The 288,358-nt window shown below is 42.0% G+C and overlaps 1 protein-coding gene and 2 long non-coding RNA genes across 3 annotated transcripts; 1 reads left to right on the plus strand and 2 right to left on the minus strand.

Moving 5' to 3' along the window:
* The first annotated feature begins 8,668 nt into the window (after window positions 1–8,668).
* On the plus strand, window positions 8,669–128,909 carry LOC144718868 (uncharacterized). Its single transcript, XR_013585483.1, has 2 exons — window positions 8,669–9,412; window positions 127,810–128,909. It is a non-coding gene; the product is annotated as an uncharacterized LOC144718868 (long non-coding RNA).
* Window positions 37,268–41,516, minus strand: LOC144718866 (uncharacterized). The gene is made up of 2 exons (XR_013585482.1): window positions 41,426–41,516; window positions 37,268–37,781 (listed from the first exon to the last, which is right to left on the minus strand). It is a non-coding gene; the product is annotated as an uncharacterized LOC144718866 (long non-coding RNA).
* Window positions 128,910–130,277: 1,368 nt separating the features above from the next.
* On the minus strand, window positions 130,278–134,388 carry LOC144718867 (transcription factor Sox-9-like). The gene is made up of 3 exons (XM_078594442.1): window positions 133,515–134,388; window positions 131,948–132,186; window positions 130,278–131,244 (listed from the first exon to the last, which is right to left on the minus strand). The coding sequence occupies exons 1-3, from the start codon at window positions 134,012–134,014 to the stop codon at window positions 130,379–130,381; spliced, it is 1,605 nt and encodes a 534-aa protein (XP_078450568.1). The 5' UTR covers window positions 134,015–134,388; the 3' UTR covers window positions 130,278–130,378.
* Window positions 134,389–288,358: the final 153,970 nt, after the last annotated feature.

Here is a 288,358-nt window from a genome sequence, read left to right on the forward strand (position 1 = left end):
ATATATTGTTCTGTCAATCAAAAGAGCACCACCAGTGACTATCCAATGCAGTGCCACACCCCAAGAGAACACACTCAACAAATATTCACGTTCCCAAATTATTTTAAAATATAATGCAGACTCACATGCAAACAGTAATTGCCATGATTATATGGGCGTCCGTAAATCAATAAAATGACGGATATGTGAAGGAGGCGTGTCGTCTACTTATTTATGTTACGATGTATTCTGTCCACAATGACGCAAGTGATTATTTTGCGTTGTGTATTGCATGATGTTTTGTCGAACTATGCCCCATATCTAACATACGAGTCCTTGCCTATACACGCCTGGCATCTCACCAGCATTAGTTCCAGAAAGCCCGGCTCTGCTGATGAGACATCGCATGCCAAAACCGGCCCACAGTTTTGCTTGTGTTGAACCAATGCCACTGAGATGATGTACACATGTTGAGCTTCTTTCGCACCGTACATAGCCAACCGTGCTAATCGGAGGTCCGAAGGAAGGACAACACCATCTTACCAGAAGGTTGTGTGGCTGATGGGATTAGTACAAACTACTTGAATGATTTTACGTGGAGGGATAAATATGGGAAGATGGCATATTGTCCGTTAAATTATTTTGTTATCTCCTCGCTCCACAACGACCCACATGACTATATTGTAATATAACCTTGGAAGCAACAGCGTTCGTTATTCAGAACCCCTTGATGCAGTCCGATGATAATCTACGCCTTATTGGGAGACCCGTGGCATGCAGCTCGGTATGAATACTTGTGCACAAAAGATGACCCTTTATGTTAATTTGACGTCAAATGTCTCGTGTAAGATCAGGCGAGAACCCGGAACATGTATGACAAAGACATCATGCTGGGTTTGTTGAACCCAGGGCTGCATCGTAGGGTTAAATGCTTCCAAAACAAGAAGACTCATTTACATAGTGACTTAGTTTTGTGTGTGGTGGGGGGGTCTAGATAATTATTGTTTTGACCTCCGCTTGTCTCGGATGGGTAAAGTTCGTAACATTCCGTCGCCCACTTTGTCAACCCATGCACATGCTTGCAAAACGTGCACGAACACACCAATTCACCAAACTGCCTTATTTAAACCTTTTAAACAGTATTGCCATTGATCCATTGGGGCCCAGCATTCATATAAACCCAACTTGGCTTTGTGGCTCGCAATTACCTTACGTTGGATCGGAATCCACAACATTTTTGTGTTTACAAAAAAAAATCCACCCCCTTCTCTCTGTATACCCCCCCACACCACACACACACGGTATGTGTGCGCTGTAGGCTATAATATAATCGGTTGGATTTTCACATGCGCTATGCATCCCAGCTGCAGGTGTTTCCTTTGAGCGAGTGGCTCTGTAACGGTGCGCAATTTGTTGACATTGGACGCGACGTGAGTCCAAGACGTGGGGGTGTTTTTTTTTCTCTTTTCGCCGCACGGTGCATTGAAACCCACCATTGCACTGTATTGAAAGGATTAATTGCTAACAGACGTTCTGCGTTGCTTAAATGATCCGGATTAAGGCAACGGGTCGGACGAAATGCAAGAGGCATATTGCGCATAGCTCTTGTCCGTGCATGTCAGAGTGTGTGTGTGTGAGAGAGTGTGTGTATTTGTGTGTGTGTGAGAGTGTGTGTGTGTGAGAGTGTGTGTGTGAGAGAGTGTGTGTGTGTTTGTGTGAGTGTGTGTGTGTGAGAGTGTGTTGGTGTGTGTTTGTGTGTGAGAGTGTGTGTGTGTGTTCGTGTGTGTTTGTGTGTGTGTTTGTATGTGAGAGTGTTTGTGTGTGTTTGTGTGTGTTCGTGTGTGTGTGTTCGTGTGTGTGAGAGTGTGTGTGTGTTCGTGTGTGTTCGTGTGTGTGTGTTTGTGTGATTATAACTCACGCTCTATAGAAACTGGGGAATGTAAACGGTGTGCATTGTTACGTGTTCCAGTACCCAAAGACAAAATAACAGCGTTGAGTTATTAATTTTCATGAATTCTTGTCACAAACGCCTGCCTTACAACGACAATAAAAAAAAGAGCACGGCTCTCCTCGGATGTCAGATGCTAGGATGGCTTGAGTCTGGTTAGGAAGTGGATGGGTGACCATCAGGGCTTGCCAGGCGTTGCAGGTGTAGCGCTACGAGGTGTGACCTGAATATGGCAGTGGCCGAGTGTCACCCCCCCCCCCCCTCGTGTGAGTAAGATTTTCTCAGGGTTATCCCGCAATCCCCTTACGTGCAAAAACGCTCACTCATAATTTGGGCTGCCATTCACAATGTAAAAACCCTTCTTCCAAACGAGTCACGAGACCCAGTGTAGGCGTTTAAATAAATACATAATTGGCATTATGGGCCGTTCATAAATGACGTCACGCGATTTTGGACGATTTTTGACCCCCCCCCCTCGTCACACGGCGTCACAAAAAGTCAGATCCCCCGTCAAATATGACGCCACAAAGCTCTGCCCCCCCACTCCCCCCCCAAAATAAAACATGCTTCATATCGCTTTAAACTATTGTCATTGTAGTGCGTATTTAATGTGGCGCTGCACTCTGATGTTGTAGGAGAAAACATTTATTAAAAAGTATATTTAATAAAGTAGAACGTGTTGTCTATATTTATTTAAAGTTGCGCATTTAGATGTGACGTCACATTTCTCAACCCCCCCCCCCTTCGTCACACATCGTCACAAAGGTCTGACCCCCCCCCCCCACCCCCTAGGTGCGTGACGTCATTTTATGCAATAATTGTTATTACACAATAATTTGAATTATTTGTTTGGCATTGCATGTATGTATGTTGAACTTCTTTCGCACGATACATAGTCAACCGTGCTATTCAGAGGTGCAAGCATGAATGTAATCACCGTAGCTTCAAAATTTCTACCTTCTAATCATTTGGCACCTGACTCCCAAATCCACCCGCTTAGAAGATAAATCAGTCGATTATTCCTTCCAGTGGGGCTTTGAGCACTTGAACTGTGACTGCCCGAACCACACAAAGAGTAGCAGAATGAGTGAGGGTCATATGGAATCAATACAAAATCAAATGTACTCTTTGGTTCTTTCGGTAAAGTCACGTAGGTGAGAAAAAAGAAGAAAAATAAAAGGCGGTTGTCCTACCTGATGACAGAAGCTTGTGTTGCTTCCGAAACGTCGTGATTTAATTTGATTATTTCTATTTTGTGTTGCTTCCGAAACGTCGTAATTTAATTTGATTATTTCTAGTTTTATTCTTATTTTTAATTTTTATTTTTTCACCTACGTGACTTTACCGAAAGAACCAAAGAGTATGGATCCTTGCAGTCACGAAAACTTCAAATCTAGAAAAATTTAATGTGTAAAGTAATCACATTACAATTTGACCAAAGTCAACCCACAGTAGAACCAATATTGACCCAACTCAGCATAGGAGATGGTGAGTGTTAGGGTGACGTGCAACCGCTATTTAACGATTTCAAACTTACCTCGAACGCGTTAATGTGTTCGCTTTCTCCGTCTGTCTGCCTGCCTACATCTTTCGTAAAGATGATACAATATGAACGAAAGTTTACTATAAGCTCCTACTGAATGACATATGCTTCGGAGCAGCCTTTGTGAATTTAATCTGTTAAAAAGTACCCTTACGATGTGTTTTATAACAGAAAATAATATACTATACAGTCATTTGTCAATCCACGATGGGAACTGTTGGACCATACTTCACCACTCTGGTCATCGATGGGTAGTGAAGGGAGAGAAGGCCAAGGACCAGTTCAGGTATTACACGGAACCGATGTTTTCCATGGCTGGTAATCGAACTCGGGTCTCCGGCTTCAGAGTGCAGTGAGTGCACGAGCTACCGCTCCACCCTCGGTGTGTTTAAATAACGTCGACATTTGCATTAATATTTTTACACATCGACGTCTGTAAGAGCTGCCGTAAATTCCGCTACGATTGCCATCAGAGATCCCAGATGCCTCGTATTTTACGCTCCACGCCTCTATCTATTATCATTTGTGAGGCTCCTAGAGCCAAACCAAGGCATCGTATAACAGCCACGCGCCGGTGGGTGTAATTTCCTCAAATAATTCCATACATTTCCGAACTCTCACACAGCCAAGCCACCCACCTTATCGTTGCATATTACCGCAATAATAATACTTTTTTTAAAAATATATATTATTTTCTTATTCCCCATAGCATTTTCCCTGGGGCCTTATACAGTTACAGTGGAGCGTTCCAGAGCGTGCATAGAGCATATTCGCTTCCTTACAGCTGTTTAAACGGTTCAGCGTTCAGCCCCATGCAGTGACGAGCAAGCCACGCGCACTGCATGCTTGTGTAGCTTGGCTTTGTTGGGTTTTCCCGACACAAACCCTCTATTGTCTCCGGGTAAGCGAGCGCAGGAGAACATTTCAGACAAGACAGCTTATTTTTTAGGTGCAGGCTATATTTTTTTTCGACAAAACTAAAAAATGGAACAAAACATTTAAAGGTAAAAAGACGTCTGGGATAAATTCATACTTGGAATTGACTGACAGATAGAAAAGAGGAACATGTGTACGGTGTATTAGAGAACAGGTTCACGGCATGATTCAAACTGTTAAGAAAAGTAAGTGGGCTTGGTGATGATGCTGATGGCCGATTATCGAAAATAATGACGGAGCAACGGCCAAGGTATGGACATGCGGCAGAGAGAAAAGTTCACCTCGGAGGCGTTGGAGCGAATACATCAGCTCATGCAACGGGTGCTGGACCGATTATTCCATCTCAGGGTCGTGAGAGATCGCTGCCGCTTGGGGAAGCCTTCATCGAGCAGTGGATTGACCAAGGCTGCTGCTAGTGATGTAACAACAGTGGCTCTGCAGAGAATGGTTGTGAGTTACGCGTTCGTTACGCCCCCCCCCCCGCATGCTACGAGGAGCAGGTAACAGCTCCGAGCTGAAGCTGAGTTGAACACCTGCGCGAGTTAATACTCCCCCCCCCCCACTTCCACTCCGCAACGCCCAGGCAAGTGTTGTGACTGCCCTATTGTTAGCATTTATATGTTGAAATAAAAACAATTGCGATACTGCGTTGGCAGTGGTGCACAAGCACACGTAATAAAACATGGCACTTTGGCCAATAACACTGCCGTGAAAGGCATATAAATATACGTAATGGGCGACGTTTCGTGTGTAGCTGGGACGTACTTCTGCATCGAACGATCCTCCTGCAGATGAGGCTGGAGACTCGGTGATAATTTCCTGTGTAAATGATTGGCACTACGCAGACGAATTGGGATTTTGTTTGTTTAATATACGCTTGGACTTAATTTTTTTTTTAAATACATTTGTTATTGGGTAAATTTATAACGTTTGAGACATCTTTTATGAAACCTTTCCACGCAATAAGCGTTATACGACGTCTGTATTGAATTTGCACGTGAAAACATAGAAAGGAACCACAATGCTTCAAGCACATATGAGTACAAATTGCACAAGTTACCAATTGCAAGTCCTGACAGATATTAAACCCAATTTCCAATTGCAATCACCCTATTCTCGTCTCGTTTTCTTTCTTTGTGTTAGCAATACGCATCCAGCTTGCCGAATTCCATTTTTATAACATATTGTGACATTCAATTTCATAATAATAAAATACAAATAATGAAAGAATACAACCTAAAAAAACTCACGACGATTCGATCGCAACACAAGCGGTCGGCATCGGGTGCCTGATTATTTTTTATTTTTATTTTATTATTTTCCATCCACGTGACTTTACCGAAAGAACCAAAGAATATTAATTCCTGCAGTCACGAAAGTTTTAAGTAAAAATTTAATTTCATATGAAGGTATCAAAAATTAGCATTCAATGTCGCTTACATAGAGCATCGGGTAGGCTAATGCATAATATGCAGTGCAATTTTATGATATTTGCACGTACGATTTAGTTTGATTCTTAGTTTCCTTCATATGTAAACAGAATTCTGAAAATATTTTATCACCGATAGGTAAAGAGACGTAAGTTATTCTAATCCAATAACGTTACGTTAAAAAAACCCACCTGTTTTGCAAATTGAATACGATTGAAAATTGAATACGATTGTAGTCCCTGTGATTAACACAGTATCCCAACAACTGCGGGTCTCTGCGATTCTTAACGCCGCCTGCACAAACCACCGATCACACTGCACAGGTTGTGCAGCATTGTCAACGTCAATGCTATGTTGTATTTGCGTCAATTCCCATAAATTGTGTTCACCTGACGTAAGAATGGTTCTAATTCACAGCCCTTTTGTCAAGCTACTGCTGGATTAAAGAACATAAACATACATAAATAAAGACCCCCCCCCCCCCTCCTAGCCGAGTCAATAATCGTGGAGAGGATTGCTTGACCATACTTCACTACGCTGGTCAGTTCTAGATGGTTAAGGAGACATTCTGGGGTTGTATGTATGTTGAACTTATTTCGCACAGGACGTAGCCAACCGTGCTAATCGGAGGTGTTGAGGGAGAGGGCTTGGAGCGCTTCGCAGCAGATCATTCGCCACTTTAATCCTTGGCCTGGAATCAAACTCAGGTGGCTGCGTTTATAGCGCAGTGCGCTAACCGCAGCGCCACCCCCCACCCCAGCCTCCCCTTTTACTTGACGTCGCAGTGATGTGCACGTGGAGAAGATTAGGCATGCGTGGAAAAGCGACCGTGGTTTTGGTCGCGAGGATTGGAGTTCGCAGTCAGCTCAGGCGAAGCAGTGCTTAATATCAATAAACACATATCTCATATCCCCGTCTGCTTCAGCATAATCGGACTTCAAGGAGGATGTTCTTTCTGCCATGCTGTCACATTACGTGTTCCAGTCGTGCTCGACCGATGTGTAAGAAGACACTTTATTCGACGCGTAAATGTACGAGCAAAAATTGAAATCCCGAGTCAAAAACTAAAAATCACCCTCGCTTATTGTGATGTCGCCGATATTTATTCAGCAAGCAAGTTACGAAGTTCATGTATGTGTGATGACATTGTTTGCTTACTGAAACAATATTTTAAACGGGCAGTTTTCTGAGGACAATTTGTATCCATGAAATCAAATTTATAAACTAATTGCTCTTAACTGCACAACGCATGTGTATACACACAATTACAAAGATCCCCCCGGTAGTCTTAACAGACTGTTGGGGCAAGTGCTGTTAGTGAGCACCTATGACGGACGGCATGGCACACGAGGGGGTGGGTGGCCAGCACCACGCCCGGCCGCCTTTATCTCCCTAGTGGCGATGTTTACACACCGCACCAGGTACTAATTTGAGGCTGAGTCGACCTAGGGGAGGCCAAGGACCGGCTCAGATAACCGTCACTGATGTTGGCCGTGAGCGGGAATCGAACTCGGGTGGCCGGGTTCGGGGCTCAGCGCGCTCACCGCTGTATACGACCACTCCCCACATACAAACACCCCCACGCCGACACTCGCATAAGCATCTGCATACTTGATTGAGTGTCTGCTGCGTTTCGTCTGTTACTTTTATTAGTCGTAACCGGTAGCAGCCTTTGCCAGATTTCTATCGACTTTAGCGTCACCCTCCACCGAAGGCGAATTACTTGGTTCACTGAGGATGGAGGTTGTAAATTGTCAGTGTTAAGCGCGAGATTTAAATCACCGTAGATAGAACCTTAGCCTGATATTGCCTTATAGAAGTGAAACCAAATAAACCTTCTGGATATATATTTTTTTCGGGCAAAAATTCAAAAGTTACCATTTTCCGCCGAATATTTTTTCTCGTTATGAGTATAGATTCGACTACATTTATGCCAAAATGTCAACATTTTTTTAGCCCATCTAGAGCATAATGAGAATTCTCACCAGCAATTCGTGCAGCTTGGCTCGGAAACTCCCTCTCAACGTCTCTTTCCCGAAGTGCCTCTCTCAGTCCTCGCTCAAAACAAGCACGTCTCCTTCTCCTCTTCTGCCCCCCCCTTATCTGCTGCATGATCTTTGCTGACGGCTCTGGGCTTTATACGTCTGGGTCTGGGCTCAGTAACAGTTTCTGTATGTCAGGGCTTATTTTCACCCGGTCATCTTCACAGCAGCGGATTTTGGCTCGCCATCGAACAAAGGCGGTCACTCCATTGCGCGCTTTCAGATGCGCTTCTGCGGAACGCTTTTAATTCCCATATTAGGAAGCCACTGGAGCTGTGCACTTTTATATCTCGATTGAAAACTAATTTCTTTAGAGCAGTTTTGTTGTTGTTGCGTGTTTAGTTTATTGCCCTATTGTCCGATTACCACGTTTGGCTACGTGCGGTGCGATAGAAGTTCAACATACAGACATACACACACACACGCGGGTCTGTCCTGGCTCGGAGACGCTGGAAATATTTCCACACCCGGCACACCACGTCCGATGTACATTCCCTGCTATGGCCGTGGCTACTAGCGACGTGCCTAGCCCAGTCTACCAGCGACCCGGGACATATCCAGCGGTAGAAGAAGAACCCCTTTCTTTCCCGTATTAGACGTGTGTGTGACCAATGGCCCGATATTACGAGGTGTGCGAGTGAGACCTCCCTCTCCTCCTCCTCCGTTGCTTTGACACTTGAGCTGACACCGGTGCATGGGGTGAGAGGGGGTGGAGGGGGATGCAGAGGCGGAGCCAAATCGCACGCTGCTGCGAGGCTGCACTCAAACCTCCCCCGGCTCGCATCCCGTGCACAAGCACCAGTCGGTCGCTCCTTCCCCTCCCCTTCCATCCCTCTCTCTCTCTCGCTCTCCACACACTCGCTCCTCGCTCACTCACCCAGGCTCACGGCTCTTCACACCGCACGCCAGCTCGTTTGCCCGCCCAGACAGAAGAGCCGAATGCCCCCGGCGGCCAGGCTCAGTCGCTCTCTCACTCCATCCCTCTGCGCTCTCGTCTCGTCTGCTCGGATACGTCGGGACGGAGAGACAAAGCCGTGCTTCCCCGGCTGTGTCGTCCTCGGATGTTCTTAAGCCCTCCTTTTCTCAAAGGGAAGAGGACGGGGAGAGCTCATTGAGCGGTGGTCGCCGCGTGACCGAATGGAATGGAGGATCATTAACAACGGAGGCAGATGTTTGCGTGCGTGTTAATTAATTACACAAATTGGCCGCGAGGTCACGCGAAATGTTGCTCGCTAGGTAAATGAAAGAACAGAGGAGGCTGCGGTTAACGGAGGTCAGACCCCTGGCTATGTGTGGGGCTGTACGGATGTGTGGGGTGCCCCGCTGGATGTATACACGTTACACGCCGGGTTGAAGAAGACACGGCTCATTGGTACCTCGAGGATTTGTGAGTTGGGATGCGCTGTGAGTTGGGATGCGCTGTGCTCACTCGGCTCCTTACATCCGAATGAGCCCCCTCGTGTCTCGCCCGCGTCTTGGGATGTACATCATCACCTCGCCGCGGGATGTCCCATTCTCGAGGCGCGTGCACACGGTAAGTGAATCACGCGCGCACACACACGCGACGCGCACGCGGTCACATTGTCTGGCACACGCATCACGACATTAGTCGACTTTGACGCCTTTCTGCCAGATTTTACTAATTGAGTCACGGTCACGCTAAACGCTCATAAATCTGTAACTAAGGTAATTGTCACCCGAACTTGCGATGAGCTGTTATGAGTCGTCCTAGCACAGCAGCAATACCATGAATATAAACACAATTATACAATTATTATTTTTGGGGTCTTTCGGTAAAGGCACGTAGATCGAAATAAAAATATCACGACGTTTCGATCGCAACGCAAGCAATCGTCATCAGGCCTGCGATCGAAACGTCGTGATTTTTTTTTTATCTCCGTGACTTTACCGAAAGACCCAAAGAATATGAAATCCTGCAGCCACGAAAGCTTTAAGTCAACATTTATACAAGTATTTTTCCTCGGTTGATATGTCATAAACACTCAACCTCATCGTATCACGGATTCCTGATTAACAGGCGCGCATAACTCTTGAAAGGTGGCAGGTGATACCACAGCGCAGACAACTACTAAATTGTGTCGCTGTCGATATGTCGGCGTGCAGAACACGTGCGCGTCTGTTGCTGTCCCCCAAGCATGCCGTGGCAGAACTCGTTTTCCTTGTTTTTTTGTTGTTGTTGTTGTTGCATGTGGCACTCACTTGACAAAGGCGTCTGTCTGCCCATAATTCAAGCGTCGTGCTGTGTTCCTTGTGTTTGCCAGTCAGCGGGCGAGAGGTGGACCCAGAGAGGTCAAAGGTGTTATTACCTGCCCGGCTTGTTGCTATTTACGTGTAGGTCCATAAAACGCTACCGGCTTTGATGTTAACGAATTACAGATGGGGACATTCCTCTTAAATTGAGTTAAGTTTTATGCACTCCTTTCATTTAAAATTTGGCACATGTTCTAAAATTTCGTCATGCTCTAACAGTCTAAATCTCTGTGTACAACTGAGATTTGAATACGTTTTTTGCTCGTTGACTGGAGATTAACATGGAATTAAAAAGGTTTTAATTTACAAGAGAGAGTTAAACGAGCAAGGCACCATGCGTTGTGTGTCAATTTATATTGCCATACGTGTGAATGCAATATTCACCTTTTGAATATACACAATCACAATATGAACATGTTTTTGTTAAATGACAGATATATGATAATTACACCTTTGCCTCCAGCAGATATAAATCCACGTGTGTCTTTCCTGGGCTGGTGCTACCAAAGTTTTAGTTTTTTATCACGATCAGAGTTTGGTCAATTATAACAAGGATCTCGTAACAATGTTGTGGCAATAGATTTACCTATTGTATAATGCTGTGTGTGGCAGTGTGTCACTCAAAATCTAATGGATGCAAAAACCAGCTCAGGGTTGTCTCAGCCCATCATCAATTTATGGGTCAATCAATGTTCGAATACCGCTTTCATGGGAAGTCAACAGTGGTTGTCACGAAGTGCACCCGTCTTATGAATGTGGAATGTCCACTACTGGCATATGTCTATATATGTAAATTAGCACTGACCCCATTGTGCAATTGTGTGGGTAGTAACTTGTATTTTTGAAAACTTTTAAATAATACGAAAAGAATCATAAAAATGACTACTATAATTGATTTTGAATGCTTTTCATCTTGATATTCTAAAGTTAAATAATGGGTCAATATTTAATGTGCATGTATAGCTCTTTGCCAATCGACTGGAATGTTTGCCTTCACTGCACCACAAGGCCAAACCAGGTTGGTGAAGGTGGGGAAGCCCAGGACTGGTTCCGATATCACTCGGTAATTTCAACCAGCGCTGTGCGTAACTGGACGCTCCAGAATCGAAGTTATAGATACATGCGTTTACTCCCTTCCATGCTTGTACTCAGGATCCATGGTCTCATATAAAGTATTACACTTGCTAGTTCTACCGAATGTGACCATATTGTGGCTAAAATAAAATTATCAACAGGGCTCAAATCTGTCACTCCATGTATAAGTATAAAATATTGTTTAGTCTATTGGCTTTATAGAGCATACAACTATTATACATAATCATATGCAGAATGCCATTTTCATGCAATGGCCATTCACTAAAAGGGTTATAAAGTATTAATTCACATTTTTTGGTAACACAGGAAATTGATGTCATCGAATTTTGCTACCTCAACTGGTTTCCATTTCTGTTCTAGTTTAAGGACTGAATTAGGCAAAGGATTTCGGTTTCGTGGCATGCAAAGGTTCAACAAGTTGAGATACAGCAGATGAGTGAAGTGATTTGGAGAATAATGTAATGCAGAAATCTTATGAAAATGTAGATTTTCATAATGTTTGCAAAAAAACCCAAGTTTAACTGAGAATTAGTGAATATCTCAGCAAAATATAAAGTAATTAAATAATTTCAGCTACAACCATGCACATGCCATTCATTTAAACATTAACAGCAACTCAATAATTACACATTATAGTTATCCTTACCATTACCGTTAAAAAATAATTGTATCGCATATATGCAGCTTGTTTAAAACTAGCATGCTATGTTGAGTTTTTAATTAGTCGCAGGATGTGTGACCAATCACCAGTTAATTGGCAATTCTGCCGAGGCCGCAACTGTGCAACATAATCCACCTTTCGTCACCGATCAAACGACACCTGCGCCACACGAGACAGGCGCCGTGCGCGTGAACGCGGCTGGGTCTGGTTGTGCTCTTGCACGTTCATCGATTTCTGCTTCTTGGGCTGTGGCCGGCAGTTCGTGCTTCAGTATCTTGCTCTTCTGTGCCCTCCCCATGAAAACATCTCTTTCAAGCTTCCTGAGAGGGTCTCTCTCTCTCTGTGCCTCTCTGCAGCCGGCAGTGGCCCGATGTCCTGTGCCAAGGGTCTCATGAATCGCCCCCTTTGTCGGAGTCCATTACCAAAAAAAAGGTTGTGTGGGACGAGGGGAGGGGGGGGCGAGAGGAGTGTGGCTTGTGGGGGGGGGTGGCGCTTGTGGGGGTGTGCGGATTTACAAAGGCCATTATAAGGTCACCTAAATCCAGTGCGCTGCCGCATGCAAGGCGAAATTGTTTTGCCATGAAAGACAAAGTTTGCGCCTGGCCCCGGCCGCTGCACAAAATGCTTCTTTCAGAAAAGGTTCCCTCTGATCGTAAATCACTCGGCAGCCCCCCACGCTTCTCGGACAGAGACGCTTGTGTATGTCACTACACAACGCCGCTCCTCATCCATCCATCCGCCAGACAATGCCACTTTTTTAGTGTTTCTTCTTTAATTTAAGATTATTTAACAGACACTTATTGTGTGTCTTCTCATTAGTACCGGCATGTGTGTGGATTATTGTTTGTGTACTTGGCTCTTTTATGTTTGAAGTAATGACAAAAAAACTGCTCGGAAATATGATGGCTAGCAAATTAGTTTCTGAAAGTGAACATAATTATTAAGGGATTATAAGACATATATTTTAATCGTGTATGAGTTGCGGACACGGTTTTATATTAAATATAAAGAAATATGCCGGCCTCCTGAAATAAAATCGTATATATCTGAATTGCAATGTCTAAGTTTCTCTGTTGCAGGCAGTTCTATCTCTGCTTCTCAATTGTAAAAATCTAAAAATATTATCTGCTTTTAATGTACATCGAATGCCCCAACATGATCATCTTAGCATATTTAAATATGAAAGTCCAATGTTTCCTGTGCACAATATTCATTATAACTTCACCCAATAAATTATCCCTTAAAAAATACTTTCTGTAATAATAGTTGCTGATGCTTCATATGTTAACAACAGGTCTCTTGTTTTACAGAGTGCCCCAAAGCTAACTTAAAAACCAAATACTTATCAAGGACATCTGAATGCATTGTTTTCTTTGGGGCTGAAAGCACTTGCGAATGTGCTTCTTCAAGGCATTCTGAATGGAGAAATTGTCTGGAACTGCTGTAGGTCTGAGTATAAACATGCTCTGAGCTATAGCTATATTGCTTAAAATGTAAAGGACAATTTCGAGTGGAGGACGTCAGTTCAGCTGCTTGTGTAATTAAATTCTTCTAAATGTGGGAGAAAGCTATATTTTTAAGATGATACATTTTTGGGACATTTTCGAACAAGGTGGCACAACATTGTGGGCCCAGGGAAAAAGAGAGAGCTTGTTTCGTGAAAGCTTAAAAAATAATCTGCACAAACTTGTCATTTATTAGTTGGGGGGGGGGGGGACACAATGTTGAGTTTGTTTCACGGAACGGGTGAATAAAGATGCTTTTCTTGGTTGCGTCCGTGGAGAGGATGGGAGCAACATCTGATGGAAAGCCCCTGTGCTTTGGCTGCCACAAGAACAGCTTTGTTCCCATCTCCCGCTCTATTCCCCCCATCTCTCTCCTCTGCGTTCTCGCTCCGTGCCCGCGCTCTCACTCTTGCGCTCTCGTTTTCTATCCTCCATAGCTTGCTCTTTCACTCTATGCAGCTTGCTTTCACTCTCAATATATCTATTTTTTTCCACTTGCTGTCGTTGCTCTTAACTGTGCTCTGTCTCTGGCTGTCACTTCTCTCCAAACACACACACACCCATTCTCTCACTATCTGCCACCTTCCCCTGAATGATTCTGTCCATCTGTTTCACCCTCTCAATTCACTACTAATATATATTTTCTCCCGACAGAGCTTAATCCATGCAACGTAAAAATGTGTATTGCACTGATTCATGTAAAGATAGCTATTTTCTTATAACTACGAGGGATAGCTAAGTTTTAGCATCAAAATACTAAAAATAATTCGCACTACCTTAGAGCTGGAATTATTTCAAGCTTATTAAATATATAATGTTAATTATATGCTTACAATGAATCCTATTATTACATAGGATTTACTATCCTGAAAAATATATTCATATGTTTAGATCATTGTGTAGTTTACATATTTCTAAAAAATTTGGCTATCTTATGATAATGATGTTTTCAGTATTTAACGAGTTAAAAACCGAACATTAGGCGTGAAATTATAAATACCTTATCACCGATTCTTAACCTCACGATGGATGCAATTAAATAACTTGTGTAAGAATTTATATTTTCCATTCGTATGTGTTATATGTTATCGGATTCGCGTCATCCCCGCAGCCACTGAGAGGCGCGACCATTAACGACAATTTTAAAATAGGAATCGATTCCTAAATGGAATCACGGCAATTTATTACATTGGTGGATGAGTAATGGGGGGGTGTTGAGGGAGGGTGAATCATTCACATCCAACTCAATAAGAATAAACACTATCAAAGGGTGGTATTACCATATAATAAATAACTTGCATGCTGAATTTAAGATCCATTGTAATTACATAAGTATATACCCCCCCACCGACAATTTCCTGGAACATATCAACCTAGAATTTTGTTTCACAGTTGTGACTGGCCGATTCAAGGATAATACAAACCATTTTCGTGGAACCTAATTTTTTTGTTTAAACAAACATCAATCAGAAAATAAACTCACGAACTAAAAAAACGCCATGTATATAAAAGTGTTTCAATGTGGGGGCAAGTGTATCTCTGGGTCTTCATTGTATCTCTGGGTTTTCTCCAGACAGTCTCGTTTCCTGCCACATTCAAAAATACTCCGTAAAAGTTGGTTGAACATTAAAAGCAGAATCCTCCTAAAAAACAGTATTGAGACTCATTTGAGGCTTTTTTGAGTAAATCATCATATCTGCCCGTTTGTGCTATTGCATGAATTGACGCTAACCTGGTTGTGGACGGACAACCGCGCCATACTGAAAAGCTATCAAGCCTTACACAGGACACCTTTTGTTCCGAATGCTTCTCCCTACATTAAAGGTATGGGACACTATTCATTTGTGCAGCAATCTCATTCAATGAAAGCGCGGTTGACGGTACACTCAGTAACCTGCATTGTAAATTAAAATATATATATTTTTTTGCCTCACATATTTCATTTCTTTAAAACTCAAAGCTGCCCATTTGACAAATTCAGCAATAGATCACAAGTGAAGGCTCAAGTTCTTCCACTGCCAGCTCTTTGCCGCTGAATGGAAGGGGTCTGTGTTATTTTAATTTTTTTCTAATGGCTGGCTGGAAAATTGATGGCCTTTGATCTGGTAAAGTTGGCAATTTATTACGGGCTGGGACACCCCGAGTGACAAAGGTGGTCGGGGTGAGGTGGAACTTGAATTCCCGCAAGGCTGAAATCACCTCCTCCAGGGAGGGTTAGTTAATCCATGGGGGGGGGGGGAGGTGAACCAGAGAGTGGATTTCATTAGTGTGGAGGTCTTAGTGAAATTTGTCGCGGGTCTCCACTTTTTATTGCCCCAAAAAATAATGAGCATCTGTAAAATTCCCCTCGCTGCTTTGTACTCTAGGTCCTGAAATCACAAGTGACTTTTGTTTGATTAAAATAACGTATTTATCAGTATGCTAACGTGAAATTGGTTTTCTTAGATATAAAAAAGTGATTGTTCCAAGTATAATATTTCAGGTCTGATTATTAAAATATGTTAATTGGGGTTTTAAATTACCAAATGTTGCATCACTCATAAATGCTTCACATTATTTATAATTGAATAACTATGGCCATATTGTGGACGTTATAACCAAGAGGTGATAATCTGTGCACAATAGAAACACGAGTTTACATACTATTAAACACTGTAGTTGATGGGTTACCATCTGATTTTCTCACCTTTTTCTATGTAGGTGATAACAATTATGTAACTGGAGACAAGTCTTTGCAGATGTGCATTGGGGACCTCTGTTTATTGGAAAGTGGAGTCCAGGGTATGTGCTGATTTACAAAAAAAAAATTCTTCATATGGGCCTTGATTTCCTGCACGTCTCATTCACATGAAAGAAGTTCAACGTCCATACCTGCACAGTGGTGTGTACGTATGCATGACTACATGTGTGCACATGTGTGTATGTGTGCGCTAATGTGTGAATGTGCTGAGTTCATGGGGAATTGGGGTTAAGGAGGGCACAAGTGAACACTGTACCTCTTATAATCAATATAATTTAAATCCTGTTCTATTCTTGGGGATGGAAATATGTTCAGGATCTGAATGCCAAAAGCTATCCGTCCGTTGAAGGAGCGCAGATTATATTGCTTTACAATAATTTCAATTAGAACAGCATTTAGGAAAAAATACAATAACATTGTGGTTCCGATTAATTATGCATTGCACAATTACAATTGTAATAGATCACAGATCTGGGTATAACATGAAACTGCATCAGGTGATGGTGTCACCATTGGTGAAGGGAAGAGGAAGGACACCACCTCAACGATTCCTCTGCAGTTATGACTCAAGAACTCTCGTGCGGAGAGCGGTGTTGCAGGGTAAAGAGCAAGGGAGCTTGAGCCATGCTTCTGTCCTTGTGCAGAGAGTTAAAGAATAAGAAGCATTAGAACATTGGGCAGATAATGCAAATTGATAGAGCTTTCAGCTTTTCGTGTGTGTTTAGTTTGTTGTCCTTCCCTGCACCTCCGGGGAAGGGCAACATCCATAAATACAAATACAAACCGCAAGACATCATTGATAGACAATATTCTCTGAAATCTGATTTTAACGGTCAGATGCCTTCAATGTCAGTGCTCAGAGTATCCGTGCATTTGTGTCCCTTAATGTCGGATTGATGATAAGGTCTACCCTTTGGTCACCATTAACGATTAATACAAATGCCTTTATACTTTATATGTGATGTGTATGTGTTATGTGTTTCTATATACTGTACAGTATTCATTCACTGTAATAAACTATTTATACCCGATAAATACATTTCGAATATTTTCTGCATTTCAATATCTCCTTCACACATTGACAAATAACAATAATTACAAATGTTACAATAATTGTTTTAATGCAGTGGATCTGCCAAATACTATATTCCGAGTAAAATAAAGTTTTGAAATGTAATGTGTGGCATGGCTTAATACATTTTACACAAAATGAAAAAAATGTAGATGGTATGTTATCATTCTACCTAATTGTAAAATTGCATACCGTAATGATTTAAAGGGGAAGGGGGGGGGGTGCATTTGTTCGTGCACTGCGCTGTAAACCTGGCCACCTGAATTAGATTCCCAGCCAAGGTGGCGGCTTGGGGAGGTCTTCATCCAGCAGTGCATTGACCAAGCCTGATGATGATGAAAGTTGATTGGTCAGAATGGAGCGGTTCCGCAGCGGTGATCACATTGGCCATGAGTTCAATTCCCGACTATGGTTAGTGTTAGTGGCAAGTGATATCTCAACTGGTCCTAACCCCCCCCCCCCCCCATTTTTCAGCAAACTTACACTGTTGGTGAAGTATGGTCAAACAACTCGAACAACCGTCACCACACTGGAGACCTTCATTGTGTCCTTTTATACCTTGATTAAAAAAAGCCCGAAATGCCTTAAAATATGGAGAACTAGTTCAAATGTAAACTCATTATCCGTCTTCCATTTCAAACTATAATCATCACTTTTGTATACCAGACTAATTTATTTTGTAATGATGCATCACTAATACGGTGGGGTATTATTATCAGAGGTACAAAGGTTGTATCACAGAGCATAATGCAAGACCGCTAGGAAACAGCCCTACTACCTATTCTCGCAGCGGGCTGCTTGCATCCCGAGCACAAGGTATGTGTTGTGTGCAGTGGCTGGGTATGCACATCAAAACGGGCAGCCCTGCTGGAAGCTCTCTATGTTTGACACGGGTTGGAGGGCACGGATTAGGCTGGCCTGCAATCTGAGATGGGGCCTCCCGAAGGGGTCAGCTTCTGTACAAAGCAGGTTAACCTCTAGCCTTGTGTAGGGTGCGTGGCTTTGGTGTGTGCTGGTGTGTCAAATTGTGTGCGCATGCCGATGTCTGTAAGTTTTCCTGGCACGAATTGCCAGTGAGTCGGCTCGTGCCCCACAAGCCGGGCCGCGTAAGTGTATATGCGCTCTTATCGTGTGTGTGGATAATGAGGAATGGAGGCAACTCACATTTGGCAGATTGAGGAGCTAATGTAACCGCTGCTCGTATGTTAATGCATGCGTATGTGATATTTTATCGCCAGCTTAATGGATAACAGTAATATTTAGAGCATAGCCTAGCATGTCGTGAGATCATGAGACTGCATATATGTTGCAATGTATCATTACTTGTTCAATTCCAGCCTGCACACACTTTTGTTTCTGAGTTTCTGATCATTTACAGAAAGTGTTAGAATCTGTTCAGCCTAATGGCCGTTTAGGGAATTGCAGTTTGTTCATGGTTTAAGTACTACATTGGAATAGTGTGTAAAATAAATGCTGATGATACAAAACGTGTGGTGTGCTCAATAATTTGGGCTGTAAATGATGATGCAATAACACGAACATAAATGTTGCAAATATCATATTTTTTTCATTAAACGGCAATATTTTGCACATGCTTACATTTTAGTGATCAATTCAAACGCGCGTTTTCAACGTGTGCCGTTTGCTTCATTTTATTTCCTGTTGCAACGGACTTGAGCACTGAATGACTTACCCTTGGGTTGGGCCCACCAAAATCCCATATAAACTCTCGTTGCAGCAGCTCCTTCTCCTACGTCAGCAGTCCTGCTGCTGTGTTTGTTTCACACCCGATGACGGTCGCTTGTGTTGCGATCGAAACGTCGTGATCTATTATTTTTTCTTCTACCTACGTGACTTTCCCGAAAGAACCAAAGAGTATGGAATTATATTGGCGAGTGCTTTTGTCACACATGTGAGGGATGGTAAATACTGTGCCGTGATCCAGCAGCAAAGTAGCCTGTATACTGTAGAACGGTTACTCAACTTCATACGTAATAAGGTAATGCCGATTATTCTACATTGGAAATCTTCACTGAGTCCCACAACTCAGTATTAGTGATGCACAATTTAATTCGTGAGCGTTTGGCATGGGGGGAAGAACCAAGTACCCGAAGAAAACCTGGACATGTGAGCAGGGGACTCAGCGCTGCCATTTTTTGGCCACCTCGCAGCCTGAAAGTACACATCAGCAAGCAGAGCTATATACACAGCAGCTTATTGGAGTTTGTATAATTTTGCAAGTGACCAGAAAAAACACGCATACACGCAATTCCTTGTTTTATGGTGGTAAGGGGCCGTCCATAAATGACGTCACGCGATTTTTGACGATTTTTGACCCCCCCCCCCTCGTCACACGGCGTCACAAAAAGTCAGACCCCCCCTCAAATATTACGTCACAAAGCTCTGCCCCCCCCAAAATAAAACATGCTTCAAATCGCTTTAAACTATCATTGTCATTGTAGTACGTATTTAATGTGCCGTTGCACTCTGATGTTGTAGGAGAAAACATTTATCAAAAAGTCTATTTAATTAAGTAGAACGTGTTGTCTATATTTATTTAAAGTTGCGCATGTTGATGTGACGTCACATTTCTCAACCCCACCCCCCCCCTCCTCACACATCGTCACAAATGTCTGACCCCCCCCCCCCACCTAGGTGCGTGAAGTAATTTATGGACGGCCCCTAAGCTTGAGAAAAAAATACATCTTGAAAACCAAACAGTCCATGTTATTTGGGATATTATTAATTTATTTTAAAACATGTGTGGAAAAAATATTCATTAAATGTAATTGATTATGATGGCTCAAATATGTGTTTTATTGATTGCCTATTTTAAGGCAGCAAACTGAGGTGTGATGTTTGAGCAAGGCCAATTTCTGGCTAAGCTAAATTACAGGCGCATGCCTCCCTTAGGACAAGGCAGCCTATTAAGCCGTATCCTGGTAAAGCCACAGGGAATCCTTACAACTTACTGGCCTGCAGCTCGGTGCCTATGCATATAGGGCCAATATTTTAAATACGTTTATACTTTTTTTTGTTATGCATCAATAAAAGAAACAACTGGTAATAAGAAAACTACTTTTGAAATGTAATAAAAAAAAGATATTTGCATATGTGGGCTGGAATGGTGATGCAGTGGTTAGTGGACTATGCTATGAACCTGGTGACCAGAGCTCAATTCCTGCCAGGGTGATATCAGTGGGGAGTGATATCTGAACCCCCTTCACCCAAACCACACTGACTCGTGTGGTGAGGTGTGGTCAAGGAACCCCCATAACTGACACACTATAAACAACTCCCCTCATTTCTTAATCTTTATCTAAAAGTGTATTTACAATGGGCTACATTTGTATTATTATTCTGTATCTTGTTATCACAGTGGTTGTCCTTTGCAAAAAATTGTCTCTTCCACTGGAATGTGGAATTTACTAAACTAAAACTGATACGTGAGAACATAAGCTATAAATCATGGTCATTCATGTCACAGTTGACGTTTATTAAAATGAAGAAGTCCAGTTGGGCTAAGATCAAGCACGTGTTAAGTAGCATTGCAAGTTAGCAGGATATTTATTTTGCAAAATGTGTCAATATTTTCTATCTAAGTTTGTGCTTTTCTGTAAATGATGAAAATTAACTCCTAGACGAATCATTTTGATATTTTGTGTTTATTATTTAGTTGTAAAAGACCTGGGCTCTATTATTTTAACATATTTAGTGTTAGTATGTCTCACTTTGGCGAATATTTAAATGTGACAAGTATTTTGTGATTTCACGTGACAGACCTCCAAGTGAAAATGTCATTTCCAGCTTAGTTTGCCATTTAAAGAAAGCTGCTCTGTGTGATTGCTATTCCGCAGAAAGATGGTCCATGTGGCACTTCATTTTAATGTATATTATGGTGCAAAATATTGAGATGTGTTGGCAGTCACGCTACATTTCTGAATGCCAATTTTAATAGGCGCCTGCATTGCCCGAGTTTTAAGCGTGCTTACCATTGAATTACATTGCAGATGGTAAAATATTCAATATCTAAACTTGTTTATTTATATCGTCGGCATTTATTAAAGCGTGTCGCTTGCTGTAATTGAACATTTCAGACTCTTTTACAACTGTTGTGAGAGAAAGCCATTGTCATCTTATTAGAGCTAGAATTAATAATGTACGTGTGAAAATAATAAACAATGTTGACGAACTTCTGGAAATGCAGATGGAGATGTGTGTAATGGGTAGCAGTCTGGTTCAATTCTAAGCACCGCAATTGAAACAATGGGGCAATTTTCTTAAATCCCGCCAAACAGTGTCATCGGGTACACCACAATTAGTTGATCGGCAGGTCATGTGTGGTGGGGTAAAGTATGGATACTTAAACTTATTTCAAGATATCAGACCAGCATGAAAGAGTAGGCCAAAATACCCTCTATAGGGGTTCTAGATATTCCTCTAGCAGCCCTCCTGAGCTCAAAAATTGCAGTGCAACACCTTTAACTAATAACAGGTGGTATGTAATATAACTACATGACTTGGGAGAAGCAGGAGTTTACGATATATTGAATACATTTATTGACTTTTGTGTTCTTATAAAAGGGATTACTCACGTTTCATATTTTTCAATTTAATAAAATGCCACTGCTACGGCAACTCCAATATAAACATTGTTGATACAAAATATGTGAATGTATTTTTTATATTTTAAGAGACACAATGGTTTTTTGTGAATGAAGAAATATTCATGTAGGATTGTGTTTTAACAGATGTGAACGCATTGCAAAATCCAACAATCCTGCTGTCACTATTGTCAGCAGCACAAAGATGACATTATTTTTCATCGTTCGACCACCTGCTTACAAAGGAGGAAGGCCATTTAACTTTGTAATGAAAATGAAAAAGTCGAAACATCTTTTTTTTCTTCCATCTGCTGACATCTACGAGTTAGTCAGGTGGCGAATCAAATTGTAATAACTTTGACCAAGGATTAATTTGTTTATTATGTTTCTTCTAGCAACTTAAATGGTTACACCTTAACGCACAATAGCAAAGATTACACACTGACAGTTGTTAGATTGTGTGTGTGCGTGTTTACTTAAACATTTTTTTTTAACTCTCAACTAAACGCAAACCTATGAAAAAGGGCACCGAAGACGTCGGGACGTGTAATTGTCGACCGTGTGAAAAAGGGACAATGGAAAGCATTGTGTGGAGGAGATGTGAGGATTGGGTGTCTCGCAAGCAGCTGGTGCAGAAGCACTGAGTGGCGTTGTCCGCGTGGGTATAGCGCAGTGTGCCCATCGCTGGCAGGAGCGTCAGCCGGCAAGGGCTGCTGAACAATCGGGAAGTTGTTGGAATCGCACGTCTCTTTATGCCAGGAAATTTGGCCCGAGTGCCAGTAGTGGCGAGAGTGAGAGAGCGCGAGAGGGAGAGAGATCCCAGGCGGCATAGGCTTGTGGTTTGTGGCGTGTGAATGATTGCTTCTTTTTTTAGTTGTATGCGTTTTCAGAACGTGGGTTTTAATTGGGTCCGATTTCTTTTAGAACGTATTTATTACAGATGTTGTTAAAGTTTACATGGATCTGAGGTAGAACTCCATACTTTGGGAACATCTGCAGCATTGTGCCTTGTTAAAAACTTATTTTACGAGAATTTGTTTTATTTAAAATGGTGGGTGCTAGTGACTCAAAGTATTTTTGAATTCTGAGTGCAGTACATTAAAATATAGACTACCTTTAAAACTGATTTATAACAAATACCCACAGCAATTCCTCATGGCATTCAAATAATTGCTAAAACATATGCGCAGTGTCATTATGAAGTACGGCATATGATTTTTCATTGCAGGAATTGTAATTTAACTTTTAAAAAATAAATTTCATCCAACTACTCCGTTATAGAAGCTAAAGTCACTGACTCGCAATCCAGAGGCAGTGATATTGACTTCCAATCAAGAATGATGAATCGTTGTAAAAGATCATATTTACAAAAGCTAGGCCAGCGGTGTTTATTTTTCTCTCTTGGTCTAATGTGGATGGCCCAAACTTTTCAAGTTAATCAAGCCAGAGTAGAAGTCAGAATTGTGGTATAAATTTCTTAACATTTTCCCCTTTACGCAGACTGTTAAAACATATGCGATTTATTCAACGGTAAATGCATCGCAACACTTTTTTGTGCAGCCCACGGGGCTGATTTGCTTGCAAGTAGCGAAGCCGTGCATATAACCCAATCACCCGGAATACGCGCAGTGTGGGCATGCCTGAGAAGCTAAGGAGGTATTGAACCTGTGTAGTGCTTGGATGGGTGCGCACCATGCACAAACAGGTTTGCCATTGGCTTATGAGGCTACAGGGTGAGCAGTGTAGCAAAATGCGTTGTTGTACTGTACCTCTATGCTCGCACGTCTATGTTCCCGATCTTCATCAATGCGCACTGATCAGCGGGGTGAAGCATAGTCAAATTACCTCTACAACCCACACGATAACCCCCACGGGACCCTCATCCAGCGGTTGATTGACAAAAGGGCTAAACATGTATTGAAATAATTGCCACTAGTACCGCTTTCAAACCCAGATCGGATAGGTAGAATCAATATTTCCTCCATCATATGAGAGCATTTTCATGGGTACGTGAACTTCGTCACACATGAGCCATCCTTGATAAATCTACTGCTAGATGAAGGCCTCCTCATACTGTATGTGTTGTGGTGGTCGTTGTTTGACCTTACTTCACCATGCTGGTCAGTGAGGGTTGCTGAATGCGTGGGGGACCCAGGAATGGTTCAGCTAGAATTTCTCACTGATGTTCGCTGTGATTTGGAATTTAACTTAGGATGCCGGATGCATTGAGCAGTGCCGCTAACCACTGCCACACTACTCACCCTACTTTGTAATGTCTAAAATATTTATCTGCAATCAAATATTAAAACGTTAATATTCCGTGACAGAAATTACAGTATTCGTGTTGATGTTGCTTTTCATTTTTCAGATTTTGAGAGGCAAAAGATAATCATGCCACAATTGTACTGCGGAAAGGCTGTAACCATGAGCCAGTCTTAAACACAAGTTCGTTGGCCAGAAGGCCGAAGCTGTTATCAAGGTTGAAAGCCACAAGGGCGCGGTCGAGGCTGGGGGTGTTTAAGGTCGAGGCCGGGCCGAGCCCTTCAACTGAGGCCACATCCCCAAAGGCCAAGGTCAAGATCACAAACAGAGACAATGAGCTCGAGGAATTCCATCTAAATGTGCATCACGCATAGCCAATTTCCAGCATATCTCCGATCTCACTCCTGTACGAATGGAGCTCCTCAAATAAAACACAATGGATAGATCCATCATATTAACTCTACATAGTTACCATTTAATATCCTGTTCTTATTCTGTGTGTGTGGAATGCTTACACGTTGTGCAGAGATGACTGAGTGCCTGGTATGAACTTGGATGTCACTGGACAGGCAGACAGTCTGTATTTATTCCCCACTATTGTTATTAACAATACTTTGTAAAGAGAATATATTTACAAATAAGGTTTTTTTCCTATGGATCATCTTGAGAGAAAAGGACTTGCAGAGTATTACATATTAAATACAGATTATTGGCCATCTCTGTAAACAGAAAACATGCATGAATGAACAATGATAATTGACAGCCAGTTTGTCAATCCACTGCTTGATTAAGTAATCTGCATGGCTTTCGGTCGTGGGAGTTGTTTGACCATACTTCACCTTGCTGCTCAGCGCAAGTTTGTGAAGGGAAGCCAATGACCGATTCAGTTATCAAAGTTCATTGAACCGGGGGTTTTAACCAGTTCCACCACTTCACCTCTTCACGTACAGTGTTGGGTATATTCGATGTTATTCGGTGGAGAATACGAAGAACGGCGGCAAGGCGGGGCAGTGGTAATACTTGCACCACGCAGTTAACAGGGTCTGGGTTCGATACTTGCAGAGCCGGCCCAGCCACTAAGCGACCCTTGCAATTGCAAAGGGCCCCGTGGCCAGCAGAGGGCCCCCTAGAGTCACTGCTAGCTAGTGGGTGAAAAAAATCATACATCAAAGGGGCTTCCAACCAAATTTTGCTTAGGGCCCCCAAAGGTCTAGGGCCGGTTCTGGATACTTGACTTGGACTCCTTCCTGTGTGGAGTTTGTGTGTTCTCCCCCTGGTCTGCACGGGTTTCCTCCGGGCTTTTCGGGTTCCTGCCATAGCTAGCCCCCCCCCCCCCCTGCCACCCTGTAACTAATATTGGCAAAACGATCCAATGCTAAAACATTTCCCGCAAATTAATTAATCAACTGGGATTACGTATCGCAACATCGCTGCCTTAATACGAAAACTCGGAAGGACCTTCCTGAAAAATGTTCCTGAGACTCAGCGAGGCTTTCCTGTGTAAGCAAGTGTAATATTAAGCACACTCTAAATATATTATAAAACGTACCGTATGTGCAAATGCAATGTCAACGTAAAACGGTTCAATTACACTGACTAGAGGAGAGGTCGGAAAGAAAAATAACGGTAAGAGGAATATTTTTTCGAATTCTGTCAAAAAAAAAGACCCATCAAGATTTCAAGAGCCGCAATGCCACGTGATGAACGTCACGAAGCAGTCCTCTTAAAGAGCCACGTGCGGTTCCGGAGCCGCAGGTTGCCCGACCCCCTGTGTGACGAGAGCGAGCCACTGTCGTCTGACTGCCCTTGCCACCGTGAAGAAGGCATATTGCCAGGGCTGTGAGTGGGAAGAAATCACTGGGAGAACTCGCGAGATCTGAGGAGGAGGGGGCGGAGGATCTTCGCTCCGTGCGTGGGTCTCTGTGCGTGCGTGTGCGTCTCTGAGCGTGTCTGAGGGTCTATGTGCGTGTCTGTGGGTCTCTGTGCGTGCCTGTGGGTCTATCTGTGAGGTTAAAAATAAAAGTGAATCCTTGATTCCTTCCGGAACAAAGTCAGTCGGTTTCAAATTCTCACTCCCACCATGTCGTTCTGGGGCGTTTCGGCCCATTTCCACCACTGGCTATTGCCTGAAGCGTGAATTTCAATACCATTACAATGTCGCTTGGACGTGTAGCGCTACCCAATGTAACTGACTTTCAAGATGCTGCACACATCAGTAGGACATGCATCACAGGAAAAAAACGTAGGCATACTGTAGATTCTGCCTATGGAGCACTTTTTTGCCAGTATTAATATGCTAACAACGAATAAAAGGCTTTAACCTTTCTTGCAATAATACAAGTGTTAAGATGTTCAAACACCAATCAGTGTCAAGGACAATGCATGCATCATCGAAGCATTTTTGTTAGTATGTTTATTTGCGCTTAATGCACATTTGATGCCTTGTAATAGGTGTCTATTCTTAACACCTGTATTATTGCATCGAGTTTCTATACTTATTGACGAAAAAAGCTGTCTTCCAATAAAAAAGCATGTTTAAATAGACTGTATATCCGGGTGTTTGTCATGTTTTAGAGAAGAGACGGTCTAATTTTAGATTTAAAGCTTTCGTGACTGCAGGGATTCATATTTTTTTGCTGTGGTTTTCACACCTGATGACGATTGCTTGTGTTGCAATCGAAACGTCGTGAGAATTTAATTGGTTTATTTTTATTATTTTATTATTTCCCTTCTACGTGACTTTACCGAAAGAACCAAGAATAAGAGACGGTCTGTCATGTGCAGGGGGACAAAGGAAGAATGCGTTGAGCTGAGACTTGAACAAGGGCACGGATATCTGTGGGGAGGGAGTTCTAGACAAATGGGGCAGCAGAGGTAAAGGAAATGCCCCCACTGAGCAAATGTCTATGGGGCCGTGCGGAGGTGTCGACAGAAGAAGGTTTTTGTTTCTGGCGTGGGGGGGCAGGTGGTAAAGCGAGATGATAAGGCAGAGGTGGGAAGGGGGTAGGTCACTCCATGGAGGATCGTGAAGGCACGGTGAAGTGCAATCTTGACGTTTTATGGGGTCTAGATTGGGAACGAGTGGAGGGATATTGACGTTTAATGAGGTGTCTTTTTATTAATTGGACTTTTAGTGATGAGGAATTTGAGGAGGCCATAAAGGAGAGACTTCCAGTTCTCCAGGTGGGATGTGATGAAGGCATGAATAAGGGTTTCAGCAGCATGTTGGGTCGAGAGTGGTAGTTTTAATTATATTATTTTGTAAACTGCACTAACCAATGATGTTAGCCTGTGATTATACATCACTGTCAATGCAGTCCCAGTAATATTAAGTATCAGTCGATATCTACATCACCTGCTAGAGATAAGCTGAGTTGCTTAATATATGACTTTTTAATCGGTAAGAAAGACTATGGGACCCTTTCGTCCAGCATTGTATCCACCAATGCTGTACATTCTTTGGCGTTTGTGCCATCCTTTAACACTTCGCCTTTTGGTCTCGCACCGGTGAGACAGAGCATAAGAAGAGGGTGCCTCTGGTGTAGGCGAATACCTTTCAAGGACAATGCATGCATTATTATCAAATCATATTTTTTTTGCGTGTTTTACCACGTGTGGTTAGTGCAGACTTGATGCCTTGTAAGAGGTTTCTATTGAATAATAATTTCAGTTTTATAAAGCGCCATTCATACTGACAACGCTGTACAATAATTATTTGAATAATCGCATCTTAACACCTGTATATATTCCAAAAATTAAGTATTTTTTGTTATATAATCTTTGGTAAGAAAGACATTTATGTCCCAAAACTAGTGTGAAGCAATTTTAGCCTAAATATACTATAGTATAAATATTGAGGGCCCAATAAGGACAGTCTTATTGGGCCCTCAGTAAGTACCATCAAAAGTCCCCACCTCTGCGTTATTGGATTGATTTTATTAGGGAAGCTATGAAGTACGTGGTTGTACACTCAGCAAGACCTGTCGTGCCCTCTGCTGGACACGGAGTGCGTTCCACCGTGAACAGCGACGTTCACAAGATGAAAAGACCGCGTTGGCATTGGTGCATGACAAACACCAGATTTAAATAAATACACAACTCACCACCTTTGCAAATTAACACCGCCTTATAACAATACAATATATAGGCTGATATTTTGGGTAATATCCTTTATTTAACGGTAATCAGAACATATTAGACTATAACTATGAACAATTTTTATTTAACCAGGTAAGGCCCACTGAGCTATGCAGCTTTTTTTCAGAAGCGACCGGGCCACAAATGATAGCGCAACGAAGGGGCTTTTGTGTTAAATGGATAGCAGCCACACACACTCTAAACGCACGTTGATTCGAAATGTGGAGGGGAAAACCAGAGGACCCGGAGAGAAATCCGCGTGACTACGGGGAGAACATGCAAACTCCATATATACAGGCATCAGGGTCGGGATCGGGATCGAATCCACAACCTCTTGTATATCAGGCGACGAAGTTAACATCTCGCCACCGTGGCGCTCTCAAATATGCTACTAAATCACAGCAAATATTTTACAACATCCTGTTAATGACAAAGGTTAGTTTTGGTATGACTTTCACCCAACTCACAGCAAGGTATATTAGATTTCGATTTAAAGCTTTCGTGACTGCAGGGATTCATCTTCTTGGTTCTTTCGGTAAAGTCACGTAGAATGGAAATAATAAAATAATACAAATAAAACATAATAAAATAATTCTCACGACGTTTCGGCCACAACGCAAGCAGCCGTCCTCAGGTGAAGAACAGGTCTGTCAGAAAGACAGCGTCAGAATGAACACCACCAGGCTTGGCAGCGTATATATAAGCTGATATGCAAATTCCTTTGTCAAGGCGCTCTTCCCCCTCCAACCCAGCTTAAATATACGCTGCCAAGCCTGGTGGTGTTCATTCTGACGCTGTCTTTCTTACAGACCTTTTCTTCACCTGAGGACGGCTGCTTGCGTTGTGGCCGAAACGTCGTGAGAATTATTTTATTGTTTTATTTGTATTATTTTATTATTTCCATTCTACGTGACTTTACCGAAAGAACCAAGAAAAGGTATATTAGATTCTCTTTAACTCTGAAACAAAAAAAAATCGATGAATGCTTCAAGCATTTGCAGGCTTGTTCGCATACATTGAGGGAACAAAATAACATTTGTAGGTTGCGGTTTGCGTGATGCTGAGTCCCTCTGCTGGTCACTGTGTGCTCTTGCACTGCTTTGTAACCGAGGGGGTAACGAAATGTCCACTTGCAGCACAGCCAAGTGCCACCCTTGGAACGTTCTTGTGAGCACGACTAGCACACATTGTCATCTGCAGCACCTACCTGTCAACCCATACGGTTTACTCCGTATTCTTGAACAGGAAAATTGAGTTTTCAGGTCCATACAGCGTACAGCTGTTTCAATACGGGAATTTATTTGTCCATTTGTTTGTGTTTCTCGCTTGTGATGGGACTTTGCAGGATGAACGTTGAGATTTATAAGGGCACGGGGTAACCAATAAGGTCTGAATTGGTCTGTAATAAGGTAGACACTGATAAGGGGTTGACAGGTACGGCAGCATTTATAAGCAAATGCATCCATTACGGATACGACCGCTTGTGTTGCGATCGAAACGTCGTGATTTATTTTCTTTTCTGCCTACGTGACTTTACCGAAAGAACCAAAGAGTATGGATTCCTGCAGTCACGAAAGCTTCAAATCAGGAATGATAATGATGATAAAATTAGGAATTATTTATATGGCGATAATGATTTGTGCGTACACCCGTGAGCGCTTGAGGAGCACGTGGATTTCAGAACATTGACAGGAGAATGACATCATTAAAACTGTGAAACAAAGTGGGCTTGGGCATGATACCTCTATGGCATGATATTTGTTGCTATAATATTTCGTTATGTAATATTATTTATAATTCTTCTTTCACATATTTTCAATAATTTAGCATGCGCATATGCTAATTGTGTAACCATTGTGTCATCTTGTGCCAATAATTTTACATAAATCGTAAATGTACATATAATATGTCGGTGAAAATTAAACAAATGTTAAGGATCAAACACAGAAACAAATATCATGCCATACACTTCACGAGAGAAGGGATGGTCTGGTGGTGGCTGCTCACAAAGCCCTGTCCAAACAGCCACGTGCACGACCACGTGGTGCGGGAATCCGTGTCACGATTCGTTTAAGGCAGTCCAGCAAAGAGATTCATAATAAAGATGCTGTTGGGTTAGATCGCGTTATTTATAAATGTGTCGCAACCCTCCACCACCCGACACGGCCAATCAGTAAAACATGTGTCACGTTGACAAAAGACAAATAGTTCACTACTTTAGCCCACCGGTGTGTTGAAGAGTGGATTCACAACATTTACAATTTGAGTACGAGGACGTTTCGCTTGTTGCTGGCAAATCGCCCGAAGATGCTGAATGTAATTTCCAGCTAAACCTCGTACTCAAATTGTAAATGTTGTGGATTTACTCTTCAACACACCGGTGGGCTAAAGTCGTGAACTATTTGTCTTTTGTCAACGTGACACATTTTTTACTGATTGGCCGTGTCGGGTGGTGTAAGGTTGCGATACATTTATAAATAACGCGATCTAACCCAAAAACCTTTATTGTGAATAATACTGGTCGCGAAAGCCTACGTGTTGAACCAGCAAAGCGATGTTACCGTTGGCATCACGCGTTCTACATTCAACATCGTTTTACATTTTCTTCAACGCCATAATCACTTCATGACTGCAGCAGCCAATTCCCAACCCTTGTTGATGCGTGTGGATCTGGCACGTGAATTATACATAGCACTTTCATAATGCAGTATCTGAACGGTTCAGACTTAAAAGTGCATATTCCTCTTTGTGGCCGGTGGAGGTCGCTGTGGGATAATTTAAGAGTCAACACTTCATCCTGGACACTGGTTTTGCCGTTTAACTTATTGGCGAATACAAATGTAATACATAGGACTGTACTAACTTGAAAACGCATACTCAGTTATAAATAACTAAACCCACGAGCAATACATGATGACGATGATGCTGATTATAATTGTTTTTTTACCCTTCTATCTGGCAACAAAACTGACACCTTTTTTTACATTTTACAAGGAGTAATGTTTGCATAGACCACAATACCTGCAGTCATAATGCAAACAAAAAACATAACTCTGATAATGTGCACTGTCCTTGAAGTTGATCGGTCCACACCCGAGACAGCTTTCCTTGTAAAAAAGGTGTCAGTTTTGTTGCCAGATAGAAGGGTAAAAAACCAATTATCATATTGTTTACTGGCAAATGAGGTTCCAATGATGATGCTGATGTTGATGAATGGTTTTAAACATTTCTCAATATCCGTTTTAAAATGTGCATCAAACCAGAAAATTTACCCTAAACATTAAACAAAATAACATTGCACATGTGAGATGAAGTAGGGCCATTGCCCGAAACGTCTCTGATTAAACATATGTACATCGTATATGTACATGATATGTTTTAATTCAGTATTGCTGATGAATGTGTTGACTTTGTGAATTGGGCTTGTGCAGCGCCCAGCAGCATCACCAAATGAAATGTTTGATGATGTAGATATTTTCACAGACAGAAACCCATCACGCTGTGCACACGCACAGCACGCTTATCAATCCATCCGATGCGGATCGCCTGACCATACTTCACCACGATGTGTCAGTGTGGGTCGAGATGATTCATGTGAAGTGTTTATGCTGTACAATTCATCTACATCACCACAATCGCGACGAGTGCCACTGTTGCGAACTTAGCAATTGTGTCGCAAGATAAAGCGACTAATTTGGTTTCCCTTGGATAAAGTTCCGTCAGAGTGATCAACGAAACAAAATTAACAACGTTCTGTGACGACGACAATCTGCAGACTCAATAGGAGAAAATACATCATTATCTCCTAAGTCTGCAGATTGACTGTGGATTCTGTATGAGTCTACTATGTTGAATACAGTATTGTACTTGGTAAATTGTCCAGTGACACGATTTCAGGTACGTGTTAAGGATTATGTTTCAATTTCCCGTGCATAATAATCAATTGTCTCATTTTCACTACTTTAGAAGGTCTGTGTAGCGACATCTAGCGACTTTCTGGGGTTCGTTTTGGCGACTTTCCACTTTTTTCGGAGTTCGCAGCCCCCATGAGGACGCCGCGACACGATGTCACACACACACAGGTGTGCCGGTAGCTGTCTCGCACAAGACTCCCATGTGCGGGATGTGCCTTTTGTAGTAACAGGCACAACGTAAAGTAAAAGTCCAGTCAGTGGACTCTTTGGTTCTTTCGGTAAAGTCACGTAGGTGAAAAAACAGAATAAAAATAACTAAATTAAATCACAACGTTTCGGAGGCAACACAAGCTTCCGTCAGTAATTCTGTTTTTTGCTGTGGTTGTCCCACCTGATGACGGAAGCTTGTGTTGCCTCCGAAACGTCGTGATTTAATTTAGTTATTTTTATTCTGTTTTTTATTTTACCTTTTTTTCACCTACGTGACTTTACCGAAAGATTCAAATCCAGTCAGTGTGTTTCCCTGCTCAAACCTCCGTTAACGGCCCTGATCGAATGGTTCAATTACACATTCCCATGGTGGGGACCAGTCTTACCTCAAATTCTAGTGACCCCAGAAGAAAAATGTAGAAGATGTAGGTTTTCAAAATTAAAACTAATTGTAAGCTATCCACGTGGATCTTGCTGATTTAGTTATTCATCATGTAATCTCCTGAATGGTTCCGCTTGCAGAGTTACACAATGGCGAAGTTGAACTTACAAAAAATGCTAAGTAACGTCTTGATTTGAAGCTTTCGTGACTGCAGGAATCCATACTCTTTGGTTCTTTCGGTAAAGTCACGTAGGTATAGAATAAAATAAATCACGACGTTTCGATTGCAACACGAGCAATCATCATCAGGTTAGCAGCCTGATGATAATTTTTTTTCTCGCTGTTGTTTTCCCACCTGATGATGATTGCTTGTGTTGCAATCGAAACGTCGTGATTTATTTTATTTTATACCTACGTGACTTTACCGAAAGAACCAAAGAGTATGCTAAGTAACGTAATCACTACATTGAGAGACACACAGGGACACATGGATGAGAGAATATATGCACGTTAAAGACATCATTTAAACTGTTTATAAATAGAAAGTGGACCTGGGCAGGACCAGTCACTGGAGAGAAAAATGGCCAATGGTCAAGAACAGTGATGTAGTGGCAGCCAAGCAATGGAACATGTCCAAGAAGACATCGGCTGAGAGGATGGAGCAAGGTAATCAGCTCGTGTGTAGGTGCTACGTAGATCCCATGAGAGATTGTGATGGTTTGGAGAGGCATTCACCCAGCAGTGGATTTATCATTTCTGCTTATGATGAAACAAGGAATTATTTATGTTTTACATGTTCAGTTTCCCCAAGTTTCATAGAATACAGTTCATAATTTCCAATATAAAATTCTGCACAGACTTTCGAGTAGGAGTTGACTGAGAATGAGCAAAAACAGTAGTAGCCTTCTGCGGAACAGATGCTTCTTTATGTAACTTTGGGTCGCTTGAAAGCCACTCCCAAATCCCGGTGTGGCTTTTCATGGGATTTTGTACCATCCGAGGCATAAGCAGCGGCCTCCTCAAAGCTCGAAAAATGTGTCACGATGTGGCGGGCACGTCGTCTTGCACTGTTTATAAAGCTGCCAGTGCTTTTGAAATCGCCAGAAGCCAATGTAGCTGTAGATGGCGGTGCATACAGCAGGTGTTGCAGAAGTTTTGCTGGGCAAATCCAACAGAAGTGGGTGTATAGCAGCATTGCCCCTTCACTTTAATTATTGCTGATTGGTTCATGTTTGAATTGCTATTGGAAGGATTTATTTTATTGACAGACCCCCATAATTGTTTTGACAGTGATCCTGTCTACCACCACAGGTCTGTATTTAGAATGGCCTAGCGATGCTTTTGAAGCTTGAAAAAAATCGGTAAGACCCAGTTACTTCCTGTCAATTTTATAAGTAAACAAACAAACAATACAGCATATAAACATAAACCAAAGTTTTAGCTTACTTTTGTGATTTGTTAAACACCAAAAGTGGGATCTCATCGTGTTTGTGCAACTGTGCGAGCCTGCAACGGGTTGTACTTAGTTGATGAGGTTGCATGAATCATAACTGATTTTTGGGTCAAATTGCATGAGTAAATTGTGTCGTACACCCTCCTCCACCTAATACAGCCAAATGTATAAAGTTCTTACGTGAATATACGTGCCAATGTGTCACTGCTTCAGCACACCGGTGTATTGGAAAAAAATCGACACCATGTAACAATTGGATACAAAGTTTCGCTCGTAGTTGCAGCCATAATCATCATCAGGCAGTATCCAGAATTGTGAAAATGTGCTACAGTCTTGGGCCTTAAATCGGTGATGTGATGTCTTCAAGTGAAGGGATGCATACAGTTAAAACGTTTATATATATGCCATTGACAAGCATTGATCATAAACACCTTTAATATTAAATATGATTATGTTTTATTTTCACGAACCGAAACACATTTTTGTTAAACTCTATATATTACATGGACCTAATTGGCATTCGCTCTTGCTCGTGATATTTAACTAAGATTTAAAATAAATCTCAAGCCACATTTAAATATCGAGAGAAAACTTCTTTATGGCGATAGGAAATTAAGTAGCATGTTTTAACGAATTAAATTAAACTCTTTAAAAGTGTGCTACGAATTCTTTGTACGATCTAATTTCCTGTGTCTGTGTGATCTGTGACCTCACAAATTATTTCCAAGTCATTCCACAAGCGCAGGCTGCTGATTGCAGTGAAGGTATGCTGACGTTTAATTAGATTGACTTGGCTCTGTGCTGCTTCATGAAAGTTGTCCAAAAGCACTGTCATTGCCAGGGGGTTTCACGAGGACACCATTGCAGCAATCTTTAATTTAGCCATCTCCCCCACAAAATGTTCATCGCCCTATCGCCTACATTTCTACAACGAGGAATGGTACAAAATCAAAATACGCTACTCCATTTGGCAATGGAAGATGGTTAAATAACGAAAGGAGAATTACTATAGTAATGTTAATCTTACTTTGATTTGTTTCTGCAGTCAAAGCATTTTACGATTCAAATAGCGAATGAATATCACTTTTAAAGAAAATACTTTTATAAGCTGATGCTACTTTTATTAAATTTGAACTAATATGGCTGGGTAAATACAAGGGATTTTTTTGTAAAGCTGTGTAGCAATGTCTCTTAAAAAAACCGTTATTTCTTTTAAACAGTTTTTACTTACCCTTGAATGCCTTCCTATAATAATAACAGCAAAATGGATTTTGTGAAAAATTTGGCATCGCATGTCAAAACGACTGTGGGCACATTTACAATGAAAGCAGGGCTCTGGGTCACATTCATAATCGCTTATGCAGATGCTGCACATTCATTTTGTTTTAGATTGTTGCAGACACCACACTGCGGAATTTTACATTAAGTTGTAGCATAAGAAATTTTTTATTTTCTCTACAAATTACACATTTTATGTTTTTTTAAAGTGACAAAAAGTACACGAATGTATAAGCGTAAGTTTGTGAAGCGTATGGCCGAGTTTATATTAAATTAAACTGACTTAGGGGCCATGCCTATGATGGATACACCATTTTCAGCGTTTTTTTGAGAAAATGAGACACATCGGACCAACACAAAACAGCTTTTGTTCAGCTCAGAAATGCACACCTGTGGAGTCCCAGTGATCACGTCTGAGCGACATGAATACTCGAGATAACGAATCAAGCTTCTAAAAGAGGGGGGGGGGGGTCGAGCCGTCTTCAGGATGTGAGTTTTGTGCCAGTGTTCTTGCCGAGTCATTATCCTTGCTGCACATTATTGTGAAAGCTGATCCCGTATGGGCAAAGAAAGGGAGATACGTTTTAGCTGATTAAGCAGCTACTGTTTCCCAGGGATGGCTCCTAGAAAATGAAGAGGCAATCCATTTTTTCATTGTTGAAAATATATTCTGGCAAATAAATTATGCTTAATTATTTTCTGAATGTGTTTAAATATGTATGAAACATGTTTTTATTTGTATTGTATGCCATATTGTTTTCAAACAATTGCAAATTTACATTGAGGTCAGCTGTTTGAATATGAAATTAAGTCAAACGATAATTTTTCATTATTCAGCATCTATTTCTGTCAGTGCAGAACTGCAAATGGGGGGCACTGCCTCACAAGGACTGACAGATGACTTGAAGTGGGGCGACATTGGTTCTTCATTCACTACTCATCTGTCTGCCCAGCGTGGTCACAGTAAACCAGACTTCCATCAAAAAACAGAGGCTCGCAACTTAGAATGTCTCAAGCAAAATACTCAACTCGTGACTTTCATCCTTACACCTACAGATATTATTATGATAATATTATTACGATATTGTGCAGACATAATGGAGAGTGACCACTCAGCATATTTGAGAACAGGATATTAAAAGTACCGTATAATATATGCAAGCCCATGCTATAACTTTATTTTCAATATAGTTAATCTTAGTACTGTGGTGTTTTTCTTTTGGTGTTATGAATAGCGTATTAATATTAGATATTTGATATATTGGTGGAACTCTTGTAGTCGTATGTCATGTTCCAAAAATAACTCATACTGCCCAATGCATATTTTTGCATAAATACAAATATTTGCTTCGGGCACATCATATTCTTTGTTTGGTATTTTCATGAACTAGCCTTTATTATGATTGTGTACATTTCCACATATATTACCATGTTTACATACTTTCAAAATAGTTTTCATGGATATAAAGAATTGTTAAAACCTCTGAAAAGATCAATATTAAAATTTTTTGTGTATGTTTGCACATTCAAATGATGTGTTAAATCCTCTGAATAATTCAAAGGTTTGATTTTCAATAACTAAACCGTATAAGCCATCTACTGTTGGCCTTTTCTTGCAATACACATTGCCAAAGTGAAAAAGTCCATGTTTTTTAACAAAATTTTGCTTTCAGATCTAATTTCTTAAAATATTTACATTTAGCAGCACAGGTTTAATTCTGATATAATTTACCCAAGAGAGAGAGAGAGAGAAAAAACGTATGTTGACTTAATTCCTAGAAAATTTACTTTAAAAAAAATGTGAAAGATTTTATTTTACCAAATTTTATTTTCGTGCTTGTATTTCATTTTTAATCATAGAACACCTTTTCATGCAAGGAAAAAAAAATCTTTCCCCATCTGCACCCATTGCTGTTGACTTTATAATATTTTCCTATCGAAGTAAACTTTGCATGCACACTGACAACCCACGATTTTTGTTAACATTTTGTCTTGCTTGTATAAACTTCAAATTACACACCAATGTCTGCAGTCTCCATGGTGGTAACAGACACACATCCTCTGCCACTAAGAATGCTGCACCAACTGTGCGAAAAATGCTCTCCGCTGACAAATATTACACGATAAAAAACAAATGTTGAGTGAAAATACACTTATTCTAACGTGTGCCTCAAGTCAGCTACAAAATGGCCTTCGTATAATATGACATATTCTCTTCACGCGATATTTTTTTCACATCATGTGCCAAATTGGATTAAAATATTTGATAAATGGTGATGTTTTAATTGATAAAAAGAAATTGAGTTGTGCCGCTTCATCCTGGGAAATACAAAGAAAAAGAAAGCCTTACATTGTGCAATACAAAATTAAATACCTTCATTACACACATGAATTCACGAGAATATACATGTTGTTGTTGCAAAGAGCTTTTTTTAGCAGGCTGAAATAAAGAATTGCAACTTGTTGGTAAGATTGAAGTACACGATGCATGCCTTCAAACATGCGCTCCATATTTAAGGTATTGTTTTATATAGAAGTAAAGTTTAAAGGTTCAGCCCTGAAATTGCCTGCTCATGTCTATACTGGCAGAAGGATAGGTGAGAGTATTCACACGTTATCACACTGATGGACTATTTGTGGTGTATTACATTTTAAACATATTCATGCTGTTTATCCTAAGACAAAATAACCCAGAATATGCTTGATCTTGGAGCAAAATCTATTGTTGTGCAAAGCTTCTATTCTCCCTGACTTCCCAGACCCACGCTGACCAGCACCGTGAAGTATGGCCAAATCGTCTCGACAGAGCAGCAGGGTGCGGGGAGGAGGCCAATGAACCAAAGCCTGCACATGTAAAACTTTTCTTAATTTCCTATAGCGATGCTTAAAGATTGGTCACAGGGCTTCTGTGGACTGCAGGAGTGCCATGAAAATTCGGTAAAATCACACATACTTGGTCATGTTGCCGTACCGAGGTCTGTGGCAGTGCTATTTTAGTTAAGTGAAACGTATACAATGATCTTAAGGCTCCTCTCCAGAGCACACGGCAAAGTAAAGAGTCATTGTTGCCAAATGTACTGCAAAAGAAACCCGGACAATTCCTTGCTGGGAGAATCCCAGGATGGCATTCCCCACGGATAGTGTAGTTTATGAAAATAACGTAATCACAGTGATGGACTATTTGTGGTGTTCTTCACCTGTGAAATGTATTGTGCAACGAATCAGAATATTGATTTAGATTGGAGGAATCCGATGAGCTATGAAGCTCTTTCTCACAGATGTCCAGTAGGGGCAGGTCAGCAAGAATCAACAATAAACAATAAAAACCCGATAGGAGTGCAACATATAGAAAAGGTAAGCAAGTCTGGAAACAAATAAGCAAATAAATGAATATTGCTTACAAGTGCAAATTGCATAAGTAAATAAAATCCTGCAGACCTTTCAACGTAAATGCAACCTCGGCAAGGCAGCAAAACAACAACAACAACAACAAAAACAATCCCAGACCGCACCAAGACAACACACAGTCCTTCAATAAAATTGCACATTAAATTTTAACTATTGACACACGGGTAAAGTTAAAAGTTACAAATAACAGATTTGTTCGTGCATCAAGTGATGTGAGTTTTGATTTTAAGTCGAGGTCACAATTGTGGGTCCTGTATGGCACATCCAGTGCAAATCGAACAGCAGGATGATAAAGCAGGTTTAGTCTGTTTAGTGGTTTATTCGTTATCTGTAAGCAGCGTCACAATAGTCAAAAAGTGGTTGAATGATAACTTTAACAATTTTCAGGTGCAATCGAATGGGAACATTTTTGTTGTTTCTGTATAAAAAAACCCCTATTTTTATTAGATTTTCTTTGAGATGTGTTCAATGTGGGGTTGGAATGTAAGTTTTGAATCAATCAGTAAACCCAAGTATTTTAAGCACCCAATTTATTCATTGACGTTTTTCTGATATCCGTAATAGGTGAAGGGAATTAAACTGGCTCTTTGTTTGAAAGCAAAGCATGATCTTCGTTTTTGTTTCAGATTTAGGAGCAATTTTATTGATGACAACTGAGTCGAAATCGTGTTGGAGATTATGTTCGACTTCGTTTGGAAATTAACCTGATACTAGCATGGTCATCAGCAAATCGATTTAATTTTGAGTGATTTAAGTTTCGTCCAAAGTTATTTAAATGTAAGGAGAACATAATTGGACCCAGCATGGAACCTTGTGGAACACCGTTAGTTATTTTAATATATACAGACGAGATGTTATCACTATGTATCTTTTAAGAACGGTCTGAAAGGTAACTCTTAAACAAGTTAATTACACTGTCTAAAAATGTTTGTTGACCAAATCTTGTGAGTAGAATATCATGGTCAACAGTATCAAAGGCACGGCAGTAGTGGCCTTTATTTAGGTGATTGAAGAGACCATTTAATACATCCATAATTGCTGTGCAGTAATCCTCTCAAAAGACACCAGACTGTTTTACTGTGCAGGAAATTGCGACTTTTTGGGAAGCAGTTTATTCGTGATTATTTTTTGGTCGAATATTTTAGTAACTGGTGAAAGAATAGAGATTGAAAGGTAAAGGTGGAACTCAATAATTTATTTCTCACGCCACTGTTGGCAGAAGGGGCTCAACGAGAGAGAGGTCGAAAGTGCCGATTGAATAACTGCGGAGTGCCCATTTATGCTGCTTGTGGACATACGTGGGCGGGGGGGGGATTTAAGAAACTTGCCCACTATCCAGTAAATTATCTAAAAACTCTTAGTATAATACCAAATGACTGGCAATGTTATCATCACGATATGATATATATCTGTTGTGTCAAGTAAACGCATCTGCAAGGACGTCCACCGACGAGATGGAGTGTTTTAAATCGGTTATTGTGCGGGTGCTCGGTGGACTACGATGTCGTAGGAGTGCGAGCGGTGGCTACAGCTTGGGGAGGCCGTGATCCAGCAGTGGATTGGACATGGATGATGATACATGGAATAACAGTTCTAAAACAAAACAAAACATGCCATATATATTCCATATTCACGTGTACAATTTTTATTTTTAATCAAATCCTCTTAGTATTATTGTGACAATGAATATAAATAAGTGACAATGCATAGTATTCAAGAAAAAAACTTCTTCATTACACCTTAAAGCCAATTAGAGCATGTGACAAAAAAGGAAATATTTCACATACGCATTGGGGCAGATTTATATTGGAGGTATGGGTAGAATTGTAATCATGCAAAACTATGCTTTGTATACCAAATGCAATATATTAGCTGATTGCATAATGCTTTTTGTTATATTTTAGCTTATTTATTATTTTGGTCCAGACCAGGGCTTAATTTATCACGAGATTTTTTCCAGAACGCTGCTAGCCTGGCTCAAAGCAGGCATTACCAATCGGCATAGAGTACAATGTATGGCTATCCATGAGAATGCTCTATTATTGTAACCTATATTTCTATAATCCTATGGACAGGCTTATAGGAACACAAAGTAGACAGTGATGACAAAATAAGGTGAAGATGGATGTGGCGTACAAGATGAAAATAAGTTCCCAGAACAGCGTTCCGGCTGAAATGAATCACCGGTTCAGGTGAATAATTCTACAAATAATAAGTGTGTTACTTTATCGTGCAGCAACAGAGCCTGAATCACTGTTCTCCATTTTTTTCACAACAGGCTTGTAATATTTTTAAATATCACTTGGTGGTGCTACATGATTACACTTCCACACACGTGCGCCGACACAAGACTGCGTACTGCTATCGCGTGCTGTGCGACTTTGGCTTCTTGTTTTCTGCCTTTACTCTTTTTCGAACAAAATAATATAGCCCTGTATGCACGTACCATAGTTGTACAATTAGTGTTTCCCTTCCTGCTTAGCGTAAATTAGGACTTCAAAACAATCCATTGTTTTTGGTAAAACATGATATTTGTGTGCGTGATTCGTACATACATCGAGTACAACCTGGCTGTCTTGTCACCATGGCGCGTTCGTTATCAACATCGTCAAGCAGCAGTACCTGCAACAGCAACCACAGCAGCATCTGCAGTGGCAGAAATAGCAGATGTCGGTGACTCTATCGGTAGGTGTATCTCTGGCAGAGGTGGGACAAAGTCATTGTTATGCAAGTCCAAGTCGAGTCGCAAGTCATCAAATTCATGACTCGAGTCTGACTCGAGTCCAAGTCACATGACTCGAGTCCACATCTCATAGGTGGGACAAAGTCATTGTTATGCAAGTCCAAGTCGAGTCGCAAGTCATCAAATTCATGACTCGAGTCTGACTCGAGTCCAAGTCACATGACTCGAGTCCACATCTCATAGGTGGGACAAAGTCATTGTTATGCAAGTCCAAGTCGAGTCGCAAGTCATCAAATTCATGACTCGAGTCTGACTCGAGTCCAAGTCACATGACTCGAGTCCACATCTCATAGGTGGGACAAAGTCATTGTTATGCAAGTCCAAGTCGAGTCGCAAGTCATCAAATTCATGACTCGAGTCTGACTCGAGTCCAAGTCACATGACTCGAGTCCACACCTCTGATCTCTGGTAAGTGAAATCTCTTGCTCAGGCCACTAGAGGGAGCTCTATGGCGCCCCCTCAAGAGAGGTGACTTTAGTCCGACTCTTCCATGTTGGAAGAAGTGGGAGTAACGCACACTTTACCAAACAAAACACGCAAACCTGCCGAATATTACTGCCTGTGGGTTGTACCCTTTTATTATATTTCTGAGTGGACAAAGGTGCGGTGGCATTGTAAGAGTGTTCCAATTGTTTCAGCTGCCGCGCTGGGAGATGTAACTGGCGCCCTGTGGATCGTAAGCAACAACATCAAAACAACATCAAAAAGGTTAACGGATAACAGCATTTGTCCATTGCATTTTTTTCTTCCATGTTGGAAGAAGTGGGAGTAACGCACACTTTACCAAACAAAACACGCAAACCTGCCGAATATTACTGCCTGTGGGTTGTAGTGTTCCAATTGTTTCAGCTGCCGCGCTGGGAGATGTAACTGGCGCCCTGTGGATCGTAAGCCCAGTGTGCGAACTAATACAGCATGGCAGCATCTGTTATCTGCATACATCGTGGATTAAATCAACTTCCGTGAGTTCTTATCTGGGAATGTTTTCGGAAGGTCACTCTCTGCCAGCCCAGCCCTCGTAAACATTCTTAGCAGAAGCATCATCATCATCATCTTTGTTGCTTATTGCTGTGTGTCTCGGCTTGCTTCCATGTTCCATAGCACGATGATGACTCGTCGGTGGAGAACGCTTGCATTTGTTGAAGTTTCAATCACAGTGGTGCATTTAATCTATTTTTTTCCTTTGCTGGGTAACAGCAGACTACGTCATGCCACAACGACCACATCATGTACCCGTGCTGTTATCAGGTTTCCCCTGGTTAGCACTGCCAGCTCTGGCTCACATGGCCAGTCAATTTGTGTCTTGTTTGGGGCATAATCAGGTTAATTCAATATGGACAGCACTAGGGGTGATTCAGAAGGAGTGACCCTTAAAGAAAAGCTTCACTTTGTAGTTGGCTTGTGCCACATTGATCTCTTTAATGTCTAGCTTACTTTCTCATTTGAAGAAATGTCAGCCCGCATGAGGCTGATAAGAGAACACAGCCAATCCGCATCGAGTGTTATAATATTGTATGTTTTCTGTGATTTGGCGTGCGGTGATTGATATTGAGCAAGTTGCCGAAGAATGAGAGTGGTCACTTATCACGTGGAATTGTTTCAAGTTGCGCGCTCTTTCGGCGTTGAAAGCATTCTTCTTTTTTCTCTGCGTTTTAATTTTATTCCTCTAGTTGTATGAGGTCATGGGTCCAGTCAAAGTACGCGTGTTTTGGACACATCTGTGGGCTTAGCTGACCCAGCAGGCTCGCGCGTGTCAGGTTCATCGCTCGCGTGGGTGTGAAGTCAAACAAGGGGCCGAGTCTCTGGACATCGTTACTGCCAAATAACTAGTCCTCCAGGGAATAAAAAGAATATAGCCCTCCAGGGGTCAAGGGTGGGTGTGCTACCTCTGTAGTGGCGTGTAGCAGAAATTAAGATTTGCAAATAGGGATAGAACACAAAGGGGAGCCACTTTATTTGCCAGTGTGCATAAGCATTTGTAACCCCATCACTTGAAGACTTCATTATGCAAGTTGTGTTACCAATTTTCAAGGAATCTGGGGGACCACCACAAATGTAATTGCGGGTGTGTTCTCCCCTCTTTTTCTGCCAGGCCACACGCCCCAATAATCCTGCCTTTCCCACCCCACAGGGACAAACGACTCGGCCACTGTGGAACCCCCCCTCTAGTTTACTTCGTATAAAATGTAATGTCGAAAAGAAATACAATATATAACTTTCAGCTTAAGCAGTCTCCATATGGAGTAGTAAAAAAAACTGTACCGCAGAGTGTGCGTGGAACATCCAGCAATCGGTGCTCTTAATGTTTTTTGCACTGCTGAGCATGAACGAAAATGTTTACGAGCAATAAAACAATATCCATCAGCTAGCTTCGAAAGAAAGTCGGTCACACTGTAATGATGTTGAATAAATTTCAATCCCAGCAGTAGGGGACACTCTCTTTGCTCAATTACGAAAGGTCCCCAAATATTTAAACGCGGGTGCAGGCTGGTTATACGGTGTTTATAAATCTCATGCTGGTTGTTTAGCTGTAGGTGCATTTACATTAAAACCACATGTTCATTAGTCTAAGCACTATTGCCTTGCATCAGCTGCACTCCTGTACGTGTTTTATGGATGTCCCTTGCATTAACTGCAGTGGAAACGTAGGGATCGGGAGCCGGGTGCATTCATTTTAGCACGACACATAAACTTTTACTGCATCTGCACTGGTGAAGCATGTTCTGTGTTTTATAAGTATGATATCGGGCCAAGTTTTAAGACCTCACATCAATATTTTTACATTAATTAAAAATGCTACTTTTTTTTTTCTCATTCGAAATATAATGTTTGCCTGTTGATGTGTTCTGTAATAAAGTGCATTCAATTCATATCATGTCTATTTCCCAAAACGTCCATCCATATTCGCATTACTCTAATTTTTGAGGCATAATACATTGAGTGGGGCGCGGTAGTGTAGTGGTTAACACGCTGCGCTATGAACCCGGCCACCCGAGTTCTATTCCTGCTCACGGCCAACACCAGTGACGATTATTTGAACCGGTCCTGGGCCTACTCTAGGTCGACTCAGCCTCAAATGAGTACCTGGTGTGGTGTGTAAGCATCCTCACATGGGGAGACAAAGGCGGCCGGGCGTGGTTGCTGGCCACCCACCCCCTCGTGTACCGTTCCGGCCTTCATAGGTGCTCGCTAACAACACTTAGCCCAACAGTCTGTTAAGGCTATATGGGGATCTTGTCTTTGTACTCTGTGTGTAATTGTTTGATGGTTGTTTGACATACATAAAATTTAGTATAATTACAAAATTAACAATTTTAAAATAGTAAGTATATCCATAATAGAGTTTTTTTTGGGTTAGACCGCCACCACCCGACACAGCCAATTAGTAAGGTTTGTCACGTAAACAAAACATTTAAATTCGTTACTAGTTCAGCACACCGGTGTGTTGGAGAGTAAACCCAAAATATTAATAATTCGAGTGCGATGTGTCACCAGTAATTACAACTAGCATCGTCAGGTGACAGCCAGATTTGTGGCTGTCGCCTGATGATGACAAACCTTTCTAATTGGCTGTGTCGGGTGGTGGCAGGTTTAACGACACATTTATATTCATGTGATCTAACACAAAAACACTGTATCATGGATAATATAGGTCGCGAAAGCCTTCGTGTTAAATTGGTAAGTATATGTTTGGTAATTGATGGGGTCAGTTAAATGCGTCATGTGATTGAATATATGATCTATGATACAGCGTTGGCAGTGGTGCACAAGCACAAATGACAAACTCATTGCATTCGTCAATAACACTGACCTTCATGCTTACTTCGAAAAAGAATGTATTTGAAATACGTAACGAAGATATTTTTTACTACGGAAACTCAACACGTTCATCAATAACACTGCCCTAAAAGGAAAAAAAGCCACAATTGTATAAATGTGCTAAGGAGGGCCATTGTCTGAAACGTCGCCTCTTATAGGGTTACAGATTCAAGTGGAGTTGATGCACGTAAGAAGAATAAGGCTTTAGTTACGTAATTTATTCCAGTAAGGACGGTGACATTGTTTTTACTGTGTTTCGGTAAAAGGTAAGGAAAGCACATAATTTAAATGAATAATTGTTGAATGCATAGCAATTGTAATAACGTTCAAACATCATGAATTTTACCCATGGGCTTGAATCTGTGTTGGTCACGAAGCTGTGGCTCTCCAGCGCTGTGCTTGTTACTTACGTGTTCGTTTGTGTAAAGCCGTGCAGTGAACCAACATCTCACATTTCTTAAACAACATCAAAAAGGTTAACGGATAACAGCATTTGTCCATTGCATTTTTTTCAATGCATATTAACTACTGCAGTGGCAGCACCAAGGTAGAAGTGCTTGTTTTGCAGTTCCAGATGTAAGTAAGGATCGGGATGGCTAGCAGAGAGGGGTGTTTGGTGTTTTGAGAGTATTTATTCAGAGTGTATGGATGGATAAAAGGAGCAGAGGCATGCAGGACTTGATTGGTTGTTATTCTCAGCAAAGAAGCTGAAAGCTTAAAAGAAAACTTCATCAAACAGGCACCTCGTCATCATGGCCACACTTCAATAACCTCTTTAAAAAACAAACCCAAAACATTGTAAAGTGGGGAAAGACATTTTTTTTTTCTGAACACATTTAATTATTTACCTGAAAGATCGTTTAAAAACAATTCTGGATGCATATCCTTGACTCTGCTAACGACACACGTTATGGCTTTGCGATTGTACAAAGAACATTTCTCGCAGACTTCTAGCGTAAGTAGAGTAACGAGTAAAAATGTAAAGGCGCGGCCCTGCAATTTCCTGCTCACGCCACAACTGCCAGAAGGGGCGCCACCAAAGCAAATTCTCGAGGTTCTATCCTTCCACATTGACCATATGTCCTGCATTAGAAGAGGTGAGCGTACACTCACAATATGCCCCCACCAAATGCAGCCGACGATTCACTGTCGTGTACTCATTTATACTGCTGGGTGGACACGTGCTGGTGGTGGTGGTTGTGGGGGGGATTTGAGAAACTTATCCCAGTGTTTCGACCAGCGCTAACCGTTTCACCAAGGCCACACATACAGGGCCACACATACAGGGAGGTAGGATTGATATTGCCCATCTTAAGTCCAGCCATGCTTTATGTTTAATGGTCTTTTGGTGTCCCACATGCTGCAGACCCAGAGGCCACGTTGCATAAACACGACCGAGTCATGTAATAGACTGGCAAGTATGCAGAAGAGCAGCAGACCTCTTGGCTGCCAGTGGACGTCAAAGCAAAACCACAAGCAAGCAGTGTTAAGTTGCTATGCGCACATACTCCTAGACACGTACAGACATCCCTTCTGTCAATCCACATGCTGGTCAGTGTGAGTTGAAGGCAGGCAGCATAGAATATACAGTAAAGTAATCAATATTTCTGCATTTTCCGAAACTGCCCACCAGATAATAGCACCATGGCGATCACCCATCCAAGCACTGTCCAGACTCAGCTGTGCTTAGCTTCCGAGTTCTGACCCTGATAGTGTGCAGTCTGGGTGATTTGGTCATGCCCATGTAGGCGGCATTAATACAATCATACTGCATGCATTGATCTGAACTGATCTTGGAAGCTAAGCTTGGCCGAACCTGACTGTTGCTTGCATGAAGGAAACACCACCAGTGCATACCAGGTGCTGTAGTCGTATGGCTGCCTGGGCTGCGAGGTGCCGGGAGATGGTGGAATGGCGATGGGTGAGGTCCATGGAGATATTTGGTCGAGTGTGTCTCTGGATTGAGTCTCTCTGTCTGTGGATTTTATCTATTTGTGCAAAGCGCAAATGAGTGTTATCCCCTCACATATGTGGATTTTCTCGGGGTACTCTGGTTTCCCCCCCCCCATACACATACCCAACATTCATTAATGGAATTAGCAAAAATGTCCCAATTTCAGGACCTTCCTGAAAAGTTCTATTTTTAAGACTCGCTCAGGCTGCCCTGGGTAAATAATTGGAATTATAAAATTAGAGGATGCTGATTCGAGCATTCTCTTAGACAATGTTTGGGCAGCAAATTTCAGTATAAATAAGTTGTTTGATCTTTGAACTCTGCTTTGTGCCTTAACCCAACATGTGTGACTAACATCCCAATTTAAGTATTTTCCCCCCCACTTTTTTATTAGAACTCCATTCCAACTCTGATGATTGCTTTGGCATGAAAACAGTGTTGCCTATTTTATGTGGGGGCCTCAACCAACATTTTAAATGAAATTGCCATTGACACAAGAATATGCCAAAAATAGCAGCTTTTAGATGAATAGACGATGGTGTGGCTTGTGGAAGCCATGCTCTATACCTGGTGTTAAAGGCCAAGCCTCGATGACGCTTGGGGATCATTCATATTTTGGCAACGGTGCATAATTTAGTCAATTGTATTGTCCACTGGATTTTTATGGGAAATGTGTAAATGCTGTTCAACACTTGTTCCGTGTTCACGGTGAAATGTTTGTTTTGAACAGCACTTCTCTCGTGATCGGCTCGACTTGCAAACATCGTTCATTATGCTGCCTGTCAATCATGATTAGCAACGCTTCACTGTATGAGCAGTTGGGTGCCACCAAATATTGGTATGTTATGACGCAGATATCGATACATGTCATTTTAAAGACGTGTAATAACAATCATTTTACGCAGAAAACCTCACTCAGTCGCCAAACTCTTGTACAGTAGTGTCCGACATTGGGATGTTTGGTGAATACCATTAATAAGATTTGAGCATATGTATGGAGATTGGAATACCCACGGAAACCACGAATGCTCAATTTGAATTTATTCCACAATCCATTTTGTACTGACATTGTGGCGATCTCAGCCTGATTATTATAATACCTGGAAATCCCTGCTGCTCACCCATACAAGCACTAACCAGGCCAAGCCAAATTTGTTTTCGAGATCTAACAATATGAGGTGCATCCAGGATTATCTAGGAAGGTATGTGTTATCATTGTGCTATGATGTAATTAAAAATAAGGTAACTGACTGTAATACACAAACATATATGCAATAATTGACTTTTACCTTGCGTATGAATTTTATCAGGTGTTAACTATACAGCTAAATTGATACCACTTAGTTGTTCAATTGTACTGCAGAAAGAAAGGCAAAGTAAGTGCACAGGGAATCATAACAATGGAGCCCAAAGGTTTGGTCATTGTAAAAGTCCCCTTGCTTTTATCATAAATAAATAGAATTGCTTGTATTTACATTCAAAAAGAAGATTAGTTCGACAGTGATTTCCTAAAGGGGAAAGGACTTTCACTCGAATTACATGCAGTCACATTTTCCCATTTGTATAACTAGCTGAATACAGGAGTTTTACAGCCCTTTGTCAATCCACTGCTGTAAGCAGGCCTTGTCAAGCTGTGTCAGTCATAGGGGTTATTTAACCGTACATCACCACTCTGGTCAGTGACGTTTGACGAAGGGTCGCTATACAATGGCAGTATAATTCACCATTTGATGATGCCTATGCGGAGAAAATAGGAATTAAATTCGGGTCGCTAGGCTCGTGCCACAGTGGAAAAGCCACTGTGGCACCGCTCCACCCGAACCGCAGTAAACATCAAGTCTGAATTGAAGGTCCGAAGGCCATGAGCATTATCCAATGCCATCTGCAAATAGACACCAACCTACACGATGGCGAGGCAGCATGACCACTTCTTGCGGAGTCTCTTGGCACTGAGTAAGCCATGGCAGCGTAAAATTTTACCACTTTGGCTGCCTTGCACGTAGTGATGTGCATCCTGCGTACAAGGGAACAAGCCATTTTCAGTGGAAAAACATGTGACTTTCTAAACGTTTTGTTTAATTAAGATTACGATGACGATCACCATCATTGTCATCAGAATCTTTGCCTTTCTTCAGTACATCATGCACCTGTATTTTTGCTTGTTAATGAATGTTATTATGTGACAATGCGTATGTATTCGTGTGCCCAAGACAGCCTTAGGAATCATGAGAAAAACTCCTTTCTGTTTTGAGCACCGCTGGCACAGCGTGGTGCATGTGCATGAGACTGGCTTATTGGCAAGGAGCAAAAGAACACATTTTGGCAATACAACAAACTGGTCCTGCATTATGAAAATCAATGTTTGGCATAACCCATGTCTACAATCATGGCGTACTGCTTGGTTTCATTTGTGTGCAAAAATATGCTACCAGCCGAATGGTTATTTATGTCTAGCTTCGTAAAAAAAGGTGTTTTCTGTCAGCACAGTGGCTACATTTTTGGCTCGTGATATGAAAGTCTCCGTGCAGAAAATTTGTAAGGTGCTCAATTGGCAAAAACCACAAATTCATCACAACTGTCAACCACATGGGCATTATCTCCAGATGTGAATTTTGGCAGAGCATCAAGATTGAAGACACTGGCACAAAAGATTACTACCGACCGTCATGTGATTTAGCTGTCGGTAATATTATCTTTGAATGATCATTATTAATAACCCGTACACCCAAACAACATATATTCAAGAATCCACACAATTGGAGGGCCCACCCATGCAATCGCTATTGCTGATGTGACCCATTACAGCCCAGGTTTCCTCCCAATTGAATGACTTCAATCATTTTGCCTCCGGGTGTAATGATTCACACTGATGCCCCGATTGAGTTTATGCACTGTCTGAATTCATATCCACGATTCCATTGAAAGAATTTATATTTTTTCGTTTGTATAGTTTTCCGTCTCGTTTGTACATGTATTGTTTCACTCTATTTCAACACATCAGTCGCAGATAATGCGCGTGCAATTAAAAAAAAAGTCGATTCTTACACATGTGATCCGATGCATGTTTCGTGAGCCAAAGGAAATTATGCGAATCGATTAATTGATGCGTCATTACTTACCTAATGCTGGAGGATACCTAGCCACGCACACGAGGAAAATTGCAGGCCGATATTGATTACATATTGGGGAAAACAAAAGAAAACTTGCAAGAGTTTATTTAACACTGTCTTTTAAAACTGCTAATTCACGGACATAGTCGAGTCAGAGATGTTTACACTGATTATGTTGACGATCCTTTGACGATCCACTGCTGGATGAATGCCTTCCCATGCTGTGTCAATGGTGGGGGTTTATTGGCCAAACCTAACCGCGCTGGTCGTTGTAGGTTGGTGTAGGGATGCCCCAGGACTGGTTCAGATATCACTCGCCACTGATGATATCCATGGCGGCCAGAAGTCAAACTCACGTTTTCGGGGGTTCATAGAAACGTACACGAATAACTACGACACTGTTTCACTCTACGGTGATATTATTGCTTGCTTTATGACAATATACTTACTGTACTCTTTGGTTCTTTAGGGAAAAGTCACGTAGGTAGAAAAATAGCGTGACTTTACCAAAATAACTTTCGGTAAAGTCACGAAAGAACCAAAGAGTGTGGATTCTTGCAGTCACGAAAGCTTCAAATCAAGAATATACTTACTGAAGAAATTGTGCAACAGATGGTCGTAGAATACGCTTGGTTCATGGTTATGTTTGCATGTGAAACGTTCTCTTTAGCTCAGGTGTGTACAAATCTGCTCTAAATTACCAGCAACTTTTAACACGTGCATGGTGCTGTTTACTTTACCTACAATCGTATTACATTGGATGCCTGGTTAGTACTTGGATGGGCAACTACTTGGAAAATAGCTGGTGTTGTAGCCTCAAGGGATGGCAGGACAGTAGTTAAATATTGCATATATTAGTGCATAACTTTCAATGTTATCCCCTCATGTGTCACCAAACATCCCAATGCATGACCATCCTAAAAGTCAGTAATTCGACGGGGTGAGGCTTTCCTGGGTAAATATGGCATTATTTTTAGATTTATTTAGTTTGTGTTACTCTATTTTTGTTTCAGAAATATCGATTAGTTTGCTTCATCAGTTCACAAATAATTGATTAATGTTAATCGGTGTTTCAAGATGTTCACAAGCACAGGCAGAGGCAGGGCCAGGTTTACATTTGCTTAGCAATTGCAGAAGAGCTCGTTTTGTAAACCCAAAGTATAAAGTCGAAGCGACGTGAGGTCATTGTTTAAAGGATGCTGTGGAAAACCTTGATTATTTTGACACGAAGCAAAACAATGAAACTGCACTTCTTCACGTGTAAACTCCCTCACCATGACAATCGGGATTTACTTGTGGAGCAGTCTCTCCATATGACAACCAATGTTGACTTTCCACAACGTTCAAGTTAAATGGTCTAACTCAGGTGGAAGGTAGTCCGAGTTGGCATAAGTCTGCGATTCGAAAATATAAAGAACCAATTTGCATTCCCTTTATCGGAATCATTGCCCTGAAATGAAATATATGGGCATGAAAGCCACAATTTTTTAATCGATAAATTAATGTTGATCATGGCCATAGACGCTATCATGGCAGGTTTGTAAAGGTGGCTTGTGGATGCTGCGGAGCCAACTGCATTTATCAAAATTCAATGTTGTCAACTTTGCAATTTCATCACTAGATCTAATAGCTATTTGGGTTACATAGAGACACAAATGTAGTCAAAGTGAACAGTGACAATTGCAGATTCAGGAGCGTTTGCAGAAGTGTATTAAATATTCTGTTCATTGTGTGTAGCACTTGATCAATTGTCAAGTGACATTTTGACGACTTTAGAAGGACTATCTGGTGACATATACCGATAAACTTGTTTTGTGCCTGTCCGCTTTGAGGAGTTGGTAACACTGTTGCAGCTGAGCGAACTTGTTAAGCCGCACGTGGGTAGTTAGCGATTTACTAATGCAGCAGCTAAACTGTAGAAATCTGATCTTTGTATGCCGACGAAAAATCCTTTAATCTGAAGCGGTGCACCTCCTTTCATTAAGCACACTCGCAGGCCCAATGGCCCGTGTTTAGATTAAGGTTGTGTTGTGCAAGATGCACATGTGCAGAGTATAAAAGTTGAATTCCTGTTAGCTGATTGTGCATAAAAAAGGGTGTGGTTTCAGGGCCACTTCCACCAATGCATTGCTCACGAGACATGAGCGTGTCCTGTGGTCGGCTGTTAAACACGCAGAGAGCATGCATGGAAGCTTGCAATCTGACCTCTTGGCTATCATGTGACCTTGGGTCATGTGGACTATTCCCTTGTGGAGTCTTTCCGGATATTGGATTAATAATTAACTTTAGTAATTCCAAGTTCTGTGTGCATTGGTCATCATTTACAAGCATCAAACCTATAAAAATAACTAAGGTGAGATATAAGTAAAATAAAATTATCATGGCAAACAGAACTGTAGGGAAGATGAATGTTCGTAGGAAGATAGCATGTATCATTGTTTATTCAGGGATTAATGTAAAACAAATATATTGTATCAAAATCATGAGAGACCTCCTTTGCCAGTACCAAAATATAATAATAGGGGTTTTCCCCTTTTTTCTGGCGACAAAACTGAAACCTTTTGCAAGGTTTCAGTTTTACTATTATATGGTACAAACGTACTGTAAACAATTATTAACATATCTTAATAAAGTAAAAAACTATTTGAAATGGAAAAACAAATCATACTAACAAATAATTGGCGACATGCTGCTAAATTTACACGCCATGCGACATTTCTAGACAAATATATTGTGCTCTTCGTGTAAATAATGGATGAGAGAGTTAAGGAAACTGGTTTCAGAAATGTATACAGTTCTGTGCAAGCACGGAGTGGATCGATGTGATTCTAGCTCAGAATTATTTCAGCTTGTGTCGGTTGGTGAAAGCTCCTAATCTATTGTAACAAGGCATCAGCTGACGTATTAAAAATATCACAAGGTGATTGAGTGTGTGGATTGAAACCCCGAATTTATTTCCAACTACAATGCATAAAGTTCTTGAACAAAGAACTCTATTAATACTGATTTTAAAGAGGGAGATGTGACCAGGTGGTGAGCACAATGCACATTGAACTCGGCGACCAGAGTTCAATTCCTGGCGAGGGTAAATATTGGTGGAGAGCGATATCTGAACTGGTCCCATGGCCCTCTCCCATTCACATCCCCTCACTGATCAACATCGCGGAGGATGGCCAAACAGCCACGCGACGAGCACGGTGCGGGGAGTGGATTGACAAAGGGCTTTAAATTCGAGTAGTTTCAACATTCGTATGGATCCTCATTTGCCAGTAAAAATATGATAATTGGTTCTTTACCCTTATATCTGGCAACAAAACTGACACCTTTTTACAAGGAGTCATGTTTGCATAGACCGCAATACCTGCAGTCATAATACAAACAAAAGAACATAACTCTGATAATGTGCACTGTCCTTAAAGTTGATTGATCCACACCCGAGACAGCTTTCCTTAGAGCCTAGTCTCATATGGGTTGGACCAGATGACGCCAAAAGGCTCTAAGGAAAGCTGTCTCGGGTGTGGATCAATCAACTTTAAGGACAGTGCACATTATCAGAGTTATGTTCTTTTGTTTGCATTATGACTGCAGGTATTGCGGTCTATGCAAACATGACTCCTTGTAAAAAGGTGTCAGTTTTGTTGCCAGATATAAGGGTAAAGAACCAATTATCATTCGTATGGATATGAATAAAATGAGGGTTGTGGCATGCTACGTACCATATTTTAAAATCAAGTGGAATTGTTACATCGACGTGATCAGCCAATTAAATGCAGGATGAAGGCCCTCCTCAAGCTGCTACCACTAACCTCTCACGATTCTGCGATGTAATAATCCACCTAGCAGCTGCACGTGAGCCGATTTTATCACTCCATCTCCTCGGTGGACATCCTTGAGGATGACTTACTTTCCTCTTCGGCTGCCACTGTTATTATTCTTGACCATCAGCCATCGTCATTCATAGCGATGACATGTCATTGTTTATCAATTCAAAAAAACCCAAAATGACTTTTGAAATCACTGGCCACTGCACTCTGTGTTGAAGGCGTTGCTAACCTTGTGTAATGTGTATCTAGGATCAGTGCTGAGTGAAAGTTCGCTGGCAGTGGCAAGGGTGTAATTGTAAACACACGCAATTATGTGTGTGTGGAGGTGACTGGGTTGCTTGGGGGTGCGGGTGGTGGAGGGGAGTGGGAGGATAATGGCCATATTAGAGCACTGAGCCAGTACTACTGAGCATCCAGGGTCCCAACTCTGGGTGGTCACCTTATATGAAGTCGGGCCCTCATAAGTTGTGCAGCAGATTTGTCAGTGCAGTCATCGCACGATAAGGTTTTCACATTCAATGAATATTTTTTACGTGTAATTCAGGAAAGTTAAGCTCTGAGGTTCATCATCATCATCAGCCTTTGATCAATTCACTGCTGGATGAAGGCTTCCTCATGCTGTGTCGATTACGTATCTTCGTTTAATGACACTTTACTCTGCTGAGGAGAATCAAAACTGGCTTGGATGTCAATCGCCACTGATGTTGGACATGGCCGGGAAAAATAAACTCCGGTCGCCAGATTCAGAACGCAGTGCGTGGACCACTGTACTACCACCACCACCCTCCCAATCCTACATTACTACAGGTAAAACACATTACAAGGTGGCTTCAGATTACTGCGATCATTGCCTCGCGGATGATATGAAATACAGTCGAGGCTTACAGCTGGACCACACGTGGTATAATGACCCTGCCTCAGTGAATAGCTTGCATAACAGTTAAATCTTGCCTTAAAGCTTTTCGTGACTGCAGGGATTCATATTCTTTGGGTCTTTCGGTAAAGTCACGTAAAAGGTGACTATCTACGTGACTTTAGCGAAAGACTCAAAGATTATGCATAACAGTTGATATTCAAACAACTTCCTTGCTCGCGTTTAGCAGAACGCAGTACCAGATTAACGTCACGTGATTAGTACACCAAATAGGGTTCGGCAAAAGAGTTTGCTGAGAAATACGTGCTCGCGTATTTCTTGTCTTATTTAGTCATCAGAAACACAAACCAGTGTATGTTATTGTCATTGGATTCCCTGTTGCCACCCACCCCCCAAACTTTACCAACATGACTTAATTGCAACTGAACGTAGACGTATATTTCGTATGTAAAAAAAAACCCTTACATTTTATTGCCTACTAAAACTTGCTTGGCTTCTGGATATTTTTTTTTAACCACATTTACAATTTGACTTTTTAAGCTGAAAATTAAAGGGAAAAAATGAAAGCCGGGCATGAAGGTAAACAAAGTCACATCAAACTTGGTTCGAAGCCAGATTTTTCACATTTAAATGGTTTTAACAAGAGAAGGAGCTGCGTCTGGCTGCATTTATAGGTATGTTTTGTCAATATGTCTACAGTTAACGTGGAACATTGCAAAATCAAATGCACATTTTTTACTATGTAAATATAGCACGTGGTTAATTATGGTCAACTATGTATGTAATTGGACACAGACCCTGTGACATGTGACCCATAATATTTTCATTTGTGCAAACTCGTTGAATACATGACTTTTCCAAATACTTAACACCAATGGAAACAGCGTGCACAGTGCTCATCTTGTTTGTAATGGCCTGTCGATTAAATTAATCCTTTTCATATAAATTTTGTGTGGAAAAAAACACCGATGCTTTACACTAATCACCATTTTTGTCCCTTTAATTAAGTTAAGATGAAAATTGGGGTCTCAGTTGGGACCCGATGTCCCTCTTTAATATGTTTTACTTGCAGAATATTACAAATCTGCTTACGACCAAATCACATGGAATGGATCAAATGTTGGATACTAAGCAGGTATTTTGAGCCTGGGCATTGTGTGCAAGGGTGACTGCCTTGCATAAACAGTTGTTGTGAGAAACATTAATTGTTGGGCTTTACCAAGCTTCAATGTCTATGCTCTCCAATGTCACGAACCCACTCTGGCCAGCGTTGTAATAAAGTATGGTCGAATAACCTCCATGATCCACAGTGTGGAAGGCCCTGACGTGCAGCAGTGGATTGACAAAGACTGCATATTTACAGACTGTATAACAAATACAAAACGTAATAGAATGTCAAGATCTGTAAGTCTGATGTTGAAGTTTACTTCACTCTTTTTAGACTCGTAAAGATGTAATTGTATGCAGTGGCTCTGATGTACAATAACAGTGAGATAACCCCTCCTGTGTGTTTTCTGGGTCGCACCACGCGTTGTTTGGCATGAGGTCCGACGTTTCACTCCACGCGCTGGGAGTTTCTCAAATCAAATCATGAAGAAGCTTTCAGCACATGGAGTGAAACGATGGACATTGTGTGCGAAACAAAAACACGCGGTAACAATCCTAAATCACACCGGAGAGTTGTACAACGCAACCACGAAAACATGCACGCAGCAGTACTGAGATAACCTTTCAGTGAGAAAAAAAGCCACCGCAGTAAAGGTTGTTTCGTGTAAGCTTTTAGGAAATTAACTTTCTTTGCATTTGCTTCTCCAACATGCCCATGTCGAATGATCCAAGCTGGCCATGGATCTGCTTTAAGTGAAAAGAGAGCGAGAGATTGAGAAATATCTGCCGTCAATAAGTCGCTCATTATGATTCGAGTGTAGACCGTCTCGTGTTACGTCCAATTTTATTTGGAGCCTAGCGCCGCATGGGACGACTGAGGAAATGAAATACCAAACAGTGGCGGCGCTGGTGGTGGTGGTGGTGGCGGGATGCAAATCCAAAGGTAACGAGAAACTCTGCGATAAAACTGGGTTCTGGGCACACATTTGGCCGGCTCAAATCAGAAGCAAATGGCAAAATTGGCTGCTTTGTGTATGCATGCGTGTCCGTGGCTTGCACTGTATCATATCCTGCTTATATTGGGCTGGCAGCTGCCCAAGAATGAAATCAAGTAACTTGTTTTTTGGGGGGGCACGCTATTTAGTAGATGTGCCGGGGGGGGGGGTGAATAGAGAGCGAGGTGGTAGTTGCAGTGCATAATCCTCTTTGTATCTTAAAATACATTACATTTTGTGCTAAAATACAGATACCTATGACGGCTGAAAACAAGAAACCAGCTACAAATACAACAAAAACGCAGAGGCGTTTAGTTATGGCTTCGTCCAATGTGACAGACAGCGTGAAAAGGCGACGTATTGGAACTTTCCATCTCGTAATGTTAAATACTGTGCACGGCATTGTATCACGTGACGGTGACAGATGGCAGAGGCTTGGGGAGGCCTGCATCCACTGGTGGTAGATGAACTACGCCTGATGATGAATATATATTTAATAGGTTATCACAGTTGCGTCACTAGAGGGGTGCTTGGGGGGTGCGGACCGCACCGGGTGACACCACCAGAGCGGGGTGACACCAAAATGATTTTTGATTTAAAGCTTTCGTGACTGCAGGGATTCATATTCTTGGTTCTTTCGGTAAAGTCACGTAGAAGGGAAATAATAAAATAATACAAATATAAAACAATAAAAATTCTCACGACGTTTCGACTGCAACATAAGCAACCGTCATCAGGTGTGAAATCCACGGCAAGAAAATTGGATTGCACACCTGATGATGATTGCTTGTGTTGCAGTCGAAACGTCGTGAGAATTTTTATTGTTTTCTATTTGTAATATTTTATTATTTCCCTTCTACGTGACTTTACCGAAAGAACCAAGAATACCAAAATGATTGTCTATAACATTTTTTGTTGTTGCAGTGTTTCAGCAAAAATGTATAATTTTTTTCATAAAAATATCCCCGTAGTTAGTTATAACAACAAACATTTTTTTCGTAAGCCCAGCTTACATGTACTGTATCAATATACCTACAAGGATAAAATTCTATGCTAATTTACTTTTTGAACCTTCTAATGGTCAGAGCTGTCGTTGTTACCCAACTCCAGTGACGCTTCGAGTGACGTGGTCTCGTCTGCACGCGCTACAAGCACGCGCTGCTGTTTTCGTCGCTGCTGGCGTTTTTATAGTCGCTGGATTTGTCAAATTTTCTGGTGTTTTAGCTACAATATTGTGGTAGTCAGCATTTGTGAACCGATGTCAATAAGCTTTATTTGAAGCTTTCGTGACTGCAGGAATTACTCTTTGGTTCTTTCGGTGAAGTCACGTAGAATTTCTTTTTTGAGAATGAAATAGTAATTAAAGTAAATATTGGAATTTAAAGGTGTAATTTTTATTTTGCTAGTTGTTTATGTCAGTACTATTGCCATTACATTCAGTGATATACGGGAATTATGATTTACCAGTAACATTAGTACAAAACACATTACTAAGGATTCTGTATGGTGTGGTTCGGGCGGAGGTCCGTGAGGGGTGACACCATGAGTTACCGCACTGGGTGACACCAACCCTCGTGACTCAACACTGGGTTCTCATCTCGCACTTGGACACACAAGTTACTGCAGCATATTCCAGAGTGCTGAGATTGAGATTGTGGTGGTTACTGTTTGCGTTTTTAATATTCATTCATGGAGTTATTAATGGTGGTTGCCATGTCCTGTGTAAGCAAGGGTGAAATAAGCCATTGTGTTACAATTAACACACTTTCCACGGGGAGTGCAGATTAGTGTATTAGCCACCATAATTCTTGTGTCATCGGAAGGCATCTAACCCTGACATTTCCAACGAAGGTATTCGTGACCCCTAACAAGGACATTGCTCCGTTAATTCACCAGCGCAGTTTTAATGAGACACTGTCACGATTTGGTGTACAGAAACCTTAGTGATGATAGCTTCTCCGAATCGAGAATTTTTACATTTATATTTACCAATTTGGCAACATCGTTGTACCTCATTACATATTTTCTGTACCTAAAGGCAGCACAGAGTGTGTTTGCAGTTGGGAACGTTCGTATAAACGTTGAGTGGTGAGTAAGCGGTTTTGGCAAGGTGACACACGCCTGTAATTCAGCACTTTGGAGGTAGGCGTTGGCAGATTGTGAAGCTTACTGGGCTGCGACGTGGTTATGATATGGCAGTAGGCAAATAGATTATTGTATCCATCTTTGCAGAGCTATGGGTTTTATCCCCTTGTATACATAGGGTTCTCTAGATACACCAAATGTCTCCCTCATGCCAATCACTCAAGGCATTTGCCAACATTGCAATGCAAGACCCTCCTCCTTGAAGAGTCTTGAGACACAGTGAGTCTTTTATGGATAAATAAAGGCCATTAGTACTATAGTTTCTAGTTTCTTATGTTTCACACCAATTACAGTATATTCCAATTGTGAATTACTGAGAGCTTAGTGTTGCATTTCCTTGTGTTAAAACCCAGCCGTCATAAGGCTTTAATTGTCTAACATACACTACCACTGCTGTGCCCTTTCTTTATCTGTCTGGAGATGACCAAGTAATTCATTCTTTGATTTTCTTCCGAAAATATATCATTGTTTCCCTCAGTATTTAGGTTAACAAAACTAAGCGCGAAATGAAATCAGATACAGTTATTGGTAACTAGGCTGAGACCTTCAAACACACATGAGAACGTGCCTTATTATGTGGCTGACCAGGATCTAAAGTCCAAACCCACGATCTCATCTGTGCTGGCTCACTGCTCTGATATGGGCATTAGTTTCCAAAGACACCCAGCCACCTTCATGCTTAGGATTACATTAATGCCCAGACAAGAGGAGATCAAAGACAGCGCTCATGTAGGCGCTTAAATACTGACCATAGGCACAGATGGTCCTGGACTGCAATAATGTCACAATGGGGGGACACCTCCATATTAACATAGGCGAAGGTGTAGCTCTGCAACTGCGTTCTTAGACCACTGCTGGCAAAGGGCCCTCAACTAGAGGGAGCACCAGAGAGCCTCCCTAAGAGGGCATTTAGGTCTACTCTTTCATGGTGGCCAGACACTTTGGAAGTTGTTTGGAGCACACGACCTGCTGATCAAGTAACTGTGATGTCCCAATTGATTACTGCTAGGTAGACAGAGGAAGGGAATTTGAGAAACTCACCCCATGGTTTCAACTGCAGCGCCGAACTGGCGATCTCCGCATTGCAAGTCCAGTGTGTTGACTTCAGCATTACACCAACCATCCCCACATATTAACTTATTGGGGGGGAAAGGGAACTACTGCACTGTGCAGGAACAATTAATCTGTCTGGATTTGACTGTAGACGGGCTTGCTAAGACTGTCACTTTTGGGAAATACGTGAAGATTCATTGTTTAATTGTACAAATTAGAGAAGTGTGCAGATGAAATCAACATTTACTATCATCACCTGTCATGATTAAGTAGAATATCTATAGTCGCAGTTACGCATTAATGTCTCCAACAGGATTCATTCATATAGTCGTGTAATCTTAACAGATCGCAAATCATGCATTGTGGGACATTTTTGCAAGGCACACTCTGTGCAAAAGTTTGTCAAGTGTGTCAGATTATACCATATTTTTGAATCCTCATGTTTTTGTGCAAAATATATGCCATGTGTTACAGAGAATGTAAAAACAACGAGCAAAGGAACATTAACGTCAGGAGTGAGATAGTTTATTAAATAAAACGGCCGTTTTGTCCCTCAGGGGAATTATAAATTGTGCAGAGCCTGTTTATTTAAATGTTCTTATGTAAAAAAAAACGTGTTTATTATCTAAAAAATGATTTTAATGCACGTTTATTACCATTAGGGAATATTTATAAGTAGTTTCTTGCTTATTTCTTGACAGGCTGCGGGCAATAATTAAAAAAATTAAATCAAGGTTGACATCCCCTTGTTTTCCGTTTGGAAAAGCTCGTTGTAGTGCTCCACCGTCAGCACAGCAACACTTGAAGAGGTTTTACGAGCAACTTTGTGAAATTTTAATTCGCCAGTACAAAAATTGTCTTTCCCAATGTGGCAGTGCTCCTGAATATAATGTGAGGGATGGCACAGCATCAGATATATTGGTATAATGTAAAAAAACCTAAATAACTATAATATTGTGGAAACAATTTGTAAATGTTTTTCCCTTTAAAAACAGCCGCTTTAAATTTAAGGAATGTAAGGTCCAGGAGCCAAATGATAACAATTGAGCAATGCTAATATTATAACACAGTTACTAGTTATTCCAAGCTGTTTTGAGTTCTGTATTGTTAAACTATGTACCTTTCAAATTAAGGAGTAATCTGGTTTATTTTATAATGGTTCATGGCAACACCTCATGCATTTAAATCAACAGTGTACCGATTTGACATATACCGTACAGAAAATAAACTTGATAAATATAAATGTATGTTGATTAAATGCGACGACAATGCAGACAACATTTTATAAAGCATTTAATATTTGTTCAAGAGGTGAACTAGGGCAGGCAGGCAGGCAGGCTTTTTAGCAGCAAGGGTGTTTGACTGACAGGCCCTTTATTAAGAGCACACATGACCCCGTGGTATGTGAAAGCTGGTTGGCCCTCTCTCAGAGGAATGCAAACACGGGCTGTGTGAGAGATAAATGAGAATACGTGGGCCAGTTCTAGACACACATTGGGAAGTCCGGACAAAACGATGCAGTTTAGTAAATCCACATGTTGTTGTCGAAAACAGTAGAATGGCAATCTCCATTTTGACTGAAGTGGACATTTCACGAAAAAAAAAACTAATAATTTCCAGTAACGTTGCTTTCAGGAATAACAAAATGATGTTAAAAGTCTTAACATATTTTTAGTTTGCAAAGGGCTTTTAATATTTTTATTAATTAATATATATAAGAGAAATAATTGAAATTACCTTACAGGTTTGGTCAGCAAGACCAGGCTACTCAAAGATCAGTTATCGTTTTCCATGGGGCCATTATAGATTTTAGTCAACATTGGCGAGTATGAAATAAACTTGATAATTATTAAAGCCCATGAGCCAAATCATATATAATAAGGAGCATGTATTTAAAATATGTTATTTATGAGCGCAAATGTAATGTGCAGGGCATCTGGCAGATTAAAGAGTCTTTTTCCCTGGTGCTGGTTAAAGACAGTGTTCAACGTTGCTGCTTTAGGGTGTACCTGTTCAGGGTGCACCACACAATCCCCCAGTCCCGTCAAGCAAGGCAATCGTAATGTGATATACTGTATTGAACTGTGTTTGTACATTGCTTTGTAACAAAAGGAAACCTCAGAGCTCATGGATACCCTGGAACAAGGGGTAATATTATCTTGGAGGTTTTTCATATTCTTTCAAACCTTTTCACTCAGTATTAAAAGTTATATTTATATATATAAAAATGGTATAATATTGAATTTCATATCTGAATGCTGGCAAATATATAATTACTGTATCGCTGAATTGAAAATAAGGAATACTTCTTCTTTTCTACAGTTACATGCTTATTTCTCACATTAACATCATGCTAATCGCTCACATTAACATAGCCACTTCCGTGCCCTCTAATTTCTCACATTAACATCATGCTAATCTCTCACATTAACACAGCCACTTCCGTGCCCTCTAATTTCTCAGATTAACATCATGCTAATCCCTCACATTAACATAGCCACTTCCGTGCCCTCGTCTAGGAGGGCACTCTCCTAGCTTACTTTTACATGCTAATTTCTCACATTAACATCATGCTAATAGCTCACATTAACATAGCCACTTCCGTGCCCTCTAATTTCTCACATTAACATCATGCTAATCTCTCACATTAACACAGCCACTTCCGTGCCCTCTAATTTCTCAGATTAACATCATGCTAATCCCTCACATTAACATAGCCACTTCCGTGCCCTCGTCTAGGAGGGCACTCTCCTAGCTTACTTTTACATGCTAATTTCTCACATTAACATCATGCTAATAGCTCACATTAACATAGCCACTTCCGTGCCCTCTAATTTCTCACATTAACATCACTAGCCCCGGCCACTTCTTTATAACCCTTGAACTACACTCATTTCAAACCTTTTAAAACAGTCTGCCTCAGCAGCAGACCATGCTTTCCCACCTGACGATGGATGCTTGTGTTGTGCCCGAAGCGTCGTGATTTATTTTATTTTATCTTATACCTACGTGACTTCACAGTAAGAACCAAAGAGTAAGGAATACTTGTCTATCTTTTCTCTATCTGGCCAGGTGGCTCAGTGGAAGAGTGAGCAGCTCACAATCAAAAGATTGCGAGTTAATATCCTGGTTGGGGCTTGACTCGGCCCATCATCTCTCCGTGGTTGATAAAATGTCTACCATTTCATGAGAAAGTCAACGGCGGTTTCCCTATTGAGAGACTCACCCCCCCGATTAGGGATATTAAATTTCAACAATGAAAACAAAGGGCACTTTATTCAAACCCGCCGCCTAATGTCCATTCAGCAGGAAACATTGGTTCGTCGTTCAACAGTCTGGGTACTCCAAGACGTCTGGCAAGCATGGTAGAGTCATCAAAATACCCTCCAGAGGAGCTGTCTTGGACGGATTCTGCCAACAGTGGCATAACAATAACGTTCATGACTGCACCTTTAACTTTTGTTCACGTAGGGCGAGCATTAGTTAGCATACTGCACTGGGAACCCAGGGGCCTGCGTTGGATACATTTCGTTTGACACTACAGTTCATTAAGGGATTCAACTAATACGCTCATAATATTGATACGAAGCAGCAGCAGCAGCAGCGGTGACACAATGATTAGCACACTCAACTCTGAACGCAGCAACCTGAGTTCAATTCCTGGCCACAGTTAACGTCAGTAGCGAGTGACATGTGAATTGGTCTCGGGTGCGACCCCCTCACCAACCCGCCCTGACCACCGCAATGACATATGGTCAATCATCCTTCATGACCAAGGCCTTCATCCAGCAGTGGATTAGCAAATGGCTATAAATTGTTAATAATCATTGCTATTAAGTTTAACAATTAGGCTTTTAACACCTTACATGAAATAAACGTTGACTACACATTGTCCCTCCAAGGTTGAGACATTGAGTACCTCCTCTTGCAAAGTCGACAGAAGTTGACGTTTGCAAGAAGCCCCTGCCAAAGGAATGTGGAATTCCCACCGCTGGCACAAGGCCACGAGTAGAAATAAGTGCCACTCCATGCTCGCTTGGGCACATAAACACTTTAACTTGACGTTGAGGTGCACATGTAAGTCTCCACTTACTGTACACATGCAGAGGGTATTAATCATTGCCAGGCAGTTTCGATTTGGCGCGAGCAGCCTTGGTCCAGTCTCCACTCGGGTCACATTTGCACTCGCCAACAGCTCTGTTTGAGCGTGACGTCACACAAATCAATTGTGATCCATCGGATTGGCCACTGGGGAGGGTCACATGCCCTTGTTGGGTTACAACCTCGAACCCGATCAGCACTGCCCAAACACAAACCAGGTTGGTCCTGTTACGGTCTTACAAAGCGAAAATGCGTTAAATGATTTTAAAAGCAGCCTGGCCTGACTAGCACTGCAGTGGTCTGGCAAGCGCTGAAAAAGTTCCTGCCTGCGGTGGGAGGGGGGTGTACACTTGCTCAATTGCAAATGCACATGGTAAACGCATGAGCTTAATGTATTAGGTTTATTTTTGAGTAAGAATCACTTTGGAAGATTAAATTACCATTGGAATGATTTGTGGGTGTTTCATAGCTTTCTTAGGCAGTCTACAAGCAAGCAGGTGTGGTATTGAATTTGGTATTAATGGTTGGTCAGATTTCCCACTTTCATTCCTCGTGTTGAAAATTTACATTCTTGACATGCCACCACATACCAACGCGGCTTTGCGCGCATTGAGTAACGCACATTATTTCCTCATCTCACACCTGCAGGACCGCAGAGACAGCATATTAATCTTGCTTTGATGTAAAGAACAGAAAAGACAGCTCAAAAGGATTCGTGAATTATGAAATCATTTTGTGTTACCTTAAACTGTGTGTGGTAGGACAGCGCGTTGCTTTTGTAACTGGATAGCACGCAAGTACACGAGGAGAACACCTAAAACGATTTATAGAACCCATACTCCTATTTTTTATTAACTTCGAATGGAATTAAATTATACTTTTTGTAAAAAAAGAAGACAAAGAAGGATATTGACTTTGTCCTTCCATTATTATTAAGCCATTGTCTGGGTAACTTGGCATCTGCACTGGGAGAATTATGTCCTTCATATTAAGCCCTGTTTGAGCCAGGGCTGAAAGAAAGCCTATTTAGAGTGGAAAATCTGCTTTGCTCATGGTACGCGTAGCAGAAAAATACAAAGCACATCTCTGGGGACTACGGCAAGATAGTTCTTGCCATGTTTATTCATTTTTTTTTAATAAAGAGAATATTGAACACTGGACTTTCACACAGTGTGATGGTTTCTTTTTGTCTCTCTTCTTTTGTACATTATTGTGGTTCCCTCCCCTCCCCCTCGACTTCATTTCTTCTCAAGTATTGAGTATCCACATTGTCTGCAGTCAGGAGAATCATAGCAGAGCCTCGGGTGGCTGATTGATTTAATCTGAACCCTTGGCTGGCATGGGAATCAAGATTATTTGGCAGGCTCAAGCCTGGGCTGCGTTTTGTTTCGAGTTTAAAAAAGCAGAAGCTGTGGTTTTCTGCCGTCGGAATAAATGATGTGCTGCTGCTAAGGTCATAACATATTGTGCGTTTGTGTCACTGACTACTTTCCGTTTTTAGTAAAACAAAATATTCAAATCATGTCTATTTGGGCATCAGTAAGTATGGTAACGATACATTGTATATATAATATCAGATCTTGCTGAAAAACAGTGGTAACGAATGTTATTATTGTCTTAATGCATAGATTCACAAACTCAATAACAATGTGAATTTACAGTGTATTGATTACCATCAATTATTAATGATAATTACTTAAACATGTAACACTACTTTGACATAATCACTGCAAGACTTTAAATAAAATTAATTATACCTAGATAGGCACGAATACGATTTAAACATCAAATATGTAAACTGCCCAGGTCGCTCGGCGGGAGAGAGAGAGAGAGTTGCTCGCGATTGGGAAGGTTGCTCATCCAAATCTTGTACCACTTTGTGGCAAAGTAAAAGGTGGTTGCCCTATGGATAGAGACGTGCCCCCAAAATAGGAATGTAGAATTTGTACCCCCACGTTTCAGGAAAAGAAACACTGACTTAATTTTTTTTTTATAAATGGGAAAATCTGCTTTCTAAAGGATTTCTAATTCGTTTTGCCTAACGGCACAAGCCTAAGAAGAAAAAAAGACAACCAGGAATTCAATTTAAAAATTGTCGATGCCTGATGCTGATATACAAGGGATGGACGCTGGAGAGTGAAGTATGAATCACATGCTGGTCAGCAGTACCTTGAACTCCTGCCGCATTCCTCCAGCATGGCTAATGCCTAAGGAGTAGAGAGAAACGTGAGCAGATAATGTGACGGTTTCTTTCAGCATCCCTCTCATTGCTTGTGACCGTGGCCCATTGTAGCTGACCGTGTAATCAGCGTAACGACTGATCTCCCCGATGCTTGCTGGTGCTCCTTCGAAGGGTGGTATGTGTTTTTGGGGTGAGGGGTGAGTTGAAGGAATGGGCATTTGAGTAGGGGTGCAGGGGCAGTTGTTGAGAGAGGTGTTGGCCGGTCAGGGAGCTAATGAGTGGCTGCTATGCACAAGTTTAACTTAGAAAAAAATGGCAAATGCATTAAAGTTTCACGGAGCATTGTGAAGCAATGATATAGATTTGCTCCTGCATGCAGAGGCTACGTTCACTGTGTTCACTGATTGAAGACACACATTTATGTTCTACAGGGGTTAACACATTAGTGAATGTATGTGGAAAATGAATCAAGGAATTGGTATATAGTAACAATGTCTCGAGGAATATGAATAACTGTGCAACTCTGTGACACTCTGTGATAAATGTAGCCGCTAAAAAAGATGATTTCCAAGGATTAGACAATATTCATTTAAAAGTACAACCTTTAGGAGGGAATCTCATGTAATACACCAGTTTTTTAGAAGCTGCATTTCACGAAACTGTCTAAATAGTTAGCTAACTATTCTATTAACCTCTTCAAATGCGCACCTCCGATTAGCACGGTTGGCTAAGAAGTTCAACATACATACACTATCTTTGTATCGAACAATGTGCATATATATGTGCCTGTTAACAAAATGACTTATCTTTTGGACAGTTTGTCTTAAAATTGCCACTTTCATCTGAGAATTAGAAACGGGGTGACCATTGTCACTGTGCTAAATCAAGCCTGATGTCCCCAGTGTCCGATGTTTAATGCAAATGCTTAATCCTATTGATCCACTAATCACATTTCAGCAGTGGAAAAGCATCATATCTGACAAATCCGACTTAAGTTCACCTGCTTTGAAGTCACAGCCACTGTAATTACTGTGACGGAGCGCGGGCCGCGGGGATGCTGTCACATGTAGCAGCGCGGGGCGGAAAAAAGTGCCGTGGAGCGGCCACGGCGGAGGTCTGCTTACAGGGCCTCCCCTTCCCCTCCACTCGAGGCCGACCCCTCCATTCTTCTGAGTTTCTCGGGCGATGCATTTGTTCCCAAGGTAACCAATTTCATCTGAAGGTGCTTTGAAAGCGGGGCAAGACGATAGGGTGCTTCTCAGGGATATCTCGCCGCGGTCCTCGGCCGTGCACACTCCAGTAGTCCTCGTGTGCGCTTACCTGTGGGCAGGCATGCATTAAAAAGGCAAGCAAATACTCCCCAGGTCACCCACACTTCAGCAGCGCGCGATGAGCCCCCTCCCACCACCACCGAACGCCACCCCCACAGCTCTGCCGTGCTTAATGAGAATTCGCCCACGGTCGAGGGCTTTTTTTGGAAGAGCTGCGCTGTCACTCGCTCCGAGGTTAAACGCCGCCAGAATGTTCGACGGTGTCGGGACCCGTGCGGGTGATGGACCAATAACGCTGTGGTGACAGCGTGGCCGTACACAGCGGCAGATGTTTCCTGCTGCCACCAACGTATCTCTACCAATGCAGTGCCTGCACTCGATTGGCAATAGAATGGCAAATAGTATATGGAAAGGAGGTGTGTGCTCATTGCAGTGGGGTGATTTATTTTTTTATAGACAACTTTAGTCGAGTAATAAAATGTACGCACTTTTCTCCAAAACGCGTTAAGAATGTATCGTTGGTAATCTAAGTTGGGCAACGTTTTAAAGCGCTGTCTTGCGTTTTGTTTTGCATTCAGCAATATATGGAGCATGTGATATGCAATGTGTCCGAGCGGGTTTTCCCCTCGAGAAGATGGAGCAATGAAATCAGCTCGTGAGCAGGGTGCTGTGTGGAGGATCATGGCATCGTGGGATTGTAAGGGGTGGCAGTGGCTTGGGGAGGCCTTCTTCCAGCATTGTATTGACCACGGCTGATTAATGATGAGATGATGATCGTCTCAAGTGTATCATAATTCGAGTCTTATTATTGAGTGGTATTTATACTGTGTCGAGGTAATGCCACAACATTGAGCTGAAAACGAGTGAGATACAAAACGGTCACGTGAAGCGTGTTTCTATTTTGAAACTCTTTGAATAATTTTGACTTCGTAAAAACAGAAATATGGTACACATAATACAGACAAGAAATATAGCAAAATATGTATTTATATATAAAAAATCATATTTAATCATATATTCACCAGATAAGGACCCATTGAGACTTCCAGTTTGTTGCAAGGGTGAACTTGATAAATGTTGGGCCTGAATGACAGTGCAGAGCTATGAAAAAAAAGCAGAGAGAAAATCCACATGCACAATACACAGTGCTGGAAGAATATGGTTTATGCAATTTCACTTATAAAGGTAAACAACATGCAATGGAAAATTGAACTTCATCATGAAAAGCAATAGAATGGTTGTGATTATATTGCTAGTAGAGTGCATGCACTCTATTATTAGAGATAAATTGCGGCTACATAATACGTGTTACCTGCCGTGACATGGATAATAAAAAATGACATTGCATACAACATGGCATAAAAGCTAAAAACCCCTCAAAGAAGTATAGGGGAGAGGTGCATGTGTGGAATTAGACTGAGAGAAAGTGAAGAACACGTGGATTTGAGACCATACGTAAGTTAAATAAATGTTAAGTCGAGATCCTACGTAAGAAAAATAAATAATCGCATGAGAAAGGTAAGTTGCTATGGGCAGGATGGTCGCTAGAAGGGTTCTAATAGGTGGTGGCGGAGACCAATGATGGAGTGGTAGCCAAAGGAGTGAACAAGCCTAAGAGGCCATTCACCTTGGAGATTGAGCAATGCAATCAGCTCGTGTGCAGGTGTGAGCTCGACTGTTGCATCGCAAGATCGTGATAGATGGTGACCACTTGGGGAGGCCTTCATATAGCAGTGGATAGATCATGGCTGCTGATAGATACTGCCATGGATAATTGAAACATGAGATGCCGATATGCAATGGCACTATTCTGCATGCAGTTTTCCGCTAGTTGAACGTTAAGTCCCATTCGATATATATTCCCTTATACCTATTTAATCACAAGGAAATTAATGATATCACATTCAGACTTGACATATCTATATCCCATCGTATAATACTATGATGTAATGGGAAATGCACTAAGTTGCTTACGTGCTAATCTATTCAGCTAATCTTCATGGCTAACCAATATAATGCCCGAGTTTTTTTGACATGACATGTTTTTTTGGTGGCAAATTTCACCTGCTTTAAGTGTGGGAACTCATTAATTTGTAACGTATTGATGTCTTCCTGTCCCCTTTATCAAACTCAAGGCTTGGCAGGAAGCACGTTGGGTTTGCTGGCCACAGGGCAAAGACACGCGGTAACTTACCAGGTGTCTGTCTCCTGCAACAAAAGCCAGAGGAAAGCCTCGGGACAGTTGCTGTCACATTGACAGCAACTGCAAATTATTTCCTCTCTCAAAAAAACATTAAAGTGTTCTGCTGGCTCCGTTCAAAGGCTATCTTTTATTTTTGAACTTTAAAAAAGAATCCATGGCATGCTTAATTAGTCGATAAGGTATGCATAGCTCCACTTGACAACATCATCGGTGTTTTGGAGAAGAAGAAGAAAAATAATAGGACGTATACGAATTGTTTTTAATGTGTATTGTTGACATTTAGTTACCTTTCATCAACCTGGTAAGCCAAGTTCAATTCCCCACCACATCTACCAGTTTACTACTCCCGCGTTGGAAATTAACAGACACAATTCCACTAAAGGTGTAAGACATAACGCACTGATCAAAATGGTGAAGTATGATCAAAGAACTCCCACAACCATCACGGCATGAGAAAGTCAGCAGTGGAGTAATAAAGGATTATAGATTAGTGTTGTCGTTTTATTCCAAAAATACCACCTTGTGGGAAAGTCAACAGTGATTGTCCTAATAAACGATTCACCCACGCCATAGTAATGTATCATTTTCACCACTGGCTCAAGGCTGTAAACAGGAGATGAGCACCAGTTGAGTCAGAAACCGTTTCGTCTTTTTGTCAATTCCAACATCAGGTTTTATTTTTGGCAAATTCCAATAGCAAGTAACACAAAAAAAACCTGAGTTTACTGCGAAGACGAACTTCCTGCCCTCGTGCGTTCGATTCCACGTAGCTTTCCAAGCAGGAAAGATTCTCACATTCCCTAGCAACGGCACATTTTAGCCACATGTTTATAGGTGGCAAGTCAAAATATTGTCCCAAATGCCTCAGTAGACAGCTTCCTCAGACAAGGCTGTCTGACTTAAGTTTGTTTAGACTACCACCAGCTCCACTGTGAAAGCATTTACCAAAGGGCTTTTTACATGACGCTAACAGATGTCAGAAAAGTCTTCATTGTAGACTTTAACAGGTTTCAACGATGAAAGTTCAAACTTTGTTTAACATTTTTTTTTTTACCGAAGGTCAAAAATGTGACGTTTTATCTAACTGTCCGCTTGGTTTGTCAAGCCATTTGGATGACCATTGTTGAAAAAAAAGTGTGGTCAAATAAAAAAAAACTAAAACGTATGAACTGTGAAAAGAGTTACCACTGCAGCCTCTACACCAAATGGGAGCTGGGTTGTGATAAGGAGGAGGAGGTGTTTGGGGCAGATTTGTTGTGGCACTTGTTCATGATCCAGCTCTCAGAGGTCATTTCAGTCTTGCCTGCCAAGGGAAGATCACCCCACCTCCTATTTAACAGCTTTTCCTCATTGTGGCCACACACTGTAACGTAGACAAAATGTCATATTTTGACAACCTTAGTGCCTGATCCACAACACGTCTGAGCTATGTGGTTACAGAAATATGACTAGGACTATCCTGAGATGTGTTAGTCATTTATGTAAACAAATTATTGTGGTCACAGAAATCTTAAAATAAAAATTGATTTTCTCTTGCTTATATCACAATCGTATTTCAATGCTGCTACCAGCATCAGGTAACAAGATAAATACATGTTCATTCGGAACTCTCTGCAGCTCGCAGTGCAATGGTCTGAGAAGATGATGTCAAATAGCTACATATAAGGTCACTTAAAATAGCCTCACTGTGGTGTCACGTATTTTATATGCCCTGCAAATAGTCTTCAACGCATGCCAATTACACACACATTGTTAAGTAGTACAACTGTAACTTATCTGAATTATGTGAAGAAGCAAATTGAATGTGATAGTTGTTTTGACAATGCTTAGACCATCAACTCCCTACGCCTGAGAATCTTGTTTAATTGCCTTGTAACTGCCTGCATTTGAATCCAGGACCTCAGAGGTGCCTGCTAACCCTGAGCCACTTAGCTACCCCACTGATAAAAATAAACATCTATTTAGTCTTGATAATGTTTTTTTTACAGATATAAAAAAACACGAAAAGCATAGAAATCGCATCGAGATTAAATTGAAGATTACCATATTTAAAAAAAAAGTCTTTTTTGTTGGCGATAGGGTGACTATAGGGAAGGAGAAACATGGCAAAACTTAGCGGATTTATAATTAGGCTCAATGTGGGCCAGGGGGATGAGTATGTGGAGAAGGAGTGAACAGGAGAGGAAGGTGAAATCAGTCAGTTGAGGAGTGACGGGCAAGTGGTAGACTGCTGCAGTTTCTAAGAAACCATTGTTCTCATGCTTTGAGCTTTAACTAACATTCTTTGCTATAATAGGAGTAAACTTTTATTTCACCAGGAGATGTAAACAATCTGTTAAGATCACATGAAGCACCTTCCCATACGCAAGGGTGTTGTGGGTTTAATCGTAAGTTTCATTTCAAAATCGTACAGAGTCAAACACAGCATCAGTAGCACAAATCTGAACAATGACAACAAATCTTGATTTAAAGCTTTCGTGACTGCAGGAATTCATACTCTTTGGGTCTTTCGGAAAAGTCACATAGATAGAAAAATCATAGATCACGACGTTTCGATCGCAACACAGGCAATCGTCTTCCGGTGAGAGAGAGAAAGCTACTGAAATAAGGTCTCTCTAGGCCTGAGATGGGAGTCCCCTCAGGGTAAGAGGGCGGGGCTAGAGATGGTCTCCCTGAGACTGTGGAAGTGGCCATTGTATTGTGAGAGATTAGCATGTCAATGATGCATCGGTGGCAGAGCGAGTAGGACATCCAGCCTGTCAATACAAAGACATCCAATCTAGTAATGCAACTCAGAGAGTCAGCTAACATCGGCAGGAAGGATGGAAACATCACAGCAGGTTAAGACTTTACCTGGTTAATCACGTCCTTCCAAAGATTGCTCAATTTGTACCCATATTCTCGGTTGAAGTTGTGTCTGTGTTTATATATTTGGATGGCTTCATAAACAAATCTTTCATGATAGTAAATAATGTTTTTCATCCCTACAATATCGCTTTTTGCACAAAACAGGGCCCCGTCATGTAAATTGAGTGTATTGCCAATAACATCTAGCTGGCTGTTTTTGTTAAATAAGTATGACTATGATGAGATCCAGAAAGTTCCAATCAGTCCAGAGTGTTGTTGATTAAACAATTGGTCCTGGGTTACGTAAGTTTGGAAAGTCCAGAGGCTGATCGACTGAATTCGTTTTTAATGTTTAAGTGGAGACATTAATGGCAGGCGATATAATCCTTATTATGTTCATACATTTTCCAAAATAGCACAACATTTTATTTTAGGAACAATAAAGGTATGAAAATAAACTATGTTGATGTTACAAAAAACCCTTACTTTTACTATGATTCTTGGCCCTAACCACCTGGAACCCATAGCTGATTCACACCATTGGAACCTCATTTGCCAGTAAAAAATATGATAATTGGTTTTTTACCCTTCCATCTGGCAACAAAACTGACACCTTTTTTTACAAGGAGTCATGTTTGCATAGACCACGATACCTGCAGTCATAATGCAAACAAAAACATAACTCTGATAATGTGCACTGTCCTTGAAGTTGATTGGTCCACACCCGAGACAGCTTTCCTTAGAGCCTAGTCTCACCCATGTAGGCTCTAAGGAAAGCTGTCTCGGGTGTAGACCAATCAACTTCAAGGACAGTGCACATTATCAGAGTTATGTTTTTTGTTTGCATTATGACTGCAGGTATTGTGGTCTATGCAGACATGACTCCTTGTAAAAAATGTGTCAGTTTTGTTGCCAGATGGAAGGGTAAAAAACCAATTATTCCATAGCTGATTGTTAAATACAAAATTGTGCAATGACAACATATTATAAATAATGCTCTCGACTACATGAAGGGCAATTTGCTGAAACGTCACCGATTTTATGTATATACACATCCTTTTAGGGCCGCAGTGTTATTGATAAAGGTGTTTAGTTTTTTTGTGCTTATGCATTACTATGGATGCAGTATGACAAAAACACATTCTGCGGAGGGAGCTGGTAGGAACGTTGTTGTTGCTCGGTCAATGGCCAGGGTCAACGGCGGCGTGGTGTATTCCGCGAATATGCCCGACTGTGAGGGCGGGCACAAGCCGGCGTGAGTAGGTTAAACGTTGAGTTTTATAGGGCACCACGGAGTGACCAGCCCCTCCCCACCCAACCCCACCCCTCCCACCCCCCACCCAGCCCCACCCTTCCAACTCAGCCCCTCCTCACCCTCCCCACCCAGCCCCTCCCCACCCAGCCCCACCCTCCCCACCCAGCCCCTCGCCGCCCTCTCCTCCCCATCCAGCCCCTCCCCACCCAGCCCCTCCCTGCACGACGGACAGACGGACACAATAATCCCCTGTGGGCTGGTGTAACCAGAGGTTCCTACCAGTATCATTATTACTTTGTGGGGAAGTTAACGGTGGTTGTCCTATGGAGATTCCCCACTGCCATAGGAATGTGGAGTTGCCACCACTGGCTTAGGGCTGTAAACGGGGGATTATTTCAGCAAGAAACTACTTTGACTTTTTCACTGTTTACCCACTCACGAATAGCTTTATGCATCCAACGGTAAGATAGGTAGGTTACAGAGTTTAGGGGCACATTATGGGGGAGTAGAATGCGTGTGACACTATCAATAGTGATGATGGCATCCTGAAATATATTACACATGGTAACAACAAAATCAAACAAAAATCTACTTGAGATGTTTTGCAAGAATTAACAAATTAATTTTCTTTTCATAAATAAAACATTAAATATTTTCTGGTATTTGCAACATATAAATGTGAATAAAATATGGTGCTGTTTTTTTTGTCTAATGCATGATGAATGTTGGAATGTTGATTCTTGTTCTGTCTGTTAAGATTGTTATATTTGTCATGTGTGCAAATGGGCCTTGGCAGCTTTGTGGAGGGATATTTAAATTCTCTGCTGTGGCTTATAGGACTGATTGCATTTCACAGCAATCAGCTGACATCACCTCTGCTGCTTTGATTGGCTAAATTTAATAAAATGTAGCCATAACAATTGTGTGGGCCCAATTCAACGGCATTAACTATTGTCAAATTAAAGTTAAATTCATAAGTGTAAAAAACATCTGACAGTTTGGCATATGTATTCATATTGAAATTCTATATTATTTCAAAAGGAGATTTATTTAAAGTCGTACTTTTTCTTTTGAGAAATAAATATGCTCCTCCATTTTGCAATAACCGAAGGTGGTTGATTAACAAATCAAGCACATGATGAATCGCGTTTTACATTTTAGTGCCAAACCAAGGTGTTGTTTAAACTTCAGTTTGATGTGTAATTGCAATCGCATTATCAGGTTACAAGTGACACGGGTCTGACATTTTTATACACACTCCAAAAGCATATTACAACACAAGCTGCAAGTGAGCTTGACCTTTTGGGTACATTGTAAGCCAATAGTTCATAATTTACGTCATTTGTGATATAAACTTGCAAAAACGTTTGTTGAAATATATTTGGAAATAATGAGCTTTTGGCTCCCTGGTTATGGAACAAATATTATTGCAAGCTATTTATTGAATTGATTTCATTTAAATGTACGTCGTGTTATCTTTTGGGCCTGTGTTGGCAGTTTACTTTTTTACCTTGGTCTCATTTTGTGAAAGTCGTGCAAGCCTGCTGGCTCCTCCTCCGCCACCGTCATGCCGATGCAGGTGTTTGTGCTGAGGACTCTCTTCTAGATAAGTACAATGGGAAGAACGTGGAGGCTGCATTTTGTGCTGACCATCACACATTTTTCTACCCATTTAATTCATGAAATCTGGCTCTGCTGGGTACGCCTTAGACAAGACAAAGATCCCCCATATAGCCTTGACAGACTGTAGGGGCAAGTGCTGTTAGCGAGCACCTATGAAGGCCGGAACGGTACACGAGGGGGTGGGTGGCCAGCACCACGCCCGACCGCCTTTGTCTCCCCAGTGGCGATGTTTACACACCGCACCAGGTACTCATTTGAGGCTGAGTCGACCTAGGGGAGGCCCAGGACCGGTTCAAATAATCGTCACCGGTGTTGGCCGTGAGCGGGAATCGAACCCGGATCGGTGGGTTCATAGCGCAGCGCGCTAACCGCTACACTATCGCTCCCCACAACACTACACAAACACGGACAAATATTCCCCATGTGGTATTTAGTGGACTTTTGGGGCAGGTGTAGTTAGGGATCACCCATTAGGGCATGGGTGGCACACGAGGGAGTGCTGTGACCAGGAGCACCAGACTGAGTCGAACCAGGGGCAAGGCCCAATATTGGTTCAGATATTTTCCACTGATGATTGTTGTGGATGGAAATCGAACTCAGTTTGATGACCGCTGCACCACTGCACACACACATAACAAAGACACACACACACCAAAGACAAACACACAACAATTCACACGCACACAACAAAGACACACACACGGATGCGTACACATATGCAAACCGCAGCATGAGCATTAATTGAAAGCTTCAATGTTGCGAGATGTTAACGACCTGTATATTTGGAGTTTGCACGTTCTCCCCATGGTTGCGTGGATTGTTCTTCGCGTCCTCCGGTTTTACCCTCCAAATTTAGAAAACTTGAGTTTCGAGTATTTGACAGCTATACATTTTCACATGATACACCACTTCGTTGAGACATAATTTGTGATAGGCAGGTCACGTCTGAAAAAGAGTTATATAGATCAATGGGCCTTACCTAGCAAAAGAAAAGTTTAGCTGGTTTAGATGCCATTTTATTTGGACAAATACTCTTGAGGTGCAAATATGAGATTACACCGGACAAATGAGTGTGCTTTATGCACAGACTGTGGTGGTATAACTGTACGCAGGCCTCAAGATGACGATAGACCGCAACCACATTCTTAAATGTTTTACCTTTGAAGTTACAATTGTGATTTGGGTGCATTAACCAGAGGGCCGAGTGGCAGGGGGGGCCATTTCAGAGAAAACACAAATGAGTGGGTTGCAAACATTGCAGGTGCATTGAGATACTCTGTTGCGTTAGGCGCTGCTGCTACAGTCAGTGCATATCGCTCTACTGCCTACACCTGAAACAGCAACGTTTGAGATGCAGGGCGGTTTATTGCCCGCGTTCATAACAATTCCACGCACGCTGCGTCCAGGCATCGTTTTTCCTCTCCGCTCCGCCGCCCGGAGCTCCGCGGGGGGAGACTGGCATGATGCAACGCCGTCGCTGGCATCTGCCAAGCTGGCTCGCGCGCACCCTCGCCGTACTCAGGTTTCGTTTAAACGAAGAATAATGTGCTCGCATGCTTTTCTGTTTTAAAGTATTGTTTCTTCCAAATGTAATGCAAGAAAATATTTTTTTTTAATTACCTTTTTTTTTTGCGCGATGGTATTTGTTGACGTTTTTTCAAGTGAAAATTTGATGGGAGGTTTAAGAACAACTTTGAGCGCGTTTGATCAAATATTTATTTGGCCAATTGGCCTTTATTGTTCTTTGATTTTGATGTCAATAAAGGTATCGTCAAGTATTACATAGTTGTAATTATACGGCAGTTTGAACTGCTGAAACGTTGACAACATTTTCATGAGAAAAGCAAGTTGTTATTAAACTGAAAAGCCTCTAATGATCTGCAAAAGCACTTCATCGAAGGGTTATAAACAATCGGAGCTGAGGTGTTGACGAATACTCTGGAGTCTCTCAAATCTCGAAACAATGTGAATGTCATACCAAGTGTGCACGTAGTTTTATCTACATATCTCACACTGTCGTCTGATAACGCTTTTATAACGGATGATATCTGAGTGGATACCCTATATATGATGACCGTTAAATGTTTTATTATTATTATTACCACCATTTACTTGCATTACTCATAAATAATTAGAAATGTGTAAAGAAAGAAGGAAACAAAATATCATTAAATAAAGCACACGTATACCGACCCTTTTATCACCAACATGGACACGCACAAAAATAATAATATAATCTATCCCACTCGTGAGCAAAACACCACTCAATCCTTCGCTAATTGAGACGAGCCTTGAGTAGTATCCTTGAGGGGGGAATGAAGGAAGCGTGGCGTGGGGTGTGGGGGCTGCCGACGGGGGGAGGAGGGGGGGGGGGGTCCCCTCTCTGCCGCATTCAACAGGAGCGCCTCGGCATTATTACTGGCAGGGCACGCAGGACGAGAGTGCTCGTGTGGGCCTGGGAACCCGGCGTGCCATTCAGAGACAATTACGGCCGTCGCCACAGATTAGCTCGTGAGCCATCATTAGCATGGGGCAGATGGGACGGCTTTTGCCTGTATGTGGTTACGAAGCAGTGCCGGGCTGTGAGTTTGTCCCTCCCCCTCCCCCTGTAAAAGGGGATGCCCGCTTACAAAAAACAAGCTATGGGATATGCCATTAATAAATATAAGTGTTGGGGTCCTTGCAAAGAAAATTGAAACAAGTCCAATAAAAGCCCTCAAGGAATTATTTTGAATCCAATAACACTTAAATGGGAAGAAGAAGAAAAAACCTTATGAATGTATGGAAGAATCAATAGGTCAGTTTTTAACAATCTTTTTTAAGTTGTAATGAAATTTGAAGTACCCCAGAAAGAAAATAATAATAATGTTGCAGTCTACAACAGAATACAGTTTTTTGGTAATATATGCAAAAAATGAGATCACTAGTATTCACATTAAAATGTACAATACATTTAACACAATTTCCAACTGCATTTGAATACATTATGTTTAAATGTGTTGCCTTCATACTTTCAGAGTGAAATTATATTACGGGTAAAGAGAATAATTTCTGGAACATGTTCTACTATTGTATTTTTTTTACATTGTATTACATTAGAATACAAATTCAGCACTACGTGTCCTTACCATTACAATAAAACCCAATGGAAAGGTATATTAATATTAGCTTTTTAAAGTTCAAATTGAATATTATTAACAGAATGAAGTCCTAAGTAGCATATATAAAGGTCATCACTGTTCAAGTTACACTGTTTAATATGCCACGTGACATTGGTGATTTTCTTTTTTAAACAACACAACTAATACTTGCGCAGCAACTAGAATTCCATCTAACAATTTTAAAAATGTAAATTTTTGCCCAAAAAGGTAAACATTGCCAGCAGGTCCGAGTGCTAAATGTCTTTGGCAACGTCGTGATTGTGGCTTACCGTGATTTGTTGGTTTTAACAAAGGTTTTTTGGTGGAGATTCATGGGAAGGTGATATTCGGGGTGGGTGAGTTCTGCGGACCATTCAGCCTCTCGGCCAGTCTCTTTAATTGTCACTTAATTTGTTGGGGCGAAGGGTGCTGCTATTGTTCCTCATTTTCTCTCAAGCTTCAGCCTTTGTGCGATGCGCTGTTTATTATTCCCTGTTGCCGCCTTCCATAAGTACATTTTTCTTTGCGCGAACCCTCAGTGGTGTATGCCTGCAAGCACACTAAATGCCGCCACGCTATTGTTGGGAGTCCAAAAAGTGAGTCATGTTAAATAGAATTTGGAGAAGGATATAAAAAAATTCTAAAATTCAGAAAGGACCACTTTGTATAAATCATAGAATTGATGGAATACAAAAACAGACCATACTAGCCAAAGGCATTTGTTGTATTTGGACATTGAATTGGATTGTGTGTAAGTGTATAATTACATTGATCCATGTTATGTTTACCTTGTGCAAGCATATTAAAATACCAATAAGCCATACAAATCAACAGTAGATTTTTATAAAAAAGTCAATGTTTAAGACGTGACTTTTGTATACCGTCAATGATATATATCTCTCAGTAGAACACATAGAAGGAAGATGTAGTGTGGTGGAATTGAACGTTTCACGTAAACGCCGCGACCCACCTGGCGCGGATCATTCTGTTGTCATGTCGGCCATGCGCAGCGAGGACGAATGCGCAGAAGAAACAAAACTTTGAAACTTTTATTCGCGCATCGCGTATAGCTCGTCGAGATGAATAGATTGCCCTGTCGTTCGCCTTCAACAGACATAAAATGACGTCGCAACGCAGATTATGTGAGAGCCGGGGGCTTATGGGACCCCGGGGTCCCGCCATAAGGTTAATTTGTACATGCAATTTTTCGATTTAAAGCTTTCGTGACTGCAGGGATTCATCTTCTTGGTTCTTTCGGTAAAGTCACGTAGAAGGGAAGTAATAAAATAATAGAAATAAAACATAATAAAATAATATAATATAATTCTCATTTTATTATGTTTTATTTCTATTATTTTATTACTTCCCTTCTACGTGACTTTACCGAAAGAACCAATAAGTTGTACATGCAATTTAAGTATAGTGTAGAGAACGTGTCAAATAAATACAATGCTCTGCAATATTTTTCATGTTGTGCTATAGCCTACACATTTTTGCAGACCCATGCAGATCAACATGGTTGGCCTCCTGGTCTCCGATTGATGGCCCGATAAGACTCGCATTCAATGCTGGTAAAGCACAAAAGCTTATATTTTTTTCCCTTCTCGTTGAGATGGGGTCTTTCAGCACTGCCAGAATTCACAGCACGCAGCCCACGTACACAGCATGAAACGCAATTGAATTACAGTGTTGTACTTTGGGCGAGTGCTTGCACACGCGTGTGTCTGAAATTGCAAAGCACAAAGGTGCACACTTAAAAGACTTCGTCGCCACCGCAGAGGTTTCCTGCTGCAGGAAATCTCACGGGAAGTCATCTGTGCACTTTGGAGCAGAGAGCTTCGCTTGGGCTGAATGGAATATTGAGGTCGAAGGGATGGAGACGACGCAAAGGTTTGAAAAAAAAAGTGGCCGATGGGGCTTTGACAGCTGCTTATCATCTTCAACATACGGCAGTGTGTTACTCCAATGCATATGTTAATAAGTACATTGCACATTCCTACGAATAGAAGCTCATACAGAGAAGGCAAAGCAGACTTGGGAATTGACGTTATGGCTTTTTAGTTCATTATTTCAATGCCATGTACCCACACACTGCTCTCCAGGCTCGGGTTTAATTTTATAAGCACGTAATTTAACAATGACAACTTATTTCAACAAAAAATTCAGTATTAACATTTACACTTTATCGCATGCATGATTTGTAGAAAAAACAATCTTGAACATAGTCCACGTACAGCTTTTTATTAAATTAGGCACCAACCTGGGAGTTATTTGATTGCACGGTTGTCCAAAAACTATGGAAGCTGCTGCTGCTACTGCTTACGAAATGTTCTGGAATCGGAAACGAGGATTGCACTTGAATTTGTCCGAAATTGTTGGAGCATTTCACCATTTGCATGTTAAAAGATGCCGATGGAGCCAGCATTGAGAGTGGTTCTTAATTCATTTGCATTCCTCCACAAAAAGGCCCCTTTTCAGTGGAATTAATTTATTCTGACATCATTTGTTCACCCTTCATTACTGCATTGATGATTGTGGATGGGCGAGGAGGGGTGGGGGTGTTATAGGGGTGGGTGGCGTGGGGGGCGGAGAGGTTGAAGCGAGTGAGGGATGTGGAGGGTGTGTGACAGTGATTTTTGGGGAAGAATGGCCAGTGTGAGAGGCTAATGCAGAATGAGAAATAGCGACCAGAGAGAGAGAGTGTGTAGGTGCTGCTTGAGGCTGCCCTCATTCAAGCTCGCACGCACACTCACATTCGCGCACGCATGCACGCGCACACGCACACGCACGTACGCACCTCAATTCTCACAACCTAAAAGTAGACCTTACATCAGTGATAGCGATCCCTGTGCAGCGTTTCTCAATGACGAAGTGAAGCCTGTTTTATGTAAATGTGACAAACGTCGTTGTTGAAATCGTCACTTCATTATCAGAAACACAGCTCCTTCTGGATTGGAGGTCATGGGTTCAATTTGCACAAAGTGCACCGAGCTCTCATGCTGCACTTGCAGGACCGCTGGAATGGCGAAGTTGGTTATTATAAACGATCTGTGTGCAGACACGACCGTTCGGATTGTGACAGACACCTTTCGTTAATCTGCACTTGGAGGCGTAAGGAACTTGTGACGCACATATCGAAAGGACGCAGGTCACGAACAATCCGACGCCAGAGCTAGGGACACACATTTTCAAAAGTATCCGTTGCATCACAATGTGGCTGTCTGGTGGATAAATGATGCTGACAAGTTGTACTGTATACTTTGTAGTCAGGTCACATCTGTTGGCGGTTAAGTTCTCCACATGACCACCACAGCTCCCTCTCCATGTTGACAGTGTGCGCTTGTGGCAGTTTGATGTGCCACCACCCTGAGGGGAGCGGTGGCACAGCGGTTAGCGCACTGCGCTATGGAGCTGGCCCTGCTGAGTCTGATTCCCGGTCACGGCTCGTGTCGGTGCCGAGTGACATCTCATTCGCTGTCAGGCCTCCCCACCCCCCCACTTCACCAACCCGCACTGGCCACTGTGGTGAAGTATGGTCAAGCAACCCTCCATGAGTAACACAGTGTGGTGGAGGCAAAGGGCTGAAACGTTACCTTTTACTCAACGATGCACCATCTCGCCTCCTGCACAAACAAGCCGAAGCCGGGGCTAAGTTTAGAGAATGTCATACATTTTTTTTCCGGGCTTAAAAGGATGTTTATTTTTTTTCCCCTTTTTATAGTTGCTCAATTTTATTTATACTTAAAACAACGTGCTTTACTACTGTGCACACATTCTATAAACACTGAACTTATCCACAGCACCACGCCAGAAGGTGGCAAGCATTTGGCAGATTGAATAATTACATTTAAATTTCTCGAAAATAACATTTTAAAAGATTGAATTAACAGTGACGTTGCTGAGACTGCAAGCAGTGTTCTTACATATTTACCTACTTTATAATAACCAGCAAACAAACCACATAATATAAAATAAATGTTTTTGGAGTATGTATACACGTAACATGTACAGGATTAGTTTATCATTTCAATGGTCCATACGCCAACTTTTGCCGCATGGTAGTTTGGCTCAGGTGCAGGGCTCGGTTCACATTGCATGTGACCATGTCAAGCATCAAGGGGCCAGCGAGACACTTTCTACTTTTATTATTACTCTGGAATAAAGTTGTCTTTCTGCGACCTTGCCATTATTAGGTTACAATATAATTGCTCCCCTACCTGTGAGCAAATACATTCGCAGGTAGATCAATATTGGATGTGCGCCTTTTTGCAAAGTGCACAATGAATGATTTTTTAAAATTTCTCGTCTAATTTTTTGTTGTATTTCATATCAGCACCTGTAAATGAGACCACGTTATTCCAATATGCTGATCCTGCCACTGCTAATGCTGTGCTGGATAAACTACAAGATTGCCCTCGTCATCTTCAAAATCCACCATGGACTTGCCTCCGCCTACCTCTCCGTATCTCATCTCACTCCACACCCTTCACGGACCCTCTACTCCAGGAACCAAGGGCATACTGTTAAAGCCGTAAGCCAAACTTTTGCTCTGTGGGAAGTTGTTCCTTCGCCTCTTGCTCCGCTGTCCTCAAATTCTAGAACCTCCTGAGCCAAGCATCCGTGATGTTGATTTCCTGCCCCTGTTCAACTCCAGGCTCGAGCACTTCCTCTTCTACTCTGCCTACGACTGACCTTTAAAAAAAAACAGTCTATTCCCCACCTTTTGTCCCCGTGATTTATACGTACCGTTTTGTTCCGGCTTGAGATGCCATTGCACGTAGATGCTACGTACATTCAAATACTATCGTATTATATTATACCTGAATCCTTGCAAAGCAAACCCAGGTGCTTAAATAGCACAGCTAAAATTGGATGCGAATAATAATAATAATAGTGGCGATGATGATGGTGGTGATATTGTACCAATATAAATAACCTGCCCGCTTAATGTCATGGGCTTCTGCTGGTCCGTGTTTACATTTGCCCGGCTGCCACCGTGCTGATTGAAGGTGGCGTGCGCGCCGCAGAGGGCCTCACGGGCCAGCGCAAACGCACAGGGGCGGCTGTTATGCGGCGGCTACACTCGATCCACTGCTTACCTTGGTGGTAGTGCCGGCCCGCTTGGCCCCTCCCCCTTCTCCGACACCGCCCCGCCCAATTCCCGCCCAACGTAAACACAACAAGTAAAAAGAGTCTTTCTTGATTTTCACATTTTTCTCTGACCTCATAGAGGCTGGCTTATAAGCGTTACTAAGCTTATGCAGTATCAAAATTTGAAACCCATATTTGTGTTTAATACCTGGGCAGAATGTTTTTTTTTGCTTTCTTTTGGAAAATACAACATGTTCAATTTATGCTATTTCTCAATGCGTGCTCAAATCGCAAATGACTTCATGGAATTTTCTTTTTGTTGTATTTAATTTAACAGTGTTGCTTTTTTATTCGATTTCTTTTGCATAAAAAAAAAAATCTAAGTTTGATTGCACATGGCAGAGCAGTGAAATAGGCTTGCTGGGGTTTTAAATAACAATGAATTGAGAATGGATTGGCCAAATATATCCATACTTGCTGTTTGTGTTTATGCGATGCAAAAACAGCGACTTAATACATATTATTCCATGTTATAGTTGGTTCAAGTTAGTATTTATTTCACAATGTAAGTGCTGTGTATATTGAAATTTCCATTGTACGCTTTCCTTTCCTTTAACCCCCCCCCCCACTTTCCCTTTCGATCTCGTAACTTAGTCATTGTATTACCAATAATAATAGTAATAATGATGAGTGTCTTCATTTTTTAAAACGAAGAAATGTTAAATGGACTTGGGGAAAGGACACATTGCTAGACCGGATGATGACCCATGGACGACACTGGTGACGGGAGGGCAGCCAAAGAAGATGTACCTAGAGTATGACCACCATTGGATATGGAGTGATGAAAAGATTAGCTCATGTACGGGAGTGAGATAGTTAATGGGATCCCAAGACCACGGAGTGGTGGTAACGATGTGGGAATGCATTTATCCAGAAATGGATAGATCATCGCTGCTGCTGCTGCTGAAAATGATAATGATGAAGTTATGGACATGTGAATATTCAATTTGTGTTTTAAAGTTTTTGCTCATTCTCTAGACATGCACAGAATCCCCTCCATAGACATTTTGAAAACGTCTTCCTTGGAGAACAAATTGAGTTTCGGTAATCTGCGCAGGACGGTCTTTTTTTCCCATTTGGCAAGCCGTGGAGGCTGATAATGAGTTTTTGGTTCGCTTTTGTAGAAGCAATACAGATCGGCAGACGTCTCTCGGAGCTACCTTAACGACTGAGTGGTTTTTCAGGTCATGGCACCACTCGTGCAGCGCCCTCTCTCGCCTGCCCCCCCCATGCAGACCCACGGCTCCACCTCACCCCTAACCTTCACCTTCTCCTCTGTGGCAAATTGCAAAAAAGAAGAAGTAGAACTCATTCTTATTGCTATAGAACGCGACTTTGCTAGAAATGCACAGCCACAGTGGCTTGTGGAAAATAAAAAAAACCCTCCCTTTATATGTGTATATCATCTGGATTTCTTCAAGAGTTCCTCTTGGGTGGTTGAACATCTGTTTTTCATTTAAGGCGAAAAAAAAAGAGGGGGAGCATATTGATGCTGAGAAGAGCAGAGTGGTTATTAAGTGTGTGTCCCTGCCATGCTATTTGCAAGATGTTGCTTTGTCCTTGGGCTTCCTTCAAACATACACTGTGGTGATTTGTACATTTTGTATCGTTTGGTTTTACTTTTCGTTCAAGGTGAGAATGCATCCATTTGAGGGCAAGGGCACGTCCACTGTTTGTGTCGTGTGTGCCACCCCAACTTTTTTGTTTAGATATGGCTCAGAGACGCCCACGAGATTTTGGACGAGAAAGCACAGTATTTTAGAGTCCTCATCTTTCTCCATGACAAAAAAGTGGCAAATGCTCGATGACGGAAAAGTTCAATACACAGTAGTGCATGAATCAGAATATGTATTTATACCGGAGGAATCCGATAAGCCATAAAGTTCCTTTTCACAGTTGTCCAGCAGGGGCGTGTAGGAATGTTACAATAACAAACAATAGATAAACCACGGTAGGAGTGCAAAGCACAAGAAAGGTAAATAAATCACCCAAACAAATGAAAATAAAACTAAACGATCCCCATCCTACTAGACAAAGCCCATTGAGGTATTAACTTATTTTTCAAAAGCGGCCTTGGCCACAAATTATAACTCAACAAAGTGGCTCATCATTTGTAAATTTATAGCTGTGCATGAGCACTCAGCTCGGTGCCGAGTCAGCATTCAGTAGTCACGTGTATATTTGATACAGGGATAGTCACGATGAGAACTCCATGAGGAAGTTGTGGGTTTGATCTTTGCGGATTCGAGCTATGATCGACGCAATAGCCGGTGAGAATGTACCAATTACTTGCAGGACACCCTCAACTTGCAACGGCGTGGATGCACCCCTCACGTGTGGCGGGACGGCTGACCTACCAAGGAGACTGCCAGTCGTGTTGCCCATTTATTTATTTGTTTATCATCAGTATAGGCAGACGAGTGACATGCTGCATTTGTAACACGGTGTGGGTAACATACAAATCCTGTAGCTTGACGTTGTTGAAAGGGGAGGGCACACAAAAACTCGGGCAGGGGGAGGGCGCAGTGAACGATGTTAGACAAACTTTAAGACAATGTTAAATGCTAAACAGAGTGAAGGGGGGGCTAAGCCTTCAATCGAGCCCCCACCCCACCCTGCCCACACACTATGGGGCTGAGGACATACAGCACATATGCATTTTACACATGTGTACAGTACATCTCACGTTACAAGCATTTCACAGAATTAAATGTGTCGCAATTGTTTTAGATTACATAAATTCCCCTTAACTTGTGCAAACGTCAAGTCGTACCATTTAATGAAATCCAAATGTGTGGTGGGCATCATTGCAATGCACACGTAGTGAATATGTAAAATTAGAAGAGTTAGAAAACTGATTTAAAATGCAATACACATGTTAAAATGCAAACACACCAAGATAAAACGGAGCAAAATAATGTGAAAGGAATTTTGTAGAATGCAATGACAGCTTAAGCAATACTAATAAAAACAATTGTGAATTATTTTGCAGCCAGTACAATTTCGTGATTAAAGAGCAGAACGATTGCCTTGATTTTTACCTCCTTTATCCAGCACCCACAAATGAGATTATCATCAAGAAGGGCTTTTATCTTGATCACCATCAAGGCCTTTTGTGGAAAGTGCCGAGATCAGCGTCCACCTTATATAAACAGCTGTCCAATTGATTTCACACTTCATCGCCTTTTTAAAGGGCCTTGAAACCGGCTAAGAAAACCTACCAACATTTAGATAAATAGCCACTATTTTCCTCTCATTAATTTGGTCTTTTTTTCAATGTCTTTTTCTCTTGTTTTTTACGTTTAGTGTTTTTATTGGCGGTACTTTATCCAACTACTCCTTTTAGTTTTGCTATGCGTACAACATTAGTTGTATGAACAGACGTCTCTTCAAATGGTCGGATGGGACCGACACTTAATATGTCATTATAATTAAATTTACGTAATATTATTATAATGGTACAACATTATAAAATTCTGGTAACATGGTAATTTACATATTGATTGATAGATTGCGAGTAATTGGATCACCGACCTTGCAATTATGGTTACGGATACAACTAAATCCATACAAGAACGTGACGTCTCTCTGTAGACGTTCGTACGCACATGTGATCACTTCTCTATGAACTCGGACATACGGTACCGTACAATAATTGGAAATCAGGAAAATGTTTTTCACCTGGTGAACAAGTGCTATGATGCCATTGGCTGCCCATTGGTTATGTGTTGGCTTTGCCATCAGTGCGGCAGGTGCTCTGCTACAGCAAGAGATCAGAATCAGAATATTTATTCATACTGGAGGAATCCGATGATCCCTAAAGCTCTTATTCACAGATGTCCAATAGGAGTGTGTAATAACGTTAGAATGACACGTGCACCTTTTCACAATGCAAAATAATATTGCGTGACCTGTTCTGGACTAAATAGGCTGGTGCGGAGTTTCTAAAATTCAAGTATATCCGTTTCTTTTGACATTTTTTTGTCATTTTGCTCATTGTTATCCTGAGTGTGCTATCGGCATCACGCCATGAGACAAAGCATCTCTTCGAATCTCTTGCAGATCAGTGCGACCCTTCGTGTTAGAGAATGGCCCATGGAGGCAGATATCACAGAGCTACCTCCAAGGTACTTTCAAGTGGCCTCTCTTTCATACAGTAGAGAGGACAGTATTTTCCCACCCGCTTGGCCTCTGAGAGTAATGTTCGTCGCTTGACAGTCAGACCGATATTTTACTGCTCATAGCTGGAACTCGGCAACATTAAGCGCCAAACTAAATTGAATGTTTGACGGCGCAGTCATTCATCGGTGACTGGGCTGAAACGATCTGCTTGCTACACTTGAGAGTCCGGTTGAATCACAGGCAGCCACACGGATTTTGAACCTCGGCATTCTCAGCAGTGCCAACTCAGTGCTGTGACCTCTGAGCCACCTGGTCACATCCAAAAGCAAGAGTAGTTTCAAAGTGAGGCATGTTAGAAGAAACAGCCAAAAAAACATATCTCAACAGCAGAAACCTGCAATTCAAGAGAAGCTCCAAAGGGCAATCCCTCTCTGCTGTGTGGAAACTGCTGACCTGGTGGGACATCCGGTCTGATCCCCCCTCGTCATTCCTTCTTAGATGTTAGTGTCAGTACTTGCTTGGGGGATTAATGTTCGCTGGCAGAAATAGCGTCTCAAAGACATTGGCCATGATGATGAGGACTTTGGCAGATTTCGCTGGTGTGGGTGCTGCAGTCACAGAGCGCGGTCTTTGTCACTTGACCTTCGCCATCTCGATCTAAAGATTATCGCGGTCTGGCGAGTGGTGCCGGAATGTGCACCTCGGTCTCGACGACTGAGATGCGAGCGTGCGCGTGAAGTGTGTAAACTCCATTTTGACGTGACCAGGTATCAACACTGTTTTGAAATTCTCTGCCTGTTTTTTTTCTAAGAACGCTCAGGCCAAGAGACCGTTGGGAGAGTGACGATGCTTTTTTTAAAACCGCGAATTAAATGCTGGTGTAGCAATCATGGATTTTGTTGACTCGAACGTGTAGGATGGCAGTGCCATGAATATGTAAGTTATTCACCTGTACATTTAACTTTTTTATCAACAACAACAAAATTATAGTTAGGTCGATCCTGTGATTTGTGTTTTTTTATGTCCAGTGTTATATTTATTTCTTTAATATGCTCGAATGCTGACAATGTACACTCCATACAAGCTTGCCACGAAAATAGTGGGTTTCAAATATGCATCACCAGCTATATTTTAAAAGCAACTCAGTAATTTGTAACATTTAAAACGTTATTCAAAAACACTGCTTATGAAGATTTTTTATACGTATATAAATGTCCCAAATAGAACATGATTAGTACCATTTATATTGTTCGCAAAACATTTTACCAGAGCAGTGTTTTTTTTCTTTCATTAATGTTATTGTTTTGTTTTTGCTGAATACAAAACATATGTAAATGAAAAAAAACAAGACAATATAATACTGTATAAAATGTTAACTTTTTACATTATTTCTGTCGACTGGACATCATTTTTTAAAAAAATCCCTCTGCCTCCCAGGGGAAGAACTTTCATAGATTTTAGAATAGCCGGGTAATGTTTGGCTCGTAATAATCTATAACAGAAGGAAATCTAATCCGTAAAATATAATAACCACTCCTCTGTTTTTTTACATTTTATCTCTATGCTGGTTAATGGGCTTTAAGCATCATTCAAATGTGATGTAGTTCCAGTACGTATGCATCTTCAAAAATGGCAGTTGTGATTTGAATCCATTTTAACGTTTGCAAAGGGTGACATGCTGTGTAGTATCTATTGTTAATAAGACTGCGGATCTCACCATTGCATCCCACATCTTTCAGAAACTGCTCAAGCTTTTCTATTGATAATTGGTTTAGAGAGTGTTTTACTCTCGTTTCATAAAACGGTACCTTCTTAATGGCCACACCACAGTATAGATTTTAGAGAGTCGAATTTGGCAATAATACATAAATTATGCTGCCAACAATTCTGGACAACTTTACACAAGTCTGATCACACTCTTGGGCTGTTTTCAATTTGTAATGAGGCGACATTGGGTTTTGTTTCCCATAGTGAACACATTATTGCTCCTAACATGATAAACATGGAGATCTTGTGTTCCATAGGGTAAGCACGTTTTTCTGGATTTAATTTTGGCCAGGACAAAAGCCTCCTGCATTTTTCTGTTTAAAATCAGCATATTAGATTGAGCCAATTGTCCATATTGCTGAGTTGACTAAAGCAAAATTCAGTTGATTCAGCATAAGGGCAATCTATTATAGGTCATAAGAACCATCTATCTACGTAAATGTGCCACATTTATTGCATGTGGCCTTGTGGGCAGTTTTTATTTTGGTTACTGAACTTGCTGACTTGAAGATGCATTTTCATATGGTTTGGTTTTATTTCAATTCACCAAGTTGGCGGTGCTAGCGGTTTATATGTGCCGTGCAGCAGAAGACACAAATGCACAATGCGCAACTAATGGTAGCTGAATTGTAACGATTACGTTTTCGCGTTCAATCGCGTGTGACAACACGGCAGGTTTTCTTTTTTTCCATTTCAATTGCACCCCTTTAATACATTTTCATACGTCGTAATTTTACCAAAACATCAGAATCAAAATGTAGCATTTGAACATTTTTAGGCTCCCAATTAAGGAAGGAAAAGTGCAACGTGTGTTGGTGCCGCCACCCAGAATGCGGAGTTGGGATGTTAAACGTTTATGAACAAGAGCAACCTGGCTTGCTGGGCCAACAGAAGCACCACTGTGCCTCCTCCTCCTCCTCCCACCGCCCACCGCCGCTACTCCTACTGCCGCTGGTAGCCGTGGCATATTTTTTTGGGCAAACAGCGGTGGCGTCGCGCAAGACTGTCACCTGATTTCTTGGCACGTGCCTCGCAGGTAGTGTTATTTTGCTTGGCCACCGTTCACGTGTGCGGGCGTAACACCGGGAGGAGGGGGCCCGCGAGTTTCAAAGGGGGAATCGCTGCGCGGTTCTTTCTCTCCTTTGTTCTCCTCCCAAGGTCCAAACAAGCGAGTCTTGTGTGTGAAGCCACGAGCCACCCGCTAATGACGCGTGCAGTTCCATTAGAGTGTCGCGCTTTGGCTTGTTTGACGTGCGTTCAAAAAGTTCAGTCAAATGCGCTGGATATCGCCTTTCACTCCCAACTTGTTATTTTGCAATTTCAGCACATTTTCAGGTAAAGAAAAGAAGTCATGTTTATTGACTGGTATAGAATTATTTTTCCATCTCTTTAGCTTAGCCCCCCTTTTATAAGCTAATGAAAAGACCAATTTAGTGTTTAGAATGTTTTAAATTGATTTTATTTGGTGAAAGGTAAAACATCTAAATGTTATTGCACGCAGTTGCTACCTTGTGTAGACTGCCACCCGTATATGCTGCATTTGCAGCTGTACACAAAACACGTGTGTTTAGTCTGTAATTGCATAGAAATCTGGGGAGAGGGGGGGGGGGTCCAAACAAATATGCCCAATTTAAAAATGTGTGTTGCTCATTTTCCAGTTAACATTACCATGACCCTTTCAGCGCATAAACAACGTCCTCACGCGAGGAAATGAAGCACTCAAATGAACATACTCGACTTGACACGAGATTGTGGAAGGGCAAATTGTCCTGAATTGATTTAAAAACTCTTTGTGCGCTGACCAGCGTGATGAAATATGGCGAAGTAACCAGCCATGATCGGCATGTTGTGGGAGGCTCTCACCCAGCAGCAGAATCACAAAAGTGATGTACATGTCCATTCTTATTTATCTAAAAGTAAAACAAAACTTGTGCACTTTAAATCATCTGACATCTCTGCATGCGTGTATATTTAGGGCTGTAATTGAGTTGTTTCATTTGGATGCAAGTGAAAAAAGCTCCAACGCATCAATCCTTGTAAACTCAATTATCTGCGGAGATAGTTTTTTTTTAGTAACCCTCTGGGGTGGTTCCCTACACCACCTCCCCATCAGCAAAATCCATACCCGCAAGGGGCACTGTCACCAATGTGGCCCTCATTAACAGAGTTCAAAGGTGGTCATGGGGGTCTTATCACTGGTTCCCAATGGGGATCTGAAAACCCCGAGACCGTTTCTGTCTTCCCTCTTCTGCTACGCACGTATTACATACCCTTGCCTCTCTACATCATGTACGAGCATTCCTTATACTGTACTAATGAGCTCTGTCAATTGGCTTGAGATGTTACCGAGTTCATTAATGCACCCTATAATCGACCAACATTTCAGAGCAATGAATTAATGTCATCGCCTTCTCAGCTGCATACGAACAATGATGATGAATTGCACTCTTAAGTGTTCCCTTGAGAATCAGTGCATTGAGCAAAAAAAAATATTGTCACTTGCTTTCTTGTAAATAAATGTAGTTGTATTGGATATATTGGTTATCTTAGGCTTTTACTGTGTATAACTATTATTAATTATCATTCAGCACACTTAGTTAAATTTAAATAATGTTACACAAAGACAAGTCGCCAATTTAGTTTCCTTGAGACATTAATGAAAGAGGTATATATGATCGTGGTAAATGTAAATTGCTTGTGTTCTATCTGACATTTATTAAAAAAGGCAAAATTGTTAACAAATAAACAAGTAACCTGATGTAGACATCGTAAATACGTTACCATATGTATTTACTGAAAGAAACCTTCAAAAGAATTAAACATTTCTCTATTCAGACCCAGAGTTATCCCTTGCATACCACTTTCTAATGCTAGAATGTGCAGCTTAAGCAAATTGGCTTCACGTTGGTACATAAAACGTGTACACACGTTGATCAGTTATTTTGTCTTCTGACATTATCCTTGACTCTAAAGTTTAGAAACAGTTTTGGAACAAAATTTAATAAAGCTATGCAGACATATGTTTCCAGCCAAAAGCATGTCTCAATTTATTAAATCCTCATAAAGGCCATAATGACACCGTTTATTGCACATGGTGATATGAGATACAGATAAAAGGAGAGTGAGTTGTTCTTTGCTGCAATTTGCCCCTAATAACTTTCTGGTCTGTTTTACAGAAATGTTTTTCCAAAAGCCCAGTAATTGTTTCTGCCAGTGGAAAATGTCAAGTAACAGATTGAACAAGACCGCGAGCACAGATATGCTATATCATTTCTCGCAATGCTTTGAAAGCTGCCAATGATGTTAACAATGGCTTTATTTTATTATACATTCATTTCCAAAATGGTTTCTTTTTATTTTGTTTTACTTTCCATGGCTAACTATTTAGTTGAGTAAACGTATGAATGTAATTTTGTAAAATATAGCTTTTCAGGGTTTAGGAGGGAATCCGACGTCGCTCGTGAATTCATTAAAGTGCATATTTTCACAGTTAGCAATAATAAACCAAATTTCGGTACCAAATTTAATATAGTACGCATGCCCAGATATGATTCCACTGTAATAAGAGGCTAACCTCAGTGGTGAGTGGTATCTAAATCGGTCCTAGGCCTCCCCCCCCGTTCACCAAACCAGACTGAACGGCGTGGTGAAGTATGGTCAAGCAACCCCCATTACCGACACGGTATCGGAAATGCCTTCATCCAGTAGGGGATTGACTAAGGGGTGAAAAAAGTACTGTAATGAATGCGTTTTTGTGTTGACCTAACCTATGCCATCTAGTTCACTCAATTTCATGTTCATGTAAATTGGATGGGAAGCTCGTGACATTAGCAGACATGGAATTTATAATGAACTAAGGCCTTAAAGCCGAGTGTTATCCGAGAAGAGACTATGTACGCACCTGCAAGCATCCACACTGTGTACACATTCTTAGGGTATTGTGTGTCCATTCATGCTGCATGTCAATCTCAGTAAAAACGGCCATGTCTTCAATTGTGTACACTGCAGTATTTTAGGACCCGGTAGAGAAGGGCATTTCCACAAATCTATTACTTCATCATCAGCATCATCAGCCATGGTCGATCCACTGCTGGATGAAGAGCTCCCCAAGCTGATCCTGTGATGTAGTCATTCGGCACCTGCACATGAACTGATTGCATCGCACCATCGCCTTGATGGCGACCTCTCAGATGCGTTTTGTTTATTCTCCATCATCTACACTCGCGACGTGGCCTGCCCAAACGCACACTGGCTCTTCTGACTCGGTTGCGTGCTGTCATTCACCTGCGTGTGCTCTATAATTCGTGTGTTCTTCCTTCTGTCTGCCAATGTAATCTCAATTATGCATCTCCCCTTGCTTAGTTGTTAAAAAGTCATTGTTCTATATTTGTTTTTTATTATTGTTTGTTTTTGAACCAAAACATAGCAGGTAGTGCACACAAAAAACACACTTTCTTTTTTTAGGTACATTGCTATGTTGACGTTCATTATTTTGTTACTTAAGTTATGGTAAAAACAAATAGATGGTTCATGATTGTATGAAATACAAATGCTGATTGTGTAAAGTTGCTTCCAACATAGAAACCAATACTCTTGTTTCTGCCCTAAATGACGGAACGTGCTTTTTTAGTGCGAATAAGTGTTTGACTTGCATCAACATTAGAATGCTGTAATACGATCATGGAGTAGGGTGATGGTGCAGTGGTTAGCTCACTCCGCTGTGAACCCAAAAACTGGCTTCATAAGTGAAGCTGATCATGGAAAATGAAATAAAAAACTAAAACTCATGAGTACGCAAAGAAGTGTGGATAGATGTATGGTTGGAATTTTGTAAAGACGGAAATAGGAATACATGGATTACAGAACTTTTGCAGGTTAATAAAACTAAACAATAAAAAAAAATGCATCAGGCAAAGCCCAATTACACCGTTGAAACTGTTACGAAAAGTACAAAAGTTATGTTTTTTGGGCAGGAGACACATCGCCAGAAGGGCGGCTGGCTGGTGGCCGAGACTAATGACGGAGTGAATCACCGAAGGAGATGGAACAATTACATTAATTCATGTGCAGGAAGCTACGTGGATCGAAGGGACACTACGAGACGGCGACGGCTTAGCGGGGAGGCCTTCTCCCAGCAGGACAACAAATCACGGCTACTGATAACGACGACGACGGCGGCGGCGATGATGATGATGCATTCATATCATTCGCTCGGCGATGTTTGTCGATCCGCGAGTCCTCCGGTGACATCACAGCGAGGTCCGCGTGCTCGCGCACGGCTCGAGCACGCGTAGGCGTGGCTGGGAACGCGGTGATACGGGGGGGTGGGTGGTGGTCGTGGTGAGACGCGGTGGGGGGTGGTGGTGGTGAGACGCGGCGATGCGCCCCCCGGGGCAAGCTGTGAAGACGCAAGCGGTGCAGGTCGCGGCTTGCCGCGCACATCGGCGGTGTGACGCAGAGAAGCGCTCGCATGCAGCGTGGGTTGCGATCGTGTACGCGGATGGTCGGGCGAACACATTTGGCTTCAGCGCAGCGCTCACGTGACACGAGAGTGGCTTACATGTGCACATTGAGTAGAATCACTTTTTTTTTAATAAACCCCTAATGATATGCACGGTGGCACGTGTTTGCAACATGTGTGTGTGTGTGGTGCGTGCGTGGCTTTTTGGCTCGAGTGGTTTTGTTTTTGTTTTACCCTCGTGTGTAAAAAGTGAAACTTTGCATCAACAAAAATGGTAGATGTCGATCTCTGCACCCATGTGCGTGTCGATGGTCCAGACCGGCAGCATCTTCCTGCGGCAGTTGCCATCCATATGCCCTGGAGGAAATGTCAGTGATTGTAATGCTACATATGTATTTCCTTTTAAAATAGTTAACATTTCATTGCCGTATAACATTTAGTTTAATATGTAGGCTTGTAACTAAATTTCCCTGCACTTTACCTGATATTGTCATATTTCAGAAGATAAGTAGAGTGGAACCAGGTTAATACTTGGATGGATGGCCGAGAGGGAATGTGTATTTAAATGGCCAGTGACAAACAAAATGGTCAGTGTTAACCTACCTTTGGTGAATGTTAAGTAAAATACAAATTGTCAACAATAGCATTGTGTCCAACTTGGTCGCCGTTGACACCGTTTCTCTGTATCTGCTTACATGAATGCATGACAGAGACCTGTGTTCCGTTCTCCTACGTAACTTCTGATTGTATCTCGTGCTGTCCAGACATCAATGTCGAACAGCATGCGATGCAAGCTGAAAACCCATCGCAGAGAGACACAGCACGACCGCGAAAACCGATGCAGTAGCTCGATGGTGAGTCGTGTGTGCTAGACGGGTAACCACCAGGTGATTTTCGAGTGATGCAGGCATTGCGACGAGGCCAGCGTTGAGCGTTTATCCCCTCGTGTGCTTGAAGGGTTTTCTCTGGGTAATGCGGTTTCCTCCCACAGAGAACAAACACTCAGGAATTGTATTGGCCCAACCATCGCCAGTGGAGCAGCTCCTGCAACTGAGCACTGAGGCTCAGATTTTCCCCGGGTAAATAATTGGCAACTCTGTAACATTATTATATACGGTAACAACAGTAAAAATCTGTAATTGTGCAAAATATAGCAATGTATTAGTTTTATTGCAAATATGACCTTTGAAGAAAGGGCACTCCTGTGTAACTGTTCCCTTAACGTGCAGCAAAGTGTGGAACCTCCTGATTGGCCTTGGATGTTTTTTTTTACAGAATACAGTTCATTTAATGCTACATGTTTTGTTACATGCCACAATCTTTTAGGGAAACCAATCTGCATTTCCAATTTGAGATCTACATTGAATACATCCAGTGTGAAATGTCTATGCTGGAGAAAAAAAACATGAGAACGTGATAATTTACAAATACCTTCTAATGTAAAAAAAAATGCTTTTAATTTTGAAAAACTGGCTGATGGCATTCTTGTTTGATGAATGCAGCTGATAAAAACCTGAAAAAAATTCCCATTGCAGAAAATGTATATGCTAAAAGTGTAACAATCTACAATCGTCAAATGGAACACCATGACATTTGGAGCGCTGTCTTTCAGACAGCTCTGTCTTCACCTGAGGACGGCTGCTTGTGTTGTGGCCGAAACGTCGTGAGAATAGTATTTTGTTATGTTAAATGTTATTATTTAATTATTCCCCTTCTACGTGATTTTACCGAAAGAACCAAGAAGACCATGATTAATGTTACATCTCATCATGAGGTGGAGCGGTGGCACAGTTGTTAGCACACGGGACGATGAACCTGGTGACCCGAGTTCACTTCTCGACCGCAGTTGCCGTAGGTGGGTAGTGACATCTGATCTGACCTTCTGCCCGCTTCGCCAACCCGTACTAACCAGTGCGGTGAAGTGGTGACGCGTGGTCAAATTTCATGGGACCGTTCTTGCCAGTATAAATATGTAAAAATTGGCTTTACCCTATCTGGCAATAAAACAGGTGATAAGATGTTAAAACACCAAACAGAAACCTTTTTGCAAAGAATCATGTCTGCATTAACCACACATTATTGTGGTGAACATGCAAACAAAATCATGCTCTGGTAATGTATGCATTGTCTTTGAAACTGATTGGTCCACACCAGAGACAGCTTTCTTTAGAGACTAGTCTCAGACATGATCCTTGCAAAAGGTTTATGTTTGGTGTTTTAACATCTTAACACCTGTTCTATTGCCAGAAAGGGTAAAAACAATTATTACGTATGGTCAAATTTCCTACACAGCACACACACCATTTGGAGGCCTTCATCCAGCAGTGGATTGATGAAGGGCCAAAAAAACTGTTGTTTCAAATATAAATTATGAAAAGTATTCGCATGACAGCACCAACTCATGCTCTCAAACCCTAATTTCACATCTTATTACATCTTACATAGATCAATCCCAAAGCATAGCGTATACTTTCAAGTTAATCTCTGCACACAGATGGCTTGTCTGGGGCTCCACTGATCAATTGGGTGACTTGCAAACAGCTGGTGATCTACATAATCAATTTTCTGGAAGGCAACCCCGGCACAGGTTGGCCAATGCCCAAAAACTCAAGGGACGAATCGTCGTGGAACAATAGGTTGTGACATAATGGTTTTGTCCTGCATTCGTGCATGGATGCAATGACAAATATCCCCTGTATAGCCTTAACATACTGTTGGGGCAAGTGCTCTTAGCAAGCACCGATGAAGGCCAGCACGCCACACAAGGGAGTGGTGGATGGCCGGCACCACGCCTGACTGCCTTTGTCTCCCCAGTGCCAATGTTTTTACACACCGCACCAGGTACTAATTTGAGGCTGAGTCGACCTAGAGGAGGCCCAGGCCCGGTTCAGATAATCGTCATTGGTGTTGGCCGTGAGCAGGAATCTAACTCGGGTCGCTAGTTTCGTTGCGCTGCGCACTAACCGCTGCACAACTACATGCTTACACGCTTACACGTATTCACTAAAAATGCACCCATGCCAAGATGCCAGTCCTTTGCATTTGCACCCACATCTAATCCTGCAGCCTGACCACCCTCCAATGCTCAATTTCCCACTGCCTCCCTCCCTCTAACAATCTCCCTCCCCAACCATCCCTCGATCACTACTTTTACATCCTCTTTAGTCTTTACTCACCAGCAAAATTATCATCATCGTGCGAGAATGAGGCGGCCATGCAGATTCGCACAGATTAGGTCTCAGGGCTTTTTTGCTCCCTGACAACTGTGGACACAGAAGCCACCAATGCCACTGCACTAGACTCACTGCATAATGATGACGCTGTTGACAATGAGCTCCACATTGGTCACTCATCCGGTTATTCAATGTGGTCAACAGGGACAGAAACATTGACTAATTCTGAGTTACTTATCTAACAGCGTGACTGCATACTCGCATGTAATGCACATTTTGAACACTAGTATTCTTGTAGAGATGTGTTTTTTTGCAAAGTGATCTATTTTTAACTTCAAACTTTCGTGACTGCAGACATTCATATTCTTTGGTTCTTTCGGTAAAGTTACTTAGATAATAAATAAATAAAGTGATTAGAAATTAAAATAAAAGAAAAAAACACTAATGTAGACTGTAACCTGGTTCATAATCGGAGTGAGTGTACTGGCAGTCGATAACATAGACTGTAGCCTGGTTATTAAGTTTGGTGAGTGTACTGGCAGTCTATGATGTAGACTATAGCAATGGTTATGAAGCTGGGTGAGTGTACTGGCAGTCTATAATGTAGACTGTAGTCTGGTTTTTAAGCTGGTGAGCGTATTGGCAGTCTATGATGTAGACTGTAGCCTGGTTCTAACCTGAATAAAATAAAAATAAAATAAAAACAAAAACCACGATGTTTCGATCGCAACACAAGCAGTCGTCATCAGGATAAAGGGGGGTGAGCCTCTAGAGGCAAACTGTTTATAAAGGTTTAGAGATGGGCGTATGCCAAGTGTGTCAGCAGCATGGGCGGGGCAGCTCATGTAAATGTAGGAAACAACTAAGCAGTTAGTGGGTCTCCACCAAAAGGGCCTCCAGGAAATCATTGCCCCTTGCTCCACACACCCACACTGCTGACGGTGGAGGTTGACAAGAAAACACAAATCAAGTCATGACCCATAGTGGTTGATGACATCTTTCCAATGATTACTGAGTTTATAACCATCCTCTCGGTTGAAATTGTGTCAGTGTCTGTATATATGGATGGCTTCATGAATTAATCTTTGTTGATAGCCAGTAGGCTTGCAAAGTACCATCGCCTTAGAGAAATACATTTGATGTCAGCCAGCCGCATTAAAATAATGATTGGCCAAGGCAGAAGTATTGGTCCTAACGCGTTTCAAATCTGCCTTATGCTCACGAACACGGTCCGAGACGTGTCGCTTAATTTCCCAAATGTAACTGCTGCCGCAGATACAGCTTAGTTTGTAGACACCGGGATATTGCATGTCAGGAATCTTGTCCTTCACAGATGGGATCAGATCACAACATTTTTTTTTACTTTATTTTTATTTCTATCTACGTGACTTCACCGAAAGATCCAAATAATATGAAAAGTGATCTATATGAAAGGCTTATAAGAATGACCTTGTAAAACTATGCTGAGACTCAAAATACTTAATTATTGCATAAACAATACTTGTAGAATCCCATTCACTAAATGCACAATCGAATGCTCGTAATGTTTTAGTGGGGAGCAGTGGCGTAGTGGTTCTTCAAATCGGCTACTTGAGTTCAACTCTTAGCCATGGATACCATCAGTGGCGATTGATATCTGAACTGGTCCTGGGTACCCCCTTTTCAATTCCCACTGACCAGCGTGGGGGAGCACGGTGAGAGAATCCCAAAGGCGTCGGGAGGCCTTCATCTAGCAGTGCATTGGAAGAGAGCTTTAAATTATGTTTTATTTAATAGAGTACATAAATAAGGTTCTAACATAATTGTGCAACTTTTTAAAGCATCTTCCAGTATTCTCAAACTTTATGTTTTATCCAACATATGTAAACTTTCTCTCAGTGAAAGAAGTAGCTTACAACGATGATGAGAATGATGGTGACAATAAGAAACGTCTGAAATTTTTAGCAAGCTAAAGCAAGCTAAAATATTGTTGAAAAACAGTAGCCTGCGATTCATCCAATGTTTATTTTAATGGTGTATGTTTCTTGTTTCTAATGATACAGAAAGGCTATTTTAAAAAATATATAGCAGTCCATTCTGACTAGTTAGCCCCCAGGACACTTTCTGTGCTTCAATTGTAGAATTGCATCTTGTCAGCAGATACCTTTTCATTGATTGAAACCTTGTGAACTTAGACGCTTATACCATGGAAAAAAGAGACTCATTGTTTGAAACTGAACCTTATCTCTGTTTCTTCAGGGACAATGTCACATCACAACAATGGTAAATTTCTGTTTAGCAATTGAACAGTGGCCTTCAATGCCGTCCTTGCAAAATGCAGCAGTGATATTATTGGATACCATGACCAACTATAATTTAATTAGCTCTATACATGATGAGGAGATTCAAGAAGAATGTGGACGTTGGATACTGGGTAAAGTTCCTGCCCTCTGCCCGATTGCCACGTATCTCTTTGCATGGATGGGGGTAATTAACATGGTGGTCCATGCACCGATATAAACTACCACATAGTTTGAGAGAGTTCCAGTAATGTGACAGTTCAAACGTCTAATCTCAGTGGATGATTATGATTTGGGAATGTATGTGGTTTATGTGAAGTGTTTGTATAAGGTTGTTCAACGTAATTCTCAATAATCCTGAATCTCATCTTTCTCTCCTTACACAACTCAGCTTTAGAATACATTTCTTTCTTGTAACTTGCCAGCCTTGTATAACTCAATTAAATTCAAGAATCTGGTCAACTATGAGCTTCTATCTTTACTCAAACTTTATTTGTTGCTGGCTGTTTTGTATTACAGGCCTTAAGGCCATCATCAGATTGTCTGGTTCAGTTATGCACCGATTAAGAAACTTGGACAACATCTGCTTTAAGTAAAAATTGTGAAATCTCATTCAGACATGGTTTGTATATACCAAAGCAGCATTCTGCTACCATTATTCAAACCGACTGGAGAACACATTTACAAATGAGGTGAACGGATGGTGGGGAGGGAAGAGGAGGAGGGCATTTGCCTAGGGCGGGCCGTATGCAAATACACTCACAATGGCGGCTGGTGATTGGCTGGGACATCAGAGTTTTCTACAAAAAAGCCCTTCCCTCTCGCGGGTTTTGTGCTTTTGCAGCTGCGGCTTGGCACTGCACGCAGGTGACCGCTAGATTCCTGTACGCGCTGTAACTGCACTGCTCGCGACGATGCTGCTGCCACGGAACAATGTACAGGCCTCCGTGTCTCCCGAGTGGTCCGTCGTGGTCCATCGTGGATACAAGGTCACTCGGAGTTACGAGCCTCCAGTGAGGCAGTTGAGGTTCAGCCGCACGATTTTTCTTCCTACATTTTTTCCCCCCATTCCATATATTTACCTTGCAAGTTATATTCAACACGAGAAAATATGAACCATTTTTTTTACATTCAAAATACTTCCCGTTTAATGTTTGGGTGAATGTATGATACCATAAAACAATAGGGGGGGGGGGGAGGTGTTGTATGAACCATGAACCAAACCCCGAGTTTCCCTATTTGCCTTGCGGTTTTGAGGATCGCGGATTTGCCGATTGCAGCTATTTTCAAGAACGTAACCCCCTCGATGGGCAAGGGTTTGCTGGGTTCTGATTCCAAGTGCCGCAAAGAACCCAGCAACGTTACTTCAATTATCCCCCTTTTAAAGTAAAACAATATTTTGAACAGTTTTTAAGTATATTTACAGGTGGAGCAGTGCCCCGACTCACAGTGCAGATTAGCCACCACTGCTGTGATAGCTCTTCTGCATATATAGTACTGTATATGCGTACACACATTGTTAATGTGTGTCTGCATTGTTTGTGTGTATGTATTTGTAAAGCCCGATTATCAATCGACTGTTTGACGAGAGCCCCCCGCCCCCTACCAACACCATCCCTGTGCAGATTGAGATACTTATTTGACCATATGTCATCACGGTGGTTAATGTGGGTTGGTCAAGGAGGGGGAGCATAGATGTACAGGTACCGTAGAATAATGTATTTGACTCCACTGCCCTTTACTGCCCCTCCACATACAATGGTCACCCATTCGAGCACTATCCAGGCTCAACCATCCTTAGCTTCTAAGATCTGGCAAGATTGAATGCATTCCGGGTGATTTGGTCATAGGCACCTGTGTAGTTTGTTGTGCCATGTATACATATTCCCACTTCAGGGACTGGCCTCACCATGAAGTGCATAACTCTGCATGGATAAACAACAATCTGATGGTTATAGCAACTGTTGTTTTGAATCACCGTGGTGAAGTTGGATTGCCCCCATTGTGGAGGAAAGAAGGCACCTTGTGGTCAGCGGTAGTGCAGTGGTCGGCGTGCTGCGCTACGTACCCGGTGACCCGAGTTCGACTGACAATGATCTGAACAGGTCCTGTGCCTCCCCTAGAGTCGACTCAGCCTCAATGCGTAAACACCGCTACTAGTGAGATAAAGGCGGCTGGGCGTGGTTCTGATCACCCAACCCTTCTTGTGCCGTGCCGGCCTTCATAGGTGCTTGCGAACAGCACTTGCCCCAACAGTCTGCTATAGGCTATATGGGGATCTTTGTCTTTTGATGTTCAATATTTGTTGAATTCTAACATCACAAAACGATCCTTCAATCAGTGTTTATATTAGAGTAGATAAAATACATGAAACTTAAAAAAAAAATTCAGACTCTAAAAGGCAACAGATTAAGATTATAACTCCTTCCTCTTGAGGATGAAGTGATTTTGTTTTATGTAGTTTTGGGGAACAGAGCTGGCGGAGCTGCAGGAGTAGTTTCACAATGGGCTGAAGGCTGTAGAGTAATTCCATCGTGGGCGCTGGCTTTTTCTGCTTTCCTAATTAGCTCGTGGATTACCGAAGAGTAAGCCCGGCACTCCGTCTGGGGTGATTCATAGACTTTTAAAATCCATGTTTCTCTTGGAAATGTACCTCAAATTTTTTTTTGGCAAACCAAAATGATGTGTACTGTGCAGCAAAACACCAGGCTTGTAATAATTAATTTATATTTTTGAAATATTCAATACGGTATGTATTTTTGTAACACTTTGTCAATCCATTGCTGGGCAAAAGCCTGCCCATGCCAATACCGGTCGTGAGGGATGTTTAACCATACTTGACCAGGCTGGTCAGTTGGCGGGCCTGTGACTGGTAAAGATGTCGCTAATGTTAGCCGTGGCCAGGAATCAGAAGTCAAGTTGACAGATTTTAGCGCAATGCTCTAACCACCGCACCGCAGCTTAACCCAATGCAATTCCCTGTCAACCAAACCCTTCACACAAAAAACCCACACACATCTGTAAAAAACAATTTGATAACCATTACAGGAGAAGAAGGAATCAAAGAGAAACACATTTAATTTATAACTGTACAAGTCAACAGTCTATATTAATGTTTTTTTATTTCTTTTGATATTTTTTTTACATTTCTTTCTAATGTTTAATTGTCAACTATAAGACATGTTATCCGGTTACGCTTGAACTCTTTGCCGCTAAAACAATCTTTCATTTGTGTTTTTGTTAAACCTTTTTTGCCCAGTTGAAATGCTAAGTTTGCCAAAAGTGTCATTACGTCATGATTTGTATGACATTTGTATGCTTTAAAAAAAAGTGTGTTTTAGTCGTCATACCAACAGGGGCGAATTGCACAGACTGTGCAATATTAGTACGGCTCCAACATAACATGACTGCATCATGGTCAGTAGCGTGGCGTAGTTGGCATGGTTTCTGGTGCGAGGAGTGAACTCCCCCCACCCACCACCCCCACTCTCACCATCACCACCTCTTTGTAGCCGGCACCTGGGCCTCTGTGGCCTGTTGGGCCCCGGTGCCGTTTGTAAGCAAATCACCCCGCATTGTGATGCACGCTGCCACCATAATTCAACGGGTTTTTTGTTGTTGTTGTTGGATAGGTATACACAGTATTTCCACAAATGAGAAAGACCCTTGTTATAGCCTTGCACAGAGACTGTTGGGGGAAGTGCTGTTTCGGAGTAGCAATTACAGCTCGAATGTGCATAAGCTGGTGCTGTGGCTAAAACCATGCCTGACTATCTTCCCAGTGCTGACATTGATAGATGCGTGGTACTAACTTAAGGTCAAGTCAACCTAAGGGAGGCAGGTCCAGGACAGGTTCAGACACCACTCGCTACTGATTGCAGTATTAGTCATGGCCAGGAATGAAACTCAGGATACTAGGTTCATAGCCCAGTGTGCTACCCACTGAGCTTCCCAAACATGCACACGCATTCAAGTACACACATGCAGCATATATTCTCATAGACTAGAGCGCAAGAAATATACTTAACTTCAGCAAAGCTCAGAAAGGTGACAGGATGATGAATGTGTCAAGGTTTTATTGAAGTAAAACAATGATTTGCGCAGAGCACAAGATGGAGGGAATTGTGCCTCAAATTGGGAATTAGCATAACATCACGCTCAGTATGCATCGCCGTATTAAAGGGGCAGCACATGCTGTGAATATTGAGACACTCATTTAATTCATTTAGAGATTTTTTTAAGACATCACCGTGTCGAACTGTGATACGTTCTTATTTCAGCCGCACTTTAGAGTAAAAGCAAATTCGGGTACTGTGTTGGTATGTGTAAAACACGTTTTACATAAATAACCTTTATTTTTCTCATACGCATCATCATTGTGGCAAACCTGTATTCCTGCCAAGCCACACAGAGGATATAATAGAGCGCTTTAAAAGATGCCAAGACGTCATTGAACGTGGAGCTCATGATGAGGTTAGCATGCCTTCATCCTCAGAGGGAACGGTTGCTCATGCAGTCTTAAGACAATGCAAGTCTGACTTGCACGAGGAGCTAATATCTCACAAATGTGTTAACATTGATAACAATCTTGGAGGAATCGTGAAGGTAGAATGAATAATAGTAAGGTTCTCATTCCCTACAATAAAACGTAATCATTGCTTAATGAGAATACTATAAAATTTAATACGGTAGCATTATTGTAACCATAAACATGTGGAACGTTTGAAAATGAGCAGGGAATAATGTAATTTAAACGTTCTATATATAAATAAAAAAAACTCTTCGGCTAATTATTTAAACTCAAATATTTATTTCACAATTAAAAAGGTATTATTTAGTGTCAACGCCCTACTGAAATGTTTTATGTTGAGATAAAAAAAGTTCCAACTATGATTCAACAAAAGATGTTACAGATTAGTATAGTCTCAGCTGGTTCCTGAAGTCGTTCGTGTAACAGCTTCATTCGTTTCTCTCCTGGTTTGAACTGACAAGAGAGGTTGATCTGAGACAGAGATGCAAACTGATGAAACACTTCTTTGGTTCTTTTCGGTTAAGTCACGTCTAAAAATAAAATAATAAATTAAAATAAAATAACATATTACGACGTTTCGATTGAAACACTGTTGGTGATTTGAGGTCCCCACACAGTCTCTTCAATGGCCAATTGTCCATCTGGTTCAAATATTATTGTAGTCAAATTCTCCCCCCCCCCTGTTTTTTCATTATTATTATTTTTTGTATTGCCAAAGGTCCTTCCACGATTGTGTCTGGAAATCGTGATGAGATCAACATGGGATTGGTAGCCAGTTAAAAGGGTGATATTTAAAATTTCTAGACGAAAGTGTATTGTCCACTCTCATGCACAGGTCAATGGATCATACTCCCCAGATGTGATGCATAACATATCTGCAAATAATGTGTTTTTATGTATGTATGCTTATGTTAATGCAAATAATATGCATTATTTTATCCCTCGTATTTTTTATTGCTTTTATTGTATGTCATAATTTTCCATCTTCCCAAATATGCAAGGTGGCATATTTGCAATGTAAATTCATTCAAAATGAAGTCGTTTTAGGTTGATAGCGACTACTAATTAGAACCCAATAAGACTGCCTATGTTATAAATGCACTGTTATTTATATATTTGAACATATTGAGGCCATTAATAATTGTATGATGCATAGTAATTGGTAGTTGTGCAGGGAAACATGTTGACATTTTAAACTGTTTTTTGAGCGCTCTGCTTTCAGATGGTGGAAAGCACTGTTTTATTAAGCTAATGAATTGACAGCCATTCCATAGCTTGTATAAAAAAAGCACGTTTATAAAAACACTTCAAGTTAATCAGGTGAATGCTATTTATTTGTAATATACAATTTGACTGGTTGACTGATATTCAGGATTTGAAGCTTTCATGATACAGCTGTCGTGGCTGTGACGGTTCCACCTGAAGACGGAAGCTTGTGTTGCCTCAGAAACGTCGTGATTTTTATTTTACTTTTATTAATTTTAATGTTTTACCTACGTGACTTTACCGAAAAAATCGAAGAATATGATATTCAGGAAATGTGCTGTACGTGTATCCTCAATAGAGCTTATCAACGTCGTTAAAGACCTGTGATTGTTCTTTTCGTAACCCGTGCTGAAATTGGTGCAGTACAATCGTGGCTACATGCTTTAAAAAAAAAGTACACACTTTGTAAGCATTTAGTTGCATTTTGATTTAAAGCTTTCGTGACTGCAGTGATTTATCTTCTTGGTTCTTTCGGTAAAGTCACGTAGAAGGGAAATAATAAAATAATAAAAATAAAACATAAAATAATTCTCACGACGTTTCGGCCACAACGCAAGCAGCCGTCCTCAGGTGAAGAACAGGTCCGTCCTCAGGTGAAGAACAGGTCTGTCGGAAAGACGGCTGCTTGCGTTGTGGCCGAAACGTCGTGAGAATTATTTAATTATGTTGTTATTTTTATTATTTTATTATTTCCCTTCTACGTGACTTTACCGAAAGAACCAAGAACATTTAGTTGCAGTCAAAGATCAGGTCGATGTGAGCCCTGCGTACATCTGGGGCTGTGCGGCAAACTGCATTTGTCAGTTTTAGAACATGATAGTGTAGTATTGAAAAGTAACTGGATACAAAGCAATGCATTCCACCACCGAAAACCATAATACGATTTAATTGGTGGGACTGATGGAGCAAATGCTTTGTGTTAGCTGCATGGAGCTATGAAAGTCACACTTGAGGTTTCCGCTCGTTTTTGGTAATATTTTAAGGAGGGGAAAAAAGGCCCTAAATCTGATTCGTGGCTTGGGGACTACCCCCTCTGCTTCAGTGTGTCGATTTGCATTTAGAAATCGAATCTGCATTCAGGGGAGGTCGAGCTGGCAAAAATTATAGCTTAAAGCCCTTAATTATGCAGTGGGGACCGTGTGAATTGCCACTAGCTATTCAGGGAGCTATGAAATGTACGGCCGGCAGAGTGACAGGTTTTGTCCATCCATTCGTAAGCATGCAATGGGCATCTTTAAAGGGAAGCTGCATAAATAAAAAACATAAATTACATGTTCACAGTAATATGGCATTTAAACAAAACGACGTCGACAAAAAACAAATACGAAAATTGGAATGCTGTATATATAAAAAATAGATGTTAAATGAAAATACTGTAAAGAATTGTATCAGTTCTCTGAATGAATTTATTTTAGGTACCGGTCACATTTACATGGGTACACATCAGTAAGTAAGTAAACGTGTTAAGATACTACACCAAGTGGCGACAACAGAAGAGACCGTCTCCGTATAAGAGACCTTGGGAGATTCAAACCCAACCTGCAAGCAATGGCAGTGGCATAATGAACTTTGTCTCGGGTAGACAGAAGGAGCGGAGAAAGCGATCCATTTTCCAGCGCTTGTCAGGGCATTGTCCACCACTCCATGTACCGCTGACTTCTCCATAGAGACGGCGCATGCAGCGAGGGCCCACCAGCCCAGAAAATGCTAAATGGAGCCCCCACCGGATACAGCCGTGCCTCAAAATCTCCTCCATAATTTGCCAGTTTTACCTAGAAGCCTGCTTTTGTAAATAAATAAATACATGCACGCATCAATACAGATATTAGACGAGGACTTCATTTATTGAAGGCAATTTTTTCCAAAAAAACAGACTTCTTTGTGAGTGTTGCAAAATGAGAGTACTGAATGAAGTTAATGTTTTTTCTCGTCAATTCAGGAATTATTTCCTTATGTTCATTTTACCTGCAGTAGAATAGAAAACGCGATAAAAAAATACGATACCAGACACAAATGAAGACTCGAGGCAGTACAGTGCTTTTTTTAAGCAATTATTGTATTGAATACATCTTCATCACTAGTGGCACATGCTTTATTCAGCGATGTAAGAGCGTGGTTGGAGAATTAATGCTTGCGCTATGTTGTTTCTGCAGTCCCGGTGAAAGTGATTTTCTCTTGCATGAAGACAACAAATGGATGAATTAAATAGACAGTGGTCATGTATTTTGTAATAGTTGTGTGCAAGTGTACACATTTTAATGCTGTAAAATTTGAGAAAACTAAAACGTCGTAGAGTTTAAGTGAAGATAAATAATACGTGTAAATTTACGTAATGCAAAGCATGTAAATACCATTTAAATATTTGTTTATATATATGTTTCACAGTTATTCTTTGTGCTGTTTGCAAAATGCCCACAAACCCTTTCCAAAGCCCTGGCTCTTACGCTGGACGTGAGCTGCAGTTCCGATGTTGCAGCTCCATGCATGTGTCACGCTCATGCGAGCATCTATATATATAAAATCGCAAATCTGTCTGTCTGTCTGTGTGTGTGTCTGTGTGTCGCCGGACCATACGCAGTTTCATTGGACGGCGGTTGCCCCTGGCAACGGGTAGCGACGCATTCGCTGCGGGGTGGACGCCATTTTTAATTTCCGTAAAAAATATGCGCACGCATTAACACGCGACTCTCAGGTAAATTCATCAAAGTTTCACGTCCTCTTCACTCCCCCCCCCACCACAATGTGTGCAATTACTATTATAGGCTCGGTAGATAATAAAATTATAGCGATTAGACAGTATTATTGTAGCGCGGGGGGGGGGGGGGGGGAACGGCCCCGGTACACAGCCTCAGCCGGGTGGGCAATCTAGGCGAGGCCGGAGGCTCTGCACGGTACTAGGCCTCGACACCCCACCACACTATAGGCCGTACATATTACTGCACAGCGCCCAGGAGATCGTGGCTGGGGGGGACAGGGGTAGCAGCCCATCTGTGTATATATGTAAGGTTATTAAGAAATATATTTTTCATCTGGGCAACGCCGGGTACTTATGCTAGTGTTTATTTAAAGAAAATGCAAAGAGGGACATCTGTTGTTCTGCATGTCCAATCCAACACTGTCTCCTCCCTCTCTGCCTCCTGCCCCACAATCCTTACTACTCCGATCAATTCCCAGCATCCCCATTGTGTGCCCCCCCCCCCAGCAGTGAATCGATGACTCTTGAAATGCTGTTTCTTTCCCATGTGCTCTAAGCTGATTTAAAGTGACCTGACACTCCTCTCTGCCCTCGTGCGAGATTCACCGCAGGTTTCTGCTACTGCGCGAATATGGCACGCACCAACCAGCAGACCATCAATTGCTTGCGCTTGTTATTTGCACGCGTCTGGGCTCCTGCATAGCTTCACACATAGCAGAGCGGTAATTGCTTATGATTTCTCACACCGAGTTCTGCAGACATATGAGGAAATATAAACCTCAGTAATATTGAGTGTTTCACAAATGCTGCGATTCAAGATTTCAGACTGTGCACCCATACTTTGTCAGTAGCTAATACTTATATATGTGTGATTTGTTTTCCTTCATTGCAAATTTAAGCTGTTCAAGCACAAATTATTGCAAGGACTTTGCAAGATCCCTTCATCCTTCGTGTTGACATTGAACTTTGGTTTGGGGAATATACCAAGCCTTTCCAATGTCTTTTCATCATTGCACATGCATAGATTGTGCTTAATGTTAAATTTATCAGCTGACTGCAACATTAACAAAAGGGGTTTATTTGTAATGGAAAAAACCCCAAGCTGCAAACATTTCAATGGATTTGGTCCGTGGCATTCCCTTTATCAAATATTCCCCTTCAGCAATAGTTTCCTGGTTTTATTTCAAGAATGCATGGTATTTGTGTGGCGTTATACAACTTAAGCTACACCGGGCAGGTCACGGCTGGTGGTATAGGCAGCATTTTTTTTGTACTTTGGAGGATATAAAAAAGCTTACGAGCATTATTACAATTATCAAAGTGTACCATATTGGATTGTAGCTTATGCTGGTATCTACTTATATATATAATATATGGAAATAGCAGTTTATGCTCTGGCAGTTTTTCTTATAGCTAAAAACTTGAATGTAAACTATCCATAATTAATTCATAATTTACAGCTCTTTGTCGTTCCACTGCTGCAATGAAGGCTTCACCGTGCCATGTTGATTATGGGGGGGGGGGGGGGGGTTTGTGTGACCATACTTCACAATGATAGTCAGTGCAGGTCGGTGAAAAGGAGGGTTGCCCATGACCAGTGTAAATATAAATCCATACTGATGTTATCCGTGTCTGGGACTAGAATTCAGGTCAACGGGCTCACAGTGCCATGTACGAACCATAGTGGTGCAGCTCCACTGCCTTGTAAAGTAATTTATATGTAACTGCACTGGTACATAATAATGCTTCAGACAGAAACCTCTTCACTATTGCTTGCAGACATTCCCTAACACGAACCATTGCCTATTGGCCTCAGTTGTATGTTATTACTGTTGAAAGCAATTACCGTCGATGGGATGTGAAAGCAACCAGTGCTGCTCCCTACTATCCTGGCTTTCTATCAATCCATTACCTCCTGAATTTTTTTGGCAAAAAAACAAATACGTGGAATATATACACACACAGATGCTGGCGCAGATGTGTGCATGTATATACTGCACACATACTTATACTTACACACACGCAAAAGTAACAATCAAAAACTTATGAGATGGGAATATTGAAAGTAAGGACATGGTTTATATATCTTTTGTTGACACCTAAAATCAATGCAGTTATTTTATCGTATGCTTAAGTTGTTAAAATCTTATCATAACGAAGCATTCCACTCAAAGGTTTAAAGCCGCAAGTTCAAGTCTCAGTTTAGGGGTCAAGTCAGCCCATCATCCCTCCGGGGTTAACAAAACAAGTATCACGGTATGGCAAGTCTACAATAAGTTTTACTATGGACAGACTGGCCACCAGCACAAAAATGTGGAATTCCCACTCCTGCTTCAGGGCTATGAATGCGGTGGTGAGATGTTAGCTGCCTTGTCCTGGTATGCACGAGGTCGTGGGTTCGGTCCCGACCCTGACGCCTGTATTTTTGGAGTTTGCATGTTCTCCCTATGGTCGTGTGGATTTTTCTCCAAGTCCTCCAGTTTTTCCATCCACGTTTCAAATTAACATGCTTTTAGAGTATTTGGCTGCTGTAAACGTCCACATGATAAGCCACTTCGTTGTGGCCAGGTCGCTTCTGAAAAAGAGTTATGTAGCTCAATTGGCCGTAAGTGGTTAAAAAAAAGTTTCGTTTAATACTCACACACTACTGCACTTAAAAATGCGAACGTAGACCTTTGATATGACTTATCAAAACGATGAATGTAGCAAACACACCAACAGCAGTGCTATTGGAGTCGCGGTATGCCGTTATAAGTTGACGAGTCTGGACATCATCGCTTCTCTTTTTTGGAATGAGGGCACCATCAACAGCGTTGGCGTGATGCTGTCGAGTGCGCAGACTGTGGTTAGCGTCGTACAAGCCACAGTTTTCTCGCCCGTGTGTGCGGGGCGAAGAGGCTTGCGTTGCCTTTAGGGGCTGCTGATTATTTGCAAAACCACAGCTATATACATTTTCAGTAGTGAGCAGTTCACATTTGGAGCTGGTTTATAATAATGTGTGGCACTTTTAAGGATCGTTATTATTCGACACATCACAGTGTGCATACACTGCATGTACATGTGCAGACCGTTGTACGGAACTTGGTTCAAAAGCGTTTAATGATGTAGCTGCTGCTCCAAAGTTTTGGAACCAACTGGCGCCGTCTCCTCTGGGGATCACCACCCTGCCACCACTGTGCTCTTTTAAACAGTTATTATTGAGGTCGAAACAATACAAATGTGAATGTACGGAATTGTTTTGTCAGATCATTTGGTTTTATTTACTTAATGTATTATATCTTGTTAATTAACTATTGTTGCCGTGTCTGTCTGCTGGCCTAGTCGCCCTCAATGGGTAATTTACTCGGATAATAAACTTCTGATCCTGTCCGTACACTGCTGGATGAGGGCTAATCCACGCCGTATGGCCTGAGGAGGGTTTATTTCGCTAGTTGGTGAAGGTGGGGAGGAGCACAGAATTTGGGATTATAGTATAGTACAACAACAGATCTTGTTGCTCCACCCTCTGCTGCTAATAACATAGCCCCGAATATCTCCTCTTGAGCAATATTCTTCACCTTTTGAACCGATACAAGGTGGAACACCTGGTACCTGCAACCATATTACCAGTGGGGTAATGGAGTCTCCGGTCTGCGGTAAATTATCTTATCCGCATACATTTTCTTAACATATGCAGTTTTGTGTGATTTCACACTGATAAATGGAGTACTGTAATCTCGTGGATAACCCCATAGAAATATGCCCCCTACTTCAACACGAATACGATTTAGTTCTACCATAACACAGTACTCTCAAAAATAGTGAGGCCTGTGCAGTAGGTGGCAGAGAAGCAAGTAGGTTGCTACTTTTATCTCAGTGTATTTCTAAGCATTGTCCCCTCCAGAAATGTAGATCAGTGGCGATAGCTTCTCCTGTCCAAGATTCACCGAGTGACAATCAGAAACTGTCGGTCAAATTCTCTCATCGATGAGTGTATGGGAAATATATATTTAATGTAGAGCACCGTTTGCGTGCTGTGAATGGTAAAGCTAGATGGTACTGTGGTTTATAGCATTTGATATGTCTCAAATTCCAGGCGCAGTTTGATTTAGCCAGTCATATTTCAGCGGGTCGCTAAAATGTACCGTCGACATTTGCCTCAGAACCATAGATGGTGGGGGATAAGCCACCACTGCTCATTTTACAATGGAGAAACTTTCACTTGGCTTAACTTTTGAATGGTAATGAGCCAATCTTAGAGTTACATAAAACAACAGGCCATTGTAAATCGGTGTTGTAAAAAGGAAGAACGGGATTCCCTCCTCCCACGATTCAACGAAACGTCGCAATTGAAGGTTGTGATTGGGATTTGGCAAGATATTATTTTCAAACGCTTTATAACTAAGTTTGAAAGCGTTAGAATACAATAGATCAGTGCAAGTGTCTTTCTGTAACAGGGTAGGCATGATAATTGTTTTAAAGATGATCTGATAAGGAGACATCGGTATAAATATTTGCTGTTGTTAATTGGGACTTGCCCCATCGAAAACTGTCCAATTTGACGAAAAGATTCACAAAGCAGACTAAAAGACAGCCCGCAACTCCCCCTCTCCTCCTGATGATAGAATTACCACGTCACATCATCTCGTTGGACAGCTGGAAAAGGAACGTTGTTATTACTACTTAAATACTTCTGAGGAAAAAGCTTTATAGAATCCATGCATATACAGGACTTGATTTTAATTCCTGGTTATTTTGCATTTCGGTGAACCTCGCGCCCCGCAGTAGCTGCACAGGTAATGGTAACCCCATTGCATGCAACGTATACGAATAAAAAACACATTCATTATGTACACATGCGGATCAATGGATGTTAGCTTGAGCTTAACAATCGACGTTAATTGATGAATCAATGCGATGATACACCAATACATATTCAGTATTCACTGTAGAACAAGATGGGGGTGGGGGGTGGAGGAAATATGCCAGCGGAGTAATCCTGCATAAATTCAAAAGATAATTTTATAAAATGGCCAAGCACAGTTTTTTCTTTATTCTTTTTTTCTCTTTTGCAAAATGACCATTGATATTCAAGTAATAGAATCAAAGCGTGCCCTTGCAGGAAGCTGTTTCATGTTGTGTTCCCTTCATGCCCCCTCTTCTTTTCATGTACGATGAATGAATTTCAGTCAGTGGTTTGTTTCATTAAAAGTTCGCAAAAAACCATTTTGTGAAGCCCCGGGCTCAAACTGACATTTTCTTTACTTTCCAAGCCGCAAATCCAAATCCTCATTTAAAAAGAGACAATTATTTCATTATTTGCCTCAAAACGCATTAGGAGAAGTCTATAGCCAATCGGAACTGGAGGGACACCACAGTGAAGCCCGAAACCTCGAGTGAATCGGGCTTTGAGACTGCCAAGGCAATCAGCAGTGGCATATCCACGATAGGGCCTGCGGTGGAATGTGCCACTGAACTCGTTTTTACAAAGCAGAAAATTGTCCCCTGGTCTGCTTGTCGGGTCAATGGAAACTGGAGATGGTCTCTGTGTGCAGCTTGGAATCCCACCTTGGCAAATTATGTGAAAGCCATTGACATTTGAAAATAAGAAACTATGTTTTATATATGTGTGTGTGTGTACACATCAGGGAGAGACAGCCATCCAGATGTCAACAGTTTGTGAATAAAGTCAGTTATTCTTCTTGATTAATATTCCTGCCTCGTGCACTCTCTGTCTTCTACATTTGTGTGCTCAGTTAAACTACACTGCCAGCTGATGAGTGGTGCAGCACTAGCAGCGTGATCACATTATCTTCATCCACTGCTGGATGATCCATCCACTGCTGGATGAAAGTCTCTTATAACGGACACCATATCTCGTGGTCGAGTGATGCCACAATTCACCTCAATCTGCTCTAATCGCTCCACCCCCATGATGGTCATCTTCTCAGACATGTTAGCTCCTTTTGCTGCCATTCTATCAGCAAGCTCTTCCATCGACCACCATCATCAATTATCACGATGTGTCCTGTCCATGTCCACTTACTTTCTGTAAGTCAATGTGATGTACACATGCTGCCATGTAGAATATTCACTTTCACAAGAAGTGGTACTCAATTAATTGACCCCAGAGGAATGGAGGGTTGAGTCGACTCCAAACCAATACCTGAACTTGTAAATTCCCATTCCAAGCCGCACACTCGCCAATACAATGCCAACCGACCGATTACTGTACTGTAAGGGTAAAGCCATCTCTCCCTTTGAGCAGACAAATTACAGGTGCATGCCACCGCACCCACCTACACCTGCGATGTTGATTGTTATCATGTACCTTTAAAAGCACCTGAGAAGGTGTTCACGCCCATTGCAAGATTTCATATAACATTCCACTCATAATGAGCCACACATTCTTCCAAAGTCTCATTGTCACAGATGTTCTGAAATTGTTTATTGTAAAAGAAAGAAAAAACATCTCCTTACATCGTATGTTTGCTTTTTTTTAGAAACGTGTCCTTTGGTGTCTTCTCAATTGCCAGGAAAAAAAAAAACCCTGGGTAGGTTACACTTCGATTGACATGTTAACACGGGTGCTGTGAAAGGTCGCAAGGGGTGCTGCTTTCACGATAGACTATCGTAAACCACTGCGAGCATCAACTCATGGGGTGAAAGGTCAAACTGGACAGGTTTTTTAAAAGTTTAAAATATAGTTTTTGTGGGAGGTTGTGTCATTAAGACTGTCCTGAAATGCCATGGCAGCTGTGAATGTGAACAAGTGAACACATCGAATTACGTGGCATGAAGGAGCCAGTCCATCCTTTAAAATATGAACGCTCAATATGAACAATGTACAGTGTTAATCATGCATAGAAAAAAAATTAACACGATACACTGAAATTATCCGTACTGCTGGATGAAGGCTTCTCCATGCTGTGCAGCTGAGAGGGGCAATTTGACCATACTTCACCATGCTTGGTTCGTGCCGGTGGATGAAGGTGGGGAGCATAGACGTTGTCGCAGTGTGCAAGTGTGGATTTTTCTGCACTTCCATCTGCTGAAAACGCAGCCTTAAAGCAGTCTACAACACATGTTTTATGCATGGTGGTCACCCATCTAAACAGGCTCAAAACCTGCTTAGCTTCTGAGATCTGACAATGTCAAGTGCACATGTCGAACCAAAAATGATCAACAACATGCAATGTCAACATTGTATGTTTCGAGTTTCATTTTTATGTTGGTTAAAATAACTGGATAAACAACAGTGTAGGATTTTATCTGAACCTGCAATACATAAGGCAGATGCTCTGAGCACATGCACATCATTTCTAAACAAAACAATTCCCAAACTTGTGTAATAAAGAGTTGAAATGTGACCCACGTTGTAATTATTTTCTTGCAGTGCACTCAAAATTCTAAATCAAGACAAAATACATGGTTATGCATCTTCAAAGTTAAATGAGCTTGACCAATTACTCTAACCCCTTTTGTCAATATTGTATTCATAAAATCGTACTACACAACAGTACAGTACTACACATTCATGTTATCTATTACATGTCGGGAAATTCTATTGGTGCAGATTATGTTACATTGATAAATCATGTTAGACTGGTTTACAGTCATGTATATTACTGTATGTGAGATGTGTAAACTTGTAAAAGGGCACTCCTTAATGTAGATTTTTAAACTGTTCAAATAAATGACATGCGGAGTGGATGCGCTCATAGATGCAATCTGTTGATGGATTCCTTTAACGACTTAAAATCTTAAATCTGCCCGAGCACAGACACACCTACAACATTATGCCGAAGCCGTGCTTCTGTGGTCATATAATTTTCAATTAAATTGTACACAGTGCGTTAACATAGCTGGCCTGGGGGTCTGGATGTCAACAGTGAAAAGATAATTACACACTGGCGAGAGACAAGCAGCTCAAAACATTTTGGGAGCCGTACCGAATATAAAATGTGGTAAATAACAACTAAACATTTAAAATGTTCACAGCTAAAAAAAATTCTAAAGCACTGACATTTCAAGTGTAAAATAATAACGCACAATAAAAACCCCCAAATATAATGTGTATCGACTATATATTATATGACGAGACCAAAACAATAGGAATGAACTTGAATTATCAGCCTCATTTAGAATTCAAAGATTCACGAGCATTGTCAGCACAGACTCAGCAGTGGGTGGTCTATGCACGGTAAGTGGGACAGGATGTTAAAATAACGTGGAAAATATATAGCATTGTAATATACTTATCAACATAATTTCATATCTAACAGTCAAAGTGTGCACACATCTTTTAAGGGAACTGCTTCATAAAATGTACGTCTTAGCCGAATTAAATATTTACCATTGTGTTATCGTCATCAAGGTCACAGGAATAGAATGCTCGACATTTATCTGCCTGCCAGCTCATCTGGTTAACAGGCTTTTTTCTCTCTTTAACTTTTTTTTCCTCCAAGAGAGCTGCATGAATATCTTAACTCGGCCTTCCTCACGAGGAACACACACACACACACGTTAGCCTTAATGAATGAACACATGTACACGTGCAGCAAATGTAACCACGCCACAGTGTCGGCCTGCGATGAATTGACCCAAAAAGGCCGTGCTGCTATATCCACCGTTTTTTTGTGGATGCGACTTTGATTGATGACTGCATTGTCACCCAGGGAAGCCACGGCCCTTTTGGACTGGCTAAAGCCGAGACCCAGGCCTTGAGAACTCTGGATTCTCTGTCTCCCCAGCGACCGATTTGCGAGAAATCCCTGGTAAGAAGTTAATAGGATTAGTGATGCTTTGGCTTGGTGCTGGCTGCAGGGGGCCCGGTAGCAAAATGCAACCATGCGAGTTTAGAGTGTGCAAGTCTGTCGTTACCCCCAGCATAGAGGCACACCAGGTCGTAAAGTATGCTCCTTAGACCCTTAAAGCGTTTTGTGCAAACAAGAAGGCACATGTAAATTGTAAAGTGTTTCGTTTTATATGGTATCATTCCTGGACGCTTGGCAAATGACCATGGAGATAAATATGAAAAAGCATGCCAATAAATGCAGATTGTGAGAATCGCTGATTTCAACAATGCCGTGATAAATGTGACACGTTGTGTTACAATAGCATATTAAAAACAATGCCATCATTTTCATCAGGGTAATCAGTTTTGACTTTGCTCTTTCTGAGACAGTCTAGGCCACGTGGGGTCACAACCCCAATGTAACTGTATACATCTGTACTAAGAAACCATAAATCGACTGCAGACTTTATATTGTTTGCGAGAAACGTGATCCTTAAAAAAAACTTATTTTACCAAGCTCATCGTAACTTTTGCAATACCGTCGAGTTTTTCCAAGCAAATAAGCCCAGCATATAAATAAACAGTCATTCTAAAATATATCATCGAATGTGAACTGCAGCAGAAGAAACGTTCTCTGCCCGTTCACATCGAGCGATTATAAAAGACAGCACGGCTCGAAACAGATGGGATGGCTTGGAGATAGTGAAATCTCTTCCGGCACCACGAGGTTAGGCAGACCGCCTCAGGAATTAGAAACCCAACCTGTGCCTCCGAGCTGTTTGCTGGGCCGTCAATATGAAGTGCGCTGCCATTCAGACGTGACGCCGTGGGCAGCGCTTCCTGGCTAAACAACGGTCATTGGCAGAAAGCTTGACACCGACTAACAGCGCCATCTCAGCGGCTGCCATTTACGCCCGCATGGCTCTGACCCGATCGCAACGTTCAAACGCACGGCTGCGGAGGGGAAGGGCGAAGGTCGTATGGGGGTCAACTTGCTGTCATGAACACAAAGCCCCATGGGGTCGTCGTACTGTGGTCTTCACACATCAGGAACTCGTTGATGAAAAGCGAGTGTGCAACAGATGAGAGCTGTGTATAATATAGATGTTGGGATATATTTGACAAAGTGCGAATATGTATCTCTATGTTGGGAACGTAAAAAAATAGGGCAAATGTCGAACGATAGTTTTATGGTCTCACTCAACGATTAACTGGTGTTCTGCAATATGTGCAATCTAGATTAGTGAAATACATTGCAGCTTCGCCAGGATGGTACCAATCTATATATATAAAATCGCAAATCTGTCTGTCTGTCTGTGTGTGTCTGTGTGTCGCCGGACCATACGCAGTTTCATTGGACGGCGGTTGCCCCTGGCAACGGGTAGCGACGCATTCGCTGCCGGGTGGATGCCATTTTTAATTCCCGTTAAAAATATGCGCACGCATTTGTCGTATAAACTCGATATACCCAGCGTTGCCCGGGGGGAAAATACATTTAAAATCTTATGAAAACTTTCAAACATTACATACCAATGAAAAAACAACTGTGTAATTACTTTTAAACCCGACGCGCCAAGAATCGATTCTCTGAATCGCGCAAAGGAATCGAAGGTTGTAGATTCCTTTAGATTCGGACGATTCCCGTTTACTATAAGTTGTTTAAAGTCAATATAAACTGCTACGAACGGGAAATATCCGGCGTTGACCGGGGCAAAAATGTAATTAAAAACTCATTCAAAATGTAAACCCCCAACATGCCAGGAATCGATTCTTTGAATCGCACAAAGGACTAATCGAAGGTTGTAAATTACTTTAGGATCGCGCTTCCTGTTTAATATAAGTTGCTTATAGAGTTGATATAAACTGCTACGAATGGGAAATATCCGTCCTTGACTGGGGCAAAAATATAATGGTGAGGGCGGTTGTGAGTGGCGATTGTGAGTGGTGATTAGTGAGTGGTGAGGGGAGGTTGAGTGGTGAGGGTGAGTGATGAGGGTGAGTGGTGAGGGTGAGTGTTGAGGGTGAGTGGTGATTGGTGAGGGTGTGATTGGTGAGGATGAGTGGTGAGGGAGAGTGGTGAGGGAGAGTGGTGAGGGTGAATGGTGAGGATGAGTGGTGAGTGGTGAGGGTGAGTGTTGAGGGTGAGTGGTGAGTGGTGATTGCTGAGCGTGTCATTGGTGAGGATGAGTGGTGAGGGAGAGTGGTGAGGGAGAGTGGTGAGGGTGAATGGTGAGGGTGAGTGGTGAGGGTGAGTGTTGACGGTGAGTGGTGAGTGGTGATTGGTGAGGGTGTGATTGGTGAGGATGAGTGGTGAGGGAAAGTGGTGAGGGAGAGTGGTGAGGGTGAATGGTGAGGGTGAGTGGTGAGTGGTGAGGGTGAGTGTTGACGGTGAGTGGTGAGTGGTGATTGGTGAGGGTGTGATTGGTGAGGATGAGTGGTGAGGGAGAGTGGTGAGGGAGAGTGGTGAGGGTGAATGGTGAGGGTGAGTGGTGAGTGGTGAGGGTGTGTATATATGTAAGGTTATTAAGAAATATTTTTTTCACCCGGGCAACGCCGGGTACTTATGCTAGTTATATTATATGCCAAATGCTTTTCTGATTTGAGAAAATCCTGACAGGTCTTGTATTATAGGCTTGTGGGTCTGTGCTAATTTTTTTTACCTAGAAAAACTTTTGGACATTAAATGTCCAACACTTATTAAAGCAATGACCACGTAATTATCTATATTGAAATTGGTGTTTTGGTACCATGGTATGTTGAACTTGTTTCGCACTATAGGTAACCAACCAACAAACTGAACACAAAAGACAACAAACTAAACACAAAAAGCGGTTCTAAAGAAATTCGTTTTCAAACTAGATTTAACAGTGTGTAGGTCCAGTGACTTCCTAATATCGGAAGGAAGAGCGTGCCAGAGGGCCGCAATGCAGTGATCGTCTTTGTTGGATGGCTAGCCAAAAGCCTCTGCGAGGATGACCGGAGTTCACGTGATGGTTTATGCTCGGTGACAAGATCGGCAAGGTATTGAATTTCATTTGTGGTAAGCACTTTATGTGTAATGAGTCCGACTTCATAATGCATTTGTGCGCAAAGTTTTCATCCGGGTTCCATCCTACGTCGAGAGCATTCTTTACGAAGGGTGTCCAGGCCATCACAGAGATCCCACCAGCATCACTGAATAAGCCATAATGATTGTGGACGTGTTCCACATGCTGTAAGTGAATGTGATGCCCATTTCTCATGGAGCAAATTCTTTCAACCCTGTCTGGCCTAATCGTCACCCTATGTGAGAATAATTGGGCAATGGCAAAGCATGTCTGCCACAAGCTTGTGGTGAGCAGAGGATGAAGTCTCTGGGCCGGGCTCCAAGATTTGGTGTCATTTCTTTGTCCTTTTGACAAGGGAGATTTGCAACATTGCCTTACACCAGAGCGAGTCTCATAGACATGAAATATTATTTGAAATATAATAGGCCTATTGTAATTAATATATACAGCATGTATAGCATATTTTGTTTCAAAAACTCTTTAAAAGGTTACAATAAGTAAAATATTTTTGAAGTGATGTCAAAAAGAACTCACATATTTGCTCTATCTCATATGTGCCTAAGTGTAGACACGTTTGTAAACTCCACGATGACTTTAAATGTAATTCTACTATACGAAACGCAGCATACTGAACGCCTGATAGTACATCCATTTATTATTTTGTGAGCCAGGTTGGATTTGAGACGATGCAAATATCAAAATGCATTGTCATGAAAACGTTCGGGATAATTCAAACATGCGTGGTGCACTAATTTAAAGTTTGCGCCGGACCTCGCGAGCGTGCCTGATCAGCCCCAGGCGAGAATGTTGCTCGTCTCGTTGGCCTGCGTCGGGCACGCTCCACGTGGCAGTCAGTCGAAGAGCTCACGATGTAACGAGAGATCAGTCAGAACGCGAGATCCAGGAAGAAGTCACGTTACTCACATTCGTCTCACTGGCACGGTAGAGCACACATGGGGCTGGCGATAGAGAGTGTGTTGGCTTTCTGTTCAGATCTAAATTAAAGCGAAAGTTGTGTGTTTGTTATTGCCATGCAAACTCTTAAATTACAGCTGCTGTGTCGATTCACTGCTGGATGAAGGCCTCCCCACACCAATAAGTAATGGGGGTTGTTTTACCATACGTCACCATGCTGGCCAGTGCCATCTGGGACGTGAGTGGAATTATCCGCATTCGGACTTTATGTGAATGATAAAAAAATAAACTGCATAAACCTGCAAAATCTCACAAATGCATCAGGGCCTGGGGATTTCAGAATTAGGCTACCGAAATGAAAACAAGTGTTTGATTAAAATAAAGTAGTGTGCAATTATCGTGACTTGAGCACGTACTGCAGTGCATTCATCAACTTTATTTTCTTTATAGAAAACTCACTGTGGACATCATGGTAGCCTGGCCATCAATAGACCTCCAGCAGAGGTTTGTTGAAGGGGACAGTGTTTTAACGTTTTGGTTGGCAAACGACAAGCTTGTCGTTAATAGCAACCTTAAAAACACATTAAGGAAAAATGTATCCAATGGCTACTCACAGTAGCATTGTCTGGCAGTTTCTTTAGCACCGATGCTTGTTTTCATAGGCAAAGTCGAAGCATTAGTTAAACGTTGAAAAGTAATAAAGGCAATACTTTGACATATGTGCATATAAAAGCCAAATTTAAAATTATTAGTCATGTAACGCATTCTGTTTTCAACTTTAGGCTCTGCCTACAGTTTAATATTACAATAAGATCATGGGCTCTCTCAAAAAAACACAAGTCTACTGTGGGGACAAATGTGCAGTTGGTTTAGAATAACTGACGGCTGCCATGGATGTGTTGTACTCAAGTTTGGATGTCGAGCCATTTGCAATTCGACTCTGGTGGCTGTCCACTAATATTTATACTCGACGTTATTACCATAGCGCGATGCCTGCTGCAAAAGCACGGAGGACCTAGATAACGGCTCAAACAACGAACACCGCAACGAGAGCTTGCTGTGTGTGTGTGTCTGCGTCGTAGCCTCAATCTCAAGTTTTCTAATCACCAGTAACAGTGGCATGGACCCTGGTGCAAGGAAAGAAATTGGGCCCCATGTCCAATATTCACTCCGCCACCCCCCTCTCCCCTTTCTGAAGCCCGGCGCCTGAGCTTCTCTGACCCGTGGGCCCTGGTACTTAGACAACTGGCCTGTAACAGTTGAAATAATGGCACTGGCCATTGTTACATCTTGCCTTGTAGATACATTAAAATAAAGTAGCCTTTTTGCCCGTCCAAGGACGGGTGTATATTGCAGTAAATCTGAAATATTGAATAGAACAATTGTTCAGCTTATGATTTTAATGAGGGGGGCGGGGGGATTGCCCCATGTGGAGTGACGTCACCGGTTAATGGTTATTGTGGAGGGGTGCGGCATGTGGAGGGACGTCAGCCGCTCATGATTATTAATGAGGGGAGGGGTGCGGCATGTGGAGTGCGCGACCTTGTGCGTTAGTGTAAATTTCCACGCGGGCATGAATATTAATGGGTTGGGGGGGGGGCTCTTTTGCAGTGACGTCACGCACGGATGTAGCACTGTGCTGTTTAGATTTTTTTTTTACCGTCACTTTCTGTAAAGAAACGTCATTTGAAGCGACATTGCATAATAAAGTATTCAATTCAGCTCGACCTTCCTCTGCGTTAGTGTAAAAATCCACCCACTCATGAATATTAATGAGGGGGGTGGGCCTCATGTAGTGTGACGCAATTTTTTCACCTGATGACGATTGCTTGTGTTGCGATCGAAACGTCGTGATATATTTTTTATTATTTTTTCTATCTACGTGGCTTTACCGAAAGACCCAAAGAATGTAGTAGTAATTGTTTCACGTCACAAGGTCCACCCCATAATTGTTTACTTCTCTAAAGGGAAATAATACAAATGGCGTTTCACCTAGCTAAATTATGAATATTAAGCATCCACTGATGGATGAAGGCCTTCCCACACCATGTTGACCATGGCATTTAGTTGACTGTACTTAACACATTCCTGCGGAGGGAGCTGGTAGGAACGTTGGGTTGCTCGGTCAATGGCCAGGGTGAACGGCGGCGTGGTGTATTCCGCAAATATGGCCGACGTGAGTAGGTTAAACGTTGAGTTTTATAAGGGCACCACGGGGTGACCAGCCCCTCCTCACCCAGCCCCACCCCTCCCACCCCCCACCCAGCCCCACCCTCCCCACCCAGCCCCTCCCCACCCTCCCCTCCCCACCCAGCCCCTCCCCACCCTCTCCACCCAGCCCCTCCCCACCCTCCCCTCTCCATCCAGCCCCACCCCTCTCATTTTTGGATGCACGACGGACGGACGGACACAATAATCCCCTGTTGGCTGGTGGAACCAGGTGGTTCCTACCAGTACCACGCTAATCATTTCGGGTTGATGATGGGGAGACGGGGGGTGGGGAGATGACCGGTTAAGATCAAATTCGCCACTGTTAGCCCTGGCTGGGAATCGAATTGAGGTCGCCGGGTTAAGGGTGCAATGTCCGAACTACTGCACTGCCATCGTGTAGTGAGCTAAACACTGCGCCACCGCTCTAACCCGACCTCGCTGATTAGAGGGCATTTACATGGGATTAATCGGTATCAATAAATATGTCCGCGTATACGTGCATGATGTATGTGTGTATGGTCACTAACAGCACTTGCCCCAACAGTCTGTTAAGGCTATACGGGGGATATTTGTATTTGTATGGTCAACTCCGCCTCAAATGCTGTGGCGTTTAAACATCGCGACTAAGGAGACAAAGGAGGCCGAGCGTGGTGCTGGCCACCCATCCCCTCTATGATCCATCCTGGGTTTAACCAGGCTGGATTGTGTGAGGAGCTCGCAGATCCTTGAAAGATCTGGACACAGTCCCATCAGTGAGCTCCTCCGGCAGGCGAGGCTGCGTTGGCAGGGTCATGTATCCCACATGTCCAAGCAGCTTCTGTTTGGCCGGATAGAGTAGGTCCGGGCTACTGTAGAGATGTGCTGATGTGGTACAGGAGGATATGGAGCTGAGTGGACTTGCCAATGACCGGTACCAGCGGTGTCAGGATTTGCCTCTGTGGACGAGGCTTGTGAAGGACGCTGCTACGGGGCATTTGGAGGCAGTCGCCCTCCAACAAATAACAACAACGGTGGAGGGTAGAGGAGCTACGCTCACAATAGTGTGCGGAGCGCTGGGCGGATAAAGCGCAGCAGGTTGGCGCCGTAGGGAGGCACAGGTGGTGCATCGGCAAGTCATCTCGGTCAACCCATGGCACCTGGGGTCTAGCCCCGTGGCCTCCTGCCGCGGCGAGTCGACGACACTCCACGTGGCTTCAAAGTGCACCTCGCCTGGCTGCGGCTGTTGATGTCCGTGTGCCCGTGGAGGGGTCGCGGAGCGGCAACACAGCAGTGACGAATGTTTGAAACGGTCCCGGGTCTCCCCTAGGTCGACTCAGTCTCGGACGAATGCCTGTCGCGACAAGTAAATAGCAACACTGGGGAGACAAAGGCGGCCGGGTGTGGTTACTGGCCACCCACCCCCCATCGTGTGCCGTGCCGGCCGTCAAAGGTGCTCGCTAACAACGCTCGCCCCAATAGTCTTGTTAAGGCTGCACGGGGGATCTTTGTCCTTGTAAGTGTGCGTGTCCCTGTGTGCGTGTGTGTATGTCCTTGTGTGTGTGTTCGTGTGCGTGTGTTCGTCTGTGTGCACCCCATGCACGAATGTGCGTGCGTGTCCCTGTGTGCGTGTGTGTGTGTGTTCGTGTGTGTGCACCCTATGCGCGAATGTGCGTTGCTGGTAACCCAATGCAGGCTTCATGCTGCCGAATCCACTCCGGGTGGTCCAGAGCAGCCACGCAGATCTTTCGGGAAGCACGGAGTATCGCTGCGGCATATTTAATTACGACGCATTGTTCAATTTTAGAAGCGCGCTCGCTGGTGATGGCAAATTCAGATTGAGGGTTCCTTACTCGAGAGCGTGAACTTTAGCAACGCAGCTTTGTGTTTTTTTGCGCCTTTGCATATCAGCGTTTGTGGATATTGTCCAGCAGTGCTGTTTTTGTGAGCACCCCTCTGAAATGCATCAGCCATTGATACACTGTATGTGCACTGCAATTTAATAGAAGGGCCAAAGTGCAGAGAAGTTTACCTCGGGGTCAACGCTGATTCCGAGGAGGATCTTGAGAGGTGGTGGCGACTTGGGGAGACCTTCATCCAGCGGTGGATTCTTCTTCTATCGTACGGCTGATGTAGACGCAGAGCAACCGCGTCAGCAGTGACCGGGTGTATCGCTGTGATGTCTCATTCGTATTTGTGGATCGGGAATTGCATCGTTTCTATGTTGTGTGGTATGTTCTGGATGACCACAGTCGCACACTGGAGAGTTGAAAAAAAATTCCATTTGTGCATCAGGTATCTGCATCTGCCATGGTTTGTGTGAATGCGGTTTAGGGTCGACCATGGGCTTCGTGGAAGGTCAAACCCAGGGATCTTCTGCATTGGGTCTTTCACAAGGTGTTTGTGAGTTCTTTTGAACTCCATTCCAGCAGTGGATTGACCACGGTTGACGATTAGGCAAATCTAACCCCATTATATATGGTGTCAGGTTTACAGCCATGAGTTATGTATTGTCGTAGCTTGTATTGTATGTAACTTAACATTACAATGTGACTCACTAAATTCTTTGTTATTAACTGTTCTTTAAAATAAAGGTAGCTTACTTGGTATGCACATTGGGTATCGGCTGGAATTATATAGGTCATGACTCATTTTGTAATTGTGGATGCTCTTTTCGCATCACACTTTGTTTCTAATTTAATAAAAGCATGCTCTAATGCTACAAATGAAATACAATTCTGAGCTCCCCCTGCATGCTGGAGGTATTCATGAAACATCGAGGATGTGTGAACTTGTTCTTTATGGCTAAGATATTTAAAAGGAAGTGTCGTTCTGTATCTGATCTAACGATTTTCCAAACCCCCTTCTTCCAGAAATAACAGTATGCTGTACTTCTTTAAACAAACCAAAACCTTTAACTGGAAATTCGTTGGCGTTGCTGTCAATTCATGCCCAGTGTCAGCGCAGGCGTGGTGGGTTTACGGGACAACTTTAACACATTCGATTAGATATATGATTCCTATGATGTCCCATCCCCAATTCCAGGGATTGATGAGCAGTGGCCGCCTTCTAACCTTGTCTTTCCACAGATCGATGCCGCCGCACGCACACGCTCATGCCACATTCAACCTGCTGTGTTTACCGTATTAGTCACTTTGTAACCCGATGCCGTAATGTACTTGTGCGCGGCCCACAGGAAGTACGATTCTTTGTTAAATGACGAGCGGGCGATCTGTTTTGTCCTGAGCTCCGGGACTTGGCGTCGTCTCACCCCCACGATTTGTATTCTAAAGTCGGGCACACTCTCTGTTTTTGCTCCGCAGCCCCTGTTGGAAGATGAGGAGGAAGAGGAGGAGGAGAATGAGGGTGGGAGGCAAGCCCTGGCGCGTCTTAACTCCACATCGGCTACAATCCTCCCTCCCTCTCCCACACTGCTCCACGAGGCGGAAAGAAAAGGGAATAAAGTCTAATAAAAATTTACAGCTTGTGCTACCTACACACTCGACCACGGAATCCTCATTATAAGCGAGGCACGTACCCGGCAGAATTGAATGCGGCCCGAAACAATTGCAGATGGCACGGGGAACATTTGTTGGATAGGCCCTGGAGAAAAAAGGGACGCGAAAATTGTAATTGTGCACGTCATTTGCCCCGCGCATTGCTCAATAATTCGGGAAATTAAAGCAGCCATAGGAATGGAGCCCTCGTGAAATCGAGTGGGATTCGTCTGGTCTGATGTAGTTGGCAAGAGGGTATTCAGGAATGAATAATTAGGGCTGACAGCTTTTAGCGCTTGCCGTTTCTCTAACTCATTTTGGCGAATGTTTAGTTACGGATTTTTTGTGTGTGGAAACTGAAATCATAAGAAAAAAAAGGCCGTCTGGGGAGAATTGGGAAATCGTGACTAAATGTAGTCTGCGTGCAACGACGATGATGCACTTCAAGATTTTTAAAATTAGGTTTTTATGTCCCTGCGTGAAACGCGGGACGTGTGGTACGCGCGCGAGGCATTTCCAAGTTATGCATTTTGTGTACAACACGCATTGTGACCTGTAATGTTTTATCTGCTGTGACATTCTCGTGCACACACACACACATGCCAGAGAGGGGGGGGGGCACTCACAAAACGTTCCTTTTTTAAATGAAGTTATTTATTGAGTACGAATTGCCCCATACATTTGCCGACAAAACACAGCTCTATCCATTACATAGAAAGTGTTTAAAATGAAAGAAACTAAAGCAAAATAGCAAGACAAATGCCTCAAATATTGCAATAATTTAGAAACATGAACAATAACCATACGATTTTGTACAAATCAAAAAACATTTAGGACTCATTTAACTAAATCATTTTTTTACAAACATATGCTGCTTGAATATGGAGAAAGGAAATACTTCATGGAACATTTAGGTGACAATTGTCAAGGTTGATAAAATGGTCCCATTAAAAAAAACACACAAACGCCCGACACCAAATCTAAGACTATGAAATATGTAGGCACATATTGGCTCTAACTATTCTGTACAAAATATGATACACTGTAGAAAAATTCTATAGCTGTTAGTACTGGAAAAGGATTCTAAATTATTGCTTAGTCAATAGCAAATATCACACAAAACGATCCTAGGCATTATTAAATATATATGATCCATACTTGCAGATTGCTTCTTTAGAAAGTTCGCACTTGTATGGCAACTAAATTTATGTAATTTTATTACACAAAGGGTTTTAAAACGTTGGCATCATTTTAGTAATTAGCTCCTCGCCCTCATACACATGCATTGCATCTGTAGAACACGCAAAGGAGTTGAGATTTAGGAGGGAAAAATAGGTTGATGAGTTCCTTTGTAAGAAAAAATAAAATGCACTAAAAGGCACATCTATTGTTGGCTTCTTAGAGAGTCTGTACAATAAACACATCTTTATTTACTCAACATTGCGTAAGGAAGACATGTCTCCTCACAGAGGACTTCTTCAGGTATAAGTCATTGGATGTCAATCAAATTCGTGTCTTTTGTTTTTGCTAAATAATAACAGTAAAGGCTTCGCCAAATAAAATATGCATGAACAGTTCGCAAAACTCATTCCGCACTCTAATAAGGCATCGGCTAAAGCTTAATAGATACCGTAAAAGTGAATCTGCGAATGGGTTTTATGTCACTATTAGTTTTACCGTAAACGCCATTTTTCATAATTCTGCACGCGTTCACGTTCACCTTGCATGTCCGCAAGGTAGGCTAACGTTAGTTAATTACAAAAATACGTCTTTGTTGACGCCTCGGATGTCTTCCTGACGACTAAGGTGAACAAACAAACATCGCATTGCGAATGTAGACCTGCAGTGCATTTACTCAACGGTGCAAGTGAAGCGGACTATGTATTCGGCGTGTTCTGAAACGGCAAAAAACATGTATTCTGTACTTTATGCATCATTATTGTTGTTATTTTGATAAAAGCGTACACTACGATGTTGACGTCACCAATGTGTCTACGAAAGCGCGTAACGGTCTTCATTAAAATATACTCTATGTTTGGAAGGAAGCGCACGTTTTTCTCCCATAAGCTTTGCCTTCGGCGTAAATGCCCAATGCAGGTGGACCCGCGCACCTGCAAGCAAACGACTCTATCCACACTTAAAAAAATTCACGCTTATCCGCAACCTAGCCCCCACCCCCTCCCCCATGACTTTGCTTGGGTTTCTATATTTAAAAAAAAAGTGACCGGGTGGTGGAGGACAAAGCCTACGGGAGGCTTCAGGTCACTAATTTCAATAGAGTTTTTCATTATTAAGGATTGTAGTTTAGAACCATAATAAAACACACAATCACCCCGCCACTTGGACGAGCTGGCACAGACTTGCATTAATATGGCAGCATCATCATCATCATTATTCACGGCCTCGTGAGCTGGGTGTACACGGGCTGCTCCCAGGACGGGGGGCTGTGCGGCTGGGGGATGGAGGGCACCCCCGTGGCGTCCGCGATGGGAGTGTAAGACGGCCGTTGCGAGGGCCCCATGTAGGAGAAGCCGGAGTACAGGCCGGCTGCCTGCCCCGCAGAGTGCCCGCTGTAGTAAGCCGCGGCCGCCGCAGAGCTCTGATGGTGGTGGTGGTGATGGTGGTCCGCGTAGCTGTACTGGGACCTGCTTATAGCCGGCACTACAGCTGCCCCGTAGTGCTGGATGCTAAAGGGGCTGTAGCCTCCCAGCTGCTGCTGCTGCACTTGCTGCTGTGCCTGCTGTGCCTGCTGAGGCTGCTGCTGCTGCTGTTGTTGTTGAGGCGAATGCTGCTGCTGCTGTTGCGGCTGCTGTTGTTGCTGCTGTTGGTCGCTGTAGTGGCTGGGACTCAGCTGCTCAGTCTTGACATGCGCTCTCTGCTCAGGACTGCTAATGGCAGGTGGTGGTGGTGATGACAACGTGTGCTGCTGTTGCTGCTGCTGCTGCTGTTGCTGCTGCTGCTGCTTGGACAGCCAGGCGTGTCCATTGATGCTGTAGCTTGTGCCTCCGTAAGAGGCCGCCACGCTCTGGCCGTGACCAGGGTGACCGTTGGGTGGCAGGTACTGGTCGAATTCGTTGACGTCGAACGATTCCATGTTGGAGATGACCTCCCGACTGAGCTCCCGTATGTCCACGTTGCTGAAGTCGATTTGCTGGCGGCCGCCTTCCTGCAGAGGGCGCCCCTCGCGCTTTATATCCAGCTTGTTGGACTGCACGTCCGTCTTCGGGGTCGTGGGAGGCGTGGGTGGGCCCTGGGACTGCCCTGTGAAGGGCACCGCCACCGAACCCGGGGAGAGGCACAATTACATTCGATGCCATTTTTGTGGTTCAAACACACACGCGCACGCAAAGGATCCCCCGGTATAGCGTGTAAAAGACTGGGGGGGGGGGGGGGGGGGGGCAACACCACGCCCGGCCGCCTTTGTCTCCCGAGCGGTGATGTTTTACACACCGCACCAGGTACTCATTTGAGGCTGAGTCGACCTCGGGGAGGCCCTAGGTGACCGGTTCAGGTAATCGTCACTGGTGTTGGCCGTGAGCGGGAATAGAACTCGGGTCACCGGTTTTGCAGCGCGAATACACACACACGCGTACGCACAAAAACGAAGATCCCCCGTATCGCCTTAACAGACTGTTGGGGCAAGTGCTATTATCGAGCACCAATTAAGACCGGGAATGTGCAGAAGAGTGGGACAGTGGGAGGGGGGGGGGTGTGCAAAACCACCCACGCACGGCCGCCTTTGTCACCCACAAATGTTCACCACATCGCAGCGTGTGCCGCTCATCGAAGGCTGCGTCGACAGGCGAGAGCGCCCCAACACGTGCGCCGATGTGACCACCTCCGCGCGTGCAATTCGTTGAATCGAGCAACTCGGTCGTTCGCAAAAGCGCACGAGCCCATTGCTGCAATTAAATTGACTCGTTAACGGTGTGCGCGGGGTGGGGGGTCACTCGCTCGCTCGTACCAGAGTGCTCTCCGGGAGAGTGCACGTCCCCGCTGGGAGAGTCCGCTTGGAGCGCCTTGTAAATGGCGTTGGTGGTGATGTGCGTCTGCTCGCCCGACGAGTCGGACTCGCTCTGGCCGTTCTTGCCCGACTTTCTCCGCCTCGGCTGGTACTTGTAGTCGGGGTGGTCCTTCTTGTGCTGAACCCGCAGGCGCTCGGCCTCCTCCACGAACGGACGCTTCTCGTTCTCGCTCAGCAAGCTGCGGTGGGACACGACGGGGAGTGGGGTTTGTGCGCGACACAGGGAGAGCGGTCAACTCGGTGCTTGCACACTCTTGGTCGCGGCGCGCTGTGAGCCATCGCAGGTAAAAAGCCGAACACCGCGGCACAGTTGTGAAGCGTCCGGCAAGGTGCGCAAAGAAGGTACAACTGGATTTTGGCACTCTGGAAAAAATATCTATCTATCAAGATCATAATAGTAATAATAGGCTGCAAATTGTGAATATAGACGGTTGCAATTGCTGTGGAGATATTTTGACTAAGAAGACAATTGCTTCGAGGTGATGAAGCCTTCATTGAGGTTTGTTTAAATCCATTCGTGCGGTTTTGCGTGGGTGGTTAACATCTGTATATGTGGTGGGCTTTCTCTGGGTACTCCAGATTCCACCATCGACCCCCCACAAATACACACGAAGCAAAACGATTATTTATGAAATTGGCCAAATATCCAGATGCTGGACTCTCATGGGATTGAATATTCTTAAGACTCGACAAAGCTCTCCTGGATAAACACGTTGCATTGTTATTATTATTACAACGATTATCATCGGTTCAACGGGAGACAAAAGATAGCTGGATATTTGCTGACACTTGTTTCTGACAAGATCTGATCACAACTATCGAGCAAGTAGAGACAGGGCCCCCCTCGTCACCCCCTCCCCTCCCCACACACACGCCAAGTGCAGCCCTGCATCGGAGTTCTCGGTGCCAGGTAGGACTTGCCCCGAGGCTGGAGGCAGACGCACATGATGGTATCTCAAGCATCTGTGGCGCTCGCCAAGTGATGATTTACAAGATGTCGTGTGCTCAAAGTGAACGCCAAAACAAAACAAACCTCTTGTCGGAGTATCCCCGTTGAGCATATAGTCGGTGTGGTGTATCCGCAGTAAGAAAGTTGACCCGTTGTTTATTAAGATAATTTTCGTGAAATACGAGCGGTGTAACGATTGAAAAAAAAGACGGTGGCTGTTAATGTCTAGCTGGCGTGCAAGTTGAATTTACAACTTCTTTACTGTCCGAACACGCACGCATGCATGCATGTCACATTCCATCGACCACTAATCAACACAAGTGTTGCACGCCGGAACAACAGCAATTAACAACAAAAAAGCTGCACATTGTATGCGTAAGAAGACCCCAAACGTCCATGCAACGGTGTCGCGCAATAAATAATAAACGTAAAAACATATCGCAGGTACACTCAAGAAACGGAACACAAACCGAGGCACACACACACACGCACGCGCAAGAGCGCCACCAAACAATACGCATCAACTGACACCCAAGAGCACTGAACTCGCACACTCACCGCCACAGTTTGCCCAGCGTCTTGCTCAGCTCGGCGTTGTGCAGGTGCGGGTACTGGTCGGCGAGCTTGCGACGCGCCGCCTGCGCCCACACCATGAACGCGTTCATGGGCCTCTTCACGTGCGGCTTCGACTTGGAGGAGCCGTTCACCCTCACGGGCATGGGCACGAGGGTCCAGTCGTAGCCCTTGAGCACCTGGCTCACGGCCTCGCGGATGCAGGCGGGGAACTTGTCGTCCTCGTCCATCTTCTTGCCGGAACCCGCGTCTCTGCCGAGGCCGAATACCACCCCGCCGTCCAGCACCCCTCCCGGACCGCCGGCGAGCAGAAGACCGCTCGCGCCGGCGCCGTCCTCGCGGTCCGAACAGCGCTTGGAGCCGCAGCTCTGGCTGTCGCTGTCGGAGCCCGCCAGCGAGTCGGCGGGCGAGCCCACGGAGCAGTTCTCCGACATGTCTGGGCTGGGCACGTCCGACATGTGCTTGTCGTGCTCGTCTGACATCATTCTTTAGGCGTGCGCGGGCGCGCGCGCTATCGAGAGGAGAGCAGAGCCGCAGCGAACTCGGCGTTCGAAGTTGTCGCTGAGATCTTGCAAACAAAATCGCCAAATTGAACTGGGGGGGGGGGTATTCAACGCTTTTGGTTTGTCAGTCGGAGCGCCCGCCGACGGCAGCGCTGCGTCTGCTCGTATCTCAAGAGTTCTTCTGTCTGTATCGGGGTCGCGATGCACCAGATGAGAGGGGATCCGACTTACTAATAAAATGGGAATGGCGCGAGCCGCTTGGTTGGTCACCGCAGCTCCCTGCGCTGTGTGCGTGCGTGTTGTGCGCACGGGAGAGAGAAGCGATTTGAAGGCTCGCTGGGGGAAACGTGGGTATAGGTTCGGCCTCCGCTGGGCGCATTCCAACAATCGTGCGCCAAATTCCTGCGCTCGCCTCCAATTGGTCCGAAGTTACGGGGCGGTGCCAAGAGCAGTAATAAATATCTCAAGTCGAGATGTAAGCCTCCTCCTCTCCACCCCCCCGCCTCTACTCCCTCGCCCACCCCTCCCCTTGCCACACTGGCTAAATGATTTTAAAATTGAACTCCACGTGTAAGCTTAGACAGAAAGCGACTTTGTCTCTTTTAAAAGTCAATTGACAGCTACTGTGAATTGGAATGCACAGCCAGTGTGAGGGAGAGAGAGAGAGAATATAAAACGCGCACGAATAATCGCGCTCGCACCACAGCTTTGTGTTGCGTTGCGCCCTCTCTCAAGATAACCCCTGCGTGCGTCTGTTCAGCACAGCGCAACGATGGACGTGCGGCATTGCAGCCACACGATGGACGCTCCTCCACAACATCAATAAGCACGCACCTTCCCCGTTGCTTTGAACACTGCGTTGCACTCTTTTCACGTCTCGTCGTGAGGCTAGACACTTCGGGGTGCATTATCCGCAATAATAATAATAATTCGCGCTCCGTACGTAATGCCGCACCTTCTTATTTCCCGTGTGCCATGGCTTAAGAGGCTGCGCGCGATGGCTTGTTTTGATGACGACCGTCAGTCTCAGTGAGTCCCGTTGACCATCAAATGCCGCGCGTAACGAATGCAGCCCTCGGAAGAAGTCATCACCTCTTGAAGTGTAGCGGCATTTCCAAACGCAGAACAAGTCGCGACGGTGACTTCTTTTTATTTTTATTTCGCGTCGCAGTGGCGGCGTTCCTCTACTCCTCCAGCTGGCGCGTCCCTAAACGTACACTCAAATTAATGAGACACAATATTGCCGTCATATAGATATCTGTCCTTTCACGTAACAAATATCAGCATGTATTACACTTCTCATCAAGCAGAATAGCTTCGGGGAGTGCATCATTTCAGCAGCATTGATTCAATATACCGTAAGCTAATTCTGAACCGGTTTCGACACACAGTCTCTCATCAGCAGCCAGCCATCCTTGAAATGATACATTCGATTGTGGTTGACGGGAAATGTAAAATAAATACCTTAATTTGTTTTATGTGGAGGGACAGATATATGAAGATTATCTGCGTATTTGTTGTTCCTTACATTCACCACAACGGCGCTGATGGCTATTTTGTGTTACTCTCTGCAAGCTCACGTTTTGCGTGACTGAGAATTATTCAAGTTGCATACCCTGCACTCACTCTCAAACTATTGCGAGTGTACTCGCGATACAGCCGAAGTTGGGGTATGAGGACACCTGCTATAGGCACACGACACTACTGGTGGTCGGAAGACAAAGGACAACTTCTGATAAAAGCACACTTTGGAAATAAGTGTCACCTTACATTAGTGCGATGAAAAACGCCAATTTCCCGACACATTGACTATTATATTGGTACTGTATATTCCCTTTCAGGGCAATATCACTGCGGAATGCATTGCATGTCTTTACATGTGCTTATGCTATATTTCCAACCTATCGATGGCATCTCTTGTTTTGATTCCGAATGGCCGTACTTATTTCCATATCCTACGGACACACTCAGCGCTCTATCACAGCCGAGCGCATACTGTGCAATATGTGTGTGAACTGTGCAATGCGCAGAGAAGAACGTAGCCCGAGCGAAGCCGGCTTACTCCAGCAAGACACGCCCCGACGCGCGGAGCTGGCTCACGGGGAATGCCTCGCTGTGTGAGCTGGGGCTGAACGTCGCTGCAAGGTGAATGCGCGCAGGTGACGGCACCTGCGATCAAAGTGGCCACCGATCGCGCCGCGCTCCCCCTCTCTCGAATGCGCCTGCTGATGGCATCGCACCGTAACGGTCACGCCGTGCGCTTTTGATGACCACCAGTGCCCGCGTCTGTCGCTCGTTCTCGATCGCTTAGGAATCACCAACATCATCATCATCAGCAGCAGCAGCGAGCGCCTCGCTTGAAGGTTGGCCTTCGTTTGTTGAGACTGCACGGTTCTAATTACAGACGTGGCTGTGGGTGTTATTTGGAGAGCGGTGGCGTGCTGGTTAGCGCACTGTCGCTGCCCGACACACACGGCTACCTGGGTACGATTTGCGGCCACGGCGAGTGTTGTGCCACCTCTCATCTAAGTCGAGGCAGCTTTAAACGAGTACCTGGTTCTAGGTGCTAACAGCGGCACTGGCGAAACGGAGGCGGCCGGACGTGGTGCTGTTCACCATACCAGCACCAGTCTTCAGGTGCTCCTTTACATGACTTTCCCCTACAGTCTACGTGAGCTATACAGGGCCTCTTTATATGTTTAAGTCGCCTCTTGGGGGTTGGGCATGCTTTGGCAATTGACAACGATTTACCTCCGTGATGCCTCTGTTGTATGCTTATATATACACACGAGTCGGCTCAGCAAGTACACGAGGCTGCACCGTTCATTGTGCGGGCGATGTGCACAGTGCATTTGCCGGGTACAAACTGTGTGGGAGTCGTCCTTTGCACGTTCGTAATTCCGCGTCGCAGACACACTGCGGGTTGTGGTCACCTCGCAGCGACTCGCTCGCTCGCTGCGCCTCGCCGGGTCCGATTTGACGACGGCGTGGGACGCGTGTCGCGGGGGGGGGGGGTTGTGGTGGTGGTGGTTGTGGTGGTGGTTGTGGTACCCTCGCTATACTTCACGCTCCAGGAGTTACGGATCGAGTGCGGATTAGTTTTTTTGTTTGTTGTGTTTTTTTTTTGACACCGCGCGGAAACGTTCAATTAAACAACAACAAAAAACCAACCCCCATCACCGCAAAGGCCTTGATATGTGTGTAATGGGATTTTAATCATACTCGAAGTGACGCTCGCATTCGTTGCTCGGGAGGCAAAGGGAATGAAACGTCGGAGCGTCGATATGAGTCCCGTGAATGTTAACACCTGCCCCATCCTCCCCACCCCCCCAAGGGAATTGTAAACCGCTCGCGATGTCAACGCAGGGAATTTGAAATGTCGGGACGTGCAGGTGTAGGGCCTTTCGGTGGCGTGGAGTGGCGGCGCGGATTCGCGTGCGCTCAAAGCGGCGTGCAATGGCCGCGAGTGAGAGAAATACGCACCGCGCAAAATCCGCATAAAGCATTAGCTTCCACTTTACCACAGTAAGTACGCATGTATGTTGAGCTTCTTTCGCACCGTACGCAGCCAACCATGCGAAGCGGAGGTGCGTGGGAAAGACAACACACTAAGTGTCAGAACCGCAAGACAAATACCAGAGTTACTACACTAGAACGCTTGCCGTATATTTTCTGATTTCATTATTTCCAGCCATTTTTCAAGTCACGACTGGGTGAACGGCTCCGCGCCTCGTGTCGGTCACGAGGGGATGTTGCGCCATATTTCACCACGTTGGTTGGTGCGGATGAGTGAAGGCGGGGAGGATGGGGGGGACATCAGCTAGTTCAGATACATAACTTGTCGCTGATTTTAGTTATGTTCGGGAATCGAACTCGGGTCATCCCTCGGCGTAGTATATATATGAGGTTTTTTTTTCTTGAATACATCGTGTTCGAGGACATTTCTCCTTTCAGCAACGAAAATAAACTCGACGAAGTGTCCAAGAAAAAGCGTGATAGTGTGCGTGTGTGGGCAGCTCGTCTGGGGTGTGTCTAATTGATTGAGAGCGGCGTCTAATGCAGATCCAAGTATCTATGGAATTCTGTCGCTGCATTAGCGTGGCGAAATAGGCGAGGCTTGGGTAGCCAGAAAAAATAGCGTTTTTTTATTGTAAAGCTGTCGTTGTGCTTCGAAATGGAATTCGTTACGAATAGCAGCGTCTTGTGATGTATCTGAGCTGGCTCCTCGTATCAACGACACAGCAATTGAACGCGCGGCCCTCGTCCGAGACTCATTTCGAGTGTGATGTGTGACACTCGGATTGCGACGCGTCCACTGGCTGAATAAATACATTACATTACAGCAACATTGTTGATAAGTGCGTGCAGTTAAGACTTTACTTGGTGCATGCGGCTAACATATAAAAAAGTAGGCTGATGATGTGGTTTATTCTTGCAAAGTTAATGAAAATTTTAAACTTGTAATGTTTATCGACGAATATTGCCTTATCGGTGAAGTGTTTGCTGAAGAGTTGCACGTTTTATAATGTCTATTCGCGTTGACAGCTCAATGATTTTCTATTTTGTTAGTTTATTAGTCACTAAAAGTGGTGTGCCGATGTGTCTATATTTTACACTGTGTAGTATATCTGTTATTAATTGCGTGTGCTTATGGTATATCAAAAATGGCCAACACTCTAATATGACTACATACACATTGTGATAAGTATACCTATGTGATCCATGTTTATTATTGAATCAATGAGAGAAACATGCAATAAGTCATACTTATAATTATTGGTTAGATAAAACTCTTACACATCTTCATCTCTGTGCGATTTATTTAAAACACAAACCACTCGCAGAGGAGTAACTCTACTAAGAAGGACACGATGTGAATGAATAGAGTTCTGGATCCAGTCAAACCTTTCCTGGCCGAATTATTGAATTCTCGGATTCCTATTTGTGCCTGTATCATTACATATTATAACACTTTCAAAATCTCGTATACACATGTGAGTAGCATCGTTCTGACCTACATATATGTTATCACATACCCAAGGGAAAATAAAATAACTTACCCCCACCTATTGAGGGTCAATTTATGGGTGAGGTGGATGGGAGTGCTCAAGGTCAATTTGGATTTCATATGCATATCGGCAACCCGCGCTTACCAGCGCGGTGAAGTTATGGTCGGTCAAACAACGCCCATGATCGACATGTCGTGGAAAGATGGCCATCGTTCAGCAATAGATTCACAAAGGAAGGGCTGCAGGTGATAAATCGTGTTACGTAGCATTGAACTCGTGGTAAGACGGGCATCAAAACAACCCACGTGAGAATAAGACGCTCAACCCAACATTGTACCGAGCTCACGTTGATCTCATCCGGGAACCCGCACCTCTCCGCACAGCGCGCATTGACTCCTTCCCATCGCCCCCTACCCTTCCGTGATCCCTAAGACTCCCCTATCGCGGGCACGCCTTTCTCAAACCTTGCACGCCGCTGCCATCTAAATCATTCTATTCTGTCGTCGTTTTTTTTTGCTATGTCAAGCGCCTTGAGTGAAGGCGCTCTGTAAATATAAAATTAGATTCGATTGGAACCAAAGCGAAAAGCAAGGCTATGCATGCGTACGTTAGAAATCACATTGTGATGCACTCTCCGTACGCCTGTAGGTAGGTGCGTTATAGGGGACCCGATGCTGATTTCTACACCTTTGTTTCTTTTGCTTTTCGTTCCTGAAACTTGCCAACATCTCTACAACGTACGGGTTGTGTGTGTATATATAACGTTGTACACGGCGCCCTTCGGCCACGTGAGCCGAACGCGACTGTAAATAATGCGTGTGTGAATCGAATGCCTTTGCTTTTGATCTATGGACAGCGAAGGGAATTGATGGCTCTGGCACTGTTCCGTTCTGCACCCGTCATCTCCACAGGCCCCGCTTCTCCACGTACCCGTCGTGCACGTGTGTATAGAACGAGGCTGCGTATTGACGATGCAAAATACTGCAAACTCAGCACTGTATTTGGCAGTTTAAACCAATGTGTGTACGATGCAATGAGCCAATACACCGTCTTGGATAATTAGCTGCGTCGGTCATGGGAGGGTGAGGGGTGGGTGGGGGTTGATCATACTTCACCACGCTGGTCAGTGCGTGTTCGTGGAAAATAATGAAACATGATGGAATTTGAAAATTGTACCGACACACTTTCTCAGCATGGCGAAGTATGGTCAAACACTCCATCATGACCGACACAGCGTGGGCTGAAGCAAACCTTTACCCAGCGGTGGATTGACAAAAGGCTGATGGATTTCTCGACACGTAGCATGCACTATATTAGAATAACGTTTTGCTGGCTGGCTGGATGCCTGACTGGCGCGAGGGTGACGTCACCGCGCACATCTTGCGGCGTTACAACGTCCCCCGCATCCCACTGAGTTGAGTCGGATTCGTGTGCGCTGACGTCACGCCTCTATCACCCACCGCCCATCCCACCCCAGCACTGAATTTTATTTCAAGTTGACACTTTATTTCAAGTTGACACTTGAAATATAAATACAACTATCCGCAACTTAATGACGATATGAGATTTAATAATCCTCTGTTATCTATGAGCTCTACGATATACCTTCATTGAATTTAAATGTCCTGATTGTTTTTGTTCTTTGTGAACTGTTACTGAAACAAACGTGTACAACGACAAAAACACGCGCACATACACGCCTATGTTTGTAAATATTACAGACCAAAGCGGCGGTTATTTGTTTTCCAATTATTTAAAATAAAATCTACTTTGTGTATTAATGATGTGAATGGCATTATGTTTCAATTGTCTACAGCTATATTGTGCACACAGTTTATCTAAACAGTTTGAACATATTAATGAAGGTATATAAACACACTAACACGTACTTATAAAACGATATCATGTATAAAGTGGGTTGATGCATACATGGACATACGATGCGCCCCAGGTGGTGAGATGCTATCTCCCGCGCCTGGCATGGAGGAGGTTGTGGGTTCGATCACCAACCCTCACGCCTGTATATTTTGAGTTTGCATGTTCTCCCCGTGGCCGTGTAGACTTTTCTCAGGGTCCACCGGTTTTTCCCTCCACATTTAGAAACATGTGTTTAGATTATTTGGCTGCTATAAACGTCCACATGATAAGTCGTTCATTGAGCTATCATTTTTGGCCAGGTCCCTTCTGAATAAGAGCTAATAGTTCTAGATTTGAAGCTTTCGTGACTGCAATGATTCATATTCTTAGGTTTTTTCGGTAAAGTCACGTAGGTAAAAAATTGGAACAGTCACAGCACGATAGCTGTATCAAGTGCTGTGACTGTTCCACCTGAAGACGGAAGCTTGTGTTGCCTCCGAAACGTCGTGATTTTTATTTTTATTTTACTTTTATTAATTTTTATTTTTTACCTACGTGACATTTACCGAAAAAACCTAAGAGCTAATAGATCAGTGGGCTTTACCTGGTAAAATAAAATACACTCACAGGCTTAATCGATACGACACATTGTTACATCGCAGGCTCCGAGACAGGGTGCTAAAATAATGTTTAACGAAATAACTTTAACAAAACAGGATATGGATATAAATATACTTTGTACACTAAGGCAACACTCAGGAGTTTATCGTTTGTGTTCCCGTGAAAATGGAAACGCATACAAAACACAAAATGCTTTATCGCAGTGGTTCTTAACCTTTACTGCAGCCTTGCACCCCTTTGTTTCGCAATCGTTAAAACATGTGTAACAAATACATCGGATTGTTGAAATAAAGTCGTTATACTTGCGTGCACGTGCTGAATTTGTGCCTCGATGATTTACCTTCTAAAACAACCGCCGCTTTTTCGCAAGCCACGTCACAATATACGGAGGACATGTACAAGACCGGATTTGAAATCTATTTTACTTTACACACCTTGCAGAAGAACCGTGTATCCTGAATACACCAAATGTCACACTGCATCCTTTGATACGTGATTACTTGCGCGCGTTTATGAATACACCCACGCACATTATATTACCAGAAAATCTAACAGCAATCACAGTGAGTCATGTTCATGCTGCTATCGCACGATGCACCTGCGCATTTGCGCATTCACTCGTCGGTTTCAATCAATAAATGTATTATTATTATACGCCTACGCTTAATAGACCCTAGTATCATCTGAAGAAGACCAGTAGACGAACAGTTTACATTTTTCTTTCCTCTCGGTGAAAGTCAAAAACGTGCTCTCTTCATATTTATTTTTATTTCATCCGTTATGGGATGCATGTGTATTTGACGTTAACTGAAGCGGCAACTTCATAATTTCCATAGAGGGTGTCTTTAGGTCATATATGTAAATGCATTTCATATATATGTCGTATTCCGTTTCACATTATGTTCTTCGTGAAATGTATTTTAGACGTTCCGTGCAGAGTCATCAGGACTGTGTTCAGTCATTAAAGTAATGCGCGTCGCATTGCTCTCATCTCGCAGTGAAAATCGGACATCACGAGACAGCCGAACGAAAAAACGTCAGTGTTTTTATTTCCTCTTTCCGAACATAAAAAAACCGTGCAATATAAAGTGGTAAAATATTATCGTGTGTACGGTTATTGATGTAAAGTCCCTTTGGCAAAATATTAATAATGAAAATGCGTTTAATTAATGCGTGATGCAGATTTAACCTGAAGAGAATAACGCTTTGATATTCGTGTACATAATACATTATTATTAATATAGATGCTGAATATTGTACATTCATACGCACGTTACATGTATTTTCTTTAGAAATGAGGTCAATCAGTCCCCATGTGCAGGAACGAGACGGATTGCGACGTCGCCAGACCGCGAAGGTTGGCGACGACGCTTGGAGGCTGTCATCCAGCAGTGGATTAATCATATCTGATGGTGATGATATCGTGTCTGGATATATAAATACAGTATATAGGTATATTTCATAAAGTAGTTTGTTATCCTTAGAAACCCCATACATAACGTAAAATGGAACCTATGATCCTACCTTAGCAAACTATTAAAATACTTAACAACATGTCTAGAATAATATAAATATATATCTCGGTTTAAAAAAAAACAAATCGGAAGATTGTATATAATCTCTGCATGCTCATAAGGGGACATTGCCATAGGAACGTCGTCATGACGATCACTGATGGAGATCACGATGGTGATGCGGTGGTATTTGTGATGATTCTGATGATGATGTAAGTGGTCATAATAATCATGGGTGTGGGCAAATGAAGATGCCCGTCATCGTAATGGCGCGAGTGTGCACCGTTTACTCGTTAAGTTATTGAATCTCGTGGAGCTAACGTTTAGTTGATTGCGTAAACCGTTTTACAAGCGTGCGCGCCACACATTGAAATTATCCAATAAATGTTCACTTACAGCTGCGTGCAAACACGCGCGCACGCACGCACACAAACACGAGCAGAGCACGAACGCGCGCAACTGTGGTAAACAACTCAAAGCACGACTGTGTTTTTTCCCAAATTTTCCACGCTGGAAGCCCCTTGGTTTGCGCTCCACCCCAAAGTAGCCACCACTCACTTTGACCCCCACCCCCCCCCCCCTTGCTTCCTCCACGCCGAGTCATCAGATTTCATAATTGAACCGCAGTTCGGAGTGAAACGGTTCACTCTTGTTTTTGATTTACGCACTGCGTTTCTGGAATTACGGACCCGTATCATTTGTAGACTGCGAACGGGGGTAGAGCGGTGGCACAATGATTAGCGCAGTGCGCTGTAAACCCGATGACATGAGTTCCATTCCTGGCCACCGCTATAACGTCGGTACCAGGTGATCTCTGATGCCGTGGTGCCCTCCACCTCCTCCCACCATTCCTCACCTTTACCAACACGCACCGACCAGCGTGGTGAAGTATAGTCGAACGATCCTCCATAGCATATACCGCATGTCCCGGGGAGGTCTTCATCTAGCAGTGGATTGACAAAGGGCTGTACAAAACAAACACTGAACATGCATTGAACCATCGTAAGTCCCCAATTTTATGAATGATGGCCCCCATGCATTAAAGTACCTTTACCGATGAACGCACCCCCATCCCCCAATTCGAAGCTTTAGATTCGCCCATCATGCATTCTGAATCGCGAGAAAAGCCACTGCCATTGCGTTTGACACGAAATACATCAAACACGTTCCCCGTGCTGCACTAATGTTGTACGGGTTGACCCGTGCAGCGCACAGGTGCATGCCCTTAGCTCGCGCCTCCACCCAAACACACTCCAACAAGAAAACAGTTACCATTGGCAACGGGTCGCTCTTCTCCGAGACACAGCAAACCATAGGCCCCTGCATTCATCATTCCATTTCATACATTATATACACCGTCTACGGTAATAAAACACGCCTCGAGGCCTCTACACACGTTTGTTTATTGTTTTTTCTGATTTTGCGGTTTTACGGTTAAAGTTTGCGATTCTTACAAAAACACATTTTTTGTTTAGTTTCGATTTAAAAAAAAAAGAGATATTTTCTTAATTCTCCAGCGCCGTGGAAAACAAGAGCATAATTCACGGTCGAGTCGATGGCCTGTGTAGCCGCAGTGTATATACTACAGCGGCGAAGGGGCGTGTGTGTAAGCGTGCAGGGGGCTATACGCATGCGAAATGTGCGGGTGCCGACGACATGCTCCGATTAACGCTGAGTAACTTTACTTTCGGCAAAAAAAAAACCACACAAGGCACTTTGTTCTTGCTCTATTGCGTTTATGGGATACGGCCTAATTATTTGAACTTGTAAATTACTCATGAGTACAGCGTCAGCTTTAATGAACATTTGACTTAATAACAAAAAAAGAATAATTAACACTTCGCTTAATTTAAATGCGAAGTAGATGGTGGCATTATTTTTTTCACATTTCCATGTGTGATATATTACATTGGAATACGGCATGTTTCTGATAATAACATGCGATTATTGAACACACCCAGTACACAACGTGACTGTTGAGATGATAATTAGGGTCGCCTTGTCAATGCGATGTTTGTTTTTTCGTAATAATGTTTTTTGCCGGGGAAAATCGAATCATCGAGGGAGTTTATTGATGTAGGTTAGCACATGTTGTATTGAAAATACATATAATTGTCGCTAGTTTAGAATACACTTTTAATCAAAACGTATTTTTTAAAGTGGAAATATTATACATGTGCACAGGTTGCACGTATAAATAGGCAAACATGAGACTTATAATTTTTTTCAAATCAACGGCCGAAACATTGAATTTCACGATTAACACGTAATCGGATATTGAACATGATAGCACGATGATATTGATATGAAAACAAGCTAAGAACGTTTCAACACTTTCTTCTCAAAACATTCTAACCGCTCCATCACACTTGAATGTTAATGTTATATACGGTATACAGTACATGGCATGGACATTGCACGTTTGTGAATTAGTCCCAACGTTTGAGGACTGCACAGCCAAGACTAAGACACACGTCAATGCGTTTTGCGGACTATGACACTTCATGCAAAAACACACACACAACGAAAATTAAATAAACACGCGTGCGAAAAAGTTTCCAATATTAGAACACTCTTGGTGAAAGGGCCATTTTGTGAGCGTGTTTACTGGCCGCGGTTCTAGCAGCAGAGCGGCGGCGCAAGTCTTTAACGAGAACAGACTTCTGAGTGGATGCAAAGGCCTAAATCTTGTCAATAAATCATCGCCGACGTCACACATTTGGATTGGGGGGGAGAGGAGAAGTCTGTGCGGAGGGGATTCCGATGAATTGCGTTGCGACAGCGGGTCACGCGCACTGCTATTCTCTTAATTATAGTCAGAGGCTTCGTGACACGCACACGTTGCTTGTTGTGCACCCGCATTGAATTACCCGCGGCTGGCTGAAGTGGGTGTCACAACAATTTCCATTATTTCTACAGCCCTCCGCCGAAACCCCCCCCCCCCTCCAGCGGCCGTGGCGCATCCAACTGCCCTTCGCCGCGGGTCTGCGCGTTCCGTGCGGCGAGACACCGTGCGCGTGCGTGCGCGCGTGTCTCCGTGTGTCTCTGTGTGTCTCCGTGTCTCCGTGTCTCCGTGTGTCCGTGTGTCTCCGTGTGTCCCCGTGTGTCCGTGTGTCTCCGTGTGTTTCCGTGTGTCTCTGTGTGTCCGTGTGTTCGTGCGTCTCCGTGTGTCCGTGTGCGTCTCCGTGTGTCCGTGTGTGTGTCCGTGTGTGTCTCCGTGTGTCCGTGTGTGTCTCCGTGTGTCCGTGTGTGTCTCCGTGTGTCTCCGTGTGTCTCCGTGTGTCCGTGTGTATGTTGGCGGGGGAGCTGTGGTGTAGCGGGTGGCGCGTTGCGCGAACGAACCCCGGCGTGCCGAGTTCCATTTCCGCTCACGGCCAACACAAAGTGACGATTATCTGAACCGGTCCTGGGCCTCCTCCCTTGGGTCGACTCGACTTCAAATGAGTACCTGGTGCGGTGTGCAAAGCGTCGCCACTAGGGAGACAAAGGCGGCCGGACGTGGTGCTAGCCAGTGACTCCCTCGTGTGCAGTGCCGGCATTTTATAGGTGCTCGCAAACAACACTTGTTCCTACATTCTGTTGAAGGCTATACGGGGGATCTTTGTCTTTGTTTCGTGTTTACGTGGGGAGCGGTAGTGCAGTGGTTAGCGCACTGCGCTATAAACGCAACCAACCCGAGTTCGATTCCCGCTCACAGCCAATAGCAGTGGCGAATAATGAACCGCTCCAAGGCCTCCCCTAGGTCGACTCGGCTTTAAATGAGTAGCTTGTGCGGTGTGTAAACATCAGAACTCGGGAGACAAAGGCGGTCGGGCGTGGTGTTGGCCACCCACCAACCATCGTGTGGTGTTCTGGTCTGTATAGGTGCTCGCTAACAGCACTTGCACCCAACAGCCCGTTAAAGACTATGCCGGGGGTCCTTTGTCTTTGTTTTTATAGGTGTGTGTCTGTGGGTGCACATAGCCTGGCACAAGCGTCGTGGTGACGTCACCGCCACTTAGTGGCGAATGTTGTTGTTGTGTCTGTGGGGGCGAGTGTGTGAGCGGTGGTCGAAGAATCCATCCCTGTATGTACGGTATGTTGAACTTCTTTCGCACCGTACGTAGCCAAACGTGCTAATCGGGGGAGTGGCATCCCTGCCCAGTATCGGAAATTTGCGTTCAAAAATCGACAATTCGTTAAAAAACCTAAAATCGATCATTTTTGCTTGGTGTTCACATCTTGTTCGTGTTACTCGTCGGTTTTCCCGTCTCGTCGTCCGTGCAGTTGTATTCGCTCGCCTCCTCGACCTGTGTAACATGTGGGTGCAGTTTGCCGACGAAATAATGATGAGGCGTGCGTGCGTGGGGCGAGCGGTGCTGCTGCGGTTAGCGCACTCCTCATTCGCCAATAATGTATCTCCTTGAATCATTTGACGGATGTATCGTGAGCCCTTAAGAGTCTGTCGATCAAATAATCTATTGCTGTAATCTTAACGCTCCGAGTGGTTTGCGCACAACGCTACGCCCATTAAGCTCGATTCCCAAGCACGGCTAACACGAGTAGGGAGTGATATATGAACCTTTTCCGCGCCACCTCTAGATAGACTCGGCCTTACAATTAGTACCTGGGAGAGTGATGTAAACATCAGTCCTGGGGATACAAAGGCGGTCGGGTCGGAGTGTTCCTGGTCACACCATCCCCGTGCTACGCGCGTACAATAGGTGCTCGCTAACAACCATGAGCACGTGTCTAAAACACGTGTTATACGTCTAAACGGGAGATCGTTGTTGCATCGCGTGTCCGATAGATCGGCCGTATGGTGCACCCAGCCTGGCACGATCTCCGTGGTGACGTCACCGCCCGCTTCGTGTCGATTGTCGCTTGCGCTGTTTGCCTGGAGGTCTGCGTGCGTGGCGGAGCCGGGCGAGCCCCGTACCCGCGTCGGTCTCTGGGGGTTTCGGGAGTCTGCTAATCTCTCCAGCTCCGCGTCGACATCACCCAACTTCCACGTGCTGCTCGCTCTGCTGCAACCCAGCCCCGCGGCCACGAGTCGGCTGCGTCCCCCGCGGAATTCAGGCAGGAGCAGAGATGAAAGCGCGCAGCTCCGAGCGATTTCGCCGTCGTTGAGAAGTTCTTTGTGCCGAATGCGCGTGCACTCTCTGTTTCTCGTGATGATCTCTCCTTCCCCCCTCGCTCTGACCGCTCTCTCTCTCTCTGTCTACCAGACAGGAGACGGAGCTCCACTGATTACAAATACAAAATCACAACAAAGTTCCCCTTGCTTGAGATTAGAGATATTTTGGGAATAGTTTTTTTTTCTTGATTTGAAGCTTTCGTGACTGCAGGAATCCATAATCTTTGGTTCTTTCGGTAAAGTCACGTAGCCCACCTAAAGCCGATATATCCTCGTGTTGCAGCACGTCAGCAGTTCTCCTGCTGTGTTTGTCTCACCTGATGATGGTTGCTTGTGTTGCGATCGAAACGTCGTGATCTATTAATTTTCTATCTACGTGACTTTACCGAAAGAACCAAGGAGTATGAATAGGGGTTATTTATTTATCAGACTCATTATTCCTAATTTCCTTTTAACTGTTTATTTTTTTATGACATTTTTCACGTAAATATGTTCACTCCGTCCACACTTTTATGTAACAAGCTTCAATTCGCATATATTGTCAAAGCACTCCAATTGTCAATGGGCAAATAGTTATTCTGCCATTATACTTATAAAAAAGTAGAAACAATACGTACGATACATATTCGAAAAAGGCATTGTTGTTTGGATTCCTGCCTAAATCTTGACTTAAAACTTTCGTGACTGCAGGAATTCATATTATTTGGGTCTTTCGGTAAAGTCACGTAGATAGGTTCAAAGAAAATAGCGAAAAAAACTTCGACGTTTCGATCGCAACACAAGCGGTCGTCATCAGGTGGAGAAGAACGAGGGTTAGCTTCTAAAGGCAAACTGTTGATGAACATGGATTCCTGCCTGCCTGGCTGGCGCGCACATCTGCGGAATGACGTCACCCACATCCCGTTCACCGCATCCCACGGCATTGATCCGGGATCGTGCCTGTGACGTCACGCCCCCCCACCCTCTCACCTTCCAGCCCAAGGCTGCGGATCCCGCTCAGAGATGAACGTCGTGGAGAGGGGTAGGGAGAGAGTGAAAGGGCGAGAAAAGGAGAATTAAGGGAGAGAGCAAAACGGAAAGAGGGAAGCAACAGGCAGAGCAGTGGGGTGCGAGGTTTATGGAGAGGCAAGAGAGATTTGAGACGGGGAAGAGAGGTATGGGAAAAAACTACTGCTGTAATCATTAAACTCTTGTATTTGACCAGATAAGGCCCATTGAGCTATATAGCTCTTTTTCAGAAGCGACATGAGCACAAATGATAGCCCAATGAAGTGACTGATCACGTGGACATTTGTCAGCCAAAAACCTCCAAAAGCACGTTTCTAAACGTGGAGGGAAAAATCGGAGGACCCGGAGAAAAAACCACGCGACCACGGGGAGAGTAAACATGCAAACTCCAAATATACAGGCGTCAGGGGCGGGATCGAACCCACAACCTCCTGTATACCAGGCGGGGTAAACAAGGGGAGATGGAGGGGAGAGAAGAACGTGCGATTCAGTGGAGCGAGGAGAGGAATGTAGAGGAACGGTAGAGGTACAACAGAGGACAGGATTAGAGAAACAAAGACAGCGAGACCACGAGATACATTTTGATATACAGTACAGAGAAGGCAAGAGAAAGGTTGAGGGAAACAAGGCTCTAGATAAGATCCAAACTTTTGATGGCTGTCTGGCTGGGAGGGACAGGCAGATGGACGGTCACGTCCAAAGGATGTGCTGCTTGCAAGTTTGATTGGATTAAAAAAAACTCCCTAACCACATGCTCGCACATATGCTGCTGCGTAAGCCGGGCAGTGGTGGCTATTCACTCCTATAATCCAGCACTGGGGAGGCAGTGAGGGTTGGTGTATTGCACACATGTGAAGCTTCCTTGCCGTGGGCGTCGAGGTGCCATTCCTTGGCTCGCCAAGGCAGTACAGAAAGTGGATTGCGAATCTCCATCTGTTCCATCTGTATGGGATAGTGTTGTCCCCTTGTATGCGTATGGTGTTCTCTGAATGCTCCGGTTTGCCCCTACATGTAAATGCAAATAAATTTGCCGATAATGCCTTAATAAATAAAGGACCGCAGAGCTCAGGGGAAGTGGTGGAATTTGGCTCCGTCTCAATGCTTGACTCTTGCCTTTCCCTCTTGTCTGTGGATCCTTGTGCCTCTCAGTCTTCCTTCGAGAGGGAGCGACTACTGCCCACGTCACAAGCTGAAATTATCGTTATTATAAGACACGGGAGTAATCCATAAAAGTTTGTTTTTACTTTTAAATGCACGTAATTGGGGCAGTTTCAGCACCATAGTTTTGAAACAATTTTGACAACCCCTTGTATAAAGATCTTCTGCCTCAAATGTGTAGTACATAGCCAGAATTTTACCTCAAGTTACCTTAAATAGAACAAACATTTAAATGTATGTCACAGTTTATAATATATTACATTTTTATTTAGCAAAGTGCATTACATTTTTTTGTATAGCTAGGATTTGTGTGCTGATGAGGGATGGTCAGCATACTGAGAATGAAGTACTAAAATGAAGCATTACTGTCACCTGTATATTCATTCCACATGCTTGTGTGCTACTCATTAGTACTAATAATTTCTGTTCATATTAGCAAACCTCAAAGCCATAATTGCAGAACAACATAAATATATAGTTCCCCGACACTTCTTCTTCTTGGTTCTTTCGGTAAAGTCAGGTAGAAGGGAAGTAATAAAATAATAAAAATAAAAAAATAATAATACAAATAAAACATAATAAAACATTTATTTTTATTATTTTATTACTTCCCTTCTACGTGACTTTACCGAAAGAACCAAGAAGATGAATCCCTGCAGTCACGAAAGCTTTAAATCGAAATTTCCCCGACACTTGTTTCCCTCTCTAAACGGGTGTCTTCATTTGTAATTAAGCAATAAGACTTAATTAATTTCAACTAAACTTGGTAGCAGACTCGTTTGCAACATAAAACAAAATTCTCCAAAGCAGAACCTTAAGTACAAGCAATATACACGAGAAGGCGTATATGAACTTCAGCTGCTAAAATGTCTATATTGATCACTGTAGCCGGTAATTAGAATGTAAAGTAAATAAGTCATTATGGTTTACTACTTTGCTCGTATTTTACTCATACAGACAGGCACGTCAAATTAAATAGGCCGGTCAAAATTTTATGCACCATAAATGACATATAAATGCCACATTATTCGCCTTATATTTTCTGTAATGGGATCATAAATATTGACCTTGGACATCGCTTATAAATGAACTATTGAATAATCAATAAAATAAAAAAACGCTTAGTTTTTTAATATATGGCCAATTTTCATGATTGCCATTAATTATATGCCACATTAATTATATGCCACAGAGCACACACTGACTATTGACAATGGAACCAAGCCATCGCGCCCTCATTTCTGCTAATTCTGCTAATTCTGCCTCAAATAACTTAAACAAGAGTCGCTTGCTTTTTTAGCTGGAAGCAATGCATTTGTTGCAATAACTCTCAGGCGCAGTCACGAAATACACCCACAACCTTCTCACAAATAATGTTTTATTTCTTTGGACAGGGAGGAGAATAACGAGGAGGTGAAGAGTCGTGAGTTGGCAGCGAAGAGTTCAAACCTTCACAAAAAAATCACCCCATTGTGTCCTCGTTGCAAGAAAACCGAGCAAGGAAGTGGAAAAGCCTTGCTCGCAACAGGGTACGAGAAGCACCTGCTCCCAATTACTCCATATCATCTCGTGAGCAATGGGCCAAGTGGGTGCACAAGCGATCCATCACACGGACAAGAAAGCCGCTTCCGTTCTACAGGTCCGGTCAGCGGGGTTGTCCCCAGAGTGGGGCGCCCGCATTCGTGGGTCCTTCCCTGTTCGCTACACGGTAGTCGCTCTGGCTCAGGGCTGGCTTGCCCGCCTTATACCCCCTTTGTCTTTCCACCAGGGGCGTTTCTGGTTGCAATGGACGTGCTAAGCAGTCCCCCTTTGGTGGTCCTCCCTGTAGCAGCAATGTCAGAGGTACGGCAACTGCATTGATCAGCTGCAGAGGTTGAATGCAGAGCATCTGTTGGCGTGTTTGTTTGAGTTTCGTATCCGACCGTCAGACAACTGAACCATTTACACCCAGTGCAGTATATGTGCAACTGTCGCTTTATATACAGTACATGTTTACACATCCGACTTTCATCTCCTATGCATTAGCTTACTTCTAAAGCACACTAAAGCATTTACCCGTGTTTAAAGCATTCAGCGCTTTATTTTTGTCCACTAACCTATTTGGGCAGGGTGTGACGGTAATTTTTGTTTATCGGTGTACACATATCCGACCTTTTTTTATTTCTGGCTTCATCTCAGTTGCCAGCGAGTTTGAATTGCGACAGTGTATCTGCTGCATTGTTTAAATTAAATGTATTGTGGTTGTTTTGTTTGTACTTTGATAAAAAAAAATGTATTCGTTATATATTTTACTTGTGGAGCGGTAGTGCAATGGTAAACACTGTCGCAGTATGAACCCAGACACCTTAGTTAAAATCCCAGCAGAGGCTAAAATCAGTGGTGAGTGATATTGAACCCGTCCTCCAGTGAAGAATAGTCACATAAACCCCATGACTGACACGGCGTGTACGAACAAGATGCATAGCTGTTTGTCAGTCCACTGCTGGATGAAGGCCTCCCCCTACACTTTCACCATCAATCACTAATATTATTTCATCACTTGTAGGAATGTTTTTTACAATGAGCATACATGATAATATTCAAATAATTATACATTTACTGTTGCCCAAATATTGGAGTACATATACCTTTTTTACGTTTAAGAATTTCCACTTCATATTTTAGATCCTCAAAATGTTTACTTAAAAACTTAGACTTTCGTTTAATGTCTACATTTCATTCTATAAAATCCATGTAACATTCTTCCTTTTTATGATAATAATGTTTTTTTTATGTAATTTAGTTCTCAATTTATATTCATTGCAATGTTTAAAATGGGAAATTCATAATAACAGACCATCAGCTGTCAAAAACATATATCACAGTATCTTTAATGTTCAATTAATATAAACAAATGCTTCCATTCCAAGACAAATTATAAGAATGGTAATGGGAATCAAATGTCCAGTTTAATCCACCCGAAGTCTGTTTGCTAAACTGCGTATTGAGATATTTTGAGATTTTCTTGTGGTGCTGTGTGTTTTTATTTTACGTTTCTTTCTTCCTCTCCAAGCATCCATATAGCCCATGCAATATGCGCAGTCAACACATTTAAATATTGCCATTTTAGGAATATTAGGCAACTAAACATATCGGCCATCTTGTTTTTTCTGCGTTGTGGCTGACAAAAAATATTTCGCGAGCCTCGCAAACACCCAACGGCTGATTTAACAACACGGTCAGAAATACAAGACCAAAAAAAACGCCTTACTAAAATGAAAAAAATGCTAATTAATTTTACCTTTAAGGAAACCGGCGGCACACCGAGCCAAATTGAGTCTAGACTATGTGTACAGTGTTTCATTTATGGGAGACACTATAGGGTGCCAAGGGCTGAAAAAGGGTAAATGCATGTGGGCTTGTTTGCCAAAGTTATGGTACAGAGCTGCTCTGGAGTCTAGCCAAAAAATATGCACGAGTGTTTATGTATTCTGAAATCGTACACTTGAAATATACACCTTTGTGTAAATCACAAAATCTCAGTGTACTCTGAATTAAAATTACGCTTTTGAATCTCACCGCAATTACAAACGCAGTAAATGTAACCTGCTTTCTCTACGTGCACTTGTTACGCGGTGTGATAAAGAGATGCAACCTCTAAAGTACCAATGGTATGAATCTTGACTTAAAGCTTTCGTGACTGCAGGAATTCATACTCTTTTGGTCTTTCGGTAAAGTCACGTAGATAGAAAAATAATAAAATAATACTAAAATCACGACGTTTCGATCGCAACACAAGCAATCGTCTTCAGGCGAACAAATACAGCAGGCGGACTACTGAGGCAGGAAGAAATATATATATATATCATATAAGAAATATCATATATATCAAATATTTATTCCTGCCTCAGCAGTCCGCCTGCTGTATTTTTCACCAGAAGATGATTGCTTGTGTTGCGATCGAAACTTCGTGATTTTTTAATTATGTTATTATTTATATATATACGTGACTTTACCGAGAGACCCAAAGAGTACCCATGGTATGATACATACGAAGAGTCCAGCCAATACTATGCATGTACGTATGTTGAACTTCTTTCGCACCGTACGTAGCCAACCGCGCCAATTGGAGGCGCGGGGGGAAGGACAACAAATTAAACCCAAAAAAGCAGTTCAAATGAAATGCGTGAGGCCGCAGGGATTCGAGGCCAAACCTAACCATGCATGCAGAGGGAAACGGTATGTAAATGCCCTGCAATGTAGTCCTCCTGCGTCGCTTTTTGCGATTTGCTTTATAGCTATCTGCTGTATGTTCTGGCTCTATGCTTGGAGTGAAACCTCAGACATCATGCCGAACAACACGCAATACAACTCAAAAATTCATCAGAGAGAGAGTAGGATAAGTGGCCTATGAATGAGGGCATGCCCTATGCACCGTTTCATGTGAACATGTATAGTACAATCTTACTTTCAGTGTTCCAAAATAATATATTTTTCCCAACAATAGAAGGACCAGTGAGTGGCTGCCATGGTCACGTGTACCTGAGATGTAATAATGGTGGGATAGATGCACGGCGGCTGGTTCCACCCTGTAATGTGGCAGCACCTTTTACCTACAACAGACATTCCTGTCGAAAAATAATTGATTTGCAGCCAAATGATAGGGATTCCGACATAAATCTAATGCCAGTATTGAATTGCACATTCATATGCACTGTACTGCGTTAACGTTATGTACTTGGCATGCGCGCCTGGTATGTTGTGGGCGTTTTAATATTTTTTTTCGAAAAACGTTTCATGTCTCATGCGACCCGGTGTGCATTTATTCATCAGCAATACCTCGTGGTTTGCAAGTGGCAGAGTGTCTGAGAGGGGACTTCCCAGAGGTGTTCCAGTAGCAGATAAAATGAAACGCTGTGAATTAACCCAATGTTAAAACAATCGCATATTTGATTCAGTCTCCATTGTTTCTTCGTAAGACTGGCAGGTGGAAGACAGCTTGTGAAGCCGTCATCATCAGCATGGCTGCTGATGACAACATGGCTGCTGATGATGACGATTTCCTCTTTGCTCACCTAAAATCGTTGTTGTCGGTGTGTATATAATTATGATACACTGTACATTTTAAATATAATGATGATATACTGTACATTTTTGGCATGGGTTATTCCAAATCTAGATTTTTGCCTTTTCGACTAAATGCAATGAGTTGTATATATGTTATTAAACTGGTCGGTACGTATATGTGATGAGTGTTCATACTCGCGTGGGCGATATGGTTAACATTCTTTGTGTGTCAAAACATGTTTGGCATTGTGTAAATATAATTCACTTCATTAAATGGAAAGTTTGGTCGCTAAATAGTGAAGGATAATTAACGACGTCTACGACCATCTACAAATTAGATCTAAATGTATTGCTCGCCTAAGTTATTGGGCAATTAAAATCTTTATAAGAGCCTCATTGAGCTCTCAATCCAGATTACATTTCTGGAGATATTGTATGCAGCACAAGTCACTTCTATTTTTTTCATCTAAGAAGAAATGAAAGTTAGTAATTCAAAACCAATGAACAATATTTGAGAAGTTGTTGACAGTCTATGTATTTATTTTATTTTTTCTTTCTCTGCGAGCAGCACAACTTCATGGCGTGAATAACACACACACGGCTTTATTGTTCCATTTAGGGGCATATGTAATTGCAGATATTAATTAACTTCCCCCCTCCCCGCCCCCCAGATACAGCGTTGCAAAACAGGTAATTACCTCATTTTAATTGGGCTGGCGCCCAATTTGTTGTGTGCTTTGCAAAACAAACAATTTAAATGTAATGAATTAATACTGACGGCGCCTCGCGTGAATGCCACTATTATGAAGGGATCATGCGTGAGGCAAGTTTAACGTTCAAAGGAAGAGAGGGTGGTTATACGCTCTGTAATTACGCACCGAGGCCTTTCGGACTAAGAACGCAGCAGCAGGGCAAGCATTTTGTCGAGACGCAATACTTTATCGTCGTCGCATCAAGACCACATCGTGCCCTCTGAAAATTATATCTCTTTTGTCCTGCTGGTCATAAGTGTTCCGTACAAAGTGATGGCACCTTTTCATTTGAATGTGAAACAGCAGCCATAGCTCATTGGGAACACGATCTGGAGAACCGCTCGATGCACTTGGCATCGTTTGTCCCCGAAACATTTCAATTAACTGTTCTCATTATCCCGCTTTAAGTACGAGATGATGCAGTGTATAATCCTGATAAATGTATTCTGCAGAATGCAAATGACTCTCCGTATGACTATTAATGGCCATAAATAATCGTTTAAACGTTTATCATCTAATGTTGATCGAGACTAATGATGGAGCGGCAGCCAAAAAGGGTGGAACACGACCAAGTGGATGTCGACGATGGAGATGGTGATGAAATCAATCTGTGTGTGCAGTCGCTAGATGAAGAGTTGAATTAGAGCATCACAAGAGATGGTGGAAATTCAGGGATGCCTTTATCCAGCAGTGGTTAGATCATGGCTAATGATAATGTAATGTATCGACAAATTAAATAAGTGGAAGAAACTTACTGTAAACCTTGACTTTGCATACGTCAACATACACACTATCTCGATCAGTGGTGGCTTGTGGTCAAGCTTGGTCTTGCAAACCACAAGATCGGATAAGGCCGCAAATTGTGTTTGCTTTTGTATCCATGTGCAGCTTCACCCGCGAGCGTTGGATATAGCAATGGGCAAACTACATCGATAAGTGACGATCTCAAGAAAATGGTTGAGTACAAATGGTTCGGAAGACAACAAAGGGCACCAGGATTGCAAAACACACAGGCAAGGGGCAGGAGAGACTTCTGCTGCTGCTGCTGCTGCTGCGGTCAGAGATTGGGGGCTGGGTTGGCTGTGGTAGATATGAGGCGCTCCTGGTTTACATACATCGCTGTAATTGGTAAGAAAGGGAAAGGAAATGTTTAGGAGTTCGAGAAAGAGAGCAGAGCTCTGTGGCTGCCCGTGTCGTGATAGAGAAAACACTGTGCGCCACTCAACATAGCGGCTTTTTGTTAAACGATGACCAACTTATGTTTCAGTTTCTTCATGAATCACATTAAACACCATTAGTAACGTGCCACACCAGTGTAATGTAGCTCAGATACGTTAAACTATTGCACGAGCCTCCCGTGCAGCTTTACATGTGAATGAAGTCATTGATGTGGTAATGGAAATTTACAAATATCAAAATTGTTGTTCTTAACTCTCATTATTACCAGACATAAAAGTCGATGCAACATGCCAAACCCTATTCACTGGTAACGAATCCAAAGGCCTTCCAAAACAGCACAGAGCCCCCAGAATCTCACAGTAATGTAACGGCGATTGGCGAAGGACTCTATTTCAACTCGTCGCACGTCCGACTTTGAATTGATCACAGCCCCTGCACATGAGCCGAAACCCACGTATTTATGTTTGCTGCTAATGTTGCTGTCAGGCTACGTGATAATTAGGTACTGGCACAGTGCATGGTGTTGGCTCTCATACTCGGCCTTTGCTGCAGGGCCTGTTTGCTGCACTTTCATTAAAGATGTGGTCTGCAACTAATTAATTGGGAGAGCCTGCATGTCTGCTGTGGTTTGGCCTGTTTTTTGTGGTGTAATGTGCTTTTTTTGTATTCATCTCAGGGCCATTGTGGATGGTAAGTGAAAGCACGTGTTTGACATGGCAATTTCAGTGCAGGTCCAGAAACTGTCGTCAGTGTGACAATTTGTGCAAGGAAGCGAAACACTTCCTAACTACTGGTAAACAAATGCACAAATAAGCAAGGTGTGCTTTTTTAACTGCCAGTTAATGCTTTTCTAAATATTCGGGAGGTTTTTTTTCTGTTTGTCGGTGGCAGTTTGGGTCCTGCTGGGATGTGTTTAAAAAAACTCACACGAGTGCACATTTGCAGCCTCGGCAATGTTGAAACTGTCTGCAAAGAAAATATCACAGTTGGCTAACTACTAACTTGGTGTTTGTTTAAGTGTCTGATGTGTCAGCTAGTGAGAAAAAAACAAGATTGATGTGAACCGAAGATCCTTATAATGGAATTGTATAAGATGAGAAATGTTCAACAATGTAAAATATTTGATTTAAATGTAATTTTGATAGGAAATAACTGTTGAGTTATATTTCCCTTCTGAAGTTTTGGTACAGTATTTCACTTTTTGTAAACCCTTTCCTGTTTTGAGAACGTTCACTTGGCTGTCGTTTGGAGAATAACGTTCTGGATCGCATATAAGCCAAAGGTTGCACAAATCTGCAGCATGCAAATGCATCTTCTCAGAACCTAAAAAAAACCAGAATCACTTGCAGGCACGCACCAAGGCCCTCTGGGCAGGTTTTTTTACACCAAGTTGTCAACCCTAACATCGGCTGGAGTCGGAAGCAGATTCTCCCAAGCTAGTGTTGCTGGTGGGACAGGCCAAGCGCATTACGTAATGTGTTTGCAGGTTGGGAGACTGGAAGGAAGAAACAAAGAGTAGAGAGTGTGAGCAGGACAGTGCTAATTAGACAATTACTCTGTCCCAAAGGGTATCTGTATATGTGTGTGTGTTCATCTTTGTCGTTGTGTGTTTGTGTACAATTACTTGCATGTGGGTGGCTTGATCGTGTCTTGAAAGAGTTGGTGACTGTTGGGAAATAACTTTGAAGACACTACAGAGTTTTTGCGTGGGCATGAAAAGGCATACATGACCTGAATCTATTTCTACTTGTGTTGTATTATACTCGTCTTATTAATATATGTATGGGTCCTGCACTCTGGTGGCAGAGTCCACGTTAAACATAGCTCAACACAGTGGAGGTGTTAAGCTTGGTATACAATTTACTGACGCAGCTGAAACACATCACTACATTTGTCTAAACATGTTTATCAATAGATATTATGTGCTGTATGTAATAAGGAAAACATATGACATGTAATGCACTCTTTGTGGGTTTTACCATCATGTATCAAATCGAGGTGTGTAAATGATATTGACACATTCTGGATCAACGAAATATCTTCACTGTTGGGCTCCACAAGACTTTGGCTTTTTAGCCCCAAGGTCAGAGCCGTTAAGCCATCACTAAGCTGGCCATATGTCAGGTCTCTTGCCCCTCAAAGGTCTTCTTTTCTCCCTGTGGGGTCCTTGCAATTGTGGTGAGCACTACCAACAGAATCAAGTAAAACGAGTACCTAATTTAAGCTTAAGACGTTTATTTAGATTTTAAAAAATGCTTTACACATTATTTTTATTATTTTTTATCACTCGGCTACATGTGCAGCTTCACAGAAATGAGAGAAAACATCAATCTATGACCAAATCACCCTGAATGTGCTGATAACTCAAAAGCTAAGTAGGGTTTAGCCTGGGTAGTATTTGTATGGGTGGAAACTAAAGCATGCCAGGACTAGGCGTGGGGTTGCGAGGTGACCGTGCCAAATGTCACCCCCTCGTATGCATAGTTCGTTTTCTCCGGGTTTTCTGGTTTCCTCATTGAATGCAGCCAAATACTAATTTATGGAACTAGTCAGCATTGATGGACCTAGTCAAAGATCCCAATGCATTAACCTCCTGAAAGAGTCTTAAGAGTCAGCGAGGCTTTCCTGTGTGATTAAATATAATTATTATTACATACTGAAACATGACAGATTCTTCGGTGGGGAACTGCTGAGAACCAAACTGGTGGCACTGAATACCAAAGCAGTGCTCGAAGGCAGCTCAATGTCTTTACAAACCCCATTTGATAAGTATTTCAGCACTTATAATCCAGATTACATTCTCAACAAAAGTACATTTTCCGTACAAATTGACAGATCTTCATATCCACTAACAGTATTTTAATGGGATTATCAAGCAATGAAAAAATATACAAGTAAATGCTTGCTCACTCTGACAAATCGCGACTTGATGAAGGCCTTTCTAAAGCCCCATTGGTCATAGGGGTTGTTGACCGTACTTCACACTGGTCAGTACATGTTGGTAAAATTGGAGAGGCTCTCAGGATCATTTCAGATATCACTCGCTGCTGTAGCTGGGAATCGAACTTAGGTTACCAGGTTTGCAGTAAGCCAGCCACTGAGCCACCGCTACTTTTAATGGAATTAGTAATTACTGATGTATTTACCACCCTGCTAACTTGCAGATCATAGGTTTACAATCGCACTGTTAATACGTTGGGACCTTGATCTAATAATTTGTGTGACTTTTAGCTAATGACAGCATCAGCCATAACCTTCTGGTCCAGCTGCAGGAAATCTTTAGGCGTGTAGCTGTGCCCAGGGAATTTGAAACAGCACCACGGCAAAACGGTTGGCACCTGCACTCCTGGACCATTATAACTGCTCTGCAGCTGACTCCTAACACTCCAGCTTGCTGCCGGTGTTCACCAATGAGTTGCAGAACTGTCTCTGTTTAAAGTCTAGTTCATCGCACTGCGAAGTTGTACATGTACGTTGTGTGAATGACGCTTTAAATGTTCCAATGCCTCATCCATAGAGGGGTGGAAACGACTGACAGCAAAGTTGAATTAATTTCAAAACTTTGAATAAATGGTACATTTTTCTCAAACAATACGCTACTTAACAGTTTGTCTGAAATATTTCCTTAAAACTAACTGATGTTTTACGTTACAACTTTGTGCTGTCTCGTTCATTTTAAGTCGTGATAAGAGTGAGGACACCAGACATGGCGGTTGGTTGGGCACCGTGGGAATTTTCATCATGGCATTACGAGAAACTTCATCGGTTATTTACATTTGCATGAAGGTGTGATTTTTCGCAGTTTGCCGAGTCTTAGTCATGTGAAAAACGTGAGCATTTATAGGAATGTCACTAGTTTTTTTGAAGTATAATAGTGCAAGTTTTGAACCAAAAATACTTTTGCATTATTTAGTTAAATTGAACAACATTTTTCGTCACGAAACATTTTGAAAATAAATATTACTGGAGTTTTCACAACGTTTTTTTAAATCAGACATTGCAACTGGGAAAGACATTCTTACAGAAATGACATAAAACTATTTGTGCAAAACAGTACCGGGTTTGTTTAAAAAAATATATATATTAAATAGTGGAAAGCCCGCTGAGTTTCAACGGTCATACATTTATTCGAGGACTTACCATATCTTGTCACTCCTCAATAATTCTCCCTACATGCATATCAGTTGTAAGATTTTGAACGATGCATGTCTCCTTCACATGTCTTTTATAAATGGTGGAGAGTATCAGCAGTGCCATGACCTTTTCGACAAATTATTTGGCCAAAAGTTAAACCTAAGAAACAAATTCAAACCCACATGCACAAACTATGTATCCTATTCTTTAATACGACTCCTCGTTCACTAAATTTAGTGAAGCAGTCTCGTTGAATTTCTTGGACGAATGTGCATAGAGATTCGCCACTCTTTAATGGATATAGATATATCGTCTATGACCGCTTGTGCAATAGATATGCACGTAACGTAATGTCTTTGAAAAGTTTTTTGAGCAGGTTTCAAATATCAACATCAAACAAAAAGTTTTCATGGGCAATGTACTATCTCCAGGAGTTGTAACGGAGCAGCAAAGCAATGCGAAACACCTCGGATTGTATTTTTTAGGACATTTTGTTGGCGATTCTGGAGAGGTGGAAATTTAATATAGGTTGGAAACTATTGACATATCCGGAATCTGATAATTATGGCATTTGTATATATTTATTAATACACAGCCTCTTTGTAATCAGGGTGGATAGATTAATCACTTAATGTTGTGTTAAGCTCACGATGCTTGCGTCACATTGCATGTGTAAGAATAAATATTTAATTGAATATGTAATGGTTTCACATCACCCTTGCAGCCACTGGAGGCACTGCCATTAACCAACAGTGTAAACCAAATAATATCGACGTGAAACATAACCCTAAATCACAACAGTTCATCACATTTCCAGCGGGTGGGGGTGGTGAATGATTCCATCTCTATGCTATGCTATCATGTCCTGGTTATTAGGGGAACATGGTACTCGTAAACTCTTGTGTGGAGCCCTACGAGCCAAGGATCAGTACCACCATGCCTTGGCACTTTTTGTTTTCCAGGGCCACGAAATACCACGGTAGATAATCATGTTATGTTGGGTTATTAGAGATTAGCATTAAACCCTGACCAATTGTTTGCCAGAATAGGCTTACGCATTTAACTTTTAATTGCATACACATGTCGAAATGTCACTGAAAAATGAATATTATAAAGAGTCAAAAGTCAAGGGTTAGAAACACCGGAATGATTGATATTGTGCTGTTCCTCAGGAATATGTAAATCGAGGGTAATACAATGACGTTGGGATGCACGTTAAGCTCGGTCCTTGCTCATTTGTTTTGCTTGGGATGGGCCGCTGGCCTTGCAGGAGCCACGTGGTGTAGCGTATTGTCCGCCTGTGTGCGGGTGAACATGAGTCCTGTGTGCTCAGCGCCCACGAAAGTGGCATGAGGTCATTTGTTGACAAAACAGATCTGGAGCCCGCAATGGGACCTCCCCCCCCCTCCACACACCCTTAGGAAATCGTTTGGGTCTGCGAGCTTGGGAGTTTTGTTTTCTTGTTGGTGGACAGGCTGTGGACTCGACAGTACTCGTTCACACGTTTATCCCTGTAATTTCTGTGCCGTTATATATTTTCACCGTTGTGGCCTTGCCATTTGAAATAAAAAATTACGTACAAAGTTTAATCGGATAATGCGAACTAAAATAATGTTATGCACTTGTTGTACAACTTTTTTTTAAATGAAAAATTTAAATGTTAACAAGCATCCAATGACACCACATTGCTCGCTTTAAATTAGTATTATAGTCACATTTTAAAATAAACGTATCCGAGAGGCTGACCACCAAGGAGATGGAGTGATGGAATCAACTTGTGTGCGGGCGCTAGGAGGACTATCACGTTGGAAGCATCACGAGGAATGGCAGAGGTTTGGGGAAATTCTTCATCCAGCAGTGGATTGTCCTTGGCCAATGATGATGGTGATCGAAAGAATAATAATAAAGTGTCTCAGTTACAGCATCACAAAGCGCCGAAACCATAATAATATAAGCAGACGTGTGTGTGTGTGTTGTGTCGACCTGTCAATCAGTTGTCACGGCAGTGTTTGGTCTGGGAATTTGAGACATGATCTCCTGCTGCTCGTCTGTTAATGTGGCAGAGCGGTTTCTTTTTTTTTAGGGGGGTAAGGAGTTCTGTCATGGTGACAAACATAAACACGTTCCACCTATCAAATTCAACCGTTTAGACTTAATGCATGCGCACCTTGTTCAAATAATCCATGCGCAAATTACTCAAGTTGCTCGGATAAGTTCTTGTAATGGCCCCCACAAAGGGAAACAAATGTGAGTTGAAGTCTGGGTCACGGCTGATTATGTGTGCCGCATCACGGGATGGTCAGAGCGTATTGACAAAACACCCTCGCAGCTGGCCACTGCTATGTGCAGCCTCGGGAACAGGTGAAGAAATATTTTTGTGTTACTTCAACTCCCCCCCCCCTTTTCCCGGGGGTCCCTGTGCGGTAGAAATAAATCGAAAGGTTAAGGTGCTGCAATGTCTTCTTGGTTCTTTCGGTAAAGTCACGTAGAAGGGAAATAATAGAATAATAAAAATAAAACATGATAAAATAATTCTCACGACGTTTCGGCCACAACGCAAGCAGCCGTCCTCAGGTGAAGACCAGGTCTGTCGGGGAGACAGCGAAAGAACCAAGAAGATGAATCCCTGCAGTCACGAAAGCTTTAAATCGAAAGGTGCTGCGATGTCTTTCTCACGCCGCCGACGGTGTAAGGGCCTCCACTGGAGGGAGCTCTAGAGGACTCCTCCACAGGGTACTTTGGCCTCCTCTTCCATGCTGTCAGATGTCTTGGAAGAGGTGGGAGTGCCCACACTTTACCCCGCCCCCCCCACCCCATGCGACAGGGTTATTGACTACAGTAATTGTGATGGACCCATTTACATCGCTGTGAGGAGAGCGGTGGGGGTTTAAGAAACTTGCCCATTTGTTGAAATACTGCAGTGTCAAAACAACCCCGATGACTGACACAGCATGGGGAGGCCTTCATCCAGCGAATGGATCGATAGAGCTGTACACTGTTATCATTATTGATCTGATATAAACCATCATGCGTGCTGCTGCTTTTGGCTAGCCATGGAACAAAGACGGTCACGGCATCGCGCGCTTTCAGATGAGCTCCTGCGGCTGTCTGGAACTCTCTTCCTTCCGATATTCGGAAGTCACTGGAGCTTTGCTTTTTGTGTTTAGTTTGCTGTCCTTCGCCCGCACTTTCGATTAGCACGGTTAGCTATGAACTGTGCGAAAGACGTTCAAAATGCATACATTATCATTTAGATAATATTCTATTTTACAACTACACATTCATATGCAGTAATACCTCCATATACGAAGTAGATGCGTTCCTGGAGCTTCATATATTGAAACTTCGTATATTGAATAATTTATAACAGTCGTACTATGACGATGCTTTGCAAGCCTTTGTAACTTTCCATTTATTACGATAAACACTTCGCAAACTTACCATTCATATTGTAAATAAAGGCAATTTATTTTTAAAACTGTAATATAATAATTCTAGATTTGAAGCTTGCATAACTGCAAGGATTCATACTCTTTGTTTTTTTCGGTAAAGTCACGTAGGTAAAAAAATAAAATAAATGAAAACAACTAAATTAAATCACGACGTTTCGGAGGCAACACAAGCTTCCGTCTTCGTGACTTTACCAAAAAAAAAACCCAAAGAGTAATAATATAATATTTTATACTATAGAGTATTAAAATAAAATAAAAACCGACGTTAATCAAAGATAAACGGTGGACTGCAAAGTGTCTTCACACTCACCTGTGTGCGGTCATCAGGTTGCATTTCCCATCAAACACCGGAGCTCCGTACATGGCGCGTTGCTGCACGCTGATTGGCCGAGACGAATGTAAAGAAGCATTCTTGTGACCATCGTGATGCTCAACGCTCTCAGATCCACATTTTATTACAAGATATTGATGTAGCATTGTAAATCGTCGACGATATTTTTTTTATTCATAAATGTCAGCGTATTCATTTATTATTTTTCTTACTTTTTTTGCTTTCTGTGTAAAATAATGGTACTAAATCCAAAGTTCGTCATACCGAAACTTTGTTTATCGAATATATGCATATCGAAGTATTACTGTACATGCGCATATACACACTAGAGGTGCATTCAGTATGTCGACTGCTGTGCAAGATGAAAGTTGCGTTTTGAATATTGCAACATTTAAACTTGCCACGACTACTATGGGATACTTCTGTGCTGAGATGCAATGCAATCCCATGGGCCAATCTGCAGGAAAGAAATACTTTGAGGTAAAAATGGCCTATTAACATAGTTTTCGTGTAAAAGCAGGTACTTAATACAATATATGGTTTTGTGAGCTGTCGCTATAATGATCCAATAAATATGACAATCATGAGTAAAATTCTGAATGTTTGGTAACAGTCTGAGTGAGGGAACAAACCACGTTGGCAGTTGGCACGACATCAGAGGGGCACGAGGATAACCTTGAGGGCACAATCTTGAACCCTTGCTCGTTTGCAACACATTTGCTAATTTTCGCAAAAACAGCAACCATTTCAAAAACGCATATTTTGGGGTAATTATTTGCAAATTCACATCTGCAAGCAACCATTCAAAACAATGTACTTTCATTACATTACTTTGTCACTTAAACTTCACAAACAATTTTCAATTGTGTTCATCATTCAAAGCGTGACATGCGCTGATAAATATGAAAAAGCTTTACAATGCTTTGCTTCATATATTTTTGCCACGTAGAGATGATGTTGCCTTCTGCAATGACAAGGCATACACTCGCATAGCGCTGTAACTCAGAACGTTGGACAGGGGGTTGGTAGATTGTGAGAGATCATCATGTGCTTGATATGCCCACCTGCAAAGCTAGAAAGTGGCTGGTAAATAGAAGTGCAGTAAAAGTAGTTTTCTTGCCTTTGCATACGGATATTTCATTATTAACCCCATATATGCTTGGGGTTAATTCAGACAGTCCATTCTTTCCCTGCACCCAAACATTCTCACGTTCAATCCAGTACATGAGCTGATCTTCATTGCTCTATCTTGGGTTAAGTGCTCTGTACTTTGGGTGGCATTCCTTCACCAGTCTCATCCATGTGTCCTGCCCAAGCCAACTTGCTTTTAACCTTTAATATGAGGTCTATCATTTGCATTTGTTTCCTGATCATATGTTTTTCCTCGTTCTGTCTTGAAGAAAACAAATATTACAAAACGCTTTAGGAACAAAGTAGCGCTCTGATTAAGACGGTAAGGTAACTTGAAGACTCGATACGCGCATTTTTGCTTTGTGATTCATACATTGTTTATTTTGGCTTAGGTCGTATATGCATGACGTCATATATTTTACCATAACCCTCCACCACCCGACAGCAAAGAAAATCAAGTCGACACGTGGGCAAATGTGCTAATTTATTCGGGTTTTCAGCAAAACGTGACGTTGAATAGCAAGCAAAATTTTACAATTTTATGATAATTTTCGAGAAAATTACATCCAGCATAATCAGATGTAAACAAACGCTCGGCCTTCCTGTGTTTGCATTTTGTGATGATAACTTATCGGCCCAGTAACATGGACATCGACTTTATATTTTGCAGCAATCGCCAAGGATCACACCATTGCCCCTTTATGATCAATAGAATAAGTGCCATTTGGTGAGTAGCCAATAGGAGCTGGCCAATTGGGGACATTTGTCCTCACTATAGGAATCTGGGGGAGTGGTGGTGCAGCGGTTGACTGTTCTATGAAACTGGTAACCTGAGTTGTATTCTCAGGGACAGACATCAGATGTAAGATGTGATGTCGGCACCGGTTCTTGCTCACCAATATGTTCTGACAAGCATGGTGAAGTATGGTCAAAATAACCCTCATCACCAACATGGTACGGGGAGACCATCATCCAGCAGTGGATTGGCAAAGGGCTGTAAATAATGCAGGCTCCACGGTAGCGAGATGTTAACTGCCTCGCCTGGTACATAGCAGGTCGTGGGTTCGACACCTGTATATTTGTAGTGTCTGTGTTCTCTCCGTGGTCGCTATACATTTCCACGTGATAAGCCACTTCGTTGAACTATAATTTGTGGCCAGGTCGCTTCTGAAAAAGAGCTATTATATAGCTTAGTGGGCTTTACCAGGAAAATGAAAAATAGTAGTTAAAAAAAATTGCTCAGGACCACCACTGGGAGATGAGCACTTCACCATGCTCTCAAGCGAATGTGGTAACTCTTGCTGTTTACGATATATAAGTGCTTTGTGAACAGACCATGCAATGCAAACGATGCAATGCCCGATCCACAAATACAAAGGAGACATCACAGCGATACACTCCACTGCTCCTGACGTGGTTGTCTGGCTTGACCACCTGAATGTGAAATTGTAAGTTGTTGCACTGCATCTACCCCAAACGAGATCCAGACTGTGTAAGCGATGTTTTTCTTCCAGATCACTTCTTTTAGTGCACAGAAACGTGCTGTTACTGATGCATTGTGGTCAGGGACTATGGTTCACGCCAAGCACATTTTCCTACATTTCTGGCATCTTCAGATGCCTCGGATTCAGTCGATATTCTTAAGGGCCTTGTCAGCCAATCTGGGCCACTCTTAACAGAACTGAACAGCAACACAAAAAGCAAACGGATGGAACAGGAAGCACAAATGTCCCCGCTGAATAAGGTTTGTTTGTGTGGGCACGTGCAATGCATGTGCTTGGGATGTTTGTGCGTGGGCGTGCAGGTTTGTGTGCGCGCATGTGTTTGTGTGCCTGTTTGGTGTTGGCTTTATGGATTATTTGGGGGCAGCATTTGCTCCCCCAAGTCATCCCAGTGGGAACTGAATTAGTGACGATGTGGCTGGTTTATGCTCACCTCTTCCAGGTGTAATTCCTCATTCTTTGAAGAACCGAGAGAAAAAAAGTTAATATAGCGGCTTCATATTTATATATTTTTTTACAAAACTTGTTACATTGTGCAAACAAAATAACCTATCAGTTTACATTGCTAGTGTGCAATGTGTGAAACATTAGTTGAGCTATAAATATATATAAATAATGTTGACCAACTCTAAGCATTTAATAACGAAAGTGCAGGCGTTAATATTTATGGATCTTTGTTCACCTTGCTCAACATTTAAATTTTCAAGGGATGCTTGATTGGTCTTATAGCTTAATGGGATAGCCCCTTTTGTTAATCCACTGCTGGATGAGGGCCTCCGGACACCATTTTTGTCTTGAGGGTTACTTGACCATACCTCACAAGACTTGTCAGTTCGAATTGATGAAGGCAAATGGCGTAGCATTATTCGCTCAATAGTAAACCAATGCTTTTGTGGATAAATTCAATCCAGATGATGGTGTCACTTGATTGTCCTTCAACCCAACGCTACTGCATTCAGAATGCCCCTGCGTGTCTTATTCATGGCCCATTCCCATTAATTTGTATTTTGACGAGCACTCGTAAAAAGATGGTTATGAATAGACACAGGATCGCACGGAACATTAAAACGAAGGCATCAAAATTAACCTACGCATTTTTGATGATTTATCCCAGCCACGTTAAAATGCACCCATAACGAACACAAGTTCATGTTTGCGGGAAACCCCGCGGCTGCGAGGTAAGGGGAGATTGGCTTCTCGAGTCTTCATTGTGCTCGGCCATGTTCTGCCCCTTTGATGTCATAAACTGCTGTGCCTTGCCCATATATTTTGCCTTAGGTAAGCCAAAGATTAAATAATATGAGATGTTTATTGAAAAGAAATAGCCATAGTAACTAACACGGCTCGGGGTTGCTAAGGCGTCCCCCCCCCCCCCCTTGTTCCTTTCTTGTTTTTGCCAAGCCGTAATATGCAGGCCATGATATAGAAGGTTTTGATTGCACAGAAAAACCACAGTCTATTAGGGTAGCTCTAAAGAAGTGAATAATTATTGTGAAGCACTGGCTTCTAACGTTTCACAACGTTTGGTCGGCCCGTTTGTGTTTGTGCTACTTTTTTGCAATAATTTTGGAGCCGAAAGCCAACATTCACTGGGGTGGCTGTGTTTGAGTGTGAAGTGAAATTACATGCGTTCACCAGGTACATTTCCATTAATGAATGGTAAGGTGCCTTAACATTGCCTTTTGGCTATGCTAACCCATGTTCACACGACCAAAGATATGAATATATAGTGCCGCATCTGGACCCTTTGTGTGTGTGCGTGAGCGCACTTGTTGAACCAAAACCAATGGATTCGTTTGGTGTTTCAGAGTTTTTTTTGTTAGATCCAATAGATTAATGTGTATATTCATGTAAATGGTATGTATGGCATGGTTATTGCACTGGGCTGCAATTACAGTGATCAAGGCCTAAGCCACTAGCCATGCGTATCAGAAGCTATTGGTGTTGGTAACGAGAATCAACCCCCCCCCCCCCAACTCCGCGCCTTGGTTGACTGATTACAAAATAAATTGCAAAATTCCTTCTGGGTTGCGTTTTCGTAAGTGCTGAGAAGACAAAATGTGACCGGATGTACTGTTGGCTGGCTTGCCCCATCCTGCGCTAGGTTGGTCATTATAGGCACTTCCAGCACCTCATGAATGAAACAAGACTCAAATGGGAATGTTTATATGTGCGTAGGGAGTGGTGGCACGGTTGTTAACACACCACATTTCAAGCCCAGTGACCCGAGTTTGATTCCTGGCCAGAGCTCTAACATCAGTGGCGATGGAGATTTGAACCTGTCCTGAGAATCGCATAAGTTGACTCAGTCTTAAACGAGGACCTGGTGTGGCACAAACATGGCCCCAGGGGAGGCTATATAAGGATTCATTGGAAATGTGTCCCTCTTTCTGGTATATCCTAAATTGAAAATATCTTACAAGCAGCCCTTGTTGGGCCAACATATATTTCAAATATGTACATGTAACCTCCCACTGCATAGTCATATTACCAAGTGCACTGTATTGCGGTTAGGTCGTCTATTTTGTTGGTTTATGAGTTTTAATTCCTGGCACAGCTGAATTAATTGGCGAACGATATATGAACCAGTTCTGGGTCTCCTTTAGCCACCCCATACTGACCAACGTGGTGAAGTATAGTCAGACAACCCAAATAAATGACACAGAGTGGGGAGGATTTGAGTCAACAGTGGATTGACGAAGGGCTGTAAATTATTATCTGAAATGTACTATAAAATGTAGCACATAATATCAAAAGGATTGCATATGTAGGTGTTGAGTTATGCATGTTAACAGTCTGCAAGATTTTATTTTTACAGGATATATATTTTAGTAGGATCGAATTCATCTAGAGAACAAACATTTCTTCACCACTAGGCACAATTATGTTTTCCAAAGGAAATATTTACACTTTCTGAATGTCGACAATTGTTCTGTAAAGTATAACAAGGCATAAATAGAATGCCTTCCTGATAGTTTTTTGTTCTACAATTATGATGCAAATACCAAATGTGTACATCCTAACAGTGGCACCAGTGTGACTTTCAAATACCATTTATTTCACATCGGTTTACTACATCACCGTCAAGAAGCACTTTCAGCCTCTGCAGTGCATTTTTTGTTAATTTAAAGTTTTGATGAAATTGCACACCAAACTGAAATGTTACAAATTCCATTGGTCAGTCTATTTTGAAAATGATTTATTTATGAAAAAAAACTTCTATGCTAAAAAAAAGGCAAACACGATGTAAGGAAATGCCGAAATAAATGTGTAAACTATGTCTGCATTCCTTAAGAAAAATGGCACAATACATCATCACTAAGCAGTGCTTTGTAATCTACCGATTTGGAGATTGAGCTCTGCTTGCATATCCAGACTATGACAAGTGCATGCAATAAATAATGAAAATAGCAGCATGACTAAGAATGCAGTCATTGGTGCCGGTGCTGGGAGCACAGACTACCTCTCTGCCGACAGGCGCCCGCAAACACAGCCGTACGTGGGGGTTTTCCCACTGTAAGAGCCGCTTTAAATGATTAATTAGGCTCTTAGCGTAATGGTCAGCTTTGAGCAGGTGTGTACACATGTGCCATTTAGGAACTGGCTCAGCCCACAAGAGTCTGATTACTCTGTGCCCTGTGCCGCCCTGTTATTCTTGGGCAAATTAGTGAACAAGCGAAGAATTAATTAAACCTGCTAAACCCCAACACTAAAGCTAACAACGGTGAATTCACGAGATAACTGGTCTAGCTTCACGCTCGCGCACCAATGTTATGACGAGGGCTTTCTTCGTTGTTTAACAAATCATCAGCTGATCATTTTGACGAACAAAAAAAGCATTTGCCATATGAGTAATGGTAATGATCACATTATGACTTAAGAGATCTGAAGAAATGGTTTAAAAGATTAATTATGAGGGTGATGAACCTTAACTGAAAGTTGAATTGCAAAGTAATGCGCAAAACTATGAAATGTTAAAATTAGTCCATATCAATGCGCTATATGAGGATTATATCAGAATCAGAATACTTATTTATACTGGTGGAATCCGATGGGCTATAAAGCTCTTTCACAGATGTCCAATAGGGGCAGGTCAGAACGTTACAACAATAAATAATACACAAACACGATAAGAGTGCAAAGTATAGGAAATGTAAACAAATCACTTTAAACATACACATACAACGAAACTATTATTTTGATCTGACCAGCCAAGGCCCACTGAGCTATCAACTTATTTTTCAGAAGAAGCGACCTGGCCACAAATGATAGCTCAACAAAGTGGCTCGTCGTGTGGAAATGTATCGCAGCAAAATAATCTAAATGTAAATGCACGTTTCTAAATGTGCAGGAAAATTTGAAGGACCCGGGAAAAAAAATCACGCGATCACGGGGAGGGAGAACACGCAAACTCCAAATATACAGGCGTCAGGGTCCGGATTGAGCCTCCGACCTGATACGTACCAAAGTAAGGACAAAATGTAACTGAATTGCTGTTAGTATTTATTTGTAATTCAGGTAATAAAAAAAATAGGTAAATATCCCAATGCAACACATAACTCACCAATTCAGAAACCACCTTCGTGTGGTCTGGCACCGTGGTGTAGAACATAGTAGAACTCCTGCATGTACAGTATGTTGAACTTCTTTCGCACCGTCCGTAGCCAACTGTGCTATGCAGAGGTGCAGGGTGGGGGGGACAAACCCAATTACCCATGACTTCGGTTATCCGCGGCAAGTTGGCTCCGCCAAAACTACAATCACCCGCGGCCCTGTTCTAATTATCATCCATCATCCATAACTTTCCCAAAGTTCATCACAATCCCTCTTTAGCCTGTCCCGCCTGTTCTCCTAACTATTCACCATAACCACACCACCACTTTTAATAGCCCCACTCGTTATCTCAACCACTATCATCCTAATATACAATTGTATAATTGCTGTAAAGTGCCTTCGAATAAGGCAATATATCAATGTATACACGATAAGATAAGAACAGCATCCTATTGCCTGTGAATTATTCACGGATACAATTATCTGTGAAATTTGTCCTGCAGACAAGCGGAGTAAAATTCGCTGATAACCCTGCGGACAATAGAATCCATGATATCGGTGTCCAAAATCACTGCAGATAAGAGGAGTTATCCTGTAACACGTCATTGTCTTAAACTGTAGGGCAGAGTGGTGACACCGTGCCTAACTATACTTGAACCGGGCGACCTGCGTTTGATTCCCAGCGATGGCTATTAGCGGTTGTGAAGGATATCTTAATTAATTCAGGTCGTTTCCCTTCATCAACTTGCACTGACCAGTGTGGTGAAGTAAGATGGAAAAACCTCCACGACAAAACATGCCATGGGGAGGAGGACTTTAGCCAATTGTGGCTTGACAAACGGTTGTAAAGTAAAATCGTTATTATTTTGTTCAACTGTGCATGTATTTGCTCTCCATTGAGTATTTAACTAAATAAGGACACCCAGCCCCTAGCCGGTGGAAGCTGGCTTTGATGCACCCTGGAAAGTAGAGGTCTAAACGTGTTGGGCTAAGGTTTAAGGATGTGAATGGATGTTTTGTGGCCTGCTTTGGCCCTGGAGCCCCCTCACAAAGCCATCTTTATTGCACCTGGAGGCAGCGGAAGATAGGGGGGTTTGTTAGAGACGGGAGTGGGCAGTGGCTGGGGCATTGGGGGTGAGGATACTGCAAGGAATAGAACCACATTGTGCGAGTTAAAAGGCCATCCTATGCCCAGAATCACCTCCGATACTGAACGTCTGTTACAGTGAAGGGAGGGGAGAGGGAGCACTGAAAGGTGACATTTAGGCGCAGAACAAACTGGTTTTGTTTCAGGGCGAGTGCCATGCGTGAATGGCTCCACAGATAATGTGCCCTTAGGCACACACACTGGCGTTTTATCACAGGCCCCACTATTCTAATTAATGTTTGTCCATGATATTTTACCGTGATTTCGTGCTGTGAGGCGCAGACTTCATTACGACGCTCCGCTCCTTTGGTGCTGACACGGACATCGTTTCGACGTCGAGGATTTTTTTAAACTCGGTCTACTTCTACTTAAGCAAGATTTTCTTATTTTAAGGATGATTGTTACAGAAGGTTTTGTGATTCAGACTATTACACGGTATGTGCTAATTAAGGATATTTTTGTATGGAAGTGACATGCGTGGCTTTCGGACAGTGCTGTGCATATGATGTAAGGGCAAACATAATAATTACAACAATGCCATCATATAATATGTATTTTTTATATTGATTCAATAACGTATCACTTCTCGTTATGCTCATTGACATGCTGAATGGAAATTTTCAATTGATCAATCGTAAATCTGCTATTCACATTCTGAACGAATAACATTATAAAACGGACACTTACAATGTTTGTGTATATATTGAATTGGCCTGGCTTCCGATTGGTGAGTATATTTTTGGTTCTCTTTCTGTTCGCACCCTTTTCCTTCCCTGGAGAAGTGGTGCCGACTTACTGCTTGTGTTTAAAGCGCATTCACTAAAAGTGGATGGTGTAAAAAAGAATACAAATATTTCTGTTTTAATAGATTATACCTTTACATTAAAAGAGACATTTTAAAGGATTGTAACTTAAAGATGTTTTTACGCCACATATGGGATATAAGCAGGAAAATAAAGTTAGATGGTGTCTGATACGCAGGTTTTTACAATGATATTTGGACACCACCCTTTATATTTGGATCGTTATTGAGATATTGATGGGCACAGGAGCTTTATTTTAATATTAGCATAAGCATATCGACAATTGTGAAATTTTAAATTACTGTACCATTGTGATTGCGTGCCGTCTAAGCTAGTACGCTTAATCAATCAATTTTGGATGAAGACTATTTTATCGACATTTCAAGTTTTTTTCTTCTTGGTTCTTTCGGTAAAGTCACGTAGAAGGGAAGTAATAAAATAATAAAAATAAAACATAATAAAACAATTCTCACGACGTTTCGGCCACAACGCAAGCAGCCGTCCTCAGGCGCCTGAGGACGGCTGCTTGCGTTGTGGCCGAAACGTCGTGAGAATTGTTTTATTATGTTTTATTTTTATTATTTTATTACTTCCCTTCTACGTGACTTTACCGAAAGAACCAAGAAGATGAATCCCTGCAGTCACGAAAGCTTTAAATCGAGACATTTCAAGTGTTTATAAAAAAAGGCTCAAGGCCAAAAGCATATTTTACAGTTAGTTGCGCACTTCGTCCGAGAGCATCTTAATTGAATTACCTTAAGTTACGACTTTAAAACATTTTTATCCTCACCTCAAGGCACATTCATGCCCTGCGTGTGAAATTGAGCAAATGACATTGGATTTATGCTCCCACGTTGAAAACGTTTCCACATCATTACACTGGACATTAGTTGTCTGATTCCTCTGCCTTTTCTCTCGCAGGCAGACACTCGAGTGGCAGAGAGATTATTTGTGTTGCTGATTTATTTTATGCTAGACACCGCTTAGAAAGGATTGTTTAGGTATTCATGTGGATTCCAAGCCTATTTTCCCTGCCTCTATTGCCCCATTTTAGAATGGAGGGCAAGAGATTGATTGCTCTGTTCTGCAACATTTACGTTTTTCTCCAGCAGCTAGGATTGTCGTGGGATAGGGCCTCTGTGGCAACTGTCAAACGTGGCTGATGGAAAGGGTCCATTTGGCCTTGGCCTCTCTGCAGACTGGGCCAAAGGTGCTAGGGCTTGCTTGGTCATGATTTATATTTGGGGGAACTTTCAGTTAGAAGCTATCAGAGCTGTGTGTACCGGCACACGGAGGGGAATAACAGCATTTGCAGTTCATTCTGAGCAAGTGCATATCACAAGCACGAGTATATGAGTACAGTATAATTGATTAAAAATGTCACGCAATTGTAATCCAAATTTTGATACAGACGAGCACATTAGCACATGGATATCATGTAAAGAATCATTTATGCAATATGCATTTTGAAACACTTTAGTTGCAGAAATAATGTTATGCTAAAAAATGCCACCATATTGCACAAATATATACATCATTACGCCCTTAGCTCGTGTTAAAAACATGTAAAACGCATTTATGTGAATTAATATTAAATTAAAACATCCTAAATAGCTGTTATTTTAAGAGCATGACATTAATTGTTTCAAATGTTTTAATCGTGAAAATATTATTTTGTGATGAATGATTTAAAGTGCTTTAATATTTACTGCATTCAGCAACGATTATTTTTTACTTGTTGCAATAATTCCGTTTGAAAAGAGTAAACATTTCCTTTTTGGAAAACGTCTGTGCAGCACAGGACTTGATGCAATGTAGCTATTTGCATTTTTGTTTTAAGTTGTGTTTTCTCTACCTGTACCGGATTTGTGCAGGTGTGACATCATGTCTAACTCGATTCAACATATGCTTCTTACAGAATGTCTCAATTTTGTATACTTGTTTTGACCGGCGGTCAGAAACGTTCATTAAACTTTTATGCGTTGGGCATTCACAATGAGTCACCACGGCTTGTTTGTGTCCCTAATCCACTATTTGTGCAGGTGTAAGAGAGGTGCCACTGAGCTGCGTGAAAAAAAAAATACCGGAGTACATTTTTTCCATTTGTAGATATTAAATGTAATATGTTAGCTATTTATGAAAAGGCTGGAATAAATATTTTTAAAAATTACTACGATCATTAGTGGCCGTATGAACAACTGTGAACCGCCACTAAGCATGTGGAGATAGATGCAAGCAAGTGTATTAGCAATGTGCCATTAGATACAGTGGACGGGCCACGCAGTGGTGTTATTGTAAAGGAGAGTACTTGATATGTGCAGTCAAAAGAAACCTATAAAAGTCTCCCGTGATTTTCAACTTCAGTAAAGATCGTAGTCATCATCATTATCGTCACCACTATCCCTGCAATTGTCATCGTGATTTCTAATAATAATAATAATCACGAATCGTAACTTGGTAGACCGTTTTACTGGCACTAACCACTAAATCTACCAAGTACCGTAATCAATCATCTTCAATAGTAATAACATACAGTACATTGGCCATGCATTGAGAGAGCTGTTACCAATCTGCCGGTGTGATCAGCATGTCAAATGCTCGGACGAATAAAATGGAGTTGCAAATAACTGTTTGGGCCTGTGAAATGTACAAAAAAGTACATCAAATATAGGTTTTTTTTACGTACAGAAAAGTGTTGTACTTTTTTGTTTTTCTGTAATGAATACTGCATTGGCAAAAAAAAAGTCCCAAACCGCATTCCCTTTCTTAAAAGTGTAAAACCCTGCTGCTCACTCTTACCCCCTGCATCTCCTCCTCTTTCTCTAATTACATTCAGGTTACTCTTTCAGAAAAGGAAGGAAAAGGACCAACATAGATGGGGCAGGGGAGGGTAGGAGGTGGAGGATGTGAGGGGAGGCAGGGGATGAAAAGAGGGAGAATGAGGAGGACGTGGGGGGGGGGGTAATCTTGGCTGGGGGAGCCTGGGTGGTGTTCAGTGCGGAGGGGGTGAGGGCACAAAGATTATATGCCCTCGAGCCACTGATTATAAAGGCAGCAGGAAGGGCATTTTTTTCACGGAAGTTCTGCACAAGTCCCATCCCATGATGAATGATGCCCATTGATCAGGTTTCGCTGGAAACCAAGTAATATTGGCCCCCGTAACAATGGTGTTCACTGTACGTGCTCGCCGATTCCATCGTGGGATGATGGGCATCCACTGTTCCTCCATCCCCAGCACCCCGGCACCTCCCTTTGAGCGAGATACCCAAGCTGCAGCGGACGGCCTCAGCTGAGCAAACCAGATGGAGCACGTGCGTTATCGCGAGGCAGTATCTGATTAGACCCGTTTCCGGCCATATTCAGCTGGCAAAGCGGCTCATTAATGCTAGGGGACAGGTGTCCCCCTCAAGTATTTTCCTGGTGCCTGCTGCCATATTATTTTTTTTGGCTTCAAGAGTTACGTAGCAGTTATGCTCGTAATGTTGTGCACTGCGTACGGCGTAAACTACGATAACCGGATGCTTGTTTTGCGTTGCCAAAAGGAAAAAATTATGATTCCTGCGCATGTTATGCTGAGACAAGCATGGACACCGTAAGATCGCGCCGGATGAGATTGACGCCTCGGCGGATACTTTTTGATGAACCTCAGCGAGACCATTGTCTGCAAAGCTATTCGTGTGATCTGAGCAGAGACGTGTGCCAACAGAGACGACGGCCTTGTTCTCACTTTCAAGATGGCCTTTGCATAACGATTGCCAAATCCTCCCCCTTACTCGCTGAATATTCACTATATTGGCAATATAAGCTCATAATTAAAACATCACAGGCTCTTCTAACAAGATCACTTGTATAGCCATAGGAGGCTGAAGGAGCAAGTGCTGTTTGCGAGCACCTATGAAGGCTGGCACGGCACACGAGTGGGTGGGTGGCCAGCACCACGCCCGGCCGCCTTTAACTCCGTCGTAGCTATGTCTACACACTGCACCAGGTACTCATTTGAGGCTAAGTCTACCTAGGGGAGGCCCAGGACCAGTTCAGATAATCGTCACTGGTATTGACCGTGAGCGTAAATCGAACCCGGATCGAGCGGTTAGTGCAGCGCGCTAACCGCTACACTTCCGCACCCCAGAACTCTGCTAACCAACACACAACTATCCACATTGTCCCGTAGCAAATTATTTTTATGCATTTTGCAGCCACACTCCTGTAGCACTGTTCCCCTGTTCTACAAAGATACATAGCCTGCATGGACTGTTGGGGCAACTCCTATTCGCGAGCAGTCACAAAATCTGGCATGGCACATGAGGAGGTGGCAGAGGTGTGGACTCGAGTCATGTGACTTGGACTCGAGTCAGACTCGAGTCATGAATTTGATGACTTGCGACTCGACTTGGACTTGCATAACAATGACTTTGTCCCACCTATGAGATGTGGACTCGAGTCATGTGACTTGGACTCGAGTCAGACTCGAGTCATGAATTTGATGACTTGCGACTCGACTTGGACTTGCATAACAATGACTTTGTCCCACCTCTGGGAGGTGGTAACCAGCACACCAACATCTGCCATGTGCCACTCATTGGTGGTGATGTCGCCACAGTGCTTGTTCCAGGCTAGGCGTATTTTGACGCCATGTGATGTGTCAAAGGCCCTCTGACAGGAGGTTACAGGACTGGCCCAGGTTATATGGATCAACTGCTTGAGATTAATGGCCAGAAAATACACACACAGACTCACAGTTGGGTGTGTACAGATTATATCTTAAGTTTCATCCCTCCGAACCTCCACGTGTCCTCCATGGTGTTGGCGACGCACCGTCGTATCGAGATATGTTTGCCGGCATCTAAAGTGTGATTTAAAAAAAAAACAAATGCTTTCCTTGTGAGCTCTCGAAGATCGCCAAACCTCTCAGTTTAAACACTTTATCACGTATCTTTGTGGACATTTCCAGCCCTAGAACAGCCGACTTGCGAGACTCGAGGGGAATCCTTCGCAGAGTGGTGGTACTGACCGATTGGGGGCCGTAAGCACATGTTTTTTGTGGGCTCCCCTTTCAATTGATAAAATCCTATGAGATGACAGAGGAGATGTAGAAGTATCGAGATAAGAGAAATATAGACAAACACAGGGATGTTGTGAGACGAGAGAAGAGATACGAACAATAAATATACTGTATGAGGTGTGTATTATTCGGTGTTTAATGTTAATTAGCTTGTTTTCTTTATGAGGATTTTAATTGACATTTCATGCATGATTCCAGTGCCCTGTCAGCTGCTTTTGGGGCTCTAAGCTTTTATATGTATGTTAAAATTTTATTTTCGCACCGTATGTAGCCAACCGTGCTAATCGGAGGTGCGGGCGAAGGACAACAAACTTTACACAAAAGCAGTTCTAAAGAAGATATAAAAGTGCATAGCTCCAGTGATTTCCTAATATCGGAAGGAAGAGCATTCCAGACGTCTGCAGAAGCACATCTGAAAGCGCGCGATGCAGTGACCACCTTTGTTTGATGGCTCGTCAAAAGCCACTGCGAGAATGACCGGAGTTCGCCTGATGGTTTATGCTCCTTGCCAAGCTGTAAGCTGTTGTTTATCGCTTGTGTTATCACTGACCTTCTGACCTCTTACTTAATGGAGCTCTAGAACAGCATTCCAGGTCAGCCGTTACAACAATGTCGAGGCTCATGGGAAAAAACTTCTGAGACAATAATAATGAAAGTCCAGGCATCCGTGACCCTGAGTAGTTAATAAAGCAGAAATATGCTTTCCTTACTGAGGATGGTTAATCCAGAGGAAGGTCAACTGGTCGAAATTTCAAGTCTTCGTTTACAGTAATTTTTTTTCTTTTTTATGATTTAGATTTAGTCTACTTGGTCATGGTACGTGATGCAGGAAAATTTAATTTACTTTAGAAATACATACATGCATATGTACGCAAAACAACTATGAATGATATCAAGTTAAAGTCACGTAGATAGAAGAAACATAATTTTAAAATAATCACGACGTTTTGATCGTAATCGTCCTCAGGTGAAACAATATAGCAAGAGGGCTTCTGAAGCAGGGTGTTATATAGCAGTGAAATAACTGCGGACGATTGCTTGTGTTGCGATCGAAACGTCGTGATTAAAAAAAATTCTGTCTACGTGACTTTACCGAAAAACCCAAAGAGTATGGATTCCTGCAGTCACGCAAAGCTTTAAGTCAAGAAGGATATCAGGTTTTGAATATATATGTTTAAAAACATGTTTTTCTTACTCTGTATCCAATTGTATTTCATTTGTGTTATCAGTATCGTGTGAGATTAAGTAATTGCCACAAGCAGTGTCAAAGAATGGCCCTGAAGGATGATGTCACTGAACTACGTCTGAAGCCAGGCGACCTCTTTATCCATACCAGGAGCACGCATGTTATTGCTCTACAAAGATTCCCTATCGCATGCCATCAAACCAAGAATAAAAACAACGTAAACTCAAACGCATGCATCAACAATACCGACTTAATCGGCAAAGTTTCAGGCAATGGTCCTTCTTCATAGCTCATAAATTATGAAACTTCACGAATTTTATTTTTTTAAGGCAGTGCTGTTGACAAGTGTTTTAGAGGATTTATATATATATAAGTTGTGCTTGTGCACCACTACCGACAGCGTCAAAAAGCGTTTTCAGTTCACAGCTAGAATTTCTGACAAATTTGATGAAAAAGTACATTTAAAATTATGTTTATTGTGTGCAGTCATCGGTAATTGGGCAGAGATACACCTATTACACTTTTACACCCGGTTTAATCACAGGCGGCTGTCTGGATTCAAACCCAGGATCTCAAAGATGCCGACTTAATGCTTTGACCCCTTAGCCGCACGGTCACCTCCTTGGAAATATATAAGAATGAACACAAGGGATCTAATAATTTATATCCCTGAGGTAGAAATGTAAACCTCATAATATATTTAACTGCTTTACGATTGTATTTTAATATTACTGTAGGAATGCAGCTAAGTAGTACTTCTTATGAAAACCAAATAATTAATTATTAGCCATTTATTTTCGTATTGTATACGGCTTCTTTCTTTATTCATTTCATACTTGAACTGCTTTTCAAATAATATAACAGCAATTGCTGCACCTATGTGTGTCCACCAAAGAAATTGTCAGACATTGCAGAATGTTTACACAAACGTAGGGTGAAACTGTTTATCTGTCACAGACACACACACACAAAAACCGAGACGCTTTCGCAAAGCCAAAAAACATATTGTGTTTTCATTAAATCTTCAGCGCACGAGGGGGAGAAGGCTGGCTGCCGCTTACCAAGGGCAATGGAGAAGCGACCGCCTGCGTTTATGAGCCGATAACAAACACGAGGTCTTGTCCTTGTAAAAAAATACAAAAAATACTCGAACAAAACGCCGATTGAATAAAAAGGTATTCGTGCAGCCATCGTGTTTATTTGCATCACGTAATTGCCGGTAGAATCAGTATCAGCATCGCTTTTTAAACTGGAGGAATCCAGAATCAGAATATTTAGTTCTATCCGACAGAGGTAGAAGGGTCCTCAACTCGAGGAAGCTCTTGAGAGCCCCTCTAGAGGGATCCCTACTCTTCGACGCTGACCAGAGACTGTGGGAGTACGCACATTTTACCCCGTCGCACGCGACCTGCTGATCGTTAACTGTAGCGTACCCATTCATCCTGCTGGGTGGACAAAGGCGGCAGCGGCTGGGGGGGGGGGTTAAGAAACTTGCCCCATTGATTCAACTGCTGCGCCGGGAGTTCGGAACTACCCATCATTGCACCACAGTAGCACACTCCCTTTGTCCTTGCATCGTACAAATAAACCCATCTATTTACTGTAACAAATTTCTGACTTTAAAACAATTGTTATATTGTATGTGCTCTCGGCTAACAAGATGAATTTTCAATGATGTTTAAATGGTTGATAGCAAATTTATGCTTTTCTGCTTAAATTCAATATACTGCTGGATGGAGGCTTCCCCATGTAATATCAGTCAGTTATTTGACCATACTTCATCATGTTGGCAAGTGCATTTGGTGAAGGGAGGATACTCATGACCGGTTCAAACTTTATTTTTTTTTACTATTTGTATTTTACCAGGTCAGGCCCGCTGAGCTATTTCGCTATTTTTCAGAAGTGAGCTGGTCACAAATGATAGCTAAACAAAGTGGCTTATCATGTGGAAATGTATAGCAGCCAAATGCTTTAAAAGCATTTTTCTAAATGTGGAGAGAAAACCAGAGGACCTGGAGAAAAATCCATGCGACCATGGGGAGAAAATGTTAACTCCAAATATACAGGCGGCAGGGTTCAGGATCCAACCCATGCACCTCTGGATATCAGGCGAGGTAGTTAACATCTCACCACCGAGGCACCCCGATTCTCAGCTATTGTTAACCACCTCGGTTTTCGCAGCCAATAGAACGATTCAAAGAGATTTTTAGTTTACACCATGTAACGGCTCTGACCAAATTCGCGTCGTTAAGACCCTCCTCCACCCAATGATGCCAAATAAATAAATAAGCGGTGACGTGAACAAGCATTTTATTTAGTATGATTAATGTTGATGGGATTTTTTTTATCCACAAAAAATGCCCTTTGTGAATCATTGCTCTCATTCTAAATATAATAGATATTACATTTAATTAAACGCACACATATTTAATCGTTTAAAGCCTTGTTGCAGTGTTGATTATGGTAATGATTTATCGAGTATAGTCATTTAAATGATAAATACATTTTATTTCTATGAAAATAGCGAAAACATTGTTGTTCCTTCCAACTGGAGCGAAGTAGCCTCGCCAACGACCTTGAAATCGGTATCAATTACAGAAAGTGAAATGGGCTATAGTTTCAAATTATTGTTTGTAATTACATTTTATTGATGGTGAAATAGTTTTAGTGTGGACGGGCATGAATTTATTATGCCCATTCACACAAAAAAAACTTCTAGTTGAACAAGTAAAAGTAGAAAAAAAAACACATTTTAATTTTCATGGGAATATATACCTATAGATTAATGTCCCAAAATGTTAAATAATTTAACCTTCTAAGAGGATAGGTTTTGAGTACAACTAAAGGTATTTTTCCGCTCGCAAATTACTAGAATAATTACCATAAATTATTATATTTTGTTGTTGTTACTGAGTTGTCATGGAGATTTTTTTTTATTTTAGAGTAAATATGGCGAGCGAGGCGAGGGATGTGGATAACAAGGAGCAGGTTAAGTACCCACAAACCCTGGACGACACATTAATCTCTACACCTCCAGCTTCTTGTAAATCAAATGAAAATTCATGGAACTGGGTTAATAAAGACCCATGCCAATGTAATTCACTCCTGTGTATCGGTGTGTGTGTGTGTTTCGTGCACGTGCCATTGGCTGGCCACCATTGTGCATGAAAAGCAGCTCTTGTAAATGTGTCCAAATGCATGTTTGTTAATTTACATTTACAAATGTATAACATGTAATGTGTAACGTGATGAGCATTCAGAAAGTGTTATTTATTCTTCAAGGGAAACTTCAACGAAATATGTGCACACGTATACAGACCCCTTTGTCAATGCATCTCTGGATGACGGGCTCGCTACTGGGCACGTTGTGGAGGTCATTTCACCATACTTCACCACTTTGGTCAGTATGTGTTTGTGAAGGTATTGAACAAAGATGTGGGAGCATAGAAAATGCAGGGCAACACTGAATGTTGCTCAATTTCCCTCTGCTTCCCACCACACAAACCCCTATGACAATCTGTACATGGCGATCCACCCATAACAAGCACCGTCCAGGCTCCAATCTGCTTAGCTTCTGAGTTTTGTTGAGATCATGTGCATTCCATGTGATTTGGTCATATGTTTTCAACAAAAATATACCCTGCCCTAAACCAGCACATGCCGGTATAGACGATACAATTTCCATACTAGCAATACATACCAAAAATTCTCAGCTACACAAAATCTGATTGTGAAAAGTTATTGCTTTGAAGCACAGTTTAATTACATTGTAATGTAACATTACCAGGCTTGAATTATATTAAAAATATGCCCTGAATTGTGTAAAAAAATATAGGTAATGCTTTGGAATTGGCCAGTACTATTAAAATGTGTTTACTTTATTATCGTTGTATTAAAGCATTTACTTTGAATGGTCTTTTGATGGTGTGGTATTTAGTGCACGAACTACTTTGGGCAACCTTTTGCAATAGTAAATAAAATTACCCTTTTCAGGAATGTGGCGATCCACTGCTAGATGAAGGCCTGCCCACGTCTGTGTCAGTCATGACCAGGGGTCGGCAATTTGTGGCTTTGGAGCCGCATGCTCCTCAAGGACTGGTTCGTGATGTTATTCACATGCATTACGGTTCTTGAAATACTGATTTTTTTTTTACCTAATTTTTCCCGAATTCTTGTCATTTTGGTTGCCGAACCCCTGGCCATGGCGGTTACGTGACCATACTTCACCAAGTCAGTGCAGGTTGGTGATCGGGTTTCCACAGGGAACTCTTTCAGATCTCACTCACTGGCTAGAAATTTGACTCAGGTGGCTTTGTTCAGAGCGCAGTGCACCAAGCGCTACCACCGCTGCTGACACACCCTCATTGCAAAAACACGGTGAGCGGGTAATATAATGCAAGCGACATTGATTCAGCATTTAAGCTTTTGGAGATTAAAATTATGATAGGCATTATTTGGTCACATGAAATGCTTCTGATGATTACATATACTGCGACGTCATTAAACTTCTGCTGGCTTAGCAATGCGATGTGTCTATACGGGCAAAGATATAATTTCAAAAGTAAAAAAAATACGTATAAAATTTTTATATAACAAAATTTTTCGTAATTTGAAAACGTACTGGTACTTTCAATTTCTGTATCATTTGTACTTGACTTTGATCATCAAACCATGATTGTTAGGTAAAGTGGCGCCCAGTCGGAGATAGTGTTTTTTAAATCTCTCTCTCTGCTGTTACTTACGGCGGATAGGGGGATGGAGGGGGGTCTCCCCTTCTGCTCGCTGCACAAAAAGAGCGCTCTCTTGTTCCACCGCTCTTGTTCCATCTGGACCACGACCTGCATGGCGATGTGTATTTTTTTCAAAGCAAATTATAAAATAAATCACGTGGCTAATTTAAAGCAGCCACTGGTTACATGGGGGTTCACTCACTGAAGCCCAGTACAGGAATTAATAGCATACGCAGATGACTGTTTTTTTTTTCCCTCGCACTCAAATGTGTATATGCACTTCCAATTTTACTTAATTCCATTTAGGCTATATTTATGACCACAGTAATGAAAGCTTTACTAAATCAACAAGGCAATGAACAATACCAAGTCAGCAAATGCCCCAATAATATTGGGTTGTATGTTTGTGCTCTTTACAAAATTTTATATGCAAATTATTCGCAATTTTTTTCCTGATAAGATAAAGCGTTACAGTATTACTTATACAGTCACTATTGTGAAACAAAACATAATATTGTAAATATTCAGTGCATAATAATGATTTATGTAGATCAATAGTAAACATTTTAAATCGTACTAAACACCGCATCATTATAGTCTACGTAACCTATATGTGCATTTTTGCCTTGACACAACATTGTATAACAACTGGTTTAATCCATAAGTACAGAGGCGGGTTTAATATTTGACAACCAACAACAAAATACATCCATTCACATTTCAAGACACTTTTTGCAATATGGATATGTGCATAAAATCTATAAAAGAGAGATTTTCATCCCCGCTTTTTTGACTGTGGCAACTATCACTGCAACACAATGCACAACACATTGACTTTTCTATTTATTTTCGGCCCAGTTTGCAAAAGGATGTGCACAGTCAGCACGCCGCACTGCGTGCATGCTGATCACTGGGGTTCACCGCCATGCCCCCCTCTGGATTGAGTGGAAGTATGCCGCAGCGGTGCACACAGGATGAAAGGAAACACCCCCGCCAGCCCAACGTTTGTGGAATTAAACGTATGGAGTCACTTTGATTCATGTAGGTCACTGCGTGAAGAACAGCTCCTGTTATTCTCCCATTTCCATGTTAATTATTTATCAGCAGCGGTCATGATCAATCCACTGCTGGATTAAGATCTGTCATCGCCAGTTATCATGGTCCTGTGATGCAAAAATGCACCTAATATCTGTGCATTTTCTGATTTCATTGCTCCATCTCCACGCTATTCTCTTTGACCACTGGCTGACATTCCATCGAGCTTTGTGTTCTACCCAATCCCACTTATCTTAAGCGTTTGAAAGATGTATTTCACCTGCACGTGTTCGCTAATCCACGTGTTCCTCTTTCTGCCTCCCGATGTAAGTCGAAGCATTCGACTCTTCGTGCTTCTTTGCGCACCTTTCGGTTTTTGGTGCATAAAAAACACATGAATTCCGAAGAATACAATAAACCTGATTGTTTCATGAAGTTAATAGGATTATGCGACTTTTACTTATTTTTCATGATGTGTAAATATATTTGCATTTTGAAAAACTCATGTAGAATGCCTAAATACAACTGACAGTGATGTTTCAAAATGTACATCTGAAGTTATATTACTTGATGCTTTTGACGAAAGAAACACATGCAAAAGGTGTAGCATAAATCCAGTATAATTTTGTGTAATTGTATCTGCCAGTCTGTCGGCATATTCAAGCTTCGAGGGTATAGTGTGAAAGCTCAAATCCAGAGGAAGTATCGTGCTGTTTCCCAAAGAAACAGAAAAAGGTTAAAAAATCCTAGCTTCTGTTAAGGTTATGGGCTGCCACCTCTTTAAATTCCTTCATGCTATTCAAGTGGAAAGTTCAGATATGTAATTGTAGGAACATCACATGATCAGGTAAACAATTTACCATGTATGATTTTGCACGATAACACATCTTAAACATTTGTGTTTGTCAACATACCAAACGCTTCATGATGCGTGTGGCCGCGTTAAACATTTTACATAATTGTGGAAATATATTTGAAGTAGTGGAGTGATTTATTGGCTCAAGATAAAGGCTTTTTACTGACAAATCGATTTTCATTAGCAAGTATGTGGCTTTGTGGTTTACTGAAGGTAAATGTTGTTTTTATAATAATGGTAATTTACAACCTTTTTGTCAACCGTGAATTCGTTTAAGACCGAAACACGAAGGCTTCTTCACAATTCTGGCAAATTTTCTGATGAAGCTGGTTGTAATCACCAGCGAAACGTCATTCTGAAATTGTTAATGTTGCAGGTTTACTCTCCAACACACTGGTGTGCTGAAGCAGTAATTGATTTGCACGTTTTCTTTACGTGACAAACCTTTACGATGCATTTACATTTACACGATCTAACCAAACGTACATTTTATTATGGATAATATTGGTCGTGAACGCCTATGTGTTGTTAAACTATTAAATGTTAATTCACGGCTCTGTCAATCCATCTGCTGTACGAAAACCTGCCCACACAGTTCCTGTCACGGGGGTGGTTTGACCTACTTCACCACAATTATTATTTTGTCAGCTTTGTGAAGGTGAGGATGTGCGTGGCTTAGCTCCATCTCAGCTATGACTCGCTATTGATGTTAGCCTTGGACAGGAATCAAACTCAGGTCTTTGTTTTGATAGCACAGTGCGTGAACCATTGCATTACTGCTCCCATAAAGATAACAACAATTTTAACTTGAAACCCTTTGTTAATTCTCCGCTGATGAATGCCTGCCCCTCCAGTGCCACTCACGAAGGTTATTTGACTATACTTGACCATGCTGGTTAGGGTGGATATATATGATAGATATATAGTAAACAAAAAGTCACTCACTTATTACATGCAGAGGTAGTTCACAATATATGAACACATTTGTGTCAAGCACATTTGATAACTGGACATTTTTCTTTTAAAATTATTCTGGCTTCTTACATTTTTGTGGTTGCATAAAGGTGTGGTTATGGCGAGTGTGGAATCCGTATGAGCACGGACTGCACAAAGTCAAGGCAATATTTTCATTTTGGGATTAGAAACCAATGAGAGCATTATAGTCTTCTCTGGTTAAATTTAGTGCGCGGTGCGAGTCAAATGAACGAAAATGGGTTTAATTGGTACTTAAGGAGAGATGTGAAATTCCGATAGCTGTTTGTGCACCTCACATTTAGTCATTGAGTTTTAGCCACGGGTCGCCAATGAAAAAGGGCTAAGCTCAATGGGTCTTACCCAAAACAAATGGACTAACCGACTCTTTTACTGTTTTATTTATTGGTATATATGTATCAAGGCCGTAATTATAATATATATTGGGGAGGGGATACATCCAATATTCAAATATGCTCAAAATGTCCCCCCCAATATTATTGCTATTAAAAATATTAAAAAGTAATAATAATTGGTCTGCTATGTAAATAAAAACAACAATTTGCTACACCTTGGCCACAATATCTGGACTTGCCTTCATATAAATCAATGCATAAATTTCTGTTTTAATGATTGTGGTTATGGGTGTACTTTATTAATCCCTAATCTCAAACATTATATACAATGAAACAAGAAATGGTAAAAAAAAAAGTTAAACAGACCAATGCAATACAATACACTATTAGACATGATTGTAAAAAATAAATAAAAAGTCCATCCCATGTGTTGGTAAAATTTTAAATATTTTAAGCAGGAAATGAGTTTTCAAATTTAGATATTTTTCTGGGTTGGGACCCTCAGACCCCCTGGAAGATTGGGTCCCCCCCCCAATGTTGACTCCATGGCTACACCCTTGATGTGTATACAAACCAATATCTTAGACATGCTAACACAATCTAAGGGACATTTAGAAGAATACAGTTTGATCCAAAATCCTGAAGATAGTTTTAAAATAAAGTAGAATTTCCTTTCCTGTTTATTAAGCGCACTATAAGCATTCCGTGGGTACAATGTGGACTCCTAAACACGAGCGTAACTAAGAAAGTTACTATTTTTCCTGGCTAGATATATCAGGATAGTGTAGAGAAAAGAGGCTGTCCATCCGAAAATGGCCTTTCAAGTGGCATGTTTGTGTTCGCCTGCCAATCTCCCTTGCCTCTCTTAAGAAGAGTCAAGTGGATGTCGGAGTCAGAGTATGGCCTTGTACTTCTACCTCTGGGTGGTCCTCCCATCCAAAAGCCTCCTCTCTCTGTGTCTAGGCTCTTAAGTCTCCAGCAACTATGCATTTTGTTTCAAAAAAAGAAAAATAATTTTTTCCACCTTTTTTGTTGGTGGAGTCCACTGGGATATTTCCTTTTCGGTTCACCCACAGTGAATACTTAAGTTGTCAGATTGTCTTCTTGGAGTTAAGCTGGTCATATTGCTTTCATCAACAACCCTTCACTAACACCGCTGGTGCATCTGCAATGTAAAAAATAAAGTTTAAATACCGACGACGTTGGGGGTGGAGGAGTGACGCAGTGGTTCATGCCCTGCACGATCAATCTGGTGAGCCCAGTTCGATTCCTGTCTGTAGGATAGCATCAATGGCGAATTATATCTGAACTGGTCTTTGGCATCTCCACTCTCACCAATATACAGTTATCAGCATGGTGAAGTATGGTCAAGCAACCGCCATCATTGGCACAGCCTCGGTAGGCCTTCATGCAGCTGTGTATTAGCAAAGGGATCTAAATGACTATTGTTCATTATCAATCAATATCCTAGCATATGTAGTGAAAAAGAGCTCTTTAAACCTACGATGGCAATACTACACGTTATTTCAGGTGAACAGTAATTAGGTAAACATGGCGAACTTTTGTTTGGAGAATTAATTAATTAAGTAATCAGTACATTCCCAGGAATTTATTGCAGCTGCAGTAACAATGCCTATAACAATCGGCGAACTCATAAATTTGATTTTATTTCAAACATGCACCTATTACGATTGTCTCACCACATGGTGTCAACTTTTCCCATTAAACTTCAGTGCTGCCAATGATCCTTGCTTATAAAGTTTAACAAGGAATGCACACCATTCACCGCTCACGAGGGTGAACACCGTGCAACTTGTAGAAGACACACACAAAGCCACAGAGGCTCTGTGTAGCCGCTTATTTAACGGTGGCTGGACTGACAAATATATAGGCCATTTAGTGTGTGTAATTTAGCATGCGTCTTTTTTAAAACGAGACCTTAGAGTGGCTAGCCGAGTGTTTATGAGAGTAGGTGAAGTGTAATGTCGTGCTTATTTGTGGTATTCACGCAGCTGCGATGCATTGTAAAGATGCTTAAGGAAATGTATTACTTTGCTCGGTATATACAGCGGCGCACGATTTTCTCAACACGAGTGCATACCTGGATGAGTTAATCGAGCGATCAAATCATTTATAGCATTTATAGATTCTGCCAAAAAAATATTACGAGAATAAAGATGTGAAAAGTACACGGTCACAACGTTTTTAATTCATCCTCTCATAGGTGCTGCTCGCAAAGCAGTGTACTCGTCACTGAAACTGAACATTGCAATAGAGAATACAGCCTTTGTAATTTGACTGCTTTTTGTATGCAATGCACAATCATATAAATATTGTGATCATATCATATTTTTCCATCGGCATCGTCACTCAGCTCCGTAAGGTAATTTCTGTGTTATAAATATCTACGAATGTACAGGAGTTTATGCAGGATAGCCTCATTCAGCATCTTTTTTTTTGGGGGGGGGTCTTGCATAGGGAAGCTTGGTCATTTATTATTTGTGCACGTAGCAGAAAAGTGGTGCACCCATCAATAACCCACTCGTTCTGGGGCAAACCATTCTACAGCCCGCACAGATGGGTTCACAAATTCACTTGCTGCACTACCAACTCCTGGATGTGTCACAGCCTGGCGTGTTTTGAAGTTTCCCAAATCATGTGATATACCACAGCTGCCATCCAAATGATTGTATTACCAGTGTATTCCACAATCCACAGCTTCTACTTACTATTAATTCATGAACCATAGATATCTATATATACATAGTATAATTAACATACAATATTGTATTATCTTAGGCAATGTTATGCACGTACTTTTTTGTTGCTACATATAGTAAAAATAAATGTCACCATATATACGAATCTATACAAATTCAGCTTAACTCAATATTACTTTGTTACACTTTCATAAGCCCAACTACTGTATATCACAAAAATAAGTTTAAAAAAATCTAAACATAAATCGTACCATAAATTTTATTGTGCCGTTACAGTATTTCCATGCCTTGCTAATTTGCCACATGCATTACAATCATTCGGGAGGATATCTTGGTTTGGCTATTTGAGCTTATATTTCAACTAAATGCCAAGAATCTTAACAAATAACACACCTGAGTGCCATTAACCTCCTGTTAAAGAGGGGGCCTGGATTGGGGAGGGAAGAGTGTTGAGGTAGAGCAAGCACTCGCAAAGCAACAATTATGAAGCTCAAAAAGGGCCTAACTTGGCCTCATACAAACCTCAAATTTCCATGGGTGATTTGTTTTAAATTTCCATAATAATGCTACGTACTAATAAATGTTGGCAAGCTTTAAACTGCATCTAGCTCAACAACGATGGTCTTTATCAAAGTAACATGGAAAAATTTCCAAGGAAAGTTGTCATTGGAAACAATTATGCCAAAGTCGGTGAAATAACCTCATCTTGTCGTGACCTTAAAAGCCCATGTACAATGTGTTATTACACGCTTTAAAATAAGTGTTGAAATTTACACTTGTAAAAAAATACTAAATGCATTGTTTAAAGACATAACAGAGCAACATTTTCTGCTCAGGTGCATTCATGTTGGTCCGGTATCTGAGGAAGGCAAGCCATCACCTTGACCTGCCAGACTATCCAGACAGACACTGGTTTGGTGTGGGAATGCGCACGCCCCCACTCACACAAACGCACGTGTACACAACTGCATACACACATGCATTCAAGTGACCAAAAACAAACTCTTTCATGTTTAATTAAAAATTATGTAAGGAGAGAGAGCAATAACAGAAAATTTGACTTCATTTTCTCTGGACAACACAGTAGCATTGGTATATTCAGTTCATGCAACAACATGACCCGCAGAGGAATCCCTCCTTATTCCCTACCATTTTCCACATGTGGAAACTTGTATAAGCCAACGGGCTATGTACGTGATGCCAAAATGACAACAAAATTGTGGGGTTGCAATGTTAATCAAAGTGGAATAACGTGGAACTGAATTAAACGTTCGTGAATGTCGTGAAGATAACTTCATCTTGGGAGCAAATGAAATAAATTAGTAAAAATAAAACCCCATAAAGTGAAAACAAATTCTTATAGGGATTTGCAACATAAGTAGCAGATTTTTTTTGTATTTTTTTTCCCTGTCCAATGTAACTAGTCTCTTGATTTAGTTCATTGCATTGTTGTAGGTTTTATCCTCCACATCGCAGTAAAGTGTATTTTTTTTGTTTTACTGGGCAATTTAACTCATTCCTAGTCACTAGCATCTTAACAATAACAAACTATGTTATCTACTTTTGAGTCATAGTTTTGTAATTCCTCTAAAGAAGCCAAACAAATCTGTGTTTTTATCGAGCTGACCTGTGGGATATTTAGCACTCTAAATTCAGTGGCAGTCAATGTGGCTGAATACTGAAATGTAACATTATCTTTCATAAGTTATAGATCTTAATTTTTATACTTATGCTGTTGGTATGTGTTCAGTGAAACAGTGTGTAATTAATGTAGACCTTTGGCTTTTTACAAATTTTACAGTGAAATATTCACTTGGACACATATTTTCAGGAGTAAATTAGGAATGCAAACATTTAATCGCTACAAGACTTTTTTCTTTACCCACTATCATTCCAAAAGCATTAATTCTCATTTTGTGTCATTGGACTTCGGTTTAGCCATGTACATTGATCTATTTCAGCCTGAACGTGTGAAACGAAAGTGTTAGATTTATATGATATATCTTGTATAACAATGCATGCAACTGATATGTAGACATGTGCGACAATATGTCAAAACAGGAATATTCCTCATTAAATGCCACATGAGGAATACCTCCACGACTCTTTCACAAAATGGCAAGAATCTCTGTGGTGTGACTTGCCGGACATGTCGCGTTCATAAATCGTGCGGTAATCGAAACAAAATGAAACCAAAGTCGACGTAAAATATTTGCCGGTTTAATTTATTTTGTTTAGATGACTTCTGTTTGCCATAACCTTCAAGGAAGAACAGTAGTGTTTTGTGATAGATGCCCCACTTGTAGGCGGGAAGGTCCTTGGAGGATGATGGGCTCCCTGCAGGCATGGGGCCTGGTTCTGCCATGCACTAATGAAGCATGTTATGGTTGAGCCACAGAGGCTCTGGACGATGTAGCGTCTACGGCATGTGGTGCCTTGATGAAAGATGTCTGAGGTTAATTGTTCTGCACTCTCCGAATACGCCTTTGCCTGTTTTTTCCCTCAAAAGTCAAAATGTTTAAGTGTCTACATGCTCCAACGTGTCAGGTGGAGCTCATCTTCTTCATTGGTGGTTGTGACCCAGCAGTAAGGTTTCCACATTCCTCATGGACGATCAATGTTGACTTCCCACAGAGTAGTTTGCAGTCTTATATGAGGGGGGAAAACATGCATCATATGTCAATAAACATTGTTCCCTAGAAGTACTTGCATATCAATGGTAAATTGATTAAAAACACGTCTTTTTATTATCCATACTGAAATATATTGAGCATAAAAAATAACATAATATATGCACAGCCATATATTAGCTAATAATAACCATTTGAAACATGTAAAAAGTACGTGTGGAAAGTTCCTTTAAGCAGTCTTGATCAACATATGTTATGCCATGTGATGTGGTGAATGGATCTATGCCATTACATAACCGGCTCTGTGGATGGCTTGTCAAGCACTCAAGCTTTCTAACTTACCATTGTAAATGTGTTTCTAAAGGAGGCATTGTAAAATATATGTTTAAATCTTTAAATTAGGCTCACTGGCAAGCTGGTGGTGATAAAGTAAGTTAGGTAATTGGCAGGTTTGACAGAACACAATGTTTTAGAAGCTTGTGAAATTCATTGCCAATTCATAAATCTTCAACATTAACAGTGACAGTTGCCAATAAACACTTTAAAACTTGGGCCCATTATTCCCTTCCTGCCATCGCCTGCCTCACTGACTCCTCCACCCACCACCAGCTCAGGGTCTCCTCTCCCTCCCCACAATAACTCTGAAGTATTTCCCAAATGTTTGACTGGAAACATCTCAGACTCCATCCAAAGCGAGCAATGCCACTTAATTATTTTCACATTGCCAGTTGCCAAAAGCCACAGCCAATATATTTTAAAAAAAAAAACATGCTGTATTCAAAATATGTTGATAAGTAAATTGTATACTAATCATGGATCATTTTTAAAGGCTATGTTTATTTTAGTAATCTAAGGTTTTAAGATTGTGTCATTATTGTGTAACTTTTTATTTATTTAATAATGGTAAACACACTTTTAAAACTGCTTATTTTGTTTAAATATGTTTAAAAATAATGGTCAAAAATCTCTTTCCCCCAGAATTTGTGGATCAGAGGTTACAATTTCCGAAAAAAATTGATTACTAGCAAATTTGTTTGGGGAACAGAGATAAGAGTATTTATTAGGTTTTTTGACCTTGGGAAAAGCAACTTTTAAAAAGTGTTTTATGATGGAAGTCCAGTGTGTAAAACTGTGCAGTGCATTCCAGCTCAGATAGCTTTGTTTGACTAATGATAGAAACACGGGCAGTTGCTTGGTTCAGTCGGTAGTTTGTGGCAGGGTGTCGTTATCGATCTGCTCCAGGCTGGGCTTATCAGGCCTCATTAATTTCACTTGAGAGTTATGTTGCTTAATCTACATGAGCAATAGGGAAGTTAGATTGTAATTCCACGAAAGTGATATTTTGGAACAATTTTCTCAAATATTAGGCTCTGCTGCCACATTTATTTTAATTTTGGTTGTAAAAATACAATTGAGGCATTCAGAAAGCTAGAATAATTGTTCTTACTGGCAAGGAAGTTTGATATGTCAGGGAGGTGGTTAAACCCTTGCATCCTTTAAAACAGTTCCCTAAGTCAACCACTAGTCACGTTCAGCATGCGAATCAATGTGAAGTGATTGGATAGTGCGGTAAAGTATCTGTGCCACTGATGCTGGAATGGACGTCTGCCATTTCATTTATAAATACTGTCATGTAAAACAATGATGATAGTTGTTTTTTACCTGACCACTTGACTGATCAACGTTGTTCACCGTAGGAGCTTGCACAGGTGAGAGCTGATTTGCTTTAATCTAACTATGTACTTACTATTCTGGTATTGGGTTTTAGGATAAACCTCTGGACACAGTTCTAGATTTGAAGTTTTCGTGACTGCAATGATTCATACTCTTTGGTTTTGTCGGTAAAGTCACGTAGGTAAAAAATAAAATAAATGAAAACAACTAAATTAAATCACGACGTTTTGGGCGCAACACAAGCGTCCTTCTTCAGGTGGGGACAACGTAGTAGCGAAAGCACAACACAGTATATTAGGCAGCTGCTTTGTTTACGAGGTTAGAAACTAGCAATAGTGTGAGGATTATCAGTTTGCTGGTAAATCAGCACTGATAAATCACCTCCCGCCGCCCGCATTTATTACCGGTTGAAGGTAACGTGGTAGTTGACGGGGGGACAAAATCTCTTATTGTGGAGGTGTCTGCTCGGCATTGCTGAAGCCGGATTAAGCATGTTTGTTTGGATTTGGTGAATGGGTCACCAGCTGTCTTCCACCATGCAGAAGCGACACCTTGTGCACGGCTTATTAAACAGATCAGACGCTGTTTGTCATGCACTGGCTCTAGGATCGGAGGATCATCAGCTAGAGAAGGGCAAGCGAGTGCAGTTTGGGAGTGCCTGTAAAAGTGATATTACGTGGGAGTGAGTGTCATTGTTCTTAAGCTGTCGTAGTATTTGTAATGCCACCCATGCACGAAATGGTTTATGCTGTTCAATTGCGGTGCTAACTACTGTGTATAGTGTCTGGAGATGCGATTATATTTGGATGCTTTATCGATTTGCTTACCTGACGCAATTCAGCACAGGATAACACAAGGAGCAATGAGTAAGAGAGGAGAAATGCGCCAATAGAGGTTTGGCACACAGTGTTGGGACATAGAGGTCACCAACCTTATGTTGAAAGGCAAAAGGCAACGTGTGGATTTTGAACTCTGACCCTGAAGGGCAGATCACTTCCAGGTGGAACAGCAATCATGTTGAAAGGGAATCAAAATGATATATAGTGGCTATTATAACTAAACACACTTCTTGATTTGATGTGGATATTGGAACCGTAAATTATAGCTTCAGGGCTCACTTAGATATACATGCAGGGTCACTACGGAAGATGGTGCAGAATAACTAATGACCTCTCATAAGTTAACTTCCTTTTTTGGAACTCGAGATTCTAATTTAATATTAGAAAACAACAATGTCACTTGTTGTTAAACGATCATTCAGCGACTAAAGGTTTTAAAATAAAATAAAAATCACAAGTCAGGAAATCATTACACCATTCAGAGTTGCTGAATGGGTCCTTAGTGGAGATAATGGTAATAAAGAAAATGTAACGCTGCTGAATATAACATTTAATATGTGACTTATATCAGAGCCCTTGCAGCAAGGTAGACAACCTCAAAACCAATATTCCTACGTGCTCTATGGTAGATAATGAGTGATACCAATAAAAACACATGCATGATTATGATGGTAATACTAATGCTCCTCTTACTTCATTGGAAACGTTGATATCTTTAAATTAAATCAAGGTCGGTGTTTTTTTATAATTGCATATTTTTTTTATTAAGTTACTGTAATTATTGTTTTCAATTAAATATGCGATGGAGAGATGTTAACTACCTTGCCTGGTACGCAGGTCATGGGTTCGATCCTGATCCTGACGCCTGTATATTTGGAGTTTGCATGTTCTCCCCGTGGAATTTATCTCCAGGCCTTCCCCCCCCCCCCTCCAGATTCAGGAACATGCATTTAGAGTATCTGGCTGCTATAAATTTCCACGTGATGAGCCACTTCGTTGAGCTATCATTTGTGGCCAGGTTGCTTCTGAAAAAGAGCTGTATGGCTCAGTGGGCTTTACCGGGTAACATTGAAAGAAATGATTGATAGGATAACACGCAAATCTTATGGACATCTTATATGACTGGTAAGAAAATCGGGCTTGGGCAGGGACATTCCCTCCCGCCCCCCCCCCCCACAGGGAATGATAGCCGATGTACAAAAATGCTGATGCAATGGCAGCCACAGTTGAGAACATGCCCAAGTGGACCACCGCTAAGATGGAGCAATGAGATCAGCTTATGCACAGCAAGAGACAATTCTTTGTAGCATCATGAGAATGCGAGGGATGATGATGACATCACGAGGCCTTCATCGAGCGGTAGATTGAAAATAACTGATTATGATTTTATTTTTGCAAAAATGTATTTCCATGCAAGAAAAACAAAGCTCCAAATAAAGTTAAACCGTTGATAAATATACATTGCATTTCTTAGGCTTCTATGAATGTAACTAAAAGTTGCCCCAAAATTAAATGTAACTTGATGGTTTATTGGGTTACGATGATTTTGACATTCAATGTCAACGCATGTAAAAGTAAACCTTATCTGAAATGACCGACATCCTATCACACTGTGCATGTACCTGTCCCCCTGGCAGGACAAGATACAGAATACAGGGGTGTCGTGGTGGCAAGATATTAAATACCTTGCCTGGTATGCAGGAGGTCGTGGGTTCGAGCCCGACCCTGTCGCCTTTATATTTGGTCGTGTGGATTATTTTCCTCCACGTTTAGAAATATGCGTTTAGAGTATTTGGTTGCGATACATTTCCACATGATAAGAAACTTCGTTGAGCTCTCAGTTGTTGCCAGGTCGCGTCTGAAAAAGAGCAATACGGCTCAGTGTGCCTTACCTGGTAAAAGAAAAAAAATGTTTCGTTTAAGTTTACATTATTCGTCAGGCCGACGGAAACAGATTCATTGATGTGCATTAAGCACGTCCTTAGTATCGCGCAACACACACACGCGCGCACACACGCACGCACGCTTGCATTTAGTAAACTTCCACGAAACGTGGCAAAGCAGTGCCACATGGCGACATGGCCCTGCGGTGCGGGTGACCCGTGGCTACTTCGCCAGCGGAACAGCACCTGGCTAATCCCCCCGAGGCGTAAATTGTTGCCCAAGTTGACACTCAGGTCCTAGCGTGGGGGGCTTCCCTGCCGGGCAGGGCACAGAAAGCAGCTTGTGTTAATCGCCAACCAGGGCCACAGAGCGCCGCGCCTCCAAACCCCCCGCCGCCCCCCACGCCGGCCTGCTGTTTGTCATGGCTCGTAAACTGATCCATCATGCGTCACACGCACACACACACACGCACACAGTCACACACGCACACGCACACACACGCACACACACAGTCACACACGCACACGCACGCACACGCGCACACACAGTCACATACGCACGCGCACGCACAGTCACACACGCGCACGCACGCACACACACAGACACACACGCACTAGCACACAGACACAGACACACACGCGCGCACACACACGCAGACACACACACACGCGCACGCACACACACACGCACAGACACACGCACACACACGCACACACACGCACAGACACACGCACACACACGCACACACACACACGCACACACACACAGACACACGCACACACATGCACACACACACAGACACACACGCACACACACACGCACACACGCACTCGCACACACACACAGACACACGCACACACACACACGCACACACACAACGCACACACGCACACACACGCACACACACACAGACACACGCACACACAACGCACGCACACGCACGCACACACACGCGCACGCGCACACACACACGCTCGCACACGCGCACACACACGCGCACGCACACACGCACACATACACACGCACACACGCACACACAGACACGCACACACACACACAGACACACAGACACACACGCACACACGCACGCACACGCGCACACACACGCACACACGCGCGCACACACGCGCACAAACACGCACGCACACGCGGACACACACACACGCACACACACGCGCACACACACACAGACACACACGCACACACACGCACGCACACGCACGCACACACACGCGCACACACACGCACACACGCGCACGCGCGCGCGGGACATATTCCCTCTGTCACTGTACATGTGGAAAGCAACTCTGTAGCGGCAGCAATGGGAGGTCGACGATTGGGTTCATGTTGTTGTTGTGACAAAAATGTGACTTTTTGCTAAATCTTCCCAGACTGTGTATTCCTTGTTATGGAATAGTAAAAAAAATACACCTTAAGGAGATGGTATACGTATGCAATTTTTGTTCACTGCTGGATGAAGGCCTCCTCACACCGTGACAATCATGGGGGTGGGGGGGGGACAATGCGGTTTGGTGATAGTGGAGAATGCAGATGTGGGAGCATAAATGTATAATACAACAATGTTATTTTGCTGCACTGCCCTCTGCTACCTGCAATGTAACCCCACTTAGCCTACAGCAACCTCTCATGCATGGAGGTCACCCCATCCAAGCACTTTTGCAGGCTTAGCTTCTGAGATATGACGAGATCGAATGCATTCTAGGTGATTTGATCGTATCCATTTGGGTATACACTGCTAAAAGAGAACAAAGAAATCGAGTGGTGATAAAATATTGTATTCCAGCAAAGGTGCCTTTAAGTAACGAGCCATGCATGCCATTGAGCAAGTAAAAATCGTGTGTGGTGTTCTCGCAGACACGGGGATTTGGAGTCGGGGTAAATGCAGAGAGGTTAACTTTGGTTTTCAATTCTCATCACTCCCCCGAGTCATTCGATGAATGTTCATGGTTATGATCTTGATTCAAGAAATATTTACGAATGATATGCCTCATTTCTATAATCTCATGTGGATTTGTTTGTGTTTGTTTATTTTTGTTAATTTAATTAGCCTAAATAAAAAAAAACTTCATAGAATTAGAATATGTACACCATTTGCTTACAGACATTATTTTGTATGAAATATGTCTGATTTCATTTTACCCCCCCCCCCCCCCGGGTCTCTATTGTAAAAGTCATGCGACTATCTCAGTGGGCTCCTACCTGGTTTTAATAACGGATTTCATCTGATAAGATCAATCAAACTTTGCCTCAGACAGGAATTTGCAGAAAAATGCGTAGCCTTTTTGACATTGTAATTATAAACTTAAAATAGCATTTTGGCTTCATTTGGGGATTTATTTTCTCTCCAAAGAACACGATAGTTTTTCTAAATGTGTGCTTTATTGATTTTACTTTCATTACATTTCTCTTCAGAATTATTAGTTTAACAGACAATGCATTTGTGTAATACGCATTTTCAAATGTGCAACTAGATTTCTACAACTGATAGCAACATCGTTGCCAACTTAATGCAGCTAATTCGGCTGTGACGGTCCCACCTGATGACGGAGACTTGTGTTGCCTCCGAAACGTCGTGATTTTTGTTTTTATTTTATTTTATTTTCATTAATTTTGATGTTTTACCTACGTGACTTTACCGAAAAAACCTAAGAATATGATTCCTTGCAGTCACGAAAGCTTCAAATCTAGAATCGTTGCCAACAATGATGATGATAAAGATATAAACACAATATGGCAAAAAGTTACATGAATAAATTAGCGTTAATTAAAAGGACGATGAAGCTAAATATGTTGCATTTTCACGATCAACTTAACATGTGTTTCAACTTATTTATGTCTTCCCATACACTCAAAACATACAACATGGACTATGAATTGTTGAAATCATAACAATGATAAATCCACGTAGATTTTTTTAAACTTAATTTATTTAATTTAACTTCTATTATGCCATTATTAATGTATCATGAGGTGACCGCAACAATGAGAGTGGGATTACAATTCTGCACAAATTCCCATCACACGAGATTAATGCAGAGCCTAAAGACCCACGTCATGGTGACAACAGATTTACATTTTGATAAATCATTGAGGCCCTGCTGAGAGACCCTGAGGCCGTCCTCCTTGCTCGGCTTCCAGACCTCTTATTCGCTAATGTACCTTGCAGCAGGGCACGCATGCAATATAACCTTCGCCGTGCCTGGGAATATCTTTAGAAAACACGAGAAAGCGCGTCGCATGGGCTCCAATCAACAAAATAAAGGACGCAACAGTACCCACAATGCCTTGCTGCGTAAATGTCTTTCATTGCTTGCTCCATTTAATAATGGAACCCATCTGCAAAAAAAAAATAACAAAAAAAAACCTCTTCCCAATCGGGCCTGTGTTGTGCCTTTTGTGTGGGTGCTGTGGTTCCCACACGCTTCTACCATGCCTTCCCCGCAACTCCAAACACTGCAGTTCCACTCTTGTGCACCGCAGTGGCTGCGCTCTATATAATGGAAGCCTTTGTTATGGAAACCATGGTAATTACCATAATCGCCCCATGAGGAAATGGACAAAAGAGGAATAGAAAAAAATCTGCAATCATCTCAAGCGGTCAGGTGTTAAAACCCAGGCCTTCCAGGGCAGCCCTGTTTTGGAGTCTGTCCGATCTGCCCTTCTTAATTCTGAATTTGAGAAAATAAATGAGACGTTAGCTTTGTAGATAGTTCATAATACACGGAACGCTCATTCCATGTTTCTGTATCATGTCATTGAAATAATTTATTGGATTATGAGTATTAAGTAATTTATAATGCAGATAAACTCCTGCCACTTTACGTACGTGTCAGAGGTTTTAAGCGACGTTAACATTAACCAAAGAAAATGTTCTTATCATTAAGCACATGTCTCAACATAGGCATCCAAATATTAAACATTTACAGAGCATAATCAGCAGTGTAAGTTAACATTAATTAATATTAGAAGTGAAATAGTATGTTGCCTGTTGTCATCAATGGTAATAATCTTAAACAAAGTTTAGAATTTAAACAAACACCCTCTAAAAAACCCCTCATAAATCATAATGCACCGAAAACAAAAGAAAAAAGATCTGATATTTCAAAAACATGCCGGTTTTTTTTTGTCATATATATTCTCGCAGTATTTAAATGGTTTGCGAGGCAAGTCATCTGCACTCCACATTGCATTAAGGGCCAACTGAACAGGACAGATGCATCGGCATGTGTTTTGTTGTCGAGTTTGCACACTCGCGCCGAGGAGGCAAAAGATACGGGGTCGGTGGAAGGGGGCGGTGGGCTAACGGGGGGTATAGCTGTTTCACTGTGGCTAAGTGGCAGCGCGACAGGTGGATTCCCACACATATCAGTCCCGTTTTAATCCCCCCAGAGGATGGTACATTAAATATCATTATGGATCGCATGTCAGTCAATCACCCTGACTGGGGACCTTGCGTGCCGTTAACTCACACAATGGGGCTCATTTACGGCTGGCAATGCACCCGCACGCCCAATTGTCCTTGCCCAGATTTGGGTTACCACTGTTTTCGCAAAGGCTCTTCGGACCGATCTCTGGAGAATTTTAATGTGGGCTCGATTTTCCTTTTGGATTAACTTTGCAGATGCACCGACCAGTTGCCATTTCAGCATGTAAACAACAATTCAGAATACCGTTTTTTGTCAAGTGAATGCACAGATAAGTGCACATGAGTGCCATGTATTCTGAATTGAGAGATTGATATGAATATTTCAGAATATGCATTTGAATTGTTTACTAAAACTGCAAAAAAGTGTACGTTAATTGAGTTAGGAATGTGACAGATATAGTTATAATCGGAACCAAATTCAAATTTGACCGATTACAGTATTCCAGATATGAACTTAAAGTTGTAGAAACCAGTTTTTTCTCTTTCTATATTTGCATACATTTAATAACAAAAAAATACATGTTTCCTACATTCTTAGGGCGTCTTAAAAGCCTAAAGAGGTGCTTTGAGGTCTATACTAAAACATGAGATACCACATTATGAACTTTACCATAACATATTCGCAGATACATTTTTGCAACGACCATAAATACTTTTTTACGTCAGGAATTCGTGTTTAACAGTCAGATATTGTTGTAATGCCACTAACATGAATAGACATATGCAAATGTTCGATATAATAGGTATCAAGCGACAATACATCATGAAGAAAACAAATAGTCTGTCCATTTCGTACAATTTGATGACATTCTATGAGGTTTGAGATTAGAATAGCGTATTTATCCTGGAGAATTACGATGAGTTATGATGCCTTTTTTCACAGATGTCCAGTAGTTCACAGATGTCCAGTAAATATTGATACCAGGTCAACCGGCTGAGTACATGTCAAGCCAAACAATTCTAATGCACATGACTTGTACATAAACAAAGCATTAATTGGTAATTGTCTTCATCAGCTTCCTCCATGTCAAACAACTATTTTCGATGTGTGATCCATACGACACGTGACAGTCCCTGCATTTCCAGTGTTGCACATTGTACTGGGTGCTCAACTTAGAGTCAACCTAGAGGACAAAAGCTCGGATACCACGTGCCACTGATATTATCCCACGACGGCGATCAAATCCACAGTCACCAAATTCACATCACACAAAGTGTCGTGAACCACGGCGCTCTAACGACTCAATTACGCCCGTGCGTGCTTTGTGTCCAAACGTTGAAATGGACCAATTACTCGCAATGCAGTTTCGCAATGTAGGAGGGGGTAATCCCACATTTATCGATGTTGTTTCCTTTCACGTTGAACGGTCATAGCGTCACGCGCCCGTACCGCCCATCTCTCTCGACGGCGCGGGTTTGTTCGCCACGTGCTGCGCCGTCTCAGCTGGCGAGGGGCGCGCGGGCGCACGTGGGGGCCGAACGCAATAGCCACCGCGCGCGCGCGCGCTCACGCGCTCCCCGCAGCAGCTGCTGCTGCTGCTGCGGGGAGCGCGAGTCCCACCCGAGCTTGCAAGCGGCGCTGCGCGTGTCACTCAGCCCCGACTGTAATTAGCCCCCTCCAAACCCTCTCGCTCTCCACACCCACCGGGCCCCCGGGCCCCCGATCCTCCGAAGGCTCGCCACCGCCCGCCGCCACCGGCCCGGTATAAACCAGCAAGCTGTGGTTGGCGCAAGCAGGTGTCGCTTGACCGCTGGATATTGTTCAAGCAAGTGGTGTCAGTTTTGTATCCGAGAAAAAAATAAGAGTACTGCAAAAAGTGTAGATTTTAACCACTTTTCAAACGAGTCTTTTGGTGTGTGCGTGCTGTTGTGTGGGTCTGTCAGTGGGGTGGGGAGCGGTAGTGTAGGGGCCATCCATTGAGTTGGTACGCAAAAATCTGTCAAAACTTGACCCACCCCTCCCTGTACGCACGTGGACTTTTTACACCCCCCCCCTACCTGCGTACGTACGCTTGACGCACCCCCCCCCCCCCCCCGAATCCTATAGAACGGACGATATTTAATCCACGCAGAAACGATCAAGGATTAATAATATTAACGTGTTTAAGCAACCAGAGAGTCCACTGCCGGACTATCTAACTCAATTGAAGGCCAACGTAGACAAATTATAATCGAGGCTTCACCCCTCCCCCCCCCCCTCGTTTCCTATGCTCCTATGCGTACATGCATTGTCAGTAGACCCCCCCATACGCAAGCGTACGCATTTGGGTTAACCCCCCCTCCCCCATTTTTACGTACCAACTAAATTGATGGCCCCGTCGCTGTTAGCGCACTGCGCTACGAACCCGGTGACCCGGGTTCGATTCCCGTTCACGGCCACCAACAGTGGCGATTAATTATCTGAATCGGTCATGGGCCTCATCTAGGTCGACTCAGCCTTAAATGAGTAAATACGGTCGTAAACACGAGCACAGGCTTGTAGCTGACCACACCACATCCTCATGCGCCAAGCTGACATTCAGAGGTTCAGAATCAGAACATTCCCAAGTTAAAGCCCATTGAGCCAGAGGTGCTCGCTCACAGAACTTACAACAAAAGCCTGAAAATACGATGTGGGTATCTTTGTTTTTGTTTCCTATTGGAATATAAATTCACAGTGGCATAGCTATTGAGTGTGCAGACCCACGGTCCGGAGAGGTCCAGATGCCTTGGCATGGGCTCTGAGCCATACAAACCGTGGGATGCCACTGAAAATGCCTCATCCTGTACCAGAGCCCGCAAAAAAGGCTCCCAGATACGGGGAGTGGGTGGCGCAGTAGTTAGAGTTAAGAACCCGGTCATGGTTAACACCATTTGCTAATGTTATTAGAAACAGACCTGAGCCTCCATTAGGTTAACTCATCCTGAGTGATGTTACGGCATTACCTGTAAGGCTACAGGATATGGGGTGTGTTTGTTTTTGTATGTGCTAGAGAAGGGTGGCATCGTGCCTAGCGCATTGTGGTCCGATCTGAGTCATATGGGTTCGTAGCCATGAATAACTGCAGTGGTGAGGGGTATCTCAAATTTGCCAGGGCCCCTCCACCTTGATCGACATAAAAAAAATGAGCATCTGACGCAGTATGTATATACAACGGCACTGTGGACGCAAGGGTCGTTGGGTGTGTTGCTTTCCACACCGCCCACTCATGTGGCATGCTGCCCTAATAGGTGGTTACTAACCGCACTCGCCTCAACAGTCTACAGGGTTACCCGAGGGATCTTGTCATTGTACGTGAGAAAAGTATATAATTAACACTGATTGCCAAAGCAAAACAAACTTTAAGTTTTCGAATGTAACTTTTACAATTTACTGTACATTATTTTAGTCTTGTTCCATTTCACCGCAATAGCTCTTCCTCATAAACTGTTAGTTTCTTCTACAACAATATACTTGTTTCATTTGCCAATTTAGTTGTAACACATGCACCAGTGCCCGTCTTATAGTGACATAACAGGAAACGGTTATGCGGATCTTAAAAATGGGGCTATTAGTTACATCCTTGTTATTCCCCTTCGTATCCCAACCCTCCAGATCTTTTGACGACACTTCATATGCTGTATACGTGGTGTGTGTGTGTCACTGTCACGAGGTTGTGAAGAAGGGGGTTAGGCTAAGCTCGATCCTTTGCCCTCTGCCCTGACATGTGCTCCTTTGAGTTGCCAGCCCTACATGCCCCTTGGGAGAGACATTTTCTCAAGCACCCTTCCTTTACACTCGAAGGCTGCCCTCAGCTGACCTACTTGCACATCCCCTGCGCCAACAAGCGCTGTTTCTCTTTTGCATGCACGATACGTGCGTACATCTATGCATTTTTTTGTATTCTACGTAATTGCTTAGATCTGTGTAGATAATCATATCACGCTATAAATACAGAAGTGGCCATGCAGTGGTTCAGCGCACCGTGATATGACCCCAGTGACCTGAGTGTTAGTTCGATTCCAGGCCATGGCTGACATCAGTGGCGAGTGATATGTTTATGGGTCCTTACCACATTAATTTGCCATCCTGCACTTAATAGGGTGGTGAAGTGTAACTAAACAACCCCACTCACCCCAACATCACTATCGTTTCACGTAACCTCATGACGGCACCCGGGGTTCCACAATAAGCCCCCGGCTCTCGCATAAACTGCATTGCGACGTCATTGTATGTCTGTTGAAGGCGAGCGATACGGCAATATATTCCTCTCGACGAGCACTACACGATGCGCTAATCAAAATTTCAACGTTTTGTTTATGACTACGGCAATTTCGGCAATGACGGGTGCTTGGTGAAGAACTAGAGAATTGATTTCTGGTGGGTCGCGGCGTTTATGTGCGCGGTGGGATGGAGTCGCCATAAATAAATTAATTACGATTTTGACTTCCGTTTATTCACAAAAGTAATGTCCAAAGATAGCCTTAGACATTCAGACCAGTGCCGGATTAAGCTAGTGTGGGGCCAGTAGCATATGTTATAAAGGGGACCTAAATAAATAAAAACACATTAATATTAAAACACAAATTGTTTACTTGCATAGTAAAGCAATTGTATTTTTTCATTTGCTATACAGCCAGATAATACGAAAAATCGCTAACCTTAAACACCCAGTCGTTCATAAAAGTTGAAGGCGGTATAGTACTATAGTAATAGAGCAAGTGCAGAATCACTGAACCGGAATTTATAGCTTGAAAGCATTTAGCGCAGGGCCCTTGAAAATGTGGGGCCTGTAGCATATGTGGATACTTTTGCTTCGAGGATAATCCGTCACTGATTCAGACACTGTCTTTTTTACAGTTATAAAGGATTGGACACATACCTTCTTCATGATATTCACGTCATGACATCGCTTGGAACATGAGTCACAATGCAAATCCTTTGCAACATATATGATTTTCATTTTAGTATACAGTTCAGAATTTAAATACGAAAGGGGTAATAATAGCCCAATTACTTAATTTTTTTTATCAACTTACCTAATTTAAGTAACTTATACACAATAAGAAGTTTAATATTTGTTGCCCAACAGCTAATGTAAAATGTGTACAGATCCTTTAAGTAAATCACTACCTAATAATTTTCCTAATCGCAATTATTGATTTGTATATTATGAAATCGAACATGTAAAGCATATTATTACATGCAGATACAGCACATATCAGTTCGCAATAGTATATACGTCAAACAAATCTGAACACTGTCGAAGCATTCTAAGATAACTACACAAAAGTATGGACGTGCATGGATGAACCTACATGCAACGTTGCGTACACTAATGGTATTTCGAACTGCACACACGTGCATTGTAATTTTACATGTTCTCCATTCGCTTCTTATGATGACCTTGTTTTATTATTTTTGGCTCACCCAGTAGTCTGGTGTGTTCTATATACTAAAGTACGATTACTCACAATCGTCCCGTAATTCATGTTGTACAATGTGATCGTGTGATGAATGGGAAAGCCTTTCAACATAAAGCTCAGATACAATTGTAGTCACACAAATCGTTTCGTGTTACCAGCAACTCATTTTTAATGGGATTAACCGCAGAACAGATGTTATCATTGCCAAAGGTTTGTCACATTTATTTCGTCAACACTCTGGTTTATAAGGCCCGGTGATGATGACGATGACATTTGTTATAATATTGTGTGTTGCATGGAACACGTCCAGAATACTTTGTGTCCCTTAACGATCTGTTGCATTTCGTCTGTAAAATAAGCTTGCTTTCCAAGTTGGTTTTGGCCGCTTCGGAGCAGTGGGCCTCTCCGTGCACGTAGTTTTCTCAATTCCTTCTCGCCCCCACCCCCAATTCCACGCAGCTGTGGCGAGGTGACTCATTGGGCTCGTGAGTAAGGCGGCGTAATTTCTGTGCTTCTGCTTCCAAACTCTCTCCGTCGGCTTCACAGTGGCCCTGTAGGCGTGTACAATTTTCATTGTGCCGGGCAGCTTTGCAATACCTTTCATTCCCAGTGTACCCATTCAAGTGTTACATAAGGCACATAGGTGTGTGTGTGTGTGTTGTTGTTCTCATAAACATGTGAGCCGTTGCCATTGCAATGGAATAAGCACAAGTGAATCACTTGAGGGCAAGCGGTGTCATATGTTTGGGTGTCGGGTATGGAGACAGGTTATGCGTGGATGCAGACATACGCACGACTGTGGTCATTTTTAACATGTGGATAAATAATCGCCGTTAGTTTTGTATTCTTCTCTGCTTTTGTATCAACTCTTTCCTCTAGACTCAGTCACGTTATCATCATCATCAGTCACGATCAGTCCACCGTTAGATGAAGGCCTTCCCAAACCATCTCCTACGGTCCTGCATAGTACAAATTGAATCACATCCCTCGAGGATACACTTGCGACGAGTCTGTCCTAAACAATGTTGGCGTGCTTTGGAAAAAGCTGGACATTGCCTGCAGAATGTTCACATTTGCCTACCCAAATTTAGCGGTGGCCGGAAAGATTGATGGATGTCTGAAGGCGCTCACCAGAATGGTGTTTTACATCTGTTCTCTAATGCAATGTCTACATATGTCTGGATGTGCTGACGATCAATACCAGGTGCGCCCGCCTGCTGAAGAGCTTATTGATGCTAAAACGTGAAGATAGAGTATGTCATTATAGGAATTGGTCAGTGTCATTGTACGCCAGTATGAAAGCGCATATCAACGGTAAAAAAACATCTGTTCGGATCTTCAGATATCCTTAGCAAAACAGGATATCCTGGTTGAATGAAGGAAATTGAGTCACCCAAGTAAATAGAGTAATTTTTAACAGATTGCCGAATAATTTCCCGTTCTTTAATGTATAACTATTCTCCTGGCCGATTTCCATTCACGAAGTATGGGCACGATTTGCTAGCCCAATGCGGTGAGTGGAAGCGTTCAGTCAGTATGGGATCCACAAAGGGCTGTACGTTTTTGATGTATTATTAGCAATGTAATATTGGTACATTCATTCCATTTCATGAAGTAAAAAAAACCCACTTATCTATTCCAAGTTAAACTATTCATATTTTGAGCAAACCCAACAAAGTCAAGAGGAAAGTTTTAAGACATTACAAATTAGTTTTGGTGTCCTTTTTTAAAATCTGATTTGCCTAATATGTTAAATGAGTGGACTTTGCTTGCTATTAACTTATCACTAGGATATTGTGAACATGTTTCTCTTGTGCTGGTCAACAGCTAAACCGCTGCTTTGCTTGCATGTACATGTTTATATACTGGGTTATTTCTGGGGCCTGGAAACTCGAGACAGAAGGGCGGTCCCGGCTTCAGAATGTACAGGGCTACAGTGACGCAAGGAGTTGTGATGTAATGCAGGGGTTATTGGTAACCCATTATACCATAGGTGTTTTTACTCCCGCTTTCCATCAACCAAAATCCCCTTCGCGTGGCGTCCCCCCCCCCTCACCTTCCCCAGCTCCCCCCCCCCCAACTCTTCCCCCGCTCCCCACCCCTTCAAGTGCGTGGGCATCAGGGCTGACGTGTGCCGTAGAAGAAATAAGTAACCAGACAGTTTCCTGGAGGCCTAAAATTTGTCTGCAGCTAAAGTTGATGGATTTGCAGAGTGGTTGGAAAGGAAATGATCTCCGCTACGACTCATTTTCAGTTATTTCACAAGAATGGAAATTAACTAAAACAATTAGTTATAGCTAATGACCGAATTGAACAGCTACAGAACAATGCAAATAATACCACAAAAAATAAAGGCATAGTACTGTAATTTGTAGTCGGTAAGGCATTATTATGGTGCTTGCCACCCACCCCTCGTGTGCCATGCTGACCTTAATAAGTGCTCGATAATAGCACTTGCACCAACAGCATGTTAACTGCTATATGGAGGTAACGTGTCTTTTAATGTAGCTAACATCTTACTTATCTTAAGAAAAATAAAAATTCTGAAAAAAATAGGGTTTGGCAAAAAGAAAATGCATGCTACAGTGTAGGGATATGGCTGTTTATGCACACATACTACTTGGGTGAGTGCTCTGATGAAGTTTGCATGATATTTTGCATATTTCCCGTGGTGTAGTGTACCCTAAAACCTTGTGACCCAGCAGGTCAAAAAACAATCTGGCGTGTGCTTGTTTAAACAAATACTGTTGGATAATATTGGTCAGAAAAGCCATTAATCTACGTGACTGTAATGGTATATTTTTGTATATGTAGAGATGCAGAATACCATTTTGTTTGGATTTCCTTTTTGGGGTCGTCCATAAATGACGTCACGTGATTTTGGACGATTTTTGACCCCCACCACGGCGTCACAATAAGTCAGACACCCCCTCAAATATGACGTCACAAAGCTCTGCCCCCCCCCCCCCCAAAAATAAAAGATACTTCAAATCGCTTTAAACTATTGTCATTGTAGTGCGTATTTAATGTGCCGCTGCACTCTGATGTTGTAGGAGAAAACATTTATTAAAAAGTCTATTTCATTAAGTAGAACGTGTTGTCTATATTTATTTAAAGTTGCGCATTTTGATGTGATGTCACATTTCTCAAACCCTCCCCCCTTCGTCACACATCGTCACAAATGTCTGACCCCCCCCCCCCCTAGGTGCGTGACGTCATTTATGGACGGCCCCTTACACATACATTTCCACGAAAAAAGCATGAAGCGTTTGTAAACACCTTCCACTTCAAAGTGTGTAACCTGCATTTGTAATTCCTTCAAAATAAATGCCATGAGAAAATATAATGGTAAAAAACCAATAGCTTTAAAATAAAATACATATGAAATGTAAAGTTGAATACAGTACTTACGAACTTTAATAGGCTTTGTTGCTTTGCGAGTATCGTGATACAATGACAACTAGAAAAAAGTATATATAAGCGGCATACGATTTGTGATACTAAAAACATTTCTGTATAGTTTCTTCAGTTTTCAACCATTCTGTAGTTTATCCAGAAGCAATGCAATATTTACTAATAAATTAGGTTATTTCATTCTACTCAATATTTGTCATGTTTAGTGTAATATTCTGAAATTTATATCCATAATAAAGGTTTTTGGGTTAGATCGCGCAAATCTATAAATGTGTCGTTAAAACCCGCACCACCCGACACAAACAACTAGTAAGGGTTGTCAAAGCCTACGTGTTAAACTGATTCGAGAATTTACTGTACAATTGGGGTGGGGGATTTCAAATCACTTGGTAGATGGCACAGTTCTCAATTTAAAAAAAATATTGATTTAAAAAAAATCATATCTCTTTTTGGTTAAACGTTTTTGATAAAATACACTCTTCATGAGGGGCAAGCTATAGTTATTCCAGTAAATATGAATCATCTTTGCTTTTCAAGTGTTATTAAGTGCGACATGGGTGAATTAACTTGGCCACAAGTCAGACCCATGAGAGTAAATAGTTCACAACGACCAATGGCATATGGCAGTTGTCTTAACATTCTCGAGATATAGCGGCCATATGGAGAACACGTTTGAACGTCAGAGATCTGGAGAAAGGTAGAATCATAGGGGCCCAGCATTGGGAGCAAATGGAAAGATTTAGCTGTCAGTTAACATTTTTTGAGCGTATGTGGATTAGCACAGTTGCCAAGAGACCTTTTCTAAATGTCTTCAGTACTTGGAACATATCGCAAGCCGTTGGATGGGTACTGACCCTGCCCATCCAGGGAAGGAAGATTGTGGATTGTAAACGAGAGTGTATTCAACCAGTGGTGAACTCAGTCAAAATAAATGGCTGTCGAAATCAAACAAGCGCACTGGGGTGTCTACGTGGGTGGTTCGTGATGGCGGTGGGAGGGGAGAGGGAAATTAGGTTAAGCCATGGGCAGTTAAGCAAAACCAAAATATGTCAACCACCGAAGTATTAAATATGAACGTTACAATGTGTCTGCAGTTTAGCATCAAATATTCACAATTTGTGGAAAACTAGGCTCACAGATAAATCCACAACATTACATATGGTAGGATTTAAAGGTAGACTTATGAGAAGTGCTCAGGAATGCCTTTGTTTAAATATTGAACTAATTTGTTATGGGTTTTGTTTTGTAAATGTTTGTATTGTCAATGTATTAATTTATTCCACACTCTCAAGCCAGCCACCACGGTTCAATCCCAGTCATGGCTAACATCCCACACTCATCATCGTGGTCAAGTTTGGTCAAACGTCATAACCTACCCTGCATCTTCAGTAGCAATCCCACCAGCAGAGAATTGGTAAAGGGTACAAATAGTTTTTATATTTTATTCACAATAACATGTTTGTATTAGTTGTGTTCCAATATACAATGTTTTTGTTTAGAGCAGCAGAACACAGATGAATAAATGTGAGGTGCCAAGTAAAGTAAACGCTAGACGTTAATCATTTTGCATGCCAAGATGTAGCCTTTTGTGTAAAAAAAAGTTTTTTTTCAAAGACATATTAAATATGTTGACCGTATAGAATTTCCTGGGCAGGTGATGTTTCTCGTACTTTTATAATTGGCCCTAATGTAACTTTAAGCTTTAAAATAATACACCCTGTTTTGGTATGCAATGATTTTTGGGGACATAGAATGTGTGCACTGCTATAACGAATAATGTGGCTTTGGTAATTGAAAAGAAACATTCACATATATTTTAGAGCTGTCCATCCATGTTCATGCCACTCATTCCATCGAAGAGACAATGATTTATGAGAAGTAGCCACATACCTTGTTCGTAACAAATATACTGCACATAGTTTAACACGTAGGCTTTCGCGACCAATATCATCCATAATAGAGGTTTTTTTTGGAGTTAGATCGCGTAAATATAAAAATGTGTCATTAACCCCCCCCCGCCCACATTGCGCAAGAGCGCAGGAGTGTGGTCACCACATCTACGCCTCTATATAAGGAACGAAACAGTTAGACTTCTCCACAAATCTGGCTGTCGCCTGATGAAGCTAGTTGTAATTACTGGCGAAACGTCGTACTCAGATTGTAAATGTCGTGGCTTGGCTCTCCAACACACCGGTGTGCTGTACTAGTGACGAATTGGCCACGTTCTGTTTACGTTACAATCCTTACTAGTTGGCCGTGTCGGGTGGTGGCGGGTTTTAACGACACATTTATATATTTACCCGATCGAACACCAAAAAACCCTCTGTTATACTGTACATAAACAAACCTGTCAAATGTGTACAGATGAATCAAGCTGCTGGGTGGGGGCTTAATGCTTCGATCTGGGCACTGCATCGCAATCAGAGATGTCCTTGCATCAGACAGTGCTCATGGGTCAGGATGATAAGGGCCTTGGAGTACTATAACAGACATGTATCAGATGTATTTTGGGCTGCTCAGAGGAATATAGTCTGATGTTGTATTTTAGTGGGCCTGGAATAAATAATAAAGTATTTTTTACGTGACTTTGTGTTCCAGTAATTTTAATGGAGTGGATTTATGTGCATATTTAAAGAACAATCACGAACGAGCTCCAGACAGCTAAGATGCACACATATATACAAGGCTTGATTTCTCAGTGAATGTTTTTTGACTTACCGGTGGACTGGAGCTGGCACGTGACTGGTAGCCACAGCCATAGCGAGAGTTATACTGGATGTGGTGTCCTGGGTGCAGAAATATTTTCCATGTCACAGAGCCAGCTGTCCTGAGTATACAATATGTCCTTGGCAATATACACCGCTCGAATCATCATGAGTCAAACTTGCAGTTTCACTTTCGTCAAATGAACACTGCACGTTTACACGGAATTTCAGACAACTCATTGTGCCAGGGCATGGTTATCCCCTTTTGTTCCTTCCACCCTCTAACTAACAATTTCAGTTGTTGAAAATATTTTCACTGATGATTCACACATTATATTTAGCATTTTGGATTAGCTGAAATTATAATGAATACAGATAGTTACAGTAACATTGCGTATGGAAATTAAGTTGTTAAATTAATAATTTGGAAATTATTTCTTGGCGCTGGAAAATTCCAGACAGAAACCGCTTAAATAAACCCACAGTCCCTCTCCCAGCGAACCCCCCGTGTTCTCATGGAGGCAGACTGCTGGGGTAAAATAAAAGAAACTTAGCAGCAAGCCATACCTGATTAATCATCAAAAAATACATTTCCATAGTTTTAGGGAACAACGTTGAACACTAAAATAAAATTAGACCAACCAAAAAATACGTGTGCATTTTTGTCGCCCTATTTTCCTGAAGCTTAATTTAGATGCAGCATTACTAGATGTGACTATTGACCACACCCAATATCAAAACATTCTTGCAATAACTGTATATAAAAATGAGACTAAACAAACAAAACGACGTCGTGATTTTTATTTTATTTTACTTTTATTAATTTTAATGTTTTACCTACGTGACTTCACCGAAAAAACCTAAGAATATGAATAAAAAGAAATCCCTTCAATATTTGGTAAGCTCAGAAACCGTTGCGTCATTTTACACGCGGAGGCGATACACCGCACGTAGACGCTCACACGTGCAGCCTCCGAGTGACGCAGATGGAAAGCATTGAAGGCCCTCTCGTACCTCGCGCCCACTCGCTCGCTCACTCAACCCACGCAGGCACCCACCCAAGCTTCTCCCCCTGACCCATGTTGCTCGCTTTGCTGAGCGTAAGCGCCACACGGAGCAGAACCAACCCGCCCCTCCCAGCAGAGTGGCGCAAACCACACGCCCACGAGCTACCTCTCCTCCGCACACACAACAAAGACAAAGATGCTCCCCCCCCCCCCCCGTGTCGCTAACACGAGCTTGTTGGGGCAAGTGCTATTAGTGAGCACATATGAAGGGCGGTGCGACGCATGAGCTGGCGGTGCCGTCAGTAACACGCCTGGCTAAATTTGTCTCGTCAATGCCGATGTTCACGCACAGCGCCAGATATTCATTTGAGGTTGAGTCAACCTAGGGGGGTAGGGGGGGGGAGACCCAGGACGAGATCAGACATTCCGCCAGTTACTTATTGGTCGCCTAGTTCGTAGCACAGTGCGCTAACCATTGGGCCACCGCTCCCCACGATAATCGCTACACACACATGCTCTCCCTGCCCCTCCCTTTCCCGTCTGTGCTCTGTTGGTCGTCTGGCTAGAGTGGCACCGCAAAGTGACGAATTTCGCACTGGATGTCAACCGCATGCCGCAGGCACACGCGCAGTAATGACTAGCAGATTTTCTCCAGCTGAGCAAGGCAGTCAGTCATTGTAAACGGCTTCCAGCAGTAATGCCAGCACTTGATTGTGGTTCTGTACAACAATGCAACCATTTCATAGAAGCAGACCACATTTCGTATATTCTCAAACATGCAGTTTGTAACGTAACGTTCTCTTAGGACCTGTGCTGTATCGTAGGTCCTGACAATAATAATTGCGGTTCCTGGAGGCTACAATTAACGATGCAAAAACAATACTATCGACATTGTATTCTAAATACGGCATATAATCCTAATACAGACTACTGTTCGCGGAGCACCGATGAAAGCTGGCCGGTGGAGCCAGTACGAGCTCTTGGCTGCCTGCGTCACTGAATTGCTGACGTTGACAAGCAATTGCAGGTATTGATAGTTGAAAAACTATGACAAACTTACGAGACTGCTAAAATTTAAATGATAAAATATAAATTGAAGCCACTCATGCCAATGAATGAATGCATATCCATGTAATGTCAGTCATTTGCCACGTCAGTCATTTTTTGACCTTACTTCATTGGGCTGGTCAGCGCAAGCTGGTGAAGGGGACGAGGGCAGGACTGGTTTTTAGTATCACTTGCTGCTGATATTAGCCGTGACCAGGAATGGAACTCAGTGTAGCCTGCTAACCATTGTAAAAACTGCTACCTATTTAAATATGCACGCAAAATGTCCTCTTACTAAAATTGTATGATATTCCTCTGACTGCAAAAGGTTTACAAATGATATCTTTGGCAGAAATGAATATCCTCACCTCGATGCTTTCATTAATATTCTTGGGATCGTGTATTTCATCTGTGTTGCATGATGCACTCTTTTGAGGAACAATGAAGCAATCTGGCTGTTATTGGTACACAATAAAATGTTTACTTAAAACTTTTGTGACTGCAGGAATTCATATTCTTTGGGTCTTTCGGTAAAGTCACGTAGATAGGTTCAAAGAAAATAACAAAAAACTACGACGTTTTGATCGCAACACAAGCGGTCGTCATCAGGAAAATGGGGTTAGCTTCTAAAGGCAAACTGTTTGTAAAGGTTTTAAATGGGCGTAGCCCAAATGTCAGCAGTGAATGTTCATGTAAGTGGTGGGCAGTGACAGTGACGGTGGTGGGTTTTTCACCAATCAAAGGGCTGCCAGGTAAAAATTTGCATGTTAATGTAAGATCGTTGAGCGGCCTCCACGGCGAGCGCGCTGAGGTGGCTATGTTAATGTGAGTAATGTGAGAGATTAGCATGTTAATTGCAGATCGCAGAGCAGCAATCTCGAGGTCGGCGTGCTAGGTGGCTGTGTTAGTGTGAGAAATTTAACCCGTTAATGTAAAATCAGAGAGCCGAAAATAACAACTAACATCGGAAGGTGGTAGGATGGGAAGATCACAGCCAGTTATGACTTAAACTGGTTAATAACGTCCTTCCAATAATTGCCCAGTTTGTACCCAGCTCGGTTGAAATTGTGTCTGTGTCTGTATATATGGATGGCTTCATGAACTAATCTTTGTTGATAGCCAGTGGGTTTGCAAAGTACATTCATCTTAGAGAAATCAATTTCGTGTGAGCCCACCGCATTAAAACAATGTATTCCTGCAGTCACGAAAGCTTTAAGTTAAGATTAAAACAATGATCATCTACAGCCGAGGTATTGGTACTACCGTCTATAAGATCTGCTTTATGTTCACGAACACGGTCCGAGACATGTCGCTTAGTTTCCCCAATTTAACTACTGCCGCAGACACAGCTCAGCTTGTCGACGCCAGGGTATTGCATGTCAGGGATTACATCCTTCACAGATGGGATCATATCACGAATTTTATGTACTGTGTTAAATCGAACCTGGATCTTGTGTTTGCTCATGATTTTGGAATTCTTTTTGGTGACCCTTGCTGTATGGCAAGGTGATGGTGTTGATTGGGTTCTCAGATGGTTCCTTCCCAACGGTTGGTGTGATAGCTTTATGGATTGTGTACCGTATTTTCCCGCATATAGCCCGCATACCCATATAACCCGCAGATGCATATACCCCACAAAATTGCGTTTTGTGTCAAACAAATATTAGATAGCCCGCACCTCCATATACCCCGCATGCATTAATATCTTTAGCGTCATTACCGCAGCTTAATTCCATCATATTAATACGAAGTTTACATTTGTAATACATTCCACTATCAATTGTTAACACTAAAATCATAACGTGCACAAAGAAAACACACTAACCAGAAACGAGTGAATTTTAAACAGTAAATAAGTAACAAAAGTAAATATCCAATAAATAAGAAACACATAACTGGTAGATAAGTAAGTACAGTTTTAGCACTGGTAGATTGCGGTAACGCCGTTGCCTCGCCCACAACCCCCCACCTCCCCCCCCAGCTCTCCCGTCGCCGGTAAACAAAGTGCGCCCACTTCAAACATTGTTGTTTCATTGTACAAACAATTCGAACAATTTAAAACGTGATAACATGTGCAATTTTAGTGCGAGTGGTTTATTCAGCAGTGCTTTAGTCAAAGGTAAGTGTTGCATAGTGGATATTCCGACCATGAACATGTTTTACAAGTTATGACATGTCACACGTGTAAAATATTTTTGGGATAGCCCGCACCTCCATATACCCCGCAGGGTCTTGTTTGGTTTGTAAAAAGTGGTATACCCCGCGGGTTATATGCGGGAAAATATGGTAATCTGAATATCCATTCATCTTGAGAGCCTGGTGTACGTGTTTAACCTCACTGGCTAGGTGATCATGTTCGGAAATACATTGAGCTCTACGGTGTAGAGTTTTGATGAGAGAATTCTTCTGGGAAGGATGGTGGTGGGAGTCAGGTTTTAGATATGCATTCGGCTGGGTGTATGGAATTGATGTGGTTGAGGAATTGATTCAGAGCTGGTCGGCCATGTGGCCAGGTGACGAATGTGTCATCTACATACCTCTTCCACATGGACGGATGGCATCTGTCTCAAAATTTTCCATGAAAACATTGGCCACAACTGGAGATAAGGGAGAAGCCATTGGGGTACCTTCAACTTGTTTGTAGAATCTTTCATTCCAGGTGAAGTAAGTGTTTGTGAGGCAGTGTCTCACCAGGGCCAGTACATCAACATTCAGTCCTTGTTTGACCAAATCTTCAATGATTGCAATGGTGTCAGGCACAGGAACTTTGGTAAACAAAGAGACTACATCGAAACTAACGAGCAAATCACCTGGAGATAGTGAGATGTCCTGAATTAACGATACCAAGTGAGCTGAGTTAAGTATAGCTGAGGTGGTCTTACCAGTGAATGGTTGGAAGGTCTCAGACAGAAATCGGGCCAGTTTGTAGGTGGATGAGTCAATGGTGGAGACAATAGGATGAAGGGGTGTACCTTCTTTATGGATGAGCGCTTTGAGCTTTCTCAATAAAAAAATGAGAGATGACATTGTCATCCTCTCAGCCGACAAGGGCAATGCTACAGTCATCATGGACAAAAGCACATACCATAACAAAATTCAGGACCTACGTAATGATGGAAGCTATTCAAAAATTTACAGAGATCTAACCAACAGCCTCGTTACGAAAACTAACAATATCATCAACGATTCGACATCTTTAATCGAACCAACCAAGCGGTTTTCCTTAAAACCCTCTGCTGCTAGACCACCCAGATTGTATGGCTTACCAAAAATCCATAAAGAAGGTACACCCCTTTGTCCCATCGTCTCCACCATTGACTCACCCACCTACAAACTGGCCTGATTTATGTCTGAGACCTTTGATTGGTGGAAAACCCACCACCGTTGCGGTTGCTGCCCACCACTTACATTAACATTGGCTGCTGACATTTGGGCTACGCCCATTTATAACCTTTACAAACAGTTTGCCTTTAGAAGCTAACCCCCTTTTCCTGATGACGACCGCTTGTGTTGCGATCGAGACGTCGTAGTTGTTTGTTATTTTCATTGAACCTATCTACGTGACTTTTACCGAAAGACCCAAAGAATATTTTAAAAAATGTGTTATCCAACAAAAATAACCCAAATTACGTTACGTATAGCCCTTTATCCATCTGCTTGTTTAACCAAACTTCACCAATGCTGGTCAGTGTGAGTTGGCCAAAGTGTGTACTTGGTGAGTTTAGATATAACTCGCCACTGATGTTGGATGCCATGGTGGTGAGATGTTAACTACCCTGCCTGGTTTACATGAGGTCGTGGGTTCAATCCCAACCCTGACGCCTGTGTATTTGGAGTTGCATATTCTCCCCATGGTCGTGTGGATTTTTCTCCGGGTAATCTAGTATTTCCCTCCCGATTTAGAAACATGCGTTTAGAGTATTTTTCTGCGATAAATTTCTACGTGATAAGCCACTTCGTTGAGCTATCATTTGTGGCCAGGCCGCTTCTGAAAAGAGCTATTATATAGCTCAGTGGGTCTTACCTTTCAAAATATATTTTTTTACAGTTTAGTTTAAATGAAAAAATCTATTTTTTTTGTTTAAGTTAGCTGTGTAGGGAGTTGCCGTGGCCAGGAGTTGAACGTAGTTCGCCATGCTCATTTTAGCATACGATATTCACAGCGTTACCATTCTCTCACAATTAAATAACATGCGCCATTCTACAAAATATACAGTTGATCACTAACATTTTAATACAATTGCAAAAAAATATGCAGGCACGCTTGCACGTATTCTTTCCATGGACTCAAGTAACACTCTTCAAGTAACACTAATGTGTAATGCGTAATCAGCTGTGTCCCCTGTTGTAAGTGGTATTACAGGGTAGGGTTCAACTTTAAATGGAATAATTGCTCAAGTTGTTACGTTTTAAATTGTTTGACAAATGGACGAACAGATTTATGGAGAGACAAACGAAAAGCCAGACACACAGAAACTGAGAACATGATGACAAGGAGTCCATAGACTCATTGAAAATGTTGCAAGTGAAAGCCTGATTGCTTTAAAGAGAATAACAACGTCAATGAGTTGGAATCATTTTTCATGCTGCCCTGTGACCTGCTACTGACAGCATCCTCCAGAAATTGTAGTGGTTATGCGTTCACAAATTCAACAGCAATGAAATTAACTGACATGCCTTCCTGCAAGGCCTTGCAGAGAGAGATGAAGTAATCTGGATACTGTTTCTGACTGGGAGATGAAATGGATCTGAGCAATTTCAAGAAAATACATTAACATTTAAAGTTATGCACTTTTAAAGGAATGGGCTGCAGTTGTAGACTCTGTTAAGTTAATATGACATAAACCATCAATATAATAACGGCAGTGTTGAACAATACTTTGCGATTTTAAAAAGAATTTCCAACTTTTCTGAGGTCATACAAAATTAAACAGATGGATCAATGTATTGCAAAACATGAAGGTTATATATTTGTATAACTCGTGTTAGGGAATTGGACAAGTGTGCCTGTAAACTCACATCTTAAATTTTTGTACATTAAATTTACAATTAAAACATGAAAATAAACATATTAACATGCTTTACACATTTTATTCATTAGAACGTTCTTAAAGTTGTCCGCCTTTGAAAAATTGGCTCTGAAAAATCTGCACTTTTTCATGTACAGTGGCCAACGATCACAACGGGCTGCTGAAATGTCATGGGCCACAATTCCTTTTCATTTGTTTACTTGGTTTGGGATTCGTTGAATGATTCCATTATATGACTTATTTTCCCTTAAAAAAAAGTTCTGATGGCCATATTCATGGGCTAATGATGGAAAAATCCATAAATTTTTACTAAAAGTGAAACCCTAAAAATGTGGAGTGGTGGTTACCCTAGAAACAGGTCACTGGGGTTGTCGGTTTAATGTATTGAGATTGCACATCCGAGGGATCTTGTATAAGCACTATACCATAATTTACATGGCTCGGAGACAGCATGGGTGGCGTCGGTACAGCTAAGAAGCGAAGTTCACTTTTCAGTTTGAAGGAGAGCTGGGCATTGTAATTTCCTGGCTTAGTGAATAATTTATAGTGCTCTGTAGTAAACGATTGCCAAAACAGTGGCTTATGGCCAGTTACCGAATCTCAAATTGGATTTCTACAATATCCTTGGTCAATTTCTCAACAGACTTTTTTTGCAAATGATTCAATGTTCCTAAACATATTGTGTCATTTAAAGGTTTCCATGCTATGCCTATGATTTTAATTAATACATTTTTCGTTCAACACTTCTAGAATATATTGTTCAAATAACAAATACGTTGGAATATGTTGATGGATAATACAATATATCATCATCAGCTATGATCTACCTATTGCTGGATATCTATCCCAGTATTTACTAATGTAAGACTGAGTCGACCTAGGAAAGGCCCAAGATCACTTCAGATATTGTTGGCTATGAGAGGGAATCGAACTCGAGTAGCCGGGTTTATAAAGCAAATACACCACTACATTACCGCTCCCCACCATGCACACACAAACAGAAGGACAAGACAAAGATCCCCCATATAGCCTTAACAGTATTCTGGGGCAAGTGCTGTTCGCGAGCACCTATGAAGGCTAGCACGGCACACGGAGGGGTGGATGGCCAGCCTCATGCCCTGCCGCTTTTGTCTCACGAGTGGCTATGTTTACACATTGCACCAGGTATTCATTGGAGGCTTAGTGGACCTAGGGAAGGCCCATGACCAGTTCACATAATCATCACTGGTGTTGGCCGAAAGCATGAATCAAACTCGGGTCGCTGTGTTCGTACCCTTGTGCAGTAACCACTGCGCCACCGCTCCTCGATGCAACAATCCCGTGAACACCTGCACGTAAGTTGACTTCATCACTTCACCTCCAACGCAGATGTCTTGCACTCTTTTGTCTGCCACTCCATCATTAGTCTCGACCACTGGTCACCGTTCCTTATAGCAACATGTGCTACCCAAGCCGACTTGCGTTTCTTGACAGTGAATTAGATAAACAACATACCAATGTGCCTACAGAAGAAATGTGTAAATAAATTCATATTGCCGAGTGTGACCGACAAAAAAGGAACAAAAGCTGAAAAGTGCACAAGATATGGATCTTGGAATTGCGCTGAGAGAAATAAAGATCAATTGATGGATCAGATAACTAATATATGTTAGATACGCCAGAATGACTGTTAATGAACGTAGTGTGCTTAGGCAGGACACAGTTACGAGAGATAAATGGTTGATGAGTCGAGACTAACAATGCAATGGTAACCAATGGAACGAACACGTGCAAGAGGATGACCACTGCAGAGATGAAACGATGAGATCGACTCACATGCAGGAGCGAGTTGGCTTGTTGCACCGATAGATATAGCCTGTATCGAGTAGTTGATCGATCATGGCTGATGATGATAACGATGATTGTAATGATTGTGCTAGAAATTGTGTGCTTGGAGTAGTGCACAGTAGGTTGCACTCTACACTTTGAAACTTACGTTTCATTACCGGACACGGCTACCATCAGTGGCACATGATATCTGAAGCAGTCCTGCCTCCACTGACCAGCATGGTGCAGGATGCCCAAACAAACCTCATGACCAACACAGCGTGCGAGAGATGCTTTCATAGAGCAGTGGATTGGCAGACAGTTGTATATCATTATTGCTTTACATATTTTTTTAAGTGATCATTATATTACTATGATTATGATGACACCAATTTGAAGAAAAGTGTTGTTTTATGTTTAAATAAGACACACTACTTTTGGATGAATCTGAAAGTTAATACACACATTAATTTTTAAAAAGACCTAAATAATCTTAATTGGCAGTTGTTACATGAAGCATAATAGGTTACAGAACGCATGTATAAAATATGCAGATTCGATATGAATATAAATCAAGTACTTTGACTAACGTGGTGTTTTTACATTTCCAAAGTTGAATTATATTACGAACAAAAAAGCGAAGACCTACATTTTGACATTACATACTTCAAAACCATTGGAAATCATCAAGTTATTCAGCAACAACCATTCCCCGAGGACACACATGACACCTCTGTTTGGAACTTAAGTGTGTTTACAAAGATTTGGCTGAATCTCTTGGGCACGGGGTTGTTTTAATGGACATTTAACAGACAATCCCATCTGTCTTGAGGCCCATGCATGTGCCAGAGACAGGCGCGAGCATTTGTGAAGAAGGGGGGCAGCACTTGGCGCGCTGTCTCTGTCATCAGCCTTTCCGTTGGCCTCAACGCCTGCACCTGTCCACGGCTCTGACACCACACTCCCCTCTGGCCCTGTCAGTGCTCATAGATGGGCCTCGCCAATTGTACGAGCTCAAGTTGATTGTGTTCACGTCTGTCCGTGTCATCTCGTTTGCCCGTAGTATTTTTAGTGGTACACATGTTTAGGAGACTGTTACATCCAACCATGCCACCGTATGTTGTTTTGAACGCAGTCAGTACACACACTGCAATGAGGTAGTGCCTTGGGCTGATTTTGTTGGATTCTTTTGAATGCCGATGCATGAATATGTTAGCTGAATGAAAACGATGTGTGTTCGCGTGACTTATTACATACATTATACCTTTCTGCTAGAGTTGCCATTTTGTCAAACATTACAATTCTCAACTATACAACTTAAAATGAACACCTTTATCTCAATTTATATCGCTGAAAATCCTGATGTGTACTGCTCCGAGCATATCAATATTTTTTTCTCATTGTGTTCTATTCAGTTGTCAAATTTTAACTCATCATTGCATTATACCCACATTTCATAAACCATTGACTCTCTCTCTCGATGGGAGAGTTCGTCTCTGGAATATGCACAGAGAGAGAGAGAAAGGGTTACGTCCCCGGAGCTGCTCACGGTAATCTGATCCGCATGGCTTTGGGGATCAACAGAGAGAGAGAGAGGCTGCAGCAAGCTGGTAAGACTCCATGGCAGCCAGGCGAGGCAGCTGTGTTCATTAGCGCTGGGATTGTGCTCTGCGCCGTGGCAGTCACGTACAAGTTTACAGGGCCTCGGCAATGTGGCCAAAATTTTAAATAAACACGGCCGTGTTAAAACAGCCCTTTACCCCATTGTGGTCCAAGTCTGCACCATTATATTGCCATAATAATAATAATGCATGTAAATTTGAAGGCGAGCGTACTCGATGGAAATGTATGTCAGGTTTACGGTCTATTTGTATAACTTTGTATCATCATCAACCATTGTCAATTCACTGCTGGTTGAATGGTTATCATGGATCCATGATGTAACTATACGCCTACAGCGTGAATAAGCAACGTACATCCTCCCGGTCGTGTTGCCACTCTTGGTTTTGTTTACAATAGCTGCATTTATACAGGTGAAATGCAAAATGTTTCCCCGAACAAATGCACGCCGAGACAGAGTGTGAAATACCCATGTTTTATGTTTCCAGTATTTATTGCATTTCAAGCTTTCATTTTCCGACAGAAACCTCAGATTTCACAGATGCATTTTGTCAAAAACGGTTCTTCGTACACATATGACGGATCGCATGAGATCAGCACGAGGCAACACTGAACAGAAAGCTGCTCAACTCTTCAGCTTCCGAGACTGATATACTGTAACACTTGCGCTGCCTATCGGCTAAATAATCCTGACAAGCGTGTAAAAGTTGGTTTAATGCCTGTAAGCACCATTTCCTGTAGCAGAGGCAGCCGGCACCTGTTCGGGGCCGTTTTCCCCACTTGCAGCGAGTGTGGCCAATCCCTTGCACATGTGGCTGCCCCCAGTACAACAAAAGGAGTGCAGGAGAAGAGCATGAAATTAATTGGCTCAGCCTGCCAGAACGTACCACCGCACTAGTGGCGCACAGTTACATTTTGGAACAACTGCTCTGCTTTGGCCCTGCCTCGCTGTCACCCTTAATTTTTTAGTTTTTTTTGTAAAAAACTGAAAAATTTAAGGGGGGGTGGGAGGGTGGGTGGGCGGGAGTTTCTGAGCTGCCTTAAGTGCATATTTAAATATGCTGCATACGAGAGGTTTGTGGCATTATTTGCAAGTTGTATGCATTATGCTTTCATTAATCATGAAAAACACATTTTGTGATACAGAAAAATATTGATTGTTTATTTTTTGGCAAATTTAGTAGCAAATGTTATAACTTCCATACCGACTTTTATGGTTTAAATTCATGTAGTTTATGCAAGCAGTTGGCAGAAAAATGTCCACGCTCCCCAACTTCTAAATTTCTTCTGATTTCGCAGTTTTATCACCCGAAAAATTGTATAACAGCATTTTTATCAACAAGTGAAAAACACATCATACATTTCAATGTTCGTACATATATAACGTAAAAAATATTATATTCACTGCATTATTTTAAGAGGCCGTGTTGGTAGTAAACTTTAGCCAGCAATCCATAGGTGCATAGATGCCAACAAATGTGTCTGGCCAAATTAATACTGTTATTGCTTGCTTTACAACAAGATGATGCTGGAAAGAGCCAACCATGTAATAATTGCCTGAACCGGCCCGCGGTTAGGTAAGGAAATTTTCAGATGATCTCAAAAAGGCCCATTGGGAATGTCGCTTGCAATAAAGTGTGCTTAAAAGGTGAGTGCAAGCGGGTACATTTTGGTGTTGATGGGCAATTTTACGCTGCCATCCAAAATTGGAGTAATTTGGTGAACCCCAAGACCCAACCTCCTGCATAGATGCATGCCACACTCTTTGTTCTTAACCTGTAAGCATAATTTATTTTCCCTCTCTTGTCCCATCAAGTTTTACTTCCAACACCTCCCCCCAACCTCTACCCCATCATCCCGCACACCACCCGAACCCTCCCACAAAATGTGGCCATGTGGTTTGGTTTAGTAACTGATTTTTATTGTGAGATCCAGCCTGTAATATAAAAAAAATCAACCTGGGCCACCAACAAGGAACCCTGTTGGACATTCTCCTACTGTATTTACACGATCCGGACTGGTGCCAACTTAGAGCATGTGAAATGCATTCATTACAGCTGACAGATTGTCTTTTAATAGGCTCTTGCAGAATTGGCCTTCTCTAGAGGTAATGTTGAGTTGGAAACAATATTGCATTGATTCGCCCACTGGAACTGGTTCACAGCCAGAAACCTTTTTTTTTAAACTGCAAATGCAGTAATCTACCACATAATAGCCCTAGGGTTGCAGTTAGCACCAAAAGGTTTCAATGCCGAACATGTTTTAAATAGAATAAAGTAGCCGTACATAGCGAATTTTAATTAACATAGGAAGGAACTTCGTACGGATCGCGAGACCGTGGGGTGAACCACGGAACCAGCCTTTTGCATTTCTCTCCTACAAAATAATGGACATCGCAAATGTCAAAACGTTTTCACACCGTCTCATTTTGACCTGCCATGAAGCTCTATTTGTCACTGTGCCGTGTGCTAATGTGAGGTTGTCACGTGTCTTAAACCCCCACAGCTTGGACAGATCAAGACCACATTGTTTGCGCGTGGAGATGTCAACAGAAACAGTGATCGCGACCAGCATTACCATTTAACATGGCGCTCTACTAACAGGTGCACGTGCAGGCCTTAATAGTTGCCTGGCAATCACATTTGACATCGAAAGTAAATGCATAATCGCGACCAGTGTGCACTTTTCGTAAATCGCCGGATGACTGAGACTGCAGTGGTGAAGATTGATGTAAAGTGAAGCTTTCAATATTGCTCAATACAATCGTGCATGTAAATCATTCACACGGAGAAATATCGATCGCACTTTGTTAAGTTTGCATGCGATATGTACCAAGTAGCAAATGCCTTTTTTTGTTTGCGGTGTTAAAATAACGAACGATTTGTTCTCACTTAATTTCTCATGTTTAACAAATGTGTGTTCTATACCAAACTGAAATATGTCGGGATAAGAAAAAAACGTTAACAATTTAATATAATAATGAGTGAACATAAACACGTGCATTGTTTGGCTACAGCCATATTAATGCAAACATAATTGCATGGGCAATTGAGCAAGTGTAATGAGCCAAGCGGCGTTTCCATTTTTTTAACAGGCAGTAAAGCTGTCACAATAAAGGATTAATTATTAAAGTGCATAAGCAGATACCGCTGAGGGAAAACAAGTGCAGGAAATGTGTGCAGACAACTGACGAGTTAATACAAAATGTTTTTGTATTAGTTCAAAACCACTGCATCAGTCCGAAAAAACGAACCTCGCGAAATTAAATGTTGCACACCTGTGGAGCCGCGGTAATGACTACCATGGCATGCACATATGTAAGGAATTACATACAGAGGGTTCTGTTTCTTAGTGGGGATGATGCTGTATCGTTACCAGTCGATAAATGTTCCCTTACGTTATGTAAGGATTACGTTTACTCTCATAAATAACATGTACTAAGCAGATGCCACCTCACCGACTTGTACATTACACAGGCAATTCGAGTGTTTCATGAATAAATACAACTTTTCCACAAATATGACAGTGGCTGCGCTTCGAATATCTGCAGATATGATATTCAGCTCTTTGTTTGCCCATTAAAGCAAAAACACGGCAGAATATAGCAAAATGGCATTTGCTAAAAAAATGACTTAATTGTGCACTCAATTAAGTCGCTCTCTGGCAAGTTTAATAAGAAAACAAGTTGTGGCTCAGTAAGATTTTATAGTTCTGAAATACTTTCGCCTCACGTTTTATAATCATGATGATGATGATGAATATCTAATGAGATTAAATGAAATACTCTGAAATCCATTTCATGTCCAAAGTGTATTTGGCTAATGTTAATGTACATGTGTAAGTGTACCTATCAGTACAATTTGTGTGAGCAAATACTTGGATCAATTGCAGATCGCCGTCACCCTGTCCCATCAGTCAAATCGAACTGGTTATTTGTCTGTTGTCTGACATTCCATTGTGGCTTCCGCATGAAAATTATGCTATTTTTTTATATTTCTGCCAGGCATAATGGTCTGCAGGTATACTGGCTGACACATTGGGAGAAGAATAATCAATTTATTACAGATGATGTACAAATGCAATCCATTCTTTGAACTGAAAAACCCCGCGTGACAAGCCCTGATGAGAGGCGGTGGGGGGGGGGTGTTACAACAGCACTGGGGCCCCCATATATCAACAATTAGTTTGGTGAATAAATATACAACCGATTCTGACGGTAAATATTAAGTGGAGGGTACATGTAAATGCACATTTATGGTTAATATCTCAGCCAGCTTTCCCATTTATTCATATTGTTTTCGATCTATGCCATGTTCAAAATAAAACATAATATGCAAAGTCACACTCTTGGTAAATGCAGGATTGGGTACAAACTCGACCTGAGATGGGTTGCTTTCTTTGACAATGGTGACGGGTGTTTGAGAACGGATAGGGGCCCTGCAGCCTGCATTAGTATGAACCAGGACGCCACATTTCTCTCAACAGGCTTGCACAAGATCAACAGATTTGGCATTCTTTTGTAGCTTCTATAATGAGAATTGGGTTTTCCTCTGGACTCTCCATCAAAACGGTAAAAAGATCACGGGACTGATATGCACGTGTACATAATGTGCACAGATGTACTAGCTTGTGGAGCTCTCATAATTCTAACCTTTGCAAAGCTTTTGGATTTCAAATGTGGCAGCGGGAGCCAAATCACAGGGGAGACTTCGAGAAAACGCAGCTTTTTGGATCTTCACAAGAAATGTTCCCAGCCAGTCCCATGAGGATGTATGGAGCAGTATCTGTCTTCTCTTCACACTCCCGTACTCCTACCCGCAGCACTCCCCTCCAAAAGCAGCACTTACCAAACACTTGCGGATCTGGTTGCTTCTTTTGGATGGAAACGGGGTTCGACTGCCGGTGGAAATATAATTGCAATGTGAAATTCTTTGAAATTAGGGTCATCTGCATCAACATTTTCCACTGATTTTGTTGGGGAAAATAACGCATTGCTTTTCTAGGTATATATTAACATACTGCATATATCAGAGTGCAAAGTGTATTTTCATGTTATGTTGTCTGTAGTGCTCGCATTTTTATGATTGTGTATAAAAAAAAGAAATGTAAAGTGTTTCTCATGTTTAACCATATCTTCTCCTCATACTATATATGAATAAAAAATACTGAAAGATTTTCAAAAACGATGCTTTGTCATTTTCACTGGAGAGATTGCCTGGTGCATGCAGAAATCAATAAATCATCGCCAGTGGTTACGCATTGGGTGTGAAATATTTCTGCATCATTGTTAATTTGGTCAATGCCTCTCGAAAAGGGCCATTGACATGACATGGTTACCCGTGTTGCTGGCTGCAAGCTGCTTGAAAACAACACATTCCTTGGAAAAGAAGCCTTTTCATCCAGGGAATGGGGTGGGGTTTATGCAGGTAACGATTGCCAACCACTTGATGAAACCTCCTGCCACTGTGAGTGGGAGATCGGAGCAGGTATGTAATTAATCGTTACTGATGGACAAGGGGATGTGTGGAATGTTGAAAGGGACAAAAAAAGAACAAAATCCTCAAATGCAAGCCAAGAATGGGAAATATGTTTCATTATGTATAGCCGTTGCATTCAATGATTTTTTTCTTTCAAAAGATTCGCTTTAAGAATCGGCAAAATAAGAAACGTATGCCTCGGCTTCATAGATCAATAATAATAATAAGCACATTTCTTTCCCCAGCGCCATATTTCAGAGACAGTGTCACGAGGCAGAGGCCGATTGCGATGCTCCAGTGGAGAGGCACTCGATACACGCCTGTTCACTTTTAAAACCGTGCACTGATGTTTTACCACTTAGAATATATAACTGAAGATAATTTGAACAATAATAATTATAATCGGTTTTATTTAATGGTTAAAATGTAAAGTTGCAAGCCCCGCAGTTACTTGATCACGCTGGTAAAAGCGCCTCAGCCAGAGAGAGTTACAGAGAGCCACTGCAGAGAGTATTCGGTCTACTCTACCACGCTGGCAAAACATCTTGGAAGAATCTTATTGGTTATTTCGGTAAAGTCACGTAGAAGGGAAGTAATAAAATAATAAAAATAAAACATAATAAAATAATAAAATAAAATAATATTCTTATTTTTTTTATTTTATTACTTCCCTTCTACGTGACTTTACCGAAAGAACCAAGAAGATAAATCCCTGCAGTCACGAAAGCTTTAAATCGAAATCTTGGAAGAAGTTGGAGTACCCACACTGAACCCCACCACACGCAATCTTCAGATCGACCTACTGGGGAGAGAGGCGGGGGTGGGGGGGATTTTAGAAACTTGCCCCGTTGTCCTCAACTGCTGCGCCAGGAGATGGAATTGACCACTGGATTGTGAGTCCAGTGTGGCAGCCATTAACACCACTGTATCATACATTACAAGTAAATAACTTTAAAATCCCATGTCTTTTTTTAATCAACAAAATACAGTCATACCTCGATGTACGAAGTATATGCGTTCCTGGAACTTCGTTCGTATTTTGAAACTTCGTATATTGAATAACTTATAACATTAGTACTGTGAGGATGCGTTCCAAGCCTATGTAACTTACCATTTCATACTATAAACACTTCATAACGTACCATGCAATTTATATTGGAAATAATATCGTTTATACTGTACAATATTAAAATTAAGACCTGACATAAATCAAAGAAACGTAGTGTACTGATCCATTTTTTATATAATTGCTTATTTAATATATAAAGTACTGTGGATCGATACATGTATTAAATTATGTATTCGTTTCAGTTTTCCACGAATCTCATGGTCCACCATAAACCACATCCGCACAAACCATAGCATATGCGGGTACCTGATGCACAAATGGAAAATAATAAACTCTCAAATGTACAACTGTCGTCATCCAGAACACACCATACAACATGTAACGATGCAATGCCGATCCACAAATACAAATGTAGAGGTGGTACATACCGGGATGTAGCGAGCCATCGCGTAGCCGGTGTCTACATCACGGTCCGCACATGGGTGGCTACACCGACGTCCGCATTAGCCCCGCCCCTCGGGGGGCAGAGGGCTATATAGGGCGGTGCGCGTGAGCGCTCGGGGAGTCGTTGGAGCCAGTGAAGAATGAAGACGGAGCAAGCTGGATCGGACCCTGGGACCCCTAGCCCTGCTGCCCTTATCAGGACCGGGACTCTGTGTGGCTCAGTGGTGAGACCCTGGGTACTCATGGCCCGACGTCCTTATCAGGGCCAGGTTTGATGAGCCAGTGGTTGGGACCCGTACCCTGGCTAGGTCGGGTCAGATAGCCTCCTCTAGGAAGTACATAGCCGGAGGACCTTAGAGCGTAGCCGGTGTCATGCACGTGTAGCCGTAGGCTGTGTTCCTAGGCTGTATAGATGACTGTTCTGTAGGGTGTTATAAATAAATACGTGCTGCCTCCGTCAACTCGTCTCCTGCAGTATTTACGCCGTTACACAAAGGAGACATCACAGCGATACACTCCACTGCTCTTGAGGCGGTAATCTGGCTTGACCACCTGAACGTGAAATTGTAGTTGTTGCTCTGCATCTACACCATCCATAAGAAAGATGAAGTGGATTTGTTTACTTTTTTGCTTTCTGTGTAAATAATGGTAATAAATCTAAAGTTCATTACACCATAACTTTGGTTATCGAGGTATTATTGTAGAACCATTTTGAAAACTACATACACATGTAGGTAAATGTTGAGTGACAATTGCAATAGGTTGGTGCAATAAGTGAAGGTAATTTGAGTATATAATGTTTGCCAGTGCAATCTCAAGAAAAACACTTTGTTATTAGGGCACAATTCTGGAACTTTCAAATTTTGCTGCTAGATAGAAGGCATGTCACATGATCACCCTTGCACAAATGAACATTAGAATAGCAGAAAGTTATTTGTTTTTGTCCTCTGAGAGTTAAAGGTGAGTGGAACTTATGGAAAAATTGTATCTCCAATCAAAGACGCATCGTGTACAACAATTTCTCTCAATAGAGATATCAAGCAAAGGGACACAACTGGAAATCTGGAGGATATTTATATTTACGGCCGTTATTGAAGGTGGACTGATGTCAAAACGATTAAATAAAGAGCTCAATTATAGCAGGTTAGAGTGTGCCCTGGCTGTTTCTATAACGATTATTTGGGCAACCCACCAATCAATGTCTTATAGAAATCGAGTGATTTCTCCTAAATACCTGTTCGACATTACCCATGATAGCAATATAGAGCTATATTCTGCCCAGTGCGTGGTGAGGTTCAAAACTGACATCTGTCTGTAGTGGAATGTAGGGGGTAGAGGACATACCTCATTTGGATAATATGAAACAATAATTTTACTATGTGTGTAACGCGCGTGACGTCACTCCACATGCCGCACCACCCCCCCATCATTAATATTCATGAGCGGGTGGATTTTTACACTCAGAGTGAAGGTCGAGCGGAAATATTATTTTTCGTAAATTCGCTTTAAGTTTGACGTTTCTTTATTGAAAGTGAATCTAATAAAAAAAAGTATATGCAGCAACAAAGTCGATTTGGTGTCTTTATTTATTTCTTCAGCACTTGAGGCAAAAGGTCAGTCTAATGTATGCTTCTAAATTATGATAAAATAGACATTTATCGGTGATTTTCCAGATATTGTATCGAATTAAAATGTATTTCAACCCCAGCGACCAAAAGCAGAAGAAAATAAAGTATCAGAGCAGTGAATTTGAACAAATTTAAGGTCTGTTATATACAGTGCTACAGTGACATGAAGTGAGGTGTTTTATGACGTAGTTTTGTGCAAGATTCACTGCCATTAAATTTACACAAGATACAATTATACTCTGGACAATTTTTCGTAAATATTACAGCTTCCGTCCTAGGACGGGCAAACCAGCTAGTTGAGAATAATGGAGTAGCAGTCAAAATGGAAAAGCATTCAAGAAAAGAGACGCCCTAGAAATGGAGCAATAAGATCAGCTCATTTGTTGATGCTGCGTAGATTGTTACATGACTGGATGGATTTGATTAGACTTTTTTGCCCTCGGCAGCAGTCAGGTTTAACAAATTCTGCTGCATTAGCAGATGCTATTGACAAGAACACTCTATTGAAATTATAGAGCCTCGTCAAATGAAAAAAAAGTAAGACCGTACATAAACTCACGTGTTGGAGTGGAGCATTATGGATAAAAACAGAATTGCTTTCCACAACCACACAAAAATAAAATACATTCTACAAAGCAGCATGGATATTTTATATTACAGCTCTCCATATAATTGCACCTCTGTGTCATGTTGATGTGAACACGTTTTCTCTGAAATAAAACATTAATCTATCATGGAAACACGATAATAAAGCAACCAACAGTCACTGCTCTATCTGCTGACTTTACCAATATGTTGATCATAACAGTGAGTAAAAAAGTACTGTAACTTCTAAATTTAAAGTTGTTTCTTGACTTTTGCAGACTTCAGATTATACTGGAACAGAATGTGGCTGTCTCTGAATAATATTTTGAGACCTTTCCAGGTCCCATGACCATAGCTGTAGGCAGCTAAAATCACATGAAACCTCATCTATTGAGCATAGCCAGTGTCTTGTGATGTCCTCATCGAGGCACATGACGGGTGATAAACTGAGAATGCAGATAAATCAGGAGCACCAGCCATGCCTGTGGCTGTTGCCCGAGTTAAAACACGGCTCCACATCTTTTATTAATGCTCACGATGTCAATAATATTGTGCCTGATCGTGACACGTAATATCAGAGTTGGATAATAAGCGGGATGCTTTTATTATTTGTGTACAATAATTGTTTGCCTACAATAATCGTAGTTATTTTAATGATAAAAACAATGTATTTTTTTTATTTATCATGAAAACGTTATATTTTGGTGTTGTATTATAATTTTAGAAATACTGTAGTGTAGAGAGGGATTTCAAAGCACTCATATATACACGCAGTATGTGTAAGCATATATGTTGAGTATGAATAAGATTTTGCTAAATAAATGTTTAGTTCTTTAGTCTGGTTTTAAGCAGTGTGCGATATTGAGAAGCATACAAGGGTTGAGTGAAGGTTTTTGTCTAATTCACGTGAATGACAGAAGGTCTAGCGGCCTCACGCCATACTCAGGAAAGGTGCAGGAATAATAGGAAGTGATTGCTTTTTAACCACCGAGGCTACGATAATGAGCCAAATATTTGGAACATGAAGAACGATTGGCTTCAACTTCCGGCTGGGAGCTACATACATGCATTGGGAGCAAATGAAACAGAGATGAGGTCCTTGGATCTATAGCAGGTGGAATGATTACAGAGCCTCAAAGACCTAATCACCCAGTCCATTTATCCCGTTTCTTCCGTAATTTCCTCCTCATATCTGACAGTGGCCGACGACTCGCACCGCTCGGTGACTCGAGCCCTTTAATCTGCGTAATTGTACCTGCTCCGCTGATTAACGGCCCGCTCCGTTGCACCTTCCCTCGCGCTGCTTCCCACATTATCTTACGGCCGGATTAATCAAATCTTCACATGAAAGGCACACCCGGCTGCTCCTTGCTCCAGGCTACAAACTGATAGGCGACGACAGAAAGTCTTTCGACAACGCAACACAACTGCCACCCTTCCCCCCGCCCCAGCTAACACGACCCTTCCTACAGCACCAGGTCCTCTTTCATGGCTTGAGAGTCTCCTGGTGGCATTTAGGGAATGCAAATGTGCAGCCCTACAATTACTGACGGCCACTGTAGCTGGTGGGATGGCTTCAATGAGAGGAAGCACATTAGAGTCCCTTCCACGCTTGCCAGACATCTAAACAAAGGTGGGAGTATACCCACACTTTGCCCCAGCTTACGCGACCTGCCAATGCAACTAACTGTGGTGTACCCAGTTATTATGTTGCTGGGTGGGCAGAGGTGGTGGAGTCGTAGTAGGGGATTGAAGAAAAACAACTGATGTTAGTGTGGAGGAGTGCCTTGTGGTCCAGATGTCTTGTGACTCCAAATTAATTGACCTCTAACATTGTTTTATTTTATATTGCTTCTATTATATTACACACCCATTGGCATACAAACATATTAACTTTTTTAGAATTAAATGCTGGGGGGGGGGGGGGGAGGTCACAAGACATCTGGACCACACGCGACAATGGTGAGGTGCGTTGAGTTATAAACGTGCTTTCGTGACTGCAGGGATTCATCTTCTTGGTTCTTTTGGTAAAGTCTTCACCGAAAGAACCAAGAAGGTGGTGACCTCAGTTTAATTCCTGGCGATGGATAATATCAATGGCGCCATGGATATCCGAACTGCTCATGCGCCTCCCTTTAATCAACCTGCTCTGACCAGGATAGCAAAGTGCTGCGTGGTTAAACAGCCCCCCCCCCATCGTGTATTAGGAAGCCACTGGGGCTATGCACTTTTAAATCGAGATTGAAAACTCTATTCTCTCAAACTTATTTTTGTGTTTAGTTTCCTGTCCTTCCCTCGTACCTCCGTTTCGCACGTTTGGCTACATACAGTGCGAAGAATGTACAACATACATACATCATTGGAATGGTCTTCATCCAGCGGTGTATTGACAAATTCTTATATTATAAATTTATTTTAGTTGTAGTAATTACATGAGAAAATTGTCAAGATGTATTGTTCGTTCAGAGGAATTAGATGCACGCAATCAGATAATACGAAATATTGAACATTGAGGCTTTGGTACAAGGGCAGCAACACGGAGAAAGCTTGGTAAAAATATACAAAATGCAGTAATCTCTAACGAGTCCCATACTGCGTTGTCTAGATTGTGCGTCCTCAAAACACAAGTCAAAATGGAACATCATTGCAGGTAAAAAGCATTTTTAGAAGCATGTTTTGAAAACACTGTTCCTGCAATTACATTCCTTTCTTCCATTTTATTTATATATACCATCATGAATTACAGATGTATTCCAAAAGCAACATTGCCTTTTACAAATATGCAAAGTGTTTAATTTTACTATAATGCAATGCTATAAACAGGCTATTCAAAGTGGCAAGCAGACAAAAGCCATCAACCAGGTCCTACCACAAAGATGTGGATCTACGCTGAAGTTGTTGGAATGCTCTCGATATACCTTCGTCAATTTTAATTCAGCCTCCGATGCGGAAATCATTTTGGGTGGCAATCAAGCAAAGCCAAGCAATGTCCAGTCATATATTTGGTTGCTTCTGAAAGCCAAGTGGGATGAAAGCATGGATTAATGTGCTATACGATGTGGATGGGTTACCACACAATGGGTTTTTATGTAATACGAGGCATACATCAGGGCTTCGTGCTGTCACCACTGCATTTCATTGCTTTCTTTGATCTAACCCATATAAATACTTGCATGGGATTGAAAACTGACCTAGTTTGATCATGAGTTCAATTCTTCTCTTGAACAAGGAAGAAAGAACGTTGATTGAAATGATGCAGTTTTTGGGAGGAGTGGTGTATGTGTGTGTTTTTTTACTTGACTCTAACTTTTATGTCATTGCCAAAGTGCACTGCTGGTCATTTCTTGGGCTATTATTTATGATTAATTGTATATTCTTATTGGCTTTTGGATTTCATACATTGGGCAAAAGTGTGCAGAGCAAAACTATTCCAGGGTTGCATTGCCGATACTTTGGTGGACATCCAGATTCAGCAAATTGATTCAAGCAAGGAATTGTTCTGCTGGTTGATCCTAGGATAGTTTTTGTATAGCACAGGAGAAGGTGTAGCACGACCACATGTCAGTGTTACATGTCACTGATATATTCCCAGTACTACTGCCTCTCAAACAATGGCAATAACGTGAAGGTTTTGTATCAATAACATAAAAACTGACACCACAGAGCTCCCAATAAATTATGCACCCAACCACCAGACAATGCTTTTCATGCTGTGCAAATAATAGTTCACTGTGTGTCTATCATCCGCTATGCAGCACTTAAAAAAGACTCGAGAGCTGGTCTAAGCTGAATTAAGTGAAGAGAAACGATTTCACTTGGTTCTTTGTGTGGTGATTGGTGTCCTTCAATGCCCTTCACTTGAGAACCTGGTTTTAATCTTGGCTGGCTGTCTGAATGCAAACATCGAATCTAAGCCATGTTGGCTTCATGCTCAGCCATGGACAGTGGTACTCTAACTTAGTACTGTGATATGGGCACACGTCCATCATTTTGTTGCCGCTGTTGTTGTGTTCTTAAGATGAAAGCTTCATTTTCAAGTCTCGTTTTGCCTCACGTGGTATCGCACGTATAAATGACCTTGCTCAATTGTTCTCAGTGACCTGTTTCCAAATGGCAAATTATCTTAATTAGCTTTAAATGAGAACACTGGTTAAGATATAATCTCTGCAGTCAGGCTTTGATCACATCTATGAGAGTAGAAGGCACATGATTGACAATGTCTTTTTTACTTGAACATATGTATATACAATTATGCTGCTTACATAATTGTCTATATTTAGAGTACACACACTTACATGTGGTGGGCGGGGGGGGGGCCTGAACAGAACAGAATGGTTTCTCATAACCCCCCTGTGAATCTCAATGCATATAAACGTGTGGGATGGTTTCCTGTATGTATAATTAAAGAGTATTTATTATATTAATTGGACATAAGTATTTGGGTGGGTTCCAGTGTTATTTCAGGACTCAGAAAGTCTATGGCACTTTTATGCAAAGTTATTAGTAACCTATACTTACATTGCCATGTTGGTTTCTGTCTGTCAGAGGAGGCACGCAAGGAATTGGCTTAATTTGGAACAATATAAATTTGACTCCAATTCCCTGCATTCCACGGTGTATAAACCTCGAACCTGCTGTCATTGTTGGCATCGGCTAAAGAAGCTCATTGTTTCTAATTATATTCATTTTTTTATAGTGTAAAGTTAATAATATATAATGTGACTTTTAATGCATATGCCCTATGTTGTAGCTACTGTGGTGGTGGTGTATCATTTAATATTTCAAGAACCTTTTTAATTGCATCTTATTCTAGGTATTTGCAGGGGACTTAAAATAATATTATTTGACACTGCAATGCACTTGACATGTTGACATTTTGCATTTCCTTTATGTCACTATATTTCAGGTCTACATCATGTTTCCGCCTATTATATATATTTTGAATCAACGGTTGTCACTGAGCGCTCATTAAGCCGAACACGCTTACAATTAAAACATAATTATTTTCACTTTTTGCAGCCAATGGAATAAGACGTGCCCATTGTGCCAAATTGCTCCCATTGGACGGTATTACTTTCAGTCAGAGGCTCGCTATGTTGTTTGTCATCCGATATCTGCATTAGTGGCGGTCGTTGGACATCGCAGATGACTGCAGGGGCGACATTCACATGCCCCATCTGAGGAATCGCAAAGGAAGAAACCGAACGTTGAAATGACATTACCCCACCAGCTGCGTGTCCTCCGAATGCGACCCCACCACCCGCCCCCCCCCCGCCCCCCACCACCCCCGCCCCCCCGCCCCTACTAAACCCCCGCGCCCCAAGGCGATTGAGTGCGAGATGCCATTTCCGCCTTTTTTCCTAAGCCGTGCCCAGACCTTGTTTACACGGCAGAGTGAAAGCATGTGCAGCGATGCTGCTAAGTCTGATAAAGAGGTCAGCACATGGACCTTGCTATATCGGGCCACAGACTTTAGCGAGCAAGAGGGGGAGGAGGAGGAAGGACACTCAGTGGGCCTAGGACATTTGTTTATTTTTCCCATGTGCTCTAATGACTACTTGTGAGAAAGCATTGCTCAGCATTAGCACTGTTTGTGTTGTTTTAAACAGCTTCGGCTCCTGAATTCCATGGCCAAACCATAAAACTCACGTCAAAAATATGTCCAGGTTACACTAGTCGTTATATTTTCCCCTGTGGATCCATATGGTTACATTGACCGTTTATGAATACCATACCCCCCACCCCCCCACCGCGATGTTGTCACAGTTGCTAACCATATAATACATTTGGACAAATATACATTGAACTTTTCAACATATAAACTGAATATTAGATTTCGATTTAAAGCTTTCGTGACTGCAGGGATTCATCTTCTTGGTTCTTTCGGTAAAGTCACGTAGAAGCGTCTCCCCGATAGACCTGGTCTTCACCTGAGGATGGCTGCTTGCGTTGTGGCCGAAACGTCGTGAGAATTATTTTATTATGTTTTATTTTTATTATTTTATTACTTCCCTTCTACGTGACTTTACCGAAAGAACCAAGAAGATGAATATTAGATGGGGATTTTCTTTATAATGTGACCTGGCAATAAATAACTCTATGGGTTACGAATATTAACTCTGATCATTTATGAAAAAATGCCATTCCCTTGCCAGCACAAGTAGTGCTGTAATGTGTTTTGTTAAGATTACTCTACAGAGATGTGGGTTAGCAGTCAAAAATTCATTCATCAACAATGTTGACAACATCTTTGTTATCTAATGGTTATATGAATTAATTTATTGTGATTTTTTTTTACTTGGTCGAGCAAATGCACAAAAGGGCTATGTATGCAATTATTTGTTACACTGAAACGCTGTTATATTAGATACGCTGTTAAGTAGTAAAACACATTCACAAATAGATGGTTGTCTTATTGTTTCATTGGTGGCTATACTCAAATGTATTCATGACATGATGCTCAAGAGTTCTGTGTATGTGTGGACTATTCAAATAGTTTTGCAAAGCAGACTAAAACAATTCAAGTAATTTGTTTAATACTTTAAAATATAGATGTTCAGTCCTTTGTCATTGTTTCAATTATATTAATTTTGTATTGCTGGATGAAGGTCTCCCCATGCCATATTGTTCGTCGGGATTATATGACCATAGTTCACTATTCCTGGTCAGTGTGGGATGGTGAAGTGGGAGGTCACGAAACAGTTCACACAGCACGTGCCACTGATGTTCGTGGTGGCCGGGAATCGAACTAAGGTCAAACAGGGTTCAAACCGCTCGCATATATTAGCACTCCAGTCACCACTGACTGCGAAAAAAACATTCACATTAACATCGGTTTTGCACTTAATTTGATAGAATTACTAGCTCTGATAATTAAAAATATCAGTTCTACTTCCGTGCATCAGAGATGTGTGGAAAATAAGTAGTTATCTGATAGCACCTTCAACACGTCATTCCCAAACACTAGGGGTATTGGAGTGCTCTGCAATAGTTACAAATGGACACTTCGTGCTGTGACATGATTCCGACAGCGCAATTGGAATACAATGACCTAATTTTTGTTAAGTGTACATTTTAAAGATTAAATTAAAAGGGCATCAAATTTATGTCAGTGCAACTTGTTATTTCAATTCATTCTCAATGCTATTTGACCACCCCCTCCTCCAAATATGTTGGAAACACACCTAAAATAAATGACACTAACGTCATAACATCAGCCAGGCATAGTGGAATACAGCAGTGCTGCAGTATTTGGAAGAAAAGGGTTCCTGGATCATGCATATTTGTGAAAATCCCAAATGCATAGGTTGCTAGATTGTTAGCAGATTGCAGAACAGAAAGTGGGTTCTAAATCCCATCTATGCGGATCTTTGAGTGTTATCCCCTCATATAGGTGGGCTTTATCCGGGTTAACTCAGGTTTGTTCCAAAATACAAATATAACTTCTTGAAGCACATTTGGCCAAATGGATTCTGAAATCTATGAGGAGCTTTGAACACTATACCAATGTATTCATGAATTATCCCCAGTAACTTTGGTTTTCTTTTGCATTCCAAAAAACCATTACCTTATTGAAATAGGCCTAACATCCCGTGGGGATGAGCCTCCTGAAAAAAGAGTCTTGAGACCCAGTGAGACTTTGCTGAATATAATAGGATTGCTACTGAATCACTGGAACACATATATCAAGCAGTGGTGTTCAAACTGCAATACGGGTACATGAGATGCGTATTCCACTGAGCCAGTACGTGCAGACAGATGGGCTGTGGTTATTATTATAACATGTCAACAAGAAAGACTGGACGTCTGAGTCTGGAAGCTGCGGCTGGTCACGTGCGGGCCTGCTTGCACTTGCCACGCTGGGGCACATGTTGTTTGTTCTCTGTCTCGGCGGTGAGCACCACAAGGCAGGCCCCAGAGAGAGGCAGTTAACCACACACACGGAGCGCGGGTTGTCATTCTCTCAGACCAGTGGTGACCAGGGCCAGACAGGGACCATTCTGAATGTGACAACCAACCAAATATTCTCTACGGTTTATTTTATTTTAATCTCGTGTCCAATGGGAAAACATACAAAATCACAGCCAGAATCATATAACAGTATTTCACGAATGTCATCGTCTTGCTTATTTGTAATTTCTTGCAAAAAATCACGAATGTAAACAAAAAAATTGGTGTTTGTTTTGGTGGAACAAATGTTTTACAAAAACATGAATTGCAATTTTACAAATCCTCATTTATTTAGGACGAATGTATTTCCTTTGAACCTTTTGCTATATTTCATTCCTAAATTACATTAAAGGGAATAATTTAAATGAAATGGTTTTGTTATGCAATACACGAACATATATTTGCGATATTACACTCAAAAGAAGGCTTGGCACATAATAAATATCTACATAATATGTGAGATACATTCCAAACAACAGTTGCTCAGAATAGGAATAAGAAAAATAGTTTATTATTTATTTATTTATTTACATTTCTTTATTTAGCGGAGGAATCCGATTAGCTATAAAGTTATTTTTCACAAATGTCCATCGGGGATGGGTACGAACGTTACAACAACAGACAATTAAAACACATGATGGTCGTACTCGGTACAAAAAAGGTAAACAAAACACCCAAACACATACAAATACAACTAAACCATCCACATCCTACCAGGCAAAGCCCACGGAGGTATTACCTTATTTTTCAGAAGTGACCTGGCCACAAATGATAACTCAACAAGTGGTTTATCATTTGGACATTTATAGCAGCAAAGTGATCTAAATGGTATCAATGCATGTTTATAAACGTGGAGGGAAAAAAAAACCGAGGACCTGGACAAAAAATTTACGCGACCACGGGGAGAACTTGCTAACTTCAAATATACAGGCGTCAGAGCATAACTTATACAGAGCACAGATTCGACCTCAGCTGGAATACGATTGTCATGTCTAGGCTCGAGCACCGGTTGTTTCCTCGCTTTATTTGGTTGAATTCAGACTAAAGCAGTTTATGTTGGTTGATGATACCAAACCAGCGGCTCCGTCACTTTCTTATTGCTCTTCGATTGCTACTGCAATGGTTACTGTTCCTATGAACTTAACCCATTAACGATTCCTCTTCAAATGTTGAGGATTGTATCTATCAGATTGACGGTTCATGTCATCCACGCTGCTGCACTCACCTGCCATGCTGGAGGGAACAACATTTCTCTTTCTCCTCCTTTCAACTGCGCTCTTCGACTTTGGACAGTTTTAAGTGCTGTTTGGTGCTGGCCATTGCTAACCTTTGGGCCTCTGCTAAGCAGCCGTGATAAAGTATATAATTCATATGCATATATATGCAATATATTACAGTACATGAAAGCCATGCGCAAGCTGGCAGTGTGCATATATCCGTCTGGGTTTACCTCTGTGCGGTATTTGACGTCGACCTGAGAAAGACGTTGAAATTTCTGCCTCTTAAACCCAAAGGCATCCATTCGTGACCACATACAGCACCTGTGCTAACATTCCTAGCGGCGCGTCATGTCGCTCGTGTCTGCGTGTGGGCGTGGAAACGTGATAATATATACTTCTTTAATTTGAAATGTTAATGCAATAAATAATTTGGTAAATAAATAGCTTTCAAGAATAACACCGAGTTAGACTGCGGAGTTGTCTTTTACAAACCATTACATTTTTTTTGTCTCGAATTTTATTGGAACGGGTTTTGGCATTTGCACTCGTGTAGCGAGAGGGGTGGACAACCCTTCATGGTGACACTGCTTCACAATGGACTCTCTGCGCCATGCTGGTGATCTGGGTATTTGACGATACTTCACTCCGCTCGCCAGTCCGGGTTGCTGAAGGCTGTGGGCAATTGATGCGGGGAGCACAGAATTATGTTCAACGGCGGATTTGTCTGCGATGCCCTCTATTGCTTACCACGTTGCCCGACCTGTTATGACGGGCTCAACCTCGCTCAGCTTCAGAGATCTGACAAGACTGGGTGCATTCCGGGTGATTCGGCATTTGTTGAGGATAAAATGAATAAAAGTCAACGCGTGCGCTACGGCACCGAATTAATCTTAAGCATGTTGCTGAATCGGATTTTTTTTTAAAGAGCAACAACAGGAACTATTTCATAGGAAACACACCTCGGTGGGATGCAAATGCACAAGAAGAAAGAAAAACACGTTACACACAGAAAATCACAAGAGAAGTTTCATACAGCGTGTGTAACGAAGAAAACTTTTTTTTAAAAGCATGATTGGCTTTGCATTTTCCCAGTGTTTAAGGTGTTTTGTCTGCTTGAATTTTTTTTTAATCGCGAAAGCCTACATGTTAAAAAGTTGCTGTTGTTGCTTAAAGACCGGCAACTAAACCCGTGATGTCCTGGTACATCAAGAGTAAATGCCTCTGGGCATTGGCTAGCGTGGTCTCATCTTGCAGCGGCATTTTGTATTGCACAGTGGTTCTGGAGACACTAAAGTGTCACTGTTCCCTGTAGCTCTGCAAATTTTATAGTTGTCCAGCAGCTCTCAGATGTGAGGCTGGGCAATGCAGTGCATAGCCGTCTGCATTAGTTACGGTCATACATGGAGCTCTCTGGCTGCAGAACTTTGCTTGATTCCCCCACCCCCTCGTAACACCAACTCCCTCCTCGCACAACCGCGCAGAGATGCACGCAGTGACAGAAAGAGCCGTTGTTCTTTGCTGGCAGTACTTTTGACATTTAGACCTTTTCTGAAAAAGGAAAAATTAATCGGAACAGAACATGAACGTCTTAGATTTTGGGCTGCAAAACTGTAACATTTAAAAATGTGTCAATTGCTATGTTTTATTTTTATTATTTTATTATTTCCATTCTACGTGACTTTACCGAAAGAACCAAGAAGATGAATCCCTGCAGTCACGAAAGCTTTAAATCGAAAAATAAAATAAAAGAGTTGGCTAAATTGTTTTTAAAGTTTCACAACATAAACGTGTTTCTTGTTATTTTTAATTTGTCAATGGGGGTTGATGGATCATGTAGATTTTTTCATTTTCGGAAGATTCCAAACATGCAGGATTGTGATAAGTATGTATATGATGTACAATAATGTTTTTTGATGACCTGATCTGTATGCATCTTGCATGTTTTATGATGTATGCGTGGTGTTTCTCGGGATACTCCAGTTTTCTTCCACATACAAAATAAAGAATGTAAGGAGTTTTATGAGCATCTCAATGTCATAAAGAGTTTTGGGAATCAATCAGGCTTTACTTTATGACTAAAGCATATTATTAATGTATTAAATATCTGTAAAAAATGTGCAATTTTAAGATTTTACTTTACCTATTATTATAATCATCGACGTCGATTCATGCTTTTCAAACTTTGGATCATTTCATTTCTCAACCTCTTACATCAAAAACTGTATATGGTATCTTACCATATACAGTTTTTATTTATTAATTTTATAATTGGAATGTGAAATCAATATCACGGACATTCACATATAACTGGAAGTGCAACATTGCTGATATTAATGTCAGTTTATATCCGTTTTTCTTAATGTTAGGTATTGGCAACATTTCTAATTAAATTAACGATTGGTCACAAAATGTAGCCTGTCACATTGTTAATATTTTGAAAATTAAAAATGATGCTTCTAATATTTTGACAAACATTTTGGCAAGAATTATATTCACACTCTGGTGTTGCCGGAAATACAAAAAAAATTCGATGCATTAACCCACAATTAGTTTAAATACACAATAATTATTATACAACACTAATTTTTTCCCCAATTCCAGAAAGAATGACTACCTGTTTTGTGCAGTGACACGAGGTGTATTTAATTGCTGTATGTATAACTAACAAATGATATACCCACCCCCTTTTAAGACGAATTCTGTAGAATATAGTTACTTGTATTCATCATAGCATGCAACCGTGCAAGGCCTCTCATTTGACAGAGTGCATAAAGCCCTGTTTTAATGGCCTGGTAAAAGTCATTAAAGGTCCAACTTTGCTTGTTGGCACTGTGGCATCAGGTTTTTGAATTATGGGGTACATTTTTTTTTCACTGCCAGGAACATAATTACTTGATTAGCTGGTGAAGGAGAAATCTGAAGAGCATCCAAAAATGCTACAAGGGTTCTTTTGTAAGTAGCAGTGGTGCCGACAGAAGATTGAGTGGGCATGAGTGCTGTTCTACGTAACATATTCAGCAGACAGTTCAAGAACAAATGGTTAATGGACCTAAGAATTTCTGATACTTACGTGACTTCCATACTGCATTTTGACTTCTCACGTAAAATGTGAATTTTTTTGGCTCATTGGCTTACGAGAATGCATGTGAAATATGTATACATTGACCATCGATTTTAGTCAATATGAACTATTCTTACAGTTGTGTTTAAAATTAATATTCAAAGTACACAAAAAAGATATTGGCAAACATTTTTAGAGACCGTGGAAAGGTTCTAAATCACTTTCATAGATGTATAATTATTTGTGATATGTAAATTGCCATTAGATTGAGTAGAGTAGGATTTTCAGTTATTTTTTGTATATTTTATGAAAATTTTCTTGCAATGCTCTTTGAATACAGATTTGTGCCAAAGATTTAGCACAACATTTTTCTCCACAAGGCATCTTGATTGGATATATTTCACATAAATGAAAATGCTGCGAATCAACCCCATGAGCCGTTGTCATGCAGTACCTTTGAAATGTCCACGAATAGGTTCCTACATTAAATCTAATGGCGAACTTGACATGTCTGCCTAGATATATAATTTTTTAGAGATTCTTTAAGTAATTATTTTCTATTAAAAAACAATTTGGAACAATAAAGACATCAGTGTTTAATAACATAATTTGAAAAACAGTATACGTGAATTTAAAAGGTGATAATAATCCTCCAATCCTTTTATTTTATATATCACTTTTCACAAGTAACAGTCCATGAAATGTCAATGTACGTCACAATTGAAATATTGTACAACACAATGTATTTGTGGTTAACTGTGTTTTAAAACAAGAATGCGTTCCCAACTGCAGAATGGCAGTGCCATCTCTACACAACTGGCTGCCAGACCAGTACTCTTATTAGTGGCCATTTCTGTGTCGAGTTTTTCAGCTTCCATGTACAACAAATACTTGTGCGAAGCACATCTATTTATTTATTTATTTTGCTCAATTGGAAACTGCTCGCGTAACACAAATGCTTTAATGTGTGTGGTGTCTGCCGGGCCTCTGTAGGTTGTGAACGTTTATTTGGCCATCCTTCACCACACTGATATAGTGAGGGTTAGTGAAGATGAGGAGCATAGATTTGAGAGCATAGCAAGTACAGTACAACAATGGATCTTGCTGCACTTTCCTCTGTGCACACGTAGCCCCACAGCAGCAGCAGCATACAGCACCTGTTTTATGCATGGTGGTCGCCCATCCAAGCGTTATCCAGGCTCAAAGCCTACTTAGCCTCTGAGATCTGATGAGATTGGCTACATTCCAGTGTGATGTGGTCACATCCTTACATAGATAGAACATATATTATATCTATTTTATGAGTAACTGTTAATAAATCTTACATGTACAGTATATTGCATTGCAGTCGTCGTTAAATTCAACAGTAAGGTTTCTTTAGATACTCTACCATATATATTAAGATATGTATTACTTTTCAAACCTCGGGGTTGTGTCACGCAATTGATATCTTTAATAACGATAACATATGGAGGATGAGTTAAATGGCATTTATATATTTTTTTTGTTATTTATGAAAGTAATGTAAAAATATAGTTTGCAAGAAAATAAGAGCATTTAAATTAGAAAAAAGAAACTTATAATTATCTGAGGGTGTATATTATTTACCTCATTTTCCGGTTTATGAAGCTAGGGCCATTGATTTTAATAAAATGTCAATTCTACAAAGGTCACGGAGCTTGTCGATGCGATGGCAGTACACAAGTTCAAAATTGTATGACATTTGCTTTTAATTACTTGTGATGCTCGATTAAAGCTATTTAAGTGAAATTGTGTGAAATTAGTTCAACATACATAAATACAACTGACCTTTCAAAACGCCATATTATATAGCCTTTAATGTGTATCCCTCTGCTGATATCTGGACAAAATTGGGTTTACTATATCCCTGTAAGTTCATCCCTCTATCTGTGATTTGTATTGTCGAACAACATTACGTTCATAATGATTAAGAAATACATAAAACGGTGGTGGTGTGGTTAATGCACTGTGCTACAAAGCGCCTGATGTGAGTTCGATTCCCAGGCATGGCTGACATCAGTGGCAAGTAGATCACCTGGGTCACCCCTTCACCAACCCACACTGACCAGCATGGTGAAGTATGGCCAACCCCCCCCCCTCCCCCAACCCCCAATCATCCAGCAATTTTTTTTTACAATCAGCTGGAAATTAATATTAAGAAATACATATGAAACTGTGAAAATATAGAAATGTAATTAGAAACTGTGAATTTAAATGCAATGGCAAGATAATGCATGTATATGCTCATGCTAATTAACATTTCCATTATGTATGTATGTTGAATGTAGTTTACGTACTGAAAAGTACACAATGCTTGTTATCGCTCTGCGGAATACAGAAGGAAGAACACTTGGACCAGAGGACAGACACAAATTGGTGACAAATTGGTGGTGAGATGTTAACTACCTCGCCTGGTAACACGAGTTCGTGGGTTCGATCCTGACCCTGACGCCTGTATATTTTGTGTTTGCATGTTTTCCCTGTGGTCGTGTGGATTTTTCTGTGGGTCCTCCAGTTTTTTCCCTTCACATTTAGAAACATGCGTTAAGAGTGTTTGGCTGATATACATTTCCACGTGATAAGTCACTTCATTGTGCAATCATTTGTGGCCAGGTAGCTTCTGAAAAACAGCTGTGTAGCTCAGTGGGCTCTTCCTGGTAAAATAAAAAATAGTTTCGTTTTATAGTTTATTTAAATATTTGATAAGTAAGCCTGCTTGGGCAGGAATGGCAGCCCTTGGCGAGAACACACCTGAGAATACCTCCACCGTGGAGACGGAGCCATCAATCAGATTGTGTGCAGGAGCTTGATGGATTATTGCATCATGAGACTACGAAGAATGATGACAACTCGTGAAGCAGTGGATAGAGCATGGCTGATGATAGTGCTTATGCTAATGTAATAAATACGACTACAAACATCTTCAGTTGATCAAGATGTATTCAGTTTAGTTTTTTTAGGATTATGGTAAACGGTATTGTAATAGGTTGTAATAAATCAAGCAGTTATCTTTATAGGTGCACTGTGTAAGCATCTTAATAAGAAAAATCTTAAAGTAGGAACAGAAATTGTGAAAGATAAGCAGATTTTTTCCTTGAGCCAATGCAAGGGAACAGAGTTAACCATGAATATTAATGAGATAATACTAAATATCAAGCAAGAGTAAACATTAGATCTTACTATAAATATGTTATCAGATGTTTAGTAATATAAACAAGGACTTTCAGGATGTATAATTAAATTATATCTCACGAAAAGTTCCTTACGAGGAAAACATGTTTCCTACACTTTGCTCTACACATGTTTGAGAAGTTATTTACCATAGCAATACAAAAAACAAACACAAATCATCTTAAATTATTGCAACATTGCAACATTGAAATCCCACGGCACACAACAGTGCACACTTGTGAAGTATTTCACGAGGATTTTGTTTTAAACACCATAAACAAAAATTGACATTGAAATGACCTCAATGGACATCCTTCTAAATTATAAGGCACTCATAGGCATGCATAGCATGTAGCATGCGACACGCTGTTCCGTACATAGTGACAGAAACTGAAGTAGCTGTTTTCTTCTTCTTCTTCTGTATACTCCTCAAGCGTGCGTGTTGTTGGCTTCCAGGCCATTGTTGGTATGTTTTCTTGATCACCATGGTGGGGCTATCGTAAAACAAAATAATTAGCGGCCTTTTTCCACATTAAGCTCGTGACATGCAGTGCATGTCCAGGCCAGGCCGGCGATCGGGTCAACAGGGTAAGGCTCAAGGGTTTAATGTTCCTACTGCCGCGTCTTTCTCGCAGCTAATTGTCCCTTGCATTTTATTGAAATTGATGACTCACCCCGGGGTTTCTCCATTAACCACCATAGGCAGTGTCATTGTGTCAGCCGAAGGGGCAGCTCTTGTTGTCATGGGCACGAATATTAATTTATATATATAAAAATAGGTTTTGCTGCTTAATTTGTATTGTTTATTTTTATTGTCATATTAAAATTGTTGTTCCCCCCTCCCAAATGCTATCCTGATCGTGCAATCACCGTCATGTCACAAGACAAAGCATCCTATCGGATCTCACACTCAGTGCAGAGCAGTGTTGGGGACTGATCCACGGAAGCAGATGTTGCAGACAAACAACCTCTAAGATGTTTTCTCGTGATCTTTCCACCTTCATGCTTGTGATACACTCCTTATATATGATCAAATTAAGATGTTAATGACACTCAACGGCTACACCAAAGCAACTACAACAGGGATTGTGAAAACATTCCAGAATAAATAATCACTCGCTACCTTTGTTCGAGTAAATGTCTTTGCCTTTTGCTCTCCCAAAGTATTGCAATCACGCTGTCAGCGTCACGTCATGTGATGAAGAATCCATTCGGAAATCTCGCGGAGCAGTGCACCCCATGTCAAACAATCTCTGTGAAGAGACATTGACGGAGATTGCCGCACCAGTTTTTCTGATATACGTATATATGTTGTGTTATTCTCAGAGCTGTAATTATTCCTACATTAAGTGCAAACAAGTAATGCAAATGGGGACACCACAGTTAGTGAAGCGGAGTCACGTGCGGTGGGATAAAATGTGGGTACGACCACTTCTTTCAAGACATCTTGCCAGCCTGGCAGGGCCAAATATACACTCTAGATGGACCTCTTGTGAAGGTTGTGAAGGCCTTTCTGAAAAGCTGTGGCACGAGCAATCAATTGCAGAGCTGCACCTCGATCACCCAAAGTAGAAAAACTAAATTAATATGATAAGGATGTTTCAGTGACGAGGCTGAGACCACTTCACTTGAGAACCCAGTTGAATCACTTTTGGTTGCCTGAATTAGAACCAAGAACCTTAGCAGTTACATACAATGTGATTCTAATTCTGTGTTACGTTGCTTGCTTATTCTTAATCTAAAATATATATTCCATCTACTAGTTTTCAAATGAAATGGAAGCAGTAACTTATTTCATGGGCATCATATGGAAATAATTATAGGCAGCCTATTTTACCAGCTGCTTAAAACAATAATTTCTCAGCTATCATCTGACACTTGCTAAAATGAAAGGGCCTGAGGTTGTGTGGGTTTTCTGTACATCCATGACATGATAATGAACACAATCATTGTTTCACAATGTACGTAAGACATTTTCACGTAAAGTAGTGAAAATAAAATAAATTGCTTTCAATACATGGACCTGCAAATGAGTTATTTTGTATTAATGCGTGACAGTTTCTTGTTGATTTACAGCACAAAATACAAACATTCTCTGAGTAAAACTAAATGTCAAAAGATTTTCTGACGTTAATGTTCCGTTGCTATGGATACAATGACGTAGTACAGGATCAAACGTGTGAGCATCATGGCAAATGTCGTGATTGTGACAACATCACCCTCCGCTGTAACAGCATTTCCAGCTGAGCTGATATTAACCAGTAAACAGGATTTGGCCTCTGGCATGAAGTCATGAGGCTCAGTCCCCTTCACACTACGAATGCCACATGGTTTGGGTGGCTTACGACATTTACTGTAATGGCTCACCTGTTCTCAATAAAGTCACCAGCAAAATCCATGCAATATTATCCATAATATAAATTGCCCACAAGAAGCGGTCACTATCGTTTATATGGTATAAGGTACAGATGCAGTCCTGTAATTTATTACATATGCCACTGCTGTCAGACGGGCCTCCAATAGAGGGAGCTCTGGATTGCCCCTTTATATGATGGGGGTTTCTTTCGTAGTCATTGTTGACCAGGCTAAGATCATTAACTTGAGAACCCAGTTTAGTCACTATTTTGACCTCCTGTTTTAGCTTGGAAACAGGTCTTGAAAGAGGTGCTAGTACCTCCACTTTACCCCACCACATGCAATCTGCTGATCAACTGTGATGTACCGACTTTATAATGGTGGGTGGAAAGAGGCAGGGGGATTTAAGAAACATGCCCATTGCTTTGACTGCTGTGCCAGGGGAATGAATCGGTAACCTCTGAATTGCAAGTCCAGTGTGCTCACCATTTTACCACAGCAACAACCCTATCCTATACGTATAATTTTGGCCACAACGGCATCGTCATTGGGATGGGTCTACATGAATAAATTTTAGCAACACACAAAACAATATAATTTACCAAGCTGTTGCCTAATGTGAAAACACACCATGATATTGCATTTTCTGCTTTTTTTTAAGTGTCTGTCTCAAGTCTTGTGATTGCAAAGCGTAGCGAATGAGGAATACGCTGCATTCTCATCTTTCATACTGTGAAAAAAAACATCCCTTTGGGATTTTTTCTCCCTCTACCGAATTGATAAATGGTCACTAATGAGACATTTTAATGTGTTCGTTTTTTGAGTGGGTATGGGACAGCTCGCAATTGTAACGGACAGAACATCTCGTTTTTGGAAGCTAATAAATGTTGCCTGCGGAAAAAAAATGTAAATTATTTTTTAAAGGTTTAGCAGTAACAATTTTGTCAGCGAAGGGGAAAAAATGAGTAAGAATGATCACGTGACGAAGTTCACTAAGGGACGTTTTAACACAGCTGGCGATGGTTTACTTCTTCATGGACATCTTCTATAGCTTAAGTGTGCTGATATAACGCTTGTCAAAATAGCTGATCTCATGTAGTCAATATTATACATAATTTATCATAAGTTTACTGTTGGATATTTCACGACCGTGCACATGAGATAAGCAACTCCTACTTTAATGATGTATATTTTGTAAATATGTTGAAAGCAATAAGGCATTTTGAATGTATTTGTTCTTTCGTGATATTTTGCACCATGCCAAGTTAGATTGATGCACTATATTGAGGACTTGAAGCATTCTTGATGAAAGGATTGAGTAGACACATTGTTCAATACCATGTTTGATGTGTGAAACAAAACGGGAACTTAAAAAATTACAATCTGTATTTTGAAAACAATGAATACATAGAATAAGTGAAAATGCTTTCATGGTATCACGTGTATGTTGATTGCAAAATTAACTATTATTTGAGAGGTGAAAATCACATCCATATAATAATAAACAGTAATAATAAACTGACATTCAACCAAGCATTTACTACATTGGCAGTCTCGGAGCTTAATTTGTTGCAATCAAATGATAATAAATAAATATTGCCAGATCTTTGTCAATCCATTGCTGGATGAAGGCCTTTCCACATAATGTTAGTTGGGTGGGGTTTTGACCATACTTCTCCACGCTGGCCAGCACATGTTTTTAAAGGGACCTAGGGCCATTTAAGAAATCACTCACTGCTGATTTTAGCTGTGGCTTATCAACTTGAGGTCGCCAGGTTCATAAAGCAGTACACAAACCAATCTTCAACAAATTATCCCATTACATTTAAAATTGAAATTTATTTTCTAAATTCTGATAGTGTTGTTCCTTTAACATGTTACACGACAATATTTTATGATGTGTATCAATTACAATAAATCTGCAGTGGGCTCTCACATGGTTACACAAATAATTTCAATTATTAAAATAGATCTATAATTCATCAAGCTGGACACCCATTACTTAAGAATGTAGAGCTTAAATATGAAACCATTAATACTTTTGCACTGTTTTGCTTGTTATTTAATTCACTGAAACAAAACATGTAGTTAGTTTCCTCTTGTCTGCCGAAATTTGCCTTTGACATCGAAACAATGTTCGCCAATGCAACATTGGTATGCATTAGCGCCACCTAGTTCCATACAGCATGGCAGCACTGTGTGGCAATGCAAACGCTGCATTGTGTGTAAATGCATCACCAGAGTGACTGGGACCGATGGAGGAAGCGTGTTCGTCGCGGGTCCGGCCAGGTATCTCGTAACCTGCAATTCCTCCAATAGCATCGACACCAACATCATAAGCGCTGTTTGGTCTGATTACTTTGGTGTGACGGACACAACATGATGACTCAAGTCACTTGTATCCTGTTATCACGTGCACCATGAGGACGTTGTTGTTACACAATTCTCAGCCACATTTTTAGTGGGCGAAAATTTTATCTAAAAAATATTTCTGAGCCAATCATCCTAGGGAAGGGGCTGCTACCTTTTAATACATCTGACAAATGTATCCAACTACGTGCTTTTGTATGTTGAATTTCTTTCGCACCGTGAGTAGCCAACCGTGTTAATCGGAGGTGCCGGGGAAGGACAACAAGTTCAACACAAAAAGCAGTTCTAAAAAAATTAGTTTGCAATTTAAATTTTAAAGTGCATAGCTCCAGTGGCTTCCTAATATCGGAAGGAAGGACATTCCAGATGGCCGCAGAAGAGCATCTGAAAGTGTGCAATGCTGTAACGGTCTTTGTTCGATCGTTAGCCAAAACATTCAGTAGAACTTACTTTAGAATATATTCCATGCAATTAATTGTTCATTCCATATATACATAAAATAAATGAACAAATTAGCTATTCGTAACTGGTAAGTTTGCATCACGTGAATAAATTATGGAGCCCCAAATTGTGAAAGAAGTTGATACAGAGCTACGAATGCCCTCTCTCAGAGGCATTGAGGCAAATCTGATAATGTTCACATAATCTATCACAAGGGGACATACAAAGGGGACATTACACCAAGAGTATGAAGGCAAGAACACTTGGCTCTGGACCACCCAGACCCCCTTCAGTCAAATAAACTCATCACGAACGTATAACAAAACACCCGACCGCTGAGAAAGTCATACTGTCATGTTTGTCACTGTGAGCACAAGGAGAACGTGGAATACAACACAAATATAATTTGTTATTATGCATGTGTAATATTCGATTATTTTTAATTTAATATTCTTGTGGTACGCTAATATTTGAATGTAACAATTTGCATTCATCATATTGCATGCTTAACACGAGAACGTTCAATCATATGAACGTCAACAAATGTGTTTGTCATATATTTTTTTACGATTTACATCTTTGCATATTTAATTTTCCGAGCCGAACACATTCGTATGAAAACATTCAAGACATTATTTAGCACGTGTATACGTTGCTATTTATATACAGTGGTGGAAATATGCTATGGGAGGCTGAATGCTTTTTTGAAAGCTGAGTGTAAACAGTAATAAAGTAGCAAAGGAAAAAAAACAAGCAAGCGCACCTTGTATCAAATAACAAAAACCTGGACGCGAATATTCCATGAGTGTCAGCAAAATACCAATGCACAAAATGAAGGAAAAGTTAAACTTCGCTAACAGCAAGAGGGGGAAAATGCGCTGCATGGCAGTACGCAGCAACGCCTCCTTGTCATGCGTGGCCAGTTTGTATATGGAACTCCTCTCCGTTTTCCATTATTTTATTTTCCAAGAGCCTCTAGCTTAATGAGTATATTGCATTCTGTACGATTCTATAAACACAAAGGTAGTGTATGATTTAGGGATGAGTTTAGCTTGTTTTTTAAAGGACAAGTTTCAGATTTTCTCTTGGATTTTTAGATCAATTACATGGGGCAATAGCTTCATGCTATTGCCTCATAGCCACATCACCCGGTGCCACATGCAGGGCCGATTTCAGGCACGGGGGCTTTAGGAGCTGCAGCCCAGAGGCCTCTGCCAGCTGGAGGGCCTCCAGAGAAGAAGTGAAAAGTTATTTCATTTGTGAATGCTGAATTTTATTTGTTGTTCGCCTTGTAAAAATAAATCTTATTTTTCTTGAACTTTGTTTTGGTTTTGAAAATATTACTGGGGGGGCCTCACAGTACCTGTAGCTCCGGGGCCTACTAAATCTTAATCCGGCCCTGGCCACATGACCCTGCTTTTGGGGGGGGGGGGGGGAAGTATGAACATTAAGTAATATGAATATCGTTATTTCTAGTGATGTCATGCTTTCGGATATATCGAAAATAAACAAATAAATAAATAACTATATCAGAATCTTACATTTCAAGCGGCAGTAATTTTTAAAGATATAATTAATAGAACGTTTCACGATAATTGTTTATCTGGCGCATTGTCACTGTGGTTATAACACTCATGTTGCAAGTTCAAATCTGTCTATATTATTTCCCCCCTCTAATCCACCATCAAAAACAATATATACATATTTTTTTAAAGCATTGCTCGATTTTTGAACGCATTCCCATCATCTCTTTTCCCAAGTTGTCATGAAAACTATGTCAAATTAATAAATAGGCCAATTTATTATCTGCCATACTTTCATTAATGGCCGTTGATGCTGACCACATTCAATTAGAGACATAGGTAAATTACGAAGTAACTGATAAAAAATGTAGTGTACTTGATATTTTTGGAGATCAGAATTATATGACCATGTAACACAATTTTTGTTCCTGGGTAGGAAGTGTTATTTCGTAATTGCTTATGCCTAAAAAGTATAGACAATGGCTATTATTCCCCACAAACTTTGCTTTTGTGACCAGGACATTGATATTTAGAAATTTACCTATTTTCAATGAGAAAACAGGAGAATTTGTTATTATTTGTTTCTTTCGGTTAAGTCACGTCTAAAGATAAAATAATAAATTAAATTAAATAATAGAATACGACGTTTCGATTGCAACACAAGCAATCATCATCAGGTATAATGAAATAGCGACATAAAATCTAACCAGAAAACTATAGACAGACATATTAGCAGACAGATATCACCAAGATACATAGCGAGAGCAACACAGGTAACAGAGAGGGGTGATCGTCTCTGTGTGGTGGCCTTAAATAGACAGAGGGGGGGGCGGAGGCAGAGAGAGGGAGGAGGGTTAGAGAAAAAATTAGCATATCAATGAGTGGTCAACAGACGTGGTGCTGCGAATGCGATGGCACGGCAAGCAAGCCTAAAAATCAGGAGGACACAGGCAGAGAAAACAAGTCGCCAGAGAGAGATCAATGAGTGGTCAACAGACGTGGTACTGCGAATGCGATGGCACGGCAAGCAAGCCTAAAAATCAGGAGAAGGACACACTAAAATTAAATAACCTAGTAAAATATCGAAATGTAATGTAATACAACACAGAGGGTCGGTCAACACACAATTAACGTATAGCCTGGTTGATTACGTATTTCAAAGATTGCTAAGTTAGAATTTAAGTGTGAACAATCTAAAGAGAGGACACAGGCAGAGAAAACAAGTCGCCAGAGAGAGAGAAAAAAGATAAGCTTAAAACTTCCCCGTAGAAGTGGTTCAATCTTAATTTTAGAACTTTCGTGACTGCAGGAATTATTATTTGTTTCTTTCGGTTAAGTTTAATTTAATTTATTATTTTATCTTTAGACGTGACTTAACCGAAAGAAACAAATAATAATTCCTGCAGTCACGAAAGTTCTAAAATTAAGATTGAACCACTTCTACGGGGAAGTTTTAAGCTTATCTTTTTTCTCTCTCTCTGGCGACTTGTTTTCTCTGCCTGTGTCCTCTCTTTAGATTGTTCACACTTAAATTCTAACTTAGCAATCTTTGAAATACGTAATCAACCAGGCTATACGTTAATTGTGTGTTGACCGACCCTCTGTGTTGTATTACATTACATTTCGATATTTTACTAGGTTATTTAATTTTAGTGTGTCCTTCTCCTGATTTTTAGGCTTGCTTGCCGTGCCATCGTATTCGCAGCACCACGTCTGTTGACCACTCATTGATCTCTCTCTGGCGACTTGTTTTCTCTGCCTGTGTCCTCCTGATTTTTAGGCTTGCTTGCCGTGCCATCGCATTCGCAGCACCACGTCTGTTGACCACTCATTGATATGCTAATTTTTTCTCTAACCCTCCTCCCTCTCTCTGCCTCCGCCCCCCCCTCTGTCTATTTAAGGCCACCACACAGAGACGATCACCCCTCTCTGTTACCTGTGTTGCTCTCGCTATGTATCTTGGTGATATCTGTCTGCTAATATGTCTGTCTATAGTTTTCTGGTTAGATTTTATGTCGCTATTTCATTATACCTGATGATGATTGCTTGTGTTGCAATCGAAACGTCGTATTCTATTATTTAATTTAATTTATTATTTTATCTTTAGACGTGACTTAACCGAAAGAAACAAATAATAATTCCTGCAGTCACGAAAGTTCTAAAATTAAGAGGAGAATTTGTGTTTTTTCGTTCACATAAAGTCAGAAAAAAACATATGAATCAAAATTAAAATGTATTTATACTAAAGTAATACGAAATGACTACAACAGATTTAGAAGTGAGTAGTTTTTAGAGATTTACGATTATACTGTAAAAAAACTTTCACGAATCAGCCCCCAAATGAAGTCTCCCATCATGTTCTCGTTATACTGTCCTTGGTAGCGGCGTTCAAAGTCCAGTATATCCTGGTGGAAGCGCTCGCCTTGCTCATCCGAGTACACTCCCATGTTATCCTTGAATTTATCAACATGAGCATCAAGGATATGGACTTTGAGGGACATCCTACAGCCCATTGTGCCGTAGTTCTTCACCAGAGTCTCAACCAGCTCCACATAGTTTTCGACCTTGTGATTGCCCAGGAAGCCACGAACCACTGCGACAAAGCTGTTCCAAGCCGCTTTCTCCTTACTAGTGAGCTTCTTGGATAATTCATTGCACTCCAGGATCTTCGTTATCTGTGGTCCGACGAAGACACCGGCTCTGACCTTTGCCTCAAGACAGCTTAGGGAAGAAGTTTTGAAGTACTTGAAGGCTGCCGACTCCTTATCTGCAGCTCTGACAAATTGTTTCATAAGGCCCAATTTTATGTGCAGTGGTGGCATCAGCACATTCCGGGGGTCCACCAGTGGCTCCTACTTGACGTTTTTCCACCCCACAGAGAACTCGGTCCGCTGTGGCCATTCCAGCCTGTGGTAGTGCGCCTTGGTGTCCCTGCTGTCCCAAAGGCAAAGATAGCAGGGAAACTTGGTAAGACCGCCTTGGAGACCCATCAGGAATGCCACCATTTTGAAGAATCCGATGACCTCCCAGTCGTACTCATCATACTTCAAGGCATCCAGCAAGGTCTTGATGCTGTTGGAATCCTCTTTGAGGTGCACCGAGTGAGCCAGGGGAAGAGACGGGTACTTGTTACCATTATGGAGCAGCACGGCTTTGAGGCTCCTGGATGAGCTGTCAATGAAGAGGCGCCACTCATTCTGGTTACAAGCGATTCCGATTGCCTCGAACAGACTGGTCACATTGTGGCAGAAGCAGAGCCCATTTTGATGGGTGAAGAAGCTGCAAAAAGGTTGGTGATGCTTCCTCTGATCTGCGACTTGCACACTTTCATCTAACAAGTTCCATTGCTTGAGCCTAGACGTCAAAAACTCGGCATTGGACTTGGTGAGACCAATATCTCTGATCAAGTCGTTGAGGTCTTTTTGGTTCGGGTAGTATGGGTTTCTCTCCTCAGCTCTACCTCTGAAATTGTCATCTGGATCTACAACATCTTCCTCGCTTTCTGCCTTGCTGCTTTCTTCTAAAGACGGCTGCTCTCTCTCCAGAGGAGTGGATATGTGGAGCTCATAGCAGTGTGGCACCGGGGCGATGGATGAAGGAAGGTCCGGTTACGTGATAGCAGGTGGATTCTTGCCAGTTTGACGTTTGGAAGGGTCCATCATGCAGAAATAGCAGATGCTTGAGTGGTCAGTGGGTTCCCGCCAAATTTTTGGGATAGCGAACTTCATGGATCTCTTTTCCCCTCTGTACCATCCTACAAAAATACATTTATTTCACCCATGACTAATGTGTAAGAGATTCTCGCAACATTTTTAATATATGAATTTTTTTTTCAATAACATTGAAAATTGTAAAACATTTTAAAATTTTAAACTTTTACAATTAAAAAAATTGTAACAAATTTTATAACATAAAAATCTGGGCACCAATTGTCCATCTTACCTTCCAGAGTTTTTTTGCATTGCTTGCAGATGAAATGAGGTGCCCAGGGTTTGTCTTGATCCCCGACAGGCATGCCGAAATATACCTTGTAGGCCTCACACATCTTAGCAGATGCTTCCACAGAGCACTTTTTCGCTCTTGTTTTGATAAATTGGCCGCAGACATAGTAAAATGCATCTTCAGGATGCTTGCAGCCTCTTGATGCCATCTCAGAAAAATGCAGATATGTATCCACTTAGGCAGCTAGAACTAAACTATTACTGGAAAGTTCTATAATGTTCTAAAAGTTACTCTAAGTTTACTCAGCACTGAATCTATCAGGAATGTTCTGGAAAATAGGTAAATTTCTAAATATCACTGTCCTGGTCATAATAGCCATTCTCTCTACTTTTGAGGCTTAAGCAATTAGGAAATAACACTTACTACCCAGGAACAAAACAAATTGTTACACGGTGTATTCACTGGAAGATATATAAATCAATGATTACCTTTAACATGCTTTGTTTGACATACATGTACTTTTAATTTAATTAATCTATGACTCTTTTTCTAGCCTTGGGAAGCCACCACGATTCTGGGCTCGAATCTGGACAGCTACCCATGGTCAAACCGTGTTCTCAAGTTGATGGAAAAAAACCACCCCGTTAAATTTGGTTTGGCACTTAATTTTGTTAAATTTCACATATAGAATAAATACAAGTGTCGACTTAACTACCATGCAATGAACACGTCTGAGCTAGTCACATGGCTGAGTATAGCACATTTGCCACTTGTTGCAGGGTTTTTCAATTCGAGCCTAGTGGTTGCTCTGTGCTGCCAATGGTTAAACAAGAGTAGGTAAACGATTGTCAGCATAGTTGCCCACATTTGCCAAATTTGAAAAATTACCCACGAATTACTTTGTTGAACAAAAAATCATATAGAAAAATTGCCCCTCATTACCAAACTATATTTGTTTGTGAAACATAGTGCCTTTGTGATAGGCTATGAGTGAATAACATCCTGTGAAATCTTCTTTGGGCTGCTCTCCAACAGACATGGTTTCATTTCTCTGCAAGAGTTCCAATTGAATGCTTCATCTCATGACGTTACATTTGTAGAGGTGTTACGGGAGGGCGAACAAACATACCGGGGGTGGTTATGCCCGCACGCGGAAGGATGCTTACATCCACGTCCGCACCGTTTAGCCTGGGGGGCTAAAACGGCGCTGTGATCCCCCACGGCCCCACCCCTCAGGGGGGGGGGAGTTGCTATATAAGGCGGTGAGCCGGTGGGCTCGGAGTTCAGTGTTTAGCTTAAACCAGCGAAGAAAGAAGACCGGCTAGATAGGCCCTGGGACTCCCCTGGATCGCCGTCCTTCTCAGGACCGACCAGGGCAAGCCAGTGGCGTGGCCCCGAGAGCCCAGAGCCGATGTTCTTATAAGAGCCGGTCTGGGGACTCAGGGTGCCGTAATCCCAGCTTGACCAGAGCTGGGTCAGCTAGCCTCCCCTAGCCCTGTAGTGGAGGACCTGGGAGTAGGCTAGCCGGGACAGAGATTGTGGGATCTCCCTGTTAGGCGGGTGAAGGGGCCGATATCCCTTCGAGTGTTGTATATTTCGGCCTGTATATACAACTGAAGTTCAATAAATAAGTGTGCCTCCGACTACGTCGTCCAAGTCTCCTTGAACCTACTACACATTGATAGGACTATTCGAATGAAATTGGGAAATTACAGAAACATGTATTACAGTATTTATAAATGTTAAAGGTTATATGTTTACTAACTGTCATATTAAAATGCAAAATACAGCAGCTGACACGAACAAATGGAAACAATATGAAAAAAATTGACAAAAAAATAATATGTAAGAATGAACTTTGTGCCAAATTATCACTTTTGTGTGGAAATGCTTATCTAATATTAACAACATACAAGTTAAGTTACCGAAGGAAAACAGAAGAACCTGCACCACTTGCACACCTGCCCTTAACCAGGAGAGAACAATCGATGTAACATGTTCATTTTATCTACTAGAAACAAAAAAATATCCAAACTTTGTTATAAGAGCAGTGTCATTTTCTTGTTGAAAGGGAAATGTAATAAAAAAAAAATGAAGATGTTAGCAGTCTGGATAGTTTCTTGGCTCTGGCATTGTTGTGCAATACAATTCCATTAGATTAACTGAAAACACAATGCAGTGGGAGGAAAATTGCATTTAATACAGTATTTTAATTTTCATTACATTTCAGTGATGGAAATTAGCGTTACGTTGTTTTGAACTGTGCTCTCCATACCATTGAAGCCCGAATCACCTAAGGAATCTTACATACATCAAACATTACTGATATGCTACGTGGCTTATGAGCTTCCAGAAGCTTTAGGATAGTGGAACCTGAATGGGCTGTGAAATAACCAGAAGATCGCAGCACAGCAATTCATTATTGAATCTATCAGTGCAGAGCTCTGGAACGCTATCCTTTCGAATGCACGAGTTTCCCCCGCGTAATAAGGTTTTGTTTCTAGATGCCAAAAACATGTTATTGGCAGTGACCTAACATCCGAATTGTAGAACTTTCATAACAATGAGTCTTAATGATCAGTGATGTTTTCCTGGGTTAATGTTGAATGAAAAAGATCACAATGTAAATTTGTTTGAGAGAATCACATTTTTATTAATGAGCACAAGCATTATATTGTTGTTCAGAGTGTCAGGCATTTCACTTGTATAATGTTTTATAAAATATCACACAACTACCTCATCACATACCGTAATGTACTTTTTAATTGTTACATTTTAACTTGTGGTAAATTATATATGTATAAATAAACGTGGTATTGAGAAGGCAATGTACATTTAGAAAATATTTTAGCATAAAAGCGTGATTTTCTATTTTTCAAATGACTGTTTACATTACATTAACATTACATTGCCCTATATTTGTAAAACCAAAAAATACTCCTATAAAAAGGTGTTCATTATCTCCGTGTCCCTGCTATATGTTCTCCCCCCTCGTTCCATGCTCCAATGCAAGATTTTCCAATCATCCTGACATCTCTGATCCTACATTTGCCATGCCGGTGAGAATGTTAACTATCTCGCCTGGTATGCAGAAGTTCGTGTGTTCGAGTTTGCATGTTTGAGTTTGCATGTTCTCCCCGTGGTAGCATGATTTTTCTCCGGGTCATCCACTTTTCCCTCCGAATTTACAAACATGCATTTAGATGATTTGGCTGCTTTAAAATTCCACGTGATAAGTGACTTAATTGAGCTATCATTTGTGGCCAGGTCGCTTCTGGAAAAAAGATATATAGCTGAGTGGACCTTACCTGCTGAAATAAAGTAAATAGTTGAGTAATAGTTTTGCATTATTCATAGGATTCTGCCGTGATGTTATAGTTAGTGCACTATGCTTGAAATTCAGCTGTCGCTAGTTCAATGCAAACTCGAGATGAAACAATGGTGCAAGTTTATTAACCACCCACCTCCTGCCTGTGTCCACCCAGCAGCATAAATGGGTGCAACTGCAGTTAGGAACTTCCCCCTTTCTTCCAAAATGTCTGGCCAGTGTGCAAGAACAGACAAAACACCCCCTGGAGGGGCATCTTTTTATAGCTCTCTTATGGTGGAAAGCCTTCCATCGTCGGCAGTGCTGTGAGCATGAAATTGTAGAGCAGCACCTTTATTTTTTTATTTATCTGCACACATTGGAAAATATGCATTTAACAAAACGATATAAATTGTAGCAATTGCTGTTAAATATTTATAAAATTTTAATAAACTCATCATGGATTCACATACATTACAAATTGGAATGGGACTGTGAGAGGAAATCATTGCTTATATTTTCCAAGGTTCATACCTCTTCTTGAATGTTTGTTATACAGTACATGTCTATGCCACTCTATATTCATGGTAACGTAGTTTGGGTGAATAGTCAAGCATCCTAACATTCAGTAAAATAGGTTAAGGCACTATGTTTTGACATTGATTTAAAGATTTTATCACTGGCATTGGCTCTACGGCTATTTACAGAAATTTATTGGCTTTATGATCACAGTGCAAGGCTTCAGACTTGGTTAGTGTGAATGTGAGCTATAATACTGCTGTTTTCTTGGACAGGTTTACTTTAGAATTTCCCTTTAATTTTATATGAAGTAAAACTGTGTGTGAGATGGAAATGTTGGCAAATATTAAAACTGTGTCCAATTACCATAATGCTGCCTTTTATCGAAATAAGTTGGAAACATGTTGGTGTAAAGGTGGCTGTGGAAACAGAGGGCATGTTTTGTTCATACATATTTAATTAATTCAAAATCTCTCTGACAACTGGCAAGAAGAAAAATAAAAGATAATTTATCTTCGTTTATTAAAAGAGTAACGAAGAAGTAGAAGAATAAGAAATAATAATAACATTTATGCTAAGTACTGATTCGCAAAATGTAAATCTTAACAAAAAGGCATCAATAGCCAAGTACAAATAAAACCTCATGAATCTTTTTGTAGCATTTTTATTATAATGAAAAATGGCCAACAGTTATGCTACTGGGTGAACAGGGAGATTTAAGAAACTTGCCAATTGTTTCACCTGCCGTACCTTGAGTGCGAATTGAACCGGCGACCTCCGAAATTGCCTCGCAAAGTCCAGCGCGAGCATGTGTGGGTTCAAGCAGGAATCACACACCGATTGTTGGAATGGTGCTTTGCAAGCAAGTGGACACATTAAGTGGTGGCTTTTAGATGTCATTTGTATGAGAAGGCAGACTTACCGGTGCCTCTCCAGTCACAGGCAATTACGTATGAGAGTGCTCCAGGTGCATTGTTCGTACACTGACATCTCGATAAGTATAGGTATACACACAGCGCTGTGCTAACATTGTGAAATATGCAATCGGGCGGTGGGGGGGGGACATGTGGGATATTTTGTGAGTTTTTTTTTTACGAATTGGTATTTTGTTGCGTGTTACTTAGCAACGTTTTTGAAAATACTTTTGCTGGTATTGCACAGAACGAGGCGCTAATTATTATCACCATCCTGATAAAGTGTGGTAAAATAACTGCTGCGATAGACATGGTGCAGGGAGACCTTCATTCAGCAGTGGATTGACAAAGGGCTGTAAAAAATTATTTGCATGAGCTCTTTCAGCCTAGAAGTGTCCATGTCAAGGTCAAATACACCTAACACAGAAAGGAAACAGACAGAGAGTAAACAGACATTAAACATTGCTAACATTGACCCCTGCTGTGAAAGTGACCATCATAGATGTGATAGATCACGTATGATTCATATATTGGAATTAATTCATGTTTGTTAAATCATGCTTTAGATTAGGTTAATATCTGTGTGGATTATGACATGCGTTCTCAACAAACGTAACAGCTTTGGTAAAAAAATTAAAAATATATCTTACTGACTATTACAATTTCTGCACTGTAGTGGCAAAGAATTTGTTTTAATGACCTTTGTTTAACCTGTTAATTCAACACCAATCCGGGACCCTTTTCCTGATTGTTATTATTATTATTATAAAAGTACTTATCTACTAAAATATTTTGAATTTGCACCATCTTTAACCCTTTACAAAAGAAAACCTTTGATGTGTTAGGTTAATCCGTGTAACCTGATGAGCCGCAGTATGCTATGTTTTCACTGGTTGGGTAAAGTGCTACCAGTCCTGCTGTATATCAATGCTAAATGCTCAGCATTTGTGGAGCAATAGCTGTAATATAAGTAACAGGAATTAAATACATGGAAACATACCTAGGTTTATGAGTATGGTTAATAGCTGTTTAAAAACATTTTGAATATACTGTTTGTTTTTTAATTATACATTTAGGAGACCATTTATCTAATTTACTAAGGACTGCAAGCACAGCAAATGCTATAGCTGTAAATGACAATGCTCATACTCTTTGGTTCTTTCGGTAAAGTCACGGCGATATAAAATAAATTAAATTAAATCACGACGTTTTTATCGCAACACAAGCGACCGTCATCAGGCGGAACAGATACACAGATACAGCAGGACAACAGCAGTTGTGTGTGTTGCGATCGAAACGTCGTGATTTAATTTAATTTATTTTATTTTATACCTACGTGACTTTTCCAAAATAACCAAAGAGCATGGACCCCTGCAGTCACGAAAACTTCAAATCTAGATTGACAATGCTCGTGCTAGCAAACACATTTTTAATTCACACCCCTATGTCAATCTACTGCTGCATGAAGGTCTCCTCTTGTTGTAGCAGTCACAAGGGTTGTTTGACCTTACTTCACCACGCTGGACATCATGCCGAACAACGTGCGGTACAACCCGAAAACACATCAGAGAGATGCACAATGTGACCGCTGATATATACGCAGCAAACACTTACATCAGTTTAACAACACCAGGACTGATTGCAACAGCTTTGAAAATTGGGCTCCACAGCAAAAATGAATCTATTTTGCTTTTACAGGGTTTTTTTGCAGCACAAAACAGAGCTTTCTTGGTGGTTTTCTAACAGATAATTCCTGGGTAAGAACAGAGAAGCCAACACAAAATAACAAGGCCTTGTCTACCTTGCCTTTTATACCACGTGAACAATTTGGAGATTTTTTTTTCATTTAACTGGCGCCTGCTTTTTTATCTAAAAAATAACATGCCTCACTCCTATACAGACGCACTATACATATGTTTTCCACCTAGTCTTTGTTTAGCGCAAACGCAATGTAATTACGCCTTTGGTATATGTTCCACAAAAAGTGCAACAATGTTGAAATACAACCAAATATTATTATTCTAAGTTCCTCTAGCGGGTTCCAGAGACTTTGCCAATGCTCCAAAGGTCTGTCGACACCTCCACACAGGCAGCCTGTTTCCCATCACAGTGCCTGCTGGCTGATTCATAAATGTCTGGACTCTCAGGAAACTATAGCCTGCTGGCTGATGGGTTTGTTTTACTCAAGTCATGAGGCCCGCTGGGAGCATGACAGTCTAATCCACACAAGATTCAGTCTATTTTATGCTTTAATGCGATTGGGAAAGGCCTCTTTTTCTCTAATTTTTTCAGCAATTATCTAAAGTTTGGCCTGCGTCCAGTTAAGCCTCTTTGGGGAACAAAAAACAGCTACTTTAAAGTTAATATGAACGTTATACATTTTTGGTATTTTAAAACAATGCTTTATCTACAAAACTAAATGGAATAAAGGACGTTTTCATTGAGAATTATGGAAGAATTAAGGCAGTCATCAATAGGGCACCTTTAGCGGGTAGTGTACTCCCATTTGGAAGTGGTGACTAGTTTCAGCGTAGGAATTAGCAGCTGAGATTTAAAATTGAATTTTTTTCCATCGGCTACAATCGACCTTTCCATTTTTAAAAATAAATGTGAACCGCACTTGATGAACGTGTCACATATGATGATGAACGTTTGGCCAGATGGAGTCTGTCATAGGTGACAAGCCCCAGAGACAAGCCCCAGAGACCCAGACCGGAATATGTATGCCTTTGCTTGGCTGTTCATCAGAGTCTGCTGCAAGCGATATGCTTGATTGTAGGATGACGTTGTGTGTAGTTAAGGATAACAGTTTTGTAGGCCACATTAGAACCTACGCAATGTCTTTGATTGTGGTATATTTGTTTTGTTGTGACATAATATTTCAATGCTATTTCATCTGTTTACATAGAGAGATGAAGCACCTTTATCTATTGTCGGAGTCAGTTTAATATGGACACATTGTTATAAAACAAAGAACGCTGCTATGGTGGTGCAGTCGTTAGCACACTGAACTTGCAAGTCCAGAGAAGTTTCTAGTTCAGTCACCCGACAGGGCAGCTGAAAGAATGGAGAAGCTTATTGAATTCCCCTGCTTCTGTTGGCCTCCAAGTATAAATGGGCAAAAAACAGTCAAGTCTATCGGCAAGATCGGGTGCAGTGGGGTGAAGTGTGGGTACGCCCAACTCTTTCAAGATGTCAGGCCGGCATGGACGAGTGAGCAACAAGTACCTTCTAGAGAGGCTCTCCTTGAGCTCCCTCCAGTGAAGACCCTTTCACCAGCAGTGGCGTGTGCAAGCAATTGCAGGGCTGTACCTTCACTTTAGCTTGTTGTTGAACATTTGCCAAATACTATTCATAGATATACTGTAAAATATACGTCTATACATTAATTCACTTTATTATTAGCATAGCGCATTATTCAAATACGAACCAAGTTTGCTATATGAATTTGAATGCATACGTCATATAAAAAAAAATACTATAATTAGGATATTATACACATACTCATCTCTTGTGCACGATGATACCATCTAATACATCACCATATGATGTTATTTTACTTGGAATTTTCTGAAAGTGTGATTGAAGTAAAATGCACACGTGAATTCAACCAGGAATTGATGACTGCTCGCTCTATAGCCCAGCCTTTTATGCCACCCGGATTTCTTTCATAGGTGGTTAGTGGTGACACAACCCAGAATCCAGTGTCTGCAACATGAAAGAGCCACAAGAGAATGAATTTAAATAGACAACGTTTTATCCTAAGCCATGTTTATACTAGTAACTACATCTAGGGCTTATAAATCCAGGCCTGGTTCACTGTCCGTAGCCAATTCTCCGATGTAAACGTTGTCCCGCAATTCAGCCAGTCTCAGCCGAGCGCGAATATCATGGTGCTGAGGCCACATGATTAAACACAATCCGGCCCCGATTTTTCCCCCCAGGTGAGGTGGGTTGGATATGGCCGGCTCTGCAGGGTGCTTAGAATGCGTAGCTTTGTCTCCATCACACCACCGTAGCGCTCCTATGTCAAATACCAATTAAACTGATTGCAGGCTACTGTGATTCGAGCGATCTCACAGGAGCAAACTTCACTCTCGATTCACGTTTTATATAAAGTTTGTTCACCACTTAATGTGCTTCTTGCCTTCTTTCAATATGAAAGTGTAACTCACCTGCATTGTACTGTTATTTTGGTGGCTGTGAAGCAACACTGTATAACTCTAAACTAACATCTATTGCTTATACATTTCTAATAAGGTCACACAAATGGAAGGTTAGCCTAATTGTAAACTATCTTCACATTTATTTACCAAAGCAAACAATGAAATATTCATGATCATTGAGGTTCTGAATCCCCCCCAAATAACTGAAATAATTAAAAAAACAATTGCAAAAAAACAAACCCAAATGCATAAATACAAATATAGATAATAATTATAATATCAGATTTGCTGATGACACAGTGAGTTTCACAACTCGTGGGAATGAACCACGGGAATTGATATAAAAGTCACGTACAACTAGTTCAATAAACAATGTAACATTTCTGTTGGAGGGACACAACTGGAACGGACATCAGCTCCTGTATGCCTAGGCCGGTAATTGAAGGTGGACTGGGATAAATGTTACAAAATAGCAGGTCGGAGTGATTTATAAAAATGAACTTCATAATGAAACGAAAAATACAAACGTGCCCAAAGAAAAATGTGTTTAATCAGTGCGCACTACCTGCCGTGAATTATAGTTCAGAAATAGAGACAATCACAACAGAAATGGAAGAAAAAAACGTTAATATGTGCAAAGTCGATTGGAAGAAATGTACATGCTAGGAATTATGCTGAGATACAGGAAGAGAACATACATCATATCAGGACATCATATGGTCACGATATGTTGCTAGAAGAGAAGATGATGGTCACTAGTTGAGACAAATGATGAAGTGGAAACCAAAGGAGGGAATAGGACTGAGAGGGCATCCACCGTGAATACGGAGTGAAGCCATCGATTCTCCATCACAAGATCTTGAGAGTTTGTGACGGCTTGGGGCCACCTTCAACCCAGCAGTGGAGAGATCATGGCTGATGATAATGATTGAAGTTAAGTGCATCCATATTAAAATAATGTGAGCCGTTGCTATTTAGATTTTTTTTAAAATAAAAAACAATATTATACATATCTAATAAAATAAATTATTTGTCTCTTAGTATTACTGGATATAAGTTTAAACAGGATATAACAACAGAGATTATGGTTTCGTCATTGAGTCTTATGTATATATCCATGCTCTAGACATAGTCTATGTTGTGCTTAGTGTTCCTAACGCAGTTAGCTGTGGTACAACTGGGCCATGAAGTGTTCTCCGCACCTAACATGAAGTAAATACACAAATAAATCACAATTTGGTTAGCTTTCTCGCATCAAATTACTGCACCATTGTGTTGCCGGATGGCATTAACTACATTCTAAACATTTAAATGATGCATTGTTTCATCGCTCTCGGCTGTCACACTGAGGCTCGCTCTTGTGTGTACATGGGAAATCATGTTTCAGCATTATGTTGCTGTTCAGGAAAGTGAGTGTAAAAAAATACCTGGAGTTCAAGTAGTGCACGGCAGTCAGATTTCAGCAAGGAAAAAAAATCAAGGTTAAAAAACACGTGAAAGTGTAAAAGGGCAGCTTTGTTACCTTGCTAGATGTATGTGACTCTCCGTGCACCAGTTTATTATGCGTATTTAATTACCATTAAACGGTGCAGGCTATTTGCGCAGAACCAGACTCGTAGTGTTTCTTTGCGAAAATCAACCACTTCGGCTTGGATGGGCCTTTACACATTGCGTTAGGAAATGTTTAGCAATATATTTTTCCACAGGCCAAGGCATTTACAGACATTGGCCTTAATGAAACAGGGCTTTCATGAGCAACTTTAATTGCAATCAAGTCAGTTAAAATTGGCTCATATTAAACATGTTAACTTACACATAGTAAGAGAACCTCCCTTTAATGCTTGTCATTGAGTGTACAACAACACGGATGCACTAACACGACTTACAAATGCAAACATAAAACTTTGAAATACCGTACTTGGTACGTTATTGCTTAGAACCAACTATTTTTGGGATGGATTCCATTTTCATGTTCTTCGTATATCCATAAAATGTTAGAAAGCCATAACCAATATTTAGGTGTTGTGTTTTGTTCCCCTGTAAATTTGCGTGCAATTACATTATTATCTAAACTCAAAACTCAGAGTATATGTGCATCACACGGTTACACCATTTTTCTAAATTTGATCATTACACCAGTAATTTCGCCAGAAACAGTTCAACCAAGTAAATGTAAATTGTGCTGAACATTTGATTTACAGCTTCCAAAGCCAGATATTGTATCTAGTGTTTTTCCCCCCTTGCTGGTTATTAGTAATTTGTTCCCATTTGTTTTCATTCTGTAAACACAGCTGGAGGGGCAACGCCTGTCTAAAGCGGTAGCCACCCACACTGAATACACGCTGCGGTTTCCAAACAATGCAAATGGCAAAATAAACTAAATGTGTCTGCGAACCACTGGGAGAATGTGGCCTGTGAAGAATGTCTGTTCAATGTAGGGCACGCTGCTAAATCAGCCTCCAGTCATCAACCCAATCCATGATCTCTCAGTCCCCACCTCGAACTTCGTGAACCACAAGGGAATGCCCATCCTGATTTGTTTTATACGTATGCAACTGTATTGAAATGTACATTGTTGATTGTATATAGAACCAGATTGTCATGTATGTGTTGATCCCTTTTGTCAATTCACTGCTGGATGACAGCCTCCCCATGCCTTGCAGGTCGTAGGAGTTATTTTACCATACTTCACCATCAGTGGCGGCTCCTGCAAAATCTCTCAGGGGGGGCAAATGTCTGGATGATTGATAAGGATAAGGTCCACCCATGCAATGGAAAAATTAACAGCTTAAGCATGTAAAGGCAACTTCACTTCTTTAATATTAATGAAAAATAAAGTGACTCTTACAATACATCTTGTTTGTTTCTATACTCACTATTATTACAATCCACTCAGTTTCTTTTATTAAAGATTCCACTAGGTGGCGACAAATAATTTTGTTGACTGAAACGTGCTTATGTATGATGACGTAAGCACGTTAGTGCGAGCCCTCCCGGAAGCCATAGAGAATGCATTGCAGCGCCCGCCCTTCGAAAAAAAACATCTTTGAATGTAAGTCTATGGGACCACACGGGGCGATTCTCAGCCGGAGTGAAATCGCCCAAAAAGAGGCGGTACTCCACAGAACGTGACATGACGCTGATTGGACTATATCCAGAGGCACAGTAACGGCTAGCATAGCTCTGTGGTTGAATGCGATTGTTAATGTGATTGAAAAAGTCCATTTCACACATTGGTGGTGCGTCGCCCAATTGCCCTAATGAAGAAACCGCCCCTGTTCACCATGCTGGTCAGTACGGGTTGGTTGGTGAAGGCAGGAAGCATAGATTGTGAGATTTTGCCACACTGTCCACTGCCACTCACAACATAGCCCGAAAGCAGCCTCTTATGCATTATATCTTTTTTTTATACATGGTGGTTCCCCATCCTAACACTATCCAGGCTCAACACTGGTTAGCTTCTGGGATCTGGTGAGGTCAGGTGCATTCTGGATGATATGATCATGGGCACGCAACTTCTTTGGCGTTGCACTGAAATCTAGAAAATAAATCAGAAAATATAAACATAGCTTTGTAGGTTCTTGCAACCATTTTTTAAATGTCGTGAAATGGAAATGTACATAATCCAACATGGAAAAATGCTTATCAAATTGGTGTATTATTTACTATACATAATTTGGTATAAAATTGAGCTCTGACGTTTTCATCAGGACAATCCATTAACAACTGAGTTAGCACCTTGGATTGCAGCAAATATGGTCCTGTTTGGGAACTACAGCTATTGATGGAATGAGAGCTCTGATGTTTCAGCCAATATCTATCTACTTTGATAGTAACCGTGTATTTTCTTCAAGTCTACTTTGATATAACCTTACATCATCCATGTCATGGCCAACAAAAAAAACAACCATCAACAAACTTAAGCAAGCAGGCGACTGGGTGTTTCACCTTTTACTTTGGTATTGCCCTGCCAAGCACGTAGCAATAAATTATTCAACTCCGTTACTATTTATTTCACAGTATTTATGAAGGTAGGTGGTTGTTTCAGATTCTTGATGCATTCAGATGCTAATGTTTTTGCCACACTCATTGCTGCAACATACCAATGTCTCAAATGACCAGTATTCTCAATCAGTGCCCATACCTGCTACGACAGACGTACGCATCAGACGTATGGATACTCACAGAGTAAATGGACATAAAAGCTGAAATACATGTAAAGAAGCTTGGAGAAGGTGCGTGCTTGGAATTACACCGATAGATTAGAGATCAAATGCAAATTAGAGAGACGTCATGCCTGTTAAGCGAAGTGGACGTGAGCAGCACCACACCACGAGAGAGGACGCTGGACAAATTCTCCAAATCGACAACAAAATGGCCCACATCGGAGGGAACATGCCAGAGAGGAAGGCCACAGCAGAGAATGGACGATGAGGTCACGTCATGTGCAGAAACCAGATGAATTGTGCACGGTACATCGATCATGGATCACGATGATTGTTTTCCTTTTTTAAAATGTTTAATTATTGGCGCGGTGGTTTTGCGCTAAGTTCAATGGTTAACATTAGTGGTAAATTATATCTGAACTGGTCCTGGGACCTCCTCTTCACCAACCGTAGTAGCCAGCATGGGGAAGTATGGTTGGACGACTCCTATGATTGACACAGCGTGGGGTGGCCTTCATCTAGTAGTTAATTGACAAAAGCCTATACAGACTATGTATTTTGTGATGTATACATTTTGTAATAAGGCACTATATAAAAAAAATAAGTAATAATCTACATATTGTGGGTTAACTTATTTCATGTTTTTCAAAAAATAACACATTTGCAAAACATTCAAAACCATACACAATATATAAGTAGTCATACATCTGGTAGATTTTTTTTATTCAAGAAAACGTTTAAAATGCGAATGTTACTTGAAGATTGACTGTAGCAAATACAGTTTGAATTGCATTCACAACTGACTCTTACTGGTATCTAACACGCACTAAGCATTTTTCAGCTCGATAAGTTGCAAAGATAAATCGCTTTTCCTCTAAAATACACTGAAGTCCCATCGAGTGAAAACACAGAAAGTTTACAAACAGGGCTAATCATTCCATAAACAATCAATGCATCACTTTCACCTTAATGTAACCACTCTGACTTTTATGTTCTCTGTACGTGTTTATTTGTGTGGGGAAAGGCCTGAATTATTCCAAATTATTATGGAGTTCCTGTTTCAGGTCCATATCCTCCCATTGTTATTGAAACCTCTCTGAATCTCAATTACCACAACGCAGTTTACGCATTCCCATCTGAATTGTCTACGCTCTTGCGCTTTGTAGTCGGTGTTATTTTTTTTTAAGCCAACCTGCTTTGTTAATTGAAAGCTGGCGCGCACTCAAAGGCTCGCGGAGTTTTTTTTAATTCGGCCGTCCCCGCGGTGATTAACATTTTCTTGCAGCCGGCCCACCTACACGCGTCTGGTCGCTCAATTAGTGCCGGGCGAAACGAGGCAGCTGCCGCGTTCGATTTCGGCCAAATTAAGACGGCGCAAAAAAGCGCTCGTGGCCGATCAGGTTTCTTTGAAGTCGGAGCCGCTGCTGTTCTTGGCGCGAGCACAGCGAGTTTGGTTCGACAAAAAAAAAACTGTTTGTGGAGGCGGTGAGCCGGCAATGGAGCTTGGGGCCACCCCTGCCAAATATTTTACAGGTCTCCCGTGGCATCATAACAATTCAAGCACAGAGCCCAAATGCTACAGTAGCCACCTTTTATTTATTTCTGTGCTCTGTTCAACATTCCCCCCCCCCCACCAATGCAATTTTTCCAAGGTGTGACCTGTTTTTGCTGAGTTTAGCTTTTTGCTGCCAAATGAAATACAATGTATGTCCGCTTGTGTTTGTGTTTGCGTAGTGTTGCTTGTATACGTATGTTTTGTCGACGTTGATTTTATGGCATTTCCTAATCACCAATAAGGTATAACCTTCTTTGCGCTCTAAATAATGAACCCATGCTTTTCTAAATATCTCGAAATAATGTACAAAAAACAAACAGCAAACGTGTGAATTGTTCGTGTGGTTTTCATGTAAAATATGAATAAAATACCGTATTTCTTAAATTAACAAAAGCTGAGCTTTATTATTAGTGATTACATCTGGTGACAATCCGCAAATATGTCATTCCTTTCCAGCGCGTGTAAATAACGTTTACTATGTAAGGATCACACGGCAACATGTTTGTTACCTTTGTTGACTAATCGAGTGTTTTGCTGGCCTTTTATTCCATTCCAGCTATGTTTTTGCAACAGATTACAGCCGAATGCCGTCCTTACCCTCATGTGAAATGAAGAGGCATCTGGACGACGACGATCCAAAGCTTCGGATCTCAGTTTCATTGATGGCTCCGCGCCTTAGACAGCAGTTGCACTAAGAGCTCTGGCGGCTGGACCTGCACAAAGATTGTTGTGCCAGTGCCTTGGAGAAGATTAGGCAGTAATAACTGCATTTGGGTGCCAGGGTTTTTGTTGGGTCTGGCATTGCATTGTCATTGGTTTCGTTGGCAATGTGCGTCAAGCGTTTTGTTTGATTCACTCCCGCCCCTTCGAATATCAAAAGAAGGTACGAAAATAAACCTTTACAATAAATTAAAGAATCAAACGACTTTTTAAAAGTTTTTTTTCTAACGGGTGGTTTTTGTTGGCGTATTAAGGTGATTTTTTTCAAATACATTTTCTGTAAGCTTCAGCTAGCCGCTCTATTTCATACGTACAATTGACGAGAGACAAGGCTCGAGGGTTAGTCTTTCTCCAAGACACATATAAAATCCTCTAAATCCTCCAAATTCTTGTAAAATCAAAGAGCACCTCTGCGAAAACACACCAAGCCAGCGACAAACGGTATGAATGGTGGTGATCTGTGGTGTGTTTTCATTGAAAACAGTGAGGAGTTCAGGGAAGCTGAGGAGCATTTAATGTGGCACCCATGAAAGGAGTAGCTCGTATAATTATAAATGTGAATCCTGTTAGGGGGTGAGTGCAAGTTCAGGATAGCAGTGAGCGTAAACAGCTTGACACAATCACGCAGAATTAAACCCCACACAAATGTGTCACAGCTTCGCTCGTGGGGTTACGCGCGCTCTGCTCAAGAGCGGCACTGACACCAAACATTACCAGAGCGACATCACGCAAAACTTTTTGTTGTCAGTGATTAGCATTGACATTACTCGATGGATTGATACAACAAAATAAATAGTGCTTGAGTTTCTAATTTCCAGAACGTATAACTTTTGATTATTTATAGTTCACATTTTCTGAATTAAACACACAGTGAAACACATTCTCTTGATTTACAGAGGCTGGGATAATTTAAAATGTGGCTAAATCCCAGCATGCTTACTGGACCTTAGGAAGGGTTCTGCTACCGATTAAGATCAATAAATCACATTTTCCGCTATGAATTGGTCAGGTTTGCATAGATCACAATACTCTACCAAGAAAGAGAACATGAGTTACCACCATTCCCTAGTTTTTGCAAAAGTATAATTATATATATCCGAGCAAAAAACTATGGCTCCTGTCGCAAACATGGCAGCAGGGTGATGGCGTTTAATCGCAAAGTTAGACATGACCCATTAAGGTGTCTTGCAAAAGATGAAAATAAAACCAACGTTTTAAAATCACTTTTATGCTCGTACTAAAAAACATATGTTGTGGTTTTATTACAGCTTTCTGTATTACCTGCAAGAACAAACACCCAGAAGCTACATTATAATTGAAAGGGATATAATGGCACAAAAGTAGCGTAGCACATTTTATGAAGAACTGGCATGAGCCCCATTCTTTTAAAACAGTGAAACTATAACAAAGGTGCTCTCGCAAGTTTGTGCATGCATGCCATCAGCGATGCAAGCAGCATTTTACCATACAATGCTACCACAGTGTTCAATGTGCAAGGTGCCTGCAACATTGGAGCATACGGTAAGTGGTCCACACATAATATATGGCAACCACTCTGGAACAATCCATTATGCTGGAGAACTAGAGGCCAAAAATCCATGCCAGACTTTGAGTGCTAAAATGTATATGGAAATTGTAGCAACAAATTGTATTTAATTAAAGCTGCATGGTGAATACGGAAATAAATAACTAAATAAAGAGACAAATAAATACATCATGGGGTGGATGATTCAAGCAAAAGTGGAACATTTAATTTCTCTCAATGTATTGTTCCACGTTAGGTGTGGTTATATACAGCATAATAGAAGCTATGGGAAACCAAAGTTTCTGCTGAAAGTAATGATTGTGGCCTTTTTCCTACGATCGCAAATGCTCACGAGCTGTTACTCGCAACCATCACCGAATTTAAAATCGCTATTGTTTTTCGGTTCATCATTTCGCATTACACGAACACCCCTTTATTGACGCATCAAAGAAACTGATGCACATTCTCATAACCACTGGTAATACGCATTGTTAAAGCAAATGCTCGGCGGCACAGCAAGCGCGCCCCCACTCTGTTTGTTCTCTAAGGTGATACGGTCAATGCTGAGGACCATAACAGTAACCATATGTGTCAACAGGCAACGTTTCACCCTCCGATTAAGGAATTTCACAGTCCTGTGATCGTAACTTAAATTACCAGAGATTATAATGGGTTAATTTGCCCTCCATAGCTTGAAGGCAAAAGGGAAACGGGATAAAATAGCACGAAGAACAAATTATTTTGTCTCACATCACTTCATAATTTGAAGTTTGCTGAAACAACTTCCCACGCATTACTCCATATCACAAAGCATGATCTGTGTCACGTATTGGCTGGAGTTTAAAAAATAATTCATGAAGCTATACTGTAAACTTTCCCAAAACACTAATCCATTTGGTAATTAAACACTGTACAGAAATGCAATTAAACAATATCAATACAAATCCAATCGATAATGCATGCCATTCGATTAATATTTATACCGTGAATTTGATTATATTGATGATATTTTTTTAGATTGCAGCATACATTGTATTTCTTAATTAAACATTGCTTTCGGTTAATGATGCTCTTTCATATTTTAATTATTTTTTGTTAGTTTTATCTTGGTATTGAATACATGACAATTTCACTTACTTAATATGCCTCGGTTGACATATTTTGCAAAGTTACAGACAAATTAAACAAATTCCACGGTCAAAACTATGCAAAGTTGTTGCCTAACATTTTTTACAAATTGTATGCATCATTAACGAGGAAAAGATTATGTGTGGGGGTGGAGGCTGAAACGGAGAGATTAGCAATTCAGCTGACTGCTGAGCGCACATTACTTGCCCCGAGACTTTCAGCTGGACTTTTGGTCTGACAAGGCCCTCCTGGGGTATGACCAATGGAGGTGCGAGATTAGGAGCCGTGTGATGTTCTGGAGGTATCTCAGCATGCGCGTGTGTGGCAATAAACCTCCTCCAAGCCTTGAAACCCCCTTGTCGTGAGGCAAAACCCCTCTCAAAATCGTTTTCACGCTTTTATCTTGACCCCAGAGGGATACTCCAGTGGTGGGCCTACTGCTCTTGTTTATGTATATTGCGCCCCTGGCAAGTGAGCCGTGGCAATTACGTCATGTTCCAAATGGAGTGAGCCTACCTACGCATGAGCCGTTCGGTGCAAGGCTGTGCAAAACCACACGGTATAGCTGGGCCCCTCCGGCGAGCCCTGTTTATTGTCCTTCCCATTTACAATTTGTCTTTCATCTCGGATTTTATGAGGATTCATTCCATAAACACGAAGTAAATTATGTTAGTCAGAATGTCTCAGGTAACCTCACAGCAAGAGTGCTGATCTTTGCCATGGCCTGTAAACTGAATTGAATTTTGAATTCCATGAACAGCATGGGTTTGTTTTCTGATGTAATTTAGGTTGATAATCGCAGTGTAAGACTATTATATTCTTAGGTTTTTTCGGTAAAGTCACGTAGGTAAAAACATTAAAATTTATAAAAGTATTAATTTTAATGTTTTTACCTACGTGACTTTACCGAAATTTGTTTAATGTTTTTACCTACGTGACTTTACCGAAAAAACCTAAGAATATGAATCCTTGCAGTCACGAAAGCTTCAAATCTAGAAGTAAGACTATTACTTTATATATTTAAAAAAAACAGGATACTTGAAGTAGAATCACAATGAAATGTATAATTTGAATAAAGAAGTCACCATTTGTTTCGAATAATGTTGGCGGTTGGCACACCCTACTTGCAATCCGGAGATCGCTGGTTCGATCCCCCTACGCTGGTGTTGAAACAATGGAAAGCGTATTAACATCCCCGCAGTATAAATGGTCACACCACAGTCGACCAGTAGCTGGCGTGTGGTGGAGTAAAGTATGGGTCCTCTCACCTCTTACGAGACCTCTGGCCAGCGTAGTCTAAAATACCCCCTGACTAGAGTACGCTCTCGAGTTTGCTGTCGTGGAGGCCCTTCAGCCACCAGTGAGTTGCTTATAAGCAAACAGTTTCAGGGCTGCACCTTTGCCTTTTACAAATTGAATAAACCAAACTGTCATTACAAATATAAATTGTTTCTTTTTTAACGGACAAATGTTGAGTAATTATGTTGTTATTCAAGCAACATCAATGTCGTATACCAATAGATTATTAATTTCATGAGAGAATGGTGATATTTCACCGTTGTATCATATACACAACACAGCTTCAACTCACCAAAAGGCTGAACATCCATCTCTAGCATTAAATGTTCTGCTTCCTTACTTGTCTCATTATTAACATTTGCCGAATCTCATCAATCAGCTTCGTTTAGACAATGTTGTCAATACTTCAACCGAATTATTAACAAATATCGGACATGTTTAAAATACCTCTTAAAACATTTTACGCAATACATTTAATGCAGAACCTCTTTTCGTTAACACATATGTAGTGCAAAAGCAAGGCACAGGTATGAAGTGATTTTGACGGCAATTCATCAACTTCACAACATTCCACATCAACTTTGTAATGGGAAATAAGATTATTCGTTGATCCCTAGGAACGTTGTAGAGTGCAGTAAGCACCCAATGTGTCTCAATCATTTGTGGCTTAAGTTAATGTAGTGCGTTCTACAAAAGCAGACGCGGATATTGCTACTTGCTCAGAGGAACATGTACGAACATGAGCACGAACAAATGTGTGAGAAATTAAACGTTGAATTTATGAAATTCGGTTAGTAAAATGGTAAGCCCTGAGGAACAGGTGTCGCATTTAAAATGTGTTGCTCTTGTAGACAGGACGGGCACAGCCACACTCTGTAATAAACACAACTCACGTGTGATTTACATTTCTTTATTTTTAACACCTAACCATAGCCGCCATTTTAAAACGTTCACATATGTGTCATTTGGTATTTGCTATGTATGTTTCAAATCTCACCCTGGACTCCATTTGCGAATGAGATAGTCTATCTCAGGGTAGTGTCCAGGTGAAATAGTTTCATGAACAAATGACTCCCCTTTTAATGGGAAAATAGGTAGTAAGGCTGACGTTTTGGCAATAGGGCTTTTTCAGAGCAGCGAAAGATGTGGCAGAGTGTGACAGGCTCAGAGTTGGAAATCGCACTTTCCGATGTATTTATTTGTACTGCAGTTATTAACACATCATTGCCATTTATTACAACGATTGTAATTGTGTTTTTGACACCTTTGTAGTTTGACACCGCTTATGATTTAAACGTTTTGTGCTGTGTGTAAACACTCGCACGGACGCGCACGGAGTGTACAAGCAATGGCTGGATCGCCAAAGCCAGCAGTGACAGTCCTCTTGAGAACAATTGGTTTGACTGAACTTTCATTAATCAAGCTTTGACATCACTACCATTGCCATATCTGCTGCAAGAATGTTTCTTGGCTCCTCTTGTGTTTTCCAGTGGGTCCACAGGCCCGCGAGTACTAAGTCAAACCAGGAGCATTACATTCGACAACATTAGCGATGGGAGCAGGGAAAACGGCCACTAATGATGATTATGATCCCAGCACCAGAGATCGTTATCCTGCCATTAAGCACAATTACAAATGTAACGTGAAGTATGGTAATGTGAAAATAATAGAATCCTTGCTAATCATGTGCGGCCCATTTTTGCTATGTAACAAAAACTGACCAATTACCTACATAACAAGGAAATTGTAATGTTATTTTATTATACAAATTAATCAGTACAAACAACTCTTTAAAAATGAGCCGACTGTTTTTCCACCAAAGGAGCTCATTTTTACATTTAGAACTTCATATTCTCTGCGGTGCTTCTCTCCCTCCAGCTAAAAGACATCAGGTCAAGTGGATTACAGAAGCCGGGGAAAAATCAGACCATGCTAAACCTCCTCTGTTGGGCTTTTAAGCTATGAAGTTTTACTCCTGAAAATTAGAAACAGGCAGAACCATCATATGTTACCCCCACTGCTGCGGCTCGATATAAATCTAAAGGCAACAGGGGAAATATTTCATTCAAATCCCTTTCTTATATCGTGTTCTGAAGTGTGCAATGGAACGTAATCCTTTTCCATGCATTAGCTCACCCAGCACAAACATGTGAAACAATTGTGGCCACTGTACAATATACTTGATTCAATTTTTACTCGTTTATTCTTTCGTTACAGGGTGCCGTTGCTTGTGAGCCATGACGCCCCACACATGCAGCAACCTTTGCAATAACGAAAACAAAATTTATGACACAGCACCGTTCAACTTTTCTTTCTTTTCTTTGCATGGTAGCATGCTACATTGAGTTGTCATATTTTACCCCCCAAAGCATATGCAATAAAAAACGTTTTCAGAATTAAAATGTACAATGCCGACCATTTGTTTGGAGGCTATAGTTAAGATATCTTTTTTTTGTCATCCCCTAAAGATATTTGTTAAATGATGTACTTCTTGCGTGGCTTGTGTGAAACATTATAAACAAAATAATGGAATAATAAGATTGAGATTGGTAGAGCGCGGTGTATTATGTTGACGAGACAATAGTGCTTTGGTTAGTGCACTGCCCTATGCACTCAGTAACCATAGTTAGATTCCTGGCCATGACTAACATTATTAGTTAATTATATTTGAACTGGGACCTCCCTTACACCAACCGGCACTGGCCAGAATGATGAAATACGGTCAAACAATGCCCCTTCATCCAGCAATGTACTGACATAGAACTGTACGATAAATGTTTTTACTTGGTTTCATTACTTTCATTGGCTTGTCGAATGATTATAACAATTTTACACAAAAGAGTCGTCACATTGTGTTAATCTTCTCCGCATCGCATGAGCTCTTGAGTACACATAGTGTCGGGGGTTTTCTCCTTCGTCGCTTGCCATAACCACACCACACGTTTTCATTTAGCCTTCCCATTTTAAAACTGCCATGTCAGCCTTCACGTGTACGCCAAACCATCGCACCGCAATTCGTATGCCTTAATTGTGAAGTACCGGTGAAGACGCTGGACACCCAGGTTGAGGCACACGTATATTTATTTTCAGCTTATCGGTACAGGACAACACTAGAGGGGGTAGCGGCCCCCTCACCCGGATAACTGGGGATACCCCCTAGCTAATCTCACCTATCCCCAAGTCCTCCTCTAACGAGCTAGGGGAGGCTAACTGGCCCGACACTGGTGAGTCGGGCTACGGTCTCCGGAGTCCCAGGGTCTAACCCTGGTTCACGGAACCACGCCTCTGGCTCGCTCCTCTGCAGCCCTGACAAGGGCGGCGTCGAGGGGAGTCCAGGGCTCTAGCTAGAGGATCTTCACTCTTCCTCCTTCGTTCCCAGACTGAGCCCCGAGCTCTCTTTGTCCTCCCCCTTTATACCCCCCAACAGGATCACAACCCCCCAGGCTGCCTGATGCGGACGTCGCTGCGGGCACCCCCCCCGTGTACTCCCGTAACTCCGCCCACTGTGTTTGTTACCCATTGGATCGTATGCACTTACAGCCCTCCCGTAACAGCCCTACATCACCCCCCCCATTACAGCTCGCAGCCGTCCCGGCTGCAACAATTCCAAATAAAGGAACAATTACCCCTCGACCCCGTGTGTGCCTCATTTTTTTCAACAAAATGCAAATAGAAGAACAACAACAAGAACAACAACCATACCCCCGAAGGGAATGTCCGACGCACCCCCCCCCCGCATAAATACGAAATCCGTAAGCACGTATGTACAACTAGCCAGGAACTCCCCCATCACACACAGCACACCCACGACACACAACGCACCCACAACACACACACCGCGCCCACACAACACAACACACTCAGTGTGCAAGGAGCACACCACCGACGCAGCATACAGTAACCATGACACGTGAAGGAAAATAAATTTTTTTCTTTTTCTTCCTGCTGTATATTATAAGAGTCTGCGCATTTTAGCGCGCGTCCTTGCCGCAGGCCCGTCACACGGGGCAACCCCGGACGGCGGACCATCCGGTGGCGGCTGTCCCATGCGAGGTGAGGTCGCGATTGAAGTCGCGCGACTGTCGGCATCACCTGTGGGGGTTCCAGGGCGTGAGCCCGTCATTCCCGGTGCACCTGTGGGTGGGACAGCCGGCAACACATCAGGCGAGAGCAGCGACGGACCCTCCGAGTCGGTCGACCCCCCACATGCTTGGCCTCGCGTGCGTGGCGTGGGCCCCCGCACCGCAACAAACGGCTTCAGCCTAGAGGGGTGTACAAACCACCGGCGCCTCCCCCATTGGATTCGAACGCACTGAGGCCTCAAAACCTCAATAACCTCGACGGGGCCCCGCCACGGGCGTACGAGTTTAGAGGAGGTCGCGAGTGGTACCTGGGGACAGTGCAGCCATGCCCTGTCCCCCGGCTTCCACTGCAGCACGTGCGCGCGAGCCAGTCTGAGGCGCTCGTTCGCCTTCTGACGCCTGTCAGAATTTAGCCTCGCCGCATCCCGCGCCTCAGTCAGTTTGTCAAGGTTAAATTTAACGTGATCGTCCAATTTAGATTTGCCCAGCGGCACGGGGATCTGCAACTGTGCCCGAACAGGTGGGTCGGGTTCGCGGCCATACATAAGAAAGAAAGGTGAAAACCCCGTCGCAGCATGGGGAGCCAATCTGTATGCCGCTAGAACCCCTTGAATTTGTAAGTCCCAATCAGCCTGTGAGTCCGAAACTTGCTGCGACAACATAGACGTGATGGTGCGATGCAGACGCTCGACCATCCCGTCCGTTTGCGGGTGATAGGGGGAGGTTCGAATTTTTTTCGTTCCCAGGAGATCACAGACTTGTTTTAGGAGTTTCCCCGAAAAATTTCTACCCTGGTCGGTCAACAACCGCTCCGGGGCACCTTTGTCCATGACATAACCTTGGACAAAGGCGTCGACGATGGCTGCTGCCGACTGATTCGCCAGGGGCCAGGCCATAGGCCAGCGCGTAAAATATTCGACCCCAGTAAGCAAATATTTATTTCCCCTGGAGGTGGCGGGGAATGGCCCCAGAATATCCAGTGCGACCAGTTCATTTATTCTGGAGACCTGGATGGATTGTAAGGGCGGGTTCGACTCCCGTGCCGGTGGTTTGCGCTGCGCACACTGAGGGCATGCCGCCAACAGATCAGCGACATCCCTTGTCATACCCGGCCAAAAAAAATTCAGCTGAAGCAAGGCGAGTGTTTTCTGGGTACCTAGGTGGAGGAGGCGCTCATGAGCAGCCCACACCACCTTACCTCGTAGGCCAGAAGGGACCACCAGCCGGTGACGCTGGGATTTCCCGTCCCAATGCATAAGCAAGCCCGCATGGGTTTCCCATGCGTCGGCATGACCCGTCACACGCCCCCTCTCCCCGGCGCGACGACGCAACGCGAGGAGGGAGGCATCCTCCAACTGGAGGCGCCCCCATTCATCAACGGGCAATCCAAGCAGGGAATCTCTCCCCTGTTCGGCGATATCAATGGGGACTACCGTTTCATCGTCGGCGGCCGCCGCCAGGACCGGAACCATCACGTCCCCCACTGGCTTGCAACGCCCCGACCCCAGGAGACATGCGCATTCGGAGGCGGTTGGCATCCGTGACAGAGCGTCAGCGTTGGTGTGGCGAACGCCCTTACGATAAGTGGTTTCAAAACTGAAATCCTGGAGGACCTCCAGCCATCGGGACAATTGTCCCGATGGCTGTTGAACCTTCAGGGCGTACTGCAGTGCCGCATGATCTGTGCGGACGGTGAAATGCCGACCGTACAGATATGGGCGATACTGTTGGATGAAATAGACAATTGCCAACAGTTCCCTACGGGTGACACAATATCTTTGCTCCGTTGGAGACAACACCCGACTGCCGTACGCGACCACCCGTTCCACGCCGTCAACCACCTGGGAAAGCACGCCTCCAATACCCGTGTTGCTCGCGTCGGTGTCGAGCAAAAACGGCCTCGAAAAATCTGGGTAAATCAAGGGAGGAGCCTTCACCAGCGCGTCCCGAAGGGAGCAGAAAGCAGCTTCCTCATCCTGACCCCAGTGGAACCGAACCCCTTTAGAAGTTAACGCGTGTAGGGGTTTGGCAATTGTTGCAAAATTAGCGACGAAGCGTCGGTAATATGATGCGAAGCCAATAAAACTCCTGACCTCTCCCACCGAGGTGGGAGTCGGCCAGGAGCTGACACACTGCGTTTTGGCGGGATCGGTAGCAATACCCGAGCGCCCTACGATGTGCCCTAAATAACGCACCGACTCGCGTAACAAATGGCATTTTTGGGGCTTAAATTTCAAATTAGCAGCCCGCATCTTTAGGAAAACCGCCCGCAACCTCTGGAGATGTTCATCAAAAGTTTTACCAAAGACAATAACGTCATCCAAATAAATCAGGCACGATTCCCATTGCAATCCAGCCAAAACCAATTCCATCAATCGCTGGAAAGTTGCCGGCGCTGAGTGTAAGCCCATCGGCAACCGGTTGAATTGGAACAGGCCGTGCGGTGTACGGAAAGCAGTTTTAGGTTTAGAATCATCGTCCAGAGGAAGCTGCCAGAATCCCGAAAGTAAATCTAGTGTGGAGAAGAATCGCGCTCCCGCCAAAGCGTCCAGCGATTCGTCCATCCGTGGGAGCGGGTATGCGTCGGCAACCGAAATTTTATTAAGGCGCCGAAAATCCACGCAAAACCGCAACGAGCCGTCCTGCTTTTTAACCAGGACGATCGGCGCTCCCCACGGGCTGGTGGAGGGAGAAATGATGTCGGCGGCTAACATGTCATCAACAGCCGATTTGACATGGTCCTTTTCGGCGGGACTTAACCGAAACGGATTTTGGCGAATTGGCGCGCTGTCACCCGTGTCAATATGGTGACGCAGCAGGTGAGTGCAACCCAAATCATATTTATCACGACTGAAAACGTCGGAAAATTCCCTCAGTAGCGTTCTAAGCTGTTGGCGCTCTGAATTTGTCAGGTCCGTCGATCCCGCACAAAGCGCGTCGATCCACCCTTCATCGCTGTCCGAATGTGGGAGCATCCGGGAAGCAGTGCCAACGTGGTTCGCGACAGGTTCCTCGCAGGGCACTGGCGTCGCGTGAGCGAGCACCGTCCCTTGAGGAACCACCACCGTCTGCGATCCCACATTTAGGACCGCGATGAAAGGGTCCCCGTCCCCTCTTACGACGGTCTGGGCCGGAATCAAATGAGGCCCATTAACCCCGGCCCTAGACGGTCCCAGCAAAACACCCTGATCCCCTATGCCCTTAGCGAAGGGCTTACGAAGTTTGAGAGGCACTAGCATTTGAGCTCCCGGCGGCACACGAACAGTTTCAACGACGAACGCCGGTACCGTCGCGAACGCCGACCGAGCCGCCGCAGGGGATGGCAGGAACGCCATGCGCCGCCCCGATGGAAGCTCAATGCATCCTTGGTCGATCAAAATACGAATGGGCATTTTACCTAAGAAATCCGTCCCCAGCAGGCACGGAACCGCCAGCGAGGAGGAAACGAAAATCGGCCCCGACAATTTGATGTCCCCAATAGAAATTTGCGCTCGAATCTGTCCCATGATGCCGAGAGAGCCCCCGTTAGCGGCATAGAATGGGACGTTAACCGGCAGTAAAGGCCGGCTTTGTACGGGCAGAATATTGTAAATTAATTCCGAAATGATTGTCGCCGATGCCCCCGTATCGACCAAGATGCGTACTTCTACCCCGTCAATGTGTCCGACTACGGCCGACGACCCTGACGACGCGGCTACCACGCGATGGGCCAACACGGACCACTGTTTGGGCTCGATTTGAGTCCCCGCAGTGATCCGCGTTGGCCCCACGCAACGCGACATCGGCCCCCCGTTTGTTGTGGTGCGAGAGCGTGCAACGGGTAGGTGCTTTGGCCAAACATGTGTGGTGCCGCGACTCGCCGGGTCATGTTGCTGGAGCTTGGGAGGAGGAGGCCCGGCGTCCCGTCGAGCCGTCGTCCCGCGCTGTCGAGGAGAGCGGCACCCCGAGGCGACGTGGCCCCGGACGCCGCAGTTGAAACACCGCGGGAGCCCCGGTGGAGACGACGGGCGGTTGAAACGGCTTGACCCGTCCCGGGCCGACCGTACTTCTTGCGCCTGTTGCCGTCGATGGTCGACGGCGAAGAGCTCCTCCGTCGGAAGGGTGGCTGCAGCCACCGCACGCCCTGCCGATGCCCTGCTGGCTTTCCGCCGCAGGGACAGAAGGTTGGCGTGAAGGAGGCGCGCCGCCTGAAGAGAGGTCATCTCGGCGTCCTCCTGTGCGACGACAGCGATGTCCAGGTCGTCTGCCAGGAGGAGTATTTTCTCCGTGACCATCGCGTCCACGCCATCGTCGTCCATACGGGGAAAAGCCGTCTTAGCCAGCGCTAGGAGGCTCGTCCTGTATGCCAGGGGCGACTCCTTCTCACCCCGCTTGCGCTCGTAGAACCGCTCTCTGCATTCCGCTGAAGGTCCATAGACCCCGGCCAGCAGCTGTAGTGCTTTCGGCAGAGTAGACCGCTTCTCTTTCGGCGCCGATGTGAGGGCGGCGAGCGCGTCTGCGTCGAGGAGCGCCGGCAGCGCGCAGAGGGCTTCATCGTCGGACCACCTTGCCATTTCTTGGTGGGCGATGAAGCGTCGCTGGAAGCCGCCCCAGTCGCCCTCTGCACCAACAAATTCTTTCAGCGGAGGCAGCCGTTGTTGTAGCGCAGCGTTCGCCTTGGACGTCTGTAGGCTGCTATCCCCGGGACTCGGCTGTGCGTCGGCGCGAATGGCAGATGGAATCGCCTGTCGCGGATGTGATGACGCTCCCTCCGCTGGAGATGACGCAGCTGTCCCAGCGAGAGCGGTGTCGGACCCAAGGTTGAGCCCGGCCACGCCCTCCGCAGCTGCCGTGACGATGGCGGGAAATTCAAAGTTTGAGTTTTCAGAAATGGCGGGAAGGCGCTCAGGTTGACGACTCCCCTCGCCCCGTGGTGGACCACCAGCCCCCAGCCGCGTGATGTTTTCCAGCGTGGCGGCAGCGGCGTACA

Source organism: Lampetra planeri, chromosome 5 (genome assembly GCF_965212315.1).
Source record: "Lampetra planeri chromosome 5, kcLamPlan1.2.h2, whole genome shotgun sequence".
In the NCBI taxonomy this organism is placed as follows: domain Eukaryota; kingdom Metazoa; phylum Chordata; class Hyperoartia; order Petromyzontiformes; family Petromyzontidae; genus Lampetra; species Lampetra planeri.

Coding starts and splice junctions, on each gene's coding strand:
- LOC144718867 (XM_078594442.1), bottom strand. CDS start 134,014: ATGATGTCAGACGAGCACGACAAGCACATGTCGGACGTGCCCAGCCCA. Junction 132,187..133,514: donor ACGCTGGGCAAACTGTGGCG/GTGAGTGTGCGA, acceptor GTCCCACCGCAG/CTTGCTGAGCGAGAACGAGA. Junction 131,245..131,947: donor CTCTCCCGGAGAGCACTCTG/GTACGAGCGAGC, acceptor TGCCCTTCACAG/GGCAGTCCCAGGGCCCACCC.